The sequence below is a fragment of the Cupressus sempervirens genome, chromosome 11, assembly GCF_028749045.1.
Source record: "Cupressus sempervirens isolate cs-2001-9-10 chromosome 11, ASM2874904v1, whole genome shotgun sequence".
NCBI classification, from domain to species: Eukaryota; Viridiplantae; Streptophyta; class Pinopsida; order Cupressales; family Cupressaceae; genus Cupressus; species Cupressus sempervirens.
The window spans coordinates 139,850,853-140,139,210 of NC_143128.1; the positions used below are offsets into that span (position 1 = coordinate 139,850,853).

Below are 288,358 nucleotides of genomic sequence, written 5' to 3' on the forward strand. Positions count from 1 at the left end.
CTAGACTAGTTAGATGATGCCCTAACAAAAATGAAACAAATTCCTTGTCTAAGCCTACTTACTAGGGTTTATGAAGGAAATTCTAGTTAGATGTTTGACCTAGAAAATATACCAATGAGAAAATAGATAAAGGGACCATCAAGGTTCAGTACTCACCATTAGGTTGGCTTTATCCACTCCCCAAGTGCCTACAACACTCTAATACCTATTGTTCTACACCAAAAAAATAGAGATGTTTGGGCTAGGGCTTGCTAGAAAATGAAGAAATGTTGACTTCCATCTCCCATCCTTTAGGCATATTATAGTACAACTTCTTAACTTGCATTTTACCAAGTGGTTTGTCAATCCAATAGTGGGAATGCAAGTTAGGGCTTCATTATTGAAACTAGCCACCAAAAGGAAGGTTTTGTTGTACCCAAGAAAGATTTTTTAATAACTTGAGTTGGAGAACTCTTAAAATGCTCAAATAAATTTCATTCATTAGCTTTGATTTCCAAGATTCTAGAACAATAGGTCATTCACATGTGCCAATCTATACCTATTTGTACACTTAGAAATTGTTGCATTTTGCAAGGAAAAATAGGATCTTTATTTCATTTGAAAGGTAAACTTACATTCTATAACTTCCACTTGACTGAAAGGGATATTTGAATTCTTTCCCCAACCATCTAAACTGAAATCCAAAGGTTGTGACCATTGGGGGATGTTTTAACAAGAGTTGTCAAGCAACTTTTTGCAATTTTAAAAAACTACATAATCTGACCCTTGTAGGACCTTTTCCTTGTGCCTGGGGGCCTAGAATATGTTTATAAACCTAAATAAATTACTATCCTATGATAGATCTAATAAATTCCTTTTGACCATAGTAAAAACCCATGGTTTATAAAATACCAAATGGGGATTAGGTCCTACAATTAGGCTCAAATTATTAAATAGCTATGAGTACCTTATTACACATGTCTCTTAGGTTTATATGCCTTTGAGTAGAACTCTTAAAGAGTTAAAAATGAAGATATTATGGTGAGTGGAGGGTTAGTTTCTCCTACACCATAGTCCCTTTCTTGAAAAACTCAAGTCCCACTTGAGGATAGTTGTTCAATAGATGTGTAATTCTTGGCAATACATTCTTCATTCATTCATGTAGCATAAATGTCTGGCACACCCTTCCATTTGACCAAATAGTTAGTATAGGACTTCTTCCTTGTCTTCTTAGCTACTCTTGAATCCAAAATATTCTCCAACTAAAGTGGTTGACTAGGTGGTAAGTTTTTTATCATTCTACCTAAGTTTCATCAGTATCTTATATGTCATGATCATTAGAACCTAGATCGCCTTTAAAAATGGTGAGATCAACAATATTAAAAATAGGGGAAATTTCTATGTTAGAAGGAAATGAAATTTCATAGGTATTTTCTCCATATTTGTGTAGTATCTAACATGGTCCAATATTTCTCATATTGTTTCCTCTAGGAAGTCTTTCCTTGTTTAGATATGCCCACACTTGATCTCCTACCTTAAATGATACATGTCTTCTTTCCTTATTTTCCTATTGTTTGTACTTTGTACTATTTTGATTCAAAGTATCTCTAACCTAATCATGGATCTATTTTATCCATGTTGAGAATTCCTCAACTTGTGCACTGGTTCTTGCATCATTAGGTAAGTCTCTTAGTTCTGTCACTCCTCTAGGATGGGAGCCATAAGTGATTTGAGATTGAGTTTTCCCTATGGATCTATTGATTGAATCGTTGATGAAAACTTTTCTTGAGGGAGAATTAAATCCCATGTCTAGTCATTTTGTTTGGTAAGGTACCTCAAAAGATTTCCCAATGATCTATTCACTACTTCAATCTACCCATCTATTTGTGGATGGTAGGTAGAACTGAAGGATATGTTAATGCGTAGCTTTTTCCATAAGTTCTTTCAAAAATAACCCTAGAATTTAACATCTCTATCTGATATTATGTATGTTGGTAATCCATGTATCCTAACAACTTTCTTAAAGAACAAGTTTGCAACATGAGAAGCATCATTTGATATTTTACAAGGAATAAAGTGAGGCATTTTGCTAAATCTATCAATAATGAAAAAAATGCTATGAAATCCCTATCTTGTCCTTGGAATGCCTAAGAAAAATTTTATACTCACGCTATCCCATGGCTTTTTTGGAATAGGTAGGGGTTGGTAAAGTCCCTAATTTTTCCTTACTCATTTTCCTCTTTGGCATATTGTGCAACATTCAACATATTCTTTTTGACATCGTTACATAATTTGGGCCAAAAATAGTTTCTTCTTACCAATTATAAAGTTTTATCAATCCCAAAGTGTCCTCTTAAAGTGCCATAATGCTTCTCTCTGATAATATTTTTCCTTATGGAGCACTTATGAATGCAAAGTTTTCTTCCTCTTAATAGAAGGCCATTCTGCAATAAGCACTCTGAATATGTGTTGTTATAGGTATCTGATAATGTAGAATAGGCCTTATGGATCTCTCCAAAGTTTGGATCATTCTTATAGAAGTTTTTGAGAGCATTAATTCCCATACTTTTTATTTGAACTTCTTCTACCAAGGTGATTCTCTAGCTTAGGGCATCTTCTACCTTTTTTATAGTGCATTTCTTGTGTTTGATGGAGAATATGGAAGCTTGGAGTTTCTCTACCTATTTCATATGTATACAACTCAACTTATCCTGGCTATTGAGAAAGCTTAAAGTATGGTTGTCTATATAGACAATGAACTCCTTAGGAAGTAGGGAGTGCCTCCATTTCTTTAAGGCCTGAACCATAGCATATAGTTCCAAGTCATAGGTACTATATTTTTCCTTGGCATCATTATGTTTTTCTGAGAAGAAAGCAACTAGTTTCCCCTCTTGATTGAGAATTGCTCCTATGGCAAGGTTGCTAGCATCAGTCTCTACTGTGAATAGTTTGTTGAAGGTAGGTAGTGCCAAGATAGGATATTGTGCTACTCTACCTTTCAAATACTCAAATAATGTATCTTCTTGAGTGGTCCATTGAAACTTTGTTTTCTTACCTCCTTTGATTGTATCCAAGAGAGGTACACAAATGTGACTAAAGTTTCTAATGAAATTTCTATAAAATGTGGCCAATCCATGAAAACTCCTGACTTCTCTAGATGTCTTGATCCCCATTTATAGGCAAACTATGGTAAATTGCCTTAGAATTCTTGAATGATAGGAGTTTTTAGATTTAATAGTTAGAGGAGCCATTTCTAAATTCTTTGCCAAGGAGATGACTTGGAGAAAGGAGATCATGCAATCATGGTTTCAAAAGCCACAAGGTGCCAAGAGTAAGGTCCCTAAGACTCTATTTGGTACTAATCTCAAGCCTAAGATTGTTGATATATTGGTCCTTTTGCATAGGTTGAAAGGTGAGGTAGAAGCTTTGAATTTTGTTGAGTAATATTTCTTCCTAGTGCAAGTCATTATTCTAATACCCAATACATTGATTGGGCCTACGAGGTAAGTGAGAACTTGTCTAATGCCCTTCATTCTACAAAGTTCTACAACATAGTCTATATGTACTCTTTTCTCATTTACATGTTAGCATCTCTATAGTTGTGGTCAGGCCTTCCAAGGGTAGAAAATTTCCCTGATGATTTAAAGTCTTATGAGTTCTACCCATGTTTGTAACTGGAAAATAGTTATGTAGAATATATAAGAGTTAATGATGCATTTACAATGAGAATTTGTAGGGAGCACCAAGGATGCCCAAAGAGGAGATTCAATCTAGAAGTAATAGTGTCTATTACTCAGTTTAGAAGTTATTTCATTCAATTTTGATCTTTTTTATATTTGTGTCTTGTATCTTTTGATGGGTTCCTCTTGAAGCTATCGAGGTATCCAAGTGATATAATTGTGTTGATTGAGATCACGAGGCAAGAAATCCAAGTGAATGTGTTGAGTGGGATTTTGAAGAAGAAGGGATACAAGTTCCCTATGAAGCTGGGAGCTTTTAGTTGTGAGTCTTATTCTAATGCAAAGAACATGCTAAAGGTATTCGAGATGAAATGAAAGTTGGAGATGTATGAGGTCTTAAGACCTATGTTTGACCCAGGGTAAAAGCACAAACCTATGTCACCTTTTATAAAGAAACGTGATATCAGAATGTGATAGTTCAACATTAGTGACAAAAAAAATGGTATTTGTGTTTAAAATATGAAGATGATGTAAACTGATGAAATGTGTAGAATTGGATGAATTTTATGCCTATAATTTTTATAATTTTTTTGAATAGGAATTTATTCATTTTATTTTATTTTGAAGTCCCTTTTTTAACTCTAAAAAATATAGGGTGTAGTTCCCGTCAAACAATTATATGCAAATCATCTTTTTTTGTTCTAATTTTAAAATATCTTATAGATGACATGTATAGCTAGTGCACAAAAAAAGATTTTTTTTTTTTTGATGTATATTTTCCTTGTTATAAGTACTCAAGTTGGACCTTATCAAAATCCAACATTTTTTTCCTCCCGTCAAAACTTTCCTATCAAATCTATACCTTCCTGAAAAAAAATTACATATTCATGAAGAGGATTCTCTCCTCTAGAGATAAATATAATTTTCTATTTTTTTTGATATGATTTACTATTTTGTTTCCTTTTTTGAGGGAGCATCTTTTGAAATGTTGAAATATCGGCTTATAATACTTTGAGATTATAACATATTATAACTAATCAAAAGACTCAAAAATTTATATAATGATGATATTGAATTTGAGATCTATAAAAGGGTATTTTTAGTTTTTGAAAAAAATTGAGTTTTGACAGAGAAATGAGATTTGACCAAAACAAGTTTTGGCATCATAAACGGTGACACATATTTGTGTTTTTACCCCCCAAATGGGTATGCAAGGGATGTGTTGCAATTTTGGAGTGTGATCAACCACATCACCATAGTTGAAGACTACTACATAGATTACAAAGATGAATTTGAGAGTCAAGACCCTACTTTTTCTAGATTCATAGTGGATCAAGTGAAATTGTATCAAATTAATATTGATGTTGAAGGAGTAGAAGCTGATGGGAAAAATATGTATAGTAATACATATCTATCAAACTTAGGAGGCACTCTTATCAACTCTAAGCCTTATGAAGATGTTGGAGAAGAGCTAGAAGTTATGATGTCCAGAATCATCAAAAGGATTGGGAAGTGGGTCAAATGGACCACAACAAGAAGAAGTCAAAGTAAGAGCACATTTTCTCAAGCTTCTCTAGAAACTATAGCTCCTTCTTCCTCCTAAGGTGGCACATTAGGTGTAACCTTGGCCGCAACTCAAGGACTAGCTCAACCATCAGATTGAGGTGATCAAACTCTAGACAAAAACATTCCTATGGATAAGACTTTCCAAGACAACTCCCTCTCATTGATTGGTGCCTAACGAAAAGTAGAGAAGAAGGTGGAGAACCAAAAGGTAGTGTTGTTACTCTAGTTCCCTCACCTCATAGTAGTCCAGTTCCATCTACAAGTGTCACACTTCTCTTGCCCAGTAGCCCTCATGTTCAGGTAGTGGCTTAGGAGATGGAGGAAGTAGTGATAGCAAGTCCACTAAGTTAGACAAAGAAACCAAAAAGAATAAAAAAGTAGATAAAGACCAAGACTCTTCAAAGCTTGTTTCAAAAAATCTAAAGAATCCCTTCTCTTTGATGGTGAGAGTAGCTACTCTAATCAAGAAGAAGATGTTCAACATAGATTCTCTTGGGATGGCTTCCAAGGTGATAGGCATTGATTCTTGGTTGGAGGACACTCTAGAGAAGAAGAGAAAAAGAAAGGATGAAGAGGCTCCCAACAAGGATACATTATCTCTTGCAATCCACTCTAGATCCACATTGGGTAAGGTAAAGAAGCAGAAAGCCTTGTCTATCCTCAAGAAAGACCCTAAAATAGGCCATTAAACAATGGAGATAGCTGAACCTACTAAGGAAGGAATGATTGAGGATTTGATTATGGATTATTTCACCATGCATTCAATAGATCTCATGGAAGCCAAACATGATACCAAGGTTGGCTTGTGGAAGTTGACAAATGAGGTAATTGAAGGACAACTAGAGAACCTCAAATTGCCAAAGGTTAGGATGAAGGTAGAGATACAAGAATTGAATGAGTATATTAAACAATTGGTCACTCCATTGGCAAGTATTTCTAGGATGCCCATGAGTAGTCATCATACTACTGCAGATGTTCAAGAACTTATCTCCTAGCTTCAAAAAGATAAGAATTTTGGTTAGATTGGTAAAGAATGGAGTGACAAGCTTAAGTCAAAAGGGCTCTCCATTATTGAGAAAATTGGAAATGTTATCTTAAGACTAGAAATAGAGAAATATAACATTTCATCAAATAGAAATACCCTGGCTACGAAGAGAACTAAGAGCGATGATTGTGTATCTGCATTAAATATGATCATCCACATGAAAGAAAAGGAGGCTATTGAATTAAAAAATTTTCCCAAAGGAGCCTTTGTTCAAGTGGTTACAAAGCATCTAGTTCAAGTTTGAAATGATCTTGGTGATAAAAAAGGCCTAAAGGAGATTGAAGATAAGGTAAAGAAAGATCAAGATAAAGATTACAAACTCTTGAAGGGACTACATACAAATTCATAGAATAGTGGGCAAAGGAGTGATTGGGATAACTATCATGCAGGAAAATTTCTCTAATTTTATAGATAGTCTGACAAGCATATCTTTAGGGCACCAGAATAAAGATTCTAAACTCTAGAAACTTGGTGGATGCATACATGTGGCCATGGAGGAATTAAAAGATAGATTGAGTGCCATCAAAGATTTGGCTAGAGAATATTTTAGATGACTCTTGAGATATACTAATGTGCATGTACAAATACATGAAGAATTAATTCCAATTATCATTGCCACTAAGGCCTATAGAGAAAAGGTAGAAAAAAGAAGGAAGGCAAAGCAATTCATATTCTACCTCTTTCACATTTTGATATAATCATTGTTATATGACAAATCGATTCCTTTCCATTTTTCATTCTTTTGAGGAGATGAACTAAATAAACTTCCATTGTAACGGTCATCTCAGAATCCTATATGTATTGAAATGAAAGATTAATAAATGGTCAACTAATTTTTGGTGTGAAGTACTTGATGTTGTAGAGTCAATTGAATGGTATTTTGTATTAGTTTTTTTCTATTCTATTCTATTAGTAATTAATTGTTAGCTTTCTCTTTTATCTGGATTAAAACAAGGAGTGAAGAAAGCTTCATTCCCCTAGTTTGAGATAGTGAGCTAAACATGATAAGTATTGCCATCTTAGGTTCAAAGAGGCCCTTTAAGTGTCTTTCCTTCAAGTTAAGCTTAGTTTTTATACATTTTATTTTTCTAATTAGTTTAGTTTAGTATCAATTGGCATGAACCATTGAATAATTAAATTTTATGAGTTCATGAGATATGTGAGTCCATAAAACTTAATTAACTTTCTAAATCATTTTTGGCCTTAGTTAAACCTTGTATAGGTTTAGCTTGGTTTACCTCTCCTTTTCTTTGGTTAAGAACATACCCTATTTAGATTTAGAAATAAACAAAATTCATTGCAAATCTACTATAGGGAACTATACCTAATAATTCAAAAGGAAGTTAGTCTTTTCAAAAGAAACTACTCAACTATTGTAATCAGTTATTATTCTTAAATTAGGGCATCTAAGAGTTAAAATCATAAAGAACAATCCGATTACCAAAAAAACTCAAATGTCTTCCTAGTCCCACTATTTGTAATTTGATAGATAGAGAGAAGGTTAGAGGTAAAAGAAGGAACATATAGTACATCATTGAATTTACCATCTCCAATGCCTATATAACCTTTCCCATGAATAGTCATAACAATTTTATTCCCCATCAAAATATGAGGAGCAGGAGAAGCCTCAAAAGTAGAGAACAAATCTTGAGAAGATGCCATATGGTGTGAAGCACCTAAATCTTGTAGCCATTTAGAAGAATGGGATGTAGTAGCAGCACAATATGCATAAACCTTTTTGATAATGGGGCCATTAGGATGACATGATGATGAAGAAGATGCAAGAGAAGTAGGAGGAGCAATGTTACCCTTCTGAAGAAGAGCGATCAAATTTGACAGCTATTTTGCATATGCATCTATATTTTTCTCATAACATTGTGTCTCATCATGATTAAGCTTATTATAATAAGCACATAGTAGTCTTTCTTTCTTTGATTTTGTGGTGGCTTGGAGGAACTCTCACTGCCATAAAATCTTATTTTGGCTTCAACTTCTGCTTTTTCTTCATAGGAGTAGATTGAGAAACCAATACTGAGGTCTGTGATCCAATTTGAGAATCCAAGTGTACAATCTTAGATATCTCTTGAGTCAAGCAATCACAAAATACTTCAAATGTTGGCATTGTGAAAATTAGGCACAATGCGTTTGTGGTGGCATGAAAAGTAGAGGAGAAAATTTGGAATTATCCTTGAAGCCTAGATAGGATCAAGAAGATGTATTCCTTATGTCTTGATCTTTTCACAACCTTTCTAAAATGATCTTTGTTACTTAAATTTCATCAAAAAGTCCTCAATGCACAAAAGAAAAGCATCCATGAGGGATGTAACCTCAACCTAAAGTTGAAGTATGTAGAACTCATTGATTATACCAAACAAAGATTCTAACTTGAGCCACATCTCTTGAGGAGTATTACACTGATTGAGATATAACTAAAAGCTATCTGAAATACTAAGAGAGATCAAACCCATGACCTCATCGATTTATTGTGGTGCTGATAACTCTATTGAAAAAGAGGCTGATCCTCATCCAAACAAGACCATAATACCTTAGATGAAGAATAAATGTCATGGAAATATTCTAGGTATGATAATTATGTGTGGATAGAGGTGTTAAACTAGAAGAGGTCTTGACCATTGTGATAAGAGGGTTTTGTGTTACAAATAGAAACAACTAAAAAAAATTGTATCCCCCTCACAATACAAGAAACTGAACAACCCAACAACAACAAGAAGATAGGTTACACTTAGAAGAGCAAAAAATATTCTTTTGACATACTTCAACACCTATAAAGAAATCTTATGAAATGAATGCAAGATTGGTATAGAGCACTACAAGAGCTTTCCAACACCTTTTCGGTGCCCAAAAATGAAGCTCGGATGAACAAGATATGATATCTGAAGTACATAAACAAAATTTTGGCATTTGATAGTGAAAATAGGTATTTAAACAGCATAAAAATTTGAAAATTCCTACACCATCATGATAGGATTGGAACTCACTTTTTGACAATATCTCATTTTTAAAAAATGGTGTCTGGATGCTTAAGTTATGAGAAACAAACTGAATGCTACTCTTCAAGACCTAGAAGGGCATGTAGAAGGCCTATGCAATGATGATTTTAGCAACCTATGAGCTTAAATTTGATGGATGTATGGTTTTCATAGGCAAATAATGGCCTCCTAACATGGTAGGCCTAGTTGGAATTGATTGTAGATGACTGGATAGTGAATTGGCATGCCATATGTCATGATGACATGGGAGTGTCACATGGAATATGAAATGGATGGTTGACATGAATGGGACCCAATTACTAGGTGCTATGTGTTAGTAGTTTGTTCTTTAGATGGTTGCTAGAAGAAAATTAACTCCCTTGTAGAAATCAATCAAGTGACCAAGCAAAATCTCTATCTTGAAAAAATAAATCTACCCCCCCAAAAAAATATCTTATAGCCAAAAATTTTTTTAGGGGGAGTTACTAGCTCAGAGGCCACTCAAGGCTAGTGGTCAATGACTCACCATGAGTGATGAAATGTCACTTATGTGGCTGTTCATTGGCTAATGGAAGAGGAGAACTGGGGGCTGAATTGAGCTGTGATAGGACTATTGGTAGTAGATTCCACAGGCAATGCCAAAGGGAAATGACTACAAAGGAGGATAGTGGTTGTGGGGGCTAGAAGAGCTGAGCAAAGGTGCAACAAGGGTTTTGTGGCCACATGGTAGAGCATCATAGGTGGTGGGAGGATCTTAGAAAGGTCATAGAGGAGGGTGGCTTTATGGTTGCTATGGGAGGTCAAAGGGTTGTAGGTGAGTGATGCTTTCACAAAAGCCATGGGAGGCATGGAAGGAGTAGGAGCCATGAGGAGAAGGCCAGGATGGGAGTAGGGCTATGGGTGGAGTAGGGGCCACCAATGGTGGTGGCAACAAAGTAACTACCAAGGTGTTATAGATTCTTCAAACATGAGTAAGTAGCTATTAGATATGTGGCTCTAATACCACATTAAATTTGATCAAATAACAACTCTAAAAGCTTAGATTATAATCTGACAGTAGATGCCCAACTACATGGAAAAATATAGAGCATGAACAAAAAGAGTTCTCAACAAGGAAAAACTATATTAATGAGAAACTAAAAATTACAATGTGCTAAAGTTATAAAACAAAGAGGGGTGAATATCATTATAAAGGATTTCACCCACCACCAAAGGGAAAGGTTGGTAGAGCCAACCTTGTCATCCACTAAAGTACAATAGGGGTCAACCCAGTTAACTATGGACAAAAGTGGGATAGAATGTTGGTTTGTGACTCATCCAACCATATGAGGAGGATAGGATGACAAGACACATTCATCCACTCATGAAGTGGTAGGGTTGCCTTGTCTCCCACTCCTAGGGATAACATTTAATAATGTAAAACATTATTAAATGTTTAATGTAAAAACAAGGGAATCTTAAGAACGTAAAAGGTTAAAAAACACCTTTATTGAGCTAGAGGTAAAAGGTGAAAAACCTTTTATTCTAACACCCCCCTTAAGATGAGCAACAATGCAACAAAAAAGATATAAAGTAGACTTGGGTCCCAACAACAAAGGCCTAATTAGATACCCAATTACAACCAAATCTCTATAAAGAGAAGAAATAGAGAAAACATTATGGAAAAAAATCTACTCTAGAAAGAGATAGCTGAAAAAGTAGTGAAAGATTGAAAAATCCTCCAACTAGAAAATTTCTAGAAAATAGGAACAATGTTAATCTTGAAGAACACCACGGTGAAGCTACAAACAACTGTCATAAGTACTACCAATGGGAAGAACCTCCATGGAAAGGAAACCTAACTAGGTAGAGAATGTTGTAATATGCATGAGAAGTGTTTTTTGATGGAACTAATCAAAGATATAGATGACATAAAACCAAGCCTGAAGAGTTGATCAATTAAACATGGAAGGATGCATCCAAAATAGGAATGGATAGAGAAGAGTGTCCATATGGTAAGTGTTCCATCTCACTAAAATGCATAGGTACCTAGCCACTACAACTACCTAGTTTATAGGAACAAATATAGAATACATGGTTTACTCCAATTCAAACCAAGGAAGCATTAGAAATCAATAGTTAAATCCCCCTGAATGCTAAGAAGGGTGAGGTGATAGGAAACTAAGAAAGTGGGCCTAAAAGCTCCCACTAGAAGAATTAAGAACACCAAGTTTGGAAAAAGAGGTATAAACATTGATAAAGGCACGTGTCATCAACACATCATGTGGCTAAGTTCATGTAAGGGATACTCACTTAACAAAGGAATGTGAGTTTTTTGCCCACATAAGATCCCTCCCAAGGCACTTTATAATTTAATGTGAGTACAACTAACTCTTAAAAAGTTTAGGAACCCGAGATGCAAGAGTGGCACTTTATCTCAATGTGACTTGCATAAATGCTTACAAAAGAGTGTCATCAAAGATCAGAAAAGGCATAAGGTGTATAAAACATAAAGTATAGCCCATAATGAGGCATCACAACTAAAAAAATGATCCTCAAACCCATTACACACAAGTTATCCCCTAGTTTGCAAAAACACAAAAAATAAATGAGAGATAAAACTGGAGAAGAATCATAAAGGAAAACCAACATCACTGGAGAGTGTTAGAAACAATAGTCCACCAAGATAACTAAGAGGGGGAGGGGGTTAAAATTAGTTATCCATTAAAAGATTTATCAACCTTAATTAATATTAACTATTCAATCAAAGTAAACAATAACCATAACAAGATGCGCATACACAATTACACTAGATATGTTAACTGGGAAACCCTTGATTAGAGGAAAAACCTCAGTGGGAATGATGCTCACAAAGATATACTAATATATATATTCCTTGTTAGAGTATGGACCCTATTAGGAAACTATAAACACATTCAATACATAGGAGTCCCTCTTAGGAGACTTTGAATCCCTGTTAGGAGATTCCAACCTTGCTAGGAGTTGTGAAAATTCTATTAGAAGTTGTAGATTATAGAAGGATCCACTATCCAAATAGCTTCTAGGGCAAGACCACTGAATTCATTATCCAACTGATCTCTCAACTATTCATTGCAAGTTAATTATTCATATTGTGCTTTAACTTCTTTCCTTTATCTTTTCAATTGAATCAATTATTGTCAGACCTTGTAGACTAGGTCACAAACTTGGGATCCAAATATCAAACCTCAAATCTCAGAATAAGACCTTGGAAATGAATTTCTCCCCAACTTCACTCTACTTTTCTTATCTTTGCATATCAACTATTTTTATTCTATTCTTCTCTTCATGCTTCTTGCAATCATTCATACATAACAAATAAAAATGTCCTTCCTTTATACGAAATCAATAAAATAATTTCCTAAGTCAGCTATTACAACTTCTCAATTAATTATTATAGGACCTCATTAAGAACATGTTACAATTAGCAATAACATTAATATATTTCCTTGTAACTTGAATAAATTTTATACATGTAATATTATGATGAAAGAGCTTAGCCATGTCATCTCCAACATGTTTTCTACATGCCTTTAACCTTGCTTCTTAGAATAATAACTCTGCTAAGAGATATAACGAGTTTACCAAAACATGCTTATGTAAACTCTATCTCAAAATAGTCTTTGTCAAAACTTGCATAACTTCTTCCAAACCTAATGTCTTATTCTCTCAAGGTTAGCTACATATACTAGATAGTAAATAGTATCTCTCTTTAACCTTGCTTAGTGAAAATACTCAATGATATATTTGTACCAACTTGATCTTTCCATTGATCTTCTATTAGATGTTGTGATGTGGAGCCTAATCAGACTTAGAGCTTTATTTGGCATAGTTTCCCTTCAAATTATTTCTACAGGTGTCTAGGGGAAGTACCCCCAAGATGGGGTCAAGGGGTAGTGCCCCTATGGGGTCCTAGGGCTTGTATAAAAAGGCTTACGGTTAGGGATTTCATAAGTAATGGTGATATTGTAGCTTCTTGTGATGGTATTGAGCTATAAGGGATTATGGATTGTAATCAAGTTGTAATCACTGGATAATAATAATATTAGTCTTGTTGTTGGTGGAGGTAGTGCAGAGATTGGGTGAACCACGTTAAATCTTAGAGTCTTGTGTTTTCTTATGTGGGATCTATTATTTTTTGATATTGGTTATATTTGCATGTAACTATTATCATTGTGTTTTTTAGCTAGACTGTCATCATTTTTTTTTTAGCGATCTTTTTTAGGAAGGTCTCATGATTGAGTGGGAGTCTCACAGTTAAGTGGGAGTGATGGTAGACAAGGGTAAGCTGAGGATTGACAAGTTTAATGGGAATAACTTTCAGATATGGAAGATGCAAATGGAGGACTATCTTTATCAGAAGGATATATGGAAGTCGTTGGAAGGAAAAACCAAGAATCATCAATCTATGAAAAATGATGACTGAGATCTTTTAGCTAGAAAGGAACTTGGAAGGATTCAATTATGTATGGCACCATTAGTGACATTTAATATTACAAAAGTGAAGATGATAGAAGAGCTAATGCAAACCCTAACAAAAGTGTATGAAAAGCCCTTTGCTTCAAACAAGGTATTTCTCATGAAGCATTTATTTAATATGAAAATTATAGAAGGTGGATCCATTGCAGATTATTTAAATGAGTTAATACTATTACTAGTTAGTTATCTTCTACAAGTATCAATTTTGATGAAGAAATTAGGGCTCTCTTGACTTTGTGTTATTTTCTTGAAAGCTAGAATGGCTTGTTAATGACTATAAATAATTTTATTTTTGGATCTAATAATCTAAAATATGATAATGTGATTGATGTTATTTTGAGTGAGGAAACTCATAGGTAATTCTCAAGTGCATCTATATTGGAAAGTTCTTTGAATGCAAAACAAAGAGGTAGAATAATTGAGAGGGGAAATAATTTAAAAAATTGTGGGAAATCAAGAGAAAAGTCAAAGGGGTAGAGGTATTAATCTAGAGGATTAAGAGATTGATGGTCTATGGGAAATCAAGGCATAAGAAGAAAGATTGTTGGACTTGAAAGAATAATGAAGGAGATAAACTAGAATGGAACAAGGAGGCAAATGTGGTAAGTAACAAATCTAAAGAGGATGCTTTCCTTCTATCTTTAGAAAGTGTTGATGATTCATGGATTTTAGATTCTAGTGCTTCATTTCATGCTACACCTTATAGAGGTTATTTCATTAATTATGGCCAAGGGTATTTTGGTCTTATTTATTTCAGGGATAATGAACCTTGTCAGATTGTTGGAAAGGGAAAAATTAAGATTAATTTGTAGAATGAAAATCATTAGCTACTACATGACGTAAGACATGCTCCAAGGTTGAGTAGGAATTTAATTCTAGCAGGGCAACTCGGTGATGAGGGTTGTGTAGTTAGTTTTAATTATAAAAATTTTAAGGTTTCACAAGGTTCCCTTTTAGTGAAAAAAGTGTGAAAGTAGGCACCTTATATCTTTGTATAGATCATATTGTTCCTTCTACTTTGATTTTTTTTTTTTTTAAATGAATGTTCAAGAACAATTGCTATAGTTGAGCAAGGAGAACAAATAGCTACTACAGATTTTGATACAGTGCTATAGCACAATAGACTTGGGAAAATGAGTGAGAAAGGTATGAAATTATTTCATTCAAAGAAAGTTTTACTAGGTTTGAAATGTGTTAATATGAATTTTTGTGAAAGTTGTGTGGATGGGAAAAAAAAAGAGTGAGTTTTGTGAAGACTGGGAAGGAAAATAAAAGTGAGAAATTAGAGCTTGTGAATATAGATGTATGGGGACTAGCTCAAGTATCTTCCCTTGGTGGCTTTCATTATTATGTTACATTTATTGATGGTGAAACTAGAAAAGTATGAGTTTACTTCCTTAGACATAAATTTAATGTATTTCAAACTTTTAAGAAATAGAAATGCTTGGTTAAAAATGAGACTGGTAACAAATCAAAATGTCTTATCTCTGATAATGATGGTGAGTATTGTAGTCATGAATTTGAATATTATTTCTCCCCTAATGGTATTTGTAGATAGAAAACTATTCTAAGGACTCCACAGGAAAATGGAGTGGTTGAATGCATGAACAAAACAATAATGGAGCATACAAGGAGCATGAGGTTACATGCAGTGTAGTGCCTGCCCCTAGTTCGCATTTTGTTATCATTGCTAAACTCTTTTAGAGCTAGTTTCATGTTGTTGGTTAGCAACATTGTTATGAGATTATCAGATATTGTGCTATGGATTCAGTTTATTATGTGATGAGATCACTTAGACTTTATATTTCATGTATGCATGATGATTATTTTTAGTGTTTGCAGTTATTAATGATGATTAGTAAGATGATTTATTATCATATGTGTTTTCTTATGGATACTTACCCCATACTTGCATGTGTATGGTGTGCATATTTTCTTTGCGTGTTTGCTTTTGTATGGCGTGTCTGATGTGGTAAGGAAAGGAGTCGTAGTCACCTGCTAGTCAGATTTTACACGATGCACCAGTTCCTGCCATTACCTATTTAGTTTAGTATATATTGTTCTTGTACATGTGTGATTTTTATGCAGGTTGCAGGTACTGGGTATCAACTTCCTTGAATTTGTCAGGATGAGCATACCCTATCATATTATCTCAATGATAAGAGAAGGGAGATAAATTCTCAAGTCCAAATTCCAACCCTTTTTAAGTCATTTGTTCTAATTGAAAAATTAGGACAAGTATCCGAGTTGAGTACCCTCCGAATATGTCGGATGACATAATTCGTGATATAAACCCTTGGTTTGATTTTGTATGTATTTTGGTTATGATGGGTTTTCATATTTTTACCTTGAGAGTCTTTGATGTATTTTCTATTAATTAAGCCTAATTAAAAGATTTAATTAATGGTTTAATTTAATGAAAAATTAATATGATATTTTAATATTTATTTTATTTAATTAATTAGAAAATTAATTAAATAAAATAATTAAATTTGAAAATAAAAAGTTAAAAGTTTAAATTTGGAATTTGACAATATTTATTTTAATAATAATATATTTGGAGTTCATTTTTAATAAATGACTAAATAATATTATGATTAAAGCTAATAAATATTTTAGCAATTAAGTTTTGGAAAATGAAATTTAAAAGTGGAAAATATATTTAAAATTATTAAAAGATTCTAGATTTCATGTGATTAAAATATAAATATATTAAGATTGCAAAGTGGAATTATTAAAGTTAGTGCTTGAGATTTAATAAATAAATTAATTAAATTGGAAAGAGTAAATTAAATATTAAATTAATTAATGTGTATTATTTTAATATTTGCTCACATAGGAGTTGGCAAATTCTCGAGAGTTGTCGTGTAAACAACATTGGAGTTTGCACTCTAAGAATGCACAAGTTGTCTACACTTAGAAGTTAGCATTTTATTTGAGCACATGGTGTCTACAACCTTAAGACTTATCTAGAAGGTTGGAGAAGGCTCATGCTTGGTTGTCATACTTATCTTCTAATTGTTTCTAGAGACACTCTAGATGCATCTTAGAGGCCGTTAAATTGAGGCTCTCCTAGTGTGTTTGGACAAGCTGAAGTAGAAGCTTAATAGAAGCTTAATAGAAGCTGAATGGGAGCTACAAGCTACAAGCTTAAAATGGAAGCTTCAAGCTTACATGCATTGGAAAACTTCATATGCTTATATATTTTCTATATGCTTCTTCTAGCACTTCTAGTCACTTGGAGGATTCGATTGGCTAGATCTTGAAGGAATTGTGAATGATAGAGAAGGAAGGAATTTTCTATGGACTTCTGAGGCATGGCGGATTAGCATCAGTGTCTAGGTGCACTCATGATAATCTCATACTCTATTTGCATCATTTCTCTTCTTGTCTTCATCATGTTTGTTATATGTATATGAATACTCTCTGTGATTAAATCTATAATTAAAATAGGAATCTAGATATGCTATTTGGTTGAGAAGAAAACAATAGAAAAACCCTAAATCCAATTAAGGAAGAAATTAGATCTAAACAAGTTTGGGTTCGAATTAGAATCAAATTGAAATAGATTTGAAAATGGTTTCAAGATTTATGGCCAAATCCATTAGTGAAACTATTGGATAAATTTAGAGAACAATTACCTTTAAGAGAAAATTTTTAATTCATCACAAATTGTCATGTCACTGCCCCTTGGATAGACCCGAACTCAGTCATTCATAACATTTTATTCGATCGCTTCAGTCAAAATTGGCACAACTTGGCCCTCTCCAACATATTTAAATTTCAGCCCAATCCAAAAGTTCATTGGAGAGATATGGCCGTCGTACTGAGACTATTTTATTCAATGACAAATATTTCTCCATTTTCCATAACCAAGAGTTCTTTAATCTTAAACTTCACAAAAAAATTAATATATCAAAGCATAGAATGAATTAAAAATATTATTGCAATCTTCCCTTGTTAGAATCTTATTAATATGCATTAGTTTTATATGGTTTATTATCTAATCTAATTAAATCAAATTTAATTAAGATTAGTAAATAGTAGAAGAAGTGTAATTAATTATTAGTCAATCTAAGTAAATGAATTTTTAAATGAGAGAAAATTAAAAGAAAAGAGATTTTAATATAGTTTATATAGTAAAATTTTTATAATGTATATTGAATACTATTTAATATATATTAAACAATTTCAGAGTTATTTAATGAAGATGATAATGTTAAGAATTTGGAGATTATTCATGTTAAAATCTACAATGAGTCTTATTGGTTTGTGATAGGGATCTTTATATAGACAAAATATTATTAGAACAATTAGAAAATGGAGTCTAATGGTTGATTTTAATATTGATTAAATAAATTGTAAGATGATAATTTATATTATGTTGATTTAAAATTTAGAAACTCTAAATGATATTGGATTAAAATTGAATTGTTATGTTAATACATTTGAATACTCTATGGTATTAAGAGTTAGTCAAATATTAACTAATGGAATTTATGAAAATAATAGTTTGATGAGTTTATTATTTATTAATGTTTTTTGGGTCTAACAAACTATTAATAAATAATGGTTTAAATAATTATCAATAAATTCGATTGGAGTTAATCTAGAGGAAATTATTTGATGATTAAAGTTTGGTAAAAGATATTAATTTTTAGATTTAGATTATAATTGATTTTTAATCAATTGATATTCATTGAGTTGATAATATAATTATGATATTAATAATTAAGTTGTGCGATAGAGTCTTATTCGAAAAGATTAATGATAATACGAATTTGTTGAAGGAATATTGGTATTTTTTGAAAGATGACGAATATGGTCATTTAAGATTTTTAGTAATTATTATTGAATTATTAATATGATCATTTGAATATTGAATTATAATTGACTTTTAACTTATAGAATTCTAGTTAGTTAGTTAGTTAGTCAATTGATATTAATTGGAACGTTGCTATGGTTATGCAATTATTAATTAAATCAACTAATGAGAGTTAATTAGATTTAATTAATAATTAAGTTATGTAATAGAGATTTAATTGATATAATTCTTTTAACAAGATTGTAAAAAAAAAATATTGATATCAAAGTTGATAAGTCTTATTCTAATAACTTGAATAATGACTTGGATATTTTAACAGTTATTACTGACAATTTAATAATGATTATAATTAAGAGGCTTAAGTGTTAGAGATACTTAATTGAGTTTTAACCATTAAAATCTTAATGAATCATAGAATTGTGCACCTAAGCTAATTAGTGGATTAGATTGATCATTTTAATTAAGTTATAATCTTCTTAATTGAAGATTGATAATTGGTTCTTTTATAAATGAATAATGATCTTTGATTTATGTTAAAAGTTGAAGTAACATTAAAAAAGAGTTAATTAATTAAAATATGGATCATGGTTAAATATAAAGGACAATTTAATTATAGGTCAATAATGATCAGTTTAGTGAATATTTATCTTTAAGTTATTCTTACAATGTAATTCTTAATAATGGAAGGATAATGCTATCGGAGAATCAAATGGGTTGACTTGTAGGTCAAATGATGAAACTTAGACACTTGAAGTATACTTGAAATGAAAACCGAAGCTCTACACTTAATTCAACTATGTGATTTTAGTAAACCAAAACATATGTTTGCATCGTGTATTCTATATGCTTCTTGTTTTGGGTTTTGGGTTAACTAGTGATGACCAGTCCTAGGTTGTTACTAGAGGCTCGGGAGTTATGAGATGTGTTGGCATGTTGATCTTTTTTGGTCTCGATTTTTATAAGCCCAACCATGCTATGTGATCATATGCTCTATGAAATGTTTTTATTTGTTCATCATTCTTCATGTGTGAAGCTAAGATGTATGTGTATGAGACACTTGAGCTAATCATTTTTGAGTCATTGATCAATTATCTTTGGTTTATTTTCTAGTCGCCATGATGGGACTAAAATGTGGATTTATTTCTTGATGTTGTTATGTTGTGTCATGCTTTGACTCAACCATTTTTGGAGTCTTCGATCATTATGATTTTGAGATATTCTTGGTTACTTGTTGAGAACCAATGGATATTGTGATTTATTTTGAGATATATTTTGGTTATTGAGAACCAATGATTATTATGATTATCAGTGATGCCTTTAGTTGCTAATAGAGAACTGTTTTGGTCATGATTTTCTATGGATGTTTTTAGATGCTCATGGAGATTTGGTGATTCTTATCTTGGAGATTTGATGATTCTTATTATGGATATTTGATGCTTATTGTGGATATTTGATGATTCTTTTTATGGATTTTCTTTACAGTCGCTTGTATAGGACTATGGTGATTTATGATTTCATGAGCATTAGGGTAGGTAATCTACTTGTAGTGTCAGGAAGTGGCTCGTAATGGGGGTCGGGGCCCTAAGTGGCTGCCAAGGTAACTCATTGTAAGTTTGGTTAATAAGTGATAACATTTACACACTAAATGGGGATTAAATGAACCTAAAAAGATAATTGTTTTTGATGTTCTCGCCCATGCCTTGAGTGCTTGTACAGGCTACGATGGGAGTAGTGAGAACGCATGGTTGCGACCTTGCATTCCATAGTATGCCTTGTTAGTATGAAAGGATACTAGTGGCTGCATGAGATCTGTATGGACCCGTGGAGTTTAGCTAACTGCCAGGGTAACTTGTACAAGATAAATGCAATGACACTTTCCCACTTGCAGAGTAGGTTTCCTACATGTCATTGTTGTGCCTTTGGGAATTAGATGTCAGATTTTGTGTCATGGAACCTTTGAGTAGTATATTTTTTAGGATTCCTGGACTATAAAGATTTGTGTTATGTGTTATAGATAGCCTGTTTGGGACTTGAGATTATCTCCTCAGCACGGTGGGAGTGGACCACTTAGGTACCACACGGTCGGGTGGTAGTGTATTTTCCACTCTTATCATTTGAGATCCATTGAGACATCGTGGCTATAGTATTCTTGGTTGGTATTTATCTTCATTCTATTCTTGGAGCATTATGATAGATGATATACTCTATGATAGATGTATTTATTGGTATGTTTCTTACATTGATGATTTGCGTATGTTAGATGATGATATCTTATGCATTACTTTTCATGTTAGTAGGATGTTTTAGGAGTGGCATTCCTACTATGATAATATCGATAATCTCTTCGGTGCTTTGGAATGTTATGCACGGAGGGATGGCTAGGATCCATGATGGTCTAATGATGTTATTTATGGTTGGGAGGAACCGTGCACTTAGTTATGTTTGTGATATATGGTTATCTTTTATGATGATGTATCATGTATGGTTTATGGTTTCATTTACTTTAATTGCATCATGGATTAATATTGGATGATGTTGTACTTTATTTACATGGATGTTTATTCTCTTAAGCTTTTCATACCTTGTAACATGTATAGTGGATGATTGAGCAATCTAAAATGTACACTTGTATATGGTTTAAGAACATTGGATGTATCCTTGTTATTTCATTGTTAAGGATGTAATGTTAGATGAATAAGTTATGATTAGAAGTAATTCAACGTTAAGGGATCTTTAAAGAATGTAATATGTTATGTTATGTTATTTCAGTTGGGATGTTACTATTGCTTCCGCAAGTGTTGTGAATGGTTTTACTTTCATGTTTAAAAAAAAAAATTGTTTGGTAAACTTAGTGAAATTCTTTGGATCCCTTGGCGGGGCATTACATGCAGGGTTTCCCTTAAACATATGGGTAAAGTTTATCAATATTGTTGTATAAAAATGTGTATTTGTTGGATATGACATTAATGAAATCAGTTATAGGCTTTGGGATTTTAAAAATCATAAAATTGTAAGAAGAAAGGACATCATATTTGATAAGAAAGTTTTGTACAAAGATCTATTGCAGCAACATGAGAAGAAAGAAGATGATTATGTATTGTTGGATGATACTCCAAAAGTTGATATTCTAGTAATTCCTCATGATCTGCAATAATATCAACAATAAATACCACACACCCCAGTGAATGTTAGATAGTCATCAAGGATAAGTAGACCTCCAAAAAGATTTTCTCCTTCATTATATTCTATTTTACTTACTAATGTTGGTGAACCTAAATGTTATGATGAAGCTATGCAGGTAGATACAAAGATTTAGTGAGAGTTTGCAATGAAAGATGAAATGGACTCTTTTTTGAAAAATAAGATATGGGATTTGTGCAAGTTGCCTGAAAGTAAAAAGGCTTTACAGAATAAATTGGTTTATAGGTTGAAAGAAGAGGATGGAGGTAAAAAATTATTTAAAGCCAGGTTAGTTGTAAAATGATTTGCACAGAAAAAGGGCATTTATTTTGATAAGATTTTTTCTCGTGTTGTTAAAATAACTTCTATTCACACTATTTTAAGTATTGTGGCTATTGAAGATTTGCATTTAAAGTAGCTTGATGTTAAAAAAACCTTCCTTCATGGTGATTTGGATGAAGAGATATATATGGCTCAACGACAAAATATTTGTGGTCAAATGTAGTGCCTCTCGTGTTTGCAATCTGTACCTTGTCTATTTTGATTTGAGAGATACTTCATACTCTTATTTTATATTCTTTGAGATAACCTAAGGGTCAAATATTATAATTTGATTCAGTACCATAGATGCTTTACTATTATGCTTTTTAGTTTATCATATCAGCATGTTGATCTGATTAAGCAATATTTGTACATAATTTCTAATTATGCTATGTGATGGATTTTATTCTATGGTTATTTACTTCATTCTTGTAAATTTATGCTTTATGTAAACATAAGTGATGTAAATGTATTAATTGGGTATTTAATGCATTTTACTCCTACTATGATATTATATACAATTGCACTTGATCATGTGTTTTAATGTTCAAAAATTATATACTTGGTAGTGGCACATAGAGTTAGTGATTTGGCTATTTTCATTTACCAATGTCATCCCTATATGGTTGAGGTATCCTTATTTAATTGTTTAAATTAAAACCTTTCAATGACTATTAAATCTAAACTCATCTGCATTATTTGATTAGGCCAGTGAGCATGTATGTGCATTTAGAGGTTCGCATTATTGTGAAAGTTATTTAGTGATTTCTATGATTTTGGGTTTTCGAGCTTTAAATCTTCTCGAATTTGATTTCTAGCACTTTGCCTTAGGTGAATTCTCATTATGAGGAATTACCTATTTCCATTTGGGTTGATTTAGAGTCTAACTACTCTCCCTAATCAACTATTCACTCAAAAAGTGAATAAGTATTGAAAAAGGGATTTTATTATTCACTTTTCACTTTTTGAAAATAGAAATTTGAGAGCTTTTCTAAAATCCTATTCCTAAAGGATTGGATTTTTTTCGTTTTGGGAGATATGTGTGTGGGATTTTTGTGAGGTCAGTCTTGTTGGATCTGGCTTAGGTAGACCTTTCTTTGCCATGATAATTGGCAGCTTCAGCAAGCATTTTATTTTATTGTGCAAGTTTTAGTTTCTGCCCCTTTTGTTGTAAGGGAGGGCCTTGCCATTTTAATTTTTTTGCTTTGTTTTAGGTTCTATTTTTGGTATTCATTTTTCTAGAGGCTAAGAACTAGTTTCCCCCTCTATTTCTATTTGTTGGTTATGCTCAGTTGGTTGGGTATGAACATTTTCCTAGTTTTTGTGATGGGAGTTTGGGGTTTCACATTGTTATGCTAGCTATTTTTGCATATGATGTCCAAACTAAAATATTATTGAATATTCATGATTTTTGTACCCAAAGGTCAAATGGGTTTTATTTTTGAAATTTTTAAGTTTTTGGGGATTTTACCTCATTTTGCATGCCACTCTATTTTCTCAAGTTTTCTTGACACAATGTGGCTCGTGGACTTGGATGATCTATTTGGATGTCAGCCAGACCATAGTTGCACTTTTATGTTGCATTGGGATGCATGTTGCATCTGTCCTCCTAATTCTATTTTTGGTTGAGTTATTTTTTGCATTATATTCTCATCTAGTCCTTGTGTTACAATCTTCATGATGGTGGTGTGCCACACACAAGTATGTGCATGTACATTTGTCAAGTGACTTGTGAGGCCAAATCTTTTATGCTATTTCTAAAAGTTATGATAATTGGAGTTGGGTTGGAAATTTGCATGCCTACATGCACTCATTGTGGGATGAGCATGGGTAGGGTAAGGTATCATATAGAGGGGGCTTCTATCTCCATAGCCTGGTGTCTACTTTTTAAGGGTTGGCATGAAGAAGTTTTAAATAAGTGATAACTAAATAAAATACTAGGTGGCAATAAAACTTAAGATAATAAAATGTGTGTGTGGGGCCCTCTATTGAGGAGTTGAAATGAACAATCCAAGCTTGGTCTTATTGATGCTAAGAAACTCTCCATGATGTCAACCCCTACTTAGTAGCTCATTGATTGTCTAACCAAGACCTTCAATTTATGTATTGTCTATGTCTCGGATTTAGTCATCATACTGTCTAGTGTGTCTATTAGCCATGAACATTTGTTTTGTGTGTTTTTGGTTGGCTCATTATCTCCATTAGCATGGTGGGTGTAGATCTATAGGTGCTATGTGGTTGGGAGGCATAGCTACCTACACCACTATTAGGGACCAGTGTATAGAGATGGATTCTTGTCCTAGTATGACCATTGTTGGATATTTTCACTTGGTACTTCAAGTTCTAAAGTATGCTTTCTTGTGAGTTATGCTTTATTGGGATGCTTGTATATTATGTTTAGATGATGTTAGTTATTGACACATTCCCTTATTATGATGAGTAGCATATGATAGATGATGTGATCTGGTCTTATAAGATTATCTTATGCTTTACTTGTAGCATGTTAGATTTCCTTATACCTATGTTGTAGCATGTTTTACTAGTGATGTTCTTATATGATAGTACCAATAATTTGATTGGTAGATTGGGATGTAATGCATGAGGGATGGCTAGGGTCCATGATGGCCTTATGATGCTATTATGGTTGGGAGGAACTGTATACTTAGTTTGGTTGTATTGTTCATTGCAATGTTATTTTTGCTCATTGCAATTTTTTTTAAGTTATTGTTATGTTACTTTAAGTACATTTTGATGTTACTTTCTATGCTTTCCCTTCTACTGCCTATTAGATGGTTAGATGTTGTTTCTATCTTTTAGTATTATATTTGAGTTTTTCTACCTTGAATTGGATCTAGTACTCCCTGGTGGATTTGGTAGTCCCCAACGTAGAGAAATGGTATTCCTTAGTTTGTTATTTTTTTGTTTCTTGGTTTCTATTCTAGGATCTCACATGAAATCATGCATCCTCATGTGAGCATGCAAGATCTCACATGGTGTGTTGGGTTTCTTTGCATGGCCTTTGGCACTTTCTCATACAAAATCCAACACTAGTGTTGGGTGCTTTGACTATTTTTCCAAGCACATCCTCATGCTGCCTGGTGCACATCCTCATGTGGAATGCACTTTCTCACAGAGCATATTGCACATCTTCATGTGAAAACCTCTCAGTTTGTGGTCCTCATGTGGAAAATAGGGGGCATCTCCACTAGTTTTCAAGAAACATTTTTCGGTGATTCTAGTACCCTTTGGGATTACTTAAATTACCATGCTTTGATAGATTGTAGATTCCTTGTATAGTTATGTTTTTGAATTTCAATTTCCTATTGTCTGTGTCAGTTTAGGTAGTGGTATTTGAAGATTCATTCGTTGCCAGGATGGTGGTTAAGTCTTCCATTGTGATCTATATGATCCATGAATGATGTTGTCATGTGCACTCATACTTGTTCAAAGAAAAAATCTTGGCCTTTATTTCATCCTTGTTCCAAGGATCTCTAGGTGGGGCATTACATCTAGTATCAGAGCCCATGTTGCAACATTGGGATCTTTCTGCTATGCTTCCACTATAGTTTTGTTTTCCATTGTGTATTATTATATTGCAGTTTTTATTTTGATATCTTGTGTTAGTAACTACATGGACATAGTTATTAAAATTTTTAATTTGTGTGTGATTCAATGGTTCAGATGATCCATCGTATAGGTTCAACACAAGAAAAGTTCAGACTCAAGGTTCAAGATGCAAGATGGTTGACTTAGAAAAGTTCATAATTCATCATCAGATTCCATCAATTCTATGGTTCCAAGGGTTCTTTCTATGTTTCAATTAAAATTAGTGATTCTATGAAACATCACAGGTAGGTCTAGAAGATGATGCCTAGAATGTGCAAGGTTATAGTATGAACCTTGGGTTTAGTGAGTCACACTTTGGTTCTAAGACTTCCTTACTCTAGTTTTCCAATACAAGCCCAAGTCATGTCTTTAAATATGAACTCAAGGATATTTAAATTCTATTCACATGCATCACTATGAAATAATAATGTTAGATCAGCTTAAGATAAGTTGATAGGCCCAATCTATTATGGGGCATGCAAAAGCTATCTTTAGATTGGATTGAGAAACTCATTTGTGATCGATCATATTCTTGATATGCATATTCCCCATGACAATGCCAGAATTTCTAGGGAAAACATGCATGTGTTCGAAGACAAACATGGTCCATTTGTCCAAACACAGGGTGACAGTGCATCAGGCAATTGGTTGTGGTTTTACTTTTCAAATCTTAATCCTAATGTCTGCAAAGGTCAATTCAAAGAATGGATTATGAGAATTGAATTGTTTCAGATCCTAAGAGACCAAAGAATTTAGAAGGTTTGACCAATCTCAAGTGACATGCAATGAGTGTACATTAGAATTCATTCATCTTTGAAGCACCATTTGTTTCATGGAATTCCTAAAGTGGAATGCACATGACAATGTAGGATCAAACTAGCAGGTGTAAGATTGTAGATAAATGCCCTAGGGTCAAATACATAGAGTGGATTTTGTGATATCATGAATTCTAATGCATCTATTTTCATTATCAAGCCCATGGCATATGTGTAGACATGGAGACATGTTTAAAATAGTTAACAAATGTTCGAAGGTCAAGTAGAGTCTACAAGATATCAGACATGGTAATTTGGTGGAATATCAAGGTCAAAAGCTAAGGGGCCAAGTCACCTTGTAGCCATGGATTCACACAAATGAAGTCAAAGAGCTCATTCTGCTCGCATGCATGAATTCTCTATTAAGAATGATGACAACCGCACCACCCCAAGCATATCCACAACATGCATAACCCAAATTCTCATCCTATGTCAACAAGGAGAATAAAGAGAAGGAGACAATACATGATGACTATTTGACAAAATTCCTGTAGGCACTTTGATAGTCAATTTTATTGTAAAGGGACACCTTGCATTCTATGTGGCTTATCCATGTTAAATCTATTGGATAATGTTGTGCTTAATGTCACACAAATGTCATATCAGTTATTAGTCTCAGCTAACCGAGCTCAGCTAAAGTGTCAACCAAGTTCACTCGGTCATCAAAGAAAATGAAGCAGTCAGTATCAACCGAGCTCACTCGGTCATCAAAGAAAATGAGGCAGATAGTGTTAACTGAGCTCACTCGGTCATCAAAGAAAATGAAGCAGTCAATATTAACCGAGCTTATTTGGTCATCAAAGAAAATTAGGCAGACAAGTGTTAACTGAGCTTACTCGGTCATCAAAGAAAATAAGGCAAACAAGTGTTAACCGAGCTCACTCGGTTATCGAAGAAAATGAGGCAGACAGTGTTAACTGAGATCACTCGGTCAATAAAGAAATTTTGCAAAGACAGTTTCCACCGAGCTCACTCGGTCATCTATGGAAACTCAGTACTTACCGAGTTCTCTCGGCGATTGAAGGGTTGTCACAGAGTTCGCTGTATTAACTGAGCTTAGTCGGTTAACACAGGAATTATTTTCTGAATAGTATTAACCGAGCAGGGTCGGCCAGTAAAGGGATTTGTTAGTTTGTAATTTTAATTATTTCTAGCTTACTATTATATTTGTTTGATTATTGGTCAGTGATTTGAGCCGACTAAGATAATCTGAAAGGTATATATGGTCACTCAAGTTGTAAATCAAAAAAAAGTGTGAAAAAGTTATGAAGGTGCATTATAATGTGAAATGAAAAGGCGAATGTTGAGAAAAGTCTGATGAAGGATCAGATGCGTTGAAGGAGCTGAAAAGTTGTATTTGATCAGTAAGGATTCAGTCAAGAATAACAGAGATCTATAATCAACAAAGATAAGTTGCATATTGTATTAGATCACTTCATTGTTTCTTTCTAACCATTGTAACAGTGAACTCAAAATCTCTTAATAGAGTTGGTTTAACAACCATTCTATAAATCCTCTAACAAGGTGACAGTTCAGTTGAATTGTTCTAAAGACCTCTAGCAAGGCCACTCCTAACAGGGTGATTAAATCCTCTAACAAGGTCACACCTAACAATGTGTTTTGTAACCTTTAACAGGGTTGGCTCCTAACAGGGCTCACTTCAAAAGAGTGAAAAACAGTAACTAGTTACATTGGTGGTTTTTCTCATATTGGGTTTCCATGTTAAAACTAGTGTCTCTAGTGTTCATGATTGCTGAATTGTTTTTGGTTATCAGTTCTTAATAATAATTATTGTTTGCTGCATTATCAAGTTTTAGTAATTTGTAACTAAGATCAAGATTTTAGACATCTAAGGGACTGTGAAATGTTTTTGTGGTAATTGATTCACCCCCTCCCCCTCTCAGTTACTCCATTCTCATTTCCAACAATTGGTATCAGAGCTTTTGGTGCTTGCAGGAAAAGATTTCAAGGTTCTAAGTCAAAGATCAAGATGTCTTACAAAAGAGAAGTTCCAAAACTTAACAGAGATAACTTCTCAGCATGGCAAGGATTGATGAAACTTCATCTGGCTACTGTTGGTGATACTGGACTAAAATACCTTGAAGAAGAATATGAAGAACCTTTTGGCACATTGTCAGTTAATGATATTGCTGAAAAGAAGACTCACAACAATATGATGATAGACATAGCATCTGCTCTTAGCTATGAAGAATTTGATGACTTTAAGGACTACAAAACTGGCTTTGACATGTGGAACAAGCTAAAAGAGATCTATGGAGGAGATGATAATGTGAGAAGAGAAAAATCAGAAAGTCTAAGAGGACAATTTGATCAAATGAGGATGAGAGAGGATGAAAACATTGCAAAGTATGTTGAAAGAGTTAAAGCATGTGTAAGTGCAATCAGGGCAGCTAGAGGTGACATCAAAGGAGAAACAGTTGCAAGAAAATTTCTCAGAACCTTGCTTCCCGTTTATGCAATTAGAGTCTCTACAATTCAAGAAAGAAGGTGTGAAGAAAATCATAAGATAAATCTTGAGGCCATAGTCGGAAGACTAACTACATTTGAACTAGATAACTTTGACAACTATGTTCCAGCCTCCAAAAACATTGAATCAGCATTTCAAGCCAAGCTCTCACTCAAAGAGAAAAACAAAAAGAAGATAAAATCACAGTCAGAAAGTGAAAATGAATCAAGCCAAAGTTTAGATAGTGATCTCGAAGTGATTGAAGCTCTACTAGTAAGGAAATATTATAGAGGCAGAGGAAAATACAAAGGTAAAGTTCCTCTAATCTATTTTTCTTGTGATGAAATTGGTCATATTGCAGCAAGGTGCCCAAACAAGCAAAACAATGATGAAAAGAAAGATCACAAATGGAATGGCAAGAAAGACTTTAAATCATCCAAGAAAAAAGGTAAGAAATCATGTTTCATGGCTGAAAATTCTAAGGATTCTGATAATAGTGAGGATGAAATTATTTATATTTCTGTTAAAGATGACTCTGATAGTGATGATGAAGATAAAATGGCTCTTATCTCTCATGTAAGTAAGAATGATACATGGATTATAGACAGCGGTTGCTCACATCATATGACTGGTGATAAAACTAAGTTTGATCAGTTTGAAGACTATGATGGTGGCAGTGTAAGGTTTGGTAATAATGAACCCCATTTCATAAAAGGAAGAGGAAGAATCTATCTATCCAAAGAACTTATATGTAATAATTCCTATTGGGTTGAAGGTCTCAAACATAATTTGCTAAGTGTTGCACAGTTACTAAATACTGGATTCAAGGTGGAATTCATGCATGGAAAGGCAAGACTGTTGAATGAGCAAGGAAAATTGATAGGATCTAGCACCCAAACTAAAGGTAATTTTTTCTATCTAGAACTTGGTAAATGCTCATGTTTTATTGCTCAAATTGAAGAGAGTTGGTTATGGCATAAAAGGTTGTGTCATGTCAATTTTGATAATTTGGTAAAAATAAGCAAATTCAAGAAAGTAAGAGGCATTCCTAACATTAAGAAACCTGAGGTTGGTCTATGCAAGAATTTTCAGATTGATAAAATGGGAAAGACTAGTTTTAAAGGTAAAAACTATCAGTCTGAAGATATATTAGAAATTGTGTATACTGATTTATGTGGACCCATTGGAATAGAAAGCTATACTAGAGAAAAGTTTTTCATTCTTTTTGTTGATGACTATTCAAGAATGATGACTTTCATGTATCTAAGGAATAAATCAGAAGCATTTGAGAAATTCAAATGGTATTTGGCAAGAGTAGAAAAAGAAATAGGGAAAAGGCTGAAATGTTTAAGGTTAGATAGAGGTGGTGAATTCATTTCACATGAATTCAGTAACTTCTGCATTGAAAGAGGTATTAAAAGATAGGTTTCAGCACCAGGAACTCCAGAACAAAATGGAATAGTGATTGTGCAAGAACCCTGATGATAGAAAAAAATATTGCTATCAAATACTGGAAGGAAGCCATCAGCATTGTAGTTCATACCTTAAATCGAGTACAGTTGAAGAAGGACTCATTCAAGACTCCCTATGAATTATGGTATGGCTACAAACCCAATGTAAGTTATTTGAAAGTATTTGGAAGCAAATGTTATATTTTGAAAGAATCTAGAAAAGGAAAATTTGATGTAAAAGGTGATGAAGGAATATTTTTGGGATATTCTTGCAAAAGAAAAGCATATAGATGTTTAAATCTATCCACTCACAAAGTCATAGAAAGTGCACATGTGAAAGTTGATGAGTTTGTAGACAAATCAGAAGAAGAAAGCAAAAGGATACCTGAAGACTACAAGAGATTTGTTTACATTGAACCAAATACTATACCAAGTATACCGTTCACTCAAGAATCCTCAACTCCTGAGTCTTTAGTAACCAAGTTGCAAATAGCTCAAATCGAGCCACAGCAACATTCAGACACTACCGAGCAAGTATCTACTGAGTCTGAAGCAACCAAGCTAGAACAGCCAGAACATGAAATTGAAGCACAAGCAGATATCAATGAAACTCATTCAAGAGGTAAAGAACCTATATTAGCTAAATATTTTAGAAGACATCATACACCAGATCAGATCATTGGAGACAAATCTGAAGGAACCCTGACAAGAAGTAAGTTGACAAATACTTGTTTACTTGGTAATTTTGAACCTAGAAGTATTAAAGATGCATTGGAAAATGATAGTTGGATTGAGGCAATGAATGAGGAAATAGAACAGATAGAGAAGAACAAGACATGGACTCTTGTACCCAGGCCTAAAGATAAGAATATAATTGGAACCAAGTGTGTATTTAGAAACAAGTTGACTGAAGATGGTAAGGTATCCAGAAACAAAGCTAGATTGGTATGCAAAGGATACTCTCAAGAAGAAGGCATAGATTATGGGGAAAATTTTTCTCCTGTTGCAAGATTGGAAGGAGTCAGAACCTTACTTGCATATGCTGCTCACAAAGGATTCAAAGTTTATCAGATGGATGTCAAGTCAGCATTCATCAATGGAATAGTAGATGAAGATGTTTACATTGAACAACCTAAAGGTTTTGTTGATCCAGATAAAAGGAACATGGTCTGCAAATTACACAAGGCACTGTATGGTTTGAAACAAGCCCCTAGAGCATGGTATGAAAGATTGCATAACTATCTTATTCAGATGGGTTTTCAAAGAACTAATGATAATAGTAGCTTGTATATAAAGGAAGGACCAGATAATAAGATTTTCTTGGTAGAAATATTTGTAGATGATATTGTTTTCACAGGGAATGATGATCTTCGCAAAGAATTTTTAGAAAAAATGAACAAGGAATTTGAAATGTCTATGTTTGGTGAAATAAAATTCTTTGTTGGTCTTCAAATTCAACAAAATAAGAATGGAATCTTCATTACTCAATCAAAATACATCAAGGAGATATTGAAAAAGTTTGGTATGGAGGACTATAAACCTGTTGGAACTCCTATGTGTACTGGATTGAAACTTACCAAAGATGATGAATCCAAAGAAGTAGATCAAACATTGTATAGATCTATGATTGGAAAGTTGTAGTATGTAGTTCATACCAAGCTAGATATTGCTCTTGCAGTTGGTATTGTTGCAAGATTTTCAACAAAATGAAGAGAAACTCACCTAATGGAAATTAAGAGAATAATGAGATATTTGAAAGGAACTAAAGATTATGGACTATGGTACAAATTTGGAGGTAATTTGGATTTGAAAGTTTTTACTGATGCTGATTGGGCAGGGAATCTTGATGACAGAAAAAGCACAAGTGGAGGAGCATTCTTTCTTGGAAAGAGATTGGTTTCTTGGACAAGCAAAAAGAAAAATTGTACATCCCAATCTACAACAGAGGCAGAGTATGTTGCTGCAGCAGTAAATTGTTCCAACATTGTTTGGTTTAAGTAGTTATTACAAGGAATGAAGATGGAAATCAAAGAACCAGTTGTTATGTTCTGTGACAATACTAGTGCAATCAACATATCTAAGAATCCAGTGATGCATTCCAAGACCAAGCATATTGCAATCAAATATCATTTTGTTAGAGAATTGGTGCAAGACAAGGAGATCAGATTGGAATATGTTCACACAAAGGAACAAATTGCCGATATATTCACAAAGCCCTTATCTAAGGATGCATTTTTGTATCTTAGAGGTAAGTTAGGGGTCATTCCCCTATCTAAAATTCACTAAAATAAGTTTTAGTGATGCATCAACGCATATAAGATTGAAGATCTATCTGTTGATGCATTTTAATCAGAAATCATTGCATATGAATTAGTACTAAAGGTACATTGCAATTCACTTTACTTCTATCATCTTTGGCATGTGTTGTCAAAGAGGGAGAGATCTACTATCATATCCTTCTGAAATTTGTGAAATTTGAAATATCTACTATGAAGTTCCTTAAAAGAGGGAGACTATTAGAAGAGGGAGAAGTCTATTATCTTGTTGGACTTATTTCAAAATTTCATTCTGTTATGACATGTTGTGTTGCCATCAATGCCAAAGAGGGAGATTGTTGGATAATGTTGTCCTTAATGTCACACAAATGTCATATCAGTTATTAGTCTCAGCTAACTGAGCTCAGCTACAGTGTCAATCGAGTTCACTCTGTCATCGAAGAAAATGAAGCAGTCAGTATCAACCGAGTTCACTCGATCATCGAAGAAAATGAGGCAGATAGTGTCAACCGAGCTCACTCGGTCATCAAAGAAAATGAAGTAGTCAGTATTAATCGAGCTTACTCAGTCATCAAAGAAAATAAGGCAGACAAGTGTTAATCAAGCTTACTCGGTCATCAAAGAAAATAAGGCAGACAAGTGTTAACCAAGCTCACTCGATTATCGAAGAAAATGAGGCAGACAGTGTTAACTGAGATCACTTGGTCAACAAAAGAATTTGGCAAAGAAAGTTTCCACCGAACTCACTCGGTCATCTATGGAAACTCAGTACTTACTGAGTTCTCCCAGCGATTGAAGGGTTGTCACGAAGTTCGTTGTATTAATTGAGCTTAGTTGGTTAATACAGGAATTATTTTATGAACAGTATTAACCGAGCAGGGTCAGCCAGTAAAGGGATTTGTTAGTTTGTAATTTTAATTATTTCTAGCTGACTATTGTATTTGTTTGATTATTGGTCAGTGATTTGAGCTGACTAAGATAATCTGAAAGGTATATATGGTCACTCAAGTTCTAAATCAACAAAAAGTGTGAAAAAGTTATGAATGTGCATTATAGTGTGAAATGAAAAGGCGAATGTTGAGAAAATTCTGATGAAGGATCAGATGCGTTGAAGGAGCTAAAAAGTTGTATTTGATTAGTAAGGATTCAGTCAAGAATAACTGAGATCTGTAATCAGCAAAGATAAGTTGCATATTGTATCAGATCACTTCATTGTTGCTTTCTAACCATTGTAACAGTGAACTCAAAATCTCTTAACAGAGTTGGTTTAATAGCCATTCTATAAATCCTCTAACAAGGTGACAGTTCAGTTGAATTGTTATAAAGACCTCTAGCAAGGCCACTCCTAACAGGGTGATTAAATCCTTTAATAGGATCACACCTAACAGTGTGTTTTATAACCTTTAACAGGGTTGGCTCCTAACAGGGCTCACTTCAGAAGAGTGAAAAACAATAACTAGTTACATTGGTGGTTTTTCCCATATTGGGTTTCCACGTTAAAACTGGTGTCTCTAGTGTTCATGATTGCTGAATTGTTTTTGGTTATCAGTTCTTAATAATTATTATTAATTGCTACATTATCAATTTTCAGTAATTTGTAACTAAGATCAAGCTTTTAGACATCTAAGGGACTGTGAAATGTTTTTGTGGTAACTGATTCACCCCCTCCCCCTCTCAGTTACTCCATTCTCATTTCCAACAAAATCTATATGAAGAATGAGGGATACCTGATTGTGAAGAGAATTACAAATAAAGGTCACGATAAGAAAGAGTGGTGGGTCAGAGTTAATCATTAGGAAATCTTATCAGCAATGGTCAACATTGCTCAAATGGATGCTTTGATGGAGATTCAGATCATGAATATGGCTTCAAGATACACTCACTTCTGCACTAAACACAATCCCTACCTTAGATGGATTGAATGAGTGCCCGCATGAAAATATATTTTTTGTTAATCATCCTCAACATGAAGTAATGATAATGAGAATCAATTTTCTTAGTATATGATGCCTTTTTATTAGGTGTGTTGGTTGTTGATATTTGGATGAAATCAGTGATTAAAGATCTATGTTCTTTCAATGGTATCATAGGTCAGATGAAATAAACCAAAATTCTTGAGCCTACCTTAAGATGCATGACATGAGACTCAAACTATTAGGAAAACTCCAACAATAAAGATTAAATGGGGAAGATAAGTAACTATGGACACATTGTTTGACCCAATGTTATAGAGCACAGTTTTGAATGTTTGAAATCACAACATCACCCCATTGACCCAAACATGTGAAAGGATAAGAAGAAGATGTAGATTGTCCATAGAATATCTAATGTTCATAGTACAAACTTGATAACACCAAGGGCCTATATTATGATCAGAGAAGCTCAACATGGAGATAATGATAAAATACTCACCTACAAAACAAAATGTTAATCTTTCTCAAATTTAATTATGATTATTATAAAGGAAAAATGGAGGATTTTATTTTTGTTTAAAGATGAGACTTCAAGATTTTTGAAGGATAGAAAGCTTGAGTAGTATCTATGCCACCAAACCTAAATTAGTTTGATGATTGACTGATCAAACTTTATCATGAAAAGTTGGGTGTGGCCAAATTCAATGATGAATACAAATTTAATATATGTAGATTTCTTGATATTCATAGGAAACATTACCACTATAGAAAAGGACCCACAGTACTGAGGGTTACTACAGCTATCAAGCAATAAACATCCACACTTGTCCTCAAGCAATTGACTTAAAATTATTCTTTATTAAATATTTTCATCAATTCATAAAAGGAGGGAAGGACAATCATCTTACTTCCTCAAAGTGTTTTATTAAAAACAATCTATAGCCAAAGAAATGTGTAGTGGATTTAGAAAAGGTATTTGTAAGGTGGGATTTAAAGAGTCTTGGGGAATATCAAAGAAACAATTTTGAATAACTAAAAAGTGAATAGACCCAAAGAAGTTAAATAGACCATGAGAATAGAGAGGAGGGGTTCCATTTTTTCCCTTTCTAGAAAGAGATTTTATGCTATTGTAGGGAGAGGGTTTGGGTTTTCCATAGAGAGTTTTTCCAATTCTTTGAGGAAAAGAAGGCAGACTTTGGAGTTGTAGAAAAATAGAGCTTTATTTTGCTAGACTTTGTGTTAGTTATTTAAGGGAAATTTGATTTCAAAATCTAATGTATGGGAGAGGGTTTTCATTTTCTTCAAGATAGAAAATTTGATGTAGTGTGTAATAAGATCTCTATAAATTTTTACATCTTAAAGAAGGGAGATTTGAAAGATAACTACAAACTAGAACATTGAGTTTAGGCAGTTTACTTTCCACTGATTGTTATCTTTTCATAACTTTTATTTTTCTTTAAGTGCATATAATGTTGTTTTGTTCTGAATACATTTTGATATCAAGATCTCTTGGAAGATTTGATTCTTCATTTTCTCAGGAGGATGGAAATTATTCCTTTTGATCTTTATCCTTTTTAATGCAGCATATAGAAAATGAACTTTGTGTAATCTGTTGTTCTCTACTTTTCTTTCTTTTTAGTTATTAAGTTTACACATCTATTCCATGTTTATGGATAGATTCTTGTGTTCCTTTTGAGCTTTCTAGTTACAGGAATCCATAATTAATTCATTGTATATCTTACATGGGGGGCTATACTCAATAAAATTTAGAGGAAGGTTATCAATCCAATGATAACCTATCCAACTATTGGTGCCAATTAGTCTTCTCACTTAGGCATCTATGGTTATATTTACATGTATTTTCTTGGAGGACAATTTGTTCACTAATAGATTGTTGGCAACTCTACTAGGGATGAAAATGAAGATCATTTCCTAATAATTGTTTCCTCATTTTTATGGTTATCTCTGTATGCAGGGGATTGGCCACTCTACGTTACAAACCTATTAAGTGTTTGATTTTGGAGTTTCAGTCTATATTATGGCTACCATTGCAACTCAGCCATGGGGGGGCTCAAATTAGACCATTTGCCTTGGCCCAGTATTTAACCTTACCTAAAAGATCATGCGAATACCTTCACAAGTTTCATGGAGACAAAACACAAGATTCGACTAATTACATCAAAGCAATTACTGTTGCATGTGGAATTCTTGGTGTGCAGGAAGAAGATGTGTTCATTAGGTTATTTGTTCAAAGCCACATGGGAAAAGCCACATAATGGTTTCATAATCTACAAGATGGATGTATCACAACTCGGGATGATCTTAAAGAGAGGTTCCTTGAGAGATTTCAACCCATAGTTGATTCTATCAATTGTTGGTAAATCTTTTTTAAATTTAGATGAAAGAAGATGAACCTATAAGGGAGTTTATTGATAGATTTAACTGAAGTGTTGGTAAAATTCCTCTAGCCCACCAACCTAATGAATGAAATCAGTTATGCTTCTTTATTTCTGCTATGGACACTAAAGTCAAGTTTTGGTTACAATGCCTTGGAGTGCAAAATTTGGTAGATGCACAAAAGGTAGCAATCAGTTTGGATGATTCCTTGATTCTTAGTGGTATGAAATCTATAAAGACTCCACCAATGAAAGAATACCTTTGTGAACAACAACACTACATTGACAAGGAAGCTACAAAGAAGAAGCATGTTCTAGAAGAAATCAAATACACTCCCAATGTTTCTCTTTTTTAAAGTCTAACTATTTTTAATGATGGAAATTTCCAAGAACCCCTGTTGGCTGAAGATAATGCTTTAAAGATGATAGGATTCTACTACCTACATGTTGAAAATGATGAGGAGTGTGTTGCTTGATTAGATGAGCTAATGACCAACCTAAATGTACCAGTTGCAAAGGAAAGACTTGCTACATATGATTCAAATAAAGGATTATCAATGGCTCCCCTTTTTCTGGAATATGAAAGCTTTTCTTCTGAGGTTGCTAATGCCCTCTCTATTATTGATTTTGATTAGCTTGATATGGTGTATCAACAAGAACAAAAACTGACAGATAGCAAAGAAGGGTATGACATTCCTTCTCTGAATCTTTCTCATTTGAATATATACCACAGCTAGAGGGATGATTGCAATCTAAAGTAGTGATGAAGCAAGGATATCTTTCAAAAAATATGGTGGGACAAATCATGCAATCTTTGATTTTGTTAACTAGTACTGATGGTAAAGAAATTTCACAAGTTGAAACACCCATGAATTTTGATGGAGCAGAATTGCAAACTATTGTACAACATTTCATTCCTATTATGTTGCAGAAAACACAAGTGGAATGGGAGGCATGCCATTTTTATGATGAAGTTGGTATTCCCAAAGAGCAAGAATTCCTATAGCATGTGGTTGTTGAATCCATCTTTGTAGTCATCACAAGATGTCTACTAATGCTGGTGCATTTTGCATATCAGTCACTCTTTCCACATAGGAATGTATTTCTCTGAACCAGTCAATGGGTTTCCATGAGCAAATGAATGCAATCTTAGAGGTATGGGCTGCTAGCCTATCTTTTTGTAAATAAGTTTTTGTTGTGCATAGTGTAAGTTTGGAATAATGTGCAAGCTTCATGCTTGCTAGTAGTGTAGGTGTTTTTTTTTGGGTTGGTTTTGTCCTACTCCCCTCTACCCTCTCTGTAAGCAGCTCCTAGTTTTATTGGTGACTCTATTTACCCAACGTCTAAGGCACTTGTCTTTTGCTAGAGATTGTTGGAGTTCTCTATTTTTGAATAAAAAATAGTCTCGTAGTTAGGGCCCTATTAGTAACTACATCGACATAGTTATTAAAAATTTTAATTTGTGTTCTTGAACTACTTTGAACCTCAGTTGAAAGTAGTTCAAAGTGATTTAGTGGTTTAGATGATCCATCCTCTAGGTTCAACACAAGAAAAGTTTAGACTCAACATTCAAGATGCAGGATGGTTGACTCAGAAAAGTTCATAATTCATGATCAAATTCCATCAGTTTAGTGGTTCCAAGGGTTCTTTCTATGTTTCAATTAAAATTAGTGATTCTATGAAACATCACAAGTAGTTCTAGAAGATGATGCCTAGAATGTGCAATATTATAGTATGAGCCTTCGATTTAGTGAATTACACTTTGGTTCTAAGACTTCCTTAATCTAGTTTTCTAATACAAGCCCATGTTATGTCTTTAAATATGAACTCAAGGATATTTAAATTCTATTCACATGCATCACTATGAAAGAATAATGCTAGATCAACTTAAGATAAGTCAACAGGCCCAATCTATTATGGGGCATGTAGAAGTTGTCTTTAGATTGGATTGAGAAACTCATTGGTGACTGATCATATTCTTGATATGCATATACCCCATGAAATTGCCAAAATTTCTAGGGAAAACATGTATGTGTTAGAAGAAATACATGGTCCATTTTTCCAAACATAGGGTGACAGTGTTTCAGGCAATTGGTTGTGGTTTTACTTTTCAAATCTTAATCCTAGTGTTTGCAAAGGTCAATTCAAAGAATGGATTATGAGAACTGAATTAGTATTTAGAGCCTAAGAGACCAAAGTATTTAGAAGGTCTAACCAATATCAGGTGACATTCAATGAGTGTACATTAGAATTCATTCATCTTTGATGCACCATTTGTTTCATGGAATTCCTAAAGTGGAATACACATGATAGTGTAGGATCAAACCAACAGGTATAAGATTGCAGATAAACACCCTGAGGCCAAATACATAGAGTGGATTTTGTGATATCATGAATTCTAATGCATCTATTTTTTTTTTCAAGCTTGCAACATATGTGTAGACATGGAGACACGTTTTGTTCAAAGGTGGGTTGTGAGCAAGGTTTGAAAGCTTGAGCAGAGTCCACAAGATATCATACATGGTAATTTGGTGGAATATCAAGGTCAAAAGCTGAGAGGCCAGGTCACATTGTAGCCACAAATTCACACAAATGAAGTCAAAGAGCTTAGTTTGCTCACATGTGTGGATTCTCTATTAAGAATGTTGATAATCGCACCACCCCAAGCATATCCATAACATGCATAACCTAAATTCTTATCCTGTGTTGACAAAGAGAATAAAGAGAAGGAGACAATACATGATGACTATTTGATAGAGTGCTCGTAGGTGCTTTGATAGTCAATTTTATTGTAAAGGGACATCTTGCATTCTATGTGGCTTTGTCCATGTTAAATTTGAATAAAGAATGAGGGATACCTTATTACAAAGAGAATTAGAAATGAAGCTCACCATAAGAAAGAGTGGGGGATCAAAGTTAATGATTGGGAAATCTTATCTAGAATGGTCAACATTGCTCATATGGATGCTTTGATGGAGATTCAAATCCTGACTATAGCTTTAGGATAGACTCACTTCTGCACTAAACATTGTCCCTACCTCAAATGGGTTGAATGAGTGCTTGTGTTAAAATATATTTTATGTTAATCATCCTCGACACAAAGTAATGGTAATGAGCATTAGTTTTCTTAGTATATGTTGCCTTGTTATTAGGTGTGCTAGCTGTTGATATTTGGATGAAATAAGTTATTAAAGATTTTTGTTCTTTCAATGATATGGTCTTGCTAAAGAAAATAAGACATAGGTGAGCATGAATTAAACCAAAATTCCCTAGCTTGCCTTAAGATACATGACATGAGACTCAAACTATCAGGAGAATTGCAACAATAAAGACTAAATGGGGAAGATAAGTAACTATCCACACATTGTTTGACCCAATGTTATAGAGTACGATTTTGAATTTTTGAAATCACAACATCATCCCATTTACCCTAACATGTGAAGGATAAGAAGAAGTTGTAGATTGTTTTTAGAATATGAAATCTTCATACTATAGACTTGATAACACCAAGGGCCTATATTATGATCAGAGAAGCTCAACATGGTGATAATGATAAAATATTCCCCTGCAGAAAAAAAATCTTAATCTTTTCAAAATTCAATTCCAATGATCATAAAGGAATAATGGAGGATTTTATTTATATTTAAAGATGAGACTTCAAGATTTTTGAAGGATAGAAAGCTTGAGAAGTATCTCTACCACTAAATCTAAATTAGTTTAATGATTGACTAATCAAACATTATCATCAAAAATTAGGTGTGACCAAATTGAATAATGAATATGGAGTTAATATATGTAGATTTCTTAATATTCATAGGAATTGTCACCACTATAAAAAGGACCCACAGTCATGAAGGTTACTACAACTGTCAAGTAATAAGCATCCACACTTGTCCTCAAGAAATTGACAAAAAATTATTCTTTATTGAATATTTTCATCAATTCATAAAAGGAGGTAAGGAAAATCATCCTTCTTCCTCAAAGTGTTTTATTAAAAACAATCTATAGCCAAAGACATGTGTAGTGGATTTAGAAAATGTTTTTGTAAGATGGGATTCAAAGAGTCTTGGGGAATATCAAAGAAATAGTTTTGAATAACTAAAAAGTGAATAGACCCAAAGAAGTTAAATAGACCATGGAAACAGAGAGGAGGGGTTCCATTTTTTCCCTTTCCAAAAGGAGATTTTATGCTACTATAGGGAGAGGGTTTAGGTTTTCGATAAAGATATTTTCCAGTTCTCTAGGGAAAAGAAGGAAAACTTTGGAGCTATAGCAGAACAAAGCTTTATTTTGCTAGACTTTGTGTTAGTTATTTAAGGGAAATTTGATTTCAAAATCTAATGTATGGGAGAGGGTTTTCATTTTCTTCAAGATGGTAAATCTGATGCAGTGTGTAATAAGATATGTATAGCATTTTACATCTTAAGGAAGGGAGATTTGAAAGATAACTGCAAACTAGAACTTTGAGTTTAGGCTATTTACTTTCCAGTGATTGTTATCTTTTTGTAACTTTCTATTTTCTTTAAGTGTTTCTAATGTTGCTATCCTCTGAATATATTTTGATATTGAGATCTCTTGGAAGCTTTGATTCTTCATTTTCTTAGGAGGATGGAAATTATTCCTTTTGATCTTTTTCCTTTGTAATGCATCATACAACAAATGAACTTTGTATAATCTGTTGTTCTCTACTCTTCTTTCTTTTCAGTTATTATGTTTACACATGTATTATGTGTTTATAGATAGATGCTTGTATTCCTTTTGTGCTTTCTAGTTAAAAGAATCCATAATTAATTCATTGCATATCTTACACAGGGAGTTGTACCTGATAAAATTCAAAGGAAGGTTATCAATCCAATGATAACCTATCCAACTATTGGTGCTGATTAGTCTTATCACTTGGGCATTTAGGGTTATATTTGCATGTATTTTCTTGGAGCAAAATCTATTCACTAGCATCTTGTTAGTTCATGGCTTTGACTCTTATGCTTGTGATCCGAGTGTTCTAACATTATCTTGTTGTTTCCAAAGAGATGCCTCCTATACATAGACCTAGTAGCCATGATGGTACCCATAGTAGTAACCATAAAGATGAACACTCATAAGAAGGACATTAGGATAGAGGGGGGAATAGGGTAATAATTCTAATTATAATGGCATGGAGGCATTGTTTCCAGTGCTCCAGGAGATTCTTGCTCATTTGGGCCCTCATCTGGAGGAGTGCCAGTAGGACCATAACCAAGAGGAGGGATCTCATCATGAGGATTCCAATCATTCAAAGCATAGAGAGGAGGAATATCAATGGGAATGTTATCATACACCACCAAGTGGAAGAAGGCACTAATGGAGGGGCTATGGTTGGGACGATTTAGATCTCACTTAGATTGAGATGATGTGGTAACTTTAGAGGTCCAAACTACCAGACTTTGATGGCCATGGAATAGGACTCAAGGCTAAGGCTTGGTTGCCTGATATGGGTAGATGTTTCTCCCTACTACCTTATGGGAGAAATGTGAAGGCCCAGTGTGTGATCACATAGCTACAAGAACATGGTTCCATTTTGTGGGATTTAGAGAGCAATAGGCTCCAAATCAGTGTCACAAATCTCACCAAGGAGATCTCGAGGAGAGGTTTAGAGAGACATTCCTATCACCACAATATCATGAGGATTTCATTGATGAATTCCATGAGCTTAAATAGGGCTTTATGAAGGTTAATTAGTATGAAAGTAAGTTCCTTGGTTTGAAGCAGTACTCAAGCTATAGGCATGATGAGGCACTCACCACTCAACATTTTGTCAAGGGTCTCAGAGACTCCATTATTGGAGATGTCTATGCTCATTAGCTAAGGACACTTTCTCTTGCCATTGAGAAGGAAAGGATCATAGAGAGAAATGTGGCTAGGGGTTTGAGTGGTAAATTTGATTCTCAGGATCAAAGTGCATGGCCTTCAGGACAAGATGCATAGTATTTCCAATCATGAGGGAAGGGCCAAACATAGTCAACACCCTCTCAGGGCGGTTCTAATTATAATTGATAGAAAAGATATTGGCCCAAGGGTGGATAGTCTTTGGGTGCATTAGGAAAGAAAGGAGATAACCAAAATTGAAGAAAAATAGTATTAGCAGGATCATCCCCCTTAGAGTGCTTAGCATAATTCCACCCCTATCATAGTGCTACCCAGAGTGGTCATGGAACAAGTTCCAACTTTGGAGCAAACTATTATTTATGTGGTCAACTTGGCCATAAATATTTTGAGTGTTCCATAAAACCATCTACCATAATTGATAAGAGCACAACAAGATCTAAATCAACTATAGGAAATGTGGGTAGGAATCATAGAGTCTTTGCAGTGGTTGACAATTGTCAAGTTGATCATTAGAGTACAGTAGTCAAGGTTATAGGTATGTTGCATTGTATTTCTACTTTAGTTTTGTTTGACTCTACTGCTTCAAATTCTTTCATATCACTATCTCTTGCTCAATGATGTGGGCTTGTGGTAGTGTGTTGGGTCGATAGGTGGTAGGTTGAGTTAGCCACAGGGTCTAAAGTGGTTGTTGACTCGTTGGTTATGTGCTATGTTTTTGAATTTGGGTACCTTCACCACCAAAGTGTATCTACACATTCTACCTTTGGGATCATATGACATTATGTTGGACATTTATTGGTTAGTCACCCATCCAGTGAATATTGATTTTCATTGTAAGATGGTACAGTGTGTTGATGACATAGATGGGTAGGTGGAACTTTTGGGAGTCTTGAGACCAATCTCACTTTGAAAGATCTCAACTAATTAGTTGAAGTGGATTGTGCAAAATGGTTTTCTATTGTTTCTTGTGTCTATTAATGAGCTCAAGGAAGCTAAAATTTGTACAATGAAACTTGATGATGACCCACTCCTTTATGATTATTCATATGTGTTTCTTGATGAAATTCCAAATATGCCACTGTAACGTGACATTGATTTTTGGATTGATTTTATACCAGGAGTAGAGCCAATTTCACAAGCTCCTTATTGCATCACTACTCAAGAGTTGAGTGAGCTCACATTGTAGTTGGAGGAATTTTTTTCCAAGGGCCACATTCATCTTAGTGTATCCCCATGGGGTGCACTAGTCATCTTCTTGAAGAAGAAGGATGGTTCTTTATGTTTGTGCATTGACTACCAATAGTTGAATAAGGTGACAGTGAAGAACCATTATCCTTTGCCAAGGATAGATGACTTGTTTGATCAAATGAAGGGAGCACAAGTGTTCTTGAAGATTGATCTAAAGTTGGGATACCATCAGCTTCATATCCAAGAGATTGACATTCATTGAACAATGTTTTGTACATGATATGAGAATTATGAGTTCATGGTTGTACCCTTTGGGTTAACCAATGTGCCATCGGTGTTTATAAGTCTGATGAATGGCATATTTGACACTTACCTCAATCAATGTGTCATTTTATTCCTAGATGACATTGATTTATTTGAAGACTATTGAGGAGCATCAAGTCCATTTATGTTAGGTATTGCAGTGCTTGAGAGACCATCAATTGTATGGCAACTTGAGCAAATGTGGGCTCTTCCAGTCAAAGGTGAAGTATTTAGGAAACATCATCACTAATTATGGAATTAATTGCAATAGATTTAGAGAAGATTCAAGCTATCATGGATTGGTCAGTACCAACTAATGTCTCAAAAGTTCATAGTTTCATGGGATTGGTGGATTACTACCATCACTTTATGAAGGATTTCTGACAAGTAGCTCATCTAATCACTTCTCTTCAGAGGAAAGGGAAGAAGTATGTTTGGTTAGACTAGTGTGAGGTAGCATTTAATGCTCTTAAGGAGTGTTTGACCAGTACACCATTCCTTGTAGTGCCTAATTTTGTAGGTGATTTCATGGTTTGCATAGATGCTTCATTGGAAGGTGTGGGTGCAATGTTGATGTTGGATGGTCGCATAATTACATATAAGTCCAAGAAACTCAAGGAAAATGAGCTTAACTACCCCACTCATGATTTGGAACTTGTGTCATTGTGCATGCCCTTATTTTTTGGAGGTATTTTCTTTTGGGATACAGGTTTGAGTTTCATAGTGACCATAGGAGCTTGCAATATATCTTTACTCAGCCAAACCTAAATGCATTAAAGTATCATTGGATGGATTTCTTGTGTGAGTATGACTTTTATGTTCATTACATTAAAGGGAAGGAGAATGTTTTCATGGATGCTTTGAGTAGAATGTGACATGAGGTATCAGTGATGTCATTGGGAGTGGATTTGTGAGGTCATAACTTGGAGGCTTTTGCTAGTGACACTTGGTATTAGGAGGTAAGGGCGAAGATCAAGTCTGGATATACCTTTAAGGGGATATGTTATGATTATGTACATGAGTCTAATGGACTACTACAAAACATGGGGCACATCTATGTACCCATGTTGGGTGATCTTCATACCTTTATTTTGTCAGAAGTGCATCATGCACCATATTCTGTGCATCCTAGTGTTAAGAAGATGCATGTTGATCTCAAACAACTATACTTTTGGGTAGGAATGAGGCATGATGTTGCTAATTTTTTTACTAGATGCCTTGAGTACTAGAGAGTGAAGGTAGAGCACCAACATTTGACGGGCCTTTTGTAGCTACATACCATTCCATAGTGGAAGTGGAATACGATATCTATTGATTTTATCACAAGGTTTCCTATGTCATTGTAGAGACATGATTGTATCATGGTGACAATGGATAAAACATCCAAATGAGAGCATCCTATACAACTTCTTTTGTAGCACATGTTTTCTTGGAGGATACTGTTCATTTGCATGGAATTCCTTGTCAGATTATTTTGGATAGAGATCCAGTGTTTACTTCTACACTGTGGATGTCTCTCCAACATGCTTTGGGCATGCAACTCAATTTTAGGTTCTCTTATCACCCAGAGATTGATGGTTAGACTAAGAGAGTGAATCAAGTTTTGGAGGATATGCTTCACATGTATGTTATGGATAGGCAAGTGAAGTGGGAGGAATATTTGTACCTTGTTGAGTTTGCATACAACAATGAGTATCATAGTTCTCTAAGTTGGCCCCATCTATTATGGGAAAGGCTCTTAGTTGGCACCATATTTTTTTGAACCTTTTGAGATCCTCAAGAGGATTGGTCCTATTTCTTAGTGACTAGCATTGCCACCTAGCCTATTACACATCCATGATGTCTTTCATGTTTTTTCTTTGGGGTAGTATATTCTAGATGTGACCCATGTTCTTGTTTGGGATGCTTTGCAAGTAGAAGACAAGTAGCTTACTTTGGAGCCCATCCATATCCTATAGCACTAGAGGTTGACCTTATTAGGTCAAGACATCAAGTAGGTAAGGCTCTAACGGGACTTGAGTGATAAGACCTCTGTGACTTGGGAGGATGCTACACGAATGAGGGGATTGTACCCCTATCTTTTTGCTAGTTTCCAAGAGTAAGCCTATGCTAGTGGGTGAGAATGTAGTGCTTCTCATGTTTGCAGTCTATAACTTATCTATTTTGATTCGAGAAATATTTGATACTCTTATTTTATGTACTTTGAAATGACTTGAGTGTCGAATGTTATACTTTGATTCAGTACCATAGATGCTTTATTGCTATGCTATTTAGTTTATCATATTAACGTGATACCATTTTTAAATGATAGTAGATCTATGATGATTTTTGATTAATTGGTGTTTGGACATATTTTTCGATTATGTTATCTGATGAATTTTATGCTACAGTTATATAATTCATTCTTGTATCTTTATGCTTTATTTGAATGTGAGTGATGTAAATGGATTAATTAGGTATTTAATGCATCTTTCTTTGGCTATGATATTATATACAATTGCACTTGATCATGTGTTTTAGTGTGCAAGAATTATATCCCTGGTAGTGGCACATGGAGTGAGTGATTTGGTTATTCATATTTACCAATGTCAACCTTGTATGGTCAACGTATCCTTATTTAAGTATTTAAATTAAAACCTTTTGGTGATTATTAAATCCAAACTCATCTACATTATGTGATTAGACTAGTGAGCGTGTCTATGCATTTAGAGGTTTGCATTGTCACAAAAATTGTTTAGTGATTTATATGATTTTGGGTTTTTAGGCTTTAAATCTTCTCAAATTTAATTTCTAGAAGCTTTTCCTTAGGTGAATTCCCATTACGAGGAATAACCTATTTTCATTTTTTGTTGATTCAAAGTCTAACTACTCTAATTGGCTATTTTCCCTAATCAACTATTCACTCAAAAAGTGAATAAATATTGAAAAAGGGATTTTATTATTCACTTCTCACTTTTTGAAAATAGAAATTTAAGAGATTTTATAAAATCCTCTTCCTCAAGGATTGGATTTTTGTTTATTCTACAAGCTATGAGGATGAGATCTTTGAGAGGTTGGTCTTGTTGGATCCAACTTGGGTAGACCATGACTTTTCATGATTTTTGGTAGCTTCAACGGACATTTTATTTTATTGTGTGGGTTTCAATTTTTGCCCCTTTTTTTTTTAGGTAGGGCCTTCCTATTTTATTGTTTCTTCTTCATTTCAAGTTTTTTTTTGGGTAGCCATTTGGCTGGAGGTTGAGAACTAGTGTTCCCCTCCATTTTTGTTTGTTGGTTCTATCCAATTGGTTAGGTATGAATATTTTCCTAGTTTTTGAGATGGGGGTTTGGGGTTTCATACTATTATGTTGACCATTTTTTCATACAGTGTCTAAACCTAAATATTATTAGATTTTATGGGGTTTTATACCCAAAGGTAAAATAGGTTTTAATTTCAAAATTTTCTAGTTTTTGGGGATTTTACCTCATTTTCCATGTTGTCCTATTTTCTCTAGTTTTCTTGGCACAATGTGGATCGTGCACCTAAATGATCTTTTTGGATGTTAGCCAGATCATAGTTGCACTTCTACATTGGGTTGCATGTTGCATTTTTCCTCTTAGTTCTATTTTTTATTGAATTATTTTCTACATTATGTTCTCATCCAATCCTTGTGTTATGATCTTTGTGATGGTGGTGTTCCACAGAGAGTACGTGTGCATACATTTGTGAGGTGACTTACAAAGCCCAATCTTCTATGGTACTTCAGGAAGTTATGATCATTAGGGTTGTGTTGGGAATTTGCATGCTTGCAGGCACTCATTGTTGGATGAGCATGGGTAGGGTAGGGTAGCATATGGAGGGGGCTTCTATCTCTACAACACAGTGTCTACTTCCCAAGGGTCGGCGTGAAGAAGTTTTAAATAAGTGATAACTAAATAATACACTGGGTGGTAATAAAACTTAAGATAATAAAATGTGTGTGCAGGGCCCTTTGTTGAGGAGTTGAAACACATGATCTAAGCTTGGGCTTGTTGATGCCAAGTCACTCTCCATGATGTAAGCCCCTACTTAGTAGCCCATTAATTATCTAACCATGACCTATAGTTTATGCATTGTCCATGTCTTGGATTCAGTCATCATACTGTCTAGCATGCATGTTAGCAATGGACATTTATTTTGTATGTTTGTGGTTGGATCATTATCTCCATTAACACAATGGGCATGGACCTATGGGTGCTACATGGTTGGAAGGTATAGATACCTACAACACTTCTAGGGACTAGCGTATAGAGATGGACTCTTGTCCTAGTATGACCGTTGCTAGATGTTTTCACTTAGTACTTCAAGTTTTGAAGTATGCTTTCTTGTGAGTTATGATTTCATTGGGATGATTGTATACCACATTTAGATGATGTTAGTTATTGACACATTTACTTATTATGATGAGTAGCATATGATAGATGGCATGATCTAGTCTTATAGGATTATCTTATGCTTTACTTATAGCATGTTAGATTTCCTTATGCTTATGTTGTAGCATGTTTTAGTAGTGACATCCTTATATGATAGTACTAATGATCTAATCGGTAGCTTGGAATGTTATGCACTAAGGATGGCTAGGGTCCATGATAGCCTTATGATGCTATTATGATTGGGAGGAACTGTCTACTTAGTTTGGTTTTATTGTTCATTGCAATGCTAATTTTGCTCATTGCAATTTTGTTTTCAATTATTGTTATATTACTTTAAGTACACTATGATGTTACTTTCTGTGCTTTCCCTTCTACTACTTGTTAAATGGTTAGATTTTTTTTTTCATCTTTTAATAGTGTATTTGAGTGTTTACACCTCAAATTTTGCATCTGGTACTCTTTGGTGTGGAGAAAAATTATTGCTTAGTTTGTTATTTTTTTTCTTCTTGCTTGTTGTTCTAGGATCTCATGCAAAATCTTGCATCCTCGCACAAGGATGCAAGATCTTATGTGGTGTGTTGGGTTTCTTTGTGTGGCCTTGGGTACTTTCTTAGATAAAATACAACACTAGTGTTAGGTGCTTTGACTATTTTACCAAGCACTTCCTCACACCACATGGTGCATATTCTCATTTGGAATGCACTTTCTCGTGGGGCATGCTACACATCTTTGTGCAAAAACCTATTAGTTTATGATCCTCACATAGAAAATAGGGGACATCTCTATGGCTTTTTGGGGATCATTTTCTATTGATTCTAATACCCTTTGGGATTTCTTAAATTACCATGCTCTGACATATCATAGATTCCTTGTATAGTTGTCTTTTTGGATCTCTATTTCCCATTGTGTGTGTTAGTTTAGTAGTGGTGTTTGGAGTTTTTTTGGTTGCCAGGATGGTGGTTAAGTCTTTCATTATGATCTATGTGATTTTTGTATGATGTTTTCATGTGCACTCATACTTGTTTAAAATGAAAAATATCAATGCTTGCATTTCATCCTTGTTCCAAGGATCTCTGGGCAAGGCATTACATCAAAGATATGGAGAACTTAGTGTATAGATTGAAGAAAAGTTTATATGGCTTGAAGCAAGCACCTTAATAATGGTATCTAAAATTTGATAGGTTCATGTATGAGCATGGATATAGTAGGTGTAATTTAGATTATTGTATTTATTCTAAGAGGTTGGATGATGACAACTACATTATTTTATGATTATATGTTGATGATATTCTTGTAGTTGGGTCTAACATGGATCACATTAAGGGGTTAAAGGAACAATTAGTACATGCATTTTATATGAAGGATTTGGGTGTAGCAAAACAAATCCTTGGTATAATATTTGTAGAGATAGGAAGAACAATAAATTGACTTTATCGTAGGCTAGTTATATTGAGAAGGTGTTGCAATGTTTCTCTATGGAGAATATTAAAGTTGTCAACACACCTTTACCTAGTCATTTGAAGTTGACTAAGGAGATGTGTCCCAAGATACAAGAAGAGGAAGAATATATATCTAAGATAACTTATGCTTTAGCTATAGGAAGCTTGATAAATGCTATGGTATGTACTAGGCCAGATATTGCACATGTAGCGGGAGTTGTTAGTAGTGTTAACCACATTTGCCTCCCACCAAAAAAATGAATTTAAATGTCTAAGCCCAATGAATGGACACTTCCCACTTTTAAATATTTAAATGCCAATGGAAATATGAAAATAAATGAAATTAAAACCTTATTATATTTCCTATTTTTCCCTAAGATATCTTTTTAGATCCATGCAACTTCCCCATCATTAGATCTTCCATCATCAATGGTCATCATTATGTTGCTATGAAAAGATGCAAGAGAGTTATTTCATGCAACATAGCGACATTTTCACTTTTATTTTTGGTGGAACCTTCCTACTATAGATAGGGTGAACAAGCTATCAGAGCAAGTTGGTGTATGGTAAGATTTTCATTAGCCAAGCCTTTGACATGTTAGGGTCATGGGCCACATTTTCTATGTTGTACCTTCTACCATCTAATGCAAATAGGTTAAAGGTGGTCACTTTGTCACTTTGAGAATTTTCTCAATCTTTATTTATAGTGACAAAGTGATGAGTTTCCATGTGGTAGGTGGGTCCATTCAATTTGGTGGGTTGAGGTGTGGTGGGCCAATGCCAGGTAGGTTGGAAAGGAGTTGTGTTTCTATTGGTTGGTGCACTAATAGTTTGGGTGTACCTTTGAGGCTATTAGATGCAGGAAGATCGATGTCTCTCACTTTGTCACTATGGGAAAATAATCAACCTTTATCTATAGTGAGATAGCAAGGTCTTGCCACATGTCCTGGTGGGCCCAAAAAGGCCATCACAATTAAGGCTAACCATTATGTGACATCGCAGTCAAGTTGGAAGGTGGTGTAGTCAAAGTGATATGGTGGTCAAGCACATGTAGAATTTTCTAGGGTGGTAAAATGAAATAAGATTATTGGCCCATGTGGCCCATTTTTGGTTGCAGAATTCAATTAACTTTTTGATTTTACTGATCTGTTGAGCTAGAAGATAGAAATATAGGGTTTCTTGCATGATTTGATCTTACAATTGTTTCCAACCACTTTCCAATGAATGCTATGCCCAGTGAACAAAGAAAAAGACTCCACCATCTTTTATTATCCATCTACTTAATGAGAGCAATTTAATGGCATATTTCTATCTTCTCAAGGCATTTTTTTGGCAAAATATTGCATTTCATTGTGTTTGAATCTATGCCAAGATTAGATTTTTGTCAGATCTGCATGATTATGTTTTGCAATCTTAAATGGTAGTGGTTGAGTTTAGTTTTAGGGTAGAGAATATCTCAATTATGCTTGAGCTATAAAGGAAATTTTTGTAAATTTTGTAAAGGTTGGCTCTTCTCTATTTTCTTTGATATTGCTCTGTGATTTCATTGTAAATTATCTTTTCCTCTAAACTAATATGGCATTCTACTTTATCTCGCCTAGCCATTCATGTATTGTGCAAGACCTATTTGCTTCTCATTAGTATATTGTGGATATCTACAATCTTGCATGATTGTATCTCCTTTTGGCCTAAGAATGATATATAAGTGAATTCTCTTCTTCCTTGTGTCATTTATTTGGGTTTTTTATCTTCATGTGATTGTCAGATTAAAATAAGTTTAGATGTGTATATCTTTGGGTGTCATGATGGTTCATAAGTGCATGTATGGGTAGAGATTAGTTTGAACACTCTATTTTGGTTCATCACCCCCTTAGATTAGAAGTAGGTAGAGTGGATTTCTATGCATTCTTTCTCCCTTTTCCTCTCCAAGTGTAGCTAGGTGCACCCTTATAGTAAAGGAAGTTCTCCTTCTCTAGAGACTCAATCTCATAGTTCAAGTCCCATAGCTTAGAGGTTGTTTCCATGTTTCACAAGGTTGTTCTTTGGTAAAAAATTTGGACAAGGGTGCAAAATTTTATGGCAACAATTTTTGGCATACCTGGTGGGATTATATTAAAAAAAAATTAAGTCTATTGGTGCCAAAAGGAAGATTTCAAGATTAATGCTAAGAAGAGAGTGTTTCTCTTAGTTTTTTAGGCCTTCAAGAGGCTTATCCCATAAAGCACTTGGTGACCCTACACCCTTCACATCTAGATTAGACCAAGTTGTAGTAACCAATTAGTACAATAATAGCAAATACACCTGCAAGATCCATTTGTAATCCTCCTGTTGTTAGACCTCAACCTAGGTTTCTATCTACCCATATAAATAGACCATTATCCCATATGGCATAGCCTAGAGCTCATGCTTTTTCAACCTTTAATGGTGGAAGTCCTCTCTTATTGGCCCAAAAACATGACATACTATTATCAACCCTCAAAAGTATACTTGAATTTACTAGTCAAACTTCCATTTCTCAACATATCTAAGAAGTTAAAAATGTTTGTAATATTCATGGTATATTTGCGGATGATGTTGTTGTTAGGATTTTGGTTTCATCCTTAAAAGGGAAGGCCTTACAATGGTATACAATTTTAGCTCATAACTCTATTACTTATTGGGATGGGTTGGGAGCCAGATTATGTAAGCACTTTGAAGATAAAAGTGATCACCTATCAATCTTGGACCAATTGACAACTATCAAGAGAACAACCCATGAGTGAATGACTATTTTAACTATAGATTTTAGAAGACATGTGATATAATACCTACTTTAGTTAAGCCTACCCCTGGAAATGCCTTCTTACATTACCTTAGAGCTTTTAACAGTGACATTGCCACTACAATCCAAACCATGGGAGGAGACACTTTGCGTAATGCTTTGAAATTGCAATAAGGGTAGAAAACATATTGATACAAGGAGGGGAGTTAGATCCAAGGCCTCCTATGCCATTCTTCCCTGATATCCCAAATCACCAAACAAAAATGGCCCCTATTCCCATATCCTCCATATCAATATCTTGTTATACCCCTTGTAGTCTCCACAACTTCAAGTGAGTTCAAAGAATTGAGGGACATGATGCAGGCTCTTATGTTAAGTAATAAAAAATTTCATGATTAGAGCTCTAAGATTGGCAACGAGGTGCAAGACCAAGGAAGTAAGCTAGAGGACAATCTCTAAGCTAGTAAGGCTCCTTAATTGCAATATCAAACTCTGAACAATGGTAGGCCTCCAAATCATAATTATGGGAACAATTCTTTTGATTAGAATAGGAAAAATAGTCATGCTTCTACTTGAAATACAAATCAAAGTAGGGCTCTAGTACCTTAGAAAAATTTGGCTCAGGATCAAGACTTTTTTTCTTCTTGTAATTATTCATATGGTTCATATATGTGCCGAAAGATAGAAGAGTTCCTAACAGGAACTACATAGGAACCATATGCTACACAACAATATAATGCCCCTCGGTCTATAATGTTTCCCATTTGCAGCAACCAGGGGATTGTTCTATTATGAATTAGCAAGTGGAGGAATATTCTAATGTAAACTAGGATTCTATTGCTCACAATACTAGGAGCAAGAGGAGAGCCAATGAAGATGCTATACCCCACCCCCCCCCCCCCCCCCCCCCCCCCACCAAATCAAGTCTTGACTTCAAATACAATACCTCATATATAAGAAGTAAATGATCAATCAAATACCTTTGAGTAGAAAATGAAAAATACTAGCAAAAATGATGTGAGTGATCCTCAGGTTGTTCCATCTCAACCTCCTACAAATGTAGCTCCCAAAGCTTCTACTAGAGCACATAATGCATCATTCAATGTAGTAGATTAGATGAAGAAGAAAAATGTAAACATTTCTATGTGGGATGTTGTTGCTACTATACCTTTGCAGAAGAGGTTACTGCAGCAAGAATTGGAGAGCATTGAACTAAAGGATCAACCACATAGCATGGAAAGTGCCAAAATACTAGTACAACCATTAAAGGAGGTAGAAACAAGTAAAAAGGTTAGACCTCCTCCATTTTATGTTTCTCTGATTATAGGAGATAAGCTAGTCCACAATTGCATGATTGATTCAGGGACTAGTAGTTCAGTGATGCCTAAGTGTGTTGCTAATGTTTTAGAAATGAAATATGAACCCATTGTTAGGGATGTATCATGGTTTGATGGTAGTACTATCAAGACTATAGGGATCCTTAATAATGTATAAATGGTCCAACATGCATGCCCTAGTTTTATTGTACTCCAAGATATATGAATTGTTGAAGTTAACATACTTTACTATCTATCTTTCAAGAGACTTTACCACACCAATAGGCGGTTACATATCTTTTGATTGGTCATATATATTTTTTAGAACAAGATATGGTCAAGGCGTCAATCAGAGTAGAGCCTCTAGCCCTTCATCATATTGAACTCTATACCCCTAATCTCATCAATATGAATTACAATATCCTAGAAATGGATGAGAATGACATAGTGAATGAACCTACCACTTATCTAGCAAAGATACCTAATTTTCTCTTAGATGAATGGGATAATGCATATCAATTTGATCCCATATCAAAAAATGTTGAGATAGGTCTTGGTGTTGGAGTTCAGGAAAGCCAACTTCGAAGATGCCCAAGATCACCTACATGCGAGAACCTATCAAAGAGAAGTAAAAGAGAGGAAGAGCATGGAGCAAGGGAAAAACCCTAAATAGACATTAGAGACAAATATGCAAACACAAGAAGAAATGTATTTAAAATATGCACAATGCCTTATGTTATGAAAATACAATGAGAGAGCCCACTTATAAAGAGCTCATGGAAGCTTGTAGAACAAGCTAGAAGGTGGTAGAAGATAAGGATGGCAACTCAGCACACATCCACAAAAGGTGGAACATGCTAAAAGGGAACAAAATCTCGTGTTGTCATCAACTAACCACTACATGCATTAAATACAAAATATTAAATAAATGCATTTACCTAAGTAAGATTAAGTAAATAGAATAAATAATTAGTAAATTAATTATTTACTCTATCACCTCCCCTTAAGTGCAACTTAGGGAAATGCCTTAAGCTCACAAAACTAAGATGAATGCAGAATGGGTCCTGGCAACGAGGCCATGTTAGGTACCCAAGTACAATGCAAGAAAATGCAACCTCTATAAACAAGGAAAGAGAGAAAACAACATGGGAAAAACCCTCCCCCAAAAAGAGTTAACCTAGTGAAGAATTGAAGAAGCCTCCAACTAGGGAAATTGTCCCCTAAAATAGGAACAAGAAGTGATCATGAAGAAGCATCACTGAAGCATGAAGAAGCCACAAATTTGCCAAATTTCTGATCTAAAGAACCTCCATGGAAGAAGAAGGCACGAACCAAGCATGTCTATATGATAGATGATCCACCTCACCGAAATGCATAGGTAGCCAGCCACTACAATCGCCTTGTATATAGGATCAACTACTAAATACATAGTCCACACTATCAAACCATCAAACCATGGATGCATTAGAACAATAGAATAACCCCCCCTTAATGTAGATGGGGTGTGATGATAGGAAACTAAGAAGGTGGGCCATATCTCCTGCAAACGAACCAAGAATGGTGAGAGAGGGAAAGAGGTACAGACACCTATAAAGACACGGTCAAATGGACTCTACATGGGGCTAATGTCATAGAAGGGACACTCACTTGACAAAGGGAGAATGCATAAAATGGCAAACAACAATCCCCCCCATGGTGCTTTATAAAAAATAGTGCATCTACAACTGACTCAAAACAATGTTCATAATCCCCAGAATGCAAAAGTGGTACTTTATCTCAGTGTGATACAAAAAAGTGCTTCAAAATGATAGCTACAATGATCAAAACTGAAAAAAGGCTACAACAAAACAAAGTATAGCTAAAAGCAAAGGAAACCATGCTAGGAAAATGATCCTCAGGCCTAAAACACTCAAAATCTCCACCATATAGCTAAAATGCTAAAACTATGATAGAAAGAGCATGGGTCAAAAACTAAAAAAAAGGACCACATTTCTGAAAAGGTGACAAAATCAGCTTTCCAAAAATATAAAGTTTTCAAAAAATGAGCATGGGATGCAAAAGATATGCTTGCCGGAGTCAAAAAAGGACTTCAGACTTCAACTAAAAAAAAAAATGAAAAGGCATCAAAACCTAAAAATACCTGCACCGATGTCTCCATCTTGGAACCAGATTTTTGGTGCTTCTTTTGGATCGAAAAAAAACCTCCATATGCAAAAGTTATGGCCAAAAAACCACAAGTAGGTCCAAAACCAAATTAGGAGAGGTGCATGAAGGATGATGATGCAAGCTAACCTCATGCTGACATTAGCAGTTGACGAGAAAAAATTTGATGGCCCATCAACCATCGAAGCAAAAAAGGGGCCACGTGGCATATATAGATGATGTGGCAGGGGCCATGTGGCGAACTCGCCACGTGTCAAGCAGCGAGTGGTTACAAACTGCAGATTAGGCGTAGACATGTCAAAAATGCCAACTAGGTACGGGTGAAGTTGTGGTCGGTGGAGGTGGCAGTTTTAGATGGTGCACCGGTCGGAGGCAGTGGAAATCTGAAGTGCCACCGGCAGAGGTGTGCAGACGGGCAGTGGCCGAGCCACGGGGGTGTTGCGGCAGTGCAGCTGGCTGCGGTGGCCCATGGGTTAAGCGTCAATGGCGTGGTAATGGCCCCACAGTGGTGTGGTGGTGGCAGGCCCTATTTTTTTAGAAAAAAATTTCAAGCCCGAAATTGTCTGTACATCCGTACGGAACCTCCTGCTAGCAAAAAATTGTTGCCTCCCGGAGCTCTGTCTCAAAATTCTACAAGTTTTATATGAATCCTGACTGAAAATGGCCTTTTGAATCCAATGGTGATGTCTGTTTGGTCTCAATGTGCTCCAAAAAAATGCTAATCCTCTGATTTGAAAAAAAAATGCACAAACAAACTAGGGTTTGTCACTCCAAATCACAACTTCAAAATTCTTCAATGAAGCAGTAGCAGGAAGGCTCTGATACCATGTTGGAGTTGAGGAAAGCAAACTTCGAAGACACCCAAGATCACCTGCATCCAAGAAACTTTCAAAGAGAAGCCAAAAAGAGGAAGAGCATGGAGCAAGGGAAAAACCCTAAACGGACATGAGAGACAAATATGCAAACACAAGAAGAAATGTATTTACAATATGCACAATGCCTTATGTTATGAAAATACAATGAGAGAGCCCACTTATAAAGAGCTCATGGAAGCTTGTAGAACAAGCTAGAAGGTGGTAGAAGATAAGGATGGCAACTCAGCACACATCCACAAAAGGTGGAACATGCTAAAAGGGAACAAAATCTCGTGTTGTCATCAACTAACCACTACATGCATTAAATACAAAATATTAAATAAATGCATTTACCTAAGTAAGATTAAGTAAATAGAATAAATAATTAGTAAATTAATTATTTACTCTAACACCTCCCCTTAAGTGCAACTTAGGGAAATGCCTTAAGCTCACAAAACTAAGATGAATGCAGAATGGGTCTTGGTGTTGGAGTTCAGGAAAGCCAACTTCGAAGATGCCCAAGATCACCTACATGCGAGAACCTATCAAAGAGAAGTCAAAGAGAGGAAGAGCATGGAGCAAGGGAAAAACCCTAAATAGACATTAGAGACAAATATGCAAACACAAGAAGAAATGTATTTAAAATATGCACAATGCCTTATGTTATGAAAATACAATGAGAGAGCCCACTTATAAAGAGCTCATGGAAGCTTGTAGAACAAGCTAGAAGTTGGTAGAAGATAAGGATGACAACTCAGCACACATCCACAAAAGGTGGAACATGCTAGAAAGGAACAAACTCCTGTGTTGTTATCAACTAATCACTACATGCATTAAATACAAAATATTAAATAAATGCATTTACCTAAGTAAGCTTAAGTAAATAGAATAAATAATTAGTAAATTAATTATTTACTCTAACACTTGGTACATACTATGTGTCAAAAAAAGTGCTCTTGTCTATAACATTATGAAAACCAAAGAAGATGTGAGTGGCATATGGAGTATGTATTTTGATGGATCAAGAAATAAAAATGGAATAGGGGCTAGTGTGATGTTAATTTCTCCTATGCTAGAAAAGTATGACTTCTCTTTTAGGCTCCAATTTAGTTGTACTAATAATGTGATCGAGTATGAATCCTTGATTTAGGTTCTCCTACTTGATCAAAAAAGAGGAATCCAAGCCTTAAGTGTATATATAGATAGTGAATTGGTGGTTAATCAAGTGAGAAATCAAAATATCACCAAGAATGGTTTGCTCAAGTCTTCTAAACATAGAGTATGAGATTTGATTGAAAGTTCCAATGCATTTAATATTCAAAGTATCCCTAGAAAAGAGAATAGTTATGCTAACAGACTTGCAGTAGTGAGTGCATCTTATGATGTGCCAAAGAGCCTTGAAGCTGAAAAGAAGTAGTAGATTAAGGTGGTGATTAGGCCTACTATCCCTTACAAAAACACCAATTGGCAAGTGTTTTAATTTGATGAACAAATTGTAAGATTCTCATAGAATGAAGCAGAATTCTTAGAGAGAAACCAGTCTAGGTCACATGACTAGTATGGAGATCAGATCATCAAGCTCAGTTCCAACAAGTTTCCTAAGAGCCTTATTACCCTAGAAAGTTTTTCCAACCTTGATGACCAAGCAAGAGGTGGAGTCATGAACCTAGCTACTAAAAAAGATGATTATATACCAGTTGTGGTTGTTGATGGAAAGATGTTAAACATGGGGAAGGTATGCTCTGAAATTGAAAAAGAAAGTTTTATTCATCTATGTCAATAATTTAATGATGTATTTTATTGGATATATGATGATTTGAAGTGTTTTGACCCAATTTTGTTTCAGCATACCATTGATTTAATTGATAATGTCAAACCAGTAAGACAAAGACAAAGGCTAGTGAATCCTAAAATTGAACCCTTAATGAGAAAAGAGCTATCCAAATTGATTGAGGCTTATATAATTTTCCCTATCAAGCATTCATCATGGGTAGTAAACCTTGTCCCTATTAGGAAGAAGAATGGAGAAATTAGATTGTGTGTAGATTTTAGGGATCTTAACCAAGCTTCCCTTAAGGATCATCATCCACTCCCTTCCATGGAACAAATATTATCTAAGGTTAGCAGTTCTGAGAGGTTCTAATTTCTTGATGGATTCTCTGGTTACAATCAAGTGCTGGTCAAAGAGGTTGACAGATACAATACTACATTCACCACAAAGTGGGGAACTTATGCTTACAGTAAAATGTCCTTTGGATTAACTAATGTAGGTGCCACTTTCTAGAAGGCAATAGAGATGGCCTTCAAAAAAATGATTGGAAAATATTGTATTGATTCACAATGTATTCAAAGAATGTAGAAGATCATTTTGATCATCTCATACAAGTGCTCATAAGGTGTAGAGAGTTTGGGGTATCCCTTAACACAAGAAAGTGTTTCTTTGCTATCAATCAAGGAAAATTATTGGGATAAATTGTTTCAAAGGATGGTTTAACCATTGATCCAAATAAAATAAAGGCAATACTTAATCTCTCTCTTCCTAAACATAAGAAAGGGCCACAAAGTTTTCTTGGTAGGATAAATTTTGTGATAAGATTTATCCCTAATCTTGCTACTATGGTGAAACCCCTTATAGCTATGCTAAAAAATAATATGGTCTTTACATGGACCAAGGAAGGGAAAGAAAGTTTTGAAGAGATCAAGGAAGTCATAGCCTTAGCCCCTACTCTCATTAATCCAAAATTTGAAAAAGATTTCATTATGTATACCTTAGGTGGTGAGTCAAGAATTTCCACTATCTTGACTCAAGAAAATGATAAGAATGAAGAGCACTCATAGCCTTCTTTAGTGAAGGGCTTAAAGAGTATGAAGACAAATAAAACTATATGGAGAAGCAAGCCCTTGTAGTCATAAGAGCTTTGAAGAAATTTAGACACCTTCTGTCACAAAACAAGATCCATTTGCTAGTATCTCATGTAAGTCCGAAGGACTTTCTTTTAGAAAAGACATTAGTGAGAAGAGAGTTGGTTGGGTCACTAAGGTGATGGAGTATGATGTTGACATCTAGATTACTAAGTTTATAAGAGAGAAGAGATTGTGTAAACAGATGATTTTGTCACAGGAGTTAGATGAGAAGTTGACATGATATTGATAGAACAACAAGAAGCAAGAAATGATAATCCAAAGAGTTGGATAGATGAAATGATGACCTTCTTGATAGGAAGTGGATACCCTCAAGGATTGGATAGAACTAAAAGGAGATAGTATAGGCTACAGTCAATTCCTTATGTCATAGTTAATGGTAATCTTTTCAGAAAAGATTTTAATGGAGCCCTATTAAGATGCATTGACATAGACCAAGCTGAAAGAATGATCAAAAAGATTCATGATGGTGTTGATGGTGGCCACTTCTCAGCAAGGACAACTACAATAAATACCATGAGGGCTAATTACTACTAGCCATCCTTGTTCCATAATTGCCATAAGTATGCAAGGAAGTGTGAAAAATGTGCCTTCTTCTCTGGTAATAAAAATCTTGTAGCTCTTCCTTTTCATCCCATTTAGGTGGACCAAACCTTTTCTCAATGGGGATTAGATTTCATAGGCCTTATCAATCCTTCTTCTAGTTTTGGTCATAAGTGAATTTTAATTGCTACAAATTACTTTACCAGTTAGACAGAGGCAATAGCATTAAAGGATGCCACAAAAATTCTATTATTGAATTTCTTGATGGAATTGTGACCAAGTTTGGTGCCCCTTCAACCATTATTTTAGATAATAGGAGCTCATATTTGTGCATGGGCAATTGATAATAATATCTACTTGAGCACATCCTCAAACTACTACCATTAAGGAAATGGATTGGCTGAGTCATCCAACAAAAACCTAATTAAGATTATGAAAAGGACTATAGAGGACAATCAAAGATGTTAGCATCAAAAGTTGAGGACAACAATGTGGGCTGATAGAATAACACCTAAGAGGGCAATAGAAAATACACCCTTTATATTGGTATATGGTAGGGAAGCCAAGCTTCCAATTTCATTAGATTTTCCATCCCTAAAACTAGCTCATTAGGTAGAGCTAATGGAAAATGATGCCATGAAAGTAAGTGTAGAAGACCTGATGGAACTAGAAGAGAAAAGGAAGCATGCCATGCAGGCTCTAGAAATACATCAGCAATAGGTGAAAAAGAGTTTTGATAGAGAGGCTTGGTTCAAAATTTTTAGAGAAGGTGATTTGGTATTAAAATAGGATACAGATAGGGAAAAAATAGGGAGGCACTCAAAATTTGATACATTATGGAGTGGTCCCTATGTGGTTATCAGTTGCAAAAAGGCCAATTCTTTTTAATTAAATAGGCCCAATGGTGAAATTCTACCTATTCTAGTTAATGGAATACATCTTAAGTCCTACTTCTAACAAAGGATGAAAACTTCATGAATATAATTTAGGATAGTTTCCTTTCTTGTTTCTTCTTTTCCAAGAAGTGCATGAGCACATGTGTTTTGCAAAGGTTACAAAATATTTTTTAGTTCCTAGTTCCAATTGCAGAGAGACAGTTTTGAGGTTTCCTAGGCAAGTTTTCTACTATTTTTAGGGTTTTTTTGGGTGCATTTCCATATTTTGTATAACTCTATAGCCCAATGGATGCTTTAGGCCACTGATCTTATGCATAGAAGGCTTACATTCCTCTTGAGTCACCAGAAATGTTAACCATATTTGCCTCCCACCAAAAAATTGAATTTAAATGTCTTAGCCCTACCAACGGTCACTACCCACTTTTAAATATTTAAATACAAATGAAAATATGAAAATAAGTGAAAATAAAACCTTATTGTATTTCCTATTTTTTCTTAAGTTATCTTTTTGGAACCCCTGCAACTTCCCCATTGTAAAATCTTCCATTATTGATGATCATCATTATCTCACTATGAAGAGATGTGAGGGAGTTATTTCATGCAACATAGCAATGGTTTGACTTTGATTTTTGGTGGACCCTTCCTACCATAGATAGGGTGGATGAATTTTCAAAGCACATTGGTGTACGGTGGGATTTTTATTGGCTAAGTCTCTAACATGTCAAGGTTGTGGGCCACATTTTTTATGTTCTACCTTCTACCATCTAATGCAAATAGATCAAGGGTGGTCACTTTGTCACATTGAGATGTTTCTTGATCTTTAGTTATAGTGACAAAGAAACAATTTTCCATGTAGTAGGTGGGTCCATTTAGTTTGGTGGATTGTAGTGTAGTGGGTCAATGTCAGGTAGATTGGTAAGGGGTTGTGCTTCTATTGGTCGGTGCCCTGATAGGTTGGGTGTACCTTTAAGGCCATCATATGGAGGAAGATTGACATCTCTCTCTTTGTTGCTATGGGGAAATGATCAAGCTTTAGCTGTAGTGAGATAGTGAGGTCTTGCCACACATCCCAATGGCCCCAAAAAGGTTTTCATAGTTAAGGCTAACCATTATGTGAAATCATAGTTAAGTTGGAAGGTGGTGCAGTCAAGTTGATATGGTGGTCAAATGCGTGTAGACTTTGTTTGGGTGGAAAAATGAAATAAGATTATTGGCTCACATAGCCCATCTTGGTTGCATAATTTAGTTGACTTTTTGACTTTGCTGATTTGTTGAGCCAAAAGTGAGAAAGATAGGATTTCTTGAATGATCCAATCTTATGATCATTTCCTACCACTTTCTAATGAATGTTGCACCTAGTGAATGAAGGAAAACACTCCATCATCTCTAATTATCCATCTACTTGGAAAAAGCAATTTAATGGCATCATTCTGTCTTCTCAAGGCTCTTTTCTAGAAAAATATTGGATTTCATTATGTTTGAATCTATGCCAAGATTATATTTTCTCCAGATCTACATGATTTTCCTCTGCAATCTTAAATGGTAGGGGTTGAGTTTAGGTTTAGGAAAGAAAATATCTTAGTTATGCATGAGCTATAAAGGCAATTTTTGTAAATTTTGTAAAGTTTGACTCTTCTCCATTTTCTCTAATATTGCTCTGTGATTTCACTATAAATTCCCTTTGCCTCTGAACTTATATGATATTCTACTTTATCTCCTCCAGCCATTCATGTATTGTGCAAGACCTATTTGCCTCTCATTAGTGTATTGTGGATATCTGTAGTCTTGCATGACTGTATCTCCATTTGGCCTATGAATTATATATAAGTGAATTCTCTTCTTCCTTGTGTCTTTTATTTGGGTTTTTTGATTTGCATGTGTTTGCTAGATTAAAATAAGTATGGATGTGTATATCTTTGGTGCAATGATGGTTCATAAGTGCATGTATGGGCAGAGATTATTTTGAACACTCTATTTTGGTACATCACCCCCTTAGGTTAGAAGTAGGTAGAGTTGATTTCTATGCATTCCTTCTCCCTTTTCCTCTCCAAGTGTAGCTAAGTGCACCCTGATTGTAAAAGAAGCCAGCCTTCTTCAACGACTCAACCTCACAATTTAAGTCCCACAACTTGGAGGTGTTTTCCATGTTTCACATGGTTTTCCTTAGGTAAAAAATTTGGACAACAATGTAAAGTTTTGTGAAAACAAGAAGGTATATGATTCATCCAAGAATTGAGCATTAGAATGCAGTAAAATGGATTCTTATATATCTGAGAGGAACATCTACTAAGTTTTTACACTTTGGGGGCTCTACTACTAATTTATAGGGATATGTTGACTCAGATTTGATAGGGGATATTGATACGAGGTGAAGTACTACAAGTTATGTATTTACTATTGGTAGGGAAGCTATGAGCTGGATCTCTCAATTTCAAATGGTTAATTCTTTATCCACTATAGAGGTAGAGTATGGTGGTGTTATAGAGGTAGCCAAGGAGATGATATGACTTCAGTTCTTCCTAGAAGAATTGGGACACCCTTAGAAGAAGAATTATTTGTTTACAAATAGTTAAAGTCCCATTCATCTTATGAAGAATTTAGCTTTGCATTCAAAGAAAAAGCACATTCAGTTGTGGTACCATTCTATTTGGTTAGTTTTAGATGATGGATAGTTAAAGATAGACAAGATACTTATAGATGAAAATCCAACGGATATGTTTACAAAGGTGGTTATAAGGTAGAAGTTGAATTCCTCTTCAACATAGGTTGGTCTTCTTGACTAAATAGAATAAAAGAACAACAAAGTACATGGTGGTTTTATATATTCCAATGGGAGCTATAGGTTTAGCAGTGCTATGATCAATCTCCAAGTGGGAGGTTATTATTGTGGAGTCTGATTAGTCTCTAAATGGGAGATTGTTGTGATGTGGAGCCTAATCAGACTCAGAGGTTTATTTGGCATGATTTCACTCTAAATTATTTCTAAGGGGGTTTGTGAGTAGAACCCCTAGGATAGAGTCAAGGGGCAATGACCCTACAAGGTCCTAGGGCAACACCCCAGATGTGCTCCCTATTGTAGTATAAGGTGGGTTCAAGGTGCAATGCCCCCATGGGGGTTTTTAGGGGTAGCATCCCTGAAGCCAAAAATGCCCTTATATTGTAAAAGGCATTAGCTACTATTTTTCCTCAGAAAAAAAAGCTTGTATAAAAAGGTTTAGGGTTAGGGATTTCATAACGTAATGGTAATATTGTAGCTTCTTACAGTAGTATTGAGCTATAAAGGATTATGGATTGTAATCAATGGATAATAATAGTATTGGACTTGTTAATGGTGGATGTAGCCCAAGGATTGGGTGAACAATGTTAAATCTTAGTGTCTTGTGTTTTCTTATGTGGGATCTATTATTTTTTGATATTGGTTATATTTACCTATAACTATTATTTCTATATGATGTTAATCCTAGCATCAAATACCACATAAAACTACTATGTTGACTTCAATGAAAAACATAGTCATGAATGTAACATATCATCATGATAATGATCTAATTATATTTCTACAATTCTCCCCCATAGAAGTATCATCACCATTCATGCTTCCAATGATCTCCCCCTTTGGCATTGATGGCAACATAGATGAAAAACATCTAGTTCCAAGAATATCAACTATAAAAGACTAATAACCTTTCTTTACAAATGCTCTTCATCAATCATTCTCCCCCATTGATATAACTCAATGTGCTCTATATCAAACTATTTTGCATACTGTAATCTCTCCCTTCAATGTACTATATATCAAACTATTTTTCATGCTATAATCTCTGCCCCATTGACATCAATGTCAAATGTTTCAACAACCATCTATCTCTGCAAAAACTATCTCTGACATGCTCAAGTGTCTAAAGAAATTTTTCAAAACAACATTCATCAAGAGCCCTAGATGACTATGTCCATCATAGGTACTCTGCCATACAAGAAGCATTAGCATTCAGTCTAGACAAACAATAGTAATTTGTATCACTAGACTAATGCACTCTTGCATCATCTACTATGATGGAGGTAGGGACATAACCCCTAACATACATTGCAAATACTCAAAAGTCCCTTTGGGAAGAGGCTTGGCAAAAATATCTGCAATCTACTTATTTGTGCTTACATACTCCAATCTAATTTTGTTTGCTACAACTTTCTCTCTCAACATGACACTTGATAGAAATATGCTTAGTCTTAGAATGCAACAATCAATTGTTAAACATATTCACTATGCTTGTGTTATCACAATGTATGACAACAAGTTCATTGCATTTATCCTTATATCCTTTAGCATATGCTTCATCCAAATAAATTGATTACAATTGTTTACTATTGCAACATATTCTACCTCTATTGTACTCTGTGAAGTATAGTCTTGCTTCTTGTTTAACCAAGAAACCAATCTTTCATCAAGAAAGCAGGCTCCACCACTGGTACTCTTTTTGTCATCCATACTACCTACCTAATTAGCATTAGTATAAGTATATATAGTGAAATAAATAGATCTTTCATACCACAATCCAAACTCTAGTGTTCCATTTAGATATTTAAATATCTTTTTAACTATTGCATAATGTGCTTCTCTAGGATTAGCTTGAAATCTTGCAACAATTCCAACAACATTTTCTATATCTAGTCTTGTGTGAGTCAGATATTGCAATCCTCTAATCATAGATTTGTACTTCTTCTACTCAATAGTACTCTCATCCTTTGTAGAGAACTTGTGTCCAGTTATCATAGGTGTTCCAACTAGTTTACATGTTTCCAAACCAAAACTTTTTCAATAGATCTTTCAAATACTTAGTCTGAGAAATAAAGATTCCTTCTTTATCCCACACAATCTATAATCCTAGAAAGTATTTCATCTCTCCTATCATACTCATTTCAAATTCCTTCTTCATTTATTTTGCAAACTTTTCACCTTCATTATCATTTCCTCCAACTATGATATCATCAACAAATATTACCAAAATCATTAATCCATCATCTATTTCTTTCTAGTATAGATTATTGTCTATCATACCTTTGCTAAATCCAAGTTTTGTCAAATTCTTGTCCAACCTTGCATACCAAGTTCTAGGTGCTTCTTTTAAGCCATACAATACTTTATTTAATCTACATATCATGTCCTTGTCATCTATTAAAAGAAAACCTTCAAGTTGTTCTATGTATACCTCTTCTTTAAGTTCTCTATTCAGAAATGCTAACTTGACATCCATCTGATACACCTTGAATTTATTATGTGTTGCATAGGCTAAGAATAACCTTACTACTTCAATTCTTGCCACAGAAGCATAGGTTTCATCATAGTCTATTCCTTCTTGTTGTGAGTAACCTTTACGTACCAATCTTGCCTTTTTTCTTACAACTTCACCTTGTTCATTCATCTTTTTCCTGAATACTCATTTTGTTCCTATCACATTCTTGTCTGCTAGTCTAGGGACCAATCCCCATGTCTCATTCTTCACTATTTGATCCAATTCTTATTTCATAGCTTCCTTCCAATAGTCATCTTTATATGCCTCATCTACATTCTTTGGTTCTACTTGAGATATCAAACATACTTCTTCATTGATTTTTCTTCTTGCCTTCACACCTTTATCTTTGTTACTAATGATCTGCTCTAATGGATGATTCTTTATCATATTCTTACTAGAAGTAGGAGTCATGATCTCAACTCTTAACTCTATTCTAGGTTCCAAAATTTCTTCTTGCCTTAGCTCTCCTTTATTCTAAAAATCATTGTTAGTCTCAAAGAATAATCCATCATTCCTTGGTTTAGTAATAAAAACATTCTCATCATCAGAATTGTAGTCAACTATTCTTTCTTGTATCCTAAATTTCTCATTAACTCTTACATTTTCACTTTCAACAATAGTCTTAGTTCTCAAATTATAACATCTATATGCTTTAATTTTTCAATTGATAACCTAGAAACATAGCTTCATCACTTCTAGCATCAAATTTACCAACATCATCATCTCTTTTGATAAACATTTGGTGCCAAAAGTTCTAAAATAATTAACTATAGGTGAGTGACCAAACCATAGTTCATAAGGGGTCTTGTTTGTATCTTTCTTGACTTGCACTCTATTTTTAGTGTAGAATGTTGTATTCATAGGTTCTCTCTAAAACATCTTGGATACATCATTCTCAGCTAACATAGCTCTTATTGCTTCTATTATTGACCTATTTCTTCTTTCTACAATGTCATTTTGTCTAGGGGTTCTTGGAGCTAATAACTATCTTTTGATTCGATTATCTTCACAAAAAATGTTAAACTCCTTTAATGTAAACTCTCCTCCTCTATCAAATCTTAAACATTTAATCTTCATACCTAATTTATTCTCAACTCTATTCTTGAATATCTTGAACTTATCAAATGTCTTAGATTTTTGTTTAAGAAATGCAACCCACATCATTCTAGAAAATTCATCAACAATAATCATGAAATAACTATCACCATAGAATCCTTTAGTCTTTGTAGAACCACTAAGGTCTATGTGTACAATCTCCAACTTTTTTGTGGTAGTAAACTTCTTGCTAGGAAAAGAAGATTTGTTATGTTTTCTCAATACCCACTCCTTGCAAATTGTGTTAGTAGGCTTTACAATCTTAGAAAATCTCCAATTGGAAACATACTACTAGTTTTCACAATGTTTTCAAAGTTTATATGACAAAACATCTTATGCCATAACCAAATGTCAACTACCTTTGCAACCAAACATGTTATTTCAGTTGCATGTCTTCTCTAAAAATTGTAACTGATAACCTTTATCCACTAGTTGTCTAACACTCAAAATATTTTGTTTCAAACCATCAATAAAATATACATCCTTAGTGTTAGTCTTACCATCAAGAGTTATAGATCCACTACCTTTAACGTGGCAAGTTGCATTGTCTCTAACTCTAACAATGCCTCCATCATAACTGTTGAAGTCAACAAACTTGTTCATATCACCAATCATATGATGTGAACAACCACCGTCAATTATCCAATCATATTTCTTTTCAACCTGTGATACCAAAGCCATTTTCTCTATACATTCTTCTTTAATAGCTACAAATCCCATTTTATTATCACTAGCACTTACTTCTTGTTTATCTAAATCATCTTCTTCATTGGCATACAAACAATCTCTATCTCTTCTAGGTTTAAATTTTCTTTTATACTTTTTCTCTCTTTTAGGACACTTAGATACATAATGACCAAACTCATTACTAGTTCAAAATTTAAAGATTTTTTTACCATCTTTTTCTCTTCTTATCAAAAGGGATACTCCTTCTTCTATCTTTCTATCCTCATTAGATCTGCTACTACTAGGTAAATCTCCCCTGGCACTTATGCTCCTTAATAGATTAGGTCAAATGTTTATGGCACTAAAATTTGTCTCTATTCTGGTACATTCTATAAACTATTTAAGCTCATTCTCAACTACTTCAAGTCTCCCAAAAAAATTTTCCTTGGTGAAATATTTGGTACAAGAGATCAAAAACTATATCATTTGAACTGCTTTCTTAAATGGTGGTATTAAGCTCTTCAATATCTTTTAGACCACCTCATCATCTTCCTTGGTTCCTCCTTTAGATTTGATACTTGTAGTAATTTATGATATTTTGCCTACATATGTTCTTATAAATTTATCTTCCATCATTTTAGCATTTGAAATGCACAAATCCAACTTTGTAGCCTTAATTTCTTAGAATATTCATCACCTTCAAAATTATTTTCCAAAGCTTTCCAAATCTTATGAGAAGTATCAAGTGTTTTTACTTGGTTGTACTCAATTTTAGGAATTGTAGACAATAGTGCTTCTCTAGCTCTCATCTCACACATGAAAAGTTCTCTCTCATCCTTGATACAAGTTTCCAATATACTTTAAACAATAATTATCTTTTCTAATTTTGTCAAGATCCAATATCTTGGACCCATACACAGCAAATGTGTCTTTCTCTTTTCCTTGCAGCTGTCATAATTTATTCCATCAAACTTTGAGCTATCTTTTCTAAATATGTTCACCATGGATTTCCCAAAGTTGTTAAACTTTATCTTCAAGGACCTAATGGTCTAATGCCAATTGTTAGAAACAATAGTCCACCAAGATAACGGGGGGGTGGGGGGGTTGAATTAGTTATCCAATTAAAAGATTTATCAACCTTAATTAATCTTAACCATTCAATAAAAGTAAATAGAAACCATAAAAAGATTCACATACATAACTATACCAAATATGTTAATTAGGGAAACCCTTGATTAGAGGTAAAACCCTAGTGGGAATGATGCCCACAAAGATATACTAATATATATATATTACTTGTTAGAGGATGAACCATATTAGGAGTCTGTAAACAAATTCAATGCATAAGAGTCTCTTTTAGGATACTTTGAATCTCTATTAGGAGATACCAACCCTATTAGGAGTTGTGCCAACCTTGTTAGGAGTTGTAGAAGACATAAGGACCTACTGTCCAAACAACTTTTGGGACAAGACCACTGAACTCACTGCCCAACTAATCTCGCAATTATTCCTTGCAGAATAATTATTCATATTGTGCTTTTACCTCTGTCCTCTATCTTTTCAACTAGATCAATCACTTTTAGACCTTGTAGACTAGGTCATGAACCTTGGATCCAAATATCAAACCTTAGATCTCAGAATAAAACCTTGGCAATGAAGTTCTCTCCAACTTTTCTCTACTCTAGTTATCCTTGCATATCAACTAATTCTCTTCTATTATTCTCTTTATGGTTCTTTCAATCATTCATATAAAATAAAAAAAAATATCCTTCCTTTATACCAAATCTCTGTTAGCAATTACACCTTCTCAATTAATTATCATAGGACCTCATTAAGAATATGTTATACTTAGTGATAACATTAATCTATTACCTATAAACTTGAGTAACTTTCCATAGGTGTAATATTATGATGAGTGATCTTAGCCATGTCATCTCCAACATTTCTTCTACACACCTTTAACCTTGCTTCTCAAAATCACAACTCTACTAAGAGATATAACAAGTTTACCAAAACATGCTTCTATAAACTCTATCTTAGAACAGTCTTCACCAAAACTTGAATAACTACTTCCAAACTTAATGTCTTATACTCCTAAGGTCATCTAAATATATTAGACACTTAGTATGATCTCTCTTTAACCTTTTTTAGTGAAAATACTTAATGATCTATCCATACCAACTTGATCTTTTTGTTGTTCTTCTTTCAGATACTACAAAAAACTACTATGTTGGCACTAATGACAAACACAATCATGAATGTAACATATCATCATGATAATGATCTAATCATGTTCCTAAAATAATCTCCCATAGAAGTATCATCAACATTCATGCTTCCAACAAAATTACTACAAAACAAGCTTTCCAGTGATATAATGCTTTTGAAAAATGAAGTTCAAATGCTCATGATATGCCTATTGAAGTGAAAAATAGAACCCCAAAATTTGACTACCAAAATTGGAAACCAAACTACATTAAAATCCCAAAATTATTGTACGAATGGATAGCTCTTTGAACTAGCTTTCAAGTGATATTTTGTTTTCCAAAAATGAAGTCTGTATCCTCAAGTTATGGCAAAAAAACTAATAGTATATCAAAAAATAGACCTAAAGGCTTGTAGGTGGGTGATGCAGTGCTAATGTCATGATAATTTTAGCATCCCACTATGTTAAATTTGATGGCCATATAATTATTGTGGCAACAAAAGACCTCAACATGGCATCCCATGTGATAGTGATGTGTTAGCTAACTAGACATTGATAGTGCATCCACATGGCAATGGGTCCCACTAACATAAAAAATTCCCCACCCCCCCAAAGAAAAAAATCTAGGTGTCAGAAAAATCCCCCTTTGCTATTAAAAATAATGACTTCTATAAATAGTCAACCTCAAGAGAAAAAAATCCCCACAACCCACTCCCCCAACCCCCATGGAAAAAAATCTAGGCATAGAGCTAGAGGAGGATCCAAGGTGAGTGTTCATGGAGCAAAGTATAGAGGGGTTGCACAAGGGCTACAAAGCTCACACAATAGAGGGCATCGAGCATAGAGTCATGATTAGAGGGTCCAGTGGCTAAGGGTGCCATTAAGAATAGAGGCCACCTCAATACCATTGATAGGTGTTGCTGGTGGTGGTCCCTATAGGTGCCACTACCAAAAAAAGTAAATTTATTTATTTTATTTTATTTTGAAAAATTGTTGCCTCAATCTGCACATAAGGACAAATAAGCCATTTGGGCAAAAATTTTTTACCTCCCATTCCAACTATGTCCAAAATGGAAATATTTTATATGGAAATGGGGGTTTTGATGCCCTCTAAATCTGACTATGAGGTTTGTTCGGGCCCAGGCTACTTCAAAAAATTACTCTAAAAATTCAACAAAAAAATTGTTGAATCCTCAAATTTGCCAAGGTGCTCTAGATTCCTCAATCATGAAAGAGTTGCTGTCGGATATGTGGATATGATACCATATTAGATTTGATGGAATAACAACTCTAAAAGACTGGAGTATAATCTAAGCTTTTAGAGTTGTTATTCCATCAAATTTAATACTATGTGTGTGAGGCCTTGAGTTTCAAGGTGCTTGTATTTATCTTTCAACTTTCCATCCACACATATTTATTTTCTATACATGTCTTTAATTCTAGAATTTCTTGGTACAATAATCTTGTTATGAATAAAAATTGTAATGTCCATGGTCAAGATTACCCTCAGTTGTAGTGATGAAAGAGCTCCATTATTTTCACGTATGCTTGAATCTACTGAAGAGACTTCAACTTTGGGCTTTTTCTATCATTAATGCTCTAAAAAAGAAGGTTCTTGTTCAAGGTTTACATTTCTTCAAGAAAATTCCTTTGCATAGTGTATACAAAGCAAAGTGTGTTGCTTACTATAACTTCTAGGGCACAGATAGCTTAATTCACTTTTTTTTATGTCATGTCCCCTAATCATGTTATTATAGATAAATAGATAAATGAAATAAATATTTATTGATGAATAGATTATATATATATATATATATATATATATATATATATATATATATATATATATATATATATATATATATATATATATATATATATATATATATATATATATGTATGTATGTATGTATGTATGTATGTATGTATGTATGTATGTATGTATGTATGTATGTATTTAATCACTATATGAGTAAATAATAAATTATATTATAAGTTCACTATGAATTAATAACAAAGATATAATGATTATTAAAGTAAATAAAGAATGTACTAGTTGCACAATAATTGTTGGAAATATAAGAGGGGTAACTTAATGGGGAGGGGTAAATCAGTTACCACTAAAATTAATCCTAGATCCCTTAGATGTCAAAAAAAATCAAAACTTTGACTAAAGTGTATTCTGTTGTAACTGGACAAACACACATGCACTCAGTTTACACTAGCAAATGTTGTAACTCTATAAACATTGAAATAATTTGGTAACTACTTAACATGAAATTCTTAAGATATTATCTATCTTTATCCTTATTTAAATTAGTTGCATACACATAAAGAAATAGCATTAACACAATTGATACCAAAATTTAACGTGGAAACCCAATTTGGCAAAAATTGCCAATTGAAACTAGTTCTTGATTTTCACTCTTTTAAAGTGAGCCTTGTTAGGAGGCAACCATGTTAAAGGTTAAAAACACACTGTTAAGTGTGACCTTATTAGAAGATTTAATTACCCTATAAGGAGTGGCCTTGTAAGAGGTATTTAGACACTTCAATCTAGAAATTCCACATTGTTAGAGTATTTAGAAATAGCTATTAAAGCAACTCTGTTAAGAGATTTAGATCACTTCTACAATGGTTGGAAAGTAACAATGTGATGACCTAATTTTTGATGCAACTAAATTGCTGATTATAGATCTCAATTTTAGCTTGTATACTTGATCCTTCCTCATTGAATGTCTCTTTGTAGCTCAATAAGGATATTTTTCTTATCCTTCCAATTCACTTCCTCTAAGAATCATCAAATCTTCTATTATGTTCCACTCACTCAATCCATAACTTGACCTTATATTTATATCTTACACATTGTCAAGTCAGCTTGAATACAACTTATAAAAATTAATATTCATCTTCTCAATCATCTAGAACCAAAAAATAATTCAATTGAATTCAATATGCCAAGACAAGAAAATCCTTTGTTAGCCGACCATGGTCGATAGACACTAACTCAAAAATGATTTTTCTATATTAACCAAGTGAACTCAGTTAATACTGCATATTCACATATTTCCTTTGGTAACCAAGTGAGCTTAGTTAACACTAGTTCCATCCAAAATATTCTTCTTTAATCGAGTGAGCTCAGTTAACACTCAACTTCTACAAACATTCTTTTGACGACTAAGTGAACATGGTAGACACAAATTTCTAAACTTGGCAAACTCTAGAATGCTCAGTAGATAGAAAAACTATCTACATTGCTAAGTGAGCTTGGCATACATTGACTAGCAATAATATGACTTTTTGTATATCATCAAAGATAATACACAATTAATCAATTGTTTCCAACAATCCCCCTCTTTGGCATTGATAGCAACACAACATCTCATAATACAATGAAATTTTAGAGTAAGAATAAAGTGAGGAATATATCCTTAGTTTCATTCTAATTCTCATCCCTAAGAACTCCCTCTATTAGTGTAAACTCCCTCTACCTTCAGTTTCTCCCTCTATCAGTATAACTCTATTTTCAACATCTTCTTTTGATAGAAAACTTCCCTTCTTTGATATTAGACCAAGTTCTCCTTCTTTTTCATTTTTTGAAGTGATAAAATTTAAGTAAGATATGATAGAAAAATTCTCCCTCTTTGACATCTCATGCCAAAGACAATGTTTAGTGAATATCAATGTACCTCATATACTAATTCATTTTCAATGTGCCTTATCAATATTGCATCAATTGTTTGATCTTCATCATTCTCTAGTTGATGCATCACTAAATTTCTTTTAGTGAGCTTCAAATAGGGCAATGAGCCCTAACTTACCTCTTAGATACAAAAATGCATCCTTAGGTAATGGCTTAGTGAATATATCTAAAATTTTCTCTTTAGTATTCACATATTCCAATCTTACCTCTTTATTTTTTAACCAATTTTCTCAAAAATGATATTTTATAGAAATGTTCTTACTTTTGGTATCCATCACAAGATTCTTTGGTAACTTAATTGCATTGGTGTTATCACAGAATATAACCACTAGATTCTTGATCTTTATCCTCATACCTGCCAATACTTGCTTGAACCAAACAATATTTAAATTGTTTTGGACTGATAAATAATATTTTTCTTCTTTCTTGTCCAAGAAACTAGTCTTTTACCAAGAAAGAATGGTCTGCCACTTGTTCTTTTTCTATCATCAACACTTCCTACCTGTTGGGTATTCATTTTGCATGAGGTCAATAGTAGGAATCCATAGTGTAATTCCTCTCTTGAAAAGAAAATCTTTTTAAGGATCCACTCCAAGGTTTAGTGTTTGTCTTGTGACGTACCAAAATCCACTCAGTAGAAGATAAATGTGAATGTTCATGAGGAGGCCTTTACTGGTTCCAAAAACTCTTTTACCTTGGAATCAAGTAAAATCTATTTGCTGTCTCAAAATATCACACCAAAAGAACAATATTTTTGTATTTTCTATTTTTCAATGAATGCAACTCTAACAATGTAGCTACTATGAGGTCCTATTCTAACAGGGGGGTTAGCAAAGCAAATAATGAAACTAAAAGAAAATAACATGAAATCAAATAACTTGAAATTGAAATTCCTAAATGGACATAAGCTACACAACACAACATGCTACGAGTTAAACCTTTGAAAAAATTGGTAGGAAACCAATTAAAACAGGAGTAGTGCTTCCTAGAATCCACTGATGCAATCGTCAGTGAGAATCTTTAACAAATCAAATGATGTTTCACTCTTTATCAAATCGCAAGGCCATGGAAAGTGTGCTCATGCGAGACAAAAAGCTATATAAACACAATCAGGTGATCTCTTCTCAAGCTCGTTCTGTCAATAAAATTCATATATCTATAGCAAACACTAGAAGTAAAAGATTGCACAACCAGAAACAACACAATAAACCTTTGGCTCAATCACAATCTCATGAAGAAAATCAACAAAACAATGACACATTCAAGCAAGAATAACTACAATCCAAATGCTAGCGCCAAAAGCATAACTTTATTGCATAATAATGGCAGCCCTTTTTACATTTTACAATGGGGTATGTATAAGAAATTGTCTCCTCAATTTGTGTTGAGAGTGAAAGATATCTTGATACAATAAAATGCTTTTAAACATTAAAACAAACTAAATATATACAAACTAGTAATCAAACTAGTGCTTAGAGGGACTCCATCCATATTTTATTCATTAATTGGATGCATGAGCCCTTTACATGTCAAAAATAATGAAAATATGAGAGAGAAAGTAGGAGGAAGCCATTAGTCGAAGTAGAAGTGCATTGAGACACCAAAAATAGAAGTTGGCCCTTCACTTGATGTGTGTTGAAGTTAACTTGCCATTAGAATGTGCTCTTGATGCATGGAAAGTGTTATTTTTGGAACTAGTAGTCAACTATTGGTGCACCTCTGAATTGCGGAGCCACATGAAAATGTGGAGCTGCAGACCTACGAACCTGCATACCTATAGACCTACGTACCTATGGAGCTATAGACCTATGGAGCTGTGGACCTACGTACCTATGGAGTTGCAGACCTATGGACCTATGGAGCTCAGTTTGCCAAATAAATTAAAGTTCTCAATTTTGAAAATAATTTCTAGGTTTTTCTCAAATGAGTTTTTAGATCAATTTTTGTATATGCTCTATGCCCCTTTCTGATGATTTACACCCTTTTTATAGCCAATTACTTTCATAGACTTGCACTCCCTCTGCTTCAATCAAAAATCTCAAGGAACCTGCATTGAATCTTGTCCCTAATAACTACATAAGATGAGGAACCTGATTTTCTTTATGTGTCCAACCTTTGTATCTTTGACCTTTGTCTTCTCTCCACCTGTCCAATCCTTCCCGACGAGAAACCAAGTGATCCAGATAATCCAAGATGATCAAATGTTTGCAACTTTTTCATATTTTTTCACAAATTTTCTAGGCATTTTTAAATGATCATTTTGGAGGTCTTCTGCTCAAAATTTCAAGTTGAAACTTTCATCGATCGTTAAAATTGGGCAACCGAAGGCTCACTATTTTAGGGACTGAAATTAGATCTTCACTTCTTCTTTCCAATAGTGTAAGTGGTTCTGAATTTTGAGGCCCGAGTTAAAAGTTATAATCTCAACAAGTTGAGGATGCAATTTTTACCTACAAAAGAAGAAAACATTAGTCCATAGATTTAGCAATGCATAGCAAAAACACTAGCTACTCAAACAAAAGTGGAGGTGAATCTTGAAATTTGGCTAAGTCTAAAATTTTGAAGTGCTAAAATTTGGCTAAGTTTGAAATCCTGAAGCCCTGAAATTTGGCTAAGTCTGAAATCTTGAAGCCCTAAAATTTGGCTGAGTTTGGATTTCTATAGCCCTAAAATTTCCTAGAATCTTTACCTTATCTCAAGGAGGTTTGAAACCTATCTCAAAAGATTCGTCACATATATTAAAATATATCTTAAGTATAAGTTGATATACGTCAACTTATAATTAAATGATATATTTTAAACCTCCCTCATGGCTACTCAGACAAAATTGGAGTTGAAAAGGTGGCTTGACAAGCACGCACGATGTCTTGGAAGTGCAATAGTGCCAATGTGCACTAAGCGCGCAACCCTTTGCGGTGGCACACATGGACTTTGGGCACGCAACCCTTTGTGGAAAAGCGTGTGCACACTCCCCTTGGTGACATGTGCACGACCTTTATGAGCGCGCGCGCATCCTTTATGGGCGCGTGTGCATGTTGCCCTTTGGTCACGTGCATGACCTTTATGGGTGTGCGTGCTACCCTTGGTGGTGCATGCACATCCTTTATGGGTGCGTTTGCATGCTGCCCTTTGGTGACGCACATGGCCTTTAGGGGTGCACGACCCTTGGTGGCGTGCGCGCCCTCAGTGGCACATTTGAATTTTTTTTTTTTTTTTTTTTGAATTTTGTGTTTTTCAATTTTTTGATTTTTTGTGATTTTTGGACTCAAGTTTCAAACAAAAATTCTTCTCCTAACTCGAATTGTGAGTCTAGGAGTCGAAAAAAGTAGTGGGTCCCCATTCCTCACTAGGAATGGGGCATGTGTTTGTGGAGACCACAACACTACCAAATTAGCATCTGTGAATTTTTTCAAATCCAAATTGCCTCCTTTTTTGTACCATAAACCATATTCTTCAGTACCTTTCAGATACTTAATGATTCTTTTGATTGCCATCATGTGATTTTCTTTGGGATTTGTTGAGAATCTTGCCACCATACCAACTACTAATGCAATATCAAGCCTTTTGTGCACTACATATTGCAATTTTCCAATCACTAATATGTATGTGATCTAATCTATCTCTTTAAAATCATCAATTTTGGAAAGCTTATGTCCTATATACATAGGTGTTTCAAAAGGTTTTGAATCTTCCATTCCAAACTTCTTTAGTGTCTCCTTGATATATTTGGACTGAATAACATGGATACCATCTTTCTTCTACTAGATCTACAATCCAACAAAGAATGTTATCTCTCCAAATATAGACATCTCAAATTACTTACTCATCTCTATTGAAAAATCCTTGCATAAGTCATCAATTCCTATAAATAAAGTATCATCCACAAATATTTCTTCTAGCACAATAATCTTTTCTATCTTTGATATATAGACTATTGTTATCATTTTTTCTTTGAACCCCAATCTGTATCAAATAGTTATGAAGTCTGTCATTCCAAGCTCTGGGAGCTTGCTTGAGACCATACAACACTTTGTGTAATTTTTAGACCATAAGTCTTTTGCTAGGATCTAAAAAATCTTTAGATTGTTCAATTTAGACTTCCTTATCATGAATTCCATTCAAGAATGTAGATTTTACATCCATTTGATATACTTTAAAACCTCTTTGTGCTGCATATGCTAGTAAAGTTTTAACACCTTATAATCTTGCAATAGGAGCAAAATCTTTAGTATAATCAATACCTTCTTCTTGAGAATAACCTTTACAAACTAACCTTTCTTTACTTCTTGAAACTTTTCCATCTTCATTCAACTTATTTTTGAATACCCACTTTATGCCAATTACATTTTATCTTTGGGTCTAGGAACAAGAGTCCAAGTGTTATTCTTCTCTATATGTTCTATTTCTTTATTCATAGCTTCAATCCAACTTTCATTATCCAAAGAATCTTTAACATTTCTAGGTTCAAATTCAAAAATAAAATATGCACCTTTCAATTTGTTTCTTGTCATTGTTCTATCTGAATTTTCTCTAATGATCTGATCAAGTGCATGGTGCTTCCTAACATATCTTGCTAACATGAGTACTTTGGATTTTGAATTCTTTCCACTAGCCTCTTCATGATCTTCTATATCAAGCTCAGGTCCCACTGTTTGTGACTTGGGTCCATCAGATTTATTTTTCTTTGGCACTAGCTTGATAGCTTCTAACTATGATGTGGGTCCTTCAAACTGAGACTCGGATTACATTGGTTGCAACTCAGTAGCTGTTGGATATTTTATGAACTCAAGAGGCGAGGCCTGCTAACTTCTAGATGAATTTGGAAATTTATTAAGTTCATAGTAAATAAACCTTCTATAATCCTTAGGTTCTTTGTTTCTTTCTTCTTCACTCTTTTTTGAAAATTCATCAATTCTTATATGTGCATTTTCTATGATCTTATGAGTAGTTAGATTCAAACACTTATATGCTTGACTTCTGCAAGAGTATCCTAAGAATATTCCTTAATCACCTTTGACATCAAATTTTCCTTTCCTAGATTCCTTCAAGATATAACATTTTCTACCAAATACTTTTAAGTAACTTACATTGGGTTTGTAGCCATACCATAGTTCATAAGGAGTTTGATTTGAGCCTTTCTTCAATTGTGTTTTGTTAAAGGTATGCACTATAGTACTAATTGCTTCCTTCTAGTATTTGATTGCAACACTCTTTTCTATCATCAATTTTCTTGCACAATCCATGATGGATATGTTCCTTCTTTTAGCTATACCATTCTGTTGAGGTGTACTAGGGGCTGATACTTGTCTTTAATTCCTTTTTCAATTGAGAATTCATTGAATTAATTAGAAATAAATTCACCCATGTCTGATCTCAAACATTTCATTTTCTTTCAAGTTTCTTTCTCTACTCTTGCTAGAAACCATTTGAACTTTTGAAAAGCTTCAAATTTTTCTTTTAGATACATCACCATCATCATTCTAGAATAATCATTAACAAATATAATAAAATACTTATTTCCACCATAACTCTCTATTCTAATAGGTCCACATAGATCTATATGAACCAATTCCAAGACTTCTTCTGAATGATAGTTCTTGCTTTTGAAACTAGTCTTTCCCATACTTCCAATTTGACAATTTTTGTATAGATAGAAGTTCTTGAATTATAAGCTCTTCAAATTTAATATTGTAATGAATTTCAAATATTAATGGATTCTTTATGAAGAATTTTTTTCATCTCTCTATCTCCATATTTTTGTGATCTTTGTTGTGAGTTGGTAAGGGTGGCATTGGCCCTACATCAGTGGTATCAGAGCATACCTTTGTTAGTGGTATCAGAGCAGGAGTTCCTGAGCGTGCAGACAGATTGCCGAATGTGAGGTAGTTTGCACCAAGACCTTGAGTTGGGTGAAGTTTGTGAAGAAGTTCTTGATTTTGTAGATAGAGCGCTGACTGTGACACAGTTTACATGAGGTTCTTATTTTGGACGAGATTTTTCTTTTGAAGACTTGATTATGGAGAAGAAAAAGAAGAAGATGACTTTTGTGATTGGATAGATTATGAGGATTCCTTGACTTGAGAAATTTAGAGCAAGAAATCAACAATCATTGCTAGTTGATTTGCAAAAGAAATTGAATGAATTAGAAGCTGAGTTGCGGAAATGAAGAGCATGTCACCAGAAAAGAGATGTTGATAATTCCTTGGATGTGGAAAAGGAAGATGATCCAGTGGAAGAGCAAGAGGATGAAGAGGAAATTATTTGTGAACCAGAAGTTGAAGAAGATGAAAGAGAAGAGGAAGAGCATGAAGATAACCAGATTTGTATGCCAAAAGTAGATGAAGGTGATTGGAAGACTAAAACAATGGAGGAAGAGTATAGTGCCTTAGTTGGAGATCAAGCAAGTGGAATAGTTACATGCATTGTTGATGACATGAAAGAGGCAAGCAAAGATGAATGTGTCAAAGAGGTAAATTCTTATGAATCATGGGATTTTGTCTTTGATATGAGTTTAAAAGATATTAATGATGGTTTGCATGAGGATCTTGTTTGTGATGTATGGTATGTAAAGGAAGATTGGTATGGTGTTGCTGGATTTATTACAGGTGTGATTAATTCAACAAGATTGGATGAGGATGAGATTTATACTTGGATAGAGTTCATTGCAAAGGAGAAATTTTAGCATTAGATACTTGTTCCAGCTATGTGTTGGAGGAAGAGGAAAAAAAATTTGTCAACAGTGGCTACTTCATTTTGTGAATCCATATTCACAAAATTTTTCCTACCATGGGAGTTGGATGCAGGAGCATCATGCATCAACAAAAAAAAATGTGGAAGATTTGTACGTTGGTTTCTTGTCCCTATTGAGGTGGAAGCTTGTGGTGAAGATGAAGATGGTTCTATATCTTTCTTTTGACATCAAAGTATGGGACACACTTTTCTATCTACCAAGGGAGTCTGCTGCAGGAGCATCTTGCATGGGAAAATTAAATTATTACAAAAAAAAAAATAATAATAATTGTGGAGGAAAGAGAAAGTGACAAAAATTGAAGGAAAATAATAAAAAATAGAAAAATAGGAAAAATGGAGAAAAGAGGAATTTCTATTTTCAAGGTGCATGGGTGGCATAAATAGAAAATAATAAAAATAGTTGTCATTCCATTAATCGAGGTGTGTAGGTGGCATTTTAGAAGTTTGTGGAAAGATCCTTAAATCATGTATTTAATATTTGTTGGGTGCTTAGTTGTATTTGGGTGGGAATTTAATATTTATTTAAAGGTAGTTGTATTTACCTTTTATCCCACATTGGTTGTGTTTGTAATGTCTTGGGTTAGAAGTGCCTATTTAAGCAAGGGTTATTATCATTTGTAATCAAGTTGGAGAAATAGAAGCTCTTCAAGTGAAGCTCTTCAAGTAGAAGCTCTTTGTATGTAATCTCTTGTAAGGAAGTTTGAGAAATAGAAGTTCTTGTGTTGTAAGCTCTTCAAATGTAATCTCTTCTAATGGATTTCAAGTATTAATGGATGCTTTATGAAGCATTTTTGCCATCTCTCTATCTCCATATTATTGCATTCTTGGTTGTGAGTTGGCACGGGTGGTGTGGCCCATCATCACTTATTCTTCTATTTTTTCTTATCTTAACCTGATTATCAAAGTTCACATGACATAGCCTTTTATGCCATAACTAGATTTTTCTACTTGAGAAATAAAAGATGAACTTTTATTGAGATCTAGGTAGAATAGGTTACCTTTTGTTTGTTTGCCAAACCCAACCAAATTTCCTTTTCCATATAGTAGTTTGGCCTTCTTGTTCATGAGTTCCATCTTCAATCCAATGTTATTCAACTATGCCACACTCAATAGGTTATGCTTTAGTCTTTTATTCAACATATTTTCCAATGTTTTCATCCTCTCTCATTTTTTATTTGATCAAACTGGCCTCTCAAGCTTTCTACCTTGGCTCTTTTTATATTATCATCACCTCCATAGATATCCTTTAGTTTGGTCCACATCTCATGAGTAGTAGCACATCCTTTGAGTTCATCAAATTCAACATAGTTAAGAGCCGATGCTATGTCAATCATCATGATATTATGATTTTTCTTCTCAACAATTTCTTCTATAGACATTGTACCAATAGGAGCCTTATATGTAGTATTTAAGTATTGAAAACCTAAATCATTGATGGTTGCTAGAGGCAACTTCATAAGTTCCTTTCATGCTGCAAAGTTCCCTCTTTTCAACTTTGGGATCTCCCTTCTGTAAGACATCCTGATCTTTTGCTTAGGTCCTTGAAACCTTTTCTGTAAGTACAAAAGCTCTGATACCAATTGTTGGAAATATAAGAGTAACTAAGAGTGGAGGGGTAAATTAGTTACCACTAAAATAAATCATAGATCCCTTAGATGTCAAAATAAATCAAAACTCTAATTAAAGTGTATTTTATTGTAACTTGGAAAACACACATGCACTCAATTTACACTAGCAAATGTTGTAGCTTGATAAAAACTGAAAGAACTCGATAACTACATAAGATGAAAACCTTAGGATATTATCTATGCTTATCCTTATTTAACTTAGTTTCATACACATAAAGAAATAGCATGAACACAATTGATACCAAGATTTAACATGGAAACCTAATTTGGGAAAAATGACCAATTACAACTAGTTACTAATTTTCACTCTTCTAAAGTGAGCCCTGTTAGGAGCCAACTCTATTAAAGGTTATAGAAAACACTATTAAGTGTGACCCTATTAGAGAATTCAAACACCCTATAAGGAGTGGCCTTGTTATAGGTCTTTAGATACTTCAATCTACCTTGTTAGAGGATTTACAAATAGTTGTTAAGCCAACTCTGTTAAGAGATTTAAATCACTACTACAATGGTTAGAAAGTAACAATGAGATGACTTGATTTCCAATGCAATTGAGTTACTAATTAAAAATCTTAATTTTGGCTTGTATGCTTGATCATTCCTGATCAAATGTATATTTGCAGCTCAACAAGGATATTTTTCTTATCCTTTGAATTCACTTCCTCTAAGCATCATCAAATCTTCTATTATGTTCCACTCATTCAATCCACAAATTGACCTTATATTTATATCTTACACATTGTCAAGTCAACTTGAATACAACTTAGAATAATTACTCATCTTCTCAGTTGGCTAGAACCAACAAATAATTCAATTGAACTCAATATGCCAAAACAAGAAAATCCTTCATAAGCTAGCCATGCTCAGTAGACACTAACTCAAAAATGATTTTCTTGTGTTAAACAAGTGAACTTGATTAACAATATATATCCACAAAGTTCCTTTGGTAACCAAGTGAGCTTAGTTAACACTGGTTCCATCCAACGTATTCTTCATTACCCAAGTGAGCTTGGTTAACACTCAACTTCTACAAACTTTCTTTTAATGATTAAGTGAACTCAGTAGACACAGACTTCTAAACTTGAAAAACTCTAGAATGCTCAAGAGACATAGAAAACTGTCCACATCAGCCAAGTAAGCTTGACATACACTGACTGGCAATGATATGATATTTTGTGTAACATCAAAGATAATACACAATTAATCAATTATTTTCAAAAATGTTACTTCGATAAATATAATGGTTAAATAAATAATAATTATTATAATATCAATGTATAATAATAATAAAATATAAATATAAATAATATATATCATCATACATTTAAATATGAAATATGATATAGAAATTATAAAAATAAATAGATTTATTATTAAAAATATATATAAATAAGAAATATAATATGATATATAAATATAATCAAATATAATTTGAAAAGACACAACATTTCTTATTTCAAAATATATAAAGGAGTGGTGAATCTCATGAAAGGGTAGAATATATAAGAAGAGAATGAAATATATAAAAGGATGGTCTGAAAAAGATTTAGTTGGAAGAAATCAAATTACATTAAGTTTGTCCCATTGAGGGACATTACATTTTAAATTTTTACATTTTACACGTAGGAATTTCTTACAATGGAAGGTGTCTAATGAATAACCATTTGCATGTATTTATATGTTGAAGACTAAGAAAATGATTAATTGTGCAATAAATGCATTTGCAGCAATAACTTCTCTTTGATAGACTTAAACTCGATAGAGTTATAACTTTTCTTACCAATAGTGGTGTACTTCTTATTCATTACCTTGTCAAGGATGTAATAGAATTTTACCATTGTTAGTTGTGCCTAAGAAGTGCTCCTACTATCTTAGTTTGAGGTTATACTTTCTTGACTTCAATTTGATGCTCTATTATCAATTACATTCTTATCTTCCTTTGTGACCCATACTTGTCTGATGTTTTTTCTCAGTGTTCCAGTGTTCATATAGCTCTTATCCATAGTTTTTTAGTATGCACAAGTTTGTGCTATGCGAGCATAATTATGATAGACATTAAAAAAATAATTCATTTTTTTAATGTTGTTATTCGTATGCCAACATTCTTTTTCCAAATGTCCACTTTTTGCATAGTCATTGCATTGCATTTTACCTAACCTTCTTGTCAATAAAGTGTTGGCATTATATTGTATTTGTCATTAGTGACAACACTTGCTCAATTCTGAATGATTACCGAGTTCATCATTTAGTCTATAGTGCATACCGAGCATTCAGTGGTTACCTTGTAGGTTCATCACTTAAGTAGTGCATACTGAGCATTCCTGAAGCTACCGAGTAAGTGTGTAGTCAAGCAATTCATACCAAGCATTTAAGTGTGCAGTCAAGAAATTCATACTGAGCATTCATGAAGCTACCGAGTGGGTGTGCATCCCAGTAGTATCTACCAAGCATATAGTGTTCACTAAGCTTCATAGTGTTTATCGAGTAATGAAAGTATAGTGCTTACCAAGTGAAAGCAAGGTAAACAAAGGATTCAATTTTTACCAAGTGATACTATATCTATTGAGTCTCCAATGGTTACCAAGTTCTAAGCTACATTATGTGATTAGTGTGGACCGAGCCTTCACTTCTAACGAGTGCATCACGATGTCAAGTAATGTAGTGGATGCCGAGTATTAGAAGGTTACCAAGTCAGCTTGAAGAACCCAAGTTTTCTATTATTTGGCCGACTCAGTAATATTTTGTTCACTTGTGTTTTGGCTGACCTTGCAATTGTAATTATTGGAATGGTATATATGTAATATATTATATCATTTACAAAGTATGTATGATGTATCAAGATAGACATGTAATGCTTTGAGAAGAAGGAAAGTGAATTAGTAGAAGAGAAGAGTATTTAGCAAGGTCTACAAGGAGCAGTAAAGATTCATCAGTCACAAGAGGTGATCTGTACTTCAATGATCTAATTAGCAATCAAGTTGTAAGTAGATCCACTATTTCATCCTAACAGGTGAATTAGTTTTGTAAATCTTTTGATAGGGTAGACTTAATAGTCTTTGTATAAATCTCCTAACAGAGTGCATACTTCAGTGTATGTTTGTAAATCCTCTAACAAGGTGGACCTAGTAGCCCTTTGTGCTCCTAACAAGGCATATCACTAGAAGTTTTCAATATAAGCCTTATCAAGCCAACTTCATACTGCAGTAACAAAGTTTTGCGGGTATCATCCCCACCCCAATTTTACTTTCTATTTGGAAGGTTTCTAGGTCACCAAATCATTGTGTACATATGCTATGAATGTTTGATCTCTCATGTATGCAATAGATTAGATGAATTAATTATGAATAGTATATATATGATTAAAGTGTTGAATTGTTTAAAGTTTTGAGGTTACTAATTCACCCCTCCCCTCTCAGTAACCTATCATATCTTGAATATTTCCATCAATTGGTATTAGAGTATTTGTGGTTCTTAGGATAAAGTTTGATAGCTTGAGAAAAGATCAAGGATAATGGAGATATTAAGACTTGATAAAGCTATTGAAAATGAAAAGCTAGATCTGGAAATGGCCATGGCTCAACTCAAAGAAGCAAAGGAGCATCTTTCTCAATCCTTGAAGAGAAGGAACTTACAAGACAAATGAATGACCATCAGTATGTTGAAGAAAATATTGAAGACCTTTTACCATCAAGCAATTCAAATTAAGCTAATGAAGAAATCAAGGAACTCCTAGCAAAGAATGGCTCTCTGTAGGAAGAAGTAAGAAAGCTTAAAAGAGAACAAGAAATCCAATCAATCAGGCTATGTGAAGTTTTGGAATAAATAAACACGGCAAATGAAGACTTAGAGACAAGAAATAATCAATCCCTTCAACATGAAGATCTTATAGATCAACTATCTAATGCAAATGAAGAAATTATGAATCTGAGATCTGAAAATTGAAGCCTGAGGAATGATTTAATCACTAAAAGATAAATCAATAAAAGCTTACAAAGTGACTTAAGATCTAAAAGACAAATCAGTGAAAGTTTGGAAAATGACCTAAATGTTGAAAAATAAATCAATGAAAGAATGATGAAATCTCAAGTAGACATGACTCAATTAAATCAACAAAGTGAGCAGAATCTTCATAGACAAAAAGGTAAAGCTAGACTTGGTTATAAGGAAGAAGGTGAAACCTCCAAACAATGTGCCCAAAGGAATCACAGACCTACTTGCAATGATTGTGGTAAGTTAGGTTACACATCAAAAAAGTATTGGAGCAATGGAAAAGGTAAATTCAATGGTAAATGCTACAATTGTAGTCAACATGGTCATAAAGCTAATGAATGCAAGGAGAAACCAAAATTTGAAAGAAATTGTCACAAATGCAAGAAGCATGGTCATAAGGCATTCCAATGCAAATAAAAATCATTCAATCCAACTAAACAACTTGTTAAAGCAATATTTGGATGGGACTACAATACCTAGTGCAGATGTCATTATTGTGGACAATATGGACATATTGGTATAAACTATGCAAGACATCACCTAAGGAGGAAGGACACTAGTGTAAGATGCTATACATGCGCAGAACTCGGTCATATAGCTAAAAACTACATGAACATAGGAAGAGTTGGAGATGAAAAGAAATCTAAAGCTGAAAATATTCAAAAATAGATGATGCAACAATGGATTCCTAAATCTACTGAGCAGAATAGTTCAAATGATGGCAATGTCACTCAAGAAGTGGGTGACTCCGCCATTTCCAATTAGATTCATAAAAAAGGATATGGAACTGCATCTTCTGGTGATATCTCAAGTAGTTACAAAATGAAAGAAAGTGAAAGATCCAATCAGTATTTCAGATACAACGGATCACAAGAAATCAGGTCATACTAAGCAAGGTTAGTCACAGACTCAACTAAGCTAGGTCGGGAGCAATAAAAGTTTTATTCGATCACCAAGTTGTAAGCTTCTACTGAGCAAGTGAATGACAACTTGTCAAGCACTATGTTATCTCAACTACCTTTGTTCCAAGCATTTATACAAAATAAATTGTCAAAAGGGAAAAAATTGATTTCATTCTTCACCGCGATTACAGAGCTAAGAAATTTCTAGCATTTCCAAAGCAAATTCCAAGCGATTTCAATCAATTTTCAAGCAGAGAATTTGTTCAAAATTTTCTTACACCTACTAAATAGGGATGGCATCTAGGATTAGTAATAGAACCAAGGAAAAAAGAGGTTTAGAAATGCTAGTTAAAGGTGTGGAGTGGAAGGCGCCAAATTTCAAGCTAGTTCCAACAATTGCAGAATCACTCGACCCCAATGGAGCTCAATCGTAAACTCCACCAAAGGTACTTCTCATAAATGACATTTGTACACATTTCAAATGTCCTATTCAAGAGATTGGAAACCTATAGATGGAAAATGCCCTAGGAGAAATGAGTTTTGATGGCTCTTTGAAACCCGAGCATAGGCATCTAGAGACCAAAGGGTTAACCCATATCTCGCATATGCCAAGAAGTTTCCAAATTAAGTGGATTAGGTACTTACTCATTCATGTTCATAATGGGTAACTATGGTTAGAAAAACTAGTATTAATCACCAAGAAGATGATTCATAAGATTACTGGTCTCCCCATGCTAAGTATAGTGAAAACTACCAAAACCCTAGGTCGGGAGGAGTTATAGAACAAAACCCTAGTTGAATGGGATGGTAGAGGTTTGAAGGTCAGCACTATATCTAATGTTGAATTAAGGTTTGGCATTCACATCATTGACCATAAAATTTATAGCTCTAGTCATTTGAATAGTGTGCCTTGTGAGGTTGTTCATTTGGCATTCAAAATTGTGAAGAAAAATCTTGAATTTGACTTGTCAGAATTGTTGTTGAAACAATTGAACAAGAGCATGGACAGCATAAGGACTTCAAAGAATAATCCCTGCAAATTTGGTTCCCTATTAATTTGTTTATTTTTCTATATTCAAAAATTCTTTCCATCAAAGGGCTTAGTTGTATGGAGAAAAGATATTCCAATTTTATATCAGATTAATGAGTTTATTGCTAACATGGGTGAAAACTTTGAAAAAGTTATGGATAATTATTTTGAAGATTTCAAGGAAAGAATGAACAACAAGTTTTGAGTTCCACCCAAACTGGTTGAAGATTACAAAGATGATGTATGCTTCATGGTTGACTGTGATAAGCTATACATTCAGGCAGTCAGACCCCAAGTTGCATGGGTGAAACCTCTTCCTTATGAAGTTAATATTGATGAAGCCAAGGACATTATTGAAGCACTAGTAAATGAACCTATAGATCCTAAGCTTCCTACCTTTGGCACGTATGATGAAACTAAGACTAGAATTGAGCTTGAAATCAAGCTACCCCAGGATATAAGCAAAGGCAAGAGAAAGATAGCAAAGTTAAAAACTACAATCGGCCCTCTTATGCTTACAAAAGGAAAAGGTGAGAATGAAGAAGAAGAAGAAGAAGAAAGTGAAAAACTTGAATCTAAAAAAGAAGAGGAACCACCAAAGAAGAAAGGGAAGGTGATTATCACCAAACCTAAGAAGAAGCCTACTACAGTATTCTCTAGAAGAACCAGACAAGGAAAGTAGGAAACTGTACTTGTCAGGCCTCCACTTACATTTGAGGAAAGGCTAAAACAATTGGAAGAGGGAGCTGGCATCACAAATTTCAAAGCATTGAAATTTGAAACAAGGACTAATGCAGAGAAAATGTAGATTGAAGAACTAGTACTCAATAAGATGGGAAAATGGAAATAATCCCCAGACCAACTTGCCCCTCAAATCTCCAAAGAGCTATTGGAGAGATTGCAACCAAGATGGGAGTCAGCCACTCAAACTATCAAAGACATATATGAGCAATATGAATCTTCTACTGAGTCTTGCTAAAGTAGAAATAAAGGCAGCAATGAAGAAAAATGAAGGTAAAATGATGATTAGATTTCACACATGTTTGATTTTAATTAAGGATATTGAACATGTTGTAAGATATGAAACAAACATGTGGAAGAACATCTATCATCTATAAAAGCCCAGAGATGATCCTATTGAAATCAAAGATGATGATAGTAGTGACAATGATGATTTTGATAGCACTCCATCCATCATAGTTACTTCAGGAGAGCTACATGAACTAATGGAAGAAAAAGAGGAAGAAGACAAGGAGGAAGAAGCACTTGAGGAAGAAAAAGATGAAGAAGATCTAGTAAAAATTGTAGTAGAAGTTATTGCATCCCTTCCTCACTCTCCACCAAAGACTATTACATCTGCTTTGGAGATAGCTTCTGCAAGTGAGATTGTGAGTACAATAGTCACATCAATTGTTCAATCTTCACCAGCCACCTCCCAACTCTAGGTACCTAAAATAGATGTGCCAAGAACTTCATCTACCAAGTTGTCTATCACCTCTTCAGCCACCGAGTCAGCCTCCTTAGCTCCTTAATCAACAATGAGTGTGCCAGTAAGTTCTACAATTTTGTTTTCATCAATTCTAGTAAGTTCTATAGTTTCTTTTTTGCCAGCAATATCTGTATCCTCAACAACTCCAATCAGCTTAGATATTGCTATGGGTACTCTACCGAGTGTGATACCATTTTTGGGAAGTGTTTCAATTTTTTATTTGGTTAGCACTTCTATTGGCATTCAATCCTCAAGTCATATCCCAATTTTCATTGCTAGCCCTTCTATCTCTACTATTGTGTCTATTCCTAAGGTCAAACCAGTAATCAAAGAAGTCAAAAAAAGCATCCATTAAAACTTTTGATCACTAAAAAGAAATTCAAGAAGACATTGACTTAGACACAGAAATAGTTATTCCAAAGATTAAGTATGACAATGCTGAATGCTACCATTGAAGAGATGAGATTAGCCAGTCAACTCATAGAGATGAAAGCTACACAAAAATAGTTAAGATCAGAAAGGGATAAGGGATACAAAATAATTGATAATGCCAAGGATATAATTATAGATGCTATAGGTGTTGAAGTAGATTCTACTAAACACATTTTGATTCAGTTAGAAGAGGCAGTAAAGAAATTTAATGAAGATTCTTCCGAACAAGAGAAACTAATTGAAAAAGCTGAAAAAAAAATTGATAATAAGATGCTAGAGAATATTTCTCAAAAGATAACAATCAAGCAAGTTGAATTGTCAACATTTTTGGGTAATTTTGAAAATTCTTTTAATAATCCAACATCACTTTTTGCCAAACTTTGTGATGTTTCTAGTTTTACTAAAGAAATAAAGGATAAGCTAAATAAGATTGACATTGATATGCAATCAAGTGCATCCAAGTTAAAGGTGGATTCCTCCTCCGCAACATCCCATCACACCAAAATTAGATATTTCGCAAATGTATAGGTAGAACTATTGAGAGAGGAATCAAGGATCTAATCTACACTCATAGATATCTAGAACATGATCCTTCCTATCATGGACACGATGCAGAAACATATTTCTCATTGCAAAAAATTGGTCCAAGATCAGAACTTCTCAGTGGCTAATCACATGATCCAATTATTAGCAGAAGTTCAAATTTCTCTCTCCACCTGTCAAATTTTGTAGCAAACTTGGGATAATACTTTTACCACCATCCTTAAGGTACATCAAGAATTTCTATCTCACTTTGGTGTAGTCATATAAACTATATATATATATATATATCTATATATATATATATATATATATATATATATATATATATATATATATATATATATATATATATAGTCCTTTGGCATTATTTTCAAAAAGGGGGAGAGATTCAAAATAATAAACGAGGAGAGTTATCACTATAGGTGAAAGGGAGAGTTAACACTCATCAGAGTTAGCATGTGTAAATAAGTATCTTTGTATATACATTATAAGTCATCGAGAAGGTATAGAGAAATGTATATGTGGCAGTTCTACAAAGATCAATTTTGAAAAACCAAAATTCATTGAGTTAGGTTATGTACATATGTTTTGGCTTATAAGTGTTTTGCCACTCATGCCAAAGGGGGAGATTGTTGGAATTATATTGTATTTGTCATTAGTGACAACACTTACTCGATTCTGAATGATTATCGAGTTCATCACTTAGTCTATATTGCATACTGAGCATTCAATGGTTACCTTTTAGGTTCATCACTTAAGTAGTTCATACTGAGCATTCTTGAAGCTATTGAGTAAGTGTGCAGTCAAGCAATTCATACCGAGCATTCATGAAGCTACCAAGTGGGTGTGTAGCCTAGTAGTATCTACCAAGCATACAGTTTTCACTAAGCTTCATAGTGTTTACCAAGTAATGAAAGTATAGTGTTTACTGAGTGAAAGTAAGGTAAACAAAGGATTCAATTTTTACCGAGTGATACTATATCTATCGAGTCTCCAATGGTTACTGAGTTCCAAGCTACATCATGTGATTAGTATGGATCAAGCCTTCACTTCTATCGAATGCATGATGATGTTGAATAATATAGTGGATGTCGAGTATCAAAAAGTTACCAATTCAACTTGAAGAACTTGAGTTTTCTACTATTTGGATGACTCAGTAATATTTTGTTCACTTGTGTTTTGGCTAACCTTGCAATTGTAATTATTGGAATGGTATATATGTAATATATTATATCATTTACAAAGTATGTATGATGTATCAAGATAGACATGTAATGCTTTGAGGATAAGGAAAGTGAATCAGTAAAAGAGAAGAGTATTTAGCAAGGTATACAAGGAGCAGTAAAGATTCATCAGTCACAAGAGGTGATCTATACTTCAATGATCTAATTAGCAATCAAGTTGTAAGTGTATATGAGCAATGTTAGTATGCTAATAGAAACCAAATTTAAATAAAGCTCTACAAACTAAACAAAATTCATAAACTTCAAGATAGACTAAGATGAGCTCTCAATTGAGAATATGAGCTATTAATGGACTCTCTCAATAAGAAGCTCTCTTGTTGAGTAGCTTTATCTAAATGGATAGGATGTATGCTCAATATGCTTCCAAAAGCTTCAATGGATGATTGTGGATTTTTGGTGTGGATAGATGGCTTTAGTATGGATTTGGCTCTCAAAATAGCATTATAACTTTACTTCATGGATTGTGTTATTTTGCAAAGGAGAAGGATCCAATTTATAGGCAAGAGGCTTGAGGGATTGAGGGCTAAGATGCAAGGATGGAAAAAAGCTCATGGAGGGCTCAGATTGCATAAGAGGAGAGCACATGGATTGTGCTTCCTTATAGCCAATCAAGGAGTGACACATGTCACATGGTGATAGGATGGAGGAAAGGGGAAGGATGAGTCAACAAAGGAGGCTCAAGGGATAAAATCTTCATAAAGACCCTCATAATGGCTTGTAAGAGCAATAAAAGGGCTTGGAAGAGTCATTTATGATCTAGTGGACTTCATAAAGTTTTATGGTTGAGATATTTTGAGGGTGATGAGAGCAATTTCGACTTGGACTTGATTAGGAAGGTTTTAAGCTTGTTTAGGCTTGTGCAAATGATTAGAGGATGGATTAGGATGGTTTAGGATTAGCTTAGGGATAGGCAAGTGGATGGCATTTAATGAGGGTGGGTGAAGGAGGAGATATTTGTCAACTTTGGCTTGGGTTAGGAAGTTTTAACTCATGTTTAGGGAATGTGACAAGGTTAGGAGGGGATTAGGATTAGTTTTAAAGACATCTTCTAGAAGAGTCTAGACTTTGGATGAGGATAAAGACTTTCTAAAATAGTATAGAATTTCCTAGGATGAGGATGAAGACTTTCTAGAAGAGTCTAGAACTTCTTAGGATGAGGATAAATTAGATTTTTAGAAAATAAATAAAGTTTTATTTATTTCAAGGGTTTGGGTTGAGGAGATATTTATTAAAACTTTTTTAATAAACATGAGGATTAATATTTAATCTTAATTAAATATTTTGAGTTGGGATTAGGGGTAGGAAATGATGAGATTAGCCTTTAATCGAAATTAAAGAAGGATTAGAAGATTTTGGAAGAGGTTATTGGTCTTAAGAAAATTGGCCAACTTTTGGGGAAAAAAAAATTATTTATTTATTTTGGGATTTTTGGTCAATTTATTAATTAAATAATTAATAAATAAGGAAATAATTTTTAAATAAGATTTAAACATTTTTGGGAGGGATTCCTTAATTAAATATTTTTAATTAAGATAAAGGGATTTAATGGCATAAAAATTAATTAATTAATTAATTAATAATTAATTAATAAATGATGATGTCATCAGGACTTTTTCAAAAAATAAAAATACTTTATTTTCTAAAGGATTTTTAGGTGTCTACATTTTGCCCCTCTTTGATGTGATGCCGCAAGTGGCATGGCATCAAAGATAAAAAAATAAGATGCCCAAGGCTAGAGCAGAAGAGGAGAGAATGGACTGTGAGATGCCCCCTCAAGAAGGCGGTGGGGAGAGAAAGCGAGGCTCGACGACTTCTTGAAAAGTAAAAGAATCCGAGATGAGCAAGAAGACTTAGATTTGCTAAGAGAAGGGGCTAAATTAGCTCAAACTCTCACTATGGGAGAATGATAAAGGAGAATCAGATGCACAAGAGGAAGCAAGCTAAAGACTTTAGGGAAGGTGGAGGATGAAGGAGCGGAGTGCTATAAAAAGAAATCCAAGATAGGGAGATGGATGAGGGGATTATAAAGCTGATGCAACAGGATTTCAAAGAGTCAGATTGGCAAAATATGGGTTTTGGAGATCCCTAGGACTAGGATTGTGGATCTCAAAAGATGAGGCTTGGTGGATTGATTTGGATTGGTGGATCCCTAAGACTAGGATTGTGGATCCCTAAAGCTAAAGGTGAGGAGTGATTCAAAGAGATACTAATGCATAAGCTAGGGTAGGAGAGATGGATGCTAGATATGGATGGGGGATAATGGAGATGAAGGAAAACCATTGAAGCTTTTTGAGCGGGGGGGATACTTCAAAGAGAAGTACCACCATGTAGTTGAGCACTAGATTTGCTATAAGGTTGTTGGTTAATTGCCAAGGTTACCAAGAACATCAAGGCCTTTTCACCAACTGTCTAGAGGACTAATGAACTGACTCAAAACAAATACGCAAGGATTGCCCCAGTATCACACATGAATCCCAGAGGAAGCAGTGTGGAAACGACACTGGGTAACCCACAAGCAAAAAAGAAAACAAGCAAAAGACATGATCAAGACCTTACGCTCTGATTGCCCCATTCACAGTATACCATGATATGGAAGATCATGGCAACCTTGAGGAGGGAACAAGGAGATTTCTTGGAAAAGATACTTCAAGACCCAAAAGGGAAGATCCCAAATCAAAAGAAAGTGAAAATCCAAAAGAGAGTTGTTTGCCAATGAGATGGGTAGGACAAGGTACTAACGGACCAAGATCAGACATGAGGAAAGCTATATCCTGCAAGGACCTATTGGAGAGCACCTAAGCTGGTGGATTTGGATGAGTGATGCGTCTAGCAAGCTGAACTAAGAAAGATAACACTTTGGTGATAGGAAATCTAGCTAAAGGATGCATTGAAATAGCTAACCAAGATGTGCGATGGGTGCAAGATGCTGATCAAGGACAAACTGACACGAATGCTGGATAGATGCAATGGTACTAAGCTAAAAAGGATGTACAAGCTGACAGACCAAGATATTTACAAGTGAGCTAATCAAGATATGGTACAATCTAACAAACTAAGATAGTTACAAGCAGGCAAAAGCTCAGGATGATAGGATAGCGGGATGGTTCAATGTTGTGCAAGATGCAAAAGCTAAGGGTGGGGTGATAGCGAAAGATATGGATTTGGTAGGATGCATCCAATGATGATGAGAGATTTTGTGACCAAGGATAGCTAGAGGAGTAGGATGAGATGGCTAGATAGGATGGTAGATAGCTAGGATTATGATGGATATTAAGAGATGGCATTGGGTTTGCATGAGGATAGCCTAGAGCTAGATACCAATGACAAGGGAGGATGGACAAGACAAGATCTCCAAGGAATATAGCGCCCCCAATTAGAAGATAACATGTGGAAGGAGGTCTTATGATGGATGTGATAGGATTGAAGCTAGGATGGAAAAAGCTGAAGGGGCTAGGGAGATGGATGATAGCTGAGATGATTGGCTGAAGCTACATAAGATTAGTGGATGGTGTGAGATGGAAGTTGGAGGTTGGAGGATAGGTGGATAGATTAGAAGATGGAGTTGGATGTCAAGAGATGACCAAAATCATGAGGGTGATAGGCTAAGCTGGGGATGGCAGGATTACGCATGATGCTTGTTTGCCAAGTTTTCATCATGGTACTTGTCCAAGGCGCTTGAATTGCCAAGTTTTCACTAGTGGATACTTTATTTTTCATTTCTTTTTTGACTTTTTGACTTTGGACTTAGCTGGAATGATTTTGGCTTTCTTCAGCTATTTTGGCTTTTTTGGGATTTTTCACTAGCTGTTGGAATGTTCAATTTTGTTGCTAGTTGTTGGTACACCGGATGTGTGATTTATGCAATAGATCGGATTAGATGGGATTGATGGTAGGAGATGGAGGGATGAAAATGCTGGAAAGGAGCATGAGATGGGGATGCTTGCAAGAGCAACATTGGCACATGTTGGGACAGGTGTGAAAAGAGCATATGGGGGATAGATGGTAGATGCAGGCGTGATGGAGGATTTGTGGAAGCATGCTTGGGGATATAGGCACCCAAGATGGAGTTAGGAGATGGGGGAAATGAGTCACTAGATGGGGGATTAGCAATGGTGGATGCCATTATGCATTGGGTTTCAACTTTTTTCTTTGGGATCCACATGGTTTTGGTTTTTCTTTTCATAGGCTTTTGCATTGTTTTGCATTCTTTGATTCGATTTTGCCTTTTTGGAGTATGTCTTTTAGAATACACATATGATTTCCTAGGATGTGGATTTTTAGCTTTATGAATTTTGAAGTTAGCATTCACATTGTTGTGGTAAGCTTTGGGAAGATGGTTAGGAGAAGCTTTGTGAGATGGAGAGGATATGAAAGAGCATGTAGGGGGATGATGATGGATGATGTGTCCTGATATGTGCCTTTGTTGATCTTGCATAGAAATGGATGGAACAGGATTTTTATGATGGCTGATAGGAGGATGGAGGATGGTAGATTTTGGGACATAGGGACCCAAAATGGATTTAGCGGATGAAGGGGGGATATGGTAGGTTTTTTTGGGTTGCAAAGATGGTGGAGGGGGGATGACATAAGATTTCTTGAAGGAGTGATGGGAGGCTGGCATGGTGGGCTTGGAGATAGGCTTTGTTTGGGGGTGTGGTGTACCAACACCTTTAGATGGTGAGCCTTTGGATACATATCCAAGACCATGAAATCCTAGATTTTTTTGTGCAATAATAGGCTCTCTGATTCCTTGCTCTTGTGGTCCTAAACCTTGACCTTGATAATGCCATCGATTGAGCATTTGAACAAGCTGAGGAAACTTTTTGCTTGCAGAAAATGGTAGAAGTGATTTATTAGGTGTATTGCAATGGGGAGATATTGTTCTTAATTCTTCTGCTGAGAGAGGGCCACCGTGGATGAATGTAAGTGAACCAAGAGGGTAGATTATAGATGGTGGAATAGCTTGGATAGGTGGTAAGATGGAAGCATGGAGCGGGGGAGATGGAAGGATAGGATCTTGATGTAGCTGGTGGGATGACAAGATATCTTGTAGTGGAGGAGATATGGCTCGAGGTTTTGGATATGGAGGAGATGGTGAATGCACTATGGATGGAAGACATGGTATGATGATATCTTCATTTATGCTTTGGGGGATGTCAACATGCTTTTGGGCAGGATCTTGATAGGATTGGTTTGGAGTGGATGGTGCGATAGGAGGTGAAGGGATGGATTCTTCAAAGGCAGCGGATGGATAGATGGGAGATTTAGTAGTGGAGATGGGTGAGTAGAAGATGGATGCATAAGGGTCATTATGAGAGATTTTGGAAATGCTTGGAGGTGATGTGGATAGGATTTGGAGGGATTTGACAGGTGGTGGGATTTTGATGCTTGCGAGAAGTGGAAGGATTTTAAGCAATTTGATGGGTGGTATGGGGATGATAGCTATGGGAGATGGAGGTGATATTATAGATGGGGATGCTTCATCACTAACTACTTCACATGGTTGGATTAGATGACATGGCTTATTGACTGTTGGAGGCGACTTTTCTTGTATTTCCTCTAGGAGATTCCTTGGAGACTCGTGTGTCGAAGGTGGAGGTGGATTGACAGGAATAGCTAGTGTGATGGGGGTGGAAGATTGGAAGCTTGGTTGATGGGGTGATGGAGGGGAAGCTGGAATATCAGATGGCATGACTAGATAGTTTGGAATAACTCTTGGATTTTGGGGGATGCTTGGGGGAATGTTTCTAAGGCTTTCAATATACCCGTCATAGTCAACAAGATTTTCATCATCATTGGAATAGGAGGTGGCGGGAGCAAGGACAATGCGACCAAACACATCATGATAGGATTGGTACTTCATGCTTTGATGATGAGTTTGATGGGGATGGGGTCTTGCATATGGATGAACATGAAAGCTCATGGTTGGATTTGGATTAAGTACAGATTTTAGATTAGCTGATGAAAGATTTCCTAGGGAGAGTCAAAGCTATATGACAGACCTAAGGAGGATTGGCTAGAGATTTTTGGCTTTCTTGTGGGTGGAAGACTTCAAGAGTATGTTATCAAAAAGTGAGAGTTTTTCTTTCCTATGTGGAGGATTCGTGGTGATTGTGTCAACTTAAGGATAGACTAGTGATCCTATGGCATGACACGAGATTGACCACTTGTGGATCCCAACCTTTAGCTCAAGGTGATGAGGGATACAAGTGACAAAGCTGGATTACCCTAGACAATGCTCTATCAAAGGGATAACCTTGGTGAGATTGGTTGATTGGTAGGATTGATTGGATAGAAAAATCTAGCAAAGTGACAACAACTCTTTAAAGGCTTGGGTGATTTTGGATTGGGTTGCTAGCTGGCTAGGGGGATGATTTGGATGGACTTTGGATTTGGGATTGTTCTAAGGCAAAGAACTAGATGGATTCGGTTGCATTGGGGGAGCTTGGATGATTTTTTGATAAGGCAGTGACTACGCTAAGTATGCCTTGAGTTTGGAGATTTCTTCTTTTTTGGGATTTTGACCAAAATTGGCAAACATTCATTCAAAAGCTATGAACAAACAAGTAGAAAAAAGTTTTGAGCAAGCACGTCAAACACACTAACATCTTAGGAAGCTTTCTACAAGGATGAAATTTGGTTTAGCTAGGGAGTCCTCAATATACACAAGGTATGTGAGGCTCAAATCTATAGATGAAACCAAAAAGATGTCACACAGCCGAGAGGAGCGGTAACCCACTTCTCCTCTTTCACTTCTCAAGGGTATAAAGTTCCTTGAGACTTAGCCCGAGTGACAAAATTTTGATCCCAAGAGAGGTGTCTTTGGATTCACCTCCCAATCTTTATACTCTGTCAGAACGCTGGAGTTGAGGTCATCCTAAGGGGTGATGAAATCCTCAAGCAGGCCTCCTAAAAAGCTAAGACAAGATTTTGGATCCTAATCTTATGCACCCAAGATGGCCTCAAAAGACGACAAGGGGAGAGAAGACTTGGATGATCTTGGGCTAAAAAACACGCTTGTTCTTTTACCAACTGACGCTTAAGTTTTCTGATCTAGACTTTGCAAGCACTCATGTTTAAGATACAATGTTTATTCCAACTTTGAGGTGTCGACAAAAATAAAATTGATCGAAGAATGCGAACAAGAAGAAGAGTTAGGGTCAACAAGAAGGTAAACCCGTGCGCCCGAAGGCCCTCCACGTCAAGTATCGATTGTTTTTTCTTTAAGGCATTCAAGATTGAGTGTGAGTTTATTTTAAGCCCAAAACAAAGGTGTGTGAGATTCAATTTCAAGCGCACACCCAGAGGCCCTCCATGTCAAGATTTGTCCAATTTTTAAGCCCAAATGAAGTGTGAGCGAGATTAATGCGCATTCAAGAAATTTTCTAACTTAGAAAAACCACTAAAAACCCAAGTGAGTGGAGTTTGATTTGCGTGGAGCACTTAACACCCTCTTAGGTGGACCCATCCCCATAGATGGCACTGAGATTGCAACCAATGGTTAAATTGATGGGTGATTAAAGAGGGTGAGTCCAACATCACTCAAAGCATTTTTATTTGTTTTTATAACTTAAAAGATTACAAAAATGTAGATTCTTTTTATGCTCCAAAAGATGATTATTTGATCTATGGCATTCAAGATTGGATTTGTTGTTTTAATCATGCATTCATAAAAAAACAAACTTTGATTTTAATCCATGGCACTCAAGAGTGATTTTAGCAACATGCATTCAAAGACAAGTGATTAAACATTCAAGTTTTTTCCTTTGAGCATTCAAGATTGAGATTTTGTGTGTTGTTTTAAGAACTTTGAAGTGCTTTGTTTTAACCTTAGATCATTCAAGATTTTTTTTGGACTCAAAAGTGAAAATGACTCTTTGGACTTTGCTTTTCATTCAAGATTTTGTGTTCTAGTTTGCATGTTTTAAGCCCAAAAATGATATTCCTAGATTGTTTTGATGCATAAAAAACCTAAGAAACATTCAAGATTTTGCAACAAGACATTTGTTTGGAAAAAATAACAAAGCTTTTTAGGACAATTTTGGCAACCATTTAGGACTCTTAGTTTTCATGAGATTTTTAAAAGAACTTTAACATATTTGCAAATGAGGTTCATTTTATCCTTGATTGATGCTTTGAGTTTGATTTAGATTTTAGTGTGCACTTAGTGTTAATTTTGAACCTTTTGAAATGGAAACTTGAAGTTCTTTTTAAATTCCCAAAAATGAAGTGTTCCTAACTTTGCATGAATGCATCTAAAACCTTGATGTTGCAAGGATGCAAATGATTAGATTGGTTTAGTTTCACTTGTTAAAAGATTTTTTCTTTTTTGCAAATTTTTAATTTTTTAATGGATTTGAGTATGATTTGGGGGTTCATTTTAAGCACTAAAAAGAAGTGTGTATGATTTTGCTTCCTTAAAAAAAAATGCCCAAGATCTCCCACAAGAAGAAGAAGAAGAAGTAGATGGAACAAGAATAATATAGACAAGAAGAGGAAGAAGAATTCCAAGTGCTTTGTCCACCTATAAGCTTGAAAAATATGCAAATACTATGAGATAGACTATGAGTTCCTTTGTCTTCTTCATGCTCATGTGGACCTACAAAACCAATTTATACAATCCTACCAATCACAAAAATAAGTAAAATTAGCCAAAATCAGCAAATGACATACAAAACTTGACTAAAAAAGCTAATGAAGATGACCCATGTGGGGTCCCACCGGGCGTGCCAAAATGTATATGAGCAATGTTAGTATGCTAATAGAAACCAAATTTAAATAAAGCTTCTAAAAAAAAAACAAAATTCATAAACTTCAAGATAGACTAAGATGAGCTCTCAATTGAGAATATGAGCCATTAATGGACTCTCTCAATAAGAAGCTCTCTTGTTGAGTAGCTTTATCTAAATGGATAGGATGTATGCTCAATATGCTTCCAAAGGCTTCAATGGATGATTGTGGATTTTTGGTGTGGATAGATGGCTTTAGTATGGATTTGACTCTCAAAATAGCATTATAACTTTACTTCATGGATTGTGTTATTTTGCAAAGGAGAAGGATCCAATTTATAGGCAAGAGGCTTGAGGGATTGAGGGCTAAGATGCAAGGATGGGAAAAAGCTCATGGAGGGCTCAGATTGCATGAGAGGAGAGCACATGGATTGTGCTTCCTTATAGCCAATCAAGGAGTGACACATGTCACATGGTGAGAGGATGGAGGAAAGGGGAAGGATGAGTCAACAAAGGAGGCTCAAGGGATAAAATTTTCATAAAGACCCTCATAATGGCTTGTAAGAGCAATAAAAGGGCTTGGAAGAGTCATTTATGACCTAGTGGACTTCATAAAGTTTTATGGTTGAGATATTTTGAGGGTGATGAGAGCAATTTCGACTTGGACTTGATTAGAAAGGTTTTAAGCTTGTTTAGGCTTGTGCAAATGATTAGAGGATGGATTAGGATGGTTTAGGATTAGCTTAGGGATAGGCAAGTGGATGGCATTTAATGAGGGTGGGTGAAGGAGGAGATATTTGTCAACTTTGGCTTGGGTTAGGAAGTTTTAACTCATGTTTAGGGAATGTGACAAGGTTAGGAGGGGATTAGGATTAGTTTTAAAGACATCTTCTAGAAGAATCTAGACTTTGGATGAGGATAAAGACTTTCTAGAATAGTCTAGAATTTCCTAGGATGAGGATGAAGACTTTCTAGAAAATTCTAGAACTTCTTAGGATGAGGATAAATTAGATTTTTAGAAAATAAATAAAGTTTTATTTATTTCAAGGGTTTGGGTTGAGGAGATATTTATTAAAACTGTTTTAATAAACATGAGGATTAATATTTAATCTTAATTAAATATTTTGAGTTGGGATTAGGGGTAGGAAATGATGAGATTAGCCTTTAATCGAAATTAAAGAAGGATTAGAAGATTTTGGAAGAGGTTATTGGTCTTAAGAAAATTGGCCAACTTTTGGAAAAAAAGAAAAATTATTTATTTATTTTGGGATTTTTGGTCAATTTATTAATTAAATAATTAATAAATAAGGAAATAATGTTTAAATAAGATTTAAACATTTTTGGGAGGGATTCCTTAATTAAATATTTTTAATTAAGCTAAAGGGATTTAATGGCATAAAAATTAATTAATTAATTAATTAATAATTAATTAATAAATGATGATGTCATCAGGACTTTTTCAGAATATAAAAATACTTTATTTTCTAAAGGATTTTTAGGTGTCTACAGTAAGTAGATCCACTATTTCATCCTAACAGGTGAATCAATTTTTTAAATCCTTTGATAGGGTAGACTTAACAATCTTTGTATAAATCTCCTAATAGAGTGCATACTTTAGTGTATGTTTGTAAATCCTCTAACAAGGTGGACCTAGTAGTCCTTTGTGCTCCTAACAAGGCAGATCACCAAAAGTTGTCAATGTAAGCCTTAACAAGCTAACTTCATACTATAGTAACAAAGTTTTGTGGATATCATCCCCACCTTAGTTTTACTTTCTATTTGAAAGGTTTCTGGGTTACCAAATCACTGTGTACATGTTCTATGAATGTTCGATCTCTCATATATGTAGTAGATTAGATGAATGAATGATGAATAATATATATATGGTTAAAGTGTTGAATTGTTTAAAGTTTTGAGGTTACTAATTTACCCCTCCCCTCTCAGTAACCTATCATATCTTGAATATTTCCATCATAAAGTTCTATTCATGTATTATTCAGCCTTATCACCAAATAGGTTGTAGTTATGGTAGTGGGATATAAAGCTTTTTTCTATTGACATGCTCATGGATCTCATTGTGTAATATTTTTCTCTATGACCAAACTTATAGAAATTGTAGCAAAGACCTTTAGAGGACACTTTGATACATTTGATAGTTTTCTTCTACACGTGTTAGATGTATGTCCAAATTTACCACATGATATTATGAAGGTTTCTTATTTTTATTAATTCTTGGTTGAAATATCTTTTCTTCGCCATTTTTGGATTATTCACTGATTTCAAATTTACTATTATCGATATAGCTAAGTCTAGTTCTATCTCCTAATTTTCATTGCCATTTCAATTGTTCTTCAATATTTTTTCATTCTTAGATATAATTTGGTAAGCTTCTAATTAGTTTTTTGTTCTACCTTTAGTTTGTTTGACATATCTTCCAACTCTTTTATCAATTTTTTTCATTTTCAGCTAATGCTTGCCATTTTTCCTCATTTGTATCACTTATATATCCATTCAATTTATTGCTTTTGTTTTGTATTTGAAGGAAGGTATTATCCTTGAATTTAAATCCTTTTTCAATTTTTTTCTTATCAGTTTCTAGTTTTCCTTTTTCATCTTCAATACTTTTCATTTTGTCTAGTAGTTCCATCATCCTTAAGGCTTGGCTTTCAAGTTCCTTTTTTTCTTGTTGTAAGTTTTCTTCAAGGATAGTGTTTTTTTCTAAAAGATCAAATACTACAACATAAATTTCTTTTCAACTTGTACTATTTTGTGAAATGTCTTCAAGATCTTCAAGACTTTTTCATAATCTTTTTGATAGTTGTTCATTTTTTCAAACAAAACTTTTAGTTTCTTCTTCAATTTACGATTTTGGGCTTGTTGGCTACTAATTTAATAGTGATTATTATTACCAATAGACAGCAAAAGTTATTATACCTAGAGGTGGCTAATACTCATATTTAGCATAATAAACTATGTCTTTGGGCCAAGTTTACAAAGCACAAATGCTTCCTACACTTCAGGCTCTACAAAACCAAGGTGGGAATACCTTAGGGACTCAAATATTCACTTGAATCTTACCATTAATCCCTAGAAACATCAGATATGGTCCAATTTCTCAAATATAAATGTATAAAAAAGATTAACTATAGTAGCTAATAATAACTCATAAACTCCCACAAATTAGATGATGACCACCTTTATGCACTTGATACAATATTTGATTGATTGAAAATTGAATTATAAATTGGGTACATGCAACAAAGTCTATTCCAATTTGTTTCTAGTTTATATGACTATTGGCTTATCCATTGTTGCACAAAGTCCTCTATCAGCATGGGATCTAATTCAATTAACTTGTAAATGAATTATATCAGCTATGATTACTAATTCCCATTCTTATGAAATATCCCTCCTACAAACTCATAGACCCCACTAATTCATTGAAGCACTTCCTTAATTCATTAAATTAAAAAGCAACAATAAAATCCATATACAACCTATCTAGATTGCATTCAACCAATTAAACCTTATTTAATTGATCTCAAAGTAAGAAAATTCATAAGATGGAGACAGAGATTGACAACATAAATGTAGTGTAAATGCCCTTTTGTATTATCCTTTTAAAAGCCTAATACAACAACTGATAGAAACTCAATGAAACTCAGAATATATTACTAGTTCTATCATTGACATCAAAGCATCACACAATTACAAAGCTAGAAAATAAAACTCAAAAAATTGCACATAAGATTGGACAGACTGTACTTTTGGACAAGGCAAAATTACAAAATGCACAGACCCTTTCTCTGACTTTGGGATCTCACCTATATAGTGAGATGCAACAAACTTTAGGTATAGAGAAATGACATTTGTCCAAAAGATATTTTATTACTAACACAAAAGACAAAGAAAAGTGCAACAAGAAAATTTTACATCACAATATTCCTTTATAAGAGCACTTTTCTATTCCACCTATTGTCATATTTTTTTTGTCTAAATAGAGCTTATGATTGGCTTTTTTCTACTCTAAATCCTTGGAATATATATCCATCAAGTATGCCACTGATGTGTCTAGCTCTGATCTTTGCAAGTTCACTTCAATTTGGGGATCTCCACTTGTGTCATCGGGCCAATTAAAACTCAAGATTTCTCTTTTCTTTTTAACCACCCAATCCCATAATTCATTTATTTCAATAAAAAAAATTTTGAGGGAATTGTAAAATGGTTGCACTTTAACAAATTCTTCATTTGTCCTTGCCCATAGCACATGTCCTTCTTCATTGATGACTTTAGTTATTCTTTGGCACAATAAATCGTTCAATTCTTTTCCCCACTCCTTTCTTTCTTTTATTATATCAATCTATTTGGGTGCCTAGGGTAAAAGATCAAATTTCTCACCTAAATACCTAGAGAAGCAATTTTTTAATCTTACTTGCAATGCCTTCTTTTTATTTTTAAAATTAGATAGATCATTAGTTAAATCAAAAAAAAATTCTATCTGTTCATGGGATGATTCAATAACTGAAGAGCATAAAAGGGTGATATCCTTATCCCTTTCCTCCCATTTACTTACTATAAGTTTTAAAACCTCCTCAACATCTTTAATTTCTCTCTACATATTAAAAATGTTCACTAATTGCTCATAGAATGTAGGCCAGTCAATCTTATCTACTAGATATATATGATTGCCTTTCTAAGTTTTTCACTAGATTGATAGGTCAATTCATCTTGTAAGGTTTTTAGCTTACTATTTTCTTCCTCCAACTCATCAGTAGTATAAAACTCTAGCCTTTGTGGAGTATCAAGGATCTCAAAGAAAGGAGTAGATCTAGGAGATTCCACTAAAAGGTGAGGATAATTAATTTTTGGCCTAGTAGATTTTCCCACTACTTTATTTTCAAGTTCAATTATTTTTTGAACTTCTTTATTATATGCAACCAAAAGTTTCTCATATCTGTCCTATAATTATAGCTTTTCTCTCTGATCTCTCTTAGTAGTGGCTAAAGTCAAGCTAGATACACCAACACCCAAATGTGTAGCTTCTACACTAGTTGTACCCTCTACTCTTTTCACAATTATGTTGCCCATCAATCCAGTATCATCTGACTATGAGGAACCAGTCCTAGATTCTCTCCTTATTGACCAAATGACTAATGCAACCTAGTCCTCACTAGATTTAGTACCTTTTATTTCCTTCTTATTCTGATCCTCTATACTCAATCTATTTGAAATAGATTTAAAAACTAGAGAATTTGTTATATCCCAATTGGGTAACAATAAATACCTAATGCTTTTACCATTTGTCTCCCTTCTTTAGGGGTTCTAGTTTGGAACTTTGGCATAATTTCTCCTTTTATCTAATTTTTTACATCTACCTCCTCCATTTTTGGATGCTCTGTTTTGAATTTATTGTATTTCTCCTCAAACTTTCCAATATTGATTCTCCAAGAAAATTAGTGGACTGCTAACAAAACTATCATCAGATCAAAATTCATGACTAGCTTGTTCAATCACAATATCCAATTCTTTTCCTCTAAAATCTACCACTGTCATCTCTAAGCTAGGCATTGGAGGTTCCTATGGATTATGTCATCCTGTGTGATAAATACTTCCTCTTGGAATCCCAGCTACTCCATATGCTCCCTGCTGAGTTGTTCATCTCCAATTTTTAATGGGGATTGTGTGGGTGAATATTCTTCAACTTGGGGTTCCTATTCCCTTATTATCTTCTATCTTTTAGGCAAGTCTTCATTAGATCTTTCTTCTAAGACTACATTGGTTGATCCCACTATCTATTTCCCCTTATCTATTATAGCCCTTTTATTCTAAATTACATCATAGCCTGGTCTTTTATGGACAATCAGCTACCCTATTCCTACTATAGGAGTGAATGCTAATATCCTCATGACCTCTCTGGCTCCATTTGAAAAATAATTGATAAAAAATTATTTCTTCTTGTTCATTGCCTCCATGATTTTAGGGAAGGTGATCATGAGCTTATTTATTTATTTTGCCTCTATTTTTGCATCACCTAGAGGCTTGTAATATTTGTCAAAACAATGATTAAATTTCAAAAATTTGGATAAAAACTCTCCATTTCTCCTTTTTGGTCTCTTACTCCTACAAGAGAACTCATTCCTTGTTACATCCTTAGGGAAATAAGGCTCATGCTTTTTGGAACCAACCTTAGCCCTAAATCTAAAAACCAAATCATAAAATCCCTCAGTATCAAAAAAATGAGGATAAGATATAACCATCTCTTACTATTCTAGAAATTTATATAAAAACAACCAACCACCTTTAGTAATTATAAAATGGTGGGCTACAGTACAAGTGGGAAAAATGGAGCCTCTATTTCTCTTGACCATATATGTTTCCTCTAATCCTCCTAGCTACCATAATATTTCAGCTATCCCTACTTTCAACGGTACCTGGTATGACAATACATGGGGAGCCCCTTAAAAACTTTAAACCTACAAACTATTGAAACAAGATATGGTATGATATCAATCCAATTATGTGATACCTTTAAATCAGATGGGTTATCCATTTGTCTAATAAAGTTCATCAATTCCCTAGGGATTTTGGGATTGTCCCTTAATAAGAGGCTTCTCAATTTAAAGGACAAATATCAATTGTACCTAAAAAGCTAGCCTTCTCTACATCCCTAGTCATATTTACACTCCATAATTGGATTGCCAAATCCTCTCCTTCATGTTCTCAATTCAAAACCATTTCATTCCTAAAATATTTTCCACCCTTAAACAAGAACATATGCATCAACAATGAGGAATGACTAAAAGTCTTTTCCACTTTTCTCTTGGCAATTCTAGCTAGCCCTACATGGATTTTTTCTACTATATAAGATGCAAAATCAAAAATAATATCCACACCGAAGGAAGAAATTTGAGAAATCATATACATGAAGTTGATTGGCATAAAAATCTACTCATCCTCACAAAAAAATCTACAGAAAGTCATCTATATTTCTAAGGCTCTAGAGGTGAAGAATTCCTTCTTAAAAGGTTCTCTTATAGAGGCTATGACCAATGAAAGATTTCCAGTTGAATCCAAATGTTCTCTTAGTGCACCTTGCTTAATAATTTCCTTCTTTCATAGGTATTTTTTTTCTAGTCCTAGTAGATCAATGGGTACATGGTAATCTAACAAGGGATCTAAACCAAAGACCCTTCAAATTTATTTAGCACTAATGCTCATCAGGCACTCACCATCTAATCTTCTTACTACTATGATAGTAGGGTCATAGTTTTGGGCAATAGCCATGGGTAGGCCAACATTCACAAATATAGCAGGGACCACTAATTTTCCTAAGTCAAAATTCCAAATGTTCCCATGGGGAGCAAAAAAATTTCTCTCTAAGAACCACTTTTTAAAGAAGAAAAGCCCTAATTTGGTAGTATTAGCATCCCCCAATTTCCTCTATCATATAAACCATCTACAATCTTGAGCCTAGGGTTTACTAAAATTAACTTCTTCATCTTGATAGACTCATTTGTAAACTCGAGCAATAACTCAAGGAGGTCATCATGTATGTTTCTATTAGCATAATCTACTTGTCTCGAGAATACTTTCTTTGGAGATATAGTGGATAAAAATTGTAGAATACTAGAAAGCTTGATATATAGTGGACTCAAGAAACTTACTTGGCTCTTTGCTACTCTGTTACTACAATTCTATAACATAGTGTGATTACTAGAAATTATTTTGCATTCTAATCACACTAAGCACAATTTTTAATAGCTTTGAGCTCTTTGGAAGTCTAAAAATTTATTTGCATGGAGAAGAACTGGAAAAATATCTACAATATACTCTATTCCTAGTTCACATAGGGAGTCTTCAATCCTCATAAATGAATTGTAATGAAAAAATAGGGTGGCATCACCTTCTATTTTTAAAACACATTGTTGATTACAATAAATCTGATGATCTTGGAATAAGATAATGAATGATTCATTTTTCTTCTTGCCAGGTTAGTATTCAACCCAATAGATTTTCTCCATGTAAGCCTTTCCCTTTCCCACTAGAAATTTTATTTGGACCCACTAACATTTGTGGAAATGTGTTTCATTCTCATTGTGTCACTATGCCTAAACATCGATCAACTTCTCATAGCGACTTGGCACCAACCATCGATGCACTTCAGATCATACAATGAGGATTCTTTGATAACTTTACTTAAAATGAGGTAAGTCCATATGTTTTCCCTTTGGTCGCCATGTCACATTGGATAAAAAATAAGAAAATATTCACAGTGGCTTGGCACCTGCTATTGATATATCTTCAATCTAATGACTCCAATTAATCATGTACCCTTCTACTAAGTGTGAATCCACATAGCATATGACAAAGCATCACTTGACATACTGGCAAAGCACTTATATTAATTAATCTTTTGGCATCACCTTTTTTAGGTTCCACTGTATTTTAAATTTACGGGAAGGCTTTATGTCATTACCAACCAAAATGAAGAATTTGTCAATTGCAACATAGTGACTACCATGTTGCTTGAAAGAATTCAGCACAAAGAAGATGCACATTCTCATATTTTTTTATTGCATTCATTACTTTATGACATTCCATAAGGGTGAGTGGCTCATTAATGATGAAACATTCTTATGACACCTAACACATGTTAATCATACTGCTTTTTACTTTTTTGTTAAGGCATCATGTTGTTATAGACCAAAATGATGAATTTCCCAGTCGCGACATAGCAACCACCATGATCTTGTAGAACATCATCACTGTGAAGAAGAAAATAGCTAATTCTTACTTTAGTCCCTTCTTTACTATACCTGACACACTTGACAACCCACCACACTAGAAAATCTTATTTATGACATGCAAGATCCTAACACTACATCTATTTCTGGTCCCACCATGATTTACTTTTGTAGGAAGGCACTATATCATTACTGGCAAGACTTTTCCATTTTTTGGTCATGACATAATGACCACCATTGATTCTGGAAGATCCTATAGTTTAGATGAAACATGAGGAAACTATATTAAACATTGGATGGGTCTTAGGTGTAACACTAAACTTGGTCGCTATGTCACATGGGATAAAGTGACCAAAATTTTTCAATGTGATATAATGACCACCATAGATCTTAAAAGGATCTAACGGTGCAAGATTTTTTTTTAATTATGGAGTCCAAAAGAAATCTTAAAGGGCTCTCACCAATTATGACATTTTAATATGATTTTCTCCCACTCAACTAAGAGGTGACAATCTTATGGCCTAAAGGGCTTACTTAGGGCACAAATTTTATATAGAATAGGTCTTTTCCTAGGTTTAATAAACTTATAAAATGGACAAACCCTAATTTGTAAGATATAAATATAGATCTATCTAATTTTGCATAAACTTTTATAGGAAAAATTTGCATTGTAGAAAATTAGACCATTAGTGGCTCTGTCTGGGGTGATAGACCACCTACGTCTATGCAAGAATCTAGAATCTTTGGTGTAGCAGACCATACACCTAATAAAGAATGAAAACTTGTGAGAGAAAAATTGCACAAGAAAGTAATATGCACAGGGGTTATACAAGAGACAAAAAGGATTTATAGAATGTATAGGAAAATCTAAACTACTATTCATGACAACAAAGATATTTTAAGAAAAATACCTCTTCGAGAATTGTCCATAAACTAGAAATTCAAGAATACCTCTAGTTAAATCCTTTAGATAATATGAATCTTCACCATTTTTTTCATATATGTTATATGGGCCAACCCAGATAGGGTCAAATTTACCATGCTTACCTATATCTTCTATTCTAGCATTTCACATCAACACCATATCATCTACTTCAAATTCCCTCTTGTCATATAGATGTTTCATTTGTGACTACAACCTTGCATTTTGAGTAGAGGAATCTCTTCTTGTCTCTTCTAGTTGCAAGATATCATCCATCCTAAGTTGTATTTCATCAACAACATCCTCTTCATAAATTTGAACAAATTTATACATTTCCTTTAAGTTGTTCTATGGAAGCCTAGCTTGTATGCCATAAACTAAATCAAATTGAGCACATCCAATGGCCTTTTTCATAGTAATCCTATCAGCCCACAAGGCTAATGGTAATTTTGAATCCCATGCCTTTTTTTTTCTCCTAGAATCCTTTTTATAATTTTCAATATGCTCTTATTGCTTGATTCTATTTGGCCATTCCCGTGGGGATGGTAAGGTGAAGATATGCAATCTATAATGTTATATCTCTTACAATATTCTTTATACTCCTTAGATCTAAAACACAACATGATCTATTACAATCTTATATGGGCATCCAAACCTAGTTATGATGTTATTCAGAATAAAGTTAGTCACTACTTTACTTGTTGCATTCTTAGTGGGAATTGCTTCAACCCACTTAGTAAAATAGTTAGTAGCTACCAGGATCCCAGAATTTCCACCACAAGACTTGTTTGAAATCTCACCAATTTCCCCCATTGTTGAAATGGTGTCTATACTTCAACAAGTCTTAATGACAAATATTCAAAGAATTTTAGCTTTCCACTAAATCTTTGACAAGCATCACATGTTTTAACAAAATCATGGGCATCTTTGAAATGTGTTGGCCACCAACAACTAGATCTAAGGACTTTATGAGCTATGGTCTTAGCCATGTAATGACCTCCACACACAACTTCATGCATATCTCTTTAAATTTTCTCAGACTCACTTTCATCTATACACTTCAAAAGTAACCCTTCCATATCCCTCCACCATAACTACCCCTATACTATAACATACCTTATAGCCTACAATTTTAGGGATCTTTTTTTTTTGTTTGTTAATCCTTGTGGGGATTTCATAATTTGCAAATAATAAATCACATTTCTATACAAATCAGAAGTATCTAGGTCATAGAGACTTTCCCTATAGTTATCATCACATTGGTTGATTTGATTTGCCTCTAAATTTGTTTCTATCATTAATCTGGCCAAGCCTTATCCTCTAACCAATTTGGTAATTTGAATATCAATATTCAATTCCTATATTCTATTGATCCACCTACATCTTTTACCAGTACATCTTGTTGTGAAAAGATGTCCTTAATAGCAGTAGTGGGGACAAATGCAATAACAATTGCTCCCATTAGATAACACTTGAAGGCTTTCACTCCCTTCACTAGTGCATAAGCTTGTTTCTCATTAATATCATACTTCAATTCTACTACCTATAATGATTTGCTAAAAAATGCAATAGGTTGTTCATAGCCTTCTTCATTTTTTTGTAGTAATACTACAACAACATTGTGAAATGAAGAAAATGAAAATATATGCATTGGTTTATAATAATTTGGTGCCCTAAGAATAGGTGCATCCATAATGGCTTGCTTAATATTTTGGAATGTAACACTAGGCTCTCCATCCCACTTAATTTTATATCCTTTCTTTGACATTTTTTATATAGGCCTACTAATTTTTGCAAAATTATTGATAAACCTTCTAAGAAAATTGATTTGTTCAAAAAATGGATGAATTCCTTTAACACTTTTAGGTTTATGAATTTTATCTATTGCTTCTACTCTTTCAGGATCAATCCTTACTCCATGTTTTCCAACTAGAAGCCCTAGTAGCTTACCCTCTATAACACCAAAGTTACACTTCCTAGGATTCAAAGAAATACCATACTTAAGAGCTTTGATCAATACATTTTCCAAATGCATGTAGTGATCATTCTAATCCTTAGAATAGGTAGTTAAGTCATCCTGATACACAACTAAAAATTTATCAATAATATCTGCAAAAGCCACAACCATTGCATGTTGAAAAGTAGCCCCAACATTAGTAAGTCCAAAAGGCATTCTTACATACACATAAGTACCCCATGGAGTAGTAAAAGTAGTCTTAAACTATTGTAATTCTTTGACAACCACTTGATTGTATCTTGAAAATCCATCCATCATTGACATAAGCTCAGAACCAGTGACCTTTTGTAGCATAGCCTCCATATTTGGCAAACCATAATTATCCTTTAATGAAGATACGTTAAGATTCCTAAAGTCAAAACATAACCTTATATCTCCATTCTTCTTCCTAACAGGGACTAAATTAGATACCCAAGATGAATGCCTCATAGGCTTTATGATTCCTACATCCCTTAACTTCATTAGCTCCTCTTGCATTTTGGGGGCAAGAGTTTGGCTAATAGGTCTCTATTTCTACCTAAAAAGCTTAGCATCTACTTTTAATGGGATTTCATGCTAAAATGGATCCTCTCTATAAGCCTTAAGGGCATCATATGATCATGTAAACACATGTCTATATTTCCTTAGCAGATCAATCAAACCATGTCTTATTGTAGGAGACAACTTTTTACCAATGTATACCTTCTTCAGTGTCTCTTCAGTTCCTAAATTTATCTCCTCCAAATCCTTGGTATTATATTCTTTAGTATCCATTTTATACCTGTCTTGATTATCAAAAATAATTTCTAAAACAACTAATCCCCTTGGGATTTTGTTAGTTTTCAATTGCACAACCTCTTATCCAAAAACAATATCTCTTCCATCTATATTCTCTGCATAGGCTACACAATCAACTTCCTAACCTAATAGTATATTCTCACAATTTAAAAATCTTAAAATGTCTCTATCATCTTCAAATACTTGCTAATTTTGGGTATTGTTAGGAACAGAAGGCCTAGTTTGGATTTCAACCTTAGATATACCAGAAAATGTAATGTCATCAAGTTTTATTGCTACATTTTCTAGCAAGTTTTCCATATTTTTATTAGTCCTATCCTTCCAAATTATTCCAAATGCATCAAAACATTCAATCATATCCAACACAACATTTCTATATTGCTTCAATCTTTTATTTTTTGACACATAAACATTTCTCACTTAGAATACAACCAACTCATAATCTCCTATGACATGCAAGAATTTTATCCAATGTTTATAGGCTAACCTGAGTCCTAAAAGCAAGGCCTCATACTCTACTATATTGTTAGTGCAAGGGAAACTTAATGTAAAAGAAAATGTGTATGTTACCCCGGCTAGAGAAATCGGTAAAATACCTACACTAGATCCATCTTTGCAGCAAGCACCATCAAAAAAGAGAGTCCACAAATCACATTTTCCTATTTTTGTATCAACTTCTACTTCCATCTATGATTTATGCTTATCCTTTTTCAAAATCAGAACTTAGCTCGAAATGCATTAATATCTGTATCTACAAAATTTGTCATATCATCCTCTATCTCTTCTTCAATCATGTATACACTTTTTGGTTCTCTCTCTACCTTCACTAGATTCCCATTAATTTGGAAAGTGGAAAATGACAATTCACATTGTAAACTCCCACCCATGGCAACACTCCATTTTCTAGATAATAACATTCCATACTGAGGTGGAATATCAATAACCAACACACTCATATTGATTTCTTTTTCAGGATAAGCACTCAACTTATATGGCAAAGGATTAATAGTACCAATGATAGTCACTTCTGTTTTATCCATAGCACAACATCTTCCCTAGGTATTATCAACCTTTGGGCCCAATTCTTTCATTATTTCTAATGGCAGAACAATATTTGAAGCACTAGAATTAATCATGTAGTTTTTAAATGTCTTATCATTTACCAATACTTTAAAAAAATGGTTCAACATTTCCCTACTGACTTACAAAATTATCCTAAAACATTTGAGGAATTTGAGAAATAATCCCTTTAGTTTCCTTTTCCTCTACTTTTTCTTTACTATTACCTCTAAGAATATGACTCTTACAACAATCATATTTCACCTCTTCATTAACACCTTCTACCCATGCTATGGCTTTATTTTAGTGTTCAAGGATTCTTAATAATTCAAAAAAAGGAACCTTGACAGAAATATGTGATAAAACAACAAGCATATCTACAAAAGAATCAAAGGGGACATTAATGACCATACCTTGTTTCTCCTTATTTTTATCAAGAATATTTATAGCACCTTGATGATTCTTGTCATTCGCAATGATCACCTTTGATTTTTTTTTCTCCAATGCATTAGGAACATCATTTTGAAACTTAGGAACCTTGGGACTATCCTTCTTCTTTGGTTCCCATTTCTTACCAGTAACTTTGACCTTTAGATCAAGAGTCTTTTTAGGCTTTACAACTTCCCTTTTCTTAAGATCAATCCTCTTGACAAACATACTACCCACCTTGTCACTATTAGCTTTCTAGGCCATGTTTCTAGTCTATACCTAAGCTACCATGCTAGTTGTAATATGATCAACCTCTTCCCTAGAAGGATTTATTAATATCACTTCCTCTCTAGTGGTTGTCATATTACACACATTTTCCTCAACATCACTTTCATCTAAAAATACCTAATGCTACATATCATTCTAAAATTGTGTTTGCTCATCAACATCTATGTCATAATCTTCATAGTTAGCATAGTCATAATTTGACTCAAACATGTTGCACCCGACATCATCACTATTTTCTTCATTTTATAGCTATTCTTCAATTTCAATTTGATTTCCAGAAAATGACAAAGCCACTGCATAATATTCAGGAGCATGGGGCAATTAATAAGCAATACACCATGTGGGTTCAACATTAAACTCAGGATCATCTACCATATTTATAGAATTTCTGGACAAAGGATTAGGAGTGACCTTATTATTCATATCCTATGCAGGAGGAACACTAGGCTAACCATCTTTCCAAGTGGTATTATAAGGGAAATTTTGCAATCTATTATGTTTGTTAGAGTTGGATTGATAAGGGGCCTTATTTTTAGTAGGATTCCTATCAATCTTAGCTTGAGGCAGATGCAACCCCTTTATAGCATTTAAAATTTGACTTATTTCACTAGGCTTTTACTTTTTACCACCTCAAATTTTCTATTCTTCCTTCCTATTTCCCCTATTGCCAAACAATCTAGGATCATCTCTTTTACTTTCTAGCCTTCCTAAGATCCTCAAGTTATTTTCTATATTCATAGCAATTCTAAAAGCATCTCTTAAGGTCCTAGGTTCCTTATCCCTAAGTTGATATGTCATCTTACCATCAAAATCATTTAAGTAAGTAATCATACATATCTTATCATCAACTTGCATAGCCTATGTCAGCTTGTACATCCTTTTAAAATCTAGTGTTGAAATTAGGGATAGATTCATTATGCAACTTCTTGATGTTACTAAACTCACCTAGGATATAGCTTGGGTTTTTCTTATCACCATATTGTTCCTTGAAACAATATTGAATATATTTCTAGTCTACAATAGATAATTTAGGAATCCTCTTGAACCATTCTCTAGCATCTTTAGTTAAGGACTAGAAAAATAACTTCATGATAACATCTTCAGCCTCAACCTCATAATCACTCATCATGTTGGGAAAATTCCTCAAATGATCCTCACAAGTGATAGAATTATTTCCAAAAAAATTAGGAATTTTTTTCCTCATCTCCTATGAAATAGGGTTAAGAAATCTAGGGATTCCATCAATACGTATCTACCTATAACCCTCTAACTGGATAAGTCTCCTTTGGAGATCACTCATAGGGTTAATAACAACACTTCTTTCATTTATATTTAAACTATTACTAGTGCTAGCATCTAAAAAAGCTTTATTAAGATCCATTTTCTATGATGAAGAAGAACATAGCGAAGAAGTAGAAAAATAGTAGTGTTTTGAATTACATCATTTGACTTATTCTTTGCATTATCTTCAGGTATAACTACAAATAGTTTCCTAGCATTTTCTAGGAATTTAATCTTACTATTCATCTCAGCTATAGCTACCTCATTTTTTGCAATTTCTAATCTCTTGGCTAAAGCATCTCTCTCCTTCCTCTTCTTTTTCAACTCAAGATCTGAAACTGACATAGAGTCTTGGATCTGAACAATCTTTACTGGTTCTTTGATCTTGATAACAACTTCTTTCTATTTTCCCTTATCGTTAATACCAACAACATGTTCTACATCTCTTGTTTTATGGTTCTCAACTTCTAGAGCCTTATAACTATTAATCTATTGTATTATAGGACCTTCAAGATTCACATCTTGGTTTTCTAACATCTTTTTCTCTTACACCCTAAGCTATTCAAATAGACCCACAATTTTAGGTTCCCAAGCACTAGCTAATATTTCATTTTTCTTTCTTAGGGCAACAATTCTCCTAAGTAGTGTCTGCTTTTCTTCAAAAGCTTTCAAAATATTTTCTTCCCTCTCCCTTTGAAATTTCCTATCTATGGCCTATTATTTTGAAAGATACATCTTTATGTTCTCATTCTAATCAAGATCAGGGATAGTAAACTCAAAAATAGAAGTTTTCCCATAATAAAAACTCTTAGGTTCTAGATGTCTCAGTCTTAGTCTTTCAAGAGAATGGTCTATCATAGTGAGATTCCTATTTTCTAAAAAAAGGTTATTACTACTCTTGGCACCCAAACTAGGTGCATATGGTTGCATAACCTTCTCCTAATACACTACTTTAGGAGTACTAAATAATTTTCCTCAAACAAGCCTAGGTGAGATCTAGAGCTCTTATGAGAAGGTTCTCTTTCATTAGCAAAAAGTGGGCATTATTTCCCCTCATTTCTTGCTCTTGAGGATGGTTTCCTTCTTGTGTATGTTCTCTCTTCACAACCCAATTTTTCTCTCCTTTAGGAGGAAGATCAGTCTACAACTTAATTGCTAGGTTTTTCTTAACTTTTTCCTACGTGTTTTTCACACTTTCCATGATTTAAAAATATTTTCAAACTTGACACTTGTTAAAACCTCTTTGAGTCACCACCCACCAAGGGAAAAATATAATTCAATAACTTGTTGACCTAAGGGAAGTATCATGGGATACTATGAATAGACTGACATGCAAAGAGAAGAACCAATCACAATAGTCCTAGGACTACAACTTTAGATTGATATACAAGACACTCTATAAGTATTATACACATTAGTATAAACCTATGGTATTTTGGTTTCACTCTTTCTTTTAAATACTCAAGGTTTGTCACTAGAAGCAACCAATGTGATCACGAGTAATCTCCCAGGAACTTGACAAAACTAAACACTGACACAAGCAAAGACACTGTAATAAAATTCACACATAATCATGTGTTGTGTTAGGAATAAGGTGTCTCAACCTTGGATAATTCCTATTCTTATTACTGGTTTTGTAATATGTATTTCTTGCAAATAATGTTGATGTGTCAACATCTTGAATTGTGTATAAGGAGATCATTGGTAAAATTGTTATGATGGATTCCTATGACATGTAAGAGCTATGTTAGGAAGATTCAATGACAGGTGAAGACATGTGGCAATTGATAAATTTGAGTATTGTACACTCTACCCCAATAGTGGGGTTTGGCGCATCGCCCCAAAAAAAATTTTAGGGTTCCTATTTTCTCAAAGAATGGTAAAACCCTAATACGGTTACCTTTGAGAGTAACCCTAAAGTGAAGCGCATGTTATAAGCATTTTTAGGGTTGCGAAGAGAAAGTATGTGAGAAAGTGTATTGTTGGTACTATGAGTTGCTATTGGAGTCTTTTGTTGTCACTGTTGAACTTTCATTGCAACTATATTGTAACCTTGTGTTGAAGATAATACATTGTGCAGGTTCTGGAAGGGTGGGGTTGTTTTACCAAAAGGTTTTTCCCCATCAAAAAATATTTGTGTTATGTGTTTCTTTCTGTATCTATTTTCTTTATGCTTGGTTTGCTGAAATATTGTTATTTACATGATATTGAATCTGTAAGTGTAAAATATTTTAATAGGATTTACACCATAATTCTCTTAAGAGATTAGTGTAGGAAGTTGTTTCTGCACCTGAGTTTCCTTACATGTACATTTCCTAGTAGAGTCACCATTTTGTTAACTCCTAATTTAACAATGATTATTATTACCTATAGAAAACAAAATTTATTATACCTAGAGGTAGCAAATGCTCATATTTAGCATAATAAATTCTATCTTGGGCCAAATTCAAAAAGCACAAATGCTTCCTACACTTTAGACTCTACAAAACCAAGGTGGGAATACCTTAGAGACTCCAATATTCACTTGACACTTACCCTTAATCCCTAAAAACAACAGATATGGTTCAATTTCTCAAATACAAATGTAGAACAAAGATGAGCTATAGTAGCTAACAATAACTCATAAAGTCCCACAAATTAGATGATGACCACCTTTATTCACTTGATATAATATTTGATTGACTGAAAATTGAATTATAAATTGGGTACATATAGCAGAGTCTATTCCAATTTTTTTCTGGTTTATATGACTACTGCCTTATCCATTGTTTCACAGAGTCCTCTATCAGTAGGGGATCTAATTTAGTTAACTTGTAAATGAATTATATCATCTATGATCACCAATTCCCATTCTTATGAAATATCCCTCCTACAAACTCATAGACCCTACTGATTCATTGAAGCACTTCCTTAATTCCTTGAATTAAAAGAAATAATAGAGTCCATATACAACCTATCTAGATTTCATTCAACCAATTAAACCTTATTTAACTAATCTCAAAGTAAGAAAATTCATAAGATGGAGACAAAAATTGACAACAAAAATGTAGTGTAAATGCCCTTTTGTATTAGCCTTTTAAAAGACTGATACAACAACTTATAGAAACTCAATGAAACTCAAAATATATTACTGGTTTTGTCATTGACATCAAAACATCAGGCAATTAAAAAGCTAGAAAATAAAACTCAAAAAATTGCACATAAGATTGGACTGACTGTACTTTTAAACAAGGAAAATTTACAAAATGCACTGACCCTTTCTCTGACCTTGGGATCTCACCTATATAGTGAGATGCAACAAGCTTTAGGTACAATGAAATGACATCTGTCCAAAAGATATTTTATTACTAACACAAAAGAGAAAGAAAAGTACAACAAGAAAACTTCACATCACAATATTCCTTTATGGGACTACTTTTCTATTTCACCTATTGTCATGCTTTCTTTGTTTGAAAAGGGATGATGATTGGCTTTTTTCTACTCTAAATCCTTAGAATATGTAGCCATCAAGTGTGCCAATGACGTATTTGGCTCTGATCTCTGCTAGTTCACTTCAATTTGGGGATCTCCACTTGCATCATCATGTACTATTAAAATGACAATTATATCTGGGTGTGCTTCTGCTACATCATTAGTTGGGACCACAGTGCTTTCCACTTGGGTTGGTTGTTCTTCTCTATCTTCTTTTGCATGCATTTTTGTGTCACCTATTTGGCTTTTATCATGGTCCACATCATTCGTTGCTATCTCTAATTGTTTTGAATGGATAAAATCATTCATCCATTTGTTGAAAATTGTCTCGTCAGGCTAATCAAAACTCAAGATTTCTCTTTGCTTTTTAACCACCCCATCCCTTAATTTGTTTATTTCAACAAATTATTTTTTGAAGGAATTGTAAAATAGTTTCAGTTTAACAAATTCTTCATTTGTCCTCACCCATAGCACATGTCCTTCTTCATTAATGACTTCAGTTATTCTTTGGCACAATAAATCATTCAATTCTTTTCCCCACTCCTTTCTTTCTTTTATTATATCAATTTGTTTGAGTGCCTGCAGAAAAAGATCAAATTTCTCACCTAAATACCTAGAGAAGCAATTTGTTACTCTTCTTTGCAATGCCTTCTTTTTATTTTTAAAATTAGATAGATCATTAATTAAATCAAAAGATTTTTCTATCTATTCACGGGACGAGTCAATAACTGAAGTGCATAAAAGGGTGACATCCTTATCCCTTTCCTCCCATTTACTTATTATAAGTTTTAAGACCTCCTCAACATCTTTAATTTCTCTCTACATATTAAAAATGTTCACTAACTGCTCATAGAATGTAGGCTAATCAATCTTATCTACTAGATATAAGATTTCCTTTCTACGTTTTTGACTATATTGATAGGTCAATTCATCTTGTAAGGCTTTTAGCTTACTCTTTTCTTCCTCCAACTCATCAATAGTATAAAATTGTGGCCTTTATGGAGTATCAGGGATCTCAATGAAAGAAGTAGATCTAGGAGATTCCACTGAAAGGTGAGGATAAGTAATTTTTAGCCTAGTAAATTTTCCCACTAGTTTATTTTCAAGTTCAATTCTTTTTTGAACTTCTTTAATTTATGCAACCAAAAAATTTTCACATCTATCCTATAATTCTAGCTTTTCTCTCTGATCTCTCTTAGTAGTGGCTAAACTCAAGCTAGATACAACAACACCCAAATGTGCGGCTTCTACACTAGTTGTATCCTCCACTCTCCTCACAATTATGTTGCCTATGAATCTAATATCATCTGACTATGAGGAACCAATCCTAGATCCTTTCCTTATTGACCAAATGACTAATGTATCCTAGTCCTCACTAAATTTAGCACCTTTTATTTCCTTTTTATTCTAATCCTTTATACTCAATTTATATAAAATAGAATTAAAAACTAGAGCATCTGCTATATCCCAATTGGGTAACAATACAATACCTGATGTTTTTACCATTTTTCACCCCTCTTCAGGGGTCATACTTTGGAAGTCTTGCATCGTTTCTCCTTTCATCTAATTTTTTATATCTGCCTCCTCCATTTCTAGATGCTCTATTTTTAATTATTGTGTTTCTCCTCAAACTTTCCCATATTGATTCTCCAAGAAAATTGATCGAAAGCTCTTTTTTTAACAAAATTGTCATCAAATAAAAATTCATGACTAGACTATTCAATCATAAGATCCAATTCTTTTCCTCTATAATCTTCCACTATCAACTCTAAGCTTGGCATTGGAGGTTCCTATAGATTATCCTCTTCTAATTTAGCCTATGTGATGAATACTTCCCCTTGGGATCCTAGTTGCTCCATTTGCTCCCTGCTAAGCTATTCACCTCCAATTTGTAATGGGGATTGTGTGAGTGAATATTCTTCAACATGGGGTTCCCATTCCCTTATTATCTTCTTCCTTTTAGGCAAGGGTTCATCAAGTCTTTCTTCTAAGACTACACTAGTCGATCCCACTATCTATTTCCCCTTATCCACAATAGCCATTTTATTCTAAATTAAATCATAGTCAGGTCTTTTCTAGACAACTAGCTACTCTATTCTTACTGTAGGAGTGAATGCTAATGTCCTCATGACCTCTTTGGCTCTATCTAGAAAGGAATTGATAAAAAATTATTTCTTCTCCTTCATTGCCTCCATGATTTTAAGAAAGGTAATCATGAGCTTATTTATTTTGTCTGCCTCTATTTTTGCATCACCTAGAGGCTTGTAATCTTTGTCAAAATAATGAATAAATTCTAAAACTCTAGAAAAAAATCTCCATTTCTCCTTTTTGGTCTCTTTGTCCTACAAAGAGAGCTTATTCTTCATTGCATCCTTAGGGAAATAAGGCTCATGCTCTTTGGATGCAACCTTAGCCCTAAATCTTAAAACCAAATCATAAAATCCCTTACTGTCACAAAAATGAGGATGAGATACAGCCATCATGTACTGGTCTAGAAATTTGTATAAAAAAACCATCCACCTTTTGTAATTATAAAATGGTGGGCTACAGTACAAGTGGGAAAAATGGAGCCTCTGTTTCTCCTGATCAAATATGTTTCCTCCAATCCTCCTAGCTCCCATAATATTTCAGCTATCCCTACTTTCAAAGGTTCCTAATAGGGCAATACATGGGGAGCCCCTTGAAAGCCATAGACCCTAAAAACTATTGAAATAGGGTATGGTACAATATCATCCCAATTATGTGATACCATTAAATTAGATGGGTTATCCATTGGTCTAATAAAATTCATCAATGCCCTAGGGATTCTAGGATTGTCCCTTAATAAGAGGCTTCTCAATTTTGAGCAAAATATTGATTGAACCTAACAAAATTAGCCTTCTCTACATCCCCAATCATATCTACTCTCCATAATTGGACTGGTAAAGCCTCTCCTTCATGTTCTCTATTCAAAACCATTTCCTTCCCAAAATATGTTGCATCCTTAAACAAGAACATATGCATCAACAATCAGTAATGACCAAAAGTCTTTTCCACTTTTCTCTTAGCAATTCCAACGAGCTCTACATGGATTTCTTCTACTATATAAGATGCAAAATCAAAAACAATATCCACACTTAAAGAAGAAATTTAAGCCATCATAAACATGAATTTGATTGGCATAAAACTCTACTCATCCTCACCAAAAACTCTACAAAATGTAATGAATATTTCTAAGGCTCTTGAGGTGAAGAATTCCTTCTTAAAATGCTCTTTTACAGAGGTTTTGTCCAATGGCAGATTTCCAATTGAAGCCAAATGTGCTCTTATTGCACCTTTCCTAACCGTTTCCTTCTTTGATAGGTATTCCTTTTCTAGTCCTAGCAGGTCAAGGGGTACATGGTAATCTGATGAATGCTCTAAACCAAAGACCTTTCGAATTTCTTCAGCACTAATTCTCATTAGGCACTCACCATCTAATCTTCTTACTACTCTAATAGTAGGGTCAAAGTTTTTGGCAATGGCCATGAGTAGGTCAACATCCAAAAATATATATGGACCACTAATTTATCCAACTCAAAATTCCAAATCTTCCCAATGGGAGCAAACAAGTTTCTCTCTAAGAACCACTTTTTAAAGAGAAAAAGCCCTGATTGGGTAGTATTAGCATCCCTAATCCAATTTCCTCTATCATATAAGCCATATATAATCTTGAGCCTAGGGTTTACTAAAATTAACTTCTTCATCTAGGCAGACGTATTTGTAGACTCAATCAATAACTCAAGGAAATCATCATGTATGTTTCTATTAGCATAATCTACTTGTTCCAAGAATACTTTCTTTGGAGGCATAATGGATAAAAATTTTAGAATACTAGAAAGCTTGAAACTTACTTGGCTCTTTGCTACTCTATTACTACAATTCTATAACACACTATGATTACTAGAAACTCTTTCACATTCTGATCACACTAAGCATAATTTCTTAATAGCTGTGAGCTCTCTAGAACTCTAAAAATTTGTTTGCATGGAGAAGAACTAGAAAAATATCTACAATATACTCTATTCCTAGCTTGCACGTGGAGTCTTCAATCTTAATAAATGAATCATAAGGAAAAAATAGGGTTGCATCACCTTCTATTTTTAAAATACACTATTGATTGCAAAAAATATGACGATCCAAGAATAAGATCATGGATGATTCATTTTCCTGCTTGCCAGGTTGGTAGTCAACTAAATAGATTTTTTCCATGTAATCCTTTTCCTTTCCCACTAGCAATTTGATTTGGACCCACTAATATTTGTGGACATGTGTTGCATTCTAACTATGTCGCTATGCCTAACTATCAATCAATTTCTCATAGTGACTTGGTGCCAACCATCAATGCACTTTTGATCATATGGTGAGGATACTTTGATAACTTTACTTAAATTGAGGTGGGTCCATATGTTTTCCCTTTGGTCACCATTTTGCATGGGATAAACACCAAGAAAATATTCATAGTGACTTGGCACCTACCATTGATATATCTTTAATGTAATGGCTCTAATTAATCATGCACCCTTCTACTGAGTGTGAATCCAATTAGCATGTGACAAAGCATCATTTGACATGCTGGAAAAGCACTTATATTAATTAATCTTTTGTCAATACCTTTTTTAGGTTCCATCATGTTTTAACTTTATGGGAAGGCACTATGTTGTTACCTACCAAAATAATGAATTTCCCAATCACAACATAGCAACTACTGTGTTACTTGAAAGAATATGGTAGAAAGAAGATGCACATTCTCACTTCTATTTTTTGCATTCATTACTTTCATTACTTTCTAAAATTCCATAAGGTTTACATGGCTCATTAATGATGAAACATTCTTATGGCACCTGACACATGTTAATCATACACTTTTCACTTTTCTAGTAAGGTTCTATGTCGTTACTGGCCAAAATGATGAATTTCCCAGTCACAACATATTGACCACCGTGATCTTGTAGAAAACTATCATCATGAAGAAGAAAACAACCAATTCTTACTTTAGTCCCTTCTTTACTATGCCTGACATACCTAACAACCCACCATGCTGGCAAAGCTTATTTATGACATGTAAGATCCTAGCATTGTATTTATTTCTAGTACCACTATGATTCACTTTTGTGGAAAGGCACTATGTCATTACCAATGAGACATTTCCATTTTTCATTCATGAAATACTGACCACCATCAATTCTAGAAGATTCTGTAGTTCAGATGAAACATGAGGAAATTATGTTAAACATTGGCTAGGTCCCATGTGTAACACTAAACTTCGTCGCTATGTCGCATAGGATAAAGTGACCAGAATCTTTCAATGTGATATAATGACCATCGTAGATCTTAAAAGGATTTAATGATGGGATTTTTTTGAGTATGGAGTCCAAAGAAAATCTTAAGGGGCTCTTGCCAATTATGATCTTTTTTTAAAAAAGTTCTCCCACTCAACTAAGAGGTGACGATCTTATGACCTAAACGGATTACTTAGGGCACAAATTTTGTTTAGAATAGGGCTTTTCCTAGGGTTAATAAACTTATAAAATGGCCAAACCCTAATTTGTAGGATATAAATATAGTTCTATCTATTTTTGCATACCTATTTATAGGAAAATTTTTGCATTGTGGAAAATCAATCCATCAAGGCTATAGCTTCATTTAGGACTTCTTTAAGTTAACTTTCCTTTTTGTACCTTTCTATTTTCTAGATCTACTCTCAATGTTTCAAACTTCTTTCAAGAGAACTAAGCTCTAATACTAATTTTTAATTATAGGTAGGAAAGGTTAAGTATTGAGAAGGGGGAAAGTGAATAAATACTTAGAAAACATTTTAATTTTGTATTCATTTAACTAATAGTCTATAACAATAGTGTTATGATAACTCATATTTAACTGATAACTTAGTCACTTAACTATTAACAATTCATATGCATGAATTAAAGCACACTTCGTGAGAGAAAATTTTAAACATAACACAAAGATTTTGGTATCATAGAAAACCATTAGCTAGAGGGAAAAAGTATAGTGGGCATGGAAGCCACAACTTTTTCACTGCAGCCTAAAAGGTTTTTTGATTAGGCATACATTGGTGTTTCCTTTTGAGAAACTCACTCTGTCAAGAATGTTTGATATAATTCTAAGTGTATCTTTTAGCCTATTAAGACTACTCTACTAAGATATTTTATCTTTCTTGTCTAGGCATTCATTTTGTTAGAGCTTTCAACAAACATTCATAGACAAACTTGGAAGTCCTATAAAATACCCTTAAATCTTGTAAATTAGACATTTTACAAGATGACTTGACCTATCTAGTGCTTCTCCTTAAGCTTGATAGATCATCATGTTTCTTCCCTTGATAACTAATCACTACTTCTCTCTCTCTCTCTCTCTCTCTCTCTCTCTCTCTCTCTCTCTCTCTCTCTCCCCCCCCCCCCCCACCCTTAAACAATTGCTTGATTAATAAGCCTAACCTTAATCTTGACCATAGATCTTAAGGTTAGATCAATTCCAAAATTCCTTCTTAATTTTCTTTGGTAATCTCACTTATACCTCTCTGATAAAGTCTTCTTCATTCTCATAGTATCTTCCTTCATACTTTAATAGTAACCTTAACTTAGTAGTTTTGATATTAATCAAAATGGTTTGTCTTGCTCAATAAATCTTTAATAATCTTCCAATAGATACTCCACTATGCTTCTACAACTTCATCTCCATTACCTCCATAATATTCTTTCAAATCTAAAACATTGAATGTTGGTGAAATATTCAATTCTATATGCAACTCTACTTTATAGGCATTTCCATATTCATTCCTTTTCAATTTTTTGAATGGTTCAAACTTCTTCATTTTCATCTTATTATACATACCAAATGGAAATATCTCCTTCCTCAAATGATAATGACATCATCTCCAATCTAAAAATTTTTATACCTCCTTTTTACATCTTCCTTAGCCTTGTACTATGTATTCATCATTATGATGTTTCTCACCTCCTCATGTATGTTCTTCAAATGTGTAGAAAAATATTCTAACTCAACACTACTTATCTCTCCTTTATCCAACTTCCTCAATTTAGAATCATTTCTAGGAGTGCTCCCATATCCAATTAGGAATGGTGATTTACCAATACTTCTATTAAGAGAATTATTGTATGCAAATTCTATTTGTGGTAAAATCAAATCCCAACCTCTTGGTTTGTCTCCAACCAAGAATCTCAAGAAATTTTCCAAACTCTAATTTGAAACTTCTATTTGTCCATCTATGTATGGGTGATGTGATGAACTGGACTTCAAGTTCATCTTCAACTTCTTATGCAACATACACCAGAAATACCCAACAAACTTGGTATCTCAGTCACAAACTATACTCTTTAGAAAACCATGTAGTCTCTCCACTTCTTTATTAAAAAACTATGCCACATGAATAGCATCACTAGTCTTCTTGCAAGGAATGAGATGTTCCATCTTTGAAAGCCTTTTAAACAACACAAATATAGAATCATTCCCCCATTGTGTCATTGGTAAACCAAGAAAAAATGCATGCTTATGTCTTCCTGTGGCTTCTTAGGTATAGATAATGGTTGATACAACCATGTGTTTTGCTTCACTCCTTTTCAATGGGAAATAATCTACAACTTTGCACAAACTAAACTTCACATCTTGCTATATTTATGACAAAAAATAATTCTTAGCAACCAAAGCAATTTGGTTTTATCTCTTACAAAGTGTCCAATCAATCCTCCACTATGTTTCTCCTTGATGATATTTATTTTTGTAGAACTTCTTGGAACATACAACCAACTTCCATTGAATAACATACCATCTTGGATTATGAAATCCAACTAGTTTTTACTATCAAATGTAACAAGTTATTTAGAAGCTTTCCAAGATTCACCAAAATTAGGATCCTTTGGATACAAATTCTTTAGTTCCTTGAATTCAACCACCTCAATCTACATCTCTATTAGAAAAAATTATCCTCAACTAAGAGAAACTACAACCCTACTAGAATTTCCAATCCTATGTTTTAAAACAAATATATAATCTTGCAAAAAATTCACCTATATCAAATTCCTATGTTTCAATTTTCCTTGCAAAGCTTGATGGTCATTATATAAAACAAACTTCTTAGGAAAAATATAGTGTCTTCACTTCCTTAATAATTGAACAATAGCATAATATTCCTGATTATAAATGAAATACTTTCTTTTTGCATAATTTAACTTCTCATTGAAATAAGAAACATGTCTACCTTCTTGGCTAAAAATAGCTCCTATTATAGTACCACTAGAATCATAGTCTACTTGAAACATCTTATTAAAATATGCAAGTTCTAAAATAGGATACTTTGTAAATTTCTATTTAAACATATTAAAACTCATGCCTACTCCTACAATTCACTTCAATTATTTCCTGTCCCCTCTCATTATTTCAATCAAGGGTCCACAAATGCTATTAAAAGCTCTGATAAACTTTTTCTAAAAACTAGCTAGGCCATTGAAAAGATCTTACCTCAATTGCACTCATTGGGGTAGACCATTCAAGGATAGCCTTCACCTTCTCAAGGTAAACCAACTCCTTTACAAAAATACACTTCTTCAAACTTATCAAAAAAATTCTTCCCTCAAATTATCAAACACCTTATGAATTTACATCAAATAATCCTCCAATCTCTTACTAAAAATAAAAATATCATCTAGGTAAACAATGAAAAACTTACCAAAAAACTCCTTATGTAACTCATTCATGAGCCACATGAAATCTCTTAATGTATTGGAACAATCCTTCCCTTGTTTTGAAGGATATCTTCCACTCATCTCCTTCCTTGATGTGAATTTGATGGTACCCAGTCTTCATATCTATCTTTGTGAAATACACAACTCCACTCAAACAGTCTATTATATCATCCATCCTTGGCAATGGGAATCTATACTTGATTATGATCTTCTTGATAGCTTAATAATCTATATGCATCCTCCATTCTTCTTTGGTGCTAGTAATATTGGTACATCACATAGATTCAAACTCTCTTGAATCAGCCCCTTTTGCAACAACTCATGTACTTTTCTATTAAACTCCTCACTTTATGTTGGTATGATTTTGTACAGTTGGACCTTGTTTGGAAAACTAGCTCCTAGAATCAAGTTCATCTAGTGACTATTAGGATTAAACCACAGACAAAAATAATAATTACATGCAAATATAACTAATATCATAAAATAATAGATCACATTGAAAAGAACACAAGGCACCAAGATTTAACATGGTTCACCCAATCCCTAGGCTACATCCACCAAACAACAAGTTCAATAATATTATGATCTAGTAAGTACAACCTAATTAATTGTAATCCCTTACAGCTCAATATGACCATGAGAACTAATTTTCACATCACAACTATGAAACAATCCCTAACCCTAAGCTCTCTTATACAAGTATTTTTATCACTTTAGGGTTATAATTAATAATTACGTGTCAGCCCAAAATCTTGATAAAATAGGGCCCAAAATTTTTTTTCCCTGAGCCCCAAAGAATTTATGAAGTATGTATAGTACTTTTGTGATCAATCACGAAAAACTAATAATCTCCCACTTGGGGACTAATCAAGTTCCACACTAAACAACAATCTCCCACTTGGAGACTGATCCTATAGCTATGTTGCTACTCCATGAGGCTCCCACTGGATCAAACCACCCTAGACTCTACTATTCTTGTAATCATGTTCAGTCTAGAAGACCAACTGAAGCTGAAGAGGATTTTAGCTTCTCCCTTGTTACTACCTTTGTCAACATATCTGCTGGATTGTTAGCTATATGTATCTTATCCAACTTTAACTATCCATCCTCCAAAACTAATCAAACGAAATGGTATTGCAACTATATGTGTTTGGTCTTTGAATGTAGAGCTGAATTCTTTGCAAGATGAATGGCACTCTAACTATCTATAAACAAATAATTATCCTTTTGAGGATGTGCTAATTCTTCTAAGAAGAATTGAAACCATATCATCTCCTTGGCTGCCTCTATAGTAGTAACATACTCTGCCTCTATAGTGGATAGAGCATTAATCTTCTGTAATCTAGAAACCTAGCTCATGGCTACCCCACCAATAGTAAAGAAATAACATGTAGTACTCGACCCAACATCAATATCCCTTTCCAAATTTGAGTCAACATAGCCTTATAAATCAATAGTAGAGCCCCCAAAGTGTAAACACTTATTGGATGTTCCTCTCAAATATTTGAGAATCCATTTGATTGCATTCCAATGCTCAATTTATGGATGACTCATATATGTGCTAACAACTTCCACTACATGTGCAATATTTTGCCTAGTGCATACCATAGCATACATTAAGCTTCCTATAGCTAAAACATAGGGTACCTTGGACATCTTATCCTCCTCTTCTTGTGTCTTGGGATACATCTCCTTAGTCAACTTCAAATGACTAGGTAAAGGTGTGCTAATAGCTTTAGCATTCTCCATAGAGAAACATTGCAACACCTTCTTAACATAATCAACTTGAGGTAGCATCAATTTCCTATTCTTCCTATCTCTACAAATCTTCATACCAAGGATTTTTTTTGCTACCCCCAAATCCTTCTTAGAAAATGCATGTGCTAACTAGAGTTTTAGCCCCTTAATATGATCCATGTTAGACCCAGCTACATGCATATCATCAACATATAAACATAAAATAATGTAGCTATCATCATCCAACCTCTTAAAGTAGACACAATGATCTAAATGACATCTGCTATAACCATGCACATGCATAAAACTATCAAATTTTAGATACTATTGCCGAGGTGCTTGTTTCAAGCCATATAAACTTTTCTCTAATTTGCACACTAATTTATCCTTACCTTTGACCTTAAATACCCATGGTTGAGCCATATATATATATATATATATATATATATATATATATATATATATATATATATATATATATATATATATATATATATATATATATATATATATATATATATATATATATATATATATATATATATATATATACATCCAAATCACCATGAAGGAAGGTTGTTTTATCATCAAGCTACTCTAAATGAAAATCTTCAGTAGCCACAATACTTAAAATAGTACAGATAGAAGTCATCTTAACAATAGGAGACAATATCTCATCAAAATCAATGCCCTTTTTTGTGCAAATCCTTTTACAACTAACCTGGCTTTAAATCATTTCTTGCCTCCATCCTCTTCTTTTAACCTGTAAACCCACTTATTCTATAAACCACATTTACCTGCAGGAAGCTTACATAAATCCTATGTCTTATTCTTTAGCAAAGAGTCCATTTCATCTTTCATTGCAGACTCTTGTTGAATCTTAGTATCCAGCTGCACAACTTCATCATAACATTCAATTTTACCAACATCTATTAATAAAATAGAATCAAAAGAGGGATAAATTCTTTTTGGAGGTCTAATTTGCCTTGTTGATTGTCTAACATTCACCAATGTGTGTGGTATTTGTTGTTGCAGTTGTTGCACATCATGAGGAATGGTTGGAACATCATCTTTTAGAGTATCATCCAACACTACATAATCATCTTCTTTCTTCTCATGTTGCTGCAATAGATCTTTGTACAACACTTTCTCATTGAATATGATATCCCCACTCCTTAAAATTTTATGATTTTCAAAATCTCAAAGCCTATAATCAAATTCATTAATTCCCTATCCAACAAATACACATCTCTTTGACTTAGCTTCCAGCTTGGTTCTATTTTCAAAATCTATGTGAGCAAATGCTTCACAACCAAAGGTTTTGAAAAAAGAATAACTCACCTTCTTACCAGTCCATGCTTCCTCTAGAATACCACAACCCAAAGGAGAAGAGGGACCTCTATTAATCAAATACACAGTAGTATTGATAGCCTCCACCAACATGTGTAAGGGCAACTTAGCATGCAACCTCATTCTCCTTGCACATTCCATTATAGTCTTGTTCATACGTTCAGCCACTCCATTCAATCTTGTGGAGTCCTTGGAACATTTTTTTGTCTACAAATATCATTAGTGGGGAAATAATCTTCAAATTCATGACTACAATACTCAAAACTATTATCAGATCTGAGACATTTTAATTTCTTACTAGTCTCATTTTCAACCTAGCATTTCCATTTATTAAAAGTTTGAAATACATCAGATTTCTGTCTAAGAAAATAAATCCATACCTTTCTAGTTGCATCATCAATAAATGTGACATAATAATGAGAGCCTCCAAGGGAAGATACCTGAGCCAATCCCCATACATTAGTATGCATAAGCTCTAATTTCTCCTTTTTGTTTTCCTTCCCAGTCTTCACAAAACTCACTCTCTTTTGTTTTCCATACACACAACTTTCAAAAAAATCCATATTAACACATTTTAGACCTAGTAAAAATTTCTTTGAATGAAGTACTTTCATACCTTTCTCACTCATGTGTCTAAGTCTATTATGCCATAACATTGTAGTAGAATTTACAACAGCTATTTGTTCTCCCTGCTCAACTGTAGCAACTATTCCTAAACATTCATTTCTTTGAAACAATTAAAATTGAAGGAACAATGTGACATGTACAAAGATATAAGGTTCCTACTTTGACACCTTTTTCTACTATAAGGGAACCTTTTGTAACCTTCCAATTTTTATCATTAAAAGCAACTAAACAATTTTCATCACTGAGTTGCCCTACTAAAATTAAATTCTTACTCAGCCTTGGAACATGTCTTACCTCATGTAGTATCCAATGATTCCCATTATACAACTTAATCTTAACTTTTTTCTTTCCAACAATCTAACATGGTTCATTATCCCCTAAATAAACAAGTCTGAAATCCCCTTGGACATAATAAATAAAATAACCTCTATGGGGTGTAGCATGAAATGAAGCACCATAATCTAAAACCCATGAATCATCAACACTTTTTAAAGATAGAAGCAAAGCATCCTCTTCAAATTTTTTACTTACCACATTTGCCTCCTTGTCTCCATCTGGTTTATCTCCTTCATTTTTCTTTCAATTCCAACAATATTTCTTTTTGTGCCCTAGTTTCCCACAGTACTAGTAATCATTTGGTTCTCTTGATTGAGACCTCCTCCCCTTTGACTTTCCTCTTGATTTCCCATGATTTCTAGAATTACTTCCTCTCCTAGTCATTCTACTCCTACTTTATGCATTCAAAGCACTTCCTGATTTAGATCCACCTGAGGATTTCCTACAAGTTTCCTCACTCAAAATAACACCAATCACATCATCATATTTTAGGGTACTAGATCTAGGAATAGAATTACTCAGAGCCATTACTAAGCCATTTTAGCTTCCAAGCAAAGAACACAAAATCAAGAGAGCCCTAATTTCTTCATCAAAATTGATACCCATAGAAGATAACTAAATAGTAATAGTTTTAAACTCATTCAAATGATCTACAATAGATCCACCTTCTACCATTTTCATATTAAATAAATGTTTTATGAGAAATACCTTGTTTGAAGTAGAGGGACTTTCATACAGTATCACTAGGGTTTTCATCAACTCTTCCATTGTCTTCACTTTTGTAATATTAAATGCCACTGATGGTGCCAGGCATAATTGAATGCTTCCAAGTTTCTTTCTATCCAAAAGATCCCATTTATCATTTGACATAGATCCTTGATTCTTGTCTTTTCCTTCCAACAACTTCTATAAATCCTTCTGATAAAGATAGTCTTCTATTTGCATCTTGCATAACTAGAAGTTCTACCCATTAAACCTATCAACCCTCATCTACCATCGCTTCCACTCAATTGTGAGACTCTTACTCAACTGTGAGACTTTCATGTAGAGGATAACTAAGAAACAACCTCACTCTAATACCACTTATTAGGATTAAACTAGGGACAAAAATAACAATTACATGCAAATATAACCAATATTAGAAAATAATAGATCACACAAAAAAGAACACAAGGCACCAAGATCTAATTTGGTTCACCCAATCCCTAGGCTAGGTCCACCAAATAGCAAGTCCAATATTATTATGATCTAATAATTACAACCTGATTACAATCTGTAATCCATTACAAGTCAATATGGCTGCAAGAACCAATTTTTGCATCACAACTATGAAACAATCCCTAAGCCTAAGCTCTTTTATACAAGTATTTTTACCACTTTAGGGTCATAATTAATAATCACATGTTGGTCTAAAATCTTGATAAAATAGGGCCCAAATTATTTTTTTGGGCTGCTGCCCCAAGCCCCAAAAAATTTATGAAGTATGTACAGTACTTCCCTGATTAGTCACCACAAACTAACAATGACTAATCTTCCTCACTGGGGGTAATCCATTGGGTAAATTATTTGAGATACATTACTACATTTGGGCCCAAATTGCAATGATAGCACATCAAAATGGTGACAACCATCCATTGCCCAAGTGACTCCAAAATGAATTGGCTCTCATCAGATAGGAGTCAAACTTTTGTCATCAGAAGTTGTGATGGAAGGTCTCCCATCACAATTATGACACCCCAAGCTATTATAAATTGAGTCCAAAGGGAACAATACACCATCAGAGTCCCCATCTCATGTGTGACATCCAAGCAACTTAGATGTTGTGGATTCGATGACTAGTCATTGTACTTGTCAATTGCAAGAGTCATGGATATGTACATACATATCTATATATATAGATATAGATATAGATATAGATATGTATGTATGTATGTATGTATGTATGTACGTATGTTATATGTATGTATGTATGTATATGTATGTATGTATATGTACATATCCATCATACTTGTCGATTGCAAGAGTGAAAATAATGTCACTTTTGTAGGTATAGAACCTTTTTTGTACTTTAAAATTTGATCCTTTCTTAAAGATTTTAGATATTAACGGTGAATTTAGATGTTGGTAGGGGGCGTAAATTAGCTTCCACCTTCATGTTGTTTGCCCTAATTAGTGTAGAATATTAAACTATTCTTAAAACCAAGTGAAGCTCAATATTAACCTATTTTACAATCGTAATAGAAAAAAAATATGGAATGTGTGATGTTGGATAGAGTTCTTTTCTAAGAAATCTATTTCTAAAATTCAACTTTGGTAAATATATACGTACATATACATGTATGTATATATGTATGTATATGGAGAGATCTTTCTTAAGGTGCTTATTATATCTTAGCAAAATAGAAAAATTGATCCAACTGCATACATATTCTAGAATCCAAATAATTAAACAATAAAACTCACTCAACCCATGCTAAGTGACGTAGCTGAAGATTCTACACAAAAATAATGCAAAGTTAATGGGAAATGTGTGTGTGTGTGTGTGTAATCTATGTATGTAGGAGAAATATAATACCTATTAACTCTGCCAATACATGCATGGTTACATCCTCGGCTTCCATTGTTAGGCTAGCATATGGAGCCTTTATGTCCAACCATTCATTGTAAATTAGGGAATATGCTTCATGCCTAACATTCAAGTGATGCATCTACATATATGATTTTATCACCTTGGAAAACATGGGAGAAGTTACTACTAGCTTTAGTACTTCATAACATTCTAGATCATATAATGATGCCCAAATTAATAACAATTATAGATACTTGGGATGTAGAGATCACAAGGGTACAACAACAAATTCCTATAGAACTATCATCATATTAGGTATAATAAAATGAATGAGATGTAAATATTAGAAGGGCACAACAATAAGATGCAAAGATCATAAGGGCACGACAACAAAATGTAGCAATCATAAGGACATGGCAATGAAATCCTAGATATCCACATGACACACGCACGTGCGCGCACGCGTACACACACACACACACACACACACACACACACACACACACACACATAGATATGCATAGATGTGTGTATATGTATACATACATACATACATGTATATGTATGTATGTATGTATATAGAGAGATCTTTTTCAAGGTGCTTATTACATCTTAACACAACAAAAAATTGATCTAGCTACATTCATATTCCAAAATCCAAATAATTAAACAATAAAACTCACTCAACCCATGCTAAGTGACTTAGCTCAAGATCTTGCACAAAAATAATGCAGGATATGGAGGAAGAGTAGTGGTGTTAGCAAACATGAAAATTTAGTAATGCCAAGTCACCTTGAAAAAATTACATATGCTCTTCGGAGACATGTCACCGAGAATGTTCATCATGTCCTTTTTTGGTTTTGGAATGGATTCTTCACACACCTAGTGCTTGCAAATGTCTACTTAAGAATGTATGTGAACTTGCAGGATCTAGTTTGAAGCCATAAGTTTTTAACCCGAATGCCATCATTTCTTTCCACATTAATCACTTGTACAGTAATATCATAAGAAAGAAAATACTTAATTATTTAAGAAAGAAAATACATAATATCAAGGAGTTAACACTCCATTATATATCATCCCAACACACTAAACTTGTTGAATTAATGAACTAGGTATCCAATCCCATTGCCAACTAAAATCAACCTGATAGAGACTTCAGTAGAGAAAAGATTATAATTTTCTTGGAAAAATGTTTCAAACTTACTCCGATCATATTCTTTTGCAACTCCAAATTTACAGAGTGACCAAGCTTTCTTCATCTTTTTCTTCCTTCCCTCAACTTCAAGAATGAAAACACTCAGAAGGCCCCCTCCAGCCAAGTTTGTATCTATCAAATCCAGAGCATCCATCACCTCCAAATAGAGATTTTCAGCAATCATCCTCCTAGCTAGACCATATGCATAAATAGGATGGCCCAAAATTTTTATTATAGGCTAGAATAAGTCAAACACCACCCTATCATCATGAACGTGACCATTAGACAAATAATCTACTCTCAGTAGCATAATGACTATATCCTTCTCCTATCCATTGGCCTACTTGAAGATCCTGGCCATTTGAGCTTCTGGCACCTCCTCTACCACTACAACCTATGCACACCTACATTAAATTTCCAAAAATTCCATCTGACTCGAGATAAAAAAAAAATAGAGGCCCAAATAAATAGAAAAGGATTTTGCTGATCTAGAAAAAACCATGACAATCTCCTATCAGTCTGAGCAGTACTAACAGAGTACTATAGAAGATTTGAGAGAAATATTATTCAAATCTAAGGATGGTAGAAACATCACCAAAAATTTGTGAGAACACCATTGACCATATACAAGGGGATTATTTCAGATTTTAACCAATGCCTTTACTGAAAATTTCCTTAATATCTTCTAACAGAATATCTAGCAAACTCTCTGGAATGCGATCTCCACTCATCAAATTTGTCTCATCATTTGAATCAATCCCCACATTTTCCAGGAAGTCAGCAGCCCTATTACCCTCTCGAAAAATATGTTGGAGCTAGAAATTGTCAAAAGATCGAAGGTCATTTGAGATAAAGTCTCTACCAATAGATATGAGGATTATTAATCAAGACTTGTCATAGGTCAAAGAAAGGAAAAGGAACGATCAGAAAGTATATAAATATAAGTTCCTCTTTTAAAATTTATCTTAGTAATTTAAAATCTAATCTTGTGATATTATAATTTATATTTTTTAACTATCTAATCCCAAACTAAAATTGTTATTGCAAGATTGTTGATCAATTCATAAGGAGGTAGTATTGAATTGCTTGAGGACAAGCAATTTTGAAAGCACAGATTGTAATGTCCCCATTTCTAAGATTGATTTTAATAATAGATTTACTATAAGGAATAAATAAATATAATTTTATTTAATTTGAATTGCATTTAATAAATTTAAATAAATAATAATATCTATTTCTAAGACTGGATTTAATAAATAACAATAATAATAAATAAGTATTATAATCAAATTCAAATATCAAATAAAAGATATTCAATTCCAACTCACTGCACACAAAGTCTCCAGTCAAAGAGTTTGTAAGAATCAACAAGTGAAGGTTAAATCTCAACTCAAATGAGACATCTATAGGGAAGATATTAGGAGAGTTGAAAATTAAAAAAAGATGCGCATAGAGTAATCAAGACATATCATAATGATCTGGGGGATACTTTTGTCAAAATTGAAGTATCTCCAAAACTCCAACAATCAACATCAGATTAAACTCGTTGAAATTCTAGACCCAACGCAATTTGAACGGGTGAGAAAGGAGTTCGTACACAAAAGTTACGACCAGCCAAAGGTTGATCAAATTTAGGTATAGAGGCTATTAAAAAGGCAAAAAAAATCAAACTCTCCAAATTTGGTCAAATTTGGCATCAAATCTAAGGTCTCGTCAAGAGCTCTCCAACGATGTTTGTTTTGTCAAAAATGGAGATCGTATGTGAAAATGGCGCTCAATTGAAGTCCAATATGGTGTGGCATTAAATATATATATTTAAAAAAAAATTTAAAATGCCATTCAAAAATATAGCTAAGACTCTGCCGATGACCGGGGGGGTTGAACCCGTGACCTCCTAGCCCTAAGACTCCACCGATGACCGTTGGAGCATTCGTTTCTTTTGAAATATATGAAGCGCAGCTTGTATGTAACCCCTTCCCGCCAAAAATTGGAGAGAAAGGAAGCTGCCGACGGGGTTGGAACCCCCGACCGGTGCCTCTTCTAAAATACTCAACTGCCAATGCGCTATTTTGGCACTTTAAGATATATTTAGCATAGTTTTATTTTATCCTTTAAACTGATGGCCTAACCTTAGTAAAATAAGGTTATTATCTATTTTGACCCCAAAATTAACATAAGCCAAATCTTTCAAAAATGGCTAAAGGTTAATTCAAAGGGAGGAATTAATTGAAGGGTCTAATATTACATCATTTTGTTATAGCCTTATTTTGGCTAATTTCATGTATAAAAAGGGGGTTTAGGAGACTCTTGGGGCATTTAGTAAAATGAGAGAACGTCGAAGTGCTGAGAGTAAGGGAGATTTTTGAAGTGTTTATTCTTGTACTTTGAAATAGCGTGATGTTGTTGTACTTCAAAAGAATGACTTTGTAAACATTTGTACCTAATTTTTGGAGATAATCGGATCGGTCCCCCTATTGGAGCCGAACTCGGAGACGTAATCCATACGGATGAACTCCAAGATCAAATTGTTTGCGTCTTCTTTCTCTCATTGTCTCTTTTATCAGCTTAATCTTGTCGTTCTCTTATTTCATTTACGTTAATTTGATTCGTTAAAAGTTTTAAATTAATTCTATGTAATCAATTAGCATTCCTCTATAATATTCCTAGATCCTAATCAGATCAAATTTGGTATCAAAGCTTTTGTTGGACTAGTATTGCAGATTTGAATGTTAACAAGATCCAGGATTGAGAAAGGCAAAGGAAAGCTTGAGGAATACAATCCTGAGATTGGAAAACGAAGGACTAAACCATCATCACAAATGGCAAACAAAGGTGGAAAAGCTTCTCAAGATAAGAGTATTCAGAAGACTCTTCAGAATTTGCAGACAATGGTAGAGGTTTTGGTACGAGAAAGAGAAGAGAAGATGCAAAGATGTGTAGCTCGAAAGAACAAAGGGAAAAAGAAAGGAGTTGATCGTGATCCACCAAAGACACCTCCATCTTCTCCTTCTTCTCCCTCTTCTCCTTCTTCCCCCTCTTCTCCTTCTTCTACCCATTCTGAGTCTTCTAATATTTTCAAAGGAGGACATAAGCCTCGAATTAAGTTGGATGTAAAGTTTGACTTACCAAAATATTGTGGGGAGTTAAATGCCGAGAAACTAGATGACTGGATTCAGCAAGTAGAAGTCTATTGTAGAGTTCAAAACCTTGTAGATGATGTTGACAGAATTCAGTTAGCCACTCTTCGTTTAGGTGGTGTAGCCCTAACTTGGTGGGAGAGTAGGTCTTGGGATGAAACTTCACAACATGGTAAGTTTAGTTTGTCTTGGTCAGAATTTGTCACTGCTTTAAAAAAGCAATTCTACCACCTAGGCCATATGCAGCAATTAATGATGAACTGACAACATTTTAGGCAAGGGAAAGGTTAGTCTGTCCAGGATTACACCCATGAATTTCGCAAAAAGGCTATTTCATTAAATGTCCCATTATATACCGAGGATACCTTACTCAAGTATATAGGTGGTCTTCATTCTTACCTAAGGCATTCTATTCTTGTCCTGAATCCTTGTAATTAGGATGAAGTATGTGTCCAGGCAACACATTTAGAATCAAGGGGTAAGGGTACTTTCATTGATAAGTCTGATAAAAAGCCATCTAAGTCTAAGAAAAACTTCAAAGGAAAAGGAAAGGGTAAAAAGACAGAAACAGTAAAGAAAGAGGGTGAGAAACCCACATGCTCACATTGCAAGAAAGAAGGGCATGATGATTCTAAGTGCTGGAAGTTACATCCTGAAAAGAGGCCAAAGCGATATGGTGGAAACAAAGGTAAACAAAAAACTATTGCTGTAATTCAACAAGATCTTGGATTTGACTCCGGAGATGAGGCAAAGATTGTTGCTACCGGGATTCAAGGTAAAGGAAAAGATATATCTCTTTCATTAGCTCCAAGTTCTTCTAGCATAAGTGCAAGTACAAGTAAAGAATCTTCTCCTAAGAATGATAAGCAAAGGAATGAATTATTTCACATTCGAGTTGTTATCAAGCATAATAAGGTTGATACATTATTCGATACGGGTTCCCAAGTTAATTTGATATCTGAGGAAGTTGTTAAAAAGCTTAACTTGACTACAACACCTCATCCAAAACCATACCCTCTTGGATGGGTTTGCGATGATGCACAGTTACAGGTAACTAAACAATGCAAGTTAAGATTTTCTATCACTGCAAACTTTGTAGATGAGGTAGAAGCTGATGTAGTCCCTTTAGATATATGTGGTCTCGTACTTGGGAGTCCCTATTTGTTTGATCATCAAGCTATCTTTTATAGGGGGGGAAATAAATATCATTTGTTTAAAGACAAGATTGAATAAATTGTACAGGCACATAAGGTTAAGACTAATCTGGCACTAGTTAATGCTGGTCAGATGAAAAGGTTAGTCAACTCTAGTAACAATTTTGTGTTGATGCTTGTAAAAGCCAAATAAGATGAAACATCTTAGGCATTTAAGGGATGTGATCCAAAACATAAGGCTGAAATAGTCAAAGTTGTTTCCGCTTACGATGACTTGTTTCAGGAACCGAAAGGATTGCCTCCTAAGAGAGAGATACAACATGAGATTTAGCTGCAACAAGATGCACCACTTCCTAATATCGGCATGTACCATTTATCAATCTTGCAGAATGAAGAAATCAAAAAGCAAGTTCAAGAGCTTGTTGAGAAAGGAGTTATCTGTCCTAGTACTTCTCCTTGTGGTTCTCCTATTGTGTTGGTTCCAAAGAAAGATGGGACTTGGAGAATGTGTATTGACTATAGGGCTCTGAACAAGATAATAGTAAAGAACAGGTACCCTCTTCCTAGAATTGATGATTTACTTGATCAGTTGAAACATGCAATCTATTTCACTAAGCTAGACTTACGTAGTGGATATCATCAAATAAGAATTGCAAAAAGTGATCTTTGGAAAATTGCTTTTAAGACAAAATAGGGACTTTTTGAGTGGTTGGTCATGCCATTTGGGCTTTGTAATGCACTAGCTACATTTATGAGAGTCATGAATGATGTCTTTCGTCCCTTTATAGATGATATTGTCATAGTCTATTTAGATGATATTCTTGTATTTAGTAAGTCTTGGGATGATCATGTAATTCATGTAAAGAAAGTATTTGAAATACTGAGAAAAGAAAAACTATATGTAAATATGTCAAAATGCGAATTTGCAAAGACATCCTTAGTGTACTTAGGCTATGTCATAGGTTTAGACACCTAAATTTGATTACACTATTTTAGTAATCCTATTTAGTTATCTAAAAAGGGCATTATTGATTAAATTTCTATTTAATTAATCCTTTGTCATCCCCTTGTTGATTAATTTAATTAATCATCTATAGTCCTAATTGATAAATCAAATAATCTATTATTTATCAATTAAATCCTATTCTTCTATCTAATTCCAAAAATCCCCATTTATTAAATAAATCTATTTGATAAATGAAATTCTCAAATTCAAAAACCCCTAACCTATCTCTAATCCTCCATTTAGCGTAATCCACCCCATCCACCCATGCTAACCAAGCTTAGCCACTAACTCACCCATCCTCATTAATGCCATCCACTTGCACATCTCTAACATCCCTAATCTAATCCTAAACCCAAGCCTAATCCACCCCCTAATGTTGTCACATTCCTTAAACAAGTTTAAGACTTTCCTAATCCAAACCAAAGTCTCCCCTCAAAAAAACCCAACCACTAAGTCATGAGTGCTCTTACAAAACATAAAGACTCTTACAAGCCCACTCATGACTCTTACACCCATCTTCCACACTCTTCCCTCTTCCACACTCATTCCTCTTACATCCCTCTTACATACTCAACCTCACTCATCATGACTTTAACCAACCCTTTACCCTACCCTCTCACACTCATCCTCCTTGTTACAAGTGTCACCTTCCCATTGGTGCTAAACAAGCACAATCCATGTGCTCCCCTTTGAGTGCATCTTAGCCCTCCTTAAGCCTTCATCCATCCTTGCATCTAAGCCCTCCATCCCTCTACCCCTTAGCCTATAAATTGAATCCCATCCCAGGCCATTTCATCAACAATCTTTGAGCTAAAGTTACCATGCTATTTTGCGAACCAAAGCCATCAACCATACCCTTATAATGCCAAATTGAGAGCTCACAAAGCTACCAATTTTCCATTACCCATCTCCATTGAAGCAGGTTTTGAGCATCTTGAGCATACATCCACAGCAAAAGGACACATCTACAGAATCAAGAAAGCATGGAGTGTTTTCTCTTGTGAGGTTTGCACTTCTTGTTCTCTTTCTTTGTCTAAGCATATATGTGAATTTAGTTTTTGGTTTGTGAATGTTTACTTTATTTGTTAATGTTCTTTGCATACTGATTCTGGTTCTACATTTTGGCACGCCCGGTGGGACCCCACTATGGGTCATTTAATCATCTATTTTGATCTATATGTCATTTTTCTAACCACCTAATGTTTTTTGTTGTTTGAGTGTGTTGTGAAGGTGTTTTGCTTGTTTTTTCAGGTTAAAGAATGCACTTAGGAAGAAGAAATACCATCTAAAAAAAAAAAAATTGCATTTTTTAGCTTTTTTGGCGCAATTTTGGCATCTGCAACCTGTTCTGTCTGTGAAAATTGACGTCTACAAAAATCTGCGTGTGCGTAGATCGACATCTGCGAAAATCCGTGTCTGCGAAAATCAACGTCTGCAAAAATCCGCGTCTACGAAAATTGACATCTGTGAAAATCCGCGTCTACGAAAATCTGCATCTGCGCAAATCGGCGTCTCACCTGTGTTCTGTGCTGCAAATATGTTTTGTCCTCTTCGTATTTTGGCGTCTTTGTATTTCAGCATCTTCGTATTTTGACAAACTGTCTTCTCTGCTTGCTTATGTTCCATTTTTTCTTTATTATTTCTGCACTTTGTAGCTAAAAAAAAAAAAAAAAAAAAAAAGAGTATAAATCAAAATTTGACTTTTAGTGGTTCCATAGGATTTAGACCATTTTAAGCATTTTTATGCGTAGAAAAAACAACAAAAAAAGTTAAAAATTATTTTCCCATAGTTAAGCTCTCATTTTTGAAGATTTTGGCTAACTAACTAAATTGCTTTTTTTTTTGTCTCATTGCAGGTTGGAGCACATATGGAACCACTAACCATGTTTCTTGCAGGTTTTCATGTTGCTAAAAAATGAACTTGAATGTTTAACCATTTGTCTTTGAATGCATGTTGCTAAAAAAAAAATGAACTTGAATGGTTAAACACATTTTCCATTGAATGAATGTTGCTCAAAACACACTCTTGAATGTCATGGATTAAAATCAACTTTCTTTGGAATGCATGCTTAAAACAAAAAATCCAATCTTGAATGCCAAGGATCAATTAACCATTACAATATCAAACACTTCATTTGGAGCTTCTAAAATTGAACAAAACAAATCTCTTTTTCACATGCAATCTAGGTAAAGTTTGATTTTTGGACATTTAAGAAACTTTGTTAAGTTAAAATACAAATTTACAAAAATCAATTTGAGTAGTTTCTTGGACTCGCGTCTTTTCTAATCACCCATCAAATATTAACCATTGGTTGCAATCTCAGCGCCATTTATGGGGATGGGTCTACTTGAAAAAGGTGTTAAATGTTCCACAATCTAACTCACTCACTTGGTCTTTGAACGTTTGCTTTAACTTTATCAAAATTCTTAAATGGCCAAAACTCTAGATTAAATTGATCACACTTCAAGTTTGGGCACTAAAATTGAACAACAACTGACGTGGAGAGCCTCCGGGCACGCGCTTGAAATTGAATCTCACACACTTTTGTTTTGGGCTTAAAACAAACTCACACTCAATCTTGAATGCCTTAAAGAAAATTAATCGATACTTGACGTGGAGGGCCTCCTGGCGCACGAGTTTTCTTTTGTTGACCCTAACTCTTCTTATTGTTTGCATTCTTCAATCGATTTACTTTTGTTGGCGCTTCAAGTTGGAATTGAGTGCTTGCAAAGTCTAGATTAGCACACATAAGAGTCAGTTGGTAAAAGAACAAGCGTGTTTTTTAGCCCAAGGTCATCTGAGTCTTCTCTCCCCTTGTCGTCTTTCGAGGCCATCTTGGGTGCATAAGATTAGGATCCAAAACCTTGTTTCTTTTTAGGAGGCCTGCTTGGGGATTTCATCACCCCTTGGATGACCTCAACTCCAGCGCTCCGACGGAGTATAAGAATCGAGAGGTGAATCGAAAGACACCCCTCTTGGGATCAAGATTTTGTCACTCGGGCTAAGCCTCAAGGAACTTTATACCCTTGAGAAGTGAAAGAGGAGAAGTGGGTTACTGCTCCTCTCGGCTCTGTGACATCCTTTTGGTCTCATCTACGGATTTGGGCCTCACGTACCTTGCGTATATCGAGGACTCCCTAGCTAAACCAATTGTCAGCCTTGCAGAAAACCATCTAGGATGTTAATGTGTTTGGAGTGACTGATCGAAACATTTGTAGAACATACACACTCCTTGGCGCAAGTATCACATTCTAAGAACCACAAACTTCTATCTGGGTGTTCCTATCTATTGCTTGTTTTTATTTTACTTGTTGAATGAATGTTTGCCAAACTTGGTCAATCCTAGCTTAGGGCACACTTAGCGTAGTCACTGCCTATTTTGGAAGTTGAACAAGTTGAAGCAAAACAACTGAGTTTTTTCCCAAAGCCAAGCAAATTCAGGAATTTATGTTGGAACAACCCAAACCTAAACAAAATTTTCACAAGGTCAAACTCAAGCCATCTCTAGCATACCAAGAACTTTCAGCCAAGAGAAAAGAAATAACACCAAGCCCACGAATTTCCAAACTCCACAAAGTAGAGGACAAAGCTACCAACGAAGCACTTCAAGAGGTCTGGTTAGAGCGCACCATCAAATTTAGCCAACATCCAGGAGTTAATCCTGCTTATGCCTTACCAACTAGGCATGATTTCTATGATTAGACACCCTTTTTTCTCCACATCTTCTTGGATAAGCTTCACTCTAGAGTCATCTTTGTAGAAAAGCCAGCCATCTTAGCTTATCCCCTTAAGCATTATTAGCTCATCCATCTCATTTAGAATCATACCATCTAGCTAGTAATCGAAAATCTGCACATCTAAGCTTTCAAAATTGTTGTCACCTTGCTAAAAGTTTGCCATTCCTAAAATCTTCCAAATCCACCAATCTCACCAAGGTTATCCCTTTGACATAGCTTTGTCTAGGGTAATCTAGCTTTGTCACTTGTTATCCCTCATCACCTTGAGCTAAAGGTTGGGATTCACAAGTGGTCAATCTTGTGTTCTTCCTAAAGGATCATCAGTCTATCCTTAAGTTGACACAATCACCACCAAGCTTGCACATAGGAAAGCAGACCTTTTGTGCTTTGACAACATATCTTTGAAGTTAGAATCCCCAACCCAATCCTCCTTAGGTTTTTTCATATAGCTTTGCCTTAACCTAGGAAATCATTTGCATAGAAAAGCCTTCCCCCTTTTTTCATCCATCAGCATTATTGCATCTCATCCCTAGGAGCATTTTTCATGCCACCCATCACTCGCTTAGCCAAGAAGAAAGAAACAATGGAGCCCTATCATTTAGATCGAATAGCCTCACCCCCCTTGAGCACTCAGCCATCCTTCAGCCCAGAGCTAGCTATGCCATCACCTACTGACATTGAAGCTTTCATGAACCAACCAGGAAATGCAGTATTGGTAAACGCCATTATAGACAAAAATAAAGAGACAATCATGGCTAATTTTCGAAGGGACAATGTAGGAACCTTTGACTTTGGAAGACCCCCTCCATTATTAGATCCATCTCACCCATTGTTTGGGTAGCTCCCACCACCCATAGGCTCTTATGATCCAAATTATCCTCAATATATTCCAAAAGAAGAGCCTCCAGCCAATCCATATGACCCAACAGACCCAAACATACCATCATCCACCCAAGTTGAAATCTCCATGCCGCAAGCCAACCCAGTCACCACCACTCCATCCTTGGTTCATACCTCTCCACTCCAAACCCCCTTTACCCAAAACATCTCACCATTCACCCCCTTCACTATTGTTGCTGCTCCCACACCTAGCCTTCCAAATCCACCCATCTCCCAAATTAGTGCTAGCATCTTTGGCCAACCTCAGCAATATACAATAGGGATGCCACCCATGGGGCCAAGTAATCAACCTTTCATCACCCCTAGCTTGTTCACCACAGCCCAAAGCACAATCCCATCATTTCCATTAGGTCTCGGGAGCTCAATACCACCAGCCAAAAATCCACAAGCTACTACCTTCACTCCACAAAGCTATCAAAACCCACAAGCTACTACCAATCTTCTACCAAGCTCCCAAGTGACCCCAGCTCCCACCACCACTCTACCAAGCTTCCAAATCCAGCCACAAAGCTATCAAACCCCATCAATTCCATTCCCAAGCTTTCAATTCCCACCACCTCCACCACCAACTAATCCATTACCTCCAATTACCAACTACTTTTCAATGCCACTTCTAGGAGGTAATCCACCACCCCAGCCAACCACCAATTATTTGCAGATGCCATCCCAAATGGGGGCACAACCCACATATATTGGTCAAACCCCACAAGCCCTCTGATCCTTTCCCCAAGCCTCACAACCATCTTATACCTTACCTCCACAAAGCAATCCATTTACCCCACAGCCAGCTTATGTTCCTCAATCCCAACCTCAAATCCCATATCAACAGCAAGCCTCGCAGCACATGCAGCAATATGCGCCACCTCCCCCTCAACAACCCGTCATCCACCATGCAGCTGCCCAAACAATGTACAATCCCTATCAGAAAATCCCTCATAACCATCCATATTCAATGGCCCCATCTAGCACATACCTACCTCAAGGCACTCCTACATTGGGGGCACCCCAACCATCACCTATCAATTCAGAGTGGGAGCAAATGAAGATAGCTCTGAAAGCCATCCAAGAAGGGAATGATCCAAAGACATTCAAGTTTGAGAATGTGTGTCCTTACCCATTTGACAGAGCCATTACCATGACACCATTTCCCAAACACTTTGAGGTACCTAAATTTGACAAATTCAGAGGAAAAGGAGACCCTGTCACACATATCAAAGAATTTTACATGCATTACCAAGACGTGGCATACAATGATGTCTTCCTCTTGCGCCTTTTTCCCAAAAGCTTTGCTGGACCAGCTCTTGAATGGTTTTATAGAATCCCCTATGGCAAAATTAAAAACTTTGCTGAGTTATCTGAGGCATTTGTAGCCCAATATGCCCATCTTGTTGAAACAGAGCTATCAATAGTTGATCTTGTCCACACCAAGCAAAAAGGTGGAGAAAGCCTTGCCGAATACCTGTAAAGATGGCAAACCCTTACCACCCGCATATCCTGCACCTTGCTAGAATGCCATGTGGTAAAAATGTTTATTGATAATGCACATCCCAGCTTGGCTCACCACATGACCATGAACTGTTTGCAAACCTATAAGGATATCAAAGAGAAAGGAATGATCCTTGAGCAAGGACTCATCAAAGATGGTGTGGTAAATATTTACAAAGAGGCCAACCAAAATCAATCACATTCCAATGACAAGTCTAGGTATTGGAACAAAAATAAGCATGTTGCAACAGATGGGGTTACTGACACCAGACATGTGAATATCGTTGGTCCTTCTCAAAACCAGTCTAACCCACCATATCAAACAAACAACCAACAAGCTACCAATTACCAACAACGAAATAACCAAAGCTATCAAAACCACAATACAAGACCCAACTTTCAAGGGTCTAACAATCAAGCTAATGCCATCAATGTAGCTGCAAGGCAAAAGCCCAGATTCCAACCTGCACCTAGAAACTATACACCCCTTGGTGAGCCATTGGATGTTATTTTTGAGAAATTGGCTAAGGAAAACCTCATCAAATTTCCTCCTACCTAGCAAATTGATCCAATCCAATCCAAAGCTACATGGTACAAGGACAATGAGTATTGCAAGTTCCATAGGGTAAACGGTCACACCACCCTCAGATGCATGAAACTGAAAGACTATGTGCAAGACCTCATTGATTGAAAGGAAATCACTGTTGGTGCCCAAACCTCTCCCAATGCAGGCTTACAGATTTATCAAAATGCTTTTCCTCCACACAACAACCAAAATCTTGGAAAAGCACCTATCCAAAACAACACCAACAACCGCCAGCCAAACCAACAGCATGGGAAGAACAATGACCACACTTCATCCTATATAGACTATGGTAGCCTTATAGGTTGTATATCTGAGAAAGAGCCTTCTGTCAATGTTATCAATATTCGAGGACCAGACAATGAGTGTGCGGTCACCACTCAAAGAGCACGATTTAACATCGCAGGCCCACCAGTTTCATCAACACCATCAGCTCCATCAAAAAGCTAGTGCAATATCTTTGAACACCTTGGGAACATGCCAGCCCAAATATCCATTTTAGACCTTCTCTGCACTAGTCTTGTGTACAAAGACATCCTTAACAGTGCTCTCATAGAATCCCATGTCCCTTCTGATATCAATGCTACTAATTTTCGTAATCATGTTGGACACCTTTCATCCTCATGTGCCCTATCTTTCAAACCCACCGACATACCCGCGATTGAGCCAGATCACACCCTCCCACTTCGCATAGCCATCATGGTATCCAATTTTTCCGTGAAAAGAGTAATGATAGATAATGGATCAGCCTTGAACATTTGCACCCTAAAATTCATAAAACAAGCTGGGTATACTGAGGCAGATATGATCAGTGAGGTTATCACCATCAAAGCTTATGACAACTTGGAAAGGACCACAGAAGGGACTATTTTGCTACCAATCAAGGTTGGGCCAGTCATTCAAGAGACAGTTTGCCATGTTGTTGATCTAAACCTACCATTTAATATCCTCCTCGGTCGCCCATGGATTCATGCTATGAAGGCCGTTCCATCCACCTACCATCAGTGCATCAAATTTCCGCATCAAGGCACTGAGGTAACCATCCATGCCGATCCAGAACCCTTTGCTTACTGCAATGCGGTTGAAGCTTCATATACAAACCATTTCCCTAGAATAGACATCGGCACAGCCATTGCCAGCTCATCCCACACTTGTAATGACGCAGAAACCATCCTTGCCTCCACCCTATCTACTGTAAAGATCAACAACAAAGGATGTGGAGAATATAGTCTATCAAATGCATTTGCTGTCAGAGCAATCCCACTTGATCCACATACCCATGGATGGCCAACATATCACAAAGCTAAGGAGATTCCACCTCCTTGATACAAACAGTTTGGCCCAACCACCTTTGTGTCCTCAAAAACCCCTCTTCATGAGGAGCTCACTCCAGATATCAATAATTGGCTACATAAGGATGCACCTTTAAGAAATCAAGCACGCCTTGATCACTTCAGCCAGAAGTATCCCCAACAACATAAGCTCATCACTAAAAAATGGAACTATCAAGGAGGTGGACTAGGACCAGAAGAAAGGGGCATGCAATGTCCCATCGAAGCACATGATTGGGAAATAAAGTCAGGTCTTGGCTTTGGCATACCCACAACTGGGGGCACCAACAAGAATGGTCACGCTTTTTTGAACATCCACCACGACCTTGTCGAAATCAAAGACATTCCTGAGGAAGTTGAAAAGAGAGCCTACGATGATATCCCAGACCAAATCTTCCTAGGAGACTCTGTTCTCTGAGAACTATCCATCCATCTCATTGACCTACCACTTACTCATCCACAACTCATAGATTGGGACCAACCAAGTGTCATACATATTGATGAGTTCGCATCAGAGGAAGTACTTCTAAGATTCATGGGAGATGAAACTCCTCATAAGAAGACAAAGCCAGATTCTACCTACATCTACAAGCTAGATCCCAAGGGGTATTTTGGAGAAAATCCCCAACCTAGTTTTGATACACCCAAAACTGGAACTAAGGTAAATCTGGGACTAGCTAAGGCAGCGAAGAGAACCCCTCAGCAAGAAAATCTAGAGCCACAAGCAGAACATGAGGATTTAGTATTGCCTCCTCAAGATAATCGACCAGAGGTGTCTTCTATTCTAATAGAGGATACTAGAGAAGTCAACATTGGTTCTTCAGAGATCCCTAGAATTGTTCACATTGCTGCATCCCTATCACAAGACCAAGCTGACCTCCTCTTTGAGGTTTTACGAGAGAACATTGGCCGATTTGCATGGTCATATCAGGACATGCCAGGACTCGATCCAAAGCTTGTAGTTCATCATCTTGCAGTCGATCCAAAGATCAAGCCCGTCAGACAAAAGCTTAGGAAAATGCACCCCAAGGTGGCATTACTAGTCAAAGCTGAACTAGAAAGAATGTTAGCTACTAAGGTTATCCAACCTATCGACTACTTAGAATGGATCTCCAACATGGTCCCTGTCACTAAGCCTTCCGGTGACATCAGAATCTGTACTGATTTTAGAGATCTTAACAAAGCTTGTCCAAAGGATGATTTTCCCTTGCCCAACATAGATATGATTGTAGATCTTACAGCTGGACATGAAATCCTGTCCCTTATGGATGGATTTTCTGGGTATAATCAGATCAAGATTGCAGAAGAGGATCAGCAAAAGACAGCATTCACTACCCCCTGGGGAACCTTTTGCTACACCATGATGCCTTTTGGCCTAAAGAATGCTAGGGCTACCTATCAAAGAGCTATGATAGCCATTTTCCATGATCTTATCCATAGCATTTTGGAAGATTATGTGGACGATATCCTGGTCAAATCTCACACCTTCATGGATCATCTTGCTGACCTGGAAAAAGTCTTTGATAGGTTGGCCCAATATTATCTCATGCTAAATCCCAATAAGTGTGTCTTTGGGGTCACATCTGGCAAGCTTCTAGGCTTCATAGTTTCTAAACGGGGTATAGAGATCGACCCCAAAAAGGTCAAGGCTATATTAGACATGCCTCCTCCCCAGACACTGCGACAGCTTCGCTCTCTTCAAGGAAAACTTCAATCTGTCTGGCGCTTCATCTCCCAACTTGCAGATAAGTGTACACCATTTTCACACTTGCTAAAGAAGAATGAGAACTTCAAGTGGGATCTTTTATGTCAGCGTAGCTTCGATCAGCTCAAGCAGTATCTCACCAATCCCCCTATCTTGGTTCCACCAGTTCCTGGTTGTCCCTTGATCTTGTATATATTAGCAACACCTACTGCTCTAGGGGCACTTCTAGCACAACATGATGATTATAGCAGAGAGAGAGCCATCTACTATATCAGTAGAACCCTAGTTGGTTATGAACTCAATTACACTCCTATGGAAAAAGCTTGTTTGGCAGTTGTTTTCTCAACTCAAAAGCTTCGCCACTACATGCTAAGTCATACCATCCAACTAGTCTCCAAGATTGACCCTCTCAAGTATATGCTCTCCAGAACAGCACTTACAGGCCATTTGGCCAAATGGGTTATGCTACTAAGTGAGTTTGACATCCAGTATGTGGACAGAAAGGCAATCAAAGGGCAAGCTATAGCAGATCACCTAGCTGATGCACCTCTAGTAGATGCATATCCTTTGCTCACAGAATTTCCAGATGAGCATATCTACCTAATTGAAGAACAGCCCCCATGGAAGCTTTATTTTGATGGCTCATACACCTCTCATGGATCAGGGGTAGGAATATTATTAGTTACACCTCAAGGAGATTACATTCCAAAAGCCTTCAAGCTACAATTCCCTAGCACCAACAATATAGCAGAATATGAAGCTCTTGTAGTAGGATTAAAGATAGCTGCAGAATGGAATATCACTGAGTTACAAGACTTTGGTGATTCCCAACTCATCATCAAACAAGTCTTAAATGAATATCAAACCAAAGATGAAAAGCTATTACCCTACAAAGAGCTACTTGATCAGCTGACCCAGCATTTTACAAAGCTTCAGTTTACACAAGTGCCTCGAATGCAGAACAAGGCAGCAGATGCCATGGCCACTATCGGCTCGCTCTTGGAAATTCCCCAAGAAGCTACGCAGTATGAGTTTTTAGTTGAGCAGCTCCTCACACCTGCCTATGCGAATGAGGATTCAAACCGTGTTTGTATCTTGGTTGGTCCCTAATCCCCTTGGTACCATGAAATTCATGCTTACCTTAACGATGGTATCATATCCCCTCACCTCACACGTACCCAATGCCAGAACCTCATCCGAAAATCATCCTGCTATGTTATCATAGCCAATACCCTATATCATCGGGGTTATCAAGATACTCTCTCTCGATGTTTAGATGAAAATGAGGCCACGATGGCATTAAAAGAAGTACATTCTGGACTTTGCGGTGCCCACACGAGTGGTATTGTCCTAGCACAAAAAATCCTTAGAGCAGGCTACTATTGGCCTACCATTGAAGAAGACTCTTGTGACTTTGTCAGAAAGTGTCTCCCATGTCAGCAGCATGCAAATCTTGTGCACACTCCAGCACAAGATCTATAGCCTATTGCACCACCTTGGCCTTTCACTTGTTGGGGCCTTGATCTAGTTGGAACTATCACCCCTCTCTCATTTGATGGACATAAATGGATAATAACAGCTACAGACTATTTCACTAAGTGGGTGGAAGAAGTCCCCCTAGTCTCAACTACAGGAGTTCAAGTCTCCAAGTTCATCTTGTACCACATTGTTTGTCGCTTCGGCATCCCATCCACCATCTTCACTGACCACAGAGGTAACTTTGAAAATCTCAAATGAAAGAATTATGCACTTCCCTCCGCATCCATCACCACTTTTCTAGCCCATATTTCCCACAAGGTAACGGCCAGGCAGAGGCAACTACCAAAACCCTCCTCAAAATCCTCAAGAAAGTTGTCAATGATTCCGGTCGTGATTGGCACCTTCAAATAAATTCAGCTCTATGGGCCTATCGAACTTCCTTCCGTACATCCACAGGCACAACTCCATACTCCCTAGTCTATGGTGCCGAAGCGGTATTACCTATAGAAGTTGAACTTCCCTCACTACGCATATTTTTGCGAGGGCAAATCTCAGATGAAGAATACAGAGTAGCTCGACTCACCCAGCTAGATCTCTTAGACGAGAAGAGACAACAAGCCTATGACCATCTCATAGTCTATCAAACTCATCTCAAAAGTAATTTCAACAAGAAGGTGCTCCCACGACACTTTCAGCCAGGTGATAGGGTCCTCAAAGAAAATATGAAAGTCCAAGCAGATCGAGAAAAGAAAGGCAAGTTTGAACCTACATGGCTTGGTCCCTATGTGGTTACTGCCTCCTTTGGCTCTGGAGCCTATCAATTATCTACACCAAAAGGAGAACTCTTGAATGATCCAACTAACATCATTCATCTCAAGAAGTTCTATGCTTGAAGATCCTTGGTATACCTAGCTTTTGAAAAAATACAAAAAAAAAAATAGTAAAGAGAAATAAGCGTCCAATGGTGAAAACTTGGCAATTCAAGCGCCTTGGATAGGTACCTTGGTGAAAACCTGGTAATTTAGGCACCTTGTGTGCTAAAGACTAATCCATTATCTATCACTATCCTATCCCTCATCCATCCACCCACCATCCCATAAAACACCTTCTTGTTCCCTTGGTGTTCCAATCAAATATCCAAAATCTGATGGAGCTTGCCAATACCTCCTGTACAACTTGTAAATCTTGTACCAAAGCTTGTATTATACCTTGTAAATCTTGTACCATACCTTGTATATATTCGAATCTTGTCCAAAGCTTGTACCATATTCCATCTTGTAAATGATCTTGTATCCTAGCTTGTATCCTATCACATGCACACACAGAATCCCATTTTCCTTAAACTTTTCACAAACCATCTACCTATCCACCTATCAACTATTATAGACACCCCATCCTTCACAAACATTTCCATCTCACAAAAAAACCAAAACATGAACAAACTTGTACATTTGTAACATATCTTGGTCTGTCAGCTTGTACATCCTCTTTAGCTTAGTATCATTGTATCTATCCGACTTTCGTGTTAGTTCATCCTTGGTCAACATCTTGCACACATCGCACACCTTGGTTAGATATTCCAATGCATCCTTTAGCTAGATCTCCTGTCACCAAAGTGTTATCCTTCTTAGTTCAGCTTGCTAGATGCATCACTCATCCTGATCCATCAGCTTAGGTGCTCTCCGATAGGTCCTTGCAGGATATAGCTTTCCTCATGTCTAATCTTGGTCCGTTAGTACCTCGTCCTACCCATCTCATTGGCAAACAGTTTTCTTTTGGATTTTCACTTTCTTTTGATTTGGGATCTTCCCTTTTGGGTCTTGAAATATCTTTTCCAAGCAATCTCCTTGTTCCCTCCTCAAAGTTGCCATGATCTTCCATATCATGGTATGCTGCGAATGGGGCAATTAGAGCGTAAGGTCTTGATCAGGTCTTTTTCTTGTTTTCTTTTTCTTCTTGTGGGTTACCTAGTGTTGTTTCCACGCTGCTTCCTCTGGGATTCATGTGTGATACTGGGGCAATCCTTGTGTGTTTGTTTTGAGTCAGTTCGTCAATCCTCTGGATGGTTGGTAAAAAGGCCTTGATGTTCTTGGTAACCCTGGCAATTAACCAATAGTCTTATAGCAAATCTAGTGCTCAACTACATGGTGGTACTTCTCTTTGAAGTATCCCCCCGCTCAAAAAGCTTCAATGGATTCCCTTCATCTCCATTATCCCCCATCCATATCCTACATCTATCGCTCCTACCCCAGCTTATGCATCAGTATCTCTTTGAATCACTCCTCACGCTTAGCTTTAGGGATCCACAATCCTAGTCTTAGGGATCCACCAATCAAATCAATCCACCAAGCCTCATCTTTCGAGATCCACAATCCTAGTCCTAGGGATCTCCAAAACCCATCTTCCGCCAATTTGACTCTTTGAAATCCTATTGCATTAGCTTTATCATTCTATCATCCATCTCCCTATCATGGATTCCTTTTATAGCGCTCCGCTCCTCCATCTCCCCCCCCCAATCCTGGAAAGTCTTAAGCTTGCTTTACTATTGTGCCTCTGATTTCCCTTTATCATTCTCCCATAGTGAGAGTTTAAGCTAATTTAGCCCCTTTGCCAACCTGCATCTCAGCTCGTCTCAATTTCTTGTACTTTTCAAGAAGTCGTCGACCCTCATTTCTCTCCCCGCCGCCTTCTTGAGGGAGCATCATCTAAGTCTAGTCTCTCCTCTTCTTATCCGAGACTGGGGCAACCTTGTTGCTAAAACATCTTCCTCGTGTCGTCTTCATTCAAACTTCTTTGAAATAGTGTTGTCTCAACACTATGTCAAAGAGGGGCAAAATGTAGACACCTAAATTTGATTACACTATTTTAGTAATCCTATTTAGTTATCTAAAAAGGGCATTATTAATTAAATTTCTATTTAATTAATCCTTTGTCATCCCCTAGTTGATTAATTTAATTAATCATCTCAAGTCCTAATTGATAAATCAAATAATCTATTATTTATCAATTAAATCCTATTCTTCTATCTAATTCCAAAAATCCCCATTTATTAAATAAATCTATTTGATAAATGAAATTCTCAAATTCAAAAACCCCTAACCTATCTCTAATCCTCCATTTAGCCTAATCCACCCCATCCACCCATGCTAACCAAGCTTAGCCACTAACTCACCCACCCTCATTAATGCCATCCACTTGCACATCTCTAACATCCCTAATCTAATCCTAAACCCAAGCCTAATCCACCCCCTAATGTTGTCACATTCCTTAAACAAGTTTAAGACTTTCCTAATCCAAACCAAAGTCTCCCCTCAAAAAAACCCAACCACTAAGTCATGAGTGCTCTTACAAAACATAAAGACTCTTACAAGCCCACTCATGACTCTTACACCCATCTTCCACACTCTTCCCTCTTCCACTCTCATTCCTCTTACATCCCTCTTACATACTCAACCTCACTCATCATGACTTTAACCAACCCTTTACCCTACCCTCTCACACTCATCCTCCTTGTGACAAGTGTCACCTTCCCATTGGTGCTAAACAAGCACAATCCATGTGCTCCCCTTTGAGTGCATCTTAGCCCTCCTTAAGCCTTCATCCATCCTTGCATCTAAGCCCTCCATCCCTCTACCCCTTAGCCTATAAATTGAATCCCATCCTAGGCCATTTCATCAACAATCTTTGAGCTAAAGTTACCATGCTATTTTGAGAACCAAAGCCATCAACCATACCCTTATAATGCCAAATTGAGAGCTCACAAAGCTACCAATTTGCCATTACCCATCTCCATTGAAGCAGCTTTTGAGCATCTTGAGCATACATCCACAGCAAAAGGACACATCTACAGAATCAAGAAAGCATGGAGTGTTTTCTCTTGTGAGGTTTGCACTTCTTGTTCTCTTTCTTTGTCTAAGCATATATGTGAATTTAGTTTTTGGTTTGTGAATGTTTACTTTATTTGTTAATATTCTTTGCATACTGATTCTGGTTCTACAGTAGGGAATGGTCAACTGAAAGTAGACCCTGCAAAGGTCGAATGTATTGTAAAATGGCCCAAGCCAAGTATAGTTACTGAAGTCAGGAGTTTCTTAGGTGCAGTTCAATACTGGAGGAAGTTCATTGCAAACTTCTCTTACATTGCATCACCATTACATGCATTAACCAGTACAAAGGAAACTTTTCAGTTTGGAGGTCCGCAACAGAAGGCTTTCGACACTTTAAAAGAAAAGTTGAGCATTGTACCAGTTCTAGCTTTACCAAATCTACATCAACCATTTGAGATCGAGACAGATGCGAGTGGGTTTTCCATGGGAGTTGTACTTATGCAAGGAGGTAAACCAGTCTGCTACCACTCTGAAACTTTTTCAGGAGTAGTAAGTAACTATCCTATGTATGATAAAGAACTTTATTCTTTAGGTCAGAGTGTTAAAAAATGGAAACATTACTTAATGGGAAAGGAAACTGTAATCCACACTGATCACCAACCACTACAATATTTGCACTCACAATCTAAGTTGCAACAAAGTAGGCACTTTAGGTGGATGGGTTTTCTGCAACAGTTTCATTTGGTAATTAAGTATAAGAAGGGTTCCCATAACAAAGTAGCAGATATGCTTTCTAGGCCTCCTATTCAGAATGCTTTGATAATCCTTCAAAATGGTTCTATGGTTCATGAAAGTTTTCAAGAACAATATGCTAATGACGAGAACTTTAAGGATATCTATGCAGCTTTAATCTAGGGTAAACATGTAGAAGAGAAAGATTACTATGTGCAGGATAATTTGTTGTACCACTTGGGAAAATTATGTATTCCTATAAATGAACAAGCACATGTAATCCATGAAGCACACACCTCGTTGATTGCAGGACATTTCGAGGTAAGTAAGACATTAGCTCAATTGGAAAAATATTGTTACTGGCCTCGTATGCAGGAAACTGTCACCAAGTATATAAAAGGATGTGTAATGTGTGCAACCAGCAAACCAAGTAATAGGAAATTGGGTTTGTACACACCATTACCTGTACCATCCCATCCACGGGAAAGTGTATCTATGGACTTTATGGGAGGTTTACATATGTCTAGGAATGGTCATGATTATTTGTATGTAGTAGTTGATCGGTTCAGCAAAATGTGTATTTTAATGCCTTGTAAAAAATAAGTAACTACTGAACTGACTGCTCATTTGTACTTTCAAAATGTATGGATTCATTTTGGGTTACCTACTTCTATTGTATCAGATCGAGATTCTTGATTCTTAGGGGAATTTTGGTCATCTTTATGGGGACTCATGGACACCAAGCTGAAGAAGAGTACAGCCTTCCATCCGCAAACCGACGGATAGACAGAGGTAGTGAACAGGACAATTGTGCATCTACTTAGAGGCTACTGCAGCAAACATCTTAAGTTGTGGGATGAAAGTCTTCATTATGTGCAACATGCTTACAACCATGTGGCACACTCTTCTACAAAGAGGTCTCCTTTTGAGACTTGCTTCGGTTACTTGCCTAAGACACTAATGGATTTTGCTTTTGGGAAGGATGATTTTGTAGATGGATGCCATGATGTAGAAAAGGCTTTAAAGTTCATCCAGAAGGTCCAAGCAATCCATTAGGCAGTAGAAGCACAATTAGAGCAGAGCCAAGCAAAATACAAGGCGCACCATGATAAGCATCGCATTGATCACCAATTCCAAGTTGGTGACAGAGTTTGGTTACATATCAACAAGGAAAGAATGCAAGGTGAAGGAAGGAAGCTCAAAGCTATCAGGTATGGTCCTTTTGAGATCTTGGAAAAGATCGGTACTAATGCTTTTCACCTTAATCTTCCTCCATACATGCAAATTTACTCAGTTGTCAATGTTGAGAATCTAAAGTCGTATGAGCCTCCAATGATCTTGGATGAAGACATCAGTGTTCAAGTTCCATCAGTTGATGATCTTTCACCAGAGTATATGTCAGAATTGCTAGAAGATGTTATCCTAGACAGGAATGTCAAAACTTCACGAAGAGGACCAGTTGAATACCTCCGAGTGGGATTGAAGGGGATGCATCCAAGCAAGGCAAGATGGATGGAGATCGGTAAAGTGAGGGAACTATACCCTCACCTTCTTTCTGAGTAATACAAACTTTTGGTGGTCTGAAAGCTCCTTAGTGGGGAGGCTTGATCCGGGGGATACTTTTGTCAAAATTGAAGTATCTCCAAAACTCCAACAATCAGCATCAGATTAAACTCCTTGAAATTCTAGACCCAACGCAATTTGAATGGGTGAGAAAGGAGTCCATACACAAAAGTTACGACCAGTCAAAGGTTGGTCAAATTTAGGTACAGAGGCTATTAAAAAGGTAAAAAAAATCAAACTCTCCAAATTTGGTCAAATTTGGCATCAAATCTAAGGTCTCGTCAAGAGCTCTCCAATGATGTTCATTTTGTCAAAAACGGAGATCGTATGTGAAAATGGCGCTCGATTGAAGTCCAATATGGTGTGGCATTAAATATATATATATATTTAAAAATAAAAATAAAAATTCCATTCAAAAATATAGCTAATGGTCGGGGGGGTCGAACCTATGACCTCCTAGCCCTAAGACTCCGTCGATGACTGTTGGAGCATTCATTGCTTTTGAAATATATGAAGCGCAGCTTGTATGTAACCCCTTCCCACCAGAAATTGGAGAGAAAGGAAGCTGCCAGCAGGGTTGGAACCCCCGACCGGTGCCTCTTCTAAAATACTCAACTGCCAATGTGCTATTTTGGTGCTTTAAGATATATTTAGCACAATTTTATTTTATCCTTTAAACCAACGGCCTAACCTTAGTAAAATAAGGTTATTATCTATTTTGACCCCAAAATTAACATAAGCCAAATCTTTCAAAAATGACTAAAGGTTAATTCAAAGGGAGGAATTAATTGAAGGGTCTAATATTACATCATTTTGTTATAGCCTTATTTTGGCTAATTTCATGTATAAAAAGGGGGTTTAGGAGACTCTTGGGGCATTCAGTAAAAGGAGAGAATGTCGAAGTGTTGAGAGTAAGGGAGATTTTTGAAGTGTTTATTCCTGTACTTTGAAACAGCGTGATGTTGTTGTACTTCAAAAGAATGACTTTGTAAACATTTGTACCTAATTTTTGGAGATAATCGGATCGGTCCCCCTATTGGAGCCAGACCCGAAGACGTAGTCCATACGGATGAACTCCGAGATCAAATTGTTTGCGTCTTCTTTCTCTCATTATCTCTTTTATCAGCTTAATCTTGTTGTTCTCTTATTTCATTTACGTTAATTTGATTCGTTAAAAGTTTTAAATTAATTCTATGTAATCAATTAGCATTCCTCTGTAATAGTCCTAGATCCTAATCAGATCACATAATTATTTTGTAAGAGAAAATATGAAAAGACTCTCAAGGATTACAACACTCAATCAATGGAATTTTATGTATAGTGAACATGATTTTTAAAGCCAGTGTGATACAAAGAGAATGTAGTCACCAAATAATGAATTCCAGTCAGTAAAACTATATCTACTTAGCCAATGAGTGAGGATAAACAAACACTAGTGAAAAAAAGGAATGAATTGAGTATTGAATAAAAATAAATATTATTAATTACAACAAATTATAATCAAAATCACAGATGGTTCATGAATAATCATATATTTATGATAAAAAAATTAGAAATAATCCCCTCAAACATCAAAGAATATCCTATTAATCTCTTTCATACATATCTTTTTCAAAGTGGTCAATCTAAGAATTTGGTCTATTATCAAGGTTAGTTACATATGGAATGAAGTATTGCAGAAGGTGTAAGCTCAACTACCTAACTATGTCTAAGGCATCTACACAGTGGAAGCATACTCCACCTACCAAGCTACCTACATACATGTAGCCATGGGACCAAAACCCTTGACCTGCTCAAATGAATATGTAGTTCTAGTTTCTAATTGTTTTTATGTAGTTGTATTCATATAACCATTGGTGAACTTTACTCACCTAATATAGCTCTTTGTCATCAAACACCCACTCAAGTGAATCGGGCAATTTTCTATAGTTATAATATTTTCATACTTTGGTGCAACCTTTGTGTTTTTTCTTTATAGTTAATGTAAGGTTAACCTACATACATGCTAGCTCACTCCTTCTATAGTTATGTTTAAAAGCTTGTGACAATAATCAATGGGTCTAAATAGACTAGTCAAGTTAAAGTTGAAACACAAAGTTTAGCCTTCTATTTTCAATAGCCAGGTACACTAGTAATTTCATGTTTAGAGGTAATTTTTCATGTTTTGAGGTAATTTCATTTTGGTTTAGAGTGTAATTTCATTGTGGCAATGACAATAACTTCAAGGAAGAGTTGAGTGTAAGGAGTTCCTACCCTGAACCTATGCTACAAATTCCTAGGAGCCAAGGGACTTTACTCAAACCACTGGTGACAATATCTATGGCTGTGCTACCTATTGAGTGAGTTTTATTTTTTTCTATTGTGCCAAGATTTCTCTGTTAATATACATAATTACATAATACATATACACATGTATATACATATACATATGTATATATATGTATATACATACATATATATATACATAGATCACAAGAGCACGACAACAAGATGCAAAGATCACAAGAGCATGGCAACAAAATAAAACAATCACAAGGGCTTGTCAACAAAATCCTAGATATCCACTGATCTCTACAATCCACAAGATTTCTCTATTTATATACATACATACATACATATACATACATACATATACATACATACATATATACATACATACATATACATACAGATATATATGTGTGTGTGTGTGTGTGTGTGTGTGTGTGTGTGTGTGTGTGTGTGTGTGTGTGTGTGTGTGTGTGTGTACATATATATATACATCCATGCATCTTCATATGCAATTTTATCACCTTGAAAAACTATATTTGATCCTGCTAGCTAGGAACAATTGATTGTTCATATTATTATACCTAATTTGATGATAGTTCTATAGGAATTTTTAATCAACCCAACTAATCAACAACTAGACCAATTTAATTAGGCTATGGCTTGTTTCTTTCCAAAAATATCTGCTATGATATTTTTTTCTAAAATTTCTTGCAAACTCTGCCCATTTTTCCTAGTCTGCATTATTCTTGTTTAGGATCTTAAGCTAAGTCACTTAGTATGGGTTGAGAGGGTTTTATTGTTTTATTATTTGGATTTTGGAATATGAGCCTTGTTTTATCATTGGCTTTGTTCAAGTTCTAATTTTAATGAAGTAAAAAAGTGGTTTTTAGGGTGGAAAGGACTATATAATGAAGACAAAACTTGAAAACTTGAATGTTGAAATGCTGAAATGAAATCTATTGAGCATTAGACACCTATGGAAAAGTTACAACAAAATGCAAAGTTGTTTTTAGATATAAACAAAAAAAAAGAACACAACATAAATCATTCCCCATCTATTTTTATTTGGTTACTGTGACCTTGTGATCTCTACATTTCATTTTCATTCCCTTGGTGGAGATCAGTGGAGATCTATGATTTTTTTGTCATGCCCTTGTGACCCCCTTTCCCTTGCTCTATGATTTTGTTTCCATGGCATGCCCTTGTGATCTTTTTTCCCTTTGCTTCTCACTACAACATTTGGGGTCAAATTACAATGGCATTATAGTTTTTGGTGTTTGGGCCCAAATGTAGTAGTGCTTGCTCTATGATTTATCTCAAGTAGAGAAGAGGTACCTATGTAAATGTTCTTTTCTTTTTGTTCTAAACATGTATCTCTTTATATTTCCCCTAGCAGATGATCGCAAGGGCATGACAATGAGATGCAGAGATACATACATACATACATATATACATATGCACATACATATATATACATACATATATATACATACATACATCTGCATATGCAATTTTATCATGTTGGAAAACTATATTTGATCTTTATTCAATCACCAAGAAATAATATAATTTGTATATATAGATTTTTGCATACTTAGTTTGGTATGAATAGTTTAAATTGAATTTGTCTAAGGAGAGTGAGTCTACTCATGGTGATAATGGCTCCATGTATTGGATCTTTAGGAGAGAGATAATTATAGAAGATTAGATGGTGGGGTAGGAGGAAGATGGTTGTGTGAATGGTTGATCAGGCAAGTTGCAAAAAATTAGAGTGTTAGTTGCATGTAATTTCATTAATTTGATAAGGGAATCAGCTTTGAAAGTGGGATGATCAAAATTGGCATGTCCATCCTTATGATAGATGTCTCTATCTCATAATAGAAAATTACCTCAAATGATAAGTGACAAATTATTAAATAAATGGAAAATCAGAAGAACATTCACCTATAATATTTTGGAAGGACAATAATAGAATAAAAATATAATTTTGTCATTATGTGGCTCCTCATTGTGGCTATTCCATTGTCTAGCAATGGAAACTCTTCATGTTAAATATGAAGATCTTGAAATTAAAAAAGACAACTATAAGAGATCTATTTTTTTTTTTAATGATAAAAAATATACAGTCTAATTTTAAGAAAAATAAGTCTTAAATTATATGATTAAATAAAATATACAAGAGTATTGGTTGTAGCTATATAATTCTATTATTACTAAGTATGTTAAATAAAATGTTTAATAAAAAAAGTATGGAGTAACATAAATAGATCATCTAATTGATCCTATTATGACTTAATGTGAATGCATCTGATGATTACCTAGATGATATTATACAGGAGATCTTTACTCAATAACCAAGAGATAATATAATCTATAAGTACAAATTTCTGCATGCTTAATTTCGTATGAATAAATTTGATTGAATGCAAGGATAATTGCTTGTGTCGATTGAAGACATGAATGATTAATTTAATTTAGCAAAAGTACTATGCAAGTGTGTGTGTGTGTGTGTGTGTGTGTGTGTGTGTGTGTGTGTATGCATGTACAGTGGTTCACATAGTGAACTAATTTAGATACATACATACACATATAAATACAATCATCATAATCAGTTATCCTTGAATCTGATCAAAGCTATTATATATAAACAAGAGATACATGTTTAGAAGAAAAAGAAAAGAACATTTACATAGGTACCTCTTCTCCCCTTGAAGAAAATTGTAGAGCAAGGGCATTAAGATCACAAGGGAACTACAAAAGAATCCTACATTTCCATTGATCTCCATCAACGTTCGGAGCTCTCTACCCTTGTTCGGAGCTTTTTGCCCTCTTTCATGCATGACTCTCCATAATCAACCAAAATAAATGGGGAATGATTAATTTCATTTTTTATTTTATTTTTTGTTTATAATCCACAATCCATAAGATCTCTCTATATACATACATATATTCATACATGTATACATGCATGCATACATACATACATACAAATATATATATATATATATATATATATATATATATATATATATATATACATACATAAAAACAATGATGCACTTTCTAAGAGTTTACAATTATTCAACAAAATTAATGCACTACAAGAAAATGCATTTAAAGGTACTATGACATTGGAAACAATAGTTAAATCGATGTAGTTGTTGATTAACTAGGTTTATTACTTCATTATTATATGATCCAATGGTAATGTTACTTATTATTTTGACATACATGAAAACATTATTATTATTCATTATTATATATATATACATATATGAAGCAACAATGCACTTTCTAAGAGTTTACAATTGTTCAAAAAAATTAATGTTTTACAAGAAAATGCACCTAAAGAACTGTTAGCTCAAAAGCAAGAACATGGTGTTGAAATAGTATAGAAAGTTCTTGACATGAGAGTTTTGCAAGTGAGAGTGTTGACCAATCTTGAAAACTTGAATGTTGAAATGAAATCTATTGATGATCAAACACCTATTCTAGAGTTACAACACAATGTGAAGTTGATTTTAGATAAAGTAGAGGCAAATGTTTAGAAGTTTGATAATAAAAAATTAAGGAATGAGAGTGAAGGACAAGGAGTAGCTTTAGAAAGAGACTCCATGTTAGAAACAATAGGTAGAAAACATAGAGGATATAATGGAAGCCACTAGATAAAATCCAAAAAAGTGTTACGGCAGGTACTATGACATTAGAATCACTTGCAAGTGACTTTGAGAATTTACAGTCCAAATATCAAATGCTTATAAGATTGTTTCAAGGTTGGGAACTACTTCAACATACTTTGCATGGTTTAGAGGTAATGTCATTGAGCCAGAGGCTTCTACAAGGGAATGACCCTCATGATTATGGAAATTATATAGAAGTAGAACTTGCTTCTTCAACTCCTTACACTCAACTTTTCATTGAAGTTATTCTTCAATTTTTTGCACATGCAAATTTATCACCTTGGGAAACTATATGTGATCTTTCTAGCCGGGAACAACTAATTTTTCATTTTAATGTACCTAATCTAATGGCAGCTCTATAAGAATTTGTAATCAACCCATAAAATTAGCAACTAGATCCATTTAACTGGTTATGGCTAGTTTCTTTCTAAAAATATTTATTATGATACGTTTTTGTAAAATTTCTTGCAAACTTTGCCCACTTTTCTTGGTCTACCTTATTTTTGTGGAGGATCTTGAGGTAAGTCTCTTAGCATTGGTTGAGTGAGGTTTATTGTTTTATTATTTAGATTCTAGAATATGTATGCAATTGGATCAATTTTTCTATTGTGCTAAGATGTAATAAGCACCTTAAAAAAGATCTCTAAATATACATGTCTAGAAGGGATATAAAGAGATACCTATTTCGAAGGAAAAGAAACCAAAATTTACATAGCGCTTAAAAAAAATCACAGAGTTAGGGCATCCAATGAAATCATAGAGAAAGGGCACAAAATGATAATGAAATCATTGAGCTAGGGTACAACATGGAGAAAAAAAAATTAGAGCAAGGTCACTACATCAAAATCAAAAAGTAAGGGCATGGTGCCAAAATTGCAGAGCAAGAGCTATTGGAAATCTAATTGAAAAGATCATTATTGAAGAAGAGAGATTGTTTCCAAAGAGGGAGATTGTTGATAAAGAATGTTTTCAATCATTGTTTTGTCATTGATGCCAAACCTACTATTTTTTGGGATGACAATTGTTTGTAAGATCCAAGTACTATCACTTAGTTCATTGATGAAGAGGATTTAATCAATAAGATGTCACAAAGGCATCTAAGGGAAAGGTTAAGTTATGATTTTGTAATGAAGTACAAGGATCAATTAAGACAATCGTAAAATGGTGTATTGACAATATACTTGAAGATACAAAGGTTGGCTATATTTTAAAAATTTAGAATGATAAGTTGTAACAAAGCTATTTGCAAATCTTGACTAAGTTCATTAGTGGATGTCAAGCAAGCTAGTTCATGTCGAGTAGATTTTCAGTTTGTGCCAAGAAAATACAAAATCTAGTGTGTGCCAAGTGAAACAAAAAGTGTCAAGCAAGTAATAGGTGTTGAGCATCAATAAAATTTAGTTGGTGCCAAGTGAATCCACAGTAGATGCCAAGCATCAAAAAAATGGAGTAAGTGTCGAGTAACACAGTATGTGCTAAGCATCAGAATTTCAATAGTGTCAAGCTACTGCATTATTTGAAAAGTCAAAGATTCGCTAGATCTGAGCCAACAAGTTTGTTACCTTGAATTTTGTAAACTAGATGGAGGATAAGGATGATGAGCTGGTGGCACAAAATTTTAGATAAACCATTTTTGAGTGAATACAAGAGGATTCTTCATGATGTTTCTAGAAGAAACAAGATAAGGTCTCAAAAACTATCTCAAAAAAATGAGAGAGGTTATTCTAGGTCTCTACAACATGGTCCTATAGCACCTAAAATCACATCCATACCTCACACGAGCTCTGAGATATGCCCTGTCAAAGATTGCTATCCTATGGCTTTTAGTGACTCTTAGGGACATTTAAGTTTGGCATGCCTGAGAATGTTTGAATGCTCAACAAGATGGGATGACATTGGAGCTAGGGTTTACCCAGCCACTCAAAGCTAATAGAATAGATAGTTCAATCCCATGATGAATGTAAAGAAGATTTGGTAGTTGGCAACTTTGTATTGGCTAACACTACAAGTTTTAGCATCACTTGAGATGGGGTCGCAAAATCAAAATGGAATAAGATCTCTAAAAAGTGAGAAAGCTTATTATAGGTCTCTCTAACATGGTCCTATAGTACCTAGAATCACATCCATACCTCATATGAGATTTGAGATATGCCCCGTCAAAAATTGTTATCTGTGATATTTAGTGACTCTTAGGGACGTTTTGGTTTGATGTGCCTGAGAACATTGGAGCACTCAATAGGATGGGATGAGCTTGGGGCTAGGGTTTACTTGGCCACCCAGAGCTAAAAAAATAGATAGTATGATCCCATGATGAACGGTGAGGGAGATTCAGTAGTTGGCAACTTTGTACTGACCAACACTACAAGTTTTAGCATCACCGGTGATGGCATCTCAAAATCAAAATGGAATAAGATATCCAAAAAGAGAGAGAGGTCATTGTACATCTCCATAACATGGTCCTATAGCACCTAGAATCATATCCATACCTCACACAAGCTCTAAGATATGCCCCGTCAAAGATCACTACCCTATGGCATTTAGTGACTCTTAGGGACATTTGGTGCAGCATGTCGGACAATATTTGAGTGCTCAATGGGATGGGAAGAACTTGGTGCTAGGATTTTCCCAACCACTTGGAGCTAACAGAATATATATTTTGATCCCATGATGAACGGTGAGGGAGATTCAACAATTGGCAACTTTGTACTGGCCAACACTACAAGTTTCAACATCACCCAAGATGGGATCACAAAATCAAAATGGAATAAGATCTCCAAAAAGTGAGAGAGGTTATTGTAGGTCTCTACAACATGGTCCTATAGCACCTAGAATCATATCCATACCTTGCACAAGCTCTTAGATATTCCCTATCAAATATCATTGCCCTATGGCATTTAGTGACTCTTAGGGACATTTCGGTTCAATGTGTTTGAGAATGTTCAAGTGCTCAATAGGATAGTATAAGCCTAGGGCTAGGGTTTTGACTACTTAGAGCTAATAGGATAGATAGTTCAATTCCATGATGAATGGTGAGGGAGATTTAGTACTTGGCAACTTTGTACTAGCCAACACTACAAGTTTCAACATCACCTGAGATGGGGTTGCAAAATCAAAATGGAATAAGATCTCCAAAAAGTTGGAGAGGTTATTGTAGGTCTCCACAACATGGTCCTATAGCACCTAGAATCACATCCATACCTTGCATGATATTTGAGATATTCCCTATCAAAGATCACTATCCTATGGCATTTAGTGACTCTTAGGGACATTTTGGTTCGGCATGCCCAAGAACATTTCAGCACTCAATGGGATGGGATAGGATTTACCTAGCCATCTAGAGCTAACAAAATAGACAATGTGATCCTATAATGAATGATGAGAAAGATTCGACAGTTAGCAACTTTGTACTAGCCAATGCTACAAGTTTCTGCATCACCTTAGATCAGGTCACAAAATCAAGTTGTAATAAGATCTCCAAAAAGTGAGAGATTTTATTTTAGGTATCCTCAATGTAGTTCTATAGCACCTAAAATCACATACATACCTTGCATGAGCTTTGAGATATGCCCCATCAAAGATCATTGCCTTATGGCATTTAGTGACTCATATGGACATTTCAGTTTGGCATGCTCAAGTATGTTCAAGTGCTCAACAGGATGGGGCAAGCTTGGGGCTAGGGCTTACCCAACTACTTAGAGCTAACAAAATAGATATTTTGATCCCATGATGAATAGTGAGAGAGATATGAGCAAGATATGTATGCCCAAGCCACTTTGTGCAAGATATGAGCAAAAGTTGCTAATTAGTCAAAATTGGATCTTTTTGAGTTTTTGGTCAAGATAACCTAGGATTAGGTATTTTTAGTTATTTTTTAATAGTTTGGAACCTTTTCCAAGTCCTAGAAGTGAAATCTAGTGAACTTTGCAAAAGTTGCACTTTTTGTGCAAAATTACAAAAGTTGTTAAAGTTGCTTAAAAATGAAAATCTGATTGGAAACCTTCTAACCTTCAAAAATATGTTTCCCATGCTCATATATGCAAGCATCAATAGTTACAACTTCACAAACTTCCATTTGCAACTTCTTTTGCAAAAATTGCAGAAGTTGCTCAAGCAACTTTTTGAGCAACATTGCAACTTTTGAGCAATTTTTGCTCTACACATATTTAGGTCAAATGGGCCCATCTAGGACTATTCTAGGACTCTAGTTAAGATTCCTAGGAGCTATTAGGTAACAAAATACCTTAGTTTTCCATGAATATTGAAAGGCAATGAATAATCAATTGGCTACTAGCTACAGATATTTTAAAGACATTGAAAACAATATATATTATTCTTTCAAGAAAAATGAGGTACTGATTTTGAAAATAAGATTAAAATGATTCCCATCAATAGCATGGACAAGAACTACCTTTTTAATATAGTGACCAACAATTGGCCTCAATCCCCATGCCTTCTTATTCCTACAGAGGAAAGCTTAATATATAGAGGAATTACAAGTACATCTATTAAATATACAAAGGAAGATATAGAAAACCTACTTAACAGAGAGATTAATCTGAGAGAAAAGGAAATTTTAGAAGAAAATGGTTATCTTAGTGCCATCCAAGGTATGCCAATTACTTAGGATGAAGGGACAAAGCCTACAGCTATTGGAAAAGAGTGCACATGTACATAGACACAAAAAATTTAGATAAAGAAGAAACAAGTGCTATAGAATTGTCCATGGAGCAATGTGAAGTGAAGCCTCAAATTGGCTCATTAGTAGGCAAAGAATTTGGTCACAAAATTCATTCTAGAACTATAGATATTTCAATTAGAAATTCCTATTCATCAATGGCCTTACATTTATAGGACTTGGGAAGCTAGGACACTCAGGCTAACCATGATCCCTCAAAGTTCTCATCAAAATATATTAATGATCTTAAAAGAAAAACAAAAAGCTTATTGCCACCTTTAAATGGACATTGTCAATTCTCAAACATGTCCCAGTCAAGTAGATGACTAGCATAGGAGCACCCATTCTAGACTTATCAAAGAAGGCACCTAAGGATCCTAGATAGTTCATGTAGGATAGGTTGTGATGCAGCAGTACACAGTGGTAGCTTCCAAAGGCAAGCCACTAGGCAATTAGACAAGGTTGGAATCCTTCAAATTTCCCAAAAAGAGGGTTTAGTGCTGGGACACTTATCACAAGCATCAATAATGAACTTATCATAGGTTATCACAACCCAAACAAGGTAGGGAACCTAATCACTAGGTTTTCCTAAGTTTAAAAGCACCAAAACATAAGGATTCTCCAAAAGCCTAATAAAGGAACATACCCGCAAACATGAATGAAAAGAGAAAAATGACCATGAAATGGAATATAAACACACTGTAGACCCATTAAGGTTTGTATACAGTAGATAAAGTGATTCTCTTGTGTCTAAACAACACTGATATATAGTTACAATAGTTTGCCATTGAAAAGGCTAGTAGCTCTTCAAACTGTAAATTGAACATAATATGGAAAAACCCCACATGAAAAAATAATTTAAAGTGAGATTCAAAAACCCTTTTAGGACATATAAAACATATGTAAACCTCACAAACTAGAAGAGACTAGAAGTCATTGATGTAACAACATTTGGAAAGTGTTGATAGGCCTAATTGGGTTGTAGTTACACTACAAGTACCCTTTCACATGTGAAAATATACAAAAAAAATTATTGTAACATCTAGGGGTATGTGAAACAAGTCCAAATCCAAAGTTATAGACCTTTGATCACTCTGGAGCAAAATTTATAGTGATTGTGGTGAAATGTTGAATGGTGCACGTATGGAGCCATACACCTAGGGTATGGTGGGAAAATTCATTCCTTGCTTGGCCATTTTTAAAACCTATAAAATAATGAAGTGCACTAATAGGGCTTGCATTCTACCAAGGGGCATCAAATTCCCATGGTGGAAAGTGCCAAAACAACAAGGTCCTAGGTAAAACCCTTGGTTTAATGCTGATTTCTAGGCACCTTTAGAAAAACTTGAATAACTTGCAAACTACAAAGGACCAAAACATTAAACCAAGTGAAAATGAAAGGTAAATCGCCCCTCTAACTCCTAGGGTCACTACCACATGTCCCAATGTCCATACCAGTCTATACAGTTCTCTAAATCACAAAATTTTGCAGGAAAAATAGGTTATTTTATTGATTTCTTGCCAAAATAAGTACATCATACCTATTACCCACCTATAAGGGCTAATATAGGTTGTCCACAATGGTTAAAAGGTTGGTTTGAACCAACTAGCCATTTTGGAAAGATTTTTTGAAAGTTTAACAACTTTTTAAGAAGTTGATCAAAAGTTGTCAAGCAACTTTTTGAGCAACTATGAAAAGAAAGACAATGAAACCAAAATTCGTTAAAAAAAATTGTTCTAAACAACCCAATATATCATGGAAACTAGTACAATCTACAAAAACAATGTCAAAATGCCTTAAAACTTAGAAACTCAATAATTTTCCCTTCAAATATCATGCTATAGCATGTTGACCGTAGACAATGATATTAACTTCTCTGATTTTAGGGTTTGGAAAGTCTTTATATCTCCTCCTAGGTCTTTCCCCTTCATCCTTATGGTTTTTATCAGCCTTCTTCAAGTTTTAAAAGGAAAATCCACAATTTCTTGCAAAATTAGCATTTTGTAAAAATTGCAATATAGCAACTTTTGCAATTTTTCTTGCTTGCTCTTCTTAACACTTCTAACCTGTTATTTAGGCTATCCCTTAGAAATTCCATGCTAGGGACCCTTCCCTAAGCTAATGACTCATCCCTTAGGTTACTCATTTTCCTATTGCAAGGTATGCCTTGATTTTTAGTCCAAAATAGTGACTCTTCTAATGATATTAAATGACATCCAATACCCTAACTACCATACCTAGGTCCAATGACCCTTATTCTACTTACAAGGCTCACTTGGATCATAACACAACAAAAATGAAAAGGTGAGGGTCCTATTATTCAAGGTGCCCCTACACCACTCTCTCTCTCTCTCTCTCTCTCTCTCTCTCTCTCTCTCTCTCTTCCTCTCTCCATATTCAATCTAATGAACCAACTGGATCTTCTCTACATTTCAATGTCTCAAGTATTGCCTTGTGGTTTGACTCGTGAACTTTCCAAAGAGATTTATTATGTGGTTTTCCACCATATTTTATCAAGTGGAAATTTGATGTAACAAAAAGGTTTGAATAATGAAGAATCTTCCTCTCTATTTTTCAATCCTTGAATAACCAAAATTCAGGGTTCTTCATAGAATATCATCTAAGCCATGTGCTAGTTACAACCACCGCACCAATATGGTACTCTAAACCTTCACCATCCATAATTGAGTGATCCAATTTTTTTTTGTCTTGGACACAATGACACAAATAATAATTTGTCCCTTCTTAATTGTCTTTAGGTGCAATAATAGCAAAAACATGGCCTGTAGTGATAAATGTACAAAATACAGTCATTAATTCAGAAAATACTTAGGTAAAATTTATAAAGTTACATATTGAAATTACAAAGATATGTATATATATATATATATATATATATATATATATATATAACTAGGTTACACTAGATTAAACAAGCGGTCAAAGTCAATGAACAAATCCATCTCTACCATTTCCAGTGCTTGTGGGGGGTGATAGGTGTCAATTGGGTCCAAAACCTATATATCCCATCTGTCCACCCATTTAGTCGACTCACACTCATCCCAATTTTCCTCTGCACATGATGGATAATATCATGTCATTTTTTGTGTGTGGATACTCCATGAACCTACATCAGAGCTTTTAAAAGAGTGCAAATCACTTGCTCCTATTAGTGTGCAACAATCCTCATATGGTTTAATATTAGTAATATCTATCAACCAAAAAAATCCATGAACCATAGACTCACCTTCCTTACTTGGACCCTTGTATCATTACACCATTGGATGATATATTTTTCATTTGTCAATATTGCTCCATCTTTTTACTTTATTTCTTCATGAGCTAAAGATCTTTTGATGCATGCACCTACACCATCATGCTCTCCCTTTCCATTACTAACCTCTATGAAATTCCACATATATTGAATTTTAGACAACCTATGCATCCTACTCAACCAATAAAATATAAGTGAATTCTTGAATTGAGATGTGTAATTGTCTAACCAGATAATGTGTTGATGATATGGTATGCCCTTATTAGCCAAATCTCCATGTATAAACTTTGTAGAATTTGATTAATAATCACTGATGTAAAAATGGTACTCCCTCAAAATATTCATGTCATCCTCTATACATGTAGGTGAATGCGTGAATGTTATGTGAACAAATGTAGAAACCTGTTGAGAAGTATAATACTTTGTTTGCACCTCATTTTGTGGTTGTAGTGCTTAGTTCTCTGTAAATTCTACAACTGAAACAATGGTATCCAATGGAAACATATCCTTGCACAACTTGAATTACAAATCTAGCCATCGAGCTCTATATGTATGCCTTGCATACTCATAAATAATATTTTTACAAAAAATTTCATGAACTCATACACTAGAATCTTTTCAATGACTAAATCACATCTTTTACCCTATTTTCAATGCATGAATGTTATGTGAACAAATATGGAAACCTATTGAGATTTATAATACTTTACTTGCACCTCATTTTTTGGTTGTAGTGTTTAGTTCTCTGTAAAGTCTACAATTGGAATAATGGTATCCAGTGGAAACATATCCTTGCACAACTTGAATTGCAAATCTAGCCATTGAGCTCTATGTGTATGCCTTGCATACTCATAAATAATATTTTCACAAAAAATCTTCATGAACTCATACACTGGAATATTTTCAATGACTAAATCACATATTTTACCCTATTTCCCATCTTTTAGAGCATATGTCACTATCTTATATTTTTTGTAATCTACTATTTCATTTCCAATTGCACGTATACTTTTCATAAGTTCACAAGTTCATAAAAGTTGCAAAGAACCACAAAATAAATATGTACCATCCAAGCATGATGTCTTGTAAAATTGTTAGTCATCCCCTATTTCACATAAAATGTTGAATATGAATTCCCTTAAAGATCTAGGTGGCTCATTTATGTCACAATCCTACAAAACAAACTTAGAATGCAAAGACACACATATATGCCTAAAAACAACAAAATGGTTAGAAAATTCAATATGTATCCTACAACAACAAGTTGGATGTTGTGATTTATCTTCACATAAAAAGATTTACCCATCTCAAAAAATCTTTGACTTATTTGAATTTGAGAATACATACCAATAAATTTTGTAAAAAAATTATGTGTGAGTTGAATCCAAAAAATGTTTCACACGTGGGTCACAATTTTGGCTACCAATCCTCCTTCTTAAAACATCTCTTTGATTAGGGGAAACATGTGTTTTATTTGTCCAAAAATATTTGATCAATGATTTCAAAGCTTCACTAATTTTTTTATCCTTTTGTGGTAGTCTACCACTAAATGTCCATAACTCTCTTTTTTTGGGCCTTCCAATCTCTAACACCTTAGCATGGCTCTCCTTAGAGTACCTATATTGATTTTCAATTTTTTCTTTGTCTTTCTCATGAGTAAAGCTTTCTTCATTTGGGTACTTACTATTGTTAATGTAAGTACTCATCTTTGGTGTGTGATCTAGAACCCACTTTGTCATTAGTGCTCATTAGATTCTTTACAATTCTTTTTTCATTTGAATTGTCCATCATTCTTAGCCCAAGAATCTTCATGATAGGCCTAAATTTTAAAATTCCTCATCATTTCAAAAAATAATTTGCATTGACCTATAATATTTAATTCTTCAAAGAATAATCTCCACATACGATTAACTTTTCTTTGAAAAGTATGCTTGCTAATCTTGTTAGGCATTGATTTCAAAATGTTAGTATCAGTATCAATCAAATATTTTGGTCTTCTAAAACAAATTCTATAAGGTGTTATAATCTCTTCCATTCCCTCAACATTTTGAATATGATAATAAGGTTCAGTGCTTTGCATACCTTGAACCAAAGATGATGTGCCTTGGCAATAAGATGCAAAAGATGGAATATCACCTACTTGATATGTTGATGTTGTGCCTTCAACATGACATGATGGAGTGTGTACATCATTGGATCTACAAATTATTGTCTCTTCAACATGAGATGATGATATGACACCAACATTGGAAGATGGTGTAGCTTCACAATTCAATTGTCTTCTTGAGTGTAACAGTCTCATTCGTTCTCTTTGTCTTTCCAATTCTTCCTTTTTGTTTCTTTATATTGGTGGTTCTTATTCCTCTTTGAAAGAAAATTCTTCATTATTGCTTTACAATTCTCTTTGTTCATCTAGTAGTTTCATTTTTTCTATTTTAATTTCCAAATCTCTCTCCCTCTCTTTCATTGTTTGAGTTTTTGGTTTCTTCCTTGGCATGATGATGATTTTTATATGTCAAATTATTCAAACATCTGAATTACTTACAATTTGTAAATTACAAATCATTCAAATACATATACAAATTACAATTATTTCTATGAATACACAATATATATTAAGAAACTTGTCAAATTTCTAACCATTTCCAAATAACAATTCATTACATACAAATTTCAACGAATTCACTCTATATTAAACAACATGTCAAATTATAATCAAATTTGTCTCTATATAATAACAAAAAATATTTAAAAAGGATTTCACTAACCTTTTTCTATAGAAAGAATATTGAAAAAGGCTTCAAATAGTGTATCCAATGATTGAATTTAGTGTTTGCTAGCTTCAAATAGAATGAAAGAATGCTCAAAAAGCCTTCAAATAGTGTTTGCTAACTTCTAACAGCATGAAACCCATGTTTTCTATCAAAAAAATAGAATACACAACAGACAAAAAGCAGAATATGGATCAGTAGGGACCCAAACTTTCATTATGACCATTTTTTGATTTTTCATATAGTGCATATGCACTATAACACGTACACACTATAAAGCATGTATGCACTATAGTGCATACAGACTATGTGAAAAATAATCTCTCCCTGTCCCACCATCCCACATCCCCTAATCTTTCTCTCTATCCTTAATCTCTCTTTCACTCTCTCTCTCCTCTCCCATCCCCTACTCTCTCTTGCACTAGTCTCTCTCTATCTATCTCCTTCTCCCACTGCCTACTCTCTCTCTCACACTCTCTCTCCTACCCCCTACTCTCTCTCACTCTCCCTCTCCCACCACCTACTCTCTCTCACTTTCTCTGCCCCATCCCCTAGTCTCTCTCATTCTCCCACCCCCTACTCTCTCTCAATCTCTCTCTCCCATCCCCTACTCTCTCTCCCTCTCCCTCTCTCTCCTATACTATCTCCTACTCTCTCACACAAATGTGCACTCCCATCCCCCCTCTCTCTCTCTCTCGCTCTCCCTCTCCCACTCCCTCTCCCACCACCTTCTCTCTCTCTCATTCTCTCTCCCATACCCTACTCTCTCTCTTACACACATTCCCATTCCCCCCCTCTCTCTCACTCCCTCTCCCCCCACCTACTCCATCTCTCTCACTCTCTCCCATCCCCTACTCTCTCTCTCACTCTCCCTCTCCCACTCCCTCTCCCACTGCCTACTCCCTCTCTCTCTCACTCTCTCTCTCCCATCCCCTACTCTCTCTCTCACTCTCCCTCTCCCATTGCCTACTCTCTCTCACTCTCTCTCCCATCCCCTACTCTCTCTATCTATCTCACTCTCCCACTCCCTCTCCCACTGTCTACTCTCTCTCACTCTCACTCTATCATCCCTTACTCTCTCTCATTCTCCCTCTCCCACTACTTACTCTATCTCTCATTCTCTCTCCCCCATCCCCTACTCTCTCTCACTCTCCCTCTCCCATTGCCTACTACCTCTCTCACTCTCTCTCCCATCCCCTACTCTCTCTTTCATTCTCCCACCCCTTACTCTCTCTCAATATCTCTCTCCCATACCCTTCTCTCTCTCATTCTCCCACCCCCTACTCTCTCTCAATCTCTCTCTCCTCTCCTATCCCCTATTCTCTCTCTCACAAACACACAATCCCATCCCCCCTCTCTCTCACTCTTCCTCTCCCACTGCCTACTCTATCTCTCTTACTCTCTCTCTCCTAGCCCCTACTCTCTCTTACACACACTCCCATCCCCCCTCTCTCTCTTGCTCTCCCTATCCCACTCCCTCTCCCACCACCTACTCTCTCTCACTCTCTCTCTCCCATCCCCTACTCTCTCTTATACATGCTCACATCCCCTCTCTCTCTCTCCTTCTCCCTCTTCCACTCCCTCTCCCACTACCTACTCTCTCTCTCACTCTATCCCCTACTCTCTCTCCTCTCCCATCCCCTACTCTCTCTCACTCTCTCGCTCTCCCTCTCACACTCCCTCTCCCATTGCCTACTCTCTCTCTCATTGTCTAAACCTCTCCCATCCCCTAATCTCTCTCTCTCAAGCTACTCTCTCTCACTCTCTCTCCTCTCCCATCCCCTACTCTCTCTATCTCTCTCACTCTTTTCCCATCCCCTACTCTCTCTCTCTCTTTCTCTCTATCCTCTCCCATCCCTTACTCTCTCTATCGATGTCTCTCTCAAGCCACTCTCACTCTATCTATCTATCTCCCTCTCCCACTACCTACTCTCTTTCTCACTCTCTCTCTCCCATCCCCTTCTCTCTTTTGCTCTCCCTCTCACACTCCCTCTCCCACTACCTACTCTCTCTCCCATCCCCTACTCTCTCTCTTACATACACTCCCATCACCCCTCTCTCTCACACTCTCACTCTCCCACTCCCTCTCCCACTGCCTACTCTCTCTCTCTCTCACTCTCTCTCCCATCCCCTACTCTCTTACACACACACACTCTCTCTCATCTCCTACTCTCTCTCTTACACACACTCCCATCCCCTCTCTCTCTACCTCTCCCTCTCCCACTCCTTCTCCCACCACCTACTCTCTCTCACACTCTATCCCCTACTCTCTTTCTCTCTCAGGCTACTCTCTCTCTCACTCTCACACTCTCTCCCATCCCCTACTCTCTCTCTTACACACACACTCCTATCCCCCCTTCTCTCTCCCTCTCCAACTACCTACTCTCTCTCTCCCATCCCCTACTCTCCCTCTCTAGCTACTCTCTCTTGCTCCCCTCTCCCATCCCCTACTCTCTTTCACACACACACACACACACAGACAAATTCCCCCCTCTCTCTCTCCTCTCCTATCCCCTACTCTCTCTCTCACACACACACACACTCCCATCTTCCTCTCTCTCTCTCCCACTACCTACTCTCTCTCCCATCCCCTACTCTCTTTCTCTTACACACACTCTCATCCCCCTCTCTCTCTCACTCTCACACCACCTACTCTCTCACACACACTCTCTCTCCCATCCTTTTCTCTCTCTCTCTCTCTCTCTCTCTCTCTCTCTCTCTCTCTCTATATATATATATATATATATATATATATATATATATATATATATATATATATATATATATATATATATATATATATATATATCTCAAGCTACTCTCTCTCCCCTCTTCCATCCCCTACTCTCTCTTTTACACACACACACACACACTCCCATCCCCCCTCTCTTTCCTCTCCCATCCCCTACTCACTGTCACATGTTCCTCTCTATATCTCTCTCTCTCACTGCCTACTCTCTCTCTCTCTCACTCTCTCCCTCTCTACTCTCTCTTTCTCCCATCCCCTAATCTCATTCTCTCTCTCTCCCATCCCCTACCATCTCTCTCTTTCTCTCTCTCCTCTCCCATCCCCTAATTTCTCTCTCTCACACACATACTCCCATCCCCCCTCTCCTCTCTCTCTCTCACTCTCACTCTCCCATTCCCTCTCACACCACGTACTCTCTCTCTCACTCTCTCCCCCATCCTCTACTCTCTCTCTCTCATTCTCCCACTCCCTACTCTCTCTCTCCCATCCCCTACTCTCTCTCTCTCCCACCCCCTACTCTCTCTCTCACTCTCTCTTCCATCCCCTCTCTCTCTCTTGCTCTCCCTCTCCCACTCCCTCTCCCACTGCCTACTCTCTCTCTCACATCCCCTACTTTCTCTCTCTCACTCTCTCTCCCATCCCCTACTCTCTTTATCTCTCTCTCCCATCCCCTCTCTCTCACTCTCCCTCTCCCACTATCTACTCTCTCTCTCCTTCTCTCTCTCTCCCATCCCCTACTCTCTCTCCCTCCCCTACTCTCTCTCTCTCTCTCTCTCTCTCTCTCTCTCTCTCTCTCTCTCTCTCTCTCTCTCTCTACTCTCTCTACTCTCTCCCATCTCCTACTCTCACTCTCTCTCTCTCCCATCCCCTAGTCTCTCTACCCCCTACTCTCTCTACACCACCCTCTACTCTCTCTTCCACCCTCTACTCTCTCTCACACACACTCTCTCTCTCTTTGCCACCCCCTACTCTCTCTTTGACACACTCTCTCTCCCATCGCCTACTCTCTCTCAGATACACACACTCCAATCCATCTCTCTATCTCCCTACTCTCTCTTTCTCTCTCATCCCCTACTCTCTCTTTCTCTCTCTCCATACCTCTCTCTCTCTATCCCACCTTCTTTGATCCATTATTCTCTCTCTCTATTTCTCCCTCCCTCCCTCTCTCCCTATCCCACCTCCTACTCTCTTCCCATCTTCTAATCTCTCTCATTCTCTGCCCTCTCTACCTCTTTCCTTCACTCTCTATTAAAATTTAGGTCTTAATAGTATGTGCACACTAAAGCGTGTATGCACTAAAGCATGCACACACTATTAAGACTTAAATTTAAAAGAGCTTTGAATAGTGCATGCATGCTATAGTGTGCACGCACTATTTAAAGCTTTGCATTCTACCAAGCCTAAGGTTTGGTCAAAGGTTTGGATTCTCTAAACTAGTTTGAGATGCATTTTGCTGCAAACATACAAAAAATGATTGATTTTTATTGTGTGGTCTCCTTCAAGTTTCTTTGTGGTTGAGCATCGATAAAATCAAGTTACATGACATTGTAGGTCTCTGTGTTAGCTATATAACCATATAATATATTTTTTATTTGAACTATTTCAAGCCTTTCAACTATAATTTTTTTTGAATGTATGTCCTCTTTTTGTCAAAAACCAACATGTACTAATTGGGCTATAGATTTTAGCTCATTCACTAAATTTTGCAACTTAGTTTTTTAGAAACTATACTCCATTCTACACACTTTGAAAAAAAGAAGTTTTGATTATAGATTAGTTTTCAATCATTTCTAGGGGAAGCACACAAATATTTCACATTTTTGGGATTCGTCCAATTAAAAAAATTATTTTAAAAATGCACATTATAAAATTACCCAAAAAATTGGGATAAACTACACAGTGTTAGGTAACTTTTGACCAAAGCGATTAAAGAAGTTTTTTTTAAAAAGTTAAAGTTTTAGCGGGGGGGGGGGGCATACTTTGTACTGTATTATGTTTTTTTTGAATAAATAGTACCACTTTATGTGGCCCCCTTTTTTGAGGGCCTAAAACTAAACCATTTTGAAAAAAAAATTAGTAGTTTAGAAACTAGATTCAAAGGACTACTAGTTTTGTTTTTGTCATATCTTAAAATTTTGAGCACAACTATCTTCAAATTCTTGTTGAAGTTTAGAAATTGTTGATTTCATTAAAAAGGTGTCCACTCATACCCCCCTTTTGGCACAACAACTTGGTACACTTACTTAGGGTTCATCCTCCAACAAGGAATATTTATATTAATACATCATCTTGTGGATACCATCTCCATCAGGGTTTCCCTTTGATCAAAGGTTTCCCTAGTTAACATATCTAGTGTTATTTTTCATAAGTATCTTGTTGTGGCTCCTGATTATATTTCTCACATGGTTAAGCTTTAATAAGGTTGATAATTATGATAATAGTTGGATAACTAATTCAACCACCCCCCCCCCCCCCCGCAACCCTCTCCCTGCCTCTCTTAATTATATTGGTGGACTATATATTCTAACTATTGGTATCAGGGTGTCAGATCCTTGAAGAGAAATCTTAATAGCTTTGGGATATCCATGGTGAGTCATTTTAGAAAAGAAAGTCCAAAGTCACATGGAGGAATTATTGGCACCCAAAAGATGGAGCTTCTTGGTGAAATATCAAATTTATGTAAAGAATAGAGCATCGAGTTTCCTGGTCCAAAATACTTCTATTGCATTCAAAAGTAAAGAAGCACAAGTAAAGATAGATCTAGATTTGAAGAAGACAAAACCATTAAAAAAGGTATTGATCTACTCATGAAAAGAGAGCTACAAGGTATGAATTTTTATTTTTTTTGGACATTTAAAGAGTTTGGTCATTTTTCATCTAGATGTCTTAAGAGAGTAAGAAAATCTAGAAAGAGCTCAATTTCTGATGATGATGAAGAATTTAATGCAAGTATGGAAAGATTCTTGAATTACAATGATGATAAAGATAATGAACTTGAATTATTTAAGAAAGAGGAAGTAGTTGAACATATAGCTTTGGTGACTATTGTTGATCTTAAGGATAACTATGACAATGTGGAAGTTTTCTTTGAAACTAACAATGATCTATAGAATGATGTGCAAATTGTTGAGCAAAGAGGAGAATAGATATTTGAACCAAGAGAAGAGATAAGATATGAGTTAGAAAATCCTACCTCTAATGGGAGTCTAACAAATAATCACCATCTAGAGAAGATAATTGGGAGCAAAGACAAAGGAGTGATGACAAGAAATAAAATAAATGAGGAATTATGTTTGATTTCTCATGCTGAATCTAAGATTGCATATGAGGCATGCAAATATGATCATTAGATTCAAGCAATGAAGTAAGAATTAGATCAAATTGTGAAGAATGACACATGGGAATTAGTCCCTAGACCTAGAGACAATAATGTTATAGGATCAAAATGGGTATTCAAAAATAAGATGAATGAACAAGGCGAAGTTGTAAGAAACAAGGCTAGAATAGTATGCAAAGGATATTCATAGCAAGAAGGAACAGATTATGAGGAAACATATGCTCGTGTAGCTAGAATGGAAGCAATTAGATTGGTTTTGTCTTATGTAGCAAATAAAAAGTTCAAAGTGTATCAAATGGATATCAAATTAGCCTTCCTGAATGGGGAACTTGAAGTGGTATACATTGAGCAACCTAAAGGTTTTCCTCTGACAGAAGATAAAGATATGGTATGCAAATTAAAGAAAGATCTATATGGTCCAAAGCAAGAACCTAAAACTTGGTATGCAAGGTCAAACAAGTATTTGGAAAAGCTTGGATTTGTTAAAGGTACAACACTTAGTAGCTTCTATTTGAAAGAAATTGAGAATGGTTTGTTGATAATATTAATATTTTTTCATGACATAATATTTTAAGCTAATGATTAATTAAGTGATAAGTTTGTTGAAGAAATTAAGAATGAGTTTGAAATGAGCATGATAGGAGAGATGAAGTTCTCTCTAGGTTTACAAATTGTGCAAAACAATGATGGCATTTTCATTTTACAAGCTTATTATTTGAAAGACTTTGTTGAAAATATTTAGTTTAGAAAGTTTTAAGCTCATTGGTGCACCAACGATAATTGGTCACAAGATATATAGCAAATATGAGACACCTATAGTTGAGTAGAAAAAATATAGATCCATGATTGGACATTTGCAATATCTAACTCTCACTAGACCAGATATAGAAAATGTAGTTGGGATTGTAGCTAGATTTCAAGTTGATCCTAAGGAGTATAATTATGTAGCAATAAATAGGATATTCAAATATTTGAAGGGAACATTTGATTATGGAATATGGTATGACAGATCAAGTGATTTCACTCTATGTGCTTATACTGATGTGGATTGGGTAGGTAGTATGGATTACAAAAAAAGTACTAGTGGTGGAGCATTCTTTCTTGGAGGAAGATTAGTTTCTTGTCTAAGCAAGAAACAAGATCGTATTTCACAGAGTGTAGATGAGGTAGAGTATGTAGTAGCAACAAATTATTGTAATCAAGTTATGTCAATGAAGAAGATGTTGAAGGATATTGGGATAGAACTTTTAGAACCTATTATCATATATTGTGATAACACAAGTACAATAAGTATGTCTATGAATCTTGTATTGAATCTTAAGACTAAGCATATATCTATTAAGTATCATGTTTTGAAAGAGAAGGTAGCAGAGAAAGAGATAAGATTGGATTATTTCAGTATTAAAGATCAAATTGTAAATATCTTTACAAAGCCCTTTCCTAATGATACATTTGAGTACTTAAGAGGTATGCTTGGGGTTATGCCCCTACCTACTTCAAAGTAGATGATGCAAAGATTGAATCAGTCCAATGGTACAGAGTATTATTATTTGACTAGACTAAATGATGATGCTTCTTGTATGGGGGAGTATCTATGATGATAAGAGTCATTAAGGACTCATGGTAATTGGCCATAAACAATCTCTATGGACACTTGAGTTGGTTGAAGACTTGGAGAAGATTATTGACATAATGAGGTCTTTTTCATTGATGTCAATGGAGAAGAAAATGCATGAAAAACATATCCTAATTATGGGAGAGAGAAATGAGAAAGATATGGGAGAGAAATGTAACAACATCCTCTAGATGAATGGGGGAGAGACAGATGAGCATATTTATATTAGGGAGATTTAGAAAGATTTGTATAAGTAGGGAGAAGGAATACCTCTATGGGGGAGATATACAACATTAAGAGTTATGATGTATGGGTGAAATATACAACATGAAGAGTTATGGTGTTTTGGGGAGAAGCTAAGAGTTTTTAACTATGTGAACAACTTATGCCAATCCTAAGAGATGCAATATAGTTTAGTGTTCTAGAGGATTTGGAAAGATGAGAACATTAGCAGAAAGAGAAGAGTATTGTTTGGTATTCTTAGAACCTAGATGTTTTTCATCTATGTTGTTATAAATTACAAGGGAGATATTGTTATCATGAATGTTGGTGGTATTCTTTGGGGGAGTGTCGTAAGCATTAGAGAGAATGTGGTAGTATTGACATGTTGCATTCATTACTTTATTTGTCATTGATGTCAACATAGCAGTAAGTATGTGAAGACTAAAAAAGTAGTAGAGAGAGATTGTGATCATGCAAACATAGCTTTTATGGTCAAGTAATGCATAGTTAAGGACATGTTCAACACTATGTCCTTATGATGTGGTTAAGTGTGTGTAACATAAGTCGAAGAGATATGGAAGATATGCATGATTTACAAAGAGTAGTACAGAAATAGAGTACCTGTTAAATAGTTTCTAATGATTTTATTTTATCTCTTAATAGATACATAATCAAGTTATGTGAAGTTATACAGTAATAGAGGACAGTCTATTGGTGACATCAGCAAGTGTGCAAGTTCTGATGTCATACAAGCAAGAAGTTGTGTAGAATGTGAGCCAACAGTGCTATGTGGTTGTAAAATAATTAACTATCTTATTATGGTCCTATTATAATTAATTGGGAAAGACTTAAGGATGACTAAAGGAATTTTTTTGATTACTTGGTATAAAGGAAAGCATTTTCCTTTTTTTTGCAATGTGATCGGATGTGAAGTGTTCAAGCAAGTGTGAATAAGAGAACAATATTTGGTAAATGCGAGTAAGTGATCCAAGGGATTATTGGATACAAAGTTTGTAATCTAGTATCAAGATCAAAAGAAGCAGAAGTCTGATTGATGGGACAAAGAAAGAGGAAGGGGGAGTACATTTCAATTCTATTGTTCTACAAGGAATATTACAGAGATCATTTGGACAGTGGGTTCATTTCTCTTGCCCCTGAAGTTGTTTGGATAATGGATCCATCTACCTTCTACAACTCCTAAGAGGGTTGGAATCTCCTAATACAGATTCAAAGTCTCCTAATAGGGACTAATATGTACTAAATTTTTTCATAGAATCTTATCAAGGTCCATCCTCTAACAAGGAATATTTATATTACTACAACATCTTGTGCATACCATCACCACCAAGGTTTTCCCTCTGATCAAGGGTTCACCTAGTTAACATATTTGGTGTCATTGTGTATTAGCATCTTGTTGTGGTTCTTGATTATATTTCTCATATGGTTAAGATTTAATTAGGTTGATGATTATGATAATAGTTAGATAATTTATTTGCTCCCCCCCCCCCCCCCTCTCTCAGTTATATTGGTGGATTATATATTCTAACACTTTATACCAATTCCTAAAGAAAAATTATTGAGTTGGTCTTGAGGATTTTCCAATTTACAATAATAATATAGGAGAATCTTAAGATATTAAAATACATGTTACATTATAACTTTCACCTTTTCAAGATTATAAGAAAACTATCGACTCACAATCTTCATAACTTATCACATAATAAAAAATTTATTACACCCCCTTAACCAAGGCATCTTTGTCATGTACTCAACCTTTATCTTATTTTTCTTATGTCAATTACATTCCTCTCAAGAGATAGAATCAAAATGACAATACCCACTTTCCATAAATATTGTTTGAAAGATACTACACTAAGTTTTCTTCCTCTATAACTCTAACAGTCCTGATAGAGTACAAGTATGTTGACATCAATGACAAACACTATCACAAATGTAACATGTAAGCTCATAATTAGGTCTCCAACATTTCAAACATAATCTCCCATAGGAATACCATCAACATTCATGCTAACATATTTATCTAAGGGCTTCTCACAAATTCCAAGTTAAAACCCTGTAGGTTGTTGATTTTTCCACTTAGACGAAAGAACATTCTCTCCCCAACAAAAGACAAAATAATTGCAATACATCTTGATTACATTAATGTGTCTATTAAATCAAACTAATAAAGAATAATGTTTAGCTGATATTTTGATGAAAACCTACAAAATAATGCATTAGTAGAACTAAGATATGATGTTTCTTTGGTTGAGGCAACGTACAACACAAAGCATTGGTAGTGTGGCTATGCATCTTTGAAAAAGGTAACCCACATGCAAAATTTAAGTCCAAATAAATCAGAAAATACTATGTATTAATGTGAGTCAGCAATCAAAATATGTTGTTAGAAAGTATATGAGACCAAACAAAACATTGTAATTGAGAAAATTTATCATCTAATCCTCAAAATATGCTCATTATTTTTGGTGCAATAAAAAAGAATAGAGACATTCTTCACCATATTATCATACGGTGAGATGTCTCTTTTGGGCACAATAAAATCTAGTAAAGTATTATACATTGTTCTTATGTCATGTGATACAATTTCATAAAGTTGTGTGATACAATGCAAAAAATAATCTATCATATGATATTATGTTTTGTAGTGGAGCAATGAGATTCTTGAAACTATTGTATTACATATAATTGAAAGTTTACATGTATCATTAATAATGTTTTCTTGTATAATATAGACAAACAAATTCCAAATGGAGATAAATACTTGTTCGAGCCCCATGGTGGGTGTCAAAAATGTGTGAGTCAATATGTGCTCTAATACAAAACATCTACACTTCAATAAATCCTTACTTCTATTAGGGGTTAGTATCAAATGAATGAAAACATGATAAACAACTAAAATCCAAAAGAAAATGGTCTATTGCTTCCTAGTTAGACAAAATAATGATCATGTAAGCTTGGCTATTAGATTTTATATACATAACCATTGTTAGTCACACTAAAATGGGAGTTTCAAATGAGATTGGATGTATGTTTTGCATACACAACTCAAAGATATTAGTTGTTTAATGTATTTAATCAAGAATGATAAGAAGACTTATTACAAGCTATGAAAATAGGTATAATAAGATAATGAAACTACGCTAAAATAATAATGAGCATTTAAAAATGTGTCCTAGAAAAATTTAAATAACTTTATAACTCTACTATACAATATGATGGAAACCTTGAGCTAGGGTAAGCGTCTCTTTTATTGATATCGAGAGGCAATGTATGGTTAAGGTGCAAAGTGTATGGATGGTTGAGATGCTCTCTTCTATGATCCATGTAATTGCACTTTATAGGTCAAAAAGGTTTTTTTTTAATTTTTTATATGGATGTTTAATTTTTTTTCCTTTTTGTCATTTATCCCGTTTACATAATTTATGTGTACACATGTAAAATAGGTTCACTTTATTCAAAAGATGTGTTGACTTTTAATAAAGTAAAGTACAAAAACATTGGAAATAGCCTTTAAGACTTTAGGACTTGATGTTTTGATGTTTGATTTAATTGTATTTGATAATTGATTAATTATAAAAATTGATTGATTCATAATTAGGTGTTTATCTATCATTTTAGACTGATTAATCAAAATTAGGGGTTCTTGGTTAGCTAGACTACTTTTAGGTGATAACAATAAATCATACTGTTCTTGTGATCCCTCTACTTCCCATAATATTATAAATGTAGAATTACTTAACCTAACCCTACCCATTCAAGTGAAAAAAAATTAGTCCTATGATAACCTTGACCTACCTAGTGGTCTCATGTGGGATCACATAATTTTAGCCTATCCCCAACCTTTTTCTCTAGGAATGCATTCTTGCAAGAAATCCTTCATAGGAATGCATTCTCATGACTAAACCTTAAACCCTTCCCATTTTGGCATTCACAAAAGAAACCTAGAAAATTACCCTTGTCACTTCCTCCCTTAAACTTACTATAGGCTCACATTCCTATATGTCTCAAGGTCATTCTTGGTGATCCCAACCTAACAGGATTGTGAACTAAAATACAAAAATAAAAATAAAATGATATGATGAAAGTATAAAGTTAGGCTCACAATCCTTCCTATCTATTTGGAGCATGGTGTTTTCCTATGGTCCTTACAATGTCACTCTTGTTTCTCATTCATCCTTCTCTATCCATCACCTCATCCTCTATCAAAGCACAAAATCTCATGGGTTCTCTAGCTCAAATGTGTGCAAATAAGTCTCTTTCTAACTCACTTGTCCCTTATATAGGACCCCTTCAAAGCCCTTTTTCTCTATTATGCCTCTTGGATGAGCTTTTTCCACCCTCTTTGGATATTTTAGCAACCTAATCACAATTTTAACATTCACTGGTCATCTAATATCTTCCTTCTCCATCGAGGCATTTTATTTTTTCAAGATACCATTAGGTTTGATTTTCTTTCCCCATCAGCTTCTTTAGGGATCATCACCTAATCTCTCTCTCTCTCTCTCTCTCTCTCTCTCTCTCTCTCTCTCTCTCTCTCTCTCTCTCTCTCTCTCTGGGGAAACTCTATTTCTTTTAAACTCTCTTATTTCATGTATTATTTTAAAATTTTCAAAATAATGCTATCCTAACACTATATCAAAGAGAGACAAAGTATACACACCTTAATCTTATTATACATTTAAGTAATCTAATTTAGTTCTCTTATAGGACTTTATTAATTTAATATTTAATTGATTTATGTCATCCCTCAAGCTATTTAATTTAATTAATTATTTATAGTCTAGTTATTCATCAAAATGATAAATCATAGTTAGATAGTTAATTAAATCCTCCTTCCTCTATTACATTAAATAAATATACAATATTATTTTATTTTATTCTTGAATTCTCCTTTTGTATAAATAATTATTATTTAATCAATCCTAACCCTAGCCTGACCCTTGGTTCAAAGTCAACCCAACCCATTTACCCATACTAAGCTCACTTAATTAATTAACCTTGATTAATTAAATGACCCACTTACATTTTCAATAAACTCCCATTTGTATGATAATCACCCCCAATCCATTTGTATCCCAATCCTAATCATTTGCATAACATTATTAATGAGGATTAAGAATTCATAACCCAACCCAAGTCAACTCTCATGTCAAATCCTCCCACTCCCAAGAAATTGTGATAAATATCAACCTTAAATGCACTTACACATCCCTTATACATTTGACCTCCCTCACATCTCCCAAAATGGTCACATTACCTCCATTTTTAAGTTTTTCTCCTACTAATACTTATCACAAGGAGAGTCATTTGAGAAAGCATAATCCATGCGATGTCTCTTAAATACATCCTGCCACTCTTGAGCATAAGTTAAGATTGAATTCAAACAATCCATTTCACCTCCCAATTTCCTATAAATTGAACCCTTTGCTCCTTCATTTTCATCCACCATCAAGATTATGTTTATAATTTCCATTTGAGAGCCAAAATTGTCAACCATACCCTTGTAATTCTAAAATTCCTCCACACCCATTTCTCATCTAGTGAAGCTTGAACATCCATTATGAACACATCCAAATCATTAGACAAATATATAAAGGAAAGGAAGGAGTTTCATAATTGGTTTAAGGAGTCTTTCCCTTTTTTAGGAATTTCATTTGAGTATTGATTTCTTACTTGTTTGTCTAATCAGTGTAGTGATATGTTAGTTTCTTGAATGCTTAGTTTATCTTAGTTTTTCTAACATGCAAGATTCATTGAACACCTATTTTAGCCTAGCAAAGTTAGTTACTAATAAAAGTCTATAAATACAAGGCTTATGTAATGTAAAAGGGGGTAACATTTTGAAGGAGAAAATCTATAGTAATTTAATATAGAAATTTTTGATCTTGCATATTTTCAAAATGATAATAAGGAAAATGTTTTATTTTTATGTCTTGAATATCTTTGTAAAATATTTATTATCAATTTCTTGTGTCTTAAATTGTTCATCCCATTAGGTACTTTGGATATATGTAAAACATGAGATGTGTTCGCACTGTACTATAGTGTCTGCCCCTAGTTTACATTTTATTATTATTTTCAAACTCTTTTAAGCTAGCTTTATGCTTGATGATTAGTAGCATTATCTTTTAGATTGTCAAATATTGTTTCATATTCAGTTAATTTTATGATGAGACTACTTGGTACTATTTACTTCGTGTATGCATGATGATGATTATTATAGTGATTTCATTTATTTGATGATGATTAGTTAGATGGATTATCATACGTTACCCCATACTACATGTGTATGGTGTGCGTGTATATTTTCTTTATGTATGGTGTTTCTAATGTAGTTAAGGAAGGGAGTCATAGTCACCTACAAGTCAGATCTACATGATGCACCACTTCCTGCCATTGCCTATTTAGTTTAGAATATATGTGTTTGTACATGTGTGGATTTTATGTAGATTGCAGGTACTAGATATTTACTTCCTTGAATTGCCAAGATGAGCGTACTCTATTGCATTATCTCGATGCTAAGAGAGGGGAGATAAATTCTTGAGTCCAAATCCTAACCTTTAAACCCATTTGTCCTAGAAAATTAAAACAAGTATCTAAGTTGATTACCTCCTGAATGTGTTGTATGATGTAAATTCGTGAATATAACCCTTTAGTTTGATCTTGTATGTGGTATTTTATAAATGGGTTTTCTTATTTTGTCCTATAGGTCTTTAGCAATTTTTCTATTAATTAAGTCTAATTAAAAGATTAAATTAATGATTTAAATTAATAGAAAATTATTATGATATTTTTAATATTTAATTATATTTAATTAATTGGGAAATTAATTAAATAAAAAGAATTAAATTTAAAGATAAAATTATAAGTTTAATTTTAGAGCTTAATAATATTAATTTAATTTAATAATAATATATTTAGGATATCATTTTTAAATAAATGTTAAATATTATTATTACTTAAGTTAATAAATATTTTATCAATTAATGCTTCAAAAATAAATTAAAGAATGGAAAAGATATTAATTTATTAAAGAGTTTTAAGATTGCATAAAGTATGCATGAGATTAAAATTTAATAAATTAATTAAAAAGAGAAGTCAAGTGAATTTAAATAAAGATATTTTATATTGCAATAAATGTGCATAAAGATATTTTATATTGCAATAAACATGCATGAAAACATAAAAGAAAGATAATAAAGAGTTAAAGAGTTGTAAGCAAGGAGTCCTCTAGGGTGATCGCACATGTAGTACCTCGAATTAAGGAGAGAACTCCTTATCAACAGTTGAGGGTTCATTTTCAAGGGACCACAAATTTTGGAGAAGAAATTTTTAGAGAGAATGTTTTGAGAGAAGAAATTTCTCCCACAAATCTTTTGGGTGTTTGCAATTTTAGCATCAGAACTAGGTAGATTCTTGTGTTTTGATTCACCTAGTTAATTGTGTTATTTAAATATTCTTGTCTTCTTCATGACTAGGAATTATTTATCTGAATTTCTTTGTGACTAATATTTCAGTATTGTATTTTGGAATTAGTAGTATTCATGTGGGTTTCTTCTATATACATAAAGATTAAAATATCATAGAATCCTCGTTCAGTAATTTTATAAATTAGAATTTAAATTGGGAAGGGTTTTGAATTGAAAAGGAAAATTTAAATTGAAAATTTGACTAGTTGGCCATATTTTCCCTATTAGGGTATTGTTGAAATTTTTATAAAAAAATTAATTGTAAAAAAAAACATAATATAGGAGGTGGAGCATTTTTGTAAAATAGTTATAAATTTTTATAATTATAAGATTATATATATATATATATATATGGGAGGAGGTGAGACCACCAAATCCCCACCTCCCCCTTCTTCTTACCCCCAGCCATGGTAGCCAGGCTGCTAGCGGCATTTAAAGCCACATGACAGACCTACTTCATGAACAATAGGTACTCCTACTATCACAATAGCAGGGCTGCCGCGATAGCAAAAAGGTCAGCATACCTTTTTAAAATAAACACTTAACTTATATTTTTAAATTTTTTTAAATTTTAATTATTATTTTTATTAAAAAAAATTTATTAATAAGATTTTTATTAATTATTAATAAATTTTTAAATATATTTAAATTTAGTTAATTTTAATTAATGAATTTATTAATAAATTTTTTAACTATTATTAATTAATAAGATATTAGTTTAGTTGTTTATTTTCATAATTATTAATTAATTTAGTTAAAATTAGTTTAGTTAATAATGAATATTGTTTAAATAAAGTTATAAATTTATTTTATTATTATTAATATTGGTTTTAATAAAGTTGTAATTATTTTATTTAAAATTCAATCATTATTATTTTAATAATTTAAATAAATAGTTACCCTTAAATTATTTTGGAAAAATTGACTTAAAATCAAATTGGGGTAACTGTGCATTTTATTCAAATATAAGAATGGGTTAATTTGTAAGGGTAAATTGTGAGTTTTATCTACTTGAAACATACATTAAAATGGAAACTAAAACCTTAATGTTAACTCAAATATATGTTTTCAAATCAAATCAAACCAAACTATGATACTACTCTATTTTCTATGTGTTGTCTATATTTTGGGTTTGGGTTGACTAGAGTGTTGACCAATTATAGGATGTCTACCAGAGGCTTGGGAGTTCATTGATTATGGTACTATGTTGATTTGATCTTGATCTTTTAAAATTCAACCATGGTAATGTGTTGGTATGCTCTATGATGAGTTTGATTATATTTTGAGTCTTTGATCAGTATTTTGGGGTACTTTCCAATTGCTTGTAAAGAACTAAAGGGTTATTATGATTTATCTTTTGATGATTTCCAGTCACTTGTATAGGATTGAGGGATATACTATGATAATTTGATTTGTGATTTCATGAGCTTAGGGTAGATTATCTATATGTAATGTTGGGAAGTGGCATGCAATGGAGGTCGGGGCCCTAAGTGGCTACTAGGGTAACCCATTGTAAGCTATTTAATAAGTGAAAACATTACACAAATGAGAGTAAAACAAACCTAAAAAAGAGTATTTTTATGTTCTTGCCCATACCTCGAAGGCTAGTACAGACTAGGATGGGAGTAGAGAGAATGCTTGGTTGTGACCATGCATCGTTAGTATCCCTTCTCAGTACGAAAGGATACTAGTGTCGCATAGAGTCACTATGGGGTTGGGGTCAAGTTAGACTACCAGGGTAACTCTAGCATTGATTCATGTGATGACACTGGTCAGCTTACATAGTAGGTTTCCTACGTGTTTGTGTTTGCCTTTGGGTCTAGATGTCAATTTATCTTGGAACCTTTGAGTTAGATTACTTTTAGGGTTTCCTTGACTTAGATATTACTTTTGATTTTTGGATTGATATCTTTTTTGGGACTTGAGACTATCTCCTCAGCACAATGGAAGTGGGCCTTTTTGGGTTACCACGCAGTCGAGTGGTAGTGCATTTTACTCTTACCATTGAGACCCGTCTGTTGATGTCATCACTAGAGTTCTTTGTCTTCTTTGATAGATGGTCATATCTTTATGATGGATGATTTCAATTTTTGTATTGTATTTGTTTCATAGATCTAAAAGGGATGATACCACCTACTTTATAAATGTATATTCTTTTAGCCTTTCATACCTTGTGACATGTACAATGGATGATTGTGCATTCCAAATTTTATTGCCAAGTGGTGGAACAAATGTATATTATTTAAATGGACTTGGACTTGTAAATATTCTTTCATGTGGATGTGGATTTATTAGACTTAGTATTATTTGAATTTAAATGTGACTCAATGTCTTGGGATCCTTAAGGAATGTAATTTTTTATGTTTTCTTTTGTATGATTGTATGTTATTACTTCCGCTACTTTATGATTGATGTGTATGTTATTCTTTCTTTTAAAAAATATATTTGGAAAACTTAGTAAAACTTTAGGTTAATTCTTTTGGATCCCTTGGTAGGGCATTATACGTACTATCTCAGTTAGAAAATGTTTAGAGTGCCTATTTCCTCCTATGTTGAGACATGTTTCCTTTCTTTCATTGGTTTCACATATCTAACTCATCTTCTATTTTTAAAGCTCTTATCATTTGGGAATCCCATATAGTATATGTATGTTTACTGTCAGAGTTTCTCTCATTAATTTTTCTTTACTTTTATGTTTTCTCTTTTATGTAAGTTTAGGTAAAAATTACATGAAAATACCTATAACTTTATCATATCAGGGGTTGTCCCTCTCAAATGTGGAGGCCAATTATAATTTGATAGTGATATGATTGAAATCTATCCAAATTTATTGGTGGTGTTGTCACTATTCATAGGAAAAAAAGGGTCATTCTAAAGAAAGAACCCATAGAAATAAATCTATTTACCAAAAAGGCTAAAGAAAGGTATCAAAAAACACAAAATTATTTTACCCCTAAAATATTTTAGATGTGGTAAAAATATATTCAAAAGACTTAATAAAAAGGCTTACTATGTGAATAAAGATGGTAGTGCCTTAGATGATGAATAAGAAATAGAATATTGTTTATTTAATGTTGAAGAAAAAAAGAAAACTGAAATTGATATTGTTGACATTTTTGTTGAAGTTATTGAAACTGTATTGTATGTTAGAAGGATCGAAAATAAATGGCTAATTGATAGTGGTTATTCTCATAATATGACTAGAGATAAAAGTAAGTTTGGATGACTTAAAAAATATGATGGTAGTGTTGTTAGATTTGGTGACAATAAAGTAGGTTACACTATAGAAAAGGATCTAATTACATTTAGGAAAGAATAATAATAATGTGCACTATGCGAAAGGGTTGAAACATATTTTTTCAAGTGTTGGGTAGATTTGTGAGAATGGGTATGATGTCATTTTCATAAATGAATGATGTGAGATCAAAAAGAGATTTGAGTATTTTATTTCTATGGGAAAAAGGGCTTGAACTAATATGTATCATTTTGAAGGAGAATCTGAAGGATGTTTTTAACAATCAAAAACTGATGAAAATTAGCTTTAGCATTAGAGGATGTGTCATATAAACTTTGATAATATAGTGAGAATAAGCTCATCTCACACAGTGGGAGACTTACCTAGACCATGAAAGAGAAAACATCATTTGTAATGGTTGTTAACAAGGAAAGTAGATAAGATAATAATTCAAGGAAAAATGCTACTTATATACCTTCATGCTGGAGATTGTGCTCACTGATCTTAGTGATCCTACTATGAAAAAAAAAATCCCAAGGTGAAAGGAAATTCATACTATTTATTGATGATTATTCAAGGATCTCTTGGGTTTTATTTATTAGAAATAAATATGATGCATTTGAGAAATTTTAGATATTTAATGCTAGAGTTGACATTGAATGTGGTATAAGGATTAATTTTTTGAGATCTAAATAAGGAGAATACATTTAATGCATTAAAAAAATTATGTGAAAGACATAGTATTTAAGAAACAATTTTCAACAACAAAAAAACCATAATAAAATGGTGTCATGGAAAGAATGAATTGAACCATTCAAGAGGTAGTTAGAACTATGTTGAGAGAAATGAGTTTACAAAAATTTATTGGACATAAGTAGTGCATATTTTTGTTTATATGCTCAATAGAGATCTATATAGAACAAGTATGAAAAAAAATCACATGAGCTATGGTATGAAGCATAACCTATAATAAAGTATTTAAAAATCTTGAAATTGTTGATAGAAGAGTTGGTGAAGGAATATTTCTAGGTCATTCCTCCCTAAGAAAAGTGTATCAATCTTAAAATAAAAGAATGAACAAAATTGTGCAACTGTGAATGTGGAGGTTGATGAAGATTTTTATAATGTACCTAAATGACACATTTCTTAGAATGATTAGAATAATTGAGATAGGGGTGAATCAGCTATCCTAAGGTCTAGATGTACCAATTCAACTTTTAATAGCTTCAAAAAAATTATTGAAACTTATAAAACCACTTGGCCAATATTAACTTATTCATCTCATCACTAGTTCTTTATTTAGTAAATTCCAAATAGAATATCTAAATAATAGTAAATAGCTTGCATCATCAAAACAACACTTACACATGTACAACACTAGGATTTAATGTGGAAACCCAATTTGGGAAAAACCACCAAGTAACATGCTACCACTATTCACTCTTATGAACTAAGCTCAATTAAGAGAAAATTGTTAAAGGTTACAAAACACACTATTAGGTGTTACCCTATTAAAAGATTTAATCACCTTGTTAGGAGTAGTCTAGTTAGAGGTTTTTAAATTATTCCATTAGAATGTCACCTTGATTAAAGAGTTTAGAATATGATTGTAAAGTCAACCTCGATTAAAGGATTTTACTACCACAATAGTTAGAAAGAAAGAAATGGGTTTGATTTGATAAAATACAACTCCCTTTGAAAATTTAGATATCCATTTGGTGCATTCCTAGTTCATTGAATGCACTTCGTTATATACTCCATCTCTGATCTTCTTGGCAACCCTTTAAGCAATAATAGTTCACCAACTTCTCACTTCTCTCCCACTACTCTATTCTTCACAAATTAGCCAATCAAAAACCATAAAACTTCTCTTATGCCTCCTTAAATAGGTAGCTTTGATATTTTTTGCTTAAACATCACTGTAGATCTAAGGGTTTGGTAAGATTCGTTGAATCAATCCATCATTATTTCCTTCTTCTCCTTTCTTGAAACTTCTAGAAACTTCTCCTTAAATCATTTCCTTAGATCACTTAACATTCTCAATTTGTGCATTAAATATGCCAACTCATCAATCCTTATCATTCACACATTTTGACCAATCCATAAATTCAATTATGTCAACTTCAAAACTTGATTCTTTCACAACCTGTTAATTTGTTGATACTTAGTCAACTCTTTATTATTTAGCTTGGTCATCACTAGGTAGATCAGTCCCTATTATTTATGTCTTGCTCAATTTACATTGGCTTGCTTGGCCTTCACTGTGCTTGGTGCTACTTCAGTAATTCTCTTCTTCATCTTTCTTGGCTTTAACTATCACTTGAATAATATGGTTTGGTCCGCTATCTCTTAAGTTCCTTAATGTTTCACTTCAACTTCTTCATTGACCTAGTAAAATTGTCACTCGGTCAAGCTTAGTGTTTTACTCAACTTCTTGACTTTTAACAAATACTTCTTCCATACTTAAACTCATTTGACTTCTTCACTTTATCTAATGATCAAACAACGCATTATCTTTTCAAAGAATAACTAATCAAGTGCTCACTGTAATTCCATTATACTTACTCCTCTTTACTCAATAAATTCACTATTTCACCTTATTATCTTCTCTTTTCAAATCCTCTTTCATCAATCAAGTAATATGGCACTCTACACTATTAGAAAATGTGTTACCAACTTAAGGTTTCACATCAATGAAAACATAAAAATTGTTCCAATTGTAGTTTCCATCAACACTGAGTATGAAATTGGTGTAGAGGATAAGAGGATAAGAAAGAGGAATATAATGTTCAACTAACATATATAGCTATGAAACCAAGGTATGTATTATAATTATTGTTAAAAATAAATAATTAGAGACAAGAATAGAGGATTTGTTACTAAAAGTAAGGAAACATAAGATAATTCATTGGTGTGTTGTCAAAGTTTCTACCTAAGTTTATAATAGAGGCTTGCAATGACTAGATTTATATAAGAGATATTAAGGAAGAACTTAATCAGATTGAAAAGAATCAAACATAGGACCTTGTACCTCAAACAAAAGACAAAAATGTGATAGTTACAAAATGGGTGTACTAGAAAAAGTTAGATGAAAATGAAAAAGTGGTAAGAAAAAAGGAAAGACACAATGCAAGGTTTATTTGTAGATTTAATTGATTGAATTTGATCAAACTTATGCACGTGTTACTCAAATAGTGACTATAAGGGCATTGTTGGAATTTGAAGCATTAAGTTTTTTAAAGGTTTATTAGATGGATGTCAAGTACATGTTCCTAAATGGTGAACTAAAAGAAGTGTACATTGAGAAATCTAAAGAATTTAGATCAAGAAAAGACCTTGATATTTTTTAAGTTAAAGAAGGCATTATATGCTCGTTAAATAAGGCACCTAGAGGCCAGTATGGTAAGTTAGAAATGTATTTGAATAGTCAAGGATTCAAAGAAGGTTGGGATCTAATATAAAAACGTACTTCAAGATAGATCAAAAAACATTTTGATTGTTTTTGTATATGTTGATGACATTATCTTTGGAGGAAAAGATGATCTATTAAATAAATTTGCTAAAGAAATACATAAAGAATTTGAAATGTCAATGATAGAAGAGTTAAATATATTCCTTGGATTGCAAATAATTCAAAGCAACAAAGGTTTTTTCATCACTCAATACAAGTATGTAGGAGTTACTGAAGATGTTTGTCTTAGAAATTTAAAACATATTACCACTCCTATTTGACTAGTTGTAAGGAGGGTAATTCACTAAAATAGGATGTTAGTACATTAAAAAAATTGATTAGAGGTTTATTGTACTTAATTTCTACCAAACTAGATATCATATATGTCATATGTTTGGCTACTAGATTTCAATGAGAACCAAAACAATCACATGTTATGGTAGTAAAGAGGATTTTCACATATATGAAAGGAACAAAAGATATGGGATTATGGTACTTAAGAGAATCATATTTTTCATTGATAACATATACAAATGTACATTGGGAAAATTGTTTGGACAGTGGTGGATCTTACTTTCTTGGCTCTTATTTAGTTACTTGGTGTGTTCAACAAATCCAACCATACCCTAATCATGGTCAATCTTAACTCACTCCAAAGATCTTGATAAATCCTATAAATATTATGCATTGTTAGAGAAAACCATCCACTTTTATTACAACATCACCATTATAGTCATTTTGCACCCATTCAAGTAGTTTTATTATAGTCATCTTCACATTCATGTTAGTGTAGAATTATCATTTTGAGCATAGTTATAAAAGAGCACTATTATTACAGGGTAGTGTTCTTCATCATTTAGATCATCATCACATAATTCAATTCTCATTTTCTAAGTTGTTGGCTATGAATCTAAATGCATCCAAGGGCTAAATCTTAATTTGATTCAAAGCTCATATTTATATCTCATTTTGGTTTGTGATTCAAATGATTGCTTACAATTGGACACACATAGTGCCATCATTCAACCCTTTAACCTCACATTTTATATGAGCTCTATTCATAGCCTTAGGATCCAGTGATACATCCTGAAAGAAAATTACAGTCAACATAAAAAATCATATTTTAAATTTTTTTTGGCTCTTCAATAAAATTAGTTGTTATTTAATTTTTTTGTGCTATAATATGCTTTCCATTCATTGGAATTTTTTCATAGGAAAAATCAAACTATACATTGCATGATATAAAGGATGTCCACCTTAAAGATAATAGCATTCCACATTGAGGTTGAATGTCTACAATAATCACATTGATTGTATAATCCTTCTCTAGATAGGCTTATAATTTAAAACTAAAATTTCTCATAATACCAATGACAAGGATTTGTTGGTAGTTTTCATTATGTTGTCATTGATATAAGTTTATCAATATTGATGGAAAATGAGAGTAGTTAGAGGAAGTTATCATTTATGTTTTTTTGTGGTGTTTTCATCAATGATAGAGAAGTAGATTGTTACCAATATGGGTTTACTATTTTCATTGATACCACCCTAATAGAGTAGTTGTTCATTTGATCTATAGTGAGTGATAGAGATCTGCAAATAAGTGATCAAACTTTATCATGGTGCTTGGTGATGTGTTGAGTCAATATGTGTTTCTAAAAGCTCATAGTATGTAAAGATTTATTATGTAGGAAATAATATATGAATTCTTTAAGTGATAATTATTTGCATTCTTTTGCATAACAATTTGATGTCTTGCAATTCTAGTTTTATTGTCTTTATTCCCTCAATGTTTTTGGGTCCCTAATAATTAAAAAGATATAGTTGTGAGTTGTAGTATGCAAATAGTGGGATTCTATATTGGGATTGGTTTAGAGAATTCTCCACATTTTTTTGTATTGTCTATTTGAATATTTCAAGTTTTGAGGCATATTTAGAAGGTTTTTGTAGTGTTCTTATTTAGAATTCAAGTGTACTACTCCACAAGTGAAGTTATTTCATTTAGTATTATCATCTATGTTGGCCCCTATATGACTTAGTCAATTATCATGTTGGAGCTATGTTCTTTCACTCTAGCTATGCATTGGATATTAGGTTAAAATACTTTTATAGGTATTATCATGGCCCATGAAGATCCGGATTTAGTTATGTGTATTAGATGGTGTTTTTGGGATGAATGGTTAATATATTTCAATCCTTATCTACATATTTGCATTTGATGTCAAACTTAAAGGGTGTTGTGTTAGATCTATTTCATTTGGATCAACTTAGGAAGATATATTGTGATGTATTTAGGTCTCTTTATCTTTTCATTTGGAATATATTAAGCATGTTTATTCATGGTACTCAAATGTGTAAAGAATGTTTATTACTTTCATGGCCAACATAGTTGAGAGTTTCAATGAATAAGTTGGTATAAATAGATCTGTGAAGAAGTCTAGGAAGAATTTACTTTCATGGCCAACATAGTTGAGAGTTTCAATGAATAAGTTGGTATAAATAGATCTATGAAGAAGTCTGGGAAGAAGTGTCGATTTTGTGTGAATAACATGGAATTGAGAGTGGTAGATTAGGGGTATAAATATGAATTTGTGATGCACTTTAACAATCATATCTTTTATATTGGTAGATTTTAAGGTAGAAAATGTGCAATTTGTGTTTCCCATTATATTGGTTTAGGTGGTTAAGAAGAGTTTCATGATAAGGAGATCATATTCATTTTAATTTATGATATATTGATGCACTTTCTTGAGAATGGTGATTTCTTTGGAAACTTATGTTGATCTATATCTTATCTTGGAGAATTATGCTTTAGTAAGAAAATCTCCTTGTATCTCACCTTGGAGCAATGTTCTTTCTACAAGTATCTTCATATATTTTCCTAGGATGGTACACCGTGGCATTTCAAGTATATTGTATCATTCCCAAATGTTGATAACCTTATATCAACTTTTGTGGATTCTTAATCAAGGGGATTACCTCTCTAACAAAGTTTTCTTTACTCACAAGTTGTTGAAAACCTTCCAATTTACTGTCCATCTTCATCTACTTTTCATTAGGCACTTGTATTGATAGGTCATCCTCGTCATGAGAAGGATAAGGGGAATGATTTTCAATAATGTTAGGCAAGATAGGTTTAGATTTAAAGAAGAGGATTTTCCAAAGCTCTTAAGTAGGAATAAATTAACACTTAACTGAAACTTAGTATTATTACCATTTAAACCATTATAAGAAGAAATTTAGAAGTTTTTTCACAAGAATATCATATTCATTACCATATGTATGAAACTCATAAAAAAGTTCCTATTCCAACAACACACAAATGCTTGTAGGAAACAAATGAGAAAAGCTAGATGCAAAGATATAGGAATTGGTTTATCCTTGTGCTACCTTTAATTGATTTACAAAATTTATTAGAAATGTGAATAATGGTACTCGAGTCAATTGACTAATTATATGAAATGATAACAATGATTTTTTCATCAACCAACTGATTTATGTGTGCAAAAATGCAATAAAATAATAAAAATCTATGAAACAACTAGACTTTATCCAATATGCATACATAATGAAACTTACAAGAATAAAATAAGTAAAATTGAAACTATCCTCCAAGCTTTGAATATTTTATTTTGTGAGCTCTCAAACTTTGTAAATTTGATTCTTCTTCAAGATGCTATCAAGGTGTTTGAGATTATATGATTGTGATGCAAATCTAGAATGTTTCATAGGATGCTCCAAAATGCAAGATGGATGATGACTAATGAATGAGAATAATTGAATGTGGATGCTACAATGCTTTTGTTAAAATTATATGATCCAAAATGACAAAGCTAAACAATTTCACAATTGTTCTTAAAATGCTAGAATGCCAAAAATACACAAGGTTACTAATTTTGACAAGATTCTTATGGGAGGAATGATGATCCTCTTATAGGTTTTTGGAGACCTCAAACCTAGATGGAAAGATCCTTTGGTACAAAATGAAAGTTGGAGGGATTAATGATTTAAATTGACTTTGTTGAGAGAGTTGAGAGAAAGGTGGAGTATGAATGTGAGAGGAAGAATATGTACAATGTTCCTCTCCCATTGACAAAAAGGATTTGAATGTGGAAGTGAAAGACACATGTCAAATGTCTCATAAAGACTCTTAAGAATAACGTGGAGAGACTTATTCCTTATAGGGACTCTTTGTACAAGTGTCTCGTGAGTCACCTTTGACCAAATAGGTGGATAAGCCAACCAATAAATTGTAAGCAAGGTGGCACACACTAGGCCTTTTGAGGACAAGTGGCCATAGAACTAATTCATATAAAGTTGAATACCCCCTAAGAAAGGGACTTATGGGTAATGATCAATAGCATTATTTAATTATTAAATTAATTATTGTAGCAAGGATGATGTGTCAAGTGACTTGGACAAGTGAGGTGGACTAGAGCACTCAATCATGAGGTGAATTGGTGATTGATCAAATCACTTAAAAGTATTAAATATAGGACTTATAATATGATGAATAGACTAGGTGAGTTTACTAAATAAACTAAATAACTTATTTGGCAAATAGAGAAAATAAATATTAATTAAAAAATAAATATTTAATTAATTTTTCAAGCCAAATTTTATTGTAAATAGTAAAATTATGTGATCTATAACAATGATATGGAAACTAATCACCTAATCAAGCAATATGAACTAACAAAATTATAACCGTTGAATGAATTCAAGCATGTGAAAGATGAACTTACATAATTAATCTTTAAACCTAGAATTTTGATTAAACTAGATTTAGATGTAAATGTCCACAATCTAAATAGTCTAATATATGTTGGGCTTATTGATATGAAGTGGATAGAAGGGAACCCTTAACCTATATATGTTAGGTTCACTACAATGAATAGGGATATTATTGCATTAGGGAACATTTAAATGGGCTCAATTTCAATCATCTAGGAAAGCCAAACACTTTGATCAAGTCTTCCTAATTTTTTATTTAATGTTTTGAGATATGATTATGATGAGAGATGTTGCAAAGTTAACAATATTAGGCCATGACCAAATACCAAATTGTTGACAAGTAGGCAATTATGAAAGAATGAATGTTGTCATTTATGACAAAACTATCAAATTGTAAGGTTTCTTGGATTAATACTATGTTTTGGTTTTGGTTAAAGATAAAAATTTCCTAAGTATGGTTTAGGAAAACCATCAATGAAGGTATTGTTTTGATCAACGAGGTTATCTAGACAAGTACAAATAGCCACAATTTTGGATTACGATAGAACTCAGTCTATATATGATGAGAGTATGTTCATTGGAGTTAATATATCAGTTAGCATACATTTTGGTTGGCAAATGTGAATTCGAGTCTATATCATGAGAGTATAGGGTAAGCGGCTGAGATTGGGCATTTTTGCCCCAAAAATTGAATTGCCTTGTCATTTTCACTTCCTTGGAAATGTAGGGATGACATTTTAGATTTTAAGCCTCAGTTAGCAAGCTTTGGTAATAAATTTTAGATAAGTGTTTATACATTTTCATCTTGAAGATCGACTTGATAGAATAATTGGAAGGGTATATAATAAGGGCATTTTGATGATGCAAAGTATCATGTGTTTATGCACATGTTAAGTGAACTTTTTGTGTGATGCTATTATGGTATTTTGATGGTTAGATATAATCATTTGTTGGATGGGTAGAATCAGATGCGAGATATACAAAGGACTAATCAGATATAGCTGATATTAGTATCGTTATCTTGGTCTTGGATTTATTACTTGTTGTATAGATCTATATCTTTGTAAGAAAGGTGAGCTCATATGTAATTCAATTTTTAATAGGCTTGAGACCTCTAATATGATCTAGTCCTCTCACAAGGACTCGTGTTCTAAATATATGTAAAGACTCCTAACATGGTCAAATCTCATAACATAGAACTTTCATATTAGTGCATTGTTGTCGGTATCATCCCCCCTAGGGTTTTCTCTTTGTGAGGGTTTACTCAAAAACATATCATGGCATTGTGAGTTACTTATTTTTGTGTACTTTAATTTTCATTTTATTCAATTTTGGATGCATATGGTTAAATGTTGAAATATATAGGTGGTGTAAAAGTGTTGCAATAATGATTCCCTCCCCCACCCTTAGTATCATCTATTTCTAACAAAAATAGATACAGAGTTGATGTAGGAGAATTGAGATTGGATTTTGGTGGAGTTATGATTTTCATGGTTAGAGATGTGTTGGAGACACATTGGAGAACCTTTCCTCATAATTTCATAGAGATTGGATGGATTGAGTTGACGTTTGAGCCATTTTACCTTGCTACTAGAGATGTGTTTTCTGGTTTATGGGTGACAATGAGTTAGAGACTGAAAATTTCAAGTATTGAAGAGGACCTAGATTATTCTCTTCTCTCAAAGAAGAAAGTCCTAATTCATTATAAGTTGGGAGATATGGAAATTCTCCTAGAGTATCAATTTCTGGCAGTTTTGCATGATAGGTTTATGTGCTTAACTTTCAGGGTGGATGTGCAAACTAGCCTTTGCACCCTTAAGGGGTTGTAGAGGACCTAAAGTAATATTTTTAGTTCAAAGCGCAAGTTCTAATTCAATCAAGGCTAGGAGATATCAAAAATTTTCTCGAGCATCAATTTTTGGACATTTAATTTATGTTGGAAGTCGACTTGTGGCTCTTCAAGTATTTAATGTTTGGTTTTAGCATTATGGGCTGACTTGTGGCTTAGATTGGTGCAAGTAGGGGATCTTGGGTAGATTTTTAATGATAATTTTTGGTAGAGGAGTCTTAGGTGGAGCATCTTGGAGATAGAAGTTTGTATTTGAGTCTAGAGAACTATTCTTCTTTAAAAGATGTATTCTTCTTTGTAATGGTCGTAACTCAGAAGGTTGTACAACTAGGCATGTTGGATGTAAACTTCTTGCTTTGAATATATGAAATATTATCTCTCTAGATCTAAATCTTGTTCCTCTTGTTCATTTTCCACTATGTGTTTGTTTTCTAGTTTTCTAGATCACCTCATTTTGGGGTAAATTCAAATTAGTGCTACATCATTTGGTATTAGAGTCTAGTTGTTCATGAGTGTCCAAGCAGATTGCTGAACTATGAGGCATTTTGTATTAGGACCTTGGTTGGGAAAATTTTATCAGAGAAGGGTTTTGATTTTAAGGATTTGGTGTAGGGTTGCAAATCTATAGATTTGGCCTACACTTGTAGAAGACTCATCGTCTATTTATTGTTTGTATGTGTAAAGATGGTTTGTGGAAGGAGAAATGTTGATCCAAAATTATTTGACATGTTGACGAAACTTGCAACTAGATTAGAAGCTATTGAGTTAGTGCAAGACCATGGAAGACATCTTGATGATGTTGAGAGTAATGAGTATGATTCTTTTTGGGATGATTTACATGAAAGGATTGATGATTTGGAAAGGATTGATGATTTGGAAGAGTTTGATTGGAGTTGGCATCTGAGGATTAGAAAGAAGGTTTGTTGGCTAGTTATTGAGATTATGAAGAGAAGAAGATAGATCGTGGAAGTACATGATAATTTTGCTGAAATGGAGGAAGTATCTTTTGGTTTTCATGAGTAGATATATAGATCTAACATGGAAATTGGAGAGCATCTTATTGTGCGCAATGAGATTGTTGAAGAGGAAAGTTTCACTTATATTGGTAAGGAATTGGATGTTGTTATACATAATGATGTTAATTTTGGAATGGATGTGATTGAAGTCTTATCTGTTGCTGTCATTGTTGATATGGAGTTGTATGTTCATTCTATTATGAATAATGTTGATTTGGATGTTGCTTGTGGTAAGAAGATGGATTTACTAGCTGAGGGTTTTAGATGTTTTATTAATGTGGATTTACATGATGTTGTTATTGTTGATATGGATCTGAACTTATATGTTGTTGTTGAGATACTGAAGGATATGGAAGTTACTACTAATGTGGATTTTGATGATGCCACTGATTTACATGTTGCTAGAAGAATGGATATATACTGTTATGAATGACATAAGGTTATTGTTGCATGTTCCTGGGATGAATTCATTTGTTGTTGATTTGGTGGAGGATTCCTATGTTATGGATTTATATGCTTTTGCTATGATGGATCTAACTTTATATATTGTTGATGATCAGGTTTGTGATTTGGATATTGTTGCTGATCTAGTTTTCATGTATGAGGATGATGTTATGGATGATGATGATGATAAGTTGTAGATGGAGCATTGTGATTTTTAATTGAATTCGTATTTTGATTGGTTTGATGAGATTCTAATTTTTGAATGGATGAAGTATAGATGGTTGATTTTTAGATTTGATCTCTTTTCTTTAATGGAGTGGAAACCTTTGGTAAAGATGAAATTGGTTGTAGATCTTTCTTTGGGTATCAAAGTATGGGACATATTTTTCTACTTACCTAGGAAGTTTGATGCAGGAGCATCGGGCTTGAATTTGGTGGAGTTATGTTTTTCATGGTTAGGGATGTGTTGGAGACACATTGGAGAAACTTTCCTCATGATTTCATAGAGATTGGATGGATGGAGTTGAAGTTTGAGTCATTTTACCTTGCTGCTAGAGATACGTTTTCTGGTTTATGGGTGCCTGTTGCAGGCCATGTAACTAATTATGTGCAATGAGTTAAAGGCTGAAAATTTTAAGTATTGAAGAGGACCTAGAGTATTCCCTTCTCTCAAAGGTGCAAGTCCTAATTCATTATAAGTTGGGAGATATGGAAATTCTTCTGGAATATCAATTTCTGATAGTTTTGCATGACAGGTTTTGGTGCTTAACTTTCGAGATGGATGTGCACTTATCCTTGGTGAACCAGCCTTTGTGCCCTTAAGGGGTTGTAGAGGACCTAAAGTACTACCTTTAGTTCAAAGTGAAAGTTTTAATTCAATCGAGGCTAGGAGATATCATGATTTTTCTCAAGCATCAATTTTTGGACATTTAATTTCTGTTGGAGGCTAACTTGTGTCTCTTCAAGTATTTAATGTTTGGTTTTAGCATCCTGGGCCAACTTGTGGCTTAGATTGGTATAAGTAGGGGATCTTGAGTAGATTCTTAATGATAATTTTTGGTAGAGGAGTCTTAGGTGGAGCAACTTAGAGGTAGAAGTTTGTATTTGAGTCTGAAGATCTGTAGATGTATTCTTCTTTGTAATGGTCATAACTTGGAAGGCCATATAGCCAGACATGTTGGATGTAAACTTCTTGCTTCAAATATATGAAATATTATCTCTCTGAATCTAAATCTCATTCCTCTTGTTCATTTTTTGTTGTGTGTTTTTTCGTTGGTTTTCTGGATCACCTCATTTTGGGGTACATCTGGATTAGCACTGCATCAAAAGATAAAATTCAACTCAAATGTACAAGTATGAAAATGAGATGCAACAAAGAATAACGGGCTAAAATGTAGAGCTGAAAATGCCAGTCTATAGAGAATGGAAACTTGGACACTGAAGACGTTTCTATAAACTATGATTTTGTATTTGGAATCTTGAATTCCATATAGATATCTATCTCCAATATTCAGCCAAAATTTATTAGTCACTTGAGCTAATTGGAATAGACCTATGATATTCAAAGTCTAGAACTATGTCTTAACCTACAATGCATAATTTTCTCACTATCAGCGATCAAATCTATATCATGCACATAGAAGAGGAAAAATGTTATGTTGTGTAAAAAAATTGCTCATTCAAACCCTATGTTGGTGTTTCCACTTTCATTGTGTATGAAAGAGAGCTTCCCCTTGTTATGGTAGAGGCTTAAGACCTCAAAGGAAATGCTTGAATTAAAGAATGATACCTTTGATACAAATATTATTACCTTGAAGTCTTAGACACAACTTCTTTTTTGCTTGATATGTTTTAATGCAGGTCTTTCTTCTTAGAGGAACACATAATTTGATTGTGACTAATGGACTTGAATGCTTGTTTGTAAATTTCTCCTCAACTACCTTGAAGGTGCTTGATTAAATGCTCAATTAGAGTGATACAAATGATGAGGTGAAAATATAGGAGTTCAAGTAGCGGAGGTATTTGTATTTATAGAAAAATATTACAACTTTTTGGGGTTTAATTTCTCCATAAGCTTGACATTGAGGAGCACGTTCCCACTACTTGCAAAGCTTCTTGTTATGATCTTATATTTTCTCTCAAAATGATTGTACCATGGCACTAGTCTAGGAGGTCTATGGTGCTGGGGGTCATAGTCCTAGCATTTTGGTTGAAAGTCAAGGTGGATAAATAGATTATTATGCAGAGCTTCTAGAAATGGTCATGGGCTACGTATAATGAGGCATGAATTAGGAGCATGTGGCACAACCACCAAAGCAAGCCCAAAATGAATGTGAAATTGTAGAGGGATACAATTTACAACACTGCCACCCTCTTGCTTGGTATGCCTTTGATATTGTTTTAATATTAATGGGTTTGTCTTGATACCAAAGAAGTCATATGTATTCCTTATACAAAGCAAAGCCCAAAGTGTTTATCAACACATCTTTGTTCCAAACACAAACATTGAAAGAAAGAGCACAAATAGAAATCCATAAAAGATGAACTTTTAAAAGTTTGATGAAATTATCTTGAAAAAAAAGTCTCCTTATGCCAAAATATACAATCGAAAGCTCAAGCAATCTAAAGTCATGAAGTATATTTGCCACAACCTTATAGTATAAATATGATTACAATTTTCCAATTCCAATCACCAATAGAACTAAACATTTCCTCCATTTCAAATTATCCTTTGCATTTCTATCAACTTTATTAATTAAAATTCGATTATAATAAATAATTATATGTGTTTATATTCTCTATTAGCGTAAACTACACACTCACTAGCGCAAACTACACAACTTATTAGAATAATTAGATAATGCATCTTATGTTCTCTTCAAAATTGCTTTAAAATATATATTTTTAATTTTTTGCCGCAAAAAATTATTAAATATACTATACAATGAATCTTGTGTTTCCTTTTTCATAGTTGCACTCAAAATAATATTTATTTTTATTTTAGGTTATGGTGCAATATCTACCTACCTTTCTTTTTGAATTCCCCTACAATTGAGTTATCCCCTCTCATGCCCTCAAAGTGGATTAGCTTACAATCATGTTGGCTCAACTACATAACATATTTTACAGCTCAATTGAACTCAACATTCAGTCATGGCTCAAATTTTCGGTCAATTCAATATGGAAGTGCTAAGAGTCCTGCTACTTCTTAGTTTGAGTTCTCATTGATTTTAGCATTATATGTACTATGTTCATGCGGGATGGTAAAGAAGCTAGTGTTTCTAAAAAAGAATCGTTTCAAATTTGTTTGCACCATGAGAAACCTAGTCTCAAAAAATGGATCAGGAATAAGTTCTTCTAAAGAGGCACTATCACAGTAGTTTTTTTTAATGAATAGTTCCTTTCCATTAAATTATAATATAAAAGTATATATTCATAGAGAAAAGTTAGAAGATACAAGATCACTTTGCAAATGTTCACACGGCCTTAAAGTCAGATATTATAACTATTTCTTAAAAAATAGACATAACCAGCTCCAGCTGTAGTGCCAGATGAGGGAGGTAGGTTTTGGTGCTCTTTAGAGCCCCAAACTTCAGCAGGGTTTGGTGGAGGGTCTGACATAGACCAACCGTCATCTTTTTCTTTTTCTTCTTCTTCCTTCCTAAGAGGCAAAATGGTCAGCACCAGGCAAAGAAAAGAGATTCTACCTAATTTCATTACTTATGCAGCAAGTTAATTGTCATCCCTTTTTAATCAACCCTCGTATAACACAGACTTGTCCTTCAAATTGACATAGCTCTTCGCAAAAGCTTGATGACTAGATTATCTCATAGATAATTGTTTCGGAAAATGGGCAAAACACAGACACTGGGCACACAATAATTACACAAATTGCAGAATAACCTTCCTTGTTTTTCTTGTTATTTTTTTTGGATGACAGAGATAACTACTTAGGGTTAGCTTCTCTCTATTCCTATTTCGTATGAGAGAAAAAACCTTCAAAGGCTATTTCAGCTGTCACAAAGGGCTATAAATATTTGATTTATTTTTGTGCTCTTGCCCAAAAAAGTGGAGATCTACAAAGAAAGTCACATTCCATTGTAGCGTTTTAATAGTTTCTTTTGTTACTTATGACAATATTTCCGAGGCAAACAAGCTATCTGATACATGGAAAATATCAAAGGCCAGTACAGCTTTAGGCTCTGATCAGCCATCATATACATGCAAAATTGAAAACTCTGAACAACAGTGGCAATATACCACATTTCTCATTCCATATTATGCAATAAACAAATTCAGAGGCACAGGATAAAATAGCTAAAGTTTAACTAAAGTGGATATGTGAAACATTGAGTGTCAGTCAAATTTTATGCTTTTGGAATCATATGTGTGATTAATTTGCATCAATGTTTTGGATCACACTCAGTGATCCATCACCAAAATAAGAGAAAGAGAGCATCAGGAGAATGTGCGCTCCTGATGCTCTCTTTCTTCTATCCTGATGATGGATCACACATTCTCCTGATGCTCTCTTTCTCTTATCCTGATGATGGATCATTGAGTGTGATCCAAAATGTTGAGGTAGAATAATCACACAATCAAATCCAGAAACATAAAATTTGATAGTTTCTTATAGATTTTGGAAACCACCTTATTCTTATGAACGTCAGTGCTTCCTTCTTTTTTAGATCAGTCAAATGAGGATTAGGGCCTTCTACCCTTTTGTATATACAAATAACTAGCAAATATAACATGAAAGTGCAGCCGCATTGAACTAGGGAGCTCTCAGACCTTGATTACCAAAATAACCGAAGTTACAGGTTGTTATTGTACAGACTAATTTCTATATTAGCACTGATATCTATAGTACACTTTGTAGAAACTATGTTAAGCCTTGTCGCCTATTGAGTGCAGTGAGAAAGAAATTCATTTGTTTTATTATAACACTAGTGATTTCGCACCTCTTTTTCTGTATCCCTTTTGAATTGCAAGAGCATTTCCATGACCACTTATACTAGATACACTAAATGCTCATTGTTCTCCCTTACCATGCTCGTTAAAGAAAAGGTCGTAGAATTCATGGCCTTCGACAGGTAGAGGGGCACAGAGGAACCAATTTGCAATGACAACTTCAACATCTATGTTTTTTTCCAATGCTTCTTCCTGATGTAGTGGTTGCCAAGGGCCTTCACAATTTCCTTGTCCCCAGTTATTATCAGCATATTTTAAACAAAAGTGGAGAAGATTTCTGAGCTGACTATGTGGCTCATCCTCCACATAATCCTTGTGCAGAACTTTATTTATAGCATCTACAATGTCAGCACTTGATAAAACACATCTTCTTCATCCTTACGTTGGTGATGTAACCTAGGCACTTTGCATTATATCCATCTTTCCTGAGCATTGGAAGATGTGAATCCAAGATGCATGACAAGGATTTCAAAACAAGGCTACACATTGTGAAAAGGTGGAGTAGGTCATATATTTCCCTGCCACAAGCTGCCTGAAGTTTATTGATCGCCGATGAGGTGTTTTGTTTTGATGTGCTTTTCAGTATAACATCCCTCACACTATTTCAAGCAAACCTTTTTCTCAAAATGATTGTCAATGTTTTGTTCCTCATCCCTACCTATGCCTTGGTTAGATAGCCAGTCCACTTCCTTTTACCTTTCACAGTAGTAACGTTCAATATAGATTTTTAAGTGAGTCTAGAAGTAGCCAGGCTTTACAGTTGTTAATCTTTCAATTCATTGATTTCTTGTTTCAGATGTTCAGAATGATAGCAATTGAATCTCCTGAACTACATCTAGTAAATCCCACATGCAAGACTGCCCCCAATTGAAGTCTATACAGAAAGGCAAATGCTTTGGCTTCATAATTGTACTTCCAAGGAGTTTCTTGGATTTTGCCTTTATCAATTTACTATGGTTGTCCACATTACAAACCCTATGTCTAAATGAGCCAGGCTTCCACTTTGAGATCCTATCAAAATTTAGCTCGCGTCTTCTTATAAGAAGAAGCAGGCTTTTGATGGAATTTATACGAAGAGTGTCTAGCTCAACTTAGAAAACCCATCAACAGGGAGTGTTGTGCCTCTTACTAAAGTATGACTAGGAAGTTTCAAGCTATTTGAGTCCCTTTTTCCCTTGTCCGGGAGACCCATTCAGACGTCCCCCAGTACCTGTTACACTATTTTTTTGTAAACATACTCACATATCACAATGCCTACTTTTCAGTCACTTCAAAAATAAGCAACCAAGAAATACTCCACAGGGATATATACGAAGGAGGGTACATGGGGACGTGTTCCCTGTCCCTTTTAGGTTTGCCCGGATTCAGGATGTTGTAGAAATGCCTCAGAAATGTCCCCTTGCTGTTCCTTAACCTTAACCTTTAATAAAAAGGTCCTGAACACACAGGAAATGCACAGCAAACATTAAGGATTGTCAACCATTCCCCCTCCACTATAGTCTTACAAACATTAAAAATCACTTTGTAATAGGCAATACAGATGCAATTGTTGGTGATTCCCCAAGCTCTTAAGATTTTTTGTTGACTCATATGGCCTGCCAATTTTCACTCAAAACAGATGGAAAATACATCTCAGTGAAGTTATAAAGTTTTATTTAAATAATCAATGGACATGAGACATCTCCGACAATGGTGGTAGAAAATTCATCAATGCATATACTAGAATCATATGATTGGACATATCCATAGCACACAGATAAATGTGAGAGAGTGCTGCTTTGCAGCTAAATCAAAGTTGAAATTGTGTAAAGATAAGAACACCCTATTAAGTAGAGACACACTGTACCCTAACTGCCGTAAAATATGGCCTGTACCATGTCGCTTAAGATTTTTAAGTTAGTGCCCTCTCAACTGGTTTTACAGGGACGGGATTGAGAAGGCGACAAGAACAATCAATGTGAAAAAAAAAAATTCAAATATTTTAGATCAGCTTTTAAAAATGAAGGAAATGTTTTTCACATTGATTTCTGTCATTAGAACTATTATTCGGTGCCCTATAAAAGCATGAGAATTTTTAACCTCCCTCGCCAATATCAGATTCACAATTTAACACTGTCAAACTTTTCTTCGAGATATTTATTATCTTACCTGTATATGAGATATATATTGGTAAAAGGAAATCAACCACATTGAATGCATAGAAAGTAACAGTAATGCATAAGAAACATATGGGGTACTGCAAACTGCTGGACTGTATTGAAAACGACAGAGCAAGATAAATAAATAGAATGGCAGAGATAATTAACTGCAACTTATCATAGGACTTTTGATAGCAGAAAAATCAAAAGAAATGTGATGTGAATGAATAAGATACTTCATTCGAAATATCTGAATATAAATTTCTCTTTCAAACACAGTCAGACAAAAAATGTGATGTTTATTTCTTTTCAATTTGTATGCTGAGTCATTCGAAGTCTCAATTCAGCTCTGACTTTTTCATAATATGTTTATATAATTAAATGGAAAATACCTTATCGTATAAATATTTAAAATCCTCTATATTTTAGACCTAGACCCATTTTTTAATAGCCATCCCCTATCGCTGTCTCCTAGAAAAAAGTTACCTATTCCCTGCTGTCCCAGAAAATCATTTACCTGTTCCTTCCCATACCCATCCTAGAAAATTAGTCTAACATAGATTTGCACTGGTCTGGTGATCAAGTAATCACAATAACCCATAGAAATCACAGTGAAACATGGGGTCTCGCAACCCCCACCAAAACCTCAAGGTACCTGTCCCCGAGACATCCCCACATTGGGTAATTGCGTACCAGAATGAATACTTGAATTTCTATTTTAATGTTGATTTTAGAATGTTACTGCCAAGATGAATACTTGAATTTCTATTTTAATTTTGATTTTTGAATGTTACTATTAGGTATGTACTATGTTACTATGTTGAATGTTCTGGTTAGTGTTGTGATTTTGCTATGTTCAAGTATTTCAAATTAAGATGTCATACTGAAACATCATTTCGTAAATAGCATTTCAAGCCCTATATGTATGATATACAACACCCCCTACCCCAACCCCCTCAACACCGTTCAACTGAGGCCCTTTGTGGCCCTGTCTCAAAAAATCATCCCAACGTCCCAGTCTACCCAGTACTGGTGTTACACTGGTAAAACCCAGCGACAGTTCTGACAATCACCTCTGCATACAAGGAAAGATGATTTCCTTAACCAATGATCTGGTTGATATCATTGCCATTAACTTGTCTTCAATCATTGCTGAAACCATCTTCCATCGATTTATCCTTCCTTAGCATAAAATCAATTAGCTGCAATAAGCTTTCTGATGTGTATGTTGTCATGGAAGATTTTTGTTGTGTCATACATCCTCTATACTATTGCCTCGGAAACTTTTTTCACGTTAAAAATAACATATGCACACAAAAAAATGGATGCCACAACTTGTTATCCTTGACAAATTTGTCTGACATCATAGAGTTTACGAGGAACTCAAGAAAGCTGTGTTATTATCCCTGTACAATACATATAAAAAGTATTGTAGATCTATCATTTTGTTGAACTAACTGCCAACATTCTCTTTCAAGAATTGTGAGATGGCTTAATCACCTCCTGTCTTCCATAAGTCTAGTGTAGTGTGGGCATTAATAGATCAGTCTTTTTGATGTAACGACAACCCTAACATGTAACAAGTGATCTCAGAGCTTGGTCACAGGTTCAAATCTCCTTGGGTAATGCTGAGGAGGAGATTGCTGGACTAACAACCAGCGTTTCCCTTTGAGATTCGTAACATGTCTTAACCACCTCGTGTGTTCAATAAGTCTAGTGGTTGCATGGGACATTAACAGATCGATCTTTTGATATAGGACAACCCTAGCTTGTAACACATTTAACAAGAAACATTATTCCACGGTGGTGTTCAGAAACATGATATAATATCTGCAATGGAAATCTAATATCTTTAAGACCTGTTTATACTAAAATGTGTACTGATTCTTCTCAGTTCCTGTAGAAACTAAATTTCTAGCATTTCTATTCATTAAAAAAAATCAGCATGCCATCCATCAAGCTGAAATGAAATAAAATTATAAAATTGAAGTAAAAACCACTGGAAGATAAGTAAGGATTCCACTATCAGATCCATAAAGAGATGACAAACCTTCCATATTTATCATTTATTTAAAAATCACAGATACAGGTATTTGAAGATGATGCAGAGAGGAAATACATAGAAAATCGATTAAATCAAAACTGAAGAATAGTTTCCCAAGAAAACAGGCGAGTTGCCAATTAGCTGGCAATGTCAATCTCCAGCATAATCAGCAAGTCATTTGCAGAAACTCTCATATCTTGATATTATTTTCTGTCGCACACATACAAATATTGTCATTACATTAAATCATGAATAAAGATTCAAAGAATGGAGTAACCAATCCCTGTACCTCTCTCAAAGCAGGTCTCATGGAGACCTCGGCCTCCAAAAACTCAATTAATTACACTTGATATCCTATATAGGTGCAGAAGGGTGCACAAGAAGAGAAAAAAATCAGCCACATGGAAGGCTCGAAAGCATTAAGAAAATCCATGTGACCGATAAGGAAGGATCCTTCTCACCACCAAAAAATACCTCTCTCAAAGACTACCAAAACTCTGATCCCATCCATGCTAACTCACTACATCTAGGAAAATAAGCACACTGCCAAAACAAGGATCATACGACAAGCTATTACTCTTTAAATTGGTTTCAATTACACCACACACTGATCTATCCACGTTAGAGCTTCAAGATCAAGGTCAAAATTTAAGCTGGAAATGTCATTGTCAGCATTCAGGAAGCCATTGACACCGGCAAAGCTGGTTAAATCATTTGCATTGCTGTATTCGTCCATTTGAAACAACTGCCCAAATTCCTCCACGGACTGATAATGATCTCCAAATGCAGATGAGTTAACATCATCCCAGCACTGTTCTTTATTGATGGAAGAAAGAGATTGCACAAGAAAATCCATGCTACAAGAAAGCAAATTCTCTTGCTTTCCTGAATGAAGTTGTTGCTGTATGTTCTGGCAATCCATTGATTCAAGAACAGTGGGAGGATTAACTGGCAAAACTTCTAATTCTAGCAAAGGCACCGATAAATTTGATTGCTTTGGAATCACAAGATCGTTACCCTCGCACCTGCCATTGAAATTAGTCACTCGGGCATCATCATCAGCTGCAAGAAGATTTTGTGATGTAGAGAAGGGGAAAATGCATTCAATTTCTTTTTCAAATTCTATATCGTCCAGCAAATTAGATATGGGCATTTCCAGCACAGACGAAGGTGATGGCATCTCACATTTATCGAAAAATTCCTCGGTACTGCAAGAAATGGACGCTGAAGATGATGAACGAAGAACATCAGTTTCTTCCGTATTCCTCTCTAAACTCGATCGTTTTTCTGGCTTCTCCAGTGGCTCAATAGGCAAAAATGAGTTTTCAACATCTTTGGTTTTATAGGTTTTACCCGAAAAGTTAGTCGGTGCTAATGGACCTTTAATCTTTCTGGCCGCTTTATCATAAGCTTGTGCAGCAGCTTCAGCGGTGTCAAAAGTTCCAAGCCATAACCTCACTCCTTTTGAAGGATCTCTTATCTCTGCAGCCCATTTACCCCATCTTCTCTGCCTTACTCCCCTGTACTTGCAGCTATTCGCAGAGTTGTTATATGCGAAGGATCTCAAAACAGATTTATTAGACCTTCTGAACCTTGTTAACCTTTCCTTCTTCTTGGGCGCTCTTCTATAAGGCAAGCATTTGCTTCTCTTCTTGAGCTTGAATTTAGGGGCAAACCCTTGTGTTTCAAATTCAACGTTCTCGTAGGGGCGCAAATCAGAATTCACAATAGGCTTTTCACAATTCAACTCGCCAATGCCATCATCTTCTTCATCTTCGCCATTGTTTTGACAGAATATGGCTGAACCAGAGGGAATTTCAATTTCATACACTAATCTCTTGTGGGTATCTTCTTCCGGGCTCCTCTCTTCATCGCTGGATACATCTGTAGCATCAGGATCATTGCAAACGATTCTAACTTTCCTAACGCAAGTCAGAGTACTGAAATCCTTGGAAGATTGAAGAGCTTCATCATCTTTCTGTTTCTTCTGTTTCTTCGATTTACCGGTCTTTGCATTGCAGCTGTAGAAAAGGGTCTGGGAGCCACAATTTTTCATAATGCCCTTTTTATGCCTGAAACCAGACCGGTATATGCACAAACCAATGTAAACGAACCGGAAATTTTATATCTCTCTTGCGTTGCCAAGCCTTCTGATGCATAACTGAATTGGCGAAGATAGCTACATGCAACAATGACAATAGCCCGTCAAAAAACGCCTCTAAAATCTCAGAAATACAGCAAACGCATTCGAGACAGGGTTTTGGGTTTAAGGCCATTAGTATAGACTTAAGCTATCTCATAAATTTCTACCCCGTGTTTAATTTAAGCTGGTGCAGACCTATTCTAAATCACAAATGCCTAAAGGGAAACAACACAACTGAATCCTAAATCTCAAAACGAAATAAAATTTGCATGCAGGGTATCCGGAAATCGCAATCCGCATAATATACAAGACAGAAAATTTCTTTTAAAGTATAACATGCATAAAGCTTGAATCTGAAAAAATGAATACTCAAAACTGAAATACACCTACAGCTACAAACATTAAGAACAAAATTGCAATACACACTCAATTCGAAAAATCTGATTTGTTCTCTCGAAAATTGATCCAGTGTGGGAAAGGTTTCACTTTTACTCTTTTGCATCTTATGGGAGGAAATATACACACATCAAGCGAATGACAGATTTCTTGAGGTGGATTCTTGGTTGGCAAGAAAACGGTTATAGAAACAAATGTCATGTCTGAATTACTTCTAAGCAAACCCAATAAAAATACATCAATCAGTCTTCATTGCTAAAGTCGGTACTCATGCAATTCAACCAAAAAACCGAACTCCAGAGCACTACCGAATACAAGAAATGCACTACCCATTAAATTCAATGAGGAAATTAGGATTCATGGTACTCACCCAATGCAAGAAACACAGAACCACAGATCTCAAACTCTTCAGCCAAGCAAACTAGCAGTAGTCATATACACAAGGCGTATATATCTCCACTGAACTAACTGTTAGTTACAAATTGAGATAGGAAAAGAGGGAAGAATTAATGCTTCCGCTGCTGCTGCTATCACTCCGACTGTGTATATCCCTCTGCAGTATACACACAAAACATCAATGGCCTGGTTTGTTTGGCTTATATCGCATCACACAAACACAAAGCAAGCAGCAGCACCCAAAAAGGGATCGCAATGGATAGAAGCAAAGAGACTTCTTTGCTGTTAATAACAACAATATAAACAAGAAAAACAACCTCTAAATAGACCTCAACTTCTTTTTTCTAAAACGAAATCAAAAGCTGTAAAAAGACCAAGCTGTAAAAATTCTTAAATCTGATTTAAACTCTCAGGAAAACAGCACGGTTTTCCTTTGACACAGCAAAATAAGAAAAACATCAGCAAGCCCATTATGCATGGCATGGGTAATGGATATCATGAGATTTGCATGGATTTTCAACATAAAATTTGTGCCTTGAATGAAAGAAGTGGTCATACTCATTAATCGGTGCTTGTTAACAAAGTCTTGCTGTATTACTTTTTCACTGGTAATGACCCCACAATGAAAGGAGAAAGAAAAGGACATTATTAGCCCGTGCTCAGAACTTGATTTATACTGTGAGTCTTATTCTCGTTTATGCGTTTTTTCACCCTTCATTTAGACTACGACTCTTCCATTCTTTAATAAGGTAGGCCCTTTTTACATTTGGCTTTTGTTTAAAAACAAAACTCCTTAAAATAAATAGTATTAAATATAATTTATAATTTCTACCCTTGTGATTATAGTGGTTTTGTACTTAAAATAAATAGTATTAATTATAATTTATAATCTCTATGTTTTGAACTTTTTAGGATTGGTAAACCAAGGTTCGTCCAAAACATGTGTGACTTTGAGGTATAAATTTAAATATATACTATTTTTCATGTATTTAATTTATTAATATTTTAATGATCTATAATCTAAAATTAATTTTAATAAAATAATAATTTAACTATCTAAAAATAAATTCTAAGATTTAAAATTTATTTATATAATAAAGAAAACAATTGTATATATAGATATTTTATTTTTATAATTAAAAGAGAAAAATTAGGAAGGTGATCTTAAAGTATCTTATATATTAATATTTTAAAGATAGATATAATCATTATCATTGGGTAAAGTTAATATAATTAAATATTAAATTTTATTATGTTAAAATTTATTTTATCTTATATATATATATATATATATATATATATATATATATAGTAAAGAAGATAATTGTATAGGAGATGTTGGTTTTATAATAAAAAGAGGGAAATAAGAGTATTGATCTTGAAGATTAACCAAAAATTAAATATCAAACTTTAAATTTAATAAATAATTATTAGTCTAATTATATAATATTAAAAATTGTGTCTTTATATATAAATAATAAACAATTTATTATAAAATTAAATTTAGAAAATTATTTTAATAATTAATTAATATTGTTAGAAAATTAACTAAACTAAGATTTTTTTTAACAATGCCACTAAAAGTTTGTCTTTTTATATAAATAATAAATAAATTATACTAAAATTATGATTATGGCCTCTTATTAGGGAGGTCTTGGGTTTGAACCTTGGGCCTCTTACCTATCAAATAAAAATCTATCTTCTTAGTAGAATTTTATATTTTAACATTAGTTTTTTCTTTACATTATTTATAAAGAACTATTTCCTAATCTAGAATATTCCCTAATAAATATATTGTATTAAGTCAAGTTAATCAATTATTTTTCTTTGTGCCAATCAAAATAATAATAATTTAATGAAATATTTTATTACAAAAAAATATAATAAAATAATTTTAAAAATAAACATGGTAGTTATATAGTGACTAACTCCAAAACAAAGCTAACTACAAAATTAGCAAAATTAATTTTTTTTTATAAATTATAATAAATATAATTAAGGTGGTGATCTTAAAGATTAAAAAAGCTAACTAAAATAATACTCAATTTTAAAATAATAATAATTAATTATATAAAGTAAAAAATTGAATTTTTAATAATTAGTATCAAATTAAATTCAAAAATAATAATAATTAATTATATAAAGTAAAAAATTGAATTTTTAATAATTAGTATCAAATTAAATTCAAAATTTTATTTTAAATATTACTAGCATGTAGTCAAGATACACATTTAGAAAAATATGTATTTTTTACTAGATTTTGACATTTTAATATTTTTTTCATTGTTTTGTTCCAATGAAGAGTAATAACAATTTAAAAAAATTATTTGATCTTACAAAATTCTATAAACAAAAAATTTAAAAATAGGTATGGTGGTTATTAACTAGCAATTATAATTTTTAAATATTTTTGTAATACTCTTTGAAAAAAAAACTAATATAAGATTTTTTTAAAAATTGCATGTAAATATTTATGTCTTCCTTATAGTAATGAAAAATAATTTTTTTTTTCTAAAAGTAAATTCAAATATTATTTATAATTTTGTTAACAACTAGTTAATGCACATATTTCGAAGTAATTTTTTATGTTAACAATTAAATATTTTTAAAAATAATAATTAAATCATTAAAATTAAAATTTAAAATTATTTTAATTTTGCTAACATGTAGTTAATGCATATATTTAGAAAAGTCTATATTTTAGAAGTAGTTTTTAGTATTTTGAAACTAACTTTGTTTACATTGTATTGTTTGTAAAGAAGTATTTCCTAACTCAAAGTTGGAACTATTCCCTATTTTATATTGTAATCACAAAAGTTAATTAATCAATTGTTTTGTTTTGCACTAATCAAAATTAATTATAATTTTTTTTTAAATATATTGTAAAACTAGTTTTAAAAATGAATATGCAAGGAATCCTAAAAAAATATATTAAATTAATATTGTTGAAAAATTAACTAGATTTAAAAAAAAAAAAATAGTAGTTTTATAAATACTTATTTAGAAAGATCTATATAAAAGTTGTCACCCATGTTTTTAGTAGATTTATTTATTTATTTTAAAATTGATTTTAAAAATTGTCTATAAGAACTGGTTTTATGAATATTTATTAGATTTAACTTTAAAATTATTTCAATTTTATTTAGTTTTTTTCCAATAAAAAGGAGAACTATGTGTGTGTGTGTATATATTGTTGGAACTACAACTCGAATAATTTTTATGTTGTCATTGGTGGCAATTCTTACTTGTAAGATATTTGCTAACAATGTAGAGTGCCATACCATTTGCAGTGATTACTTTAGTGGCAAATCTTTTCCTTTTGGCAATCCCGTGTGACGAGTCAATCATCATTTGGTGAATAGCACATGCAACGCATGTCAACCGCATCACCAGATATTTATCAAATTTTAGTCCAATGCCCGGGTTAGTTGCCCATTAGTTATCACATGATTGGTCAAAAATATTGGTCCAATCGCTAATGCAATATACATTTTGGATACATTTATTTTAAACATATCACCAGCCTTTGCATGTTATTTCTTATTGGCCCGTGTTCTTTCACCATTACTACAACCAAATAATTTTCCCTTGGGTTGGGTGTCACCAACCATTTTATCGACATGTGTTGATCACCAGCCTCGTTTAGCCAACTGTTTCCTACTGTGGGCTTGCATAGGAAGGTGTGTTTCACCTGCATTCAAAATTTCCGCTTGTTAATCCCGCCTAATTTGCCAACCTAGATTGGACTATAAGATATTATTATTCTACACAATTCGCTATTTTCTGGTCTGGAGACTAGCATTTCTTATTGCTGCCGAACTTTTAGAGTGTTGAGTGCATTGGCCATTGACTTGTGGACCCTGGTTTTTGTAAAAGGCAAGTGATTTTTTTTTTTTTTTTAATGTCAACAGTGGTACTAGTTATTTTTTTAGTTTTACTATCCAATTTTCGTTGGTGACTGGACATCTATGATCTCACATGCTAGGATAGCCTATAGGTTTGTGAATTATATTGGGTAGTACCGTAGACTATAGTACCATATCAGTAGTACCCTTTTTTTGAGAATGAATTATATTATTGTTATTATATGTAGTCTAAGTAGTTGAGTCTTTTGTTCAACAACTAAGTTGATATTTTTTTGCAGCCTTTATTAGTTTTCCATGTCAAACAAGAGGGGTAATAGGGGTTCCAGTAGGATCCCTGAAAGCCAAGAGAGGCCACCATTACCAAAACACAAAACCATAGCAGCATATTTTGGTGGTGGAAATGTTGGCAATCTACAATATTCACAAGTTAAGATCTCCAGTGGTTATTGAAAAAGTAGATTCATCACAAGTTGGACCCTCGGACTGTATTGAAGTTCAAGTTGGTGAACCTGATATCTCAATCGAGGACAAACTTGAACAAGATTTGTACGCACTTCCCTCGAGTAGGGAGACACAAACTGAGATTATAGAGTTGGAGTCAGTCTCGGACTAGTCAGGTGAGAAAACCAAAATTGATTCCATAAATCATGTTCATGCACAAAAGGGGAAAAGAAAATTGGAATCGATGAAAGATCAATCTCCCTGGGATCTGTCCAAAAGGAATTTTCAATTAGAATGGGTGGAAAGTATTGGTTCATTGAACCAATGCCCAATCCAATTGATGGTAAGCCTCTTGTAGAATGTAGATGTAAGATTTGCACATAGATAACAAAGAAGGAGAAGAGGTTGCAGCTTAAAATTGATACCATAAAAAAGCATGTCGGTAAAGTTTACAAGAAGGAAACTATAGATGGAGTTGAAAAATTTGTGCTAACTTGGAAAATAAAGGAGAACTGTCTCCATATCAGGAATGTTGAAATATATGAGATAAACCAACAATTACAGGAGAAGCATTCTATAGTAAAAGGTTCCATTAAAGATTTCATTGGGAAAGCAACGGAAGTGCAAAATATGGGAAAAGTAGTTCAATTAAGTGTGGTTTTTTATATATTGAAAAGAGGACGTCCTATTGTTAGGATAAACCACAGACATAAATAAAAACTACATGCAAATATAACCAATAACAGAAAATAATAGATCACACAAAAATGAACACAAGGTAGCAAGATTTAACGTGGTCCACCCAATCCTTGGGCTACGTCCACCAAACAGCCAGTTCGATCTTATTACAATCTAGTGATTACAACCTAATTACAATCTGTAATCCCTTATAGCTTAATACTGCGGCAAGAACCAATTTTGCATCACAACATCATGAAAAATACCCAACCCTAAACCCTTTTCTACAAGTATTAAACCACTTTACGGTTATAACATGTCAGCCATAATTAGCCATAACTTTAGTGGAAAATCTACAAATGGTGAATAGTACCAAAAAAATGTCTACGAATGGTGAATAGTACCAAATTTTTTTTTCAAGGTGATGCCTCGAACCCCACTAATTATGAAGTATGTACAGTACTTTCCTGATCAATCACCACAATCTAATAATCTCCCACTTGGAGACTGATCCTGTAGCAATACCACTACCACATGGGACTCCCACTGGATCAAACCACCCTAGACTCTGTTGTTCATTTATTCATGTTCAGTCTAAAAGACCAACCAAAGCTGAAGAGGAGTTTAGCTTCTCCCGTGTTACAACCTTTGTCAACATATCTGTTGGATTTTCATTGGTATGTATCTTCTCCAGCTTTAACTGTCCATCCTCCAAAATTGACCGAATGAAATGGTACCACAACTGTATGTGTTTGGTCTTAGAATGCAGAGCTGAATTCTTTGCAAGATGGATGGCACTCTGACTATTTGTAAACAAATAATTATCCTTATGAGGATGTCCCAATTCTTCCAAGAAGAACTGAAGCCATATCATCTCCTTGGCTACCTCTGTAGCAGTAACATACTCTGCCTCTATAGTGGATAGAGCATTAATCTTTTGTAACCTAAAAACCCAGCTCACTATTGCCCCACCAATAGTAAAGACATAACTTGTAGTACTCCACCTGGTATCAATATCCCCTACCAAATCTGAGTCAACATAGCCCTGTAAATTAGTAGTAGAGCCTCCAAAGTGTAAACACTTATTGGATGTTCCACTCAAATATCTAAGAATCCACTTGACAGCATTCCAATGCTCAAATCCTGGATGACTCATATACCTACTAACAACTCCCACTGCATGGGCAATATCTAGCCTAGTGCATACCATAGCATACATCAAGCTTCCTACAGCTGAAGCATAGGGTACCTTGGACATCTTATCCTCCTCTTCCCGTGTCTTAGGACACATCTCCTTAGCCAACTTCAAATGACTAGGTAAAGGTGTGCTGACAGCTTTAGCATTCTCCATAGAGAAACATTGCAACACCTTCTCAACATAATTAGCCAGAGATAGCATCAATGTTCTGTTCTTCCTATCTCTGCAAATCTTCATACCAAGGATTTTTTTTGCTACCCCCAAATCTTTCATAGCAAATGCATGTGCTAATTGGTGTTTCAACCCGTTAATATGATCCATGTTAGACCCAGCTACAAGCATATCATCAACATATAAACATAAAATAATGTAGCTATCATCATCCAACCTCTTAAAATAAACACAATAATTTGAATGACACCTATTATAGCCATGCTCATGCATAAACCTATCAAATTTTAGATACCATTGCCAAGGTGCTTGCTTCAAGCCATATAAAGTTTTCTTCAATTTGCACACTAAGTTCTCCTTACCTTTGACCTCAAATCCTTGTGGCTGAGCCATATAGATTTCTTCATCCAAATCACCATGAAGGAAGGTCGTTTTAACATCCAACTGCTCTAAATGCAAATCTTCAGTAGCCACAAGACTTAAAACAATATGGATAGAAGTCATTTTAACAATAGGAGAAAATATCTCATCAAAGTCAATTCCCTTTTTTTGTGCAAATCCTTTTACAACTAACCTAGCCTTAAATCTTTTCTGACCTCCTTCCTCTTCTTTCAACCTGTAAACCCACTTATTCTATAAAGCCTTTTTACCTGCAGGCAATTTGCACAAATCTCATGTCTTATTCTTTAGCAAAGAGTCCATTTCATCTTTCATTGCAGACTCCCACTGAATCTTAGTATCCACCTGCACAACTTCATCATAACATTCAGGTTCACCAACATCAGTAAGTAAAATAGAATACAAAGAGGGAGAAAATCTTTGTGGAGGTCTAATTTGCCTCGTTGACCGTCTAACATTCACTAGTGTGTGTGGTATTTGTTGTTGCGGTTGTTGCACATCATGAGGAATGGCTAGAACATCAGCTTTTGGAATATCGTCCAGCACTACATAATCATCTTCTTTGTTCTCACGTTGCTACAATAGATCTTTGTACAACACTTTCTCATTGAATATGACATCCCAACTTCTAACAATTTTATGATTTTCAAAATCCCAAAGCCTATAACCAAATTCATTAATGCCATATCCAAAAAAGACACATTTCTTTGATTTAGCTTCTAGCTTGGTTCTATTTTTAGAGTCTATATGAGCAAAAGCTTCACAACCGAAGGTCTTGAGAAAAGAATAACTCACCTTCTTACCAGACCATGCCTCCTCTGAAATACCATAGCCCAAAGGAGTAGAGGGACCTCTATTAATCAAATATATAGTAGTATTGACAACCTTCACCCACATGTGTAAGGGCAACCCAACATGCAACCTCATGCTCCTTGCGCGCTCCATTATAGTCCTGTTCATGTGTTCAACCACTCCATTTTCCTGTGGAGTCTTTGGAATAGTTTTTTGTCTACAAATACCATTAGTGGAGCAATAATCTTCAAATTCATGACTACAATACTCACCATCATTATCAGATCTGAGACATTTTAATTTCTTACCAGTCTCATTTTCAACCAAGCATTTCCATTTCTTAAAAGTTTAAAATATATCAGATTTCTGTCTAAGGAAATAAACCCATACTTTTCTAGTTGTGTCATCAATAAATGTAACATAATAATGAGAGCCACCAAGGGAAGATACCTGAGCTGGTCCCCATACATCTGTATGCACAAGCTCTAATTTCTCCTTTTTGTTTTCCTTCCTAGTCTTTACAAAACTCACTCTCTTTTGTTTTCCCTACACACAACTTTCACAAAAATCTATATTAACACATTTCAAACTTGGTAAAAATTTCTTTGAATGAATTACTTTCATACCTTTCTCACTCATGTGCCCAAGTTTGTTGTACCACAGTGTTGTATCAGAATCTACAACAACTACTTGTTCTCCCCGCTCAACTGCAACAATTGTTCCTGAATATTCATTTTTCTCTGAAACAATCAAAGTAGAAGGAACAATATGACTTGTACAAAGATATAAGGTGCCTACTTTCACACCTTTTGCTACTACAAGGGAACCTTTTGAAACCTTCCAATTTTTATCATTAAAAGTAACTACACAACCCTCATCATCGAGTTGCCCTGCTGAAATTAAATTTCTACTCAGCCTTGGAACATGTCTCACCTCATGTAGTAGCCAATGATTCCCATTCTGTAACTTAATCTTAATTTTTCCCTTTCCAACAATTTGACAAGGTTCATTATCCCCCAAATAAACAAGCCCAAAATCCCCTTGGACATAATCAATGAAATAACCTCTATGAGGTGTAGCATGAAATGAAGCACCAAAATCTAAAACCCATGAATCATCTACACTTTCTAAAGATAGAAGCAAAACATCCTCTTCGAATTTGTTACTTACCACATTTGCCTCCTTGTCTCCATCTGATTTATCTCCTTCATTTTTCTTTTGATTCCAGTAATCTTTCTTTTTGTGCCCTAGTTTCCCATAGTACCAACAATTGTTTGGTCCTCTCGATTGAGACCTCCTCCCCTTTGACTTTTCTCTTGATTTCCCACGATTTTCAAAGTTACTTCCTCTCTTAGTCGTTTTGCCACTACTTTGTGCATTCAAAGCACTTCTTGATGTAGATCCACCTGAGGATTTCCTACGAGTTTCTTCACTCAAAACAACACCAATCACATCATCATATTTTAGGGTACTAGATCCAGGAACAAAATTACTCACTGCCATTACCAAGCCATTCTAGCTTTCAGGCAAAAAACACAAAATCAAGAGAGCCCTAATTTCTTCATCAAAATTGATACCCACAGAAGATAATTGACTAGTAATAGTATTAAACTCATTTAAATGATCTGCAATAGATCCACCTTCTGCCATTTTCATATTAAATAAATGCTTCATGAGAAATACTTTGTTTGAAGTGGAGGGCTTTTCATACAGTGTCGCTAGGGTTTTCATCAAATCTTCTATCGTCTTTGCTTTTGTAATATTAAATGCCACCGATGGTGCCAAGCATAACTGAATGCTTTTGAGTGTCTTTCTATCCAAAAGATCCCATTTAGCCTCTGACATAATTCCCTAATTCTTGGCTTTGCCTTCCAACGACATCCATAAATCCTTCTGATATAGATAGTCTTCCATTTGTATCTTCCATAACTGGAAGTTCTTCCCATTAAACTTGTCAACCCTCAGCTTACCCTCATCTACCATTGCTCCCACTCAACCGTGAGACTCCCACTCAACTGTGAAACTTTCCTATAGAGGATAACTGAAAAACAACTAGGCTCTGATACCACTTGTTAGGATAAAACATGGACAGAAATAAAAACTACATGCAAATATAACCAATAAAAAAAAATAATAGATCACACAGAAATGAACACAAGGCACCAAGATTTAATGTGGTTCACCCAATCCCTAGGCTACATCCACCAAACAACAAGTCCGATCTTATTACAATCCAGTGATTACAACCTGATTACAATCCGTAATCTCTTACAGCTCAATATTGCCACAAAAACCAATTTTGCATCACAACATCATGAAAAATACCCAACCCTAAACCCTTTTATACAAGTATTAAACTGCTTTAGGGTTATAACATGTTGGCCATAATTAGCCATAACTTTAATGGTGAATCTACAAATGGCGAATAGTACCAAAAAGTTGTCTATGAATGGCAAATAGTACCAAAAATTTTTTTTCAGGGCAATGCCCCAAACCCCACTAATTATGAAGTATGTACAGTACTTTCCTAATCAGTCACCACAATCTAACACCTATGATAGACTACCCTTCAATTCCTGCCTTATTGTGCTTTTTGAAAACTCAAAATTATTCAAACAGTCACTGGTCAGTAAACATTGGGTGGGAATGGGCTAGATGTCTTGCATAGGTTGAAAAAGAAGATATGAAGGACAAAATTAAATACTCTAATTTCATTGCATTGTCTCTAGATGAAGTTGCAGCAATTGATAATACTTCTTAGGTGTGCATGCATGTTTATACTATAAAGAATCTTTGTCGTCAACCATTTCTACTATCTGTTGCTAAATTGAATTGTAGTGCGAAAGATAAAAATTTATATGAATTATTAAAGACTACTCTAATTGAATCTAGAGGTTTGGATAGCATGGAAATTGCCAAAAAATTGGTGTGTGTTGGAGCAGATGGAACTTTGGTTATGCAAGGTCATAAAGGCAGTCTTTACAAAAAGATCACGAATGATTTGGCACCCTACGCTATTCCCATTCATTGCATGGCCCATTGATGAATCTAGCTTTTGGAATTGTCAGTAATTTTGGTTGTGTAAGTAAAGTGGAATCTCTAATCAAAGAGATTTACCAATACTTCTATTGAAGTCCAAAATGAGTCCAGGAATTTCAGCACGTTGTTGAAGGACTTATTGATGGGAAGAAGCTTCTTAAAGACAATGATACCAGATGGATCTCTTTGGATGGACCAGTGCATCGAGTAATGTCTAAATACCCATCATTGCTTGGACTAATCCACTCTGTGCGAGATAGATTCCCTTAGCTCTATTTAAGCCTAACTAATGTTAACGTACTCTTAACTTTAGCAGTTATTCTCCCCATGCTACAAGACATGAGAAATATTATAAAAAAAGGTTCAACAAAGAGCTATGTACATTGTAGAATATAATAAGTTGCATAAAATGACATGTAGTAGCTTGGATACTCTGTACCGATTAATACCATTAGATGAAACAAAGTTTGCAAAGTGGTTAGAAATCTCAGATTTGAACAATCTTGAGATCTTTTTACATATTGGTGCAAATGATGAGGTATATGCCAGGGTACGTGGAGTTGACATACCAATGTAGTACTATGTCTGCGTCAACCCTGACTTCAACCCCAATGAAGCAAGAAGTGAAGTTGAATCAGTACTAGAGAATGTACTTTCACATGTTACAAGTGAAGACTTCAAGAAGATCAAAGACTCTGTGCTTGACTCTGTCAAGCGAATTTGCTACAATCTTTCATCAAAAATTAGATTCAGATTCCCTCCAGAGGAACTACTTGAAGTAATGTCAATTGTTTTTCCACAATATTGGTCTCTAAACTATTTGACTGATTTTTGAAGAAGGATGACGGCTTTGATTCAACATTTTTGCAAACCTAAAGTAATCAATGGAGCCACTATAAATGGAATTTTAGATGAATCTCAACTAAGAGATCAATCATATTCTTTTGCAAACATAATGAGGAAACAATATGCTCTTATGGAGAACCCAAATGAAGAGGGAGTAGTAACAAAGCTTTGAAAAAACCTTGGTGAGAGAAATTAGTTGAGAGAGGCAATACCATAATATTTCAAGCTTACCAATTTATGTTTGACAATGATATTGGGTTCAGTAGAGGATGAGAGAGTTTTTAGTACTTTGGGCTTCCTGAAGTCAAAGGTTAGAAACAAATTAGACAAAAATTTGGATAATTGTCTGAGGCTCTATAATTCTAGGTATGAGGTAGAAAATTTCCCTTATGATAGGGCTATCAACAGTTGGAGAAACCAATGTCAAAGAAGAGGGATTGCCAACACTTCAAACCCAAGTGGTAGTGGCAGTGGCGGTGGCAGTAGTAGTAGAAATGGTGGTGGTAGTGGTTCATATCCTGATATTGTAAGTAATGAAGATGATGTTGACTTTGGCATGCATAGTGAGTCTAACGTTGATAGTGAACCTAAAGAAAACACAATGGACAATGAAATATTGTATGCAATAAATGAGGAGGATTTTGATGATAGTGATGTTGAGCCAGTCCAAGCAGAATGGCAACTATAGCAACGTCTCAATCTCAAGTTCTAACTTTTGTGTGAGTCAAGTAGTAGGCTAGTAGCTCTGATCTAAGACTCTACCTACTAATTAATTATGTAACATGTTTGTAAAAGTTAATTTATAGCCTTCATTCACTGTCCCTTTATAGATGCTTAAATTATTATTTTTTAAACATGTTGATGTTACAAACTTACATGTTGAGATTTTCATTGATTCTAGTTTCTTTAAGAAATTGTAACATAATGCATTTAACAAAATAAGCTCTATTTTAAAAAAATTGCATTATAATTTATAATTATAAATCATCTTGCAACATAATACATTTAACAATTGTCAATTACAACCCTTTGCAAATAACCCAATGTCAAATTGAAATGACCCTGAATTCCCTTTTGCAGATATAAGGGAGTAACAATAGCTGTAGGTTGGTTTGTAATTGTATATATAATTAGATTATTACTACATAATACATTATGTGTATACAACATAGTTCCAAGAATCACGGTGATTCACACAATTCAATGATTCGATTCACAATTCGATTCAAGCTTGTCGATTCTGATCCGATTCTAATTCTTGTTACTTTGGTACTATTTAATCACATTACCAATTTGCCACATTGCCAATTGCACAATTTTTTCAAGTAGTAGGACTAGGAAATTTTTTTCCATCTACTCTATGTAGTAATAGTATGTTAGTTCCTAGCTGCCCAACTATCCTGATATGCTGGCTCTTGATTCCTGTAGGTTGTAACAATTAACATTAAACAAAGTTGAAATTAAATCCAAAATTTGAAATTAAAGAGCAACAAGAAAAAAAAACAATTATAGTACTATCACTTACTAAGTTGCTACTTCTTAGTGCTCAAAGCTACGAGTCATGACTACCAATGACAACAATAGTAATAGCTTCAATTTAAGAAGATGACCCAACTTCTAAGAATTTCTTTAGGGCGCTCCATTCTGCATAACCTCGTCAACAATAAATACTTCTGAGAGATATTTTTATATGAATCTAGGAATTTATCTACAAGTTCATTCATTGTTGATAGTTGTTTGATGCAACTTGCAATTCTTTCTAGAGTGGTTTCCTCATGCAAGTTGCCTAAATCATAATTCATGTTGTCCTGCAACCTTTTCATGTAATTTTCTTTTCCAATGAATCTTCCATTTGAGTCAATTGGATTTGGTAATCTAGCAATCAGAAAGTTTAGTATGATGTTATTCATCTTCTTCAATTCTTTGAAAGTAGATTTGAGAGCTTCACCTATTTCCATTTCTTGTTCACAATGGTGACCAACTTCAATGGTCATTACAGAGGCATCCAAGTAGTTTTTTATTCCATGGTTTTCCAAATCCCTATCACTAGATATCTTTACTTTATTCAAAATTTGGTTAGAAAGATTTTTTAAGGAATTGGTGAAGATTTGTCTTTTACCAAAAATATCACTTTTAACATTTTCATAGACAAGTCTAATATTGCTATTTAAATCAAGCCATTCAAACAATATATCACCATTCTTCATTATTTTGTCCCAATTTTCTTGTTTGATAAGCTTAACTATGTTTATTATAGTATCCTTCACATGATGGTCTTCAGAAGAGGTCGCTCTATTTTTTGCCATTACATTCTCCATCTTTTTCTTCATTTGAGACATCTCTTTTTCACTCTTTTTATGTATTTTCTCTAGTTGCCCTTGCCAATTAGTTGCTCTCTTCCTCTCATCCTCCAATTTCTTCTTCAAATCTTGGATTGTCTTTGTAGTAGTTACCTCTTTTTCTTCTCATCCTCGAGTTCCCTTTTCAAATCATGGATTGTCTTTGCAGTAGACTCCTCCTTTTTCTTTGCATTGTCTAGTTTCTTCTTCAAATCATGGAGTCGAGCAGAGTCAGTAGATTCCTTTTTCTTCATGTTCTCCAATTCCTTTCTCAAATTGAATATTTTCTTTGCAGCTGACTCCGCTTTTTTCTTTGCATTCTCCAATTCCCTCCTCATGTGGTGGATTGTGTTAGTGCTTGTAGTAGCACTAGACTCTATTTTCTTCACCTTCTCCAATTCCTTCTCCAAATTACTGATAGTTTTTGTAGTTGACTCCTCTTTTTGTTTCATATTCTCCAATTACTTATTCAAATTGTCGATTGTTTTTGCACTAGACTCCTCTTTTTTCTTCTCATTTCGCAATTCCTTTTGCAAATTAAAAACCATATTTGCCCTAGACACCGAATGTTTCTTTTCATTCTCTAATTCAATCTTCAAAATATTATTTTCCTTGACAACATAGTCTAGGTCAGTTTTCAATTTATTGTTGACCTGTGCACTACTCTCTACAGACTTGAACAACTGTGTAGTAGAGGCTTGTTCATCCTGAAGTCTTTTTTGGCACTCATCCAATTCTTTAGTCAATTTTCGCACTTGTTCATTCATCTTTTCTTGCTGGACAATTGCCTTTGTAGGATAAGATTTCTTTATCCTGTTTTGCAATTATTTGAACCTATTTTCTATTGCTTTCTCCTTTACCTTCACATTATCAAGGTATGCCTATAACTTTTCTATTTTCTTTGTAAGCCTTTTGTTTTCCCTCTCCACTTTCAAAAGTGTAGAGTAGACCATTTTGTTGCTCTCTTTTGATATATTGATTTTGTCAATATTTTTCACTTTTGACAAATCCATTTGAAGACTGGTAACTTGTATATCGTTAGAATTTATTACATTTTGTGGTGGATTATTATCTCTACCCAGGGGCATAAAAGCCATGGAGTTCATCATTTCATTGTTTGGATCATATGTTGGAAATATTCTATTAGTAGATCCCTGACATTCAACAACTGCATCACTTTTCAAAGTCTTCATGATTTGCTTATTTCTTTCACTTGTCTATTCAAACTTTGATGCAAACTCGTTCAAACTAAAATCTAAGTTTGCTGACACAATTGAGTGTTTGAAAGGTGAATTATCAGTTGTATCCTTATGTGCTCCTCTAACTCTAGTTAAACTTACTCCACCTACAATTGTATTTTGAGGATTTCCAATAGACTAAAGATGGCCCATTCCAAATCCTGGCATTTTAGGACTATTTTTTGGGTTTTGTATAGAAGCTACTAGTGCATACATTGGTGAAGTAACCACTGACATTGCTGGTGGTGTAATTGTCATAACTCTTTGCTTTTTTGCACAAGGTTCATCCATGCTAGTGCTAGTGCTAGTGCAAGTGGGATCAACTACAATTGGATTCGAAGATTTAATAAATAATGTTTTGGGATGACCTTCAGAAGCAAAGGCATAATGTTTTTTGCTCTTTCTAGATGAATCATCTTCATTTTCAAAGAGTCCAATGATTGGTTTAAATCCTCTTTTGTTGGGTTTGGTACTGGAACTGGATTCCAAATCCCTTCACCACTTGCACCAATGGGCCTTATACCCACACAACCCATTTTTTGTATCATAGTTGCCCCTCTACTATATGTTTGTTTAACAAAATCACTCATTTGAAGTGTAACAATATCTCTGCCCTTGGTTGACCCATAATCCTGAATACCTTGAATGTTAGCATCAGACTAGAGGTCCTTCTACCTTTCGTTATCATTGTCACTACCAAAATCATATAGTATAGTTGGATGCTCTTTATTCCAATAATTGCTAAAAATTTCATCCTCCTCAATTTCATCAAAACCAGTTGATGTCATTGGTTCACCCAAATTTTGCCTCATTTTCCAGAAATCAATCATCTTGGTTTGACGCCACATTTTAGTTGTGCATGCCTATTTAATTTCTTTAGGTATAGACCTCTTAGAAGGTTGAGATGCTTGCTTGTAAAAATTTAAGTATGTTAGAGGCTCTGAATTATGCAATGTCATAATTTGGGATGACACTTCTTACATTGAAATATTATTCTCTGTTGCATGTTTCTCCATCTCTTTTTTAACCTCATCCCATGAATCCTTGTTTTAAAACTTTTCTATCAATGGCATCTCTTGATGTTGATATTTGTTTGTAGAGTTCCCATTGGCAATAAATTTCATTTCTATTATGTTTATTGGATCATAATTCTAGTGACTGACAAAATCAAAGCCAAAAAAAGTTACCAATTCATTTGCCAGTTTGAAAGCCTTTCTCTCAAATGTTAGGCCTCCAATTGCAAAAGACAAGGAAGGAAATATCATTTTCTTTTGTTGTCCACTGAAAAGTTCATCTATGCTCTCCATCTATCGTACATATTCTAGTGCAAAAACCCTTTCTGTAACATGTATTGGAAGTTTGCAAGGTTCAACCACTGAACCATAAAACTTTAAGACAATGTACTCTTCCATGAAGAACTAGTTAGCCAATTGAATCTGACTTCCTAGTTGAATGCAATCTTTACAAGACATAGGCAATCTAAGCATCAAAGTGTCTGTGATTTTTTGGTAAATAGGTGCCAAAAAGAAGTCTACAAAATGGTTGTAGTTTTTATTTGCAGTAGTCATCCTCATCTTATGTGTCCACTCATATACTAGACTTGGGGTCTTTGATTTCTTCTAGGTTCTCTCATCAAACTTATAGACCTCAATATCAAGCTTGTTGTTCTCTGTCTCAAATATTAGGCAATGCTTTGCTAAAAGAAGGTAGCACAAGTAACTTGTGAACCTAAATGTCTTGGTATTTCTTGTAGTTGTACTTTGTTTAATCATCAGTAATTGTTGTTGCACAGATTCAACAATGTGTTGAACAAAATTATATCTTACATCTACCTGCTCAATTGACTCACATCGACAATGGATATTATAAATCATTTCAAGAACACTGGCCCCCACTTCCTTATTACTGTCCAATCCCAGACAATATGATAACAAAGAAATAGTATTCTAAACCCATGGCACAAAATAATCATACTGATAAGGAGGCTTATGGTCTATGTCCAGTGTAACACTAGCAGAACTAGAGGACTTTGAGTTTATTAAACCCTTAATAAATGAATCTTGAAAAACTCTTTCCAGTTTGTCATAAGCTTATGCTAGTTTATCCAAGTCAATGCACTCATTAGAGCTTTCTGGTTTAAACCCTAGTCCTAGGTTTAACAGAGTGAAAAATTCACTCTCAGTTATGGATTAAATTTCCTCCTAAGTGTTTTGGTTTACAATTTCCTTTCTATTTTCATCATAATTCTGAGCACATATCATTACAATTTCAAGACAAGGGAATACTTTAAGTACAACGAGGTTTGCTAATCCAGTAACCAAAGCAACTTGTTTATTTGTATGTGCACCAATATTATTGTTATATTTGTAATAAATTCTCCCCTTCTATGGATCTCTCCACTTATTAAACAATGAATGTCTAATTCCCATGATTCCTAAATCTCCATGGATAACAGGACAAAAAATATCATGACATTCATTGGTGAAACCTAGGGTTTGTAGCACTTGCCTAAGTTCTATAATGTGTTTCTTTTCCTTTATGCTTGCACTCGTACGAGAGGTTTTGACTTTGTTTTACCCATGCCTGCTACTAGTTATTACACAAATTTATTCTTCTGGCCCTATTTAAAATAATTGTAAAGTGTAAACCTAAGACAGTTAAAATCAAGATTTCTATTGCTACAAATTGCAATGAAAAAAGTTTTAAAAAAATTAAATACCCAGAATTGAGATTGGATAATTGGTGTTGTCATCTGATACTCAAGTTTCACGCTTTTAGTCTTTAGAACACAAAATGGAATTTTGCTATCTAAGAAAATTTGAAATTTGAAAACCCTACTGACATATCGAACTCTAAAAAACAATGAACATACAGGGTAGGGTTAATATTTAAAAAGAAAGTATTCAATAATTAATGGTTTTAGGTACTTTATTAATAGTATATACAATATACATGTAAATGACATAAAGATTCAAGACTCAATAATTTAGTAATGTACATAACAATAATAAAAATTTAAGAAAAGAAATTTTTTATTACATTGATAGACATTTGAATAAATTTGTTCATTTTAAAATAAATTAATTAATAAAAATAGAACTTAATTATTAATGATTTGATATGATTTTAGGGTGAATTTGTGGAGTGATATCATCACGCATCCGTCAATTGTGACATCATGACACTTGTCGAGGACATGTGTCACAATTCTGGATGAATCTAGGCACTTTAGAGAGCATTCCCCAAATCAGTCCGAAATTCATCTTAGGCCATTGATCTTTCTTTTAGTCAACAGTCAAAATTTCAATTTTCAGGTAGAATCTTGTAGCACACGCGTCTCAATTTTGGGTTAATTTAATTATTGATATTCAATGAAGATATATTAAACTTTATAAAATATAAAGAATTAATGCTAGAAAACATCAAGGTTTATGCAAACTATTATAATCCAATAGTGAATGTTTATTTAAAATTAATTTATTAAATTGTATTTTTAGATGTGAAGAATATTATATCTATAACTATTATATTTTATTGATTTATTTATCAAATTATTGTTTTGGATATAAAAAGTTAATTTTGTGCATTATTTATTATTTAATTTTATTTGTGATTTTTATTAATTGGACTTCTTATTTATTATAAGGATTGATATTAAATATGATTTTAATTAGTTTCTAACTATAATCATTCAATTTAGTAGTATATAATTTTAATAATAAAATAATAAAAAGAAAAAAGGAAATATTTTAGAAAATGATATTATACACAATTGAATGATATTACAATAAGTTTATTTATTTCTAATATAAAAATATTTTAAAATTTTAAAATAAATTATATAACTTATATTTGACTTTCACAAATACAAATATAAATAAATAAATAAATATATATATATATATATATAATTTATTATTTAACTATAATACTAATGCGTGGCCACTTGTTACAATATAAAATATTAAACCAATGCACTTACATTAATATTAATATATATATATATATATATATATATATATATATATATATATATATATATATATATATATATATATATATATATATATATATATATATATATATATATATATATATATATATATATTAACGTTAATGAATCACATTGAAAATAAAATATTTAGCTCTTAGCCCTAAGCCTAGTAGCTACCGACAAGTACTAATAATTATTAATAAATTATAATGACAATAGTTTAATTTAAATAAAATAAATAATTTTTTTAAAAATAATTACAAATGTTATATTTTTATTCATATTTATTATTTAGTTTCAAAATAAAATTTTAATATAGTTTAATTATCTATAAATTATTAACATATATCGATAATTGTGATAATTGTTTATAAACATAATTATTAATAATAATATTAATAGAGTCTTCCGATTGGCAATGACTAGACACGTGTCAGGATTCCGCATGAATCTAGGCATATGGGAAAGCATTCCCCAAATCAACTTGAAATTCATCTCGGGCCGTCTTTCTTTCTTTTAGTCAATGGTCAAGATTTCAATTTTCGGGTAGAATCTTGTAGGACATGTGTCTCGATTCCAGATTAATTTAATTATTGATTAGAATATTTCAATTGATAAAAATGTAATATAATTTTTTTTTTGTAATGATGTTAATTTAAATTTAAATTTTATTCATAAATATATTATAATAGTACATATATATCATATAAATATATTATAATAGTACATATGTATCATATGGTTATAATTATATTATATTATAAATAATTATATTATATGTTCTATTATATAATAAACAATTATAAATAAAATAAATAATATTTTTATAATAATAATAAATCTTAAATGATTATATAATATAAGTAATATTATTTTTAATTGAACGACAAAAAAATATTATAATTTATAAAAAATTATATTATTACAATATGATATATAAACCAATGCACTTACATTAAAAAATTAAAAATATTAACTGAGTCTTTTGATTGGCAATGATCGAACACGTGTCACGATTCTGGATGAATCTAGGCACATGAGAAAGCATTCCCCAAATTGGCCCAAAATTCATCTCGGGCTGCCGATCCTTCTTTTATGCAACAGTCGAGATTTTGGGCAAAACCTATTACTGATCAAAAAAATTATTATAATAGTTTTACTATATAAATAAAGGATTTTCTTTTCTATTAGACAATTGATTTTCTTTTCTATCATAACTATAAGCTTTTTGTTGTAAAGATTTAGATGATATGAAAAATTCAATGAAGATATATTAAATTTTATAAAATAAAATTGGTGCAAGATATCATGAAATAATAATAATAATGTAAATAAAATAATTACAATTTAAAAATATAATTGCAAATGCTATATTTTTATTCATATTTATTATTTAGTTTCAAAATTAAAATATAATATAGTTAAAATATCTATAAATTATTAAAATTTAACATATAATGAAAATTGTGATAATTGTTTATAAACTATTATTTATTATTTAAAAGATTTCATAATGAAAAAAAAAAGGTTAGGAATAGGTGACAAGATAGGTATGAAATAAAAATTTGACACATAAATTATCAAAATCACATTTAACTTTGTTAAGGTTATAATCTATTAATCTTTAGTTTTCCTTGAAGCTCCATTTGTTTTAACCAGTCAGATTAAACAAAAATAGTTAATTATTAATAGTTAACTATTTTTAACAAAGTCGTAGACTAACAATAACATTTCAATAGTGCATTGAGAATCAAGGTGCCAAAAATAAACTTACAAAGTCGTAGACTAACAAGAACAATGATTTGAGAAGCCAAAAACTATTGTTTTCATTGATAATATTTTAGAGTGTACAATGTACATAGTACTGATTCATATTTCATAGCATAGATATTCAAAATAGCTAATTAAATCAACTTGGTTTTACGATTTTATAATTTACGAAAAAGGGCAAGGCCCAATCCAAAGAAAAAATTAAAAATAAAGATATCTTTAAAACATTTTTTTCCCTAAGGGCAATAGGTAAGGAAACAAGTTACAATGTTCGGAAATGGGGTTGAGGGAATAGGGAACCAGGGAACTAGGGAGGCTAGAAGCATGAGTGGGCAGAGGGGCAGGGAGTTTGAAGCATTTAATCAAAAAGGTCTTCAAGTCCGTCCATGAGGAATCTGTTGGAGAAGATGATGTCGCTAAACTTGTCTAGCCATGTGAAGTCAATCTTGTTGACGTTGTCCAACAACAACCATTTCCACAGGAAATCCCTTCCAAGATACACCCACTTCTAATGACCAATCAATTACCATTTGTTCATGCCGAGCAAGAAAGGATGCACCCTATGCCTTCCAATACTTGTCTACTACATCTGCAAAAGGGATGCCAATGCCTGGCCTCGGTATTTGCTCGGCCAATACAAGAATTTTAACATCATCTTCTAAAAATGTTTTCTTAAAAATATTATGCAGGAGCATCAACATGTCTATTTGACTGCCTCCAAGCTTGAGAAGAGATACGAGGAAGCGAGAGGTAATATTCGTGGACACACGATACCTCTTATTGTTTCTCAAGAATTCATGGCTGAGTACCATGAATATAGCATGGCAGATAAAAGGACTCTAGACATCTACCTTGCAAACCATGGCAAGGACATTATCAAGAATCTTGCCTAGAAAGGGCTTTTGCAGAGCCATTGTAGTGCATTTGAGGTGAATTGGCGTATCCATGACTAAGATTTAAGAAACTTTACAAAACGCAACTGCAAACCGAATTCAGATTGAAGTCTAAAGAATATGAGAAATGATAATCAAAGAGGAATTGAAGAGGCTATTTTTTGGCACTTCTAGTTCCATTATGGTAGTTACATTTAATTCTTTGGCACTTGTGATCTTTCATATCTTGATTTTTCGTATTCCTATTCATTTTAAGTGTGTGAAACCCCAAAATGTACTAGCATTAATGTTAGATAGTTGATAGTTCCTGACATTGAGTAATGATTTGCATGCAAACCTTTCCACATGTCTCCATTCCAGAGAATTACGTGCAACTGTAGGTCTTTTCAAGTGAGTGGCCTCGAGATGCATCTTCTATCATTGATCTCCAAGTAATCAATGATCAATAAAACTATTGTATTTACTATTAATAATATGAAAGTGACAGTAGCCAACTTGATAATAGTGACACTGATGTAACGATGTTATGACATTATTAATAACACACTAAGATAGTAGACAAGTTGATACTTGAAGTGACTACTTAGCAGTCAATACAGTCGCTAGCCAATACATGTGCAAATTTCACTTTCAGATTAAACAATTTTTCAGTTTACCATTGAAGATTAGGCAAGACCATTATTATTTATTTTCCTACAAAACAAGTAATTCACCTCTGACACTATTAATTCATTTTTGGCAAGAGAAAAAATAGCCATCATATATTTATTTGTTGGCCAAAAAAAATATTAATTCGTCACATTTAAAATAATTTTTTCTAGGGCAAGACAAAAATTGCCAACATATAATATTTTACTTTCCTACCCACAAAATGTTGGATTTGCCAACATTTCAGGCTTTTTTTTTTGGGAGGGGTTTCTTAAAGTTATCCCTGATCATTTGATTAATAAAGATGATTTAAAAGGAGAGATAATGAGATGAAGTAGTAAAGTGGTTGAGTAAAGAGGAGTAAGTATGATGGGACTACAAGGGCATCTTGATCAGTTAGTATTTGACAAGATAATATGTTGTTGGATCATTGTATTAAGTGAAGAAGATGATTGATACAAGTCAAGAACTTAAATAAAACACTAGTTTGACCGAGCAACATATTACTAGGTCTATGAAGAAATTAAGCATTATTGAGAAGAAGATTAAAGAACTTAAGTATTAGTAGAGAAAAATAGCATTAGTCGAGTGATGGTAGTAACCAAGCAAGATGAAGGAAAATTGAAGTAGTGATTGAACATAGTAATGGTCGAGCAAGTTGAGTGTGATAGATCAGTAGTAACCAAGCTACCTATTGATGAGTGAGCTTAAGAACATAGTGACGATTAAAGAACTTAAGTATTAGTTGAGAAAAATAGCATTAGTTGAGTGATGGTAGTAACTAAGCAAGATGAAGGAAAAATGAAGTAGTGACTGAGCATAGTAATGTTGAGCAAGCCAACTATGATAGATCAATAGTAACCAAGCTACCTAGTGATGATCGAGCTTAAGAATATAGTGATGATTGATTATCAACACATTAATAGTTTGAGAAATAATCAAGATTTGAGGCCAACATAGTTGAATTTATTGAATAGTCAAAATGTGTTAAAGATGAGGATTGATGAGTTGACATATTTAATGTATGAATTAAGTTTGATAAGTAATCTAAGGTGAGGATCGATGAGAAGCTTCCAAAAGTTTCAAGAAAAAATGAAAAAAGACAAAATGATGAAAAAATTCAATGAATTTGATCAAACCCTAAGATCTATAGTTATGTTTAAGCAACAAAAGATTGAACATGTCTATCTAAGGAGGAATATGAGATGTTTTAGATGTTGGATGGTGAATTTGTGAAGAATAAGTAGAAAGAACAAGAGATGAAGAGGAAAAGTGAAAATTTGGTGAAAGTGAGATTGCTTGAGGTGTTGTCAAGCAAATCAGAGATGGAGAATGTGATGAAGACTAGTCAATGAACTAGGAATGAGTTGAATGGAGATTTGAACATGAAAAGTGAGTTGCATTTTATTAGATTAACCTAGCTATTACTTTCTAAATATTATGGCAATAAAAAATCCTTTAATCAAGGTGGCATTCTGTTGGGATACTTTTGAAGACCTCTAACAAGGTCACTCCTAATAGGATAATAGTGTTACATATAATAGTGTGTTTTGTAACTTTTAATAAGGTTGGCTCTTAACTAAGCTCACTTCAGAAGAGTCAAAAAGTGGTAGCATGTTACTATGTAGTTTTTCCCAAATTGGGTTTCCACGTTAAATCCTAGTGTCATACTTGTGTGTATGTTTTAGATTAAGGAAAAAAAATGTTTTGAGGGGACCCAAAACCCCTTATAGCAAGTAGAAAGATATACAATAAAGAACCCCAAGTTTTACAAGGATCTAGAACCCAAGTTCAAAAACATCAACTAACTAGGTTTTAGAAAGACCTAGAACCAATGAAAGAAACTAATCAAAGTTCAAAACTAGGTTTTACAAGGACTTAGACCATAAAGCAAACAACAAAACAAATCTAGAAGTGAAAAAGAATTGGGAAAATTAGGACTAGATGCCCTACTAGAGACCAGGGCCGAAAACTTAATTAGTTCTTTAATGCCCATAGCTAATTCCTTGCTAGCCTCCATAGTACCCTACAAGATGTCTTCAAAAGTAGAGCTAGGAGCCTCAACCACAACTTTCTTTGAACTTTGTCTCATTCTTTTACTAGGTCCAGCTAGAATCTTGACATCAACAACAATAGGGAACATAATCTCCTCATTGCTCCTTTTACCTCAACTTGCAGTAGTGACACATAAACTGGAAGTCACCATGTCCATTCTCTACCCACTATATTTTACTAGTTGGTGAAGTTCTAGTTCATAGGCCTTCAACTTCTTAGAGATATTCTCGACTTGGTTCTCTAGCTGGGCTCCTCATTTTTTGTTCATCTAGCTCTCTTTGGATTTCTCCCATTTTCTTCTTAAGAACAATAATTTCATTATATAGCGAAGATTCAACTTGGAGAGAGGCATCAACTTTCAACTTAGCCTTGTGGAGAAAAGATAGCTTCATCATATTATTTTCATCTCTGGTCTCATCATCAGACCTTTTCTTCTTTGAATTAATTGTCATTTCCTAGGTTTCCTTAAGATGCAACTATTTTTCATTGCCTAAACCCTCTTGACCCATCATTTCCTTTGGGTTCTCATTCAAATTCTAATCTTTAATGACAAGGGATTTTACCTCTTCATTCTTCTCCTTGTCAAAGTCCACTAGGGTCTTGACATAAGTTATTTCCTTTTTTAGTGGTTGTAAGCTTTTTACTTTGGTTCAAAATATTCTCATTTAGCCCCAAAGGTTCTAAAATCAATTTTGATTCCAAATTCCCCTCTTTGATACTTTCCCCATCATTTTTAACCATAGAGATACCCCGACTACATAATACTCCCATCTAGGTTAGAACTAAGATCCCCAGTTTTCGTTTCCTCCTCTTCATCTACACTTTTCTCATACTCTATAGCTTCCTCATTAGTTTTCTTATCTTTTGCCACCTTAATCTCCTTCTTTTTGCCCTTGCTACAACCCACCTCCATTTTCCTAGTGTTGTTTTTAATTTTCTTAGCACTCATCTTATGATGAGGCTCATTACCAACCAATTTTTTCTTCTTCTCCACAACAAGTGAAACCTTCATTGCATTTTTTCTATAGTAATATTCAATCAAAAAAATAAGTTCTTCATGGAGGACATGCCTAGTTTCCTTCTTTCTATGGGCCTAGAAACTTAATTTGGTCCAAGTCATAGAAATCGTCATTCTTCACTAGCCTTTTTTCCTCCTCTTCATTTTTGGGATATTTTTTGAAAGCAACATTTGATATACTAGTTTCCTTTTTGAATTTTAAGCCCTCCATAGGAAGACAATTTACCTCTGATATAAAATCCTCTGTCAAATGCACTATTACACCATGAAGAATAACCCTTTCCCTAGACTAGTTCTTGAAAAAGTAATTCTATAAATCTGTAAACCCCCCTATCTTGAAGTTTGATCTAGATCTTGAAAAGGCTAGGAAAGAGAAAGAAGATCTTGCAAAGGAATGAGAGAAAAGGTTGAGAATGAAGCCTAGGCTACAGAAACTAGGAGAAATTTAGTTTAGAAAGTCTAATTCTACATTGGCTTCATGGCCAAACTTGTCTACCCCAACTAAAAATTTTGTACCTACTTGTGGACCAATCATTCCAAATTAGGGAATATCTTAATCTACCCCTACCTCATCTTCCACTATTAGTACTCAAGTCCCTGTCGTCCAACCCCAACAATCTCATACTGTTGTTCTCAATCAAGCCAATGTAGCAAGCATCTCAAATGTTGTTGGTTTTCAAAAGATTGACAAATGTCATTTACAAGTATTCTTGGTTCTCCACACCCTATATCTTTTGATTTAAGAAAAAAAGTTGTCAAGTTCTCTGGAAATAATGCTATTACTGGTGAAGAGCACTTAAGAGTTTTCATAGCTATGTTAAATGACTTTGAAGTTAAACATGAGGATGTGGTGATGAATTTATTTGTTCATTCACTGATTGAAGATGCAGGGGATTGGTTTAGAAGATTACCTAATGACACTATTAGTTCATGGAGTGATTTGGAGAAATTGTTTAAAGAACAATATGGAGATAATACTAATGCTAGGTTTATGCTAAATGATTTCAATAACATCAAGAAGAGCCCTAATGAATCTACATTTGGTTTCAATGTGAGATTCCAAAAGGGGATGTACAAATTGTTCCAAGTTATGAGATTGAATGAGGATGTGTGCCTTACAACCTAATTTAATGCTTTTGATAGCAAGATGGCCTACTAGTTGAGGGATAAAGATCCTAAAACTTTGAGAGATGCTTATAAGTTTGCAGTAAATATTGAAAATAATAGGAAAGCATTTGGCAAGCTTGATAGGAGAGATGACCCAAAGTTTTTCAACCCCAAGAATAATAATAAGAAGGAAGTTGATAAAACTACTGCAAGTAAGAAACCTAAAGAACCCACAATAGGTCAAGTATTGGACTTGATAGAAAAGATGAACCCAAGTACTTTCGATACACAAAATTCTAATGTTGGTGAGAAAGCCCTAGTGAACAAAAAAAATTTCAATAAATAACCTAGAATGCAGAATTATCCTTATACCACTCAATGGAAGGATGGTAACCCAATTCCTAACTAGGCCCAAAATGTAAATGATAAGGTTACACTAGATCCTTTGCAAAGAAGCTCTATTAATATGAATGATGATGTGCCATAGTGCATCATATGTCAATCACCCCATTCTTCAGATTATTGTACAGATGCTCAATCATTTTCTTCAAGTCAAACTACACAAAATGAGGAGGAAGAAGAAAAGAGCCATGATGAGGTAAGCTGTAATATGGTCAGCTTGTGTGATGATTGTAGGGATTTTTATTTTTAAGAAATTGAAAGTGACCTTGGAAATAAGAGAGTTTCCTATCAATTACACCATCAACAAGTGTACTCAGGTGATGAAGGTTGGGATGAAGATCAGGTATGTGTTATATTTTTTGAAGTTGGTCATGTAAACTTGAGAATGCCCTCTAAAGAGAAGATTGATAGGATCATGGTAGAGATGATTTCCCAAGTACACAACAATTACAATTTGAGAAACCAAATAGTTAATAATGATGTTGGGAAGCTTACTAGTATCTTCATAAAGGATGTGACACACATGATGAAAGCTGAAGACAAGAAGGCTACTGTAGAGATGGTTAAAGTTAAAGACATAAAAAATAAGAAGTGGGAACCCAATAAAAAGGTTCAATTTCAAACAAATGAAACATCAAAAGAAACTATGCAAGAAAAGAAATCAAGAACTGATATTGTCAAGCAAATAATAATACCTGTTGTTCAAAAGGTTTCTACTCTAGGTATGCTTGTGAAGTCCACTATATCTGAACCTATTGAGATGATATCTATGCTGTCACAAATTACTGTTAAAGTACATTTATCTAAATTATTTAGAATTGAAGAGCATAAAAGAAAAGCCTTGTCATGGTTGGAAGGGATAAGAGATAATGGAAATTTTGTAAAACAAAAAGTCATTCAACAAATCCCATTGGTAGTAGAGGATAATGGTATTATATCTCAATTTCCCCAAATGTTCTTGGATGATTTATCAATAGCATATATAGAAGATATTGATCCATTCTCTCTCAGCCTAATTATAAAGGGAAAAACCCTAAAAAATTGCATGATAGATTTAGGAGCTTCTAACACCATCATGCCCTTCAAAGTAATGGAAGCCCTAGGGTTGAAAGTAGACACTAAGAAAGGAAAATGTAGAGGTATGGGTGCTAGAGAAGTCCTAGTTATAGGTACTATCAACGCTTTGCGATTTAAGCTAGCTGCATACCCTAAGGTAGAATTGACTATGTCAGTCCTTGTAGTTGATATCCCTCCACATTATGGAATGTTGCTCTCTAGAAAATGGAGTGCTACTATAGGAGGTAGCCTACAATGTGACCTAACCTATGCAAATTTTCACATAGGAGATAAAGATGTTAAAGTAGATAGAGAGTTAAGGGTTAGTCCTATTTTAGGGGAAGAAATTTACAAAGATTCTACTTGTTTCTTAGACACGGGTGTGAATGCATTTAGAGCTAAGTTAATTATCCAAGAATTTGAGAAGTTGCCTCCTATGATTAAGAACAAAGTTGAGTGTTGTATGGATTCACCAATATTATGGACCATGTATTTTGATGGGGCCAGCTTTAAGGAAGGTTCAGGGGTAGGAGTGGTTTTTGTTTCCCCTGAAAAGAATACCTTTAGATACTCCTTCACCCTAAATTTTCCATGAACCAACAATATAGCTGAATATGAAGCTTTGATATTAGGATTGAAAGTTTCTACCTACCATAGAATTAAAAGGTTACATGCTATAGGTGATTCTAAATTAGTTATCTCATAGATAAGGGAAACATATGCTTCTAAAAGTAAAATATTTAAATAGTATAGGAATGTTGTTTGGGATCAGATAGAATTCTTTGATGCATTTGGTGTCTCCTGGAGAGACATAACTCAAAATAAGATGGCCGAACTATTGGGAAATGTAGCAATTAAACCAAAGGATGCATCATTTGCAAGAATTTCATAGATTGAGGTTCAGAATAGACCTTCAATACTTGACAATATTGAACATTGGTAAGTATTTGAAGATGACAAATACATTGTAAATTTTTTGTTGAATAAAGATAAATACCATGTTCAAGAGTTAGACTCTAGTGGTTTTTTTGAAACTATAGATGGTAAGGAAATACTTTTTGGTCAATAGGTCATACAACTAAAGACTAATAAAATACCTAATGCTCTAGTTGTTTTAGAAAACAAGTTTGACAACCAAGATAGGGTAAGACCTGGGGCTATAGATTGTAAACCTCAAGAGCTGGAAGAAATAAACCTTGAAACTAATGAGGCCCCCAAGAAAGTTTATATTGGTTAAAATTTATCATCTAAAATTAGAAAGCTTATGATTGACCTATTGAGAAAATATAGACATATTTTTTCATGGTTGTATGATGACCTAAAGGCCTATGGAGAAGATTTGTTTCAACATGTCATACCATTGAAGGATAATGTAAAACCTTTTAGGTAGAAATAGAGACCAATCAGTCACACTCTATCCCCTAAAATGCAAGAGGAATTGATGAAATAAGGGATGGAGGGATAATTAAACCTATCATAAATTCCACTTGGGTCTCAAATCTAGTAGCTATCAAGAAAAAGAATGGGGACATCAAACTATGTGTAGATTTCATAAATCTGAACATTGCTTCCCTGAAAGATAATTATGGGTTGCCAAATATGGAGGCTATGTTACAACAAGTAACTAGTTCTAAACTTATGTCCATGATGGATGGGTTCTCAAGGTATAACCAAGTCTTGGTGAAGGAAAAAGAGTAGTTTAAGACAACATTCACAACTCCATGGGGAACTTATGTATATGTGAGAATTCCATTTGGATTGATTAATTCTGGTGCCACTTTTCAAAGGGCTATGGATGAAGCTTTCTATGAGTACATCAATAAGTTTATGGTTGTATATCAAGATGACCTTACAAATTATTCCAAAAGGGCTGAAGACCATTGTAGAAATTTGGAGAAGAATTTTATCAAAGCATTGGAATATGGAGTGCCATTAAACCCTAAGAAATGTACATTTGGGGTAACTGAAGGAAAAGTATTGGGAAATATAGTATCAAAGAATGGAGTAAAGATAGATCTTGAGATAGTGGCAACCATTGATAAGGTCCCTAATCCAAAGAATGTGAAGGGAATATAATCTTCCTTTGGGAAAGTTAACTTTCTAAGGAGGTTTGTTACTAACTTTGCTGAGATTAGCATACCTATCTCAAAAATGCTTAAGAAAGGAGTTACTATCAACTAGAATGGTGAACCTTCGTAGGCGTTTTAGAATATTAAAAATTTCATAAAGAATGCTCCAATCCTTAGGACTCTAGGCTACACAAAACCAATGCACATTTTCTCTTTTGCATCTTTCCATACTACAGCTGAAGTTTTGTTGCAAAAGAAATAGGAAGGATATGAACAACCAATTACATTCTTTAGAAAATCATTATAGCTTACTAAATTGAAATATGAGATTAATGAGAAATAGGCTTATGCTTTGGTAAAAGTTGTTAAGGCTTTTAGATGCTACTTGATAAGTGCCATTGTCATTGCATTTGTGCCTAGTGTTGCTATAAAAGACATATTTTCTCAATAAGAGGTGTCAGGCAAAAGATGTAGGTGGATCAATAGGATCCAAGAGTTGAACATTGAAATAAAAATAAAAAAATTAGTGAGAGGCTAGGGATTAGCTAAGCTTATGGGTCAGACTAACTTAGATGCTAATCAGATTAATATAGTAACAAATGATTTGAAGTCAAGCCTATGTGATATGGACTAGTGTGAATGGTACACCAATGCCATCCATTATCTGCAACATATGGATACACATCCTCATTTGAATGAGAATGAAAAAAGAAGTACCAAGCTACAAGCCATCAAGTACATTATTATCCAAGATAATTTATGGTGGAGGAACTTTGAGGGAGTGCTGTAAAAATGTGTTGATCATGAGAGATCAAGAGAAATATTAAAGGAAATGCATTCTAGAGTTTGTGGAGGACATTGCATGGCCAAGACCACTAGACATAAGGTAATGAGAGCTGGATTCTAGTGGCCATCCCTTTTTAAAGATGCTTAGGTAATGGTTAGAAAGTGTGATCCCTATCAAAGGTTTGTAGGGAAACTAAAATTTTCAGGGAATACTCCATTGAAGCCAGTTGAAGTCCAAGCTCCATTTCAACAATGGGAAATGGATTTTATAGGTGAGATTTCTCCCAAGTCTAGTAATGGCTATTCCTAGATGTTAGTTGCTACTAATTAATTTACAGATGGGTGGAGCCAATCCCTACAAGAAATGCAACTAGTAAGGTTGTTAGTATCTTTTTGACAAATAACATTATATCAAGATTTGGTTGTCCTCAGAGAATTGTGAAAAATAATGTAATGTGCTTTAGATCTGAGGAATTTATAAATTTTTTCATAAGTATGGGATAACAAGGTTAGCATCATCCCCTTACCATCCACAAGAAAATGGACAAGCTAAATCTACAAACAAAAGCTTGTTAAAAGTTATTAAGAGAACTCTAGATAATAATAAGAAGGCATGGGATTCTAAATTGCAATTAGCTATATGGGCTAACAGGGTGACTATGAAGAAAGCCATTGCTGTAGCACCTTTTGATATTGTGTATAGGATTCAGGCAAGGATGCCTCAGAATAACTTGGTAGGACTTTACAATTACATCCAGTTGAATGAAGAAGATATTACTGATGACATGTAAGAAAGGTTGGATGAAATTGTAGGACTAGCATAAACTAGGAGAGAAGCATCTTTCAAGAACCAAAAGTTGCAACTTTAGGTCAATACATTATATGATAGAAGAATAGTGAGTAAGAAGTTTGAATCTAAAGATTTAGTCCTCATGTGGAATGCAAGAATTGAAGAAAAGGGTAAACATGGAAAATTTGACCATATATGGCTGGATCCCTACCTAATTGAAACTTCATGAGGAAAGGATTCTTATTTACTAAAGGAACTATTAGGTAATATTCTTGAGCTGCTAGTTCATGGATAGTTCTTGAAGAGGTATTTTTGCTAAAATAGTTGTTTTATCCATGAACAATAGTTTTAGGTTTCTTGTTTCCTTGTATATTATGTATATTTTTGTAACTCCATGTAAATACCTCTATACAATGTGGTTTTCTATTTATGTTGTTTTGTTCTTATGCTCTCTAAAGAAGTTGTCATTATGTATCAAGTTCGTGGTATGTTTCTCCCAGTGATTCTAAGCTCTCAATCGAATACAATGTTTCCAATGTCCCCAGACAGAGCCACTATTGGCTTGATTTTTACAAAATATATTTTTCCTTAGTACTAGCTATAAATATTAGATTTAATTCCATGTCTTTCCTACTAGGGTTTTGGCTTTTGTCTTTTGCATTAAAAAAACCCTAGGAAAAACCCTTTTAAACCTTTAGTCTTGTTCTTTTTAAATTTAATCGGGCATGAAGTTTTTAAATTTTGAATATTCCTTGATCCTTTTAAATTTTTCACTTTAACAAATGCTTGATGTCAAAGTGGTTTGCATCGTTTGATCCTTATAAGATCTATAATGGTCATTATGTCATTATAGGGAAATACAAGGGTTTTAATGCATGCGACATAGCGACTACAGTGAAATGGATTTGTAGTGTCATAAAGTGGTTGGTTGGCATTGTGAAATTGCATTTGTTTCAAAAAGTATGGTAACATGCATCATGTCAAAATTGTCAGTGTTTAAAAAGGAACTAGTCAGAATGAATTGCAATTGGCATCACCAGAGTCTATTTTTTCTGACAAGTCACTATGTCATGATCAAAAAATCCTTGTGCCTTGCCAGTAGCGATATAGCGCCTTACTAGAGAATGAAGAAGATGAAAGCTTTTTAAAAATGATGGTGACCATAAAGTGCGCAAGTGATAACATGGGCATGTGCCTTTATTATTTTGTTAGAGGTATTAATTATAACAATCATGATTGAAAAGAAGGTATCTTCCCAGCACCAGATTTTAACAATATTCATGAGGTCACCATGTCACAATCGAAAAATAAATGAATCTTTCTGGTAGTGACATAGTGCCTGACCTAAAAATGTAAAACATGGAGGGTGTAATTATGTGATGTCAACAAAAGGGATTAGAATATTAAACTACTTTCTAGTTCAATAGTATATTTCCAAGTCATCAATGATATGGACCCACACCCACATCAGGAGAGCAGATAAGAGGTTTTGATTATTGGATTAAATCAGATCAAAGGTCATCGACAAGTCACTATGGAAAATTGTGCACTATTTACTCAATGTGACATGGCAATGAATTGGCCCATCGCAAATGTATAAATCTAATACAGTTTCCTCACCATTAGATCAAGCTTAGATCAATGGTAGTCACTTTGTCACTATGGGGAGTTGCTCGGGTTTTAAGAATAGCAACATAGCGAGCAAAGTGAATGATGGAGGGACCCACTATAGTGGTATTGAAAAATGAATTAAATGCCGATGTCAGATTGGGATCAAATGGACAACATGCTCACTCTTTATGCATAATGATGTAGCAACTTGGTGACATGTGTCCTCAAGGATTAGTGGGTCCAATCTATAATGCCAGCGGTGAAGGAAAGGCATATGTGGAGAATTTTCATCGGACTGACTTTCAACATGGCAAGAAGAAAATGAGCCATCCTTATTTCTACTCCTAGATCATTGAATTCTTTGAGATCAATAATGCAAATTTAAAAATAGAAGGTGGTGCCACTCTGTTTCCCTTACAGTTCATTTATGAGGAATGAAAGCTTTGCATGCAAGAAAAAAAAAATTATTGTAGAAGATCTTGCCATTTTCATCCCACATGAACAAGATTTGAAGCTTCCAAAGGAGAAGAAGTTAGTAAGAATTTGTGTTGGGCTTGATCGAAACATGAAGCAGTTTCCCATTGGTCACAAGACATTATAGAGTTACAAAGAAGAATAAGAAAAGAATCAAGTGAGTCCCTATGTTCTATAATCTCTATAGCAATTTAGTTTTCTATAAACTATATTTAATATTCCTCCAAAGAAAGTGTTCTCTGGGCAGGAAGATTATCTATCCAGGAATATCCATGATGACCTTCTTGAATTGCTCCTTGAGTCCACAAATGAAATTGTGAAAGTGAAAAAATTAACCTCATTAAACCCTAGTCTCAAAATTTTAGATGGGTTATATAATAAGGGGAATTGGGTTAGGGATGCCAAGATTTCTCAAACTGGGCTTTTACTTTTAAAAAAATGGTTTTCTGAAAGCAATTTATTTGCCCGACATGCAAATATCTAGAACTTTGACTTAGGAAAGCTAGTAGTTCCTAGTGTTTTTATGGATTCTGACCTCTTGGAGGCTATTGCAAAAAATTATGATTAGGCAATTAGAGTAGTAAGGAGAGTTGATGGTGAGCCTCTAATCACAATTAGCTCTAAGGAGATTCAAGAGGTATTTGGTCTAGGGCCTCTAACAAAATATCATGTGCCCATTGACCTACTAGAGTTAGAAAAGGAATATATATCAAAGAAGGATGCAATTAGGTAGGGTGCATTGAGGGTACATATAGGCACAATTGGAACTTTACCAACAATCATAGCTTTCTCTAGGGAACCTTTCAAGAAGGGGTATTTCAATGTCTACACTGTAGAGGCATACATGACTATGTGTAGAGTTTTTGGTGAAGATGAGTAGGATTTTATGACCATTAGTTTTATGTACATGATCACTCAGATTCCCTCTTTTGGTGTGACATTTTTTTTGATTTTTCCTCCTATATAGTAGAAGATATTCATACTAGCTTGGTAGGGATTGCAAAGGGAAAGGTAGATAAAACTTTTGGTCATTATTCTTTGTTGATGCATATGTTTATTTTCAAAGGAGTATCATATTTTGGTAAATAAATGATTTTAAATAGAGAACAAGAGGGAGAGGGACTGCTAGTTCATTTATGGAGTGCAAATATGACCTGGGATGCTGAAAATGCTAGTTTTTTCAAGTTTGATAGGTACTTTGCCTCAAAATTGAGGTGCCTTTTATTAACTGACAATCCTAGAGTCCCTAAGGCACTGGTAAGTCTTATCAGGCCCATGGATAGTCCTATTGGTTTGAAAGTTTCACATAATTGGGGAGACATTATCCCATACTCTATTTCCACTATTATTAGGATTTATGGTTTTAAAGGAGCCCCTCATGTATTGCCCTACCAGGTGCCATTAAAGATAGGGGTAGCTGAATTTTTGTGGTAGCTAGGAGGATTGGAGGAAACTTATTTGCTGAAAAGGAAAAGAGGATCAATTTTCCTAACTTGCACTATAGCCCACCAATTTGTGATCACAAAAGGGGGTTGGCTTTTTCTTTATAAAATTTTAGACTAGTATAAGATGATTGTGTCTCATTCCCATTTTTGTGACACTGAGGGATTCTATGACTTGGCCTTTAGGCATAGAATCAAGCTTGGTAAAATAAAACATGAGCCATATTACCCTAAGGACATAATAAGAAATGAGTTCTCCTTATAGGAGCAAGAAACCAAGAAAGAAAAATGGAAGGTTTTCTCTAGGGTTTTGGAGTTTATAAATTGTTTTGATAAAGATTATAGTCCTCTAGGTAATGCCAGCATAGAGGTAGATAGGAAAAATAAACTCATGATTACTTTTCCTAAAATAATAGAAACTATGAATTAGGAAAAACATTTTTTTGTTAATACTTATCCAGATAAGGCCAAAGAGGCAATGAGGTGATTTGTATATACTCCCAATCTAGGGGCAGGGAAATTGATTGTCCAGAAAAGGCCAGGCTATAATATAATTCAAAATAAGAAGGCCACTGTGGATAAGGGAAAACAAATAATAGCATCCACTAGTGTTGCCCTAGAAGAAAGACTTGATGAGCCCTCTTCTAAGAGGAAAAAAATAATGAAATAAAAAGGCCCTCATATTTAGGAATATTCACCTACACAATACCCTTTGTGGATTGAAGAGGAACATTTTTCTAGAGAACAAATTGAGTAGCTAGGGTCACAAGGAGGAATTTTGATCACCCAGGCATAATTCGATGAAGGAAACCCCCAAGAGCCCCCTATGCTAAGCCTTGAGTTGATAGTGGTAGATTTTAAGGGAAGGGAACTAGACCCTATGATAGAGCAGGCCAATCATCAAATTTTGTTAGATCTTAATTTTGTTAATTCTAGAGCCTTCCACCAATTTTCATGGAGGACAAACATAGGAAAATATGAGGAAAGAAGAAATAAATTGAAGGCTAAGCATCCAGAGATTAAAGATGTAGCCATTTAGACACAAATAAAAGATGAAATGATAAAGGAGTTTCAAAGCCTGACCCCTAAGGAAGGGAGAGAAATGGTAAGAGCATCAGGTGTTTTATTGCTTCCCAATTAGGATATAGCAGATGCTCTAATTTTTACTTATATTTCCCATAAATTAGAGATACTGGACCAAAATAAAAAAGAGATCTTTGGTGCTAAGTTTAGTACAGACCAAACTGCTTTGGTTATTTGGTCCATTAGAAAAGCATCCAGAACAATTTCTCTGCAATTAGATAATATTGGGCTGATTGGTAATTTGATTGTAAAAAGAGTAGAGGATACAACTTCTATAGAGGCTTCACATTTAAATGTTGGGACATTTCAGTTAACTTTGGCCACTATAGAGAAAGATGAGAATAACAGATTGGAATTGCAAGCCAAGTATGAGAGAGTTTTGGAGGCATATAATAAAGAAGTTAATGAGAAGGTCTTCTAGGCCTTGTCACATATCCCCACCCTATAGTGGAACCTTTTAAATCCACTCCTCTCATAGAAATACCAGGGACTCCACAAAGACCAGAGTACTACATAGCTAAAGACTTTGAAGAAGGAAAAAAAAAACTATGGGCATTGCATTTAGAGCTGAATGTGCAATGTGAAGACAAATTAAGAAAGGCTCTCATGTATCTAGTAGACAAAATTGAATGGCCAGTTCTATGAGTAGTTAGCTAGGGTTGTAAGCATATGAGAAGAAATGAAGGCTAGTGAAGAGACTTTGAAACCCATTGTTAATAAGTGGGGTAAAAGAAGGAAAGAAATTACTTTTTAGTGTTACTCTATCATAAGGTCTTCCCATGACCATATTGAAAAAACATTTGATGTTGCCAATGATCTGCCAAAGTTTGATGATAGAAGAGTTGCATTATAGTTGAGAGTTGTTGCTTATTTGAGTAAGTATAAAAGTGAAAAGTTTGATTTATTCCCACGTGCTTTGGATAGAAAAAATAAATTAAAGAATAAAGATGAATGGGCCAAGGAATTGGATGACTTTTTTTTTTTAAGAATGAATAAAGTCATCAATGAAAAAGGGCATGCATGGTGGGCCACCATAATAGAGGAATTGGTGAAGGTCTAGTTATTCTTTGATTCTTTAAAACATGATTTTGTTATTATTGACAAAGAAGCTAAGTATGTGATTAGGAAGCAACATGACATATTGCACTTCAATTGGCTAGATGATACACTTTTTGACAAGTGGATGGTAGATATTGCTTCTAGAAAATAGTTGGAAGAAGCACTAACTGATGATCAAGTGCAAGAAGATGAAGTACAAGTCATTGATACGATTACACAAGATCAGAGGGAAGACGAAGATAAAGGCAAGCAACCAATTTTAGTTGCAGGTCTAGAGGCCTAGGATGTTGACACGATAGAGGAAGAAACAAGAATAAAAGTACTTTTAACAATCCATGATGAAAATAGTGAAAATCCTTGAGTTGAGATTGATTTGCAATTGCCAAAACAAACTTCACCATTGGCTAGTCTAGTATTTGCATATACCAAAGATTCAAAATAGCAGCCAATCAAAAAATTAGTAGCATGTGAAGATGTAAAAGAAATGGGACCTACCGAAAGAATAATATGATGTGTTACCTTTCTATTACACAAAATTTTGTCTTTTTGTGTCAAGAAAAATGTAAATATCTTTTGTCTAGAGGGACAAGTATCCTTTTCTCCTATCCTAAAGCTTGTTGCATCTCACCCTATATAAGTGAGATTCCAAGGTTAGAGAAAGGGTCCAAGTTTTTTTTTGAACTTTCTAGTTTTATTAAGTCTATCCAGTCCAATACCCTTGATGTATATTTGTGATATGTTTTTTTCTTAAATTTGAAGAGAATACACTAGTTTAGCAGGATTTAGATGTCCTTATTCTGAGTCATTTTGAGTTTTATGCAATTGTATAAAATTTTCAAAGAAAGTTAATGAAGAGCATGAACTGTCCCCATTTATGTTCTCTCTGAAGCTTGTCTCCAATCCTAGTATATGGCTATTTTGAAGTTGTATAAGAAGAAGCTTGTCCAATTGAATGCAATTAATGTTAAATTGTATGTCAATTCATTATTGCTTTTAATTCAATGAATTAAGTAAATGCTTTAGTGATATTGATGGGATTGCCATAAATAATAAGATGGATGTTGGTAAGTATGAGATCTAGTGAGAGCTATTGATAGTATTGGTTGTAATGTAGTCAATTAGATTGTAATGCCCCGTCATGGGATCCAAAGAATTAACCTAGTATTTCACTAAGTTTGGTAGAATTTTTTTTTTTTTAAAAGTAACTACCACATACAACTTATGCACAATAACGGAAGCAATAGCAATGTCCATCTAAAGAGCAAACTTAACATATACAACAGATTACATTCTTTAAGATCCCCTTAACATGAATTACTTACATGAATCCATCTAGTACAACACCCACATGAAATAATATGATAAGTCCAATGTTCAATTATTACATATCCAACTGCTCATTCATCCACTGTACATGTCACAGGGTATGAAGGCTTAAAAGAATATACATATGTAGAATAAGGTACATCATCCTATTCTAATCCATGATACATCAAAGTAAAGATATTAACATGATACTCATGATACATCATCATAAAAGCCATTTACATCTATCAGAAAGATCAAATAAATAAACTAAGTGCATGGTTCCTCCCAACCGTTAATAGCATCATTAGACCATCATGGATCCTAGCCATCCCTCCGTGCGTAACATTCCAAGCACCGAAGAGATCATTGGTATTATCATAGTAGGAATGTCACTCCTAAACATCCTACTAACATAAAAAGTAAAGCATAAGATATTATCATCTAACATATGCTAATTATCAATGAAAGGATACATATCCACCATCACGAAGGACGCATTAACCACAAAGTCTCAATGAATCTCAAATGATAAGAGTGGAAAATACACTACCACCCGACCGTGTGGTACCTAAGTGGTCCACTCCCACCGTGCTAAGGAGATAATCTCAAGTCCCAAACAGGTTATCAAAACCACATAGCACACGACTCTAAAGTCCAGGAATCCTAAAAGTTTACTAACTCAAAGGTTCCAATCACAAAATTGACATCTACTTCCCAGAGGCACACAATGACATGTAGGAACCTACTATGCAAGCGGGAAAGTGTCATCGCATTTATCTCATACAAGTTACCCTGGCAGTTAGCTAAACTCCACGGGTCCATACAGATCTTATGCGGCCACTAGTATCCTTTCATACTGACAAGGCATACTATGGAATGCAAGGTCGCAACCATGCGTTCTCTCTACTCCCATCCTAGCCTATACAAGCACTCAAGGCATGTGCGAGAACCAAAACTCTTATCTTTTTAGGTTCATTCAGTTAGTATTAAGTGTGTGAATGTTATCACTTATTAACCAACTTACAATGAGTTACCCTGGCAGCCTCCTAGGGCCCCGGCCCCCATTGCAAGCCACTTTCCGACACTACATGCAGATATCCTACCCTAATGCTCATGGTATCATAAACATAAAGAAAGTCCACAAAATCACCATAGTAAGGATCAACAAATATCCATGATTAAAAATCATTAAATATGCATAAAAGCATCAAATCACCATGAGCAACATCCATAGAAAATCATGAACACAACAACTCTCTATTGGCAACTGAAGTATCACTGATAATCAAAATATCCATTGGTTCTTAATAACAAAAATATATCTCAAAATCATACTGATCGAAGACTCCAAAATGGTTGAGTCAAAACATGTCACATCATGACATCATCAATAATAAATCCACATATTAGTCCCATCATGGTGACTATAATACATCCAAGGATAACTGATCGATGACCAAAATAATGGTTAAGTCAAGGGTTCCCGACATAAGAAGCTTAACTATAACAATCAATATTCACAATCAATTCATAGAGCATTCCATCACATAATCATGGTTGGGATTATAAAGATCGAGATTAAAACATCATCAAGACATCACATTCACATAACCCCCAAGCCTCTGGTAGACGTCCTATATCGGTCAACACTAGTCAACCCAAAACCCAAAACATTAGCATAATGAAAACACAAAGTAAACACATGTTTTGGTTTTGCTAAGTTTTCAAATTTGAATTCATATGCAAAATCTCAGTTTTTGTATCCCAAGTTTAGAAAAAGAACATTTTCCTACGTTTTTCCACGTATTAATTTTTTTTTTTTTTTTTGGATGGATTAAAAATTTCCTCTAAACTTCAATTTCCAAATATCACATTTAAAAGACATTTCCACTAACTTAACTTTCATATTCTTCATAAATCTTATAATCTTAAACTATTAATTCATAATAGTTAAAACTATAAAATTACAAAACTATTCATCATTAAAAAGAGATGAATTTATAAATCTTTTATTAACAACTTTAAATCTTTTAATATATATATATATATATATATATATTACATTTATACATACATACATACATACATACATATATATATATATATATATATATATATATATATATATATATATATATATATATATATATATATATATATATATATATATATATATATATATATATATATATATATAAACATATACATACGTACATATATAATATAACATTTATTATTTTTTTGCATTTTATAAAAAATAGAACCAAATTTTATTAATTTCGATTCATAAAGGAAATCGATTATCAAAGTTTCCATAGAACAAAGCCGAATCGATGATGCCATCGGCTATCACTGTGGTGACTATTGCCGCGGGTACCCTGCTGTCGCAGGTACCCTGCGACCACTACAGTCACAGGTACACTGCACAGCAGGTACCGCGTGCTCCTTTAAAGCACGGGTACGGGGTGCAATTCTGCCCCCACCCAAGCATGCATTAATATATTTATTTTAACATAAAATCGCAACGCGATTTCATAAGTTGCGGAATTCATTTATTAAAACATTTTTGCTGCAGTAAGGTTGTGAATATATATAAATATATATTATATATATACATATGTATGTATATATATATATAATTAAGGGTTATGTATATATATATATATAATATACAGAATCATAGTATGTTTATAAAAATACAAGCTTTCATTTTCAGAACCTCTCTATGAAACTTGTTCTTTTAAAAATTTCTCTGATGACTAAATTCTAATGGGTTTGTCCATGAAATTGCAACCCTAATTCGTATTATTTCAGATCTAAACATATTGAAAATGCATAATGAAGACATATGGAAAATACGAAGAAGACAGGGGAAAGCAAGATGCAAAAGTATCATAATGAAATCACAAGAATCTACTCGGATTCTGATGCTAAACTCGCTTATCCTCAGACAACCTGCAGAGCAAGCTTCCCTTCTTCAGAATTTTCCCGAATCCTCCAATGCCTCAACTATTCTCCACGCTAACCATACTATCCACGCTATGTCCCCGCTATCTCCAAGCTATTAAGGAATGCCCGAATATAAAGAGCTTTCAGATAACCCTAGAATGCTTCTAGAATCAGCTGGAAGATATCGCCAACTAAGCATGGACCTATTTCCAACCTTTTTAGATAAGCCCTAGGGTTGTAGACACCATGTTCTTAATTGATGCACTAACCCCCGTGTTGTTGACACATGAAAAATAGGGAACTGCATCATTTCCTATGCAAACTTATAACTCCAATAACTTTTAAATTAATTTTCATTTAAATATTTATAACTCCCACTTTAATCTTCATAACTTTTATTTTAATTTTTATAACTTTTATTATTAATATTTGTTTATTAATTAATTAATATTTTATAATTATTATTTATTTTAGTTTCTAATTTTCTTTTAATTTAATTCTTTTCTCTCAATTAATTCTCCTTTAATTAATAATCAAAATATCAAAATCATGATATTTAATCTCTCAAATAATTAATTTGTTAATTAAATCTATTTATTAAAACTTAGTTAATAGAAAATTCACCATGGACCTTCATGATAAAATATGAAAACCCATCATAGAACAATTCATACCAAATCAGTCTAAAAGATTAAAAATTACAAAATATGTCATCCGACACATTCAGTGGGTACTCAACTCAGATACTTGTCCTAACTCACTAGGACAAATGGTTTTAGGGTTTGGGATTTGGACTCGAGAATTTATCTCCGCTCTCTTATCATTGAGATAGTATAATAGGGTACGCTCATCCTGGCAATTCAGGGAAGTCGATAATCGGTACCTGCAACCTACAGAAAAGCCATGCATGTACATACAAAATATATATAGTGTTGAGCTAAATAGGCATTGGCAGGAAGTGGTGCATCGTGTAGATCCTGACTAAGCAGGTGACTACGACTCCCTTCCTTAACCACATCAGAAATGCCATACAATAAGAAAACACGCACACCATACACATGCAAGTATGGGGTAAGTATCCATAATAAAGCACATAAGATAATCAACCATCTAACTAATCATCAGCAGTAACTGAAAATAATATAGTGATCATCATACATACATGAAATGTGAAGTCTAAATGATCTCATCACATGATAACTGAATCCATAATATAATGTCTGATAGTGTCAAAACAATACCACTAATCCATCTACATAAACTAGTCCATCAAAGTCTGATAACAATAGCAATAATATATCCAGAGAAGATGTGAACGAGGGTAGGCACTACATAGATCTATATAGACTCTGAATCCCCAATGGATAGGGCACTGATATGATTATTTTTAATTTGCATAAATAAATTCATAGGTCAACATCAAGTTCATTTTCAAAATCAATTTTATTTCATTGTGCAAGGTTATAAATGTTGGTTAGCACTCGTTTATAACTAATTTCTGAGTCTTAGATAGCTACTATTTCTAAAAATATTTGTAAACCTAAGGATAATTGTGAGCAAATATGCTTATGAGGGATGTATATCACCTAAAAATGTCAAGCAATGGATAAGCTATGTATATGTTAGAGATAGAAAATGAGAATTAGAATGAAACTAATAAGATTCTCATACAACAACATTCATTTGAATCATCCCCTAGGTACACCCACCTTGGTTTTGTAGAGCCTAAAGAGTAGAAAATCAGTCATGGTTTTGTTGAAGTTGGATCCAAATAATATGCACAGTAGCTAGTCCCTAGATTTGTGAGTATTATTACCTTGGTATTGAGCTTTTGTTGTTCAGTGGTTTAAAAAAGCCAACAAAATGGTGACTCTACTGGGGAGTTGTTTAATATATGTGTACAAAGTATTATAGTTTCTTTGGTCGTGTTGTGTACATGATTATTAGATCATTTCAGTATTGTTTGTGGTAATGGTAGACTTTTTTTAGTGACAAACCTTGAGAATTTAAAAAGGAAAGGAAACCCAAATGCCACATGTGTACATTGATGTATACAACCCTTTCAAGTGTCTTATTTGTCAAGCTAGAGTTGCAGTCTTATGATTTTTGTAATTGGTTCCTCAGTGTGTCACATATGTTTATATTATTTTGTGTCCTTTCCCTAAAGCCAAGAATTATTTTATTGTTACTTTTCCCGAAGAATAGGGTGGTGACTCAGTCAAGGATTTGAAGCTAGTGCTTATGTGATAAATAGTAAATATGGTTGACAAAAGATAAAACACAAGGGCTTACACAAGAGCCAATCTTGATGTACCAATGTATACTGACTTACCTCAAGGTGGTAGGAAGAACCCAAATAAGAAAAAGGTAGACCCAAACCCCACCTAGAAACCAAGAGGTAGCGTATCAGTTAATTCTCAATATTAACTAGTGGTAGGGAGAGAGTCTTCTTCACTTAACTCTGAATCGGAAACCACAAGACTCTTAGGAGGAATATTTAGTACCCATTACCAAATGAAAGAACCTATCAATACGAGAATATGTCACTAGTAGGGAATACATTCCCTAGGCCATATCTGATAACCGAGAAGAATCATAGGCAAGGACTTAGGAGTTCATTTGAAGATCCATTTAATCCCAAAGTAGTCCCATACATGGAAACTAATATTATATATCTGGATGATCCTACTAATTTAGAAGACACTTTTGCAGATCCTAACGAAGTATGATCAGAGATAGGAGTTTTGAAGAAATAGGTTGTTGAGGAAGAAGCTAACAATACCCATCTAGAAAAGGAAAGAGAACAAGCCACCCTAGATGCCATAGTTGAAAGAGATAACCTACTTAGAAGGATGGCTACCTTAAAAGAACAAAACAAGAAGTTAGAAGAAAGAACTTCTATCCTTCATGCTAATGTCTTTGGAGATATAGATAGTTTGCAAACCAAAGTTTAGGAACAAGAAAAGCTTCTAAGCCAAAGATAAGAACTTGTTATTTCCCAAGTTTGACCCTACAAGCCTATCCAAAATAACTAGGTAGAACCTTCTGTCAAGTAAACAAATAAAGGAAAAGACAAAGCTATAGGAATCTAAATAAATGAGGCTCAAGTTGTAGCAAGTAAATCTGTAAACCCCCCTATCTCAAAGTTGGATATAGATCTTGAAAAGGCTAGGAAAGAGAAAGAAGATCTTGCAAAGGAACTTGAAAAGGTTGAGAATGAAGCCCAGGCTGTAGAAACTAGGAGATAATTCCAGTTTATAAAGTCTAATTTTGCATTGGTTTCATGGCCAAACTTGTCTACCCCAACTGTAGCTTTTGTACCTACTTATGGACCAGTCATTCCAAATCAGGGAATATCTCAATTTGCCCCTACCTCATCTTCTACTATTAGTACTCAAGTCCCTGTCGTCCAACCCCAACAATCTCAAAGTGTCATTCTCAATCAAGCCAATGTAGCAAGCACCTCAAATGTTGTTGGTTTTCAAAAGAAGCCCATATACATGGAAAAATATAGACAAATGTCATTTGCAGCTATTTCTAGTTCTCCACACCCTATATCTTTTTATTTAATAAACAAAGTTGTCAAGTTCTTTAGAAATAATGTTGTTACCAATGAAGAGCTATATTGCCTATCCCATTTGACTTCTATGAGTCATCCTTATGGATGCAACCTTGCTGATATTTTGTTGAGAGGGGATCATGATTGTGACCCTAAATGGTCTACATTGTTGAGGTGTTTGGATTTATGTTTCTGTATTAGTTGCTTTGATTATGCTTTTGACTAATCTATGAGATTATGATGCGATTTATGGTTCACTAAGGTTTGTCCTAGTGGTTGCCAGGATCGATGTGGTATCATGAGGTTGTTCCATGATTACCTTGAGATGTGTGCAGAGATTGCACTGTGTACTTTTTACCATGCTACACTGGACTAGGTTCCTGTAGCAGTGATTGGTCATGTTTATGACTGTGTTTTCTTATGTGTTTTAAGCACCTTTTCATTGATTCTTTAATCAATCATTATTAAATGCTTAAGTAATTAGAAATGGATTGTTCATGTGGGATTATTTGGTTATGTGCTATGGTCATTTACCTTGTGATATTTTGATTTGAGAGTTATGTGTTACTTATGTGATGATTTACGTTTGAGACGACTCGAGGGTCAAATGTTATACCTTGATTTCAGTATCATATATATTAGACTACTATGCTATTCAATTAATCATATTGCATGATGATGCCATTTTGAGATGACAGTGTGTTTTATGATGATATTTGGTTATTCAGTATTTGGGCATATCACTGATTATGTTATGTGATGGATTTGATGCTATGGTTATTTACTTCATTTCTGCATTGTTATGCTTTATGCGAATGTGAGTGATGTAAATAGATTATTTTAATATAATTAAATAAATGGTTAAATTAGGTGATTTAATGCATTTATTACTTCGGCTATGTTATTATATGCAATTGCACTTGATTGTGTTGTTTAGTGTGCAAGATTTATATCCCTGGCAGTGGCACATGGAGTTAGTGATTTAGCTATTCATATTTTACCAATGTCATCCCTATATGGCTGATGTATCCTTATTTTAAATGTTTAAATTAAAACTTTCGGTGATTAGTAAATATGAACTCATTTGCATTATGTGATTAGACCAGTGAGCCTGTCTGTGCATTTAGAGTTTCGCATTGTCGCGGAAGTTGTTAAGGAGATTTACGTGTTTTTGGATTTTTGGGCTTTTTAATTCATTTATTTTAATTTTTGGCAGCTTTTCCATAGATGAATTCCTATTTATAAGAATAGCCTATTTTTGTTTGGGTCAATTCAGGGTTTAACTAGTTTGGTTGGTTATTTTCCCTAATTGATTATTCACTTGAAAAGTGAATAAATATCCAAAAAGGAATTTAATTCCCCACTTCTCACTTTTGAATTAGAAAGTTTGAGAGTAAAACCCAAAATCCTCTTCATGAGGATTTATTTTTTTGTTCATTGTGGGAGCTACGAGTGTGGGATTGTTGCGAAGTTGAGCTCATTAGATCCAAATCGGGGAAACCTTGGATTGCTGTGATTTTTGGCCACTTCTGTGGGCATTTTATTTTTTGGTTCAGATTCTCATTTTTCCCTTTTGGCTATAAGGTAGGGCTTTCCCATTTTATTGTTTCTGCTCCATTTCTACTTCTTTTTTTGGGAGCCATTTGTTTGGAGGCTAAGAACTAGTGTTCCCCTCCATTTCTATATGCTAGTTCTACCCAGTTGTGTAGGTACGAACATTTCGCTATTTTTCAAGATGAGGGTTTGGAGTTTTATGCCGTTATCATTGTCATTTTTGCATATGGTGTCCAAACTTGTTTATTTTTGGATTTTTGGGGTTTTTGTGCCCAAAGGTCAAATGGGTTTTAATTTCAAAGTTTTTCAAAATTTTGGAGTTTTTACCTTGTTTTGCATGCCACCCTATTTTCTTGGGTTTTCTGGGCACAATGTGAGTCGTGGACCTAGATGATCCATTTGGATATCAGTCCGACCACTATTACACTTTTATGTTGCATTGGGATGCATGTTGCATCCATACTCCTGATGTTGTGTTCGGTTGAGTGATTTTATACCTGGTGTTATTGTTTCTTTTAGACCTTTTCTTTTGTTTCGTGAATGCTAGGATTCATGTAGAATCTATACTCTTGGATTGAGGCCGGTTGAGTGAGTTCATGATGTTTGGTCTTGTTACATCATTGGGATTTTTGTAGAATCCATACTCTTAGATTGAGGCCGATTGAGTGATTTCATGATGTATGGTTTTGTTGGCTTTGGGATTCATGTAGAATTTGTCCTTCCCATGTTGCTTTTAGTTGGGTGTTTGCATTGTGTTCTCATCTTATCCTTGTGTTTTGATCTTCATGATGGTGGAGTGCCACACACGAGTATGTGCATGTACATTTTTTGGGTGACTTGTGAGCCCCGATCTCCCATGGATTTGCTAGAATTTATGATCATTGGGGGTTGGGATGGGAGTATGCATGCCCACAGGCACTTGTCATAGGATGAGCATGGGTAGGGTAGGGTAGCATATGGAGGGGGCTTCTATCTCGTAGCCTAGTAATCATGATGCCACGGGTATGGATGAGAGGAGCTTTGATTAAGTGATAACTAAAGAAAATGTGTGAATGGTAATAAAACTTAAGATAATAAAACTTCGTGTGATGGTTTCAAGGGAGTACCTTGAGAGGGAAGTACCTTGTGAGAGTTTCCACATGTGATCTGAGCTTGGGCTTGTTGATGCCAAGTGACTCTCCATGATGTCATCCCCTACTTAGTAGCCTATTGAGTGTCTGACTAGGACCTATACTCCTTGCATTGTCTTAGGTCCTTAGTTATAGCCATTATACTATATGGCATGAGTGTTAGCCATGGATGTTGTTTTGTGTGTTTGTGGTTGGATCATTATCTCCATTAGCATAGCAGGTGTGGACCTACGGGTTCCATATGGTTGGGAGGCATAACTACCTTCATCATTGCTAGGGACCGATGTGTAGAGACGGTCTCTTGTCCTAGTGTGATCGTTGCTAGATGTTTTCACTTGATGCTTTAGGTTTCAAAGTATGTTTTCTTGTGATTTATGCTTTTATTAGAATGCTTGGATATCATTTTTAGATGATGTTAGTTTATTTGACGCATTCCCATATTATGATGTTTAGCATATGCCTAGATGATATGAATTATTGTATTAGATTATCTTTTGCTTTACTAGTAGCATGTTAGATTTCCTTATGCTTATGTTGGTAGCATGTTTAGTAGTGACATCCCTATTACGATAGTACTAAAGATCAGATCGATGGCTTGGGATGTTATGCATGGGGGATGGCTAGGACCCATGATGGTCTTATGATGCTATTGATGATTGGGAGGAACCACGTACTTAATCTGGTTATTCAGTTATTGCAATGTTATTTTTGTTCATTGTGATGTCGCTTTTATTCACTGTGATGTTTATTTCAGTATGTTCTTTACTGTTTTGGTTTGTTCTTTACTACTTTGGGTTTAGATAGTTAGATGTTCCTCTTTCCTTGTTGTTTATGCTCTTGAGTGTTCATTCCTCAATTTACATGGATCTGGTACTCCTCGGTGTGGAGGTTTCCATGTTTTTATGCTTTTTGTTTGCATTTTTTTCTCACACTAATTTGTTTTCTCATGTGGAAATGCATGTCCTCACATGAGACCATGCAATCCTTGTGCGAGACCATGCAAGTCCTTGTGCTAGAATGCAAGTCCTCGTGTGGTGTGCAAAGAGTCCTCGTGCAAGAATGGAAGTCCTCGTGCGAAGCCATACTCTTTCTCACATGAAGCAATGAAATATCTTGTGTGAAACTTGAGACCAGTGTACTTTCTCGTGTGAGAAATAGAGGCTATCTAGCCTTGTTAGATGCAAGTTCAAAAGTTGGTTTTGGACACCCTTTTGGGTTTTACACCTTCCTAGTTCAAAATAGATTTCCTAGGGGTTGAAAATATATCATTTAAGTATAAGAAATTAAATAAGATATATTTTAATATATGCGACAAATCTTTTGAGATAGGTTTCAGACCTCTCGGAGATAAGATAAAGATTCTAAGAAATTTCAAGGCTTCAGAAATCTAGGCTTAGCTAATTTTCAAGGCTTCAAGATTTCAGGCTTAGCCAAATTTTAGGTTTTTGCATTCTACCCCAACTTGGTGTTTTGTTGATGAGTGGTCATTTCTTGAGCCCTCATCATGTGCGTTTTCATTGTTGGCTTTGTTTGTGTGTGTCAGTTTGGTAGTGGCATTTGGAGATTCATTGGTTGTCAAGATTGTGGTGAAGTATTCCGTTGTAATCATTATGATCTTTGTATGATGTTTTCATGTGCATTCATACTTGTAAAAAAAAAAAAATCTTGGCTTGTATTTCATCCTTGTTTCCAAGGATCTCCAGGCGGGGCATTACAAGAGCACTTAAGAGTTTTCATAGATATGCTAAATGAATTTGAAGTTGAACATGTGGATGTGGTGATGAATTTATTTGTTCATTCACTAATTGAAGGTGCAAGGGATTGGTTAAGAAGATTACCTGATGGTAGTATTAGTTCATGGAGTGATTTGGAGAAATTGTTTAAAGAACAATATAGAGATAATACTAATTTTGGGTTTATACTGAATGATTTTAATAACATCAAGAAGAGCCCTAATGAATCTACATTTGATTTCAATGTGAGATTCCAAAAGGGGATGTACAAATTTTTTTGGGTTATGAGATTGAATAAGGATGTGTGTCTTACAACCTATTTTAATGCCTTTGATAGTAAGATGGCCTAGTAGTTGAGGGATAAAGATCCTAAAATTTTGAGAGATGCTTATAAGATTGCAGTAAATATTGAAAATAATAGGAAAGCATCTGGCAAGCTTGGTAGGAGAGATGACCCAAAGTTGTTCAACACCAAGAATAATAATAAGAAGGAAGTTGATGAAACTACTATAGGTAAGAAACCTAAAGAACCCACAATAGGTTAGGTATTAGACTTGTTGAAAAAGATGAACCCAACTACTTTCAATACCCAAAAGCCTAATGTTGGTGAGAAAGCCCCAGTGAACAAAAAAAATTTTAATAGACAACCCAAAATGTAGAATTATCCTTATACCACTCAATGGAAGGATGGTAAACCAATTCCTAACTAGACTTAAAATGTAAAGGATAAGGGTATGCCATATCCTTTGCGAAGAAGCTCTGTTAATATGAATGATGATGTTCCATGGTGCATCATATGTCAATCACGCCACTCTTTAGATTATTGTGTAGTTGCTCAATCATTTGCTTTAGGTCAAACTAGACAAAATGAGGAGGAGGAAGAATAAAAGATCCATAATGAGGTAAGTTGTAATATGGGCAGCATGTGCGATGATTGTATGGATTTTGATTTAGAAGAAAGTGAAAGTGACCTCTCAAATAAGAGAGTTGCCTATCAGTTACACCATCAACAAGTGTTCTCAGATGATGAATGTTGGGATGAAGATTAGATATGTGTTACATCTTCTGAAGTTGGTTATGTAAACTTGAGAAAGCCCTCTAAAGAGGAGATTGATAGGATCATGGTAGAGATGATTTCCCAAGTACATAACAATTACAATTTGAGAAACCAAAAAGTTCATAATGATGTTGGGAAGCCTTCTGGTATCTTATTAAAGGATGTTACACACAAGATGAAAGATGAAGACAAGAAGGCTAATGTAGAGACAATTACAATTAAAAACATCAAAAATAAGAAGTGGAAACCTAAGAAGAAGGTTCAATTCTAAACAAATGAGACAAAAAAAGAAATTGTGCAAGAAAAGAAATTAGGAACTGATATTGTCAAGCAAATAATAATGATTTTTTTTCAAAAGATTTCTACTCTAGGCATGCTTGTGTAGCCCACTATATTTGAACCTATTGACATGATATCTATGCTATCAAAAATTACTATTAAAGTACCTTTATCTAAATTATTTAGAATTGAAGAGCATAAAATAAAATCCTTATCATGGTTGGGAGGGATAGGAGATAATGACAATATTGTAGAACAATAAGTCATTCAGAAAACCCCATTGGTAGTAGAGGATAGTCATATTATATCTCAAATTCCTCAAATGTTTTTAGATGATTCATCAGTAGCATATATAGAAGATATTGACCCCTTCTTTCTTAGTTTAATTATAAAGGGAAAAACACTAAAAAATTGCATGACAGATTTAGGAGCTTCTAACACCATCATGCCCTTCAAAGTAATGGAAGCCCTAGGGTTGAAAGTAGACACTAAGCAAGGTAGATGTAGAGGTATGGATGATAGGAAAGTCCCTATTATAGGTACTATTAATGCTTTACCATTAAAGCTAGTTGCATACCCTAAGGTAGAATTGACTATGTTGGTCATTGTAGTTGATATCCCTCCCCATTATGAATGTTGCTCTCTAGAAAATGGAGTGCTGCTATGAGAGGTAGCCTACAATGTGACCTAACCTATGAAAATTTTCACATAGGAGATAAGGTTGTTAAAGTAGATAGAGAGCCAAGGGTCAGTCATATTTTGGGGGAATAAATTGACAAAGATTCTACTTGTTTCTTTGACATGGGTGTGAATGCATTCAGAGCTAAGTTAATTATCTAAGAAGTTGAGAAGTTTCCTACTATGATTGAGCTCAAAGTTGAGTGTTGTATGGATACACCAGTATTATGGACCATGTATTTTTATGGGGCCAACTCTAAGGAAGGTTCAGGGGCAGGAGTAGTTTTCATTTCCCTTGAAAAGAATACCTTTGATACTCCTTCACCCTAAATTTTTAATGCACCAACAATATAGCTGAATATGAAGCTTTTCTATTAGGATTGAAAGTTGGTACCCACCATGGAATTAAAAAGTTTCATGCTATAGGTGATTTCAAATTGGTTATCTCAAAAATAAGGGAAACATATGCTTTTAAAAATAAATGATTGAACCAATATAGGAATGTTGTCTGGGATCAAATAAAATTCATTGATACATTTGGTGTTTCCTGAAGAGACAGAACTCAAAATAAGATGGTTGACCTATTAGCAAATGTAGCAATTAAACCAAAGGATATATCATTTGCAAGAATTTCATAAATTGAGGTTTAGAATTGACCTTCAATACTTGACAATATTGAACATTGGCAAGTATTTGAAGATGACAAAGACATTGTAAATTTCTTGTTGAATGAAGATAAATACCATGGTCAAGAGTTGGACTAAAGTGGTTTGGTAGAAACTATAGATGGTATGGAAATAATTTTTGGTCAAGAGGTCATACAACTAAAGACTAATAAAATACCTAATGGTCTAGTTGTTTTAGAAAACAAGTTTGACAACCAATATAGGGTAACACTTGGGGCTACAAATTATAAACCTCAAGAGCTGGAAGAAATAAACCTTGGAACTAATGAGGCCCCCAAGAAAGTTTATATTGGTTAGAATTTATTAGCTAAAATTATAAAGCTTATGATTGACCTATTGAGAAAATATAGACATATTTTTGCATGGTTTTATGATGATCTAAAGGCCTATAGAGAAGATTTGTTTTGACATGTCATACCATTGAAGGATAATGTAAACCTTTTAGGTAGAAATAGAGACCAATGAATCCCACTCTAGACCCTAAAATGAAAGAGGAATTGATGAAGGTAAGGGATGGAGGGATAAAAAAACCTATCAGACATTCCAATTGGGTCTCAAATCTAGTACCTAATAGGAAAAAGAATGGGGACACCAAACTATGTGTAGATTTTAGAAATCTAAACCTTGCTTCCCTAAAAGATAATTATGGGTTGCCAAATATGGAGGCTATGTTGCATCAAGTAATTGGTTCTGAACTTATTTCCATGATGGATGGCTTCTTAGGGTATAACCAAGTCCTGGTGAAGGAAAAAGAGAAATTTAAGATAACATTCAAAATTCCATGGGGAACTTATGTATATGTGAGAATGCCATTTGGATTGATTAATGCTAGTGCCACTTTTCAAAGGGCTATGAATGTAGCTTTCCATGAGTACATCAATAAGTTTATGGTTGAATATTAGGATAACCTTACAACTTATTCCAAAAGGGTTGAAGACCATTGTAGACATTTGGAGAAGATTTTTTCAAAGCATTTGAATATGGAGTGTCATTAAACCCTAAGAAATGTACATTTTGGGTAACTAAAAGAAAACTATTGGGTCATATAGTATCAAAGGATGGAGTAAAGATAGATCCTAAGAGAGTGACAACCATTGATAAGGTCCCTAAGACAAAGAATTTGAAAGGAATAAAATCTTTCTTTGGGCAAGTTAACTTTCTAGGGAGGTTGTTTACTAACTTTGCTGAGATTAGCAGACCTATCTAAAAAATGTGTAAGAAAGGAGGTAGTATCAACTAGAATGGTGAACCTTCATGGGAATTTTAGAATATTAAAACTACCATAAAGAATGCTCCAATCTTTAGGACTCTAGACTACACAAAAACAATGTATAGTTTCTCTTTTTCATCTCTCCATGTTGTAGCTACAATCTTGTTGCAGAAGAATGAGGAAGGATATGAACAACCAATTGTATTCTTCAAAAATTTATTATAGTCTGCTGAATTGAAATATGAGATTAATGAGAAATAGGCTTATGCCTTGGTAAAAGCTATTAAGGCTTTTAGATGCTACTTGATAGATGCCATTGTCATTACATTTGTGCCTAGTGCTGCTGTAAAAGACATATTTTCTCAAAAAGAAGTGTCCAGTGGAAGATGCACGTAGATCAATAGGATCCAAGAGTTTAATATTAAAATACAAATAAAAAAATTGTTGAGAGGCTAGAGATTAGCTAAGCTTATGACTCAGACTAACTTAGATGCTAATCAAATTAATACAGTAATAGATGATTTGAAGTCAAGCCTATGTGATATGTACTAGAGTGAATGGTACACCAATGTCATCCATTATATGCAACATATGGAAGCCCCTCCTCATTTGAATGAGAATGAAAAAAGAAGTACCCAGCAACAAGCCATTAGATACATTATTTTCCAAGATAATTTATGGTGGAGGAACTTTGAGGGAGTGCTTTTAAAATGTATTGATCAAGAGAAATATTAAAGGAAATGCATTTTGGAGTTTGTGGAGGACATTACATGGCCAAGCCCACTGCACATGAGATAATGAGAGCTGGAATCTAGTGGCCATCCCTTTTTAAAGATGCTTAGATAATGGTTAGAAAGTGTGATGCCTGTCAAAGGTTTGCAAGGATATTAAAAATTTCAAGGAATACTCCACTATAGCCAGTTGAAGTCCAAGCACCATTTCAGCAATGGGGAATGGATTTTATAAGTGAGATTTTTCCCAAGTCTAGTAATGGCTATTCCTATATATCAATTGCTACTGGTTACTTTACAAAGTGAGTGGAGGCAATCCCTACAAGAAATGCAACTAGTAAGGTTGTTAACAACTTTTTGACAAATAACATTATATCAAGATTTGGTTTTCCTTAGAGAATTGTGACAAACAATGCAATGTGCTTTGGATCTGAGGAAGTTATAAAATTTTGTGATAAGTATGGGATAAAAAGGTCAGCATCATCCCCTTACCATCCACAAGGAAATGGACAAGTTGAATCTGCAAATAAAAGCTTGTTAAAAGTTATTAAGAGAACTCTAGATAATAACAAGAAGGCATGGGATTCTAAATTGCAATTAGCTACATGGGCTGATATGGTGACTGTGAAGAAAGCCATTAGTGTAGCACCTTTTGATATTGTGTAGGGGATTCAGGCAAGGATGCCTCACAATAGCTTGGTAGGAATTTACAATTACATCTAGTTGTATGATGAAGATATTACTGATGACATGCAATAAAGGTTGGATGAGCTTTTAGGACTAGCAAAAACTAGGAGAGAAGCATCTTTCATGAACCAAAAGTTGCAAGTTCAACTCAAGACATTATAGAATAGAAGAATAGTGAGTAAGAAGTTTGAATATGAAGATTTAGTCCTCATGTGGAATGCAAGAATTGAAGAAAAGAGTAAACATGGAAAATTTGACCCTATATGGTTGGGTCCCTACCTAATTGAAACTTCACTAGGAAATAATTCTTGTTTATTGAAGGATCTATTGGGTAATATCCTTGAGTTGCTAGTTCATGGATAGTTCCTAAAGAGGTATTTCTGCTGAAATAGTTGTTTTATCCATGAACAATAGTTTTAGGTTTCCTATTTCCTTGTATATTATGTATATTTTTGTATGTCCATGTAAATAACTCTGTACAATGTGGTTTTCTATTTCTATTGTTTTGTTTCTATGCTCTTTGAAGTTGTCATTATGTATCAAGTTTGTCATCTGCTTCTCCTAGGGATTTTGAGCTCTTAATTGAATCCAATGTTTCCAATGTCCCTAGATAGAGCCACTGTTGGTCTAATTTTTACAAAATATATTTTTTCTTAGTACTAGCTATAAAAATCAGATTTAATTCCATGTCTTACCTGCTAGGGTGTTGGTTTTTATCTTTTGCATTTAAATAAAAACCCTAGGAAAAACCCTTTTAAACCCTTAGTCTTGTGCTTTTTAAATTTAATCAAGCGCGAAGTTTTTAAATTTTGAATATTCCTTGATCCTTTTAAATTTTTCACTTTTCCAAGTGCTTGATGTTGAAGTGGTTTGCACCATTCAATCTTTATAAGATCTATGGCAATCACTATGTTGCTATAGGTAAATATGAGGGTTATAGTGCATGTGACATAGAGACTAGCATGAAATGGATTGGCAATGTCATAAATTGGTTGGTCAATGCCTGGAAACTACTTTTGTTTCAAAAGGAGTGGTGACATGCTTCATGTCAGAATTGTTAGTGCAGAAAAGGAACTAGTTTGAATGAATTGCAGTTGGCATCACGGAAGTCTAATTTTTTTGACAAGTCACTATGTCACGACTGGAAAAACTTTGTGCCTTGCCGGTAGCAATATAGCGCCTTACTAGAGAATGAAGAAGATGAAATTTTTTTGAAAATGATGGTGACCATAAAGTGCCAAAGTGATAACATGGACATCTGCCTTTATTACTTTATCAGAGGTATTAATTGTGACAATCATGATTGAAAAGAAGGTATTTTCTTGGCACTGGATTTTAACAATTTTCATGAGATGACCATGTCAAGACTAGAAAAATAATGAATCTGGCCGATAGCAACATAGTGCTTGACTTGAAAATGTAAAACATGTTGGGCCTAATTATATGATGTCAGCAAAAGGGATTAGACTATTAAACTAATTGCTAGTTTAATAGGACATTTCCAAGTCATCAATGACATGAACCCACACCCATGTTAGGAGAGTATATGAGAGTTTTTGATTGTTGGATTAAATTAGATCAAAGGTCATCACCTAGTCATTATGGAAAATTGCATGCTGTTTACTCAACGTAACATGGAAACTAAGGGGCCCATCAAAATTGTATAAATTTAATGCAATTTCCTCTTCATTAGATCAAGCTCAAATCAATGGTAGTCAGTTCATTGCTATGGGGAGTTGCTTGGGTTTTAAGGATAGTGACATAGCGAGCAAAGTGAAAGGAGGGACCCACCATAGTGGTATTGAAAAATGAATTAAATGACCACGGTCAGATTGGGATGGAATAAATGGTTGTCACTATATCACATAGACAACATGCTCACTCTTTATGCATAGTAATGTAGAAACTCAGTGACATGTGTCCTCGAGGATTAGTGGGTCTAGTCTATATTGCTAGCAGTGAAGGAAAGGCATATGTGGGGAATTTTCATTGGACTAACTTCTAGCATGGAAAGAAGAAAATGAGTCATCCTTATTTCCACTTCTAGATCATTGGATTCTCTAAGATCAATGGTGCAAATTGAAACATAGAAGGTGGTGCCACTCTATTTCCCTTATAATTCATTTATGAGGAATGAAAGCTTCACGTGTGAGCAAAAAATAGAATATATTGTAGAAGATCTTTCCACTTTCATCCCATGTGAACAAGATTTCAAGCTTCCAAAAAAAAAGAAGTTAGTAAGAATTTGTGCTAGGCTTGATCGAGACATGAAGCAGTTTCCTATTGCTCACAAGACATTGTAGAGTTATAGAGAAGAAGAAGCAAAGCATCAAGTGAGTCCCTGTGTTCTATAATCTTTGTACAAATTTAGTTTTTTGTAAACTATATTTAATATGCCTCCAAAGAAGGTATTCTTTGGGTAGGAAGATTGTCTAGCTAGGAATATCCATTACGACCCTCTTGAATTGCTCCTCGAGTCCACAAATGAAACTGTGAAAGTGAAAAAATTAATATCATTAAACCCTAGGCTCAAAATTGTAGATGGGTTATATGATAAGGGGAATTGGGTTAGGAATGCCAAGATTTCTCAAACTAGGCTTTCACTTTTTTAAAATGGTTTTTTGAAAGGAATTTATTTACCCCACATGCAAATATCTAGAACTTTGACTTAGGAAAGCTAGTAGTTCCTAGTTTTTTTATGGATTATGACTTCTTGGAGGTTGTTGCAAAAAATTATGATCAAGCAATTAGAGTAGTAAGGAGAATTGATGGTGAGCCTCTGATCACACTTAGCCTTGAGAAGATTCGAGAGGTATTTGTTCTAGAGCCTTTAACATAATATCATGTGCCCATTGACCTACTAGAGTTAGAAAATGAATATATATCAAAGAAGGATGCAATTAGGTAGGGTACACTGAGGGAACATATAGGCATAATTAGAACTTTACCAACAATCATAGCTTCCTCTAGGGAACCTTTCAAGAAGGGGTATTTCAATGTCTAGGTTGTGGAGGCATAAAAGACTCTATGTAGAGTTTTTGGTGAAGATGAACAAGATTTTATGCCCATCAGTTTTATGTACATGATCACTTAGATTTCCTCTTTTGGTGTGGATGTTATTTTTGGTTTTGCTTCCCATATAGCAGAAGAAATTCATACTAGCTTGGTAGGGATTGCAAAGGGAAAGGTAGATAAAACTTTTGGTCATTATTCTTTGTTGATGCATATGTTTCTTTTCAAAGTAGTATAATATTTTGGTAAAGAAATGATTTTAAATGGATAATAGGAGGGAGAAGCTCTAGTAGTTTTGTTATGGAGTGTAGATATGACCTGGGATGCTGAAAATGCTAGTTTTGTTAGGTACTTTGCCTCAAAATTGAGGTGCCTTTTATTAAGTGACAATCCTAGAGTGCCTAAGGCACTGGTAAGTCTTATCAGGCCCATGGATAATCCTATTGGTTTGAAAGTTTCATATAATTGGGGAGACATTATCCCATACTTTGTTTCTATTGTTATTAGGATTTATGGTTTTAAAGGAACCCCTCATGTATTTCCTTACTAGGTGCCATTAAAGATAGGGGTAGCTGAATTTTTGTGGCAGCTAGGAGGATTGGAGGAAACTTATTTGCTAAAAAGGAAAATAGGGTCAATTTCCCCAACTTGCGTAGGTCAGACCAAGTCTCAACAAGGTATTACAAATATTCCTACTATTATTGTCATTTGTTCTATAATTGATATTATTTTTGCATTTGGTGTTTCAATAGTAAGTGTAGTGATAGTTGAGGTTAATCCTCTATCGAGCACTAAAGATTTGAATAGAGGAAAATAAATTATTCCTTCTACTATTCAGAAAGAAAAGGTTAAAGAGGTAGAAGCCTCAAATGAATAGATTAATCTAGAGGAGGACACAGTTATACTAGATTGGGATCTTTCCAATCTTATTCTAGATCAAATGGACACCCTAGGAGAGCTATGAAAGTAAAGGGGAAAACAATAGAAGCTTAGAGAAGAAAGAAAGAAGAAAAATCAAGTGCTTGAAGGTATATTTTTTGATGCACTTAGTATAGAGGTTGATGAAAAGAAACCCATATTGGATCAACTTGTTGACATTGTTCACAGGTTTAATGAAGAATTAAGTGGATAAGAAAAAATATAGTAGAGGGTAGAAAGGAAATTTGAGAAAAAAGTTTTGGAGAAGGTGACACATAAAATTGCCATTGATCAAGTGGAATTGTCCACTATTCTATCTACTTTTGAGAAGTCTATATAAATGTTGTTTCTTTATTTGTTTAGTTAAGTGATACATCTAATTTCAATAAGGAAATAAAGGATAAGTTGTCATAGATAGATACTGATTTAAAGGAAAGTGCACTATAGTTGTCACTTGATCCTAGCACTAGCTCTACACATTTTGTGAAAATTAGGTATTTGATAGATTTGCAGGCATAATTGTTGAGGGAAGATGCTAGAACTAGGGCTACACTAGCAGACATATAGAGTATGATAATTCCCAACATGAATGTAATGCAAAAACATATCATGTATGCCAAAACATTAATCCATGAATATAACTTTTCAATTGCTGATCACATGATGAAATTATTAGCTAAAGTGTAGATAGCTTTGCATGCTTCCAAAGTTTTCAAGAGAATTGGGACAAAACCATGTCCATAATTTTGAAGGTACATAGAAATTTCTTTTCATATTTTGGTGTTATCTTGTAAATATGCATTTTTCTTTTGGCATTTGTGTCAAAATTAAGGGGGAAATGTTTATCATAAGGAATAAAATCAAGGGGGAAATGGTTATATCATAAGGAAGATATATATACATACACACAAGGGGAAATGTATCTATATGTACAACAAAGCTACAAAAATAATTTTGAAAAATAAAAAATAGAGTCAGAGTCTACTGATAAATAGTTCTAATAGTCAAAAATGAGTTGTAGACCCAAGGATATGGTTAGGAGGAGTTTTGACTTATATTTTTGAGTATTCAAAATTTTGTTATGATAAGTGTTTTTGTCACTAGTTCTAAAGGGGAAGATTGTTGACCTTATGGTTAAATTATTTGTTAGTTAGTGACTAAATACTTAATTAGATTGATTGATTACAATTACTATCAAGCCTCACATGTAGATGGTAGTGTATATGAAACCTTATAGTTGCTACTGAGCCTCACATATAGATAGCAATGTATGCCAAGCTTTATAGTTGCTACTGAGCCTCACATATAGATAGCAGTGCATGCCAAGTTTCATAGAGTCTGCCAAGATTCATAGAGTCTACTAAGCTCATCAATGTAAATTATGAAGGAAGTAGTGTTAACTAGGCACTATAGTGTTAACCGAGCTTATTAGTGTCTACTGAACTAGCAATGTTAACAAAGAAGAATAAAGATAGTGTTAACTAAGCTACAGTGTCAACTGAGCCCTTCAGTATCTACTGAGTTCTCTAGTGTTCACTAAGTCATCACTGCTAACTGAGTTCATGCTACTCTTGAGTGATCAATGTGGAACTTGAACTAGTGTCAACTAAGTGCTAGAGTGTATTGAATTAATAGTGTTTTTGAGTGTCAAAACATCACCCAAGTGGTCTTTAGAACTAGAGTTTCAATAGTGAGTCAACCTAGTGAAAATTATTGAATTTGGTATTGTAGCCAACTTTAGAAGGTAATTGATTGGGTTGGTATATATGTAATATGTTTTTTTGTGATCCAAGAGAGAATTACAGAAGTAAGAAGAAGCATGAGTGTGAATTTAAAGAAGGCTACAAGTAGTATAAGGAAAAGCAGTCTCTTATCTATCACAGTAAGGTTGTAAGTTTACATCAAAGAAATCTTATTCAAAAAACTTAGTTACTGATCAGACATTAGCCATATATTTATCCTAATAGGTGTATTATTCAAATCCTTTAACAAGGTGGACTTAACAGTCCTATGAAGAATATTCTAATGGAGTGCATAGATAATTGTATTGTATAATCCTTTCATAAGGTGGAGCTAATAATCCTTATTGCTCCTAATAGGGAAGATCACTAGAAGTGATCAATTGTAAGATTTAATAGGATAAATTAATACTATAGTACTAAAGCTCATGGGTATTATCCCCACCCTAGTTTTACTTTCTACTTGGAAGGTTTTTGGGTTACCAAATATTGTGTCAAGTGTCATGAATGTTTTATTGCTTTTAGTATTTCATGCATGCAATTAGATCAAATTATATTTTGAAGGCTTAATTGGTGAATTAAAATATAAGTTTAATTGGTTCCTGATTCACCCTCCTCTTAGTCACCTGGTCTATACTACATTTCCAATAGTAGCATGCTTATCACCTTCTTTCCTATTTCCCCTAGGATTGAACAATTTTGGATCATCTCTTCCTCTAAGCTTACCAGACACTCTTCTATTATTTTCAATATTGAAAACATTTTTAAAAGAAGCCCTTAAATTTGTGGGATCTTTATCTTTTAGCATATAGGCCATCTTGCTATAAAATTCATTGAAATAGGTGGTGAGATGCACATTCTCAACTAGTCTCATAACTTGAAATAACTTATATTCTCTTCCAAAATCTTACATTAAAATAAAATGTTGACTCATTCTATTTTTTCTTAATATTATTTAACTCATTCAACATGAATCTTGCATTTGTATTATCACCATATTGTTCATAGAATTTTTTTTCTAGGTCATCCCAAGAACCAATACCGTCATCAGGAAGTCTTCTGAACTAGTCCCTTGCATCTTTAGCAAGTGAGTGCAAAAATAGTTTCATGACCACATCCTCATGCTCCACCTTATAATCATTTCACATATCAGTGAACTTTCTCAAATGCTCTTCATTAGTTATAGCATTATTTCATGAGAGTTTAGTAACCTTATCTCTCAAATCATTGGAGATAGGATGGGGAAATATGTGGATACCTGCAAAGGTCATTTTCTTGTATCTTTCCATGGAAATAGGCCTCTTCTAAAAACCTAAAGCATTTTAATTACTAGGTCTAGCTCCTAGGGTTTTCATGACAATTTTGACTTGGTAAGCTTCAACTAACTGACTAGGATTAGTGGAAGAAATAGATGGTATTGACTAGAAAAAACTTTGGCTATTTTCTACAAGTCCACAAGTTGGAACATAAGGTATAGCTTGTGTGGTTTGATTTGGCCAAGATGCTAAGTTGGGGGTAGATTTAAGGAAATGGATCTTCGTTCTTGTCTTTATAGCTTTGGCCTCATTCTATATTTCTCCAGTTCTTTTTCAAGGTATTCGCTCTCCTTTTTTTCTATCTCCAATTCTAAATCTATTTTGGAAATAACAATACCATTTGGAGGAACATGAGGCTAATTGATTTGTATCCCCACAACCTTTGGCTTTCCTTTATCAATATTTTTTATGGTGATATCTATAAAATCTTCTTCTATAGGTTTATAGTGTTGATTTAGGAAATGATAGGTCCTTCCTTCTCTTTTAGAAGGCATTCTTGATCTTGGATTCTTGACCTTATCTCTCCAACATCTCCAAATATATCTCAATGTAGAGTGGAAGATTTTTCTTCCAACTTTCTATTCTACACTTTTAGAGCTTCCATCCTTCTAAGAAAATATTCTCTCTCTATGAGAGCATTCATGGTAATTGCTTATTTTTCCTTTTCCAAATGAATGTGTTTGGTATCTTCCTTAGCAACCTTCTTACTTAATGTCTCAATCTATGATAACAATTCATTAGGGTCTATAGAAGTAGTTTCTGAATCTACTAGATCATCTAGATTTGTGAGAGTTCTTTCAATACATGGAACTTTCCTTATGTTTGGCCCAACATTCAAGGTGTTCTTATACCCCCACCTATGGTTTACTTCTTTAGACACATTGAGTCTGAAAGTGGTATCTCCTACAAAAGAGATAGTTTTATCTTGGAAGATTCTTTCTTCTAGTAATGAGGTATTGAATATTTTACCTAAAAGCTTGGTATTCTTAGATTCAAAATTTAAGGATGAACATTCCCTAGATCTACCACATGATGATATTGGGAATGGGTTGAGCTTTTATCATAGGTTTTCCATGTGTGATTAGGATCTCCTTTCCTTTTGGGATGTTTTTCCCTACCACCTTGGGGTAATTCTATATACAAATGGATTTCTATATTTTCCTTTGTGTATGCTTTTGTGTGTTTTATTCTATCTACCATTATAAATAATACTTAAAATATATAGCACTAGCTATGAAATCTTTGACCAAGTCACCACCTACTAAGGGGAAAAAAACTTTTGATATGGCTAGAAGACATAAAATAACATGAGAATAAAATATTTGATAATAGATATATCACAAGAGACCAATACAAAAAAATTCAATATGACGCACTATTTGGATAGGAACCACACCATGTACTTCCTATTGTATCAAAATTTTGTAGATTCTCAAGGTTTTTCTATTAAAAATAGACCAATATTAGCATGGGAAACACATGACTAAAAATATGTCTACAGACATAAAAATTATACCAGAGACTCTAGTATCTTATCAATGAATTTCTTCATACATTCCCTAGCAGAGTCACCATTTTGTAGGCTTCTAATTTGACAAAAAAATTTAACAACCTCTTACAAGATTAGAAAGCCTAGGAATTAGCTAGAGACCATAATGGGCATTCTAAGAGGCAAATCTTCTCCACTTTGAATTTTGCAAGATTTAGGTAGGTATACTAGGAATTCACTCTTTACTTCTTTAAAACTCAAAAATCAACAAGAATTCCAAAATAATAGATGACTTATCCCTAATTATTTTAATTCTATGACAACAAAAGAGATGATAAATGCCTATTTTATCAAGCCCTAGTACTCTATGAATCAAGTACAGATTTTCATTTTGAAACTTCAACAAGAGAATATTAAAAGATTGATTTATATGAATTTTTCACTATATAAAGTATTCCAAACTTGATCAAGGATGATCAATGCCTTATCTATTTGGCTATCAACTTATAGGAATTAGACATCTACTTCTGGATCTTATCTTAACACATTGTGAAAATATTATCAATTTTCATTTCCAGATCTCATACTTATCAAAATCTTCAATGAAAAGCATAAATCATTCCAATTTACATTAAGCAATTACATAACCCATTAGATTATTAGGAAAATAAAATTGAAATATAATCCAAAATGAATTACAACTAAAATTTAATAAACTTTGCCATCAAATCTCAGAGAATAGAATGGAGATAAGAGAAGAGACAAGATCTAGGGTGAACCATTAGCTTTTTTCATTTTGTATTAATTTATTTGAAAGTGTGTACAATTCAATGACCATCCCTATTAGAAAATAACTCAAATAGACTGGCAAGTGTTAACTTTCTATTTAATTTTGGAACAAAATTAGAGTATGCATGGACCAACTCAAAACATGAACAAAACCTAATTCAGAAAAAATGAATCTTGGACCCCTCCTCTAGCCTTTGGAGCTTACTTATATAGTATGAGTTGCAACAAGCTTTAGGTCTAGAGGGAAAAGAACACTTGTCTTTAAAACAAAATATTTAGATACAAGACAAAAAGGTCATTGTCTTTACTACACGAGAAAACTAAAAATGCTTCTTGACACCATTCCTTGATAAAAAAGTAGTATTATTCTAACTACTTTGTGGAGGGGACATTCAATGATTTTTCTTCATCTTTCTATTCTTCTTTAGGTTGTAGGGCCACCTTCTCTTCTTTTTCTATGCTCTAATATGATTCTTTAACATCTATAGCAGGAAACTAATTACTTTTTTCCTCAACCACCTCTAGTGTTATGTCTCCAACTTCTTGTATTGGTTGAGGGTTTATCTCATATTTCTCTTCTTTCTTGGTTTCAACTTCCTGAGACACTTGTGAACTCAATCCTTAAGCTTTTTCATTAGTGGTTTGAGCAACTTTGATATCAAACTTTAGTTCTTCAGTAGCTAGTGATTTATCTACAAACTTATCCTTAGAAGCCACCTATAGTAGTTGGGAGGCTAAAGAATACTCTACTATCCACTTGTTGAAAATAGTATCATCTAGCTAGATGAAATCAAGAATTTACATTTCTTTCTTCAAATTATCCCTACCCAACTTCTTTATTTCTTCAAAATATTGCTAGAAGGAACCAAAGAATATTTGGAAATTAACAATCTCCTCAAAATTCCTTAGAAACTAGATATAATTTTCTTGATTAACAACATCATTCATTCTAATACTCATTATTTCCTTTAATTCTTCTCCCCATTCCTCCTTATCTTTTATGATGACTAGGCCTTTTAACACATAAGGGAAAAGATCAAAATTATTACTGAGACATCTAGAGAAACATATTCTCAACTTATTTTCTAACATATCTCTTTTTTTATCAAAATTTAGTAGTTTACTTGCTTGGTCATATGTTTTCTCAATCTGATAATGAGTTTTATGAGTGATAGTAAAACATAAAGAAGTGATGTCATCCTCCCTGCTGATCTATTTATTTAAAATTTTCCTCAAGATAAACTCTACTTTCTAGTTCTTTCCAAATATTTACTAACCTTGACATTTCTAAAAAGAAAAGAGGCCAATTTATTCTAGCTACCAAAAGAAAAATTGTGTCCCTCATCCTATCTTCATGTTGTATTTCAATTCTACATGCAACGCCATGAGTTTTGTATTTTCTTTATTCATATCCTCTATAGCGTAGAAATCTTGATGCTTAGGTGTATATGGGATCTCTACAATAGGTCCAGTGGGAGGTAGGGGTGTAGGGGAGGATTTAATTACATGCTGGCTAGGTTCTTCCCCAACCTTTCTCTTACCTTGTTGCTTTTGTAAGTTTGAAATGATTTTCTCCATTTCATTCATTTTCCTTCCCCTCTCATCATAAGCTTCTATTACTTTCTCAAATTTAGCATTCATCTCAAGAAATTTATTTTTATCTTTCATAGCCACCTCTAAACCAAAATCAGCTACCTCCTTTCTCATTTGGGTAACTCTCTCACTATCCATTTCCCTTACTTTGTAAACAACTAGGGTTCATGTGTAGTATACATCTAAAGCTTCCAGGAGTTTTGATTTGTCCCTCTTTTGGATGGACCATATTAACAAGGCCTTATGATCATTAGTATATCTCACTCCTTTATGGGCTTTCTTAACCTCTTCCTCAATGTTAAATATGATATCTTTATCTTTTCTAATAGTATAAAAAATAATTGCATTAGCAATGTCCCATTCTGGGAGTATGAGGATACCTAAATCTTTAAGAAATTACCTTCCCTATTTAGGGCTATCTGACTAAAACTTTGCATTAACTCATTTTTAATCTCTTCTTCTATCTCAGAGTCATGTTTATTAGATTTCTCTATCTTTTCCTTCTTGTACTTGACTCAAATTTGATATATTACATCTCCAAGAAAAGTGTTTAAAGGCCCTAGATTTAAAAAAATCATCATCATCATCCAAAAGTCTCTTGTCATCCTATTCTATAACAAGATCTATCTCTTTTCCTTTAAAATCTTCAACAGTGAGGGATAAGAGTGGCATTGGAGGTTCTTTAGGCATTCCCTCCTCTACTTCTAATGTTGTTATTAAAATATCATCTTGAGCCCCTATCTATTTCAGTTTCTCCATCAAGGGGTCTTCATTGTCAAAATGGATACAGGTTTGGGATGGAGAATACTCTGCTACTTTGGATAAAGATCCTTCCTCCATTTTTTTTCTTTTTACAACTAGCACTGAGGATGGGATCTCTAAATGTTGTCTTTTATAAACTGGCATAGGATGGAGGGAATGCTTCCATGGACTGATAATAATCCTATTTTCCATTCTCCTTTCATCCTCCTTAGCCTAATCTAGGTATACTTTTATCAATGATTCCTTCTTTTCATTTAAGGTTTGCATGATCCCAACAAAATGTGCCATCAGTTTATTCACCTTATCCCCCCAAAAATTGATGTCAACCAAAGGGTCATACTTTCTATCTAACATATGAACAAACTCCAAAACCCTACTATATACCCTCCATTTTCATTTTTGTACTTCCTATTCTTGTAGAGAAAATTCATTTCTAATAACATCTTAAGGAAAGTAAAATATTTTTTCATAGGATTTTGGATTTACTATTATGATGGGATGTTGGTATATTTTGGGCATGTGAAATTGTTGGTCAAAAGATTTTTTTGGATGTTTCATTTAAATGAGGGGTTTAGGGGTAGCTTGCATAAATGACTTCTTGGGAAAAACTAGACCTCACCATTGGATCCAAGTCAATGTTTCCATAAATTCTGATGTATAATATGCCCTAGTTTGGCTATATAAAGAGAAAATGCAAAGGTTTTTTAGTTTTAGCTCGTGATGGCCATCAAATTCAATCTCGTCAAAATTTTGGTCACAAAAAAAAATGCACTGAAAATGGTAAAAAGACTGTCTTAGTTAAAAGATCATAACTTTCTCTTGGGATATTAGATGTTGGACTTCTTATAGCCATTGGAAAGATAATTTAGAGCACTACAACTTGATATAGGATTGATTTTATAATTTTGAAATTTTTGTAGGTTTTAAGAGCCCAAAAGTTAGATGTTTTTTATTTTTAGCATAGATTAGGGCATAACTTGGGCATACAGAGTCGGATTTTGGACTTTGAATAGTCAATAGAAATCTCTTAGAGAATTCCATACATTAGTTCAGATTTGGTGTAGGTTTGACATGATTTATTTGGTGATATATTGATCTAAATATTTTATGATGTATATTGACTATGGTAACATTGTGAGTTTATGACATTGCATATTTTGGAGATTTGGATTTGATGTCATTGTATACTCAATTTATATTTTAGATTGGTTTCATTATGATATGGTTATTAGTATTTGATTTAGATATGTATGATTGATTTTTGGATCTACAAGTTGTGTAGTATTGTAAGTGGTCTATACTTATAGGTTGTATTTATGGCTTGGATTTTGGTTGTCTATAACCTAAGTCACATGATTTACTAAAAAAATTTCATGTGTAAAGGATGAGAAGTTGTTACTAGGTACAATCATGGAGGAGGATTGCAGTTGACTAGCTTATGCTAATAGGTTAGACACTTTAAGAGTTAGATGCTTGGTTCATGGATGTGATCATAGTGCAATGGATCTTGGAATGCCATGATTGAATATATAGGTACATCCTTGATGTTCATTGGTTTGGATTCCTAATTTGGTTATGGTCGTATATCTTCTTGGTTAAGGATCATGGTTATTTGGTTTTATTTGAGTAGCTCATGATATGCAGTTTGAGTTCTTTGATGCACTAGTAATTTTGAACTCGATTTTTGACAAATATTGGTTGAAATTTTGACCTAGGTCAGTCAAAATTTTGATGAAGTAGTTTGTGGTAATTTTTCTTGTTGAAATTTTGACCAACATGTATGTTGGTCAAAATTTTGACCAATACATTTGTCAAAAGGTTTTAATTTTTGCTAGCTCTGATTTGTCAATGTTGGTCAATATTTCCACCAATGTTCGGTCAATTTTTTTAGAATTTGTAAAAATTTCAACCAATTCTTAGTAGAAAACTATCAAGAATTGGTCGAAATTTCCACCAATGTTTGGTCAATTTTTTAAAAATAATTGGTGGAAATTTCAACCAAGTCTTGGTAGAAAATTATCAAGAATTGGTCAAAATTTCCACCAATGTTTGGTAGATTTTTCTCAATAATTGGTAGAAATTTTGACCAAGTCTCGGTAGAAAACTATCTAGAATTGGTCAAAATTTTCACCAATGTTTGGTCAATTTTTTTTAATATTTGGTGGAAAAGTTGACCAAGTCTTGGTAGAAAACTATCAAGAATTGGTCAAAATTTCCACCAATGTTTGCTTGAAATTTTTTTTATAGTTGGTGGAAATTTTGACCAAGTCTTGGTAGAAAACTATTAAGAATTGGTCAAAATTTCCACCAATGTTTTGTCAAATTTTTTTTAATGTTGTATTAAGAAATTGTTTCATATCCATGCCATTTAATTTGTAACCTTTTAAATATTTGCAAAGATAAAGTTGAAGTGGGAGAATTTTTCTTCTCAAAGGTATCCTTTGATTGTAAAGCATCCATTCCATTATCTATTTAATAAACAAGACATATCTAGTTCAATAGATAATGGAATGGACACTTTACAATTAGAGGACACCTTTGAGAAGAAAAATCCTCCTGCTCCAACTTTATCTTTGCATAGATTTAAAAGGTTGCAAATTAAATTTCTTGGATAAGAAAAAATTGCTTGATACAACATGGAACAAATAGAAATTTATGCATAAGGTATGATCAATTATGTGAGTGATGCAGATGGAATCAAAATTTTTGGGGTCAAAGCCACCAATTAATATAAGGTTTCTAATCTCCACGAGGTCAACATTGTGGTTGTAAGGACTATGGAGAGGGAACTTCTTCATTTTCCACTTCATCACTAATTAACTTTCACCATAGATTGATGGTCTTCATCTTTGTTGTGGGCTCCTATCCCCTATGTGAGTGCTAATGTAGAAGCCGAAGTGGAAAAAATAAATGAAAGTGTGTTGAATAAGGTTTCTAATCTTGACTTGGTCAAAATTATTCATTTAAGGGCTATGAAATGGGAATGTTAGATACCTAATAAAAGCCTTACATTGAGATCTTTGTTAAATCATTATCACTATGTTGTCATTGGACTAACTATCTTTGGGATGTGCTCATTTTGGATAATAATAGGATGATTTTTATAAAATTATTATATTGTTCCACATGGGATAGAAGGAAAGGGTAATTGAGTTGAAACAAATCTATACATCTGTGCTTTAACATAATGTAATAGCCAAGTTTTCTGTAAGAACAATCACACCCATCAATAATGAAATAACCATGCACTAGAAATGTCATGTTGTAATAGATGGTGTAACTAATGTGCACATTTCTTAACTTACTTCTTGCACATCATATATTAATTTCTATTTTAAATATAATTTCTAACACCATAATTTCATATAGGTAATAGAATGCAAAGCAAGAGAATTAACCACAACATTTCATTTATCTTAGTGTAGAACTGGCCAAAGTCAAGTGACTAGAACTTGAGAAAGATTCCACAAGTCAAGATGC

At 34.2% G+C, this 288,358-nt stretch overlaps 1 protein-coding gene across 1 annotated transcript; it reads right to left on the reverse strand.

The window, feature by feature from the left end:
• Positions 1-215,677: 215,677 nt before the first annotated feature.
• LOC149528597 (uncharacterized) lies at positions 215,678-218,891 on the reverse strand. The gene is made up of 3 exons (XM_089810418.1): positions 218,753-218,891; positions 218,410-218,592; positions 215,678-217,679 (listed from the first exon to the last, which is right to left on the reverse strand). Exon 3 carries the CDS (start codon positions 217,554-217,556, stop codon positions 216,096-216,098), a length of 1,461 nt encoding a protein of 486 aa, XP_089666544.1. The 5' UTR covers positions 217,557-217,679; positions 218,410-218,592; positions 218,753-218,891; the 3' UTR covers positions 215,678-216,095.
• Positions 218,892-288,358: the final 69,467 nt, after the last annotated feature.

Bases quoted from the DNA above. Each gene is read 5' to 3' on its own strand.
- LOC149528597 (XM_089810418.1), bottom strand. From the start codon at position 217,556: ATGAAAAATTGTGGCTCCCAGACCCTTTTCTACAGCTGCAATGCAAAG.